Raw genomic sequence first — 288358 nt, 5'->3', positions numbered from 1 at the left:
TTTATTGCTGCTCTAGACATCAAAGTCAATGGTGAAGGAAGATGCAGACCAACCATATTAGGAGGCCCACATGTTGTGCACTTCTTTTTAAAGATATTTTCTCATTCATTTCAAAATCTAATAATCTTCACCTAGTTAAGACAAGTGGGTGTAAAGCTGTCGCAATGCTTGATCTATGCAGTTACTTGGTGGTCAGAGGCTAAGCATGTCCACTAAGTCAGTTGTGAGTCAAATTACAAGTCACTGGCACAGAATGGGTAGGAAATAGTTGGAATCTCCTTTGGAATATGAGCATTTTGGAGAAGCTGATTCATCTTTCTGCTGTCCCTTCATCAGAGTAAGAGCAAGAAGCAAAGCGCATTTAAATATGTAAAGAATATAAAGGTGTTTTGAAATGGATTTAGGAAGTGGAATAATTGGGAATGTCAAAAACCACGTCAATGATGGGCAGTCAACCCCTGGGATGTTAGCAAGGTAAGGACCACAGCTGAGATAGTGACACCTTTGCTTTCTGATGGTTCAATGTATGTAAACTTTGGCATAAAAACAGTGAAAATATTTTATAACATTTAACCCACAATGCCTGTTTTGTGTCTTTGTTTCTTAGTATATCCCACTCAACGTTATTGTTTACCCCCCCCCCCCACACACACACACACATACACAAAAACTTAGTATTGCCAAAACATAGAACCTGGACCCTTTTTAGGATGAGGGAAGGATCTCAGAGCAAAGATACTGTTTTGAAAAGTATGATCGCATGTGTGTGTACATGCATTCACGTGGGTATATTTTCCTCATTTGTTAGACTTAATGTTCTTTATGTGAATAATGTAAAATTGCCAACTATGGTTGATTGTCACAATATTGCCTAAGGCTGCCTCTTCTAACACTACCTTTGAAACAACACTGGGACTGTAACTCTCAGGTTTGGGCTAAAACCAGCAGGGCCATAGCCAGAAAAAAAATTCGGGGGGGGGGGGGGGGTTGAAACTTTTAAAAAGCGATTATGAAGAGTACTTTCATAGCACAAAATAATTTAGAAATCAGACTCCATCGATAAACTTCAATGGACACTCAAGACAGATAAACTTCAGTGGACACTCATGGGGATTTGATTAATCAGTTAAAATTCATGAGTAAACCAGGTTTTTTAAACCTGAAATTTGGAGGGGAGGGGTTAATCCCCCCCCCCCCCGCTACAGTCCTGACCACGAATTCATGGTATAAACATCATTTGTATTCTAGTATCCAGAAAGATTCACCTCTCATCCATTTCTGTTTGATCTGCTTTACTTTGCTTTCTCCATAACGCTGCTATTGATTGATAATAATTAAGCTGTCAGGTTTCTCATGAGGGACAGCCTGAAATGAAGTAGTGATAAATGTGGCTGTTTACACTGCCTATGATTTTTCTTCCAGTTAATGGTGTGGCACAAGTATACTTGTGCTCAACAGTCCCTAAATGAACTGATGGGCACGGCTGTTTGCAGTGACAGTTTTGTAGCTTGAGGAGAAATTAAGGTGGTGAGGGAAGTTTAACAGCACCTATTTATGGCAATCCTCTGCTAACTCGAGCGTGCAACATAAAGCCATGTGCTCAGGATGGATGCTTTACTATAAAGGATGGCAGTTTGAATATTTAAACAAAAATCATTGTGCCCATTTGATTTGCAAACAGAGTGAAATATAACAGGATTCTCTACGTCACCAGTCTGGAAGTAAAATACACATAAATTCATGTTGGGTTTTATTTCCACTTTGGGGAAAAAATAGATTGCATTTGATATCCTGTTATTGATTTTGTCAGTATATGTATTATGTCCTGTTTTATATCAGCCATAGATTCATAGATAATAACCGTTTATTAGGCTTATTTTATATAGGTGCTGAATTCTCATTCAGAACTAGATGTTTTCATTAGAATTATACAGATAATATTGAAATGTTTATTAATACAGTAGAGTCTCACTTATCCAACGTAAAAGGGCCGGCAGAACGTTAGATAAGCGAATATGTTGGATAATAAGGAGAGATTAAGGAGAAGCCTATTAAACATCAAATTAGGTTATGATTTTACAAATTAAGCACCAAAACATCATATTATACAACAAATTTGACAGAAAAAGTAGTTCAATACGCAGTAATGCTATGTAGTAATTACTGTATTTATGAATTTAGCACCAAAATATCACGATGTATTGAAAACATTGACTACAAAAATGCGTTGGATAATCCAGAACGTTGGATAAGCGAATGTTGGATAAGTGAGACTCTACTGTAAACGTATTATCAGGATATAAAAGCAAGCAAGCAAGAGTGCTGCGACTCCTTAAATATTAACTAAATATTAACTCATTGTCTTCAGGTAATAAAGCATGTAATTTTTTGTGAACACTACATCAGAATTTCAGATTTATGTAGGTAATGTGAAGGTGTCAGAGCTCAAGGCATGGATCTGTGAGGGGAAGGAGTTACAAACAACTGAATGAGAGACAAGAAGAATGGAAAGGAAAGGAAATTCACTCCTGAAAGAGTTACCATTGTGATCGAGGTGACCACCCTCCCCCCCCAGGACTTTGTAAAAGATAGTTCAAAAACCAAGACTTTATGTTCTATATTCCATATATTTATAGTAGAAGGTGATTGAGACTTTTTTACTGGAGTTTACTGTGGATTATCCCTGCACTCTGAGGCAAGAGATAACAACTTCATGAATTGTAAGATCATGCTGCTAAAACTCCACTTTTATGAATTTCCATATTGGGTTCCCCAGATGTTGTGAACTTCGTTCTTATCAAATGTTTTCAATTGTTTATATCATTCATGATTCCCCTTTATGCAATGTAACCCACCTTTATGGATTCTCCCTTATTTCCTCGAAATCTATCTGTCTGCCTATATGTGTTTGTACTCTTTAGGATCCCCGGAAAATATGTATTTTTCCCAGCTGGGTTTATGTTCCAACTTTATTTTATTTTTCATTTTATTTCACATAATTGGCAAATCATGAAATCAAATGGGAAATATTTTGACCCCAACATGAACCCTAGCCCCTATGACCCAGGCCTCCCTTCCCAAAAACAAAAGGATAATCTGCTACAGCTTAACCCAATCTAATTCAGATTGCATGGACAATATAAGGCTGAGTCACCAAATTCGGAGTATAGTCCTAAAGGTGATTCAGCCCCCAGGGCAAACATTGTCATATCTCAGGAAATTCCAGGACGCCCCACGTTGAGCGCCCTGTGGAGCCTGTCAATTTTGGCTCATCAACACCCATCACCACTTCCCGTCTGACACCCCAAGGCATATCTAAAATCTGTGAATGTGACAGGACCCTGGACATCCTTGATGGGTGCCATTAATTCCTTTAGAAATCGGCCGGGCAAGGATTAATCTGATATTTCCTGTCCTGTCACTTCATTGTTTCAATAGCTCCCGCCTCCTCCTCTCTGATTGGCCCGAGTGGGGACAAAAAGCGGCTCCCCATTGGGCCAGCAGAGCAAGGCGGGAAACGAAAGCCCGCCTCGTTCAACCTCCCAGCCTATCCGCGATCAGATGGGCGGGGGAGCGGGGCAGGAAATTCAAAGGGCTGTCAGACCGAAACATTGTATAAATATGGCTTTATTTGAAACATATGATACGCTAGTAGACTGAATGATCACTACTAGTGTCCTTTTCAGCTGAATTGCTCAATAAAGACTCCTTGGCGGATTTTCCTTCATCTTTGGCGGACCTTCTTCATTTCGGCTCCAGGTTGTATTGCGGCTCATATTCTCCTTTTGGCTTCGCCAAGGTCCGTTCCCTCAGGACCGGGTCGGGTCTCTCCTTAAGGGCCCGATCCCCTAAAACGCGGTCGACAACACCATCGAGAAGAGGTGTCTCCACTGAAGCTTTGCCTCCAATCCTTGTTTCTACACCAAACCATTTTTTTCAAAATCCAATTCTCACAGAGACAGAAAATGAGGTGAAATTTTCTGAACAGGGGCACAGACAGCAAAACAAACACCTATGCATTCCAAGGCTCTCTCTCTCTCTCTCTAGGCGTTTCCAGACAGGGCTTAAACTGCTTTGGAGCGGGTTAAAGAAACCCTTTCCGAAATGGGTTTAAGTCCCCACACCTCCCCTCCCCCAAAACCTGGGCTTTCCCAGGTGGGTGTCCCCATGCCATCCTGAAATTTTTCAGGATGGCATGGGGCCACCCAACCCACCTCCAAAGCCTTAAAAATAAAGGAAACCTTAGTATGCCATCATTAGGCTTTTCTGGAGGCCTCCTCGTGCGTATGAATTACATGCCAGGAGGCTTCTGGGGAAAACTAATGGCAGTGTGGTAAGTTTTTCTTTATTGGGATGTTGGGGGAGGGGGTGGCTGCCCTCCTTGGTTCTCGGGGCTCATCGAGCCCAAAGAACTGAGGTGGGCTATGGGGAGACACTCCTGGGAGTACAGAAGCAGTCCCAGGAGTCTGTCCCCATTGTGCCCACACCCTTTCAGGAAAGACTGGGTCTAATGGGGTATCTAAATAATTAGGGACAAAGCAGGGTTTACCTGCTTAGTCTCAAATTATTCTTCATTTGGCAAATTATCCATCATTTGGACACTTCAGGTAAAACTCTGACAGAGTCCACAATATACCTGTTCCAACTTACAAACATATTCAGCTTAAGAACAAACCTACAGAACCTATCTTGTTCATAACTTGGGGACTGCCGGTACTCTATGCAACCATGGTTGATGCTTAATTACATCACCAAGGACTACTACTAGTAACATCAACCTTGGAACATCATTTGCTCTTATGGATCCACAACTTTTAGAGCTCAGATTTGGATCTTGAAATGTCAGGGTTTGGGATAATCCTGACATCACAACCCTAATAGTATACATGGTTGTAGGCAGAATTTCAGACAGTAAAACTATAAGAAAAGAAAAGACAGAAACATTTGAAATCAAGAATAATATGGCCTCCTTTCCCTAGTCTTCATACAGATCCTAACTGGACCAGCTGTTGATTCTTATTTCTACACTGGTGATTGAAAGCATCTTCCAGTCCATGTACAGTATCAGGATAGTTTAAGGCAGGGGTTCCCAAACTAAGGCCTGCAGGCTGGATGTGACCCCCACCCTAAACATTAGACCCAAGGTCACCATAAATCTGAAACAACTTAAAGACACACAACAACAACAATCCTGATTAGCTCGACTATCTCATCAGCCAAAAGCAAGCCCACACTTGTCATTGAAATACTGGTAAGTTTATGTTGGTTAAAATTGTTCTTCATTTTAAATATTGCATTGTTCTTTTATGTGTGTGTTGAACTGCAAATAAGATATGTGCAGTGTACATAGGAATTTGTTCATTCCCCCCCCCCCCCCAAATATATCCCCCAACAATCAGAGTGACTGTAAACTAGCCCTCTGCTTTAGAAGTTTGAGGACCACTGGTTTAAGGGATCATTGAGAAGTTATATGTCACACACTGTTTTGTTCTCCATTGGATGAGAATGGCTGGAGAGTTGGCGAGGAACCATTGGCAGCTGTTAGTGCTTATTACTGTCACCTCCTACCTGAAAGAGTCATTTTAGTCTGCTTAGTGATAGGACTGTGTGGACACAGCAAACACATTGGAAGATGATCCAAGGACTATCTATGAAGAACCTTTCTCTTTAAAGAATAGAAAATCAGTTTAGAGAGATACAAGGTGTGGTTAAACATAGCTATCTATTTGATAGGCACACAGAGTTTGCCAATATCATTGAAAATGCTGACTTTTTCATCATTGTACATAAAGAGTGCATTGACAAAAGAGACAGCACTATAAATGATATTGAGATATTCTCTGCAGTGCACTTAGAAAACCATTTCATATAGTCAAAGACTGGAAACCAAATATGTTCCAAAAAGGATGAATCAAAGAGCTTTTACTCTTTTTCTTTTTACACTAAGCCTTTATTCTTAATAAATTCATAATATGAGCCCGAACTAGCTCAGCACTGCAGAGATAAAGAGAGAACAGCTGATTGAAATAATAATTACATTAAGTTGGCTGAACTTCTGTTTCTCTTTTTTTTTTTACAACAAGAATGTATTTATCCCATGGCTGCACAATGGAATGGCTGAATATCCAAGGACGTTTGAGCTGAATGCAACAGAATTCCTTTTATTTTAATGATAGGGAAGAAGTTTGTGGCCTTGCTGATGATCGTTTTTGTTTTAGATAAAAGAAAAAGCTGTTTGTTGAGGGTACAGTGTGGAAATCCCCATTGTGACTCAGGAATGAATTCAGATCATCAGATTATCACTAAAAATGTAACTGATTGAATCAATTCCAGTCTGAATGGGCTATTTCATATCCTGAGACATGTTTCTGATCTGGTCACTGGATCTTTCTGGGAGGTTCAAATCTTTGCTGATATTCTTTTAACCCGGGGTCAAGCTAGATTAAAAAGCTTACCCTGAGTTAAAACACATTAACCTTGGTGCATAGTTTGGATGCCTCAGTCTATTGCGATTCCGTCATTGGATTAAATGCCAGTGTAGATGCAGCCTCAGCCATACATTCCTACTGCTTTTCTTCACAATTCATTTTGTTTTTCCAGATTTTTTCAGAACTTTGACCTCTTGTTAGAACATCTGCTAGAAAGCTGCTTTGTCATTCTTTGTACAATCTGTCATGCCAGAATAAAAAGAAACAAGCAAAGAGCTGCTCTCTCATTCCTTTTCACTCATTTCAACCTCTGATTCACCCCTTGAATATGTAAACATATCAAAGTTTGTAACAACCACAGCTGATGTTTCACTCGTCATAAAAAAACAGGGTTTTCATAGTAGTTATTATCAGCTCTATTGAAATGTGGTGGAGAAGAGTTCTGTGAATACCATGAACTTCCAAAAAGACTCCTAAAGAGTAAATCAAGCCTAAACTCTACCTAGATGTCAAGATGACTAAACTGAGTCTGTTAAACTTTGGACATATCATGAGAAGTTAACACTCATGAGAAAGGACAATAGTGCTCAGAAGTAGGAAAAGAGAAAGACAACATTGCGGTGTGGATAGGCTCAACCAAGGAAGCCATGCCTGCCCCAAGTTTGCAAGACTTGATCTGCTCTGTTGATGACATGGTGACTTGGAGATCTCTCGTTCATAGGTTTTCAATACACAATTAATAACAATGAAAAGCAAACTTACAAAAGCTCACCCATCTTATTAAAACAACAAACTGTACTATGATGAAGGGGTATAGCTATGGGTTGAAGGAAAATGAGGGCATTGTTCCATCTAAATAAGAATTTTGTTTTTTCCCATGACATTTTCATTTGTTTTCCAAAGACCTAGCATTGTAGTAACTTAAAATGTTAATCGACCACTAGAAATACAGTTTAGGCATCCAAAGAAAAGGAGCAAGTAGAGTTAGGAAAGAATGTGAACACAGCAAATTAAAGATGCAAACAAGTTTCAGAGTCTCGCTCTCTGCAATGCTAGAATGTTGGGAAGTGAAAGAAAAATGTGAGGGCAGGAGAATTCTTGTGTCCTGGGCCAATGTCCTCATTTTGCTTTCTTCCCCTCCTGAGCGTCCGGTGGCTCAGTGTGTTAAAGCGCTGAGCTGCTGAACTTGCAGACCGAAAGGTCCCAGGTTCAAATCTGGGAAGTGGAGTGAGCAACCACTGTTAACTCCAGCTTCTGCCAACCTAGCAGTTCGAAAACATGCAAATGTGAGTAGACCAATAGGTACTGCTCCAGCAGGAAGGTAACGGTGTTCCATGCAGTCATGCCGGCCACATGACCTTGGAGGTGTCTACGGACAACGCCGGCTCTTTGGCTTAGAAATGGAGATGAGCACCAACCCCCAGTCGGACACGACTGGACTTAACGTCAGGGGAAACCTTTACTTTTACTTTTACTACACCCAAGATCTATACACAGGGCCACCAGGTTTTCGGTTTTCATGAGATATTCATGCTAAAATAAGACCAATTAGTTCAAGGTCTGTTTTGTCCAACATCTCCAACAGATTGCCAAAGCAGGGCCATTGTACTAATGCAGAGGTGTGATAAGAAATTTGTTTATTTTATTTATTTATTTATAGCATTTATATTTCGCTCTTCTCCCCTTGAAGGGGACTCAAGGCAGATCACAATACATACACAGCAAACATTCAATGCCATTTAGACATACAGGACAGACAAACAGATAGAGGTATATCGGCATTTTTCCAACTTTGGGACTTGGAGGTTATGCTCGATTCCAGCCACAGGGGTGTGTGGTCACTTCATCCACTATGAAGACAAGCTCTTTTTGATCGCAGAGTTTTCCCTCCTTGTTCTTTGATTACCGGCATTTATTATGGTGCTAATTTCTCTTCTCACAGCACAGCTGTTTTAGAACTAGACAGTGAGCTGGTCTGACGGTTGGGTGCTTACTCCGACTTGGGCTTCAAACTGCCAACCTTCCAGTTGCTGCTGGTGATTAGCCAGCTGTGCTAAAGCCCAGCCATTAAGGAATGGTCTTAAACCAGTATTTTTCCTTCCTCTACACTAGTGGTTCCTAAACTTATTTTGCCTGCCGCCCCCTTTCCAGAAAAAATATGACTCAGCGCCCCCTGGAAAGGGAGGCATGGGTTAGAGGGGTGGGTGTGGCTCCTGCTCAAGAGGGCGGGGCTGAGCCTCTCCCCTAGTCCAAGATGCAGGGCTGCGAGGGGAGGTGGGCAGGGCCACAAATGGGTGGCCAGGACTGGGATGGGTGGAGTTACAAGCCCTGAGGCAAGGCTGAGCTTTTATCCCTGTCCTGTGGTGCCTGCCAGGACACAGGGGGTGGGCCTAGAGGAGCGGGTGGGGCCTCTTCCCAAGTGCCTGATGGGGCTGAACCTCTATACCCCACCCCCGTGTTCTAACATGCGCTTCAGGGGAGATATACAGAGGCTCAGCCCTGTCTCGCACTCTTGGGAAGAGGCCCCCCTCCCCCCCCCCTTTAGTCCTAAAAGGCCTCTCAGGAGAGGTATAGAGGCTCAGCCCTGTCTCGGGCTCTTGGGAAGAAGCCACGCCCACTTCTCTAGCTCCTCCCCCTGTGTGTCCTAACAGGTGCTCAGCCCTGTCTCCAGCACTTATGAAGAGGCCCCGCCCCTCCTCTGGCCCCGCCCCCGTGTCCTAATAGGTGCCATCACCGCCCCCCTGGATCACTCCAGCGCCCACTGGGGGGAGGTAGCGCCCACTTTGGGAATCACTGCTCTACACTAACTTGATTGTGGCAAGACAACAGGATGTGATGAAGTCCCCAGTGTCACTTAAGATGAATTCTGTCAAATGATAGGACCTGGCCTTGACAGTTGTATCAACAAACCCAGTATCAGCCACATTAGAAGTACTTGACAACCTCAACCATACTCTTTCAGTCCCAACTGAATAGCAAAACGAGGGCTTTTAATAAATCCCTTGCGGTCACTATCCATCTTGATGGGCTAGAACTTGTGATGGCCAATCTTACACCCAGAACTTACACAATATTTGAAAGCAAGTTTTCCCATTCTTGGGACCCATCTTTAATTTTACTATGCATTTAGATTCACAGCTGAAAAGAAACGGGAGCAGCCTTAGCAGAACCACTGGGGGCCCAGATCATTAAGCAATATTGCTGCCTCACAGAATTCTAATTGAGCATTAGAAGAAGGTAATAAAGTCTAATGTCACAGTGACATCAGAATTAGAGAGATAATTAGGTATGGATAGATGATTCCATTTTATTTATTAAAACACATCAGATTGATGTTGCCAGATAGCCAGCAATGTTACAACATGTGTTCTTGATGGTTATTTCAGCATCATAGCGTATTACATTTAGCATCCTAAGAATGATGGCTTGGACAAATTGTTTCATTATAGTTTTCTTCCTCCTCTTTTTATTTTTTTTTGCCTCTTGACTACCTGGCTTGAGGAGAAAAATGATGTGGATTTTTATTTGTTTTTAATAAATCTAAATCTCGATCACTAATTAGAAAATACTAATAGCGGACTTTAGAATTCTACCCTAATTAGGTGGCTAATGTACCAAGATGACCTGGTTAAGATGTTACTTTCTGTCAGCACAAATATTGTGTACAATGCAGAATCATGAAGATCAACACTGTTCTGCTGGTGAATTTAATGAGCTGGGAATTATACACCAAGACTATAAAGTGATACACCGTTAATCTGCTTCAGTTTTATTGACTTCCAAGAGACTTCCAAAGATATTCAGGATTGCAGGCTTTTGCAGATCTCTTTCAACGGACTCTTCCAGATAGGCCTTAAAATGTGCGGCCTGTCGGGTTTTTACCAGAGGCAGCCAAATAATGCCTCTGGCAAAAGTAAATTAATTCGGGACAAAGTAGGGTTTATCTACTTTGTCCTGAATTAATTTGATACCCCATTAGATCCAGGTCTTCCTGAAAGACCTTCCTGTGGGGACTCACCCATAGGTAGTTCAAGAACTACCAAGGACTACCGGGAACTACCCAGAGGAGAGTCCCCATTTCCCACCATACTTCTTTGGGCTTCCAAAAGCCTGGAGGAGCAAGATGGCACCCCTCCTCCCAAACCTCTCTCCCCCCACCCCAAACCCTTAAAAGAAGAAATAACTTACCAGGCCACCATTAAGGTCCTATTAGAGTCCTCCTGATGAATAGAAATGATGTGCCAAGAGACTGGGGGGAGTGATTTTGCTCCCCCTCATCCTGGCCCTCCCCCCATCAAAAGATATACAGTAGAGTCTCACTTATTCAACATAAATGGGCTGACAGAACGTTGGATAAGCGAAAATGTTGGATAATAAGGAGGGATTAAAGAAAAGCCTATTACGTTATGATTTTACAAATTAGGCACCAAAACATCATGTTTTACAACAAACTGATAGAAAAAGCAGTTTAATACATGGGAACGTTATATAGTAATTATTGTGTTTACAAATTTATCACCAAAACGTCGCAATGTATTGAAAACATTGACTGCAAAAACATTGACTACTAAAAGGCAAACTGCCCGTTGATGTTGGATAAGTGAGACTCTACTGTAGTTGTTATACTCCAGAAACTTTGGCTTTGTGGCTGCCATCAATTATGTTGAATTGGTCGAGACTCTATGAGAGTAATTGTTTTTAATACTAATGATATTTAATACCGTTTTAATATTTGTATGTTTGAATATTTTGAATTGTATTGTAATGCTTTTAATGTTAGCCGCTTTGAGTCTCCTTATGGAAAGGCAAGATATAAATAGACATAAGTATAAAAGGGGCCGCAGCTAGTACAGTGGGTTAAATGACCAGCTACAGAAGATCTTGCCAACTGGAAGATTGGCAGTTCAAGTCGTGGGTCAGGGTGAGTTCGCAACTTCTGCCTACCTAGCAGTTTGAATACAGAAATGTGAGTAGATAAATAGGTCCCGCTTTGGTGGGGAGGTAATCGGCACCCCTGAAAAACATGTCAGTAATTCGACCAGGAAGGTGTCCATGGAAGACAAGCTCTTTGGTGTGGAAAAATGAAACAACAGCACCTCTCTATGGTCGAGTTGAGCACAGCCTCCAGATGCCGGAGATGAAAAAAGAGGGATGCCTTGCCTCTGTTTATATACTTTCTGTCTTTGTAAATTGTATAACAGCATTGAATGTTTACCATATATGTATCTCTAATCTGCTCTGAGTCCCCTCGGGGAGATAGAATGGAATATAAATAAAGTACAGAAGAGGAGGAGGAGGAGGAGGAGGAGGAGGAGGAGGAGGAGGAGGAGGAGGAGGAGGAGGAATATTCATTGAAAAACTATAACAAAATGTGCTGAAGGATGTCCCGCCAAAACAAAATTTTTGCAACTTAATAAACATTTTCCATGTTTTTATAATAGAATTAATTAGAAAATGACATTTAAAACCCTGGAACAAAAAACGTGTTCCATAGTGTAATTGGTCATGTAGTTATATGATTGGAACTATAGATCAATACATCTAGATTATGAAAGGCTGGTGAAATTTTCTATAGTTTAACTTCCTTCCTCATATAATACTTTGTGTGTGTCTAAGGCTGGTTCTACACTGCCATATGATCCAGACACTGTAGACCCAGCCATAAAATGAATGGCATCTTTGTGTTGTCGAAGGCTTTCATGGCCGGGATCACAGGGTTGTTGTATGTCTTTCGGGTTGTGTGATCATGTTCCAGAAGTATTCTCTCCTGACGTTTCGCCTACATCTATGGCAGGCATCCTCAGAGGTTGTGAGGTATGGATAAACTAGGAAAGGAAAAAATAAATATCTGTGGAGAGTCCAGGGCATCTTTATTTTCCAGATAGGTCTGCAACTTATTTTAAAACAAAACTTGTTAATCATAGAATCATAGAATCATAGAATAGTAGAGTTGGAAGAGACCACATGGGCCATCCAGTCCAACCCCCTGCTAAGAAGCAGGAAATCGCATTCAAAGCACCCCCGACAGATGGCCATCCAGCCTCTGCTTAAAAGCCTCCAAAGAAGGAGCCTCCACCACGGCCCCGGGGAGAGAGTTCCACTGTCGAACAGCTCTCACAGTGAGGAAGTTCTTCCTGATGTTCAGGTGGAATCTCCTTTCCTGTAGTTTGAAGAATGTTAAATAAAGTTTGCTTTTGTTCTATCATTTCTCTGCTCTACCAAAACAGATTAGCATCTTTTAATACCTGCAGTCTGGGGTCACTTAGAAGGAGATACCTATGTATGTAGCTTTCCATTAATTAAATAGGTCACTTACCATTTTAAATCCACCTTCAAATGTCACAGCAACTAGCCAGAAAAAAATTATAGCATAATAAGACTATTCCCATCTCACTTTAGCTCTGAACCTCTTGGGCAGCACTTTTTTCACCCTCTGACGCAGTAACATTTTGAAATGTTAATAATCATTTCCTTCCTTCTGAATCTTAACGACTGAAGGAGGTTAAGCAGAAAAAGCAATTAGTTTCCTAGCATATCACCCAGATTTAACTCCTAAAGCTATATGTGTGTGTGTGTGTGTGTGTGTCCATATGTGTGTGTGTGTGTGTGAGTTTTACAGAACTGAGTAAAAGCACGAGTGAAGATGGATTATATGACAGTGTCGAAGGGGGTTGTGTGTCCAAGAGCTCAGCAGGATAGTTGATGACTTGGAGGTTCTTCATTCACAGAGCTGCATATTTCAGAGACCAGTCTGTATATTTTAAATAGCAGTCTTGTCCTTGTTACGGATTTTGATGGTGATAAATGGAAGCGCTTATGTGTGCCCATGATCCAGAATCACTCGCAGAATAATAACATGCCATTCAGGTTTGCAGAGCAAAAAATACAGGAACTTTACTGATGTCAAGAGATCAAAAACATAGTTTTTACAACGGTCCCTCTGCGCACTTACAGAAATCCACAATCATAAATGGTCTTTTCTCAGTTCACAAATCTGCTTCAGAGAAGAATACAGTCCTGGTTCTTCTCCCTTTTTCCTCAGCAGCAAACAGGCCTCAAAATAGCAAGGCCTCTCTGAGTACACACTGCTCTCTAGCAGTACTCAGCCAGCACTGAAAAACATGTCCAAATTGGTTCTGCAGCAGCAGAACAGAAATGATATCACATCAATTCCCAGGTCTTTGCAGACTCAGCCAATTGGCTTCATGCACATCATTTTCCAGTTAACACACACACAGCACAGTGCCTTTGCAAACCATGACAGTCCTCACTCTATTTATTATTTTATCTATATGGAAAGAGATCTAAAGTAAGCATTTTATGCCATGGGGTGGGGGGGACGACTCATAAACAGTTCTGGAAAACACACTATAAAATCCAAATGTACATATCTCAGTTTGACTGATGCTCAGTTGGGTTAAAAATAGAATCCAGAAATACTGTCTGTAGTTTCTGGAGAAAATAATTCCTCTTATGGTATAGAAATCTCATATTAAACAGAATTAAAAATAGTACATATTTATCTTCCTCCTTTGGTCTAGGAAATCTTGGAAACATTTCAGGAGAACTGATCCATAGCCAAATCTGTAAAAGAAAACATGAACATCTGTTCTGAGAGAGTCCTTTGCTCAGCAACAATGCCACCTACCGTATTAACTGTTATATCAGGAAAATGTGTATATGTTAGCTTCAGACACCTTAAATCCTTAAGCAGTGCCATATGTTTTTAATCAGAACTGTACCAGGCATTTTGTTATCTAAAAGGCAGAGCACAAACGGTGCCTTCACCCACATCAAGTCAGCCAAGTTATTTTGGCACATTAGGCAGAAAAATCCCACAAGCACCTGCTCCTGTTCCTGGCAGCAAAAAATATAATAACAACTTAAATAACTTGTGTTTTTATTTCATATGAGCACAAAGTTCCTGGTTGAGGCTGCTGCATCATGTTGCCTAATAATCCACAATATCTGCTCTGAACAGCAGGCAATTTAATTGGATTTCATAGGAAAGCTCCATCTACTGGACAATGTGAGACCTTAATACAAAGATATTTTGTTAGTGGCCGAAAAACTAGAAGGCTAAATTGCAGCAAGGCCTCAGAGTGTTGGAGTCCAAAAATTAAACCCCATGCCTCCTATAACATTATATTATAAATGTAATTCTCCCTCCAAGGAAATGCACAGTACAGGAATAGCTTAAGTGAATGTTACTCTTCTTGTCTATATGATGAAAAGGAATTCAGTTTAATAACCACTTATTCTTGCACTTTTCAACACACAGTAACTTGGAAAAAAAACTCTCTTTTAGAGAGTGTGCATGTGGCCTGCAGGCTCAAAGGGCCCGTGATTGCCACGACTTGCAGCTGAGCGTTGAGCGGAGTGCAGGGCGCCTCTTACTAGGCACTTGGCATTCAGCACTTGGCTGCAAGCCCTGGCAGTCACAGGCTCTTTGAATGTGCGTAGCCTGCAGGCCCAAAGAGCCTGCAACTCCCAGGGCTTGCAGCTGAGCGCCAAGTGCCTAGCGAGAGGCACTCTGAGCTCTGCTCAGCGCTCTGCACTCAGCTGCAAGCCCTGGCATCACGGGCACTTTGGGCTTGCAGGCTACACACACACACTCTTAAAGAGAGTCTTTCCAAATTACTGTGTGTTTAAAAGTACGGGCGGGGGTGGGCTTGCTACCCATTTAATATGATAATGGAGCTGAAGAAGAGCCAAGGGCTGCAAAAAAGCATCTGCCACAGACTGCATTTTGCCTATCCAGATTCAGAGACAGAGGTTTATCCCAACAACCCTAGCAATTCAAATGAATGCTGGAGAAAGCCTAAGGATCAGTGAAATGGTGAGACCCTCTAGCCCTAAAACTGAAGGGAAGGAGAGCACGGGAAGCTTCCCCGTTGCTGCCAATGGGATGAAAATCAGGCAACCAAATGGTTACCATTCCCACTTTACTTTCGTTTCACTGATATTTCCGTACCAGAGGGGGTGTACCATTTTGTGCCATTCAAATGGACTGTATGAAACGGAAACACAAAATAAATGGGTAACACAAATACCGGGTCCATGACTAATGATAATAATAATAATAATAATAATAATAATAATAATAATAATAATACTTTATTTATACCCCGCCACCATCTCCCCAATGGGGACTCGGGGCGGCTTACATGGGGCCACGCCCAAAACAATACAATGTAAACAGCATATAAAAGAACAGCACAACACAATACAATAAACAATACAGTAAATAATATCCATTACAAAATAAAACAAGGAGACAATAAAAACAAGGGCAGACCACATGAACATTAAGTTAAAACTCGGGGTGAGAAAGACATAAAAATAAAAACCACAGCGAACAGGGTCATAAGGGAGTGGGGTATTCTGGAGGATAGATATTAGGGGGAGCAACGGAAAAGAAATATAAAATGGTTACTCTCCAAAAGCGCAGCGAAAGAGCCATGTTTTCAATTCTTTCTTGAAGGCTGCTAGTGTGGGGGTAATAAGGTAATAAGGAGGTCCTGAAAGTTCAATTGCAGTTACAAATGTTTATCCTAGAGATAAGCACTAGGGATTGTTACAAATTCACAATCCCTGTGTTGACTCTAGTTTAGGGGCTATATAGAGACTGTGAAAGTCTTCCAAACTCCCATTTAATAGGAAATAGTAAATGCAATCATTGAGGGCCTGATTCCCTGTCAATTGGGTCCCATTCCTTGTATGTAAGGAGGTCCTGTTTCTGCTTGTTGCAGTATAGAGTGTTCATTACTGGAGTGGAAATGGCAGTGACAGGGGAACTGATCCCTGTCAATTTCAGTCACTGCTTCTCAGGACCCTTCCAGACATGCCCTATATCCAAGGATCTGATCCCAGGTTTTCTGCTTTAAACAGGATTATATGAGTCCGCTCTGCCAGATAATCTGGGATAAACATAAAACCTGGGATCAGGTCCTGGGATCTGATCAAGGCAGATAATCCACAATATCTGCTTTGAACTGGCTTAGTCCACACTGCCATATAATCCAGTTCAATGTGGATTTTATACAGCTGTGTGGGAGGGGCCCCAGTAAGTAGAAACTGGATTGGGGATGGAGGTTGGGCCAAGATTCAATATCACATCTGTAAATGCTGTACAGGATTCTAGCTGTCCTTTTACAGTTTTTAATCTTTGTAGGCTATATATGCACAATTTTTTGTCTCATCTAAACAAATTCAGCCTTCTACAAGCTGACAAGTCCCCATTTTGCAATGTCAGCAAGGCAGTAAAACCAGACTATTCATCAATGCTCTGGTGGGCTGGCAAAGAGGTATATTGGACTACATTCAGCTAGTGTGTTATAAGTTGTGAAAGCCTTCCTTCAGTCTGTCCAAAACTGCTGGGGTGACTTTGTTCCAGGGCTAAATGTAGTAAGTAAACATTCTTAATTAATTAAGAGAAGAACACACGGAAAATCAAGAAATGGTATTCAGATAGCATATATTTATAATATATATTGATTCATGAGCTGTGAAGCCACACATAGGAAATAAATATCCAGGTAAATGTTTCTTTTATAAAGCCCTGCAGGAAACTACATGAAGTAGGATAAGATTTAAGCAATCGGTATGTTGTATATCATATCTATGCTTGGGCTATTGGACTTGAACTGGAGCGATCCGGGTGCAAATCATTCAATGTCGAACTTCATTTAGAGTCCTTGAACTTGTCTCTTTCTTTACCTTTCTCGGGGCCCTTCCATACAGCCATATACCCCAGAATCTCAAGGCAGAAAATCCAACAATATCTGCTTTGAGCTGGGGTATCTGAGTCCATATCAGGGCCGGTCCAACAATGAGGCAAATTAAGCGGTCGCTTCAGGCGCAAAACATACGGGGGCGCAGTTGAGATTGCTTTTTCTGTTGATTTCTTGTAAAACATGATGTTTTGGTGCTTAATTTGTAAAATCTTAATGTAATTTGATGTTTAACAGGCTTTTCCTTAATCCCTTCTTATTATCCAACATTTTCGCTTATCCAACGCTTTTATTTTTCAGTGATTGGTTTGGGGGGCGGGTGCCAAAATTCTGTTCGCCTACACTTGAAAAATACCTAGGGCCGGCTCTGCTCCAAATTGCCATATATTCCAGTTCAGAGCAGATAATTCAGCTGTGTGGATGGGGCCTCAGTCACAACCTCATTTCTAGAAGATATGTGTCCATATAAAAGCAAAGACCTACATTTTGCTGCCTGAAGACTTTGAAGGAGTGGATGTGCTCCCCTCTCTTGTCTACTGTTAAAATATAGTAATATAATAACTTTCAGGATTCTATTATTACAGTATTATCAAGTGGGTTGCTACCCATATAAGGATCAATGATGCATTGTTGTCAGAGCCCCAAAAGAAAGCGAGTCTGTGTACCTAATTTAATTTTCCATTGAAGTAAACTATAAATAAATATTTACTATTCAATATATTATAAAGAGTTCTTTCATGAGAAATGTGTGCTTGCTTGTGCTTGGTTAATTTATGAGAGTAAACCAAATAGCTCTTAGCAACAGACCATTCTGTACAGATACTTGTTTTGTTGCTTTGTTTTGATAGCAACCATCCACAAGAACACCACTTCATGCTAAGTAAGGCTTTGCAAACAATGGTAACTCCATCCCAGTTTCAATTCCAAGTTGAAAATTCAGGCACTTACGGTGTTGGAAACACAGAGAGAAATGAGCTTGGAAAAACCATTTTCCCCCTTCCGAGGACAAAAGTTCAGTCCAAAAACTTCCCAAAAGTACTTAACTCTCGTGACTTTAAAAAGAAGAGATTTTGGCTGGACACTGCCAGATAATCTGGATTCAGAAACTGGATTATATGGCAGTGTGGATAGGGCTATAGTAAACACTAAAAGATGATGGTGATGATGATCTAATGTTTCATAAAGAAATTCCTTATAGGTATTGCTACCATTCCATCTCTCTTTGAATTCCTAACAGGAATAGTAGGCCAACTAGGATGTGGGTGGATATTTGTCTATTCTAACAGAAGGGTGGCAGCCATTCTGACTCCATACAGAAGAGAGATGCTATGGAAGGGAGAGAAGCAATAAAGTCCAGTGGGCCATCATATACAAATCTCAGATCGTATTGAACTTCTGTGGGTCATAGGTTGTTCAACTCTAATTTACAAGAACAGGTATACCCTTAACTATAGTCTATAGTCCAAATTAAAGTGGAAAAGAGAGGAAGATAATGTTTCTTCACACACACACACACACACACACACACACACACACACATAAGCTATATTTCAGAGGAAGGAACTGCCATAACCAACCTCTGAATACTTCTTGCCTAGGAAAACCCAAGGGAACCCCCGGTGGCACAACGGGTTAAACTGTTGAGTTGCTGAACTCGCTGACTGAAAGGTTGGTGGTTCGAATCTGTGGAGCGGGGTGAGCTCCCGCTGTTAGCCACAGCTTCTGCCAACCTAAGGTAAAGGTTTTCCCCTGACATTAAGTCGAGTCGTGATCAACTCTGGGGGTTGGTGCTCATCTCCATTTCTAAGCTGAAGAGCCGGCGTTGTCCGTAGGCACCTCCAAGGTCATATGACCGGCATGACTGCATGGAGCGCCATTACCGTCCCACCGGAGTGGTACCTATTGATCTCACATTTGCATGTTTTCGAACTGCTAGGTTGGCAGGAGCTGGGGCTAACAGCGGGCGCTCATTCCGCTCCTGGGATTTGAACCTGGGACCTTTCGGGCCGCAAGTTCAGCAGCTCAGTGCTTTAACGCACTGTACCACCTAGCAGTTTGAAAACATGCAAATGTGAGTAGATCAATAGGTACCGCTCCTGCGGGAAGGTAACGGCACTCCATGCAGTCATGCCAGCCACATGACCTTGCCGATGTCTATGGACATCGCCGGTTGGAGATGGGCACCAACCCTCAGAGTCAGACATGCCTAGACTTAATGTCAAGGGAAAACCTTTATCTTTACTACTTAGGAAAACTCTACAAAATTATTGGGAGTACCACATGTTGAGAAGGAACTTGAAAGCACATGTACACTTATATGCAGTTTGTCTCCAAAAGGAACCCATAAAAATGAGTTATAGGTAGCAGCACATTGTTGGCTAGGAGTAGAATATTCTGCACAAATCAAAACTATCAAAATGTATCACATCACTTTGGTACAGAGCTTGGAAAATTACAGTTTACAGCAAAAAAAAAAAATGCATATCCTTGCCACGATTTCTTCAATTCCTGTAAAATTTGTTCATATGGGTTTGATACCTCTTGGAAAACAAACTTCACATATACAAACACTGTACATTTGCAAAAACAGTAACACATTTATTACCCTACCAACTCTGGCTATATTGTAAGAAAACCACAAGATGGCGCTTTTCTCTAATACTGGCTCAGTTGTCATCCTGAAAAGTGTAAAATTATTTTGCCATTTAAAAAAAATAAAAGGTTAAAAATTATAGGTTCACTTCACTGAGCTGTTACAAAGACAAAGGAGCAAAATGCGACAGAGTGCTATGCACATCTCATTGTAAAAATATCTAATATTTATGGTATCGAAACATTTTCCATGTTCAAAAACTAGTCCTTTTTGGTGTTAAGCCGAAGAACTGGTGTGCCATCTACACTGCCTTATAATGCAGTTTAACTGCATTGAACTGCATTACACACCAGTGTAGGCTCATTCAATGCAGTTCAATGCAACTAAACTGCATTATATGGTCAGTATAGATAGGGCCTGAGAAAGAGAATCCGGTTAAAGGAAGTAACTTCAAAAATATTTTGGGTGGTTTTAGATAACACACACAGCTTGGAGAATTCCCCAAATTTAAAACTTCTTCCACACAGCTGTATAAAATCCACATTGAACTGGATTATATGCCAGTGTGGACTCAGATAACCCAGCTCAAAGCAGATATTATAGGCCCCTTCCACACAGCTGAATAAAATCCCACATTTTCTGTGTTGAATTGGAATATATGGCAGTGTGGACTCAGATATCCCAGTTCAAAGCAGATATTGTGGGAATTTCTGCCTTGATATTCTGGGTTATATGACTGTGTGGGTCTTAAGTTCATCTCATATTAGCCAAGATATTGTGGGTTCTACCATCTCAAACATAGTTTCTCTAAAGTGTGGTGCTCTATTTCTGGACTATGCACATTTTAAAAGTGAATGCTTTTGAATATATACTGGAAGCCATCAATTTCATGCAAGTCGGTTTTTCAAAGGACACAAAAACAATGCTATGAGTAATTCAGGAAAGGAACAAGTCCTTAGGAGTTTCCATTCTTTTCCTTCCATAAAGACAATGGCTTACTTTTATTAAAGGCAATGGAATTCTGGAACATCTGTCCTAGAACTCAATTGTCATTTAAACAAATAAAAAATGGCCCTTTCCTACAGAAATAAAATATTTCCTTTAGTCTTTGTTGCTGCTTGCTTTGTCTTAACTTATTTCCTGCCAATATTTGTGCCAATAAATTCATGAAGTGCACACACTGGTGTTTAAATGCTAGACGTTTTCTCAACACTAAAACAGACTGCCACCAGGATAACATGATATAAAATACTGAAATTCAAAAAGAGTTTTTGAACCTAACCAAGAATCAGAGTTTTCTGAAATAAAGAGCTTGTTTTATGTTATGTAAGACTCAGGGCCTTTCCACACAGCCCTATATCCCAGAATATCAAGGCAGAAAATCCCACAATACCTGCTTTGAACTGGGTTATCCGAGTCCACACTGCCATATATCCCAGTTCAAAGCAGATAATTTGGGATTTTATTCAATTGTGCGGCAGGGGCTTTTGCCACTCAGGCCCCTTCTACACTGCCATATAATCTAGATTATCAAATAAAATAATCCAGATTATCTCATTTGAACTGGATTATATGAGTCTACATATAATCCAGTTCAAAGCAGATAATCTGGGGTTAATAAGACAGTGTAGAAGGGGAATCGGAAAACGCTATTTCTTTTAAAATAAAAGTTAAGGTGTTGTCGAAGGCTTTCATGGCCGGAATCACTGGGTTGCTGTGAGTTTTCTGGGCTGTATGGCCATTTTCCAGAGCATTCTGCATTTATGGCAAACATTCTCAGAGGTTGTGAGGAATGTTGGAAACTAGGCAAGTGTGGTTTATATATCTGTGGAAGGTCCAGGGTGGGAGAAAGAACTCTTGTCCGCCTGAGGCAAGTGCGAATGTTTCAATTGGCCACGTTGATTAGCATTGAATAGCCTTTCAGCTTCAAGATCTGGCTGCTTACTGCCTAGGGGAATCCTTTGTTGGAAGGTAAAAGTTAAGGTACAGTATTCCCAGTGACTCGTGAATGAGCTGACCCATGTTTGAGGGTGTTTTTTTCTTTTATTAAAATGTCTAGGCTTATAAGTGTGTGCATGTGTGTTTGCAGAGCGTGCGAGAGAAACAGATGATTTTATGTGTTGTCAAAGGCTTTCCGGGCTCACAGCCTCTGAGGATGCCTGCCATAGATGTGGGCGAAACGTCAGGAGAGAATACTTCAGGAACATGGCCATACAGCCCGGAAAACATACAACAACCCAGCTGATTTTATATCTAAGTACTTTCTTCATTTCTTGGTCTTTCCCAAACTTCCTCCCAAACAAACTAGGGGTCCTTCCATGCAGCCATATAACCCAGAATACTAAGGCGGAATATCTGCTTTGAATTGAGTTACCTGAGTCCATACTGCCATATAATCCAGTTCAATGTGGATTTTATACAGCTGTGTGGAAGGGACCCAGCTGCACAAATGGCAGCATGCAAGAGAAAATGTTGTTATTGTGGTGTTGAAGGCAACACATTAAGGAGAGAATGTTGTTATAACTTTAACTTATTTCCCTGTGTCCTTGCCTGTCAAGCTGCAGACCTTCCTTCAGCAGTGCCCCCGCCCCCCATCATGTGTCAAGGCTCCTGCATGTTATATAAATTGACAGCGGTACAGCTGTTCCTCAGCATAAGTGAGGAAGGAGTCAGGAATGCTGAGAAGATTAGAGCGGCTGATAGCATCTCTTCAGGAATCTCAATACATTTGAGCAATCGGTAGGGAAGGAGAGTTGACGATAAGCTGATACTCTTTCTCTAAGTTTATGTATCACCCAGAACTTCTGGTTTTGGTTTCCTGTCAATGACTTAATATTTGAGATGTAGTGACTCTTTAGAACAGAGTAGGGTTTAGATGGGCAGGATTTAGTTCTCATTTAAAACAGTAAAGATTTTATAAAAACACATAGCCAAAGCTCAGGGAAAGGTATAGTCAATCTGACCATTTGGCAAAAGGAGTAATTTGCTTCAGGCAGCAGACTCTGGGACTAGATCTACATTGCCATTTAATGCAGTTTCAGAATACCATTTTAACTGCACAGAACTGGATTATATGAATCTATCCTGCCATATAATCCAGCTCAATGCAGTTAAACTGCATTATATGGCAGTGTAGATCCAACCTCAGAGTGATACCATCTTTCCCCGAAAATAAGGTAGTGTCTTATATTAATTTTTTTCTCCCAAAGATGCGCTAGGTCTTATTTTCAGGGAATATCTTATTTTTCCATGAAGGAGAATTTGCATTTATTGTTGAACAAAAAAATGAACATTTATCATATATTGTAAGGTAGTTGTCATCACACAGCAGCATAACCAGACAAACTGTGAATCCTATCAAGAATTTCTTGTTAATACCATTATTTCCACGTACAACAATCTAGGGTACGTACATTTACTGATCCTGCATGCTCTGGTGTTCTGTTCAGCGGGCATGCTTCCAAACAAGAACTTTACTAGGTCTTACTTTTGGGCAAGGCCTTATATTTAGCAATTCAGCAAAACCTCTATTAGGTCTTATTTTCAGGGGATGGCTTATTTTTGGGGAAACAGGGTAGCAGTCTCCTGGTTATTCCTTCCAAACTCTCTTGCTTACAAGTCAAGGAATTTACCACCCTAAGTCTTATAGGCTAGATATAAACTGCTCTATATCCCAGGATCTGGTCCCAGCAATTATGTTCAGAGCTCCCACCTCTTATTGCGCATTACTCCCATGTTTACAACTTAAAACAGGCGGGATGGTAACCATTAAAAGTTCCCTGTCCTGTTTCATTGCCCAACTATTAGCAGTCTGTTGTATCCTATGGGCTTTGATGCAGTACCATAGGAAAACATGGAAATCAATGGTTTTAACCTGAATCACTGTCTTTTGCATTCTTTGGGCTTTGATGCAGAACCATAGAATCCCATGAAAAGCAATGGTTCTAAACTGGTGTCAGTTTCCTTTAACATAAAGGGTTTTGGACCAGGAAAGGGATTTTGGATATTGCTGTTTCTCCTGATTAAAAACAAAAAATTAATGCTGACCTTGTGATGAATGTAAGATGTATGTATTGCCAGCTCTCAAGTTTCCACATGTGAGTGTAATGGGAAGGCAGAATGCAAAAATGTGTTCCCCCCATCATGTGATGAGGTTAGTAACATAAAGGGAAGAGTGGGGTTTTTAAAAAAAGAAGATATAGAGGGTAGGGTACTGGAAGAGCTGTAGTTGCGCAGAAAGAGAAGACAAGGGGAGGAAGAGAGAAAGAAGGAAAATAGAAACGGATCTGCAGAAAGACAGGGAGATAGTGTTGGAGGTGCCATGACTTTTCGTAGAAAGGAGGAGAGAACTGAAGACCCAAATAAGAGACAACTGAGATATGGAACTGAAACTGAAAGAGAAACAAGGATGTGACAGGAGAGAGAAGAGAAGCTCTGATTGACAGAGAAAATGATACTAAGAGATGTTTAGTGAAGAAGAAGAAAAGAAGCCATGTTCTAGGGTACTCAGAGGAAGAAATTACATTGCCATTTCCCCCAACAGTTAACCCAATAATATTACCGATATTCAATAACAATGCCACTAAAGTTCCTCTGCCCCCTTTTCTGCATTAAGGGATAAATGATGCATGATGCGAGATCTGTAATCTTCCCTCCCAATGAAAAATAAGCCATGGAGGTTCAAAATGGAAGAAAGAGACCTTGCTGCGGAAGCGCTTTTCTTTTTAATTTCCTATTGCTTTTTCCACCAGTAACAAAGATGCTCTATATCTTATGTTATTCTGTGGGGACAGAAACAACAGGATTTGTGTGGGGAAAGAATTAAGATGACTTCCTCCTGATAATAGTCCACTCTGTTTTCAATCTGCTGTATCTGCATTTCTTTTTTTTTAAAATACCCTTGAGAATAAAAATCCTAGGACTTCCTGTATTTTCTTCCTGAGTTGACATTCCAAGGGATATTTGAGGATATTTATTTTCTGTGGAGTACTGCAAAAGGACCACTAGAGGTCCTCATAACCTTTATTAATTCTAATACAATTTCAAACATATGAATGTCATGAAATGTAACCAAATTGATAAAAAAGTTGAAGCAGCATTATCATTACAGTAGAGTCTCGCTTATCCAATGTTCTGGATTATCCAACGCAGTTTGCCTTTTAGTAGTCAGTGTTTTGTAGTCAATGTTTTCAATACATTGCAATATTTTGGTGCTAAATTCATAAATACAGTAATTGTTACATAACGTTACCGTGTATTGAACTGCTTTTTCTGTCGATTTGTTTTAAAACATGATGTTTTTGGTGCTTAATTTGTAAAACCATAATGTAATTTGACGTTTAATAGGCCTTTCCTTAATCTCTCCTTATTATCCAACATTTTTACTTATCCAACGTTTTGCCAGCCCGTTTATGTTGGATAAGTGAGACTCTATTGTACATCCTTCAGATGAAATTTGCACCAGTGTGCAGCATATTCAGCAGTAATCATCATGTTGACCATGCAGGAAAATACAGCAAAACCCAAAATTTACATATCAATATCTTTTTTCAAGCTCACTTGAAAGTAACAAAATATATAACTAGTAAGCCAATATATCAACCAAGCTTTCAAAGCTTCAGGTAGAGATGTTAAGAATCGTATAGAGGAAGAAAAATGATAATGTTAATGTCACAGGCCTGCATTTTGTCTCAAATGTTACTTCCGTTGACAGTGAAGGCAGTCTGGAGGAATTTCAATGCAAACAAGGGCTATTCTTCTTGGCCATGATCAGTTACATTGGTAGCAGTAAAATAATTTCCACTGAAGAAAGTAATGGACAAGGACGTAACTCTTTGAAGCCTTCTACCTCCAAGAAAAGTATAGCTCTGTATATGTTTTATCTGCACTGAACCTAAAAGCTTTTCCAGATGTAACAGTACAGAGACTCCTTGAGAAATTCAAATGTCCCGGGCCTAAGAACAAGTCAGGAGATTGCTTGTTTCTCAGTTGGCATTCTGAGTATCATTTGGATGATACCAAGATTGAGAAAGGCTGTATTATATGCTCAAATGTCTTCAGTATTTTTAAGGGGAAATCAAACTATGCCACTAAGGATGTCACTTGGGCTCAACATAGAGGCAAAGCTAGGCAAGCATATATGGGTACTGATGGTGGGCCATAGAGTATGACTTGAAAAACAACAAGAAAAATTAAACCGTTATCAAGACCTCAAGATCGAACTGCAAAGGCTCTGGTAGAAACCAATACAGTTGGTCCCGATGGTAATTGGCACACTGGGTGTTGTGCCAAAAGATTTCAGCCAGCATTTGGAAACAATAAACATTGACAAAATTATGATCTGTCAACTGCAAAAGGCCACCTTACTGGGATCTGCGCTCATCATCCGAAAATACATCACACAGTCCTAAACACTTGGGAAGTGTTCCACTTGTGATTTTATAATACGAAATCCAGCATATATTTTTTGTTTGCTGTGGTATATTGTCTTTGTGTCAATAATAATAATAATAATAATAATAATAATAATAATAATTATTATTATTATTATTATTATTATTATTATTACCCTGCTTCTTCTCTCCCAAAGGAGACTCAAAGTTGCTGACACTAAAAATCACATAATGTGTAGAATAAAACTCAAAGCATACAAACATCACAATGGATATAAACACAGGAGTTGTTGAAATACATAGTTAAAAATCCAGCATATAGTTCTTGTTTGCTGTGTCATACTATGTCTTTGTCTCAATAATAATAATAATAATAATAATAATAATAATAATAATAATAAATTATTATTATTATTATTATTATTATTATTATTATTATTATTATATCCTGCCCCATCTCCCCGAAGGGACTTGGGATAGCTCACATGGGGACCAAGCCCTGTAATACACAATAAAGTATAACAACATAGATACATCTAAAACATATAAAACATATAGGATTATGAAGCATAGAAAATACAATAAAAACATACTCACAGGATATAACCAATAACCAGGCACAATGAGCATATTCAAAATTGGAGGCAAGGTAATAAAATGTATATATGTGCAAAATCTTGCAACTGTAATAAGATGGACCAGAAAAAAGTGAGGTAGCTTGGTATAGGTGGAGGAAGAGGACATTGTCAATTTATGCCAAATTAGTCAAACGCACATTGAAATAACCAGGTTTTCAGCTCTTTCTGAAATGTGGCCAAGATAGAGGCTAGTCTGATTTCTCTCGGGAGGGAGTTCCAGAGCAGGGGGGCTACTGCTAACCATGTTTGGGAGAGCGGCGGGACCGAGAGGAGGGCCTCCCCAGCAGATCTCAAAAATTGTGCAAGTTCGTCGCAGGAAATGCGATCACAAAGATAAGCCGGATCCGAACCATTTAGGACAACATGTGAAGATGAGAGTATTTTTCTAAAATTTCTGCAGTTTCCATGATTAGCAATTCAGTGTGATAGTTTCGCATCTCAACTATTTAGGTCCGGGTTTTTCAAAGGCCCTCCTACACTGTCTTTTATGTTGTGCTAATTGTCAGAGGCTATACTTGCTGGCCTCCCATTAAGTTCCATAAGACTGGTGACCAAGAGAAATAGGCTCTTTCTCAGTGCTGATCCCATGTTTAGGCTGTCTCCATCTGTTACTTTAAAACTAATAATTGGATTTAAACTCTTGTGTCTTACTATGGTAGACTGTATGGATGAACAATTCTTAATACAGTAAAGTACCATAGCCAGCAATAGTCCCCATTTGACAGAGACTCTTCTGATTAATCATCTTTGTTTCACCTTTTGGCTGCTTGTAAATGTGGCCGTTGCTTTTTCCTTCTCCCATTTCCCATCTTCATCTTTGGTTTATGTCAACTGTTGCAAATTTCAAAGTAAATAAATAGTTTGTGCTTAGTGAAATCAGCTAGGGTAGAGACTGAAAAGACATGAAAGAGAGCCCTTCCCAGTAAGCTCAAGCAAAACTAAACTGCTGCAGTCTCTCCTAATATTCATAACTGATAACTTTGCCATATTCACCACATTCTGATCTTACTGGGCCACACATCTCAATTTTCATCTGTGAAAAATGGGAGGGTGTGATACAGTAAACAACACATCTATATAAGCCTCTCCATTGGTAGGTTGGAGCTTTATTCATATTCTGAGCTGGAAAGAATGTGAAGTAAATGTGAAGGGGAAATTACTAGTGGTGATTTCCAGCACACAAAATGCTGAAGTGTGCACTGTTCTACTTCTGTTGACCTTGGACCAGTTTATCTTCTGAGCCAAGTTCCTCCTTAGTGAATTGCTTACATCCCATAGTGTTCCTTTGGCACAGTGGGAGGAGGTTTGCTAGAGTGGGGAAACAATTTGTAACCTCCAGTCTAGGGAACAGTGGCATTTTACTATCTCAGAATCACACATTTTCCAAAATTCACACAGAACTTGAACTACGAGACAGACATTGTCATCTTAAGAGTTTTCAACAATGGCCTCAAGTTTCAGCCACTTGCCTTACAAAAGACAAAACAAAAAACCTCTGAGGATGCCTGCCATAGATGTGGGCGAAACGTCAGGAGAGAATGCTTCTGGAACATGGCCACATAGCCCGAAAGACATACAACAACCCTAAAACAAAAAACCTTGGGTAGAAATTGTCACAACAAATATATTGCATTTCACCGTTGTGGTATATTTTATTCCTCACACAGAATGTAATATATTGAGACAAAATGCTCACATTGTTTTTTAGTCAAATCATGATGCAGACAAGCTGTTTAGGATGTTGAAGTGAAAAATTACTCCTCTCCCTGCTCAAAGGTAGAAGAGCAGCAAGCAAATGCTCATTTGGCCTTGTCCAAAAAAGATCAAAAAAATTGATGTCCCTTGAGGCAAGGGATAGGTTTAGATGTTCACCAACAATTCACTTCAAAGCACCTAGGGACAGCATTTGGAAATGACCAAGACCAAAGAAGAGTGACATTAAGAAGCAACTATAAAAAATTTGGAACTGCTCCATGCAGAAAGTATTCTTTCAGTTTTAACTTGTGTTGATCCACTTAATCAATTATTCCTTCCACAACCACAAATACTCTTTGAGTCTTATTTTTGTCCCCTGAAATATATTGGAATTCTCAGGATCAGAAAATACCAGAAAATATTTATCTGGATGGTATTTAAGGGCCCTTCTACACAGCCATATAACCTAGAATATCAAGGCAGATAATCCAAAACATCTGATTTGAACTAGATTACACTGCCATATAATCCAGTTCAATGTAGATTTTATACAGTTGTGTGGAAAGGGCCTTAGTCAATAATACCACATCCTTACTTAACTAATGGTGCTCTATTGCATACATTCATAATCATATTGCCAGCAGCATGATGGACTCTTTGTAGCTGTCTATCATTATCATCATCATCATCATCATCATCATCATCATTTATATCCCACCAGCACAATAATCTATGCATCTGCTTAGAGGGCACACCCCTCTGATTTGCTCATAAAACTGAATTACTGTGTCATGAAATGATGCATGGCTAAAGCATAAAATACTTAGAAAGCCCTGTTTTAGAAAATTGGTAGACTAGAAAGTATACAAACAGCAAACACACTGCCTGTACAGCAGTTTCCTTCCTGAAAGAGTAGGAAACAATAAAAACTAAAGTGGAACACAAAATTTCAGGAGGAAGAAAAATTGGGAGTCTGCTCCTGCTCCTTTCATTGAAAATTTCTCTTCTATCGAGAGAAATATAGGGAATAACATCTTCACCTCTTCAATTTCTCTGCCCCCAAATATGACTAGAAATTTCAGCAGGCATGTTATGCAGAATTCTAGTTCAAACTAGCTATGGCTGGTGGCAGAGAGGATACAGAATGAAACCCCTCTTTTGGAGAAGTGTACTTCTGCTATGGCTCATAACAGTTGGAGCCTGACTCCCTTCCTACTGAGAGCTTACATTAGAAGCTAACTGGGAAGCAGAAATTATGTTGACATCCTGAAAGAGAAATTTACTGTTTTAAAGAAATGCTTGCTCATTCCTAGTTTGGTCATAAAACATCCATGCGCCAAGTACTGCAATCAGCTACGTTTGCCAAAGGAAAAAAACTAAGAGAAAAGAAGAAAATTCTTTTAGCATTACCATCACCAATAAAAAAATCATGTCACTGAGTTTATTCTTTTGCCATTCTCTGAAGCAAATACTTTTCAAAGTCACACACTGAAGATTCCAGCACAAGAGAAGAATCAACCATTTGCCAATATCTCAGTCAATTTGTCAATTTGCTTTGAGATAAGGGCAATTTAAGTTAAGAGCTCAGTTGCAGAACGAATTAAACTCTTAAGTCAATATATCACTGTATGATCAAATAACATGCAAAAGAAAACAGCAGTGCATATTCAGCTGGCCCAGCTCAAGGACATGGGGCAAAAACTTGCCCTTTCCCTCACCACAGTTGCCCACCCTTGGATTGTACTTGTGCTTGTTTAACAATAACAATATTGATAACCAACCATAGAATAATAAGGCCAGACCCACAGGGTATGTTAAATAAAGGATCCTTTATTTGACTTATAAAGGGTAAAGGTTTCCCCTGACATCAAGTCCAGTCATGTCTGTCTCTGGGGGTTGGTGCTCATCTCCATTTCTAAGCCGAAGAGCCGGCGTTGTCCGTAGACACCTCCAAGGTCATGTGGCCGGCATGACTGCATGGAGTGCCGTTACCTTCCCGCCAGAGTGGTACCTATTGATCTACTCACATTGGCATGTTTTCGAACTGCTAGGCTGGCAGGAGCTGGGGCTAACAGCGGGCACTCATTTCGCTCCCGGGATTTGAAACTGGGACCTTTCGGTCTGCAAGTTCAGCAGCTCAGTGCTTTAACACACTTCGCCACTGAGGCTCCTCATTTGACTTATAACATATTCAAAATAGCTGTAGCTGAAAAAAAGCAAGAGGACAGATGTCCATTCCAGACTATCACTTCAGCCTTCCCTTGGGCAAAACACCTTGAACCCCGAAGTTGTCATCAGCTGTCCATTTACTGGAGGGCAAATGCAAGGTAGACTACCCAAGTCCATGTACCATTTGACAGCAAAATCCACAAATCAGACTTAATGGCAGACTTCTTCCTTCTGCCCTCAGGTGCAAATTTCTGTAGAGGAAGTTCCAGAGCTGTACCTTTCACATGGAACAAAATCCTGCATTGTACAGAGTAGAGAAAAACACAGTTTGTGTAGTTTTGTTTGGTTGAGCCCATAAGTCCATTTGATAAGGCAGGCAGGCACATGCCCTTTTGGCCATTAGTGGCTAGAGAAGCATGCAGGACACTGAGCTAGGGAACCATCCAGCTGATCTTAGGCAGCCCAGATCAAACATCAGCTGTTTTTCCCCAAGTATACTTGAGATCATAGAGCAAGATAGCTTCTCTTTTGGGTTGCAATTGGACAGTTTATCGACACCCTATACCCTCCTCCGACTGCCAAAGTGCCAAAAAAGCATGTCCAAGCCCCTTTTTAAAAGGCTTGAAGGGATGGCTGATAAGAGGCATTGTGCAAGCAGTTCCTTGCACAATGACTTGCACAATGACAATCACAATTATCATGACATGTGCATAAAACATATGTCAGACATCAGCAGGATTCTGGATAGCATATTCAGAAATTGCTCGCATGAATGTGTATATTAGGAAAATGAGGACCAGGGAAACTAAGAGAAATGGAGCAACCACAAATGCAGTGCTCTCATACTCCTATGAATGTGTTGGGACTGAGAAAAGGTAGAAGATGCCAAAGTACAGGCAAGTTATATAGGAGAATATACCATCATGGATATAGCCATTGTATATATGAGTGGCACAGTGGTTTGAGCATTGAGCTATGACGCTGGAGAACAGTGTTTGAATTTATGCTCAGCCATGAAAACTCACTAGGTGATCTTGGGCAAGTCACACACTCTCCACCTCAAAAACCCCTGTGATAGGTGTGCTTTAAGGTCACCGTAATTAGGAAACTATATGAAGGCATCTGACAATAATAGCAGGAGCAACAACAAAAACAACAATGACAATTGCAATATCCATCACAAGTAGGAGCCTTTTTATCTCTGAATTATTTTCAGCTTCTGATATGCTCCCCTTCCAGCCAACATCTCTTATGCAATCTATAAAATCTTGGACCTTCACAAATCCTATCTCTATACCAGCCAACCACCTAGCAAAACCTTTCATTTGTTTCATTCTCTATGTTTTCCTCAATCAGCAAGTCCTGATCTCCAGGGTGGCTTATGCTGAGGGACACCACAGCAAGCTCCAACCTAAAAATTTCTTGCAATTTTTCATTAATCTTCTTTGCCTGACTATTGGAGATCTCTGTGTAAGAGAATGGCTCCTTCTGCCATTCTTCCTTGCTGCTTCTATAGCATAGTCACATTTCAATAATCCCAGAGATAGAATGGGTCACTTACATTGCCATCCTTTACCTACTGGTTCTATATAGTTACCACCTATGGCTCTCTGATGAAATTACCAGAATTTTTTGAACTTCATCAAAACATCACGGTAGGCTTAAAACTCCATAAAAATCCAAGATTTTGAGCTTTTCAGAGTCATCTTTCTAAAAACAGACATTTTGATAGAGATGTGTGAGTATAGCATTAATACACGGCAAAACCAAATGTATTACACCATTTAGGTGGATGGCTTAAGTGACACAAAAGAGCAAAGTATTTGTAGAAGACAAATCATTCTTGTACTTGGAATGCAAGGAAAATTACCCATAATAGACAATTGCCCCCACTTTTCCTAAGTCCCTGAGTTTCCTGGTAAGAATTCTGCTAATCATAAATTAAATGTAAGCAAAATATTTGCTTCTCATTTGATATATGGCTGAGTCTGAAGAATCTTATCTACTGCATGGCAGCTGTATAATTGAATCTCTACTGGATGCCAAAAGTGGTTTCCATAAGATGATAACAAATAGTTCCTTAAAAGTGAACTTTTTACTCTAGCATAGTGAATAAGTGAAATTGTTATTGCAGTCACAGGTTGCAATATGGAAAGTCAAAAACATACCCATAGAAGCAGGCATTAATACATTATCCATCCAGTGGAGGAAGTTGGGGGTGCAGTGGAGACATGATCAATAAAATACAAGTAAAAATATAAAATCCAGGATGCCTAGTTGCAGCTGCAGATCTAAAAATATGATCCAGATATGGAAGCTAAACCCTAAACGTATACATCTAACCCAACATCGTTCCCTTTGTTGCTTCATGAAGAGAGCAGTGAATGATACTGTACAATTTACTGTAATTATTAGGGTTGCTATAATTCAATACCTGGCCTTCAATCTCCAGTTTTTATGGTTGTCACCAAGTGCAAATTGGTGGGCTTTTCTTTGGCCAAGAGGAGAGGGTTATGTGTAAATCTCAGGCTCATCTAATGCAGCACCATCTTGTTATAATCTGCAAGGTTTAATTGATATACAGCAAATTGAGCATGAGCCAACAACGTGATGCAGCAGCTAAAAAGCCAGTGGAATTTTGGACTGCATCAAAAGGAGCATAAAATCTATCTGGATCAAGTGAAGTAATAATGGTACCCTCTATTCGACTTTGGTCAGACCTCACCTGAAACACTATCTCCAATTCTGGGCACCACAGTTTAAGAGAGATATTGACAAACTGGAAGATGTCCAAAGGAGGGCGACTAAAACGATCAAAGTCAGAAGACCATGCCCTATGAGGAGTGGCTTAAAGAGTCGAGTCTTTTTAGCCTGCAGAAGAGGTTGAGAGGAGACATGATCGCCATAAGGAAGAGGGAGCAGGCGTGTTTTCTGCTGCCCTGGAAACTGGGACTTGGAACAATGGGTTCAAATTACAGGAAAGGCGATTCCACCTGAACATTAAGAAGACCTTCCTGACTGTAAGAGCTGTTCAGCAGTGGAATTTTCTGTCTCAGAGTATGGTGGAAGCTCCTTCCTTGGAGGCTGTTAAACAGAGGCTGAATGGTCATCTGTTGGGGGTGCTTTGATAGTACTTTTCCTGCATGGCAGGGGGTTGGATTGGATGGCTCATGTGATAAGTTCCAAGTCTATGATTCTATGATTAGTTGTCACAATTTGCAAGGACTGTCCTGGGGAAGTGAGAAGATTATGTATTTACTCATTTTCCTCTTTGTGCTAGGGTTCCTCTTCTACTCTGCACCACACCTTTTGGCTAGAAACTAGTAAGGCAGATAAAATGTTCTTTATCCTGTCTCCTTAAATATAAAAGAAGTGAATGATCTACTCATTTAATCATGAACTGGGAACACCTTCTGTAGTTAAAATCTACTCTGTAGAATGAATGGGGGAGAAATGGAACATTCATGACTGACAATAACATGAAGTTTTGGAAATGTGGATTGCCCCCTAACAATGAATGAGTTTGCCAGGGGAAAATGTGTAGCCTGTTATGGCGATCTCACTACCATGTGTGTAATCTTTATGGCACTGCTGGCTTAATGCAGACTGAGAAAATGGGGTGATGTTAAGATGTCCTTGCCATGCTGATTTATGACCTGTCAAAACTATCTTTCTTGGTGCCTGCTGATGACCTTCAGTTCTCAACTCTGTCCTTGGCAAACAACCTTTTGCTGTGTTATCTTGAAACAACAACAACTTCACTGGCAAAAACGTGTGAAATGGGACACTATGAATGTCTACTTGCAAGTACAGGATATAGGATTTTAGGGAAGAAGCAATAAGTAAATGAAGCAAAGCTTGCATAGAGGAAAAAAGGAAGAAGGAAAAATTATTGAAGTGAAAACTCCAAAAAGCTGCTTTATGTACAGTCAACGCTCGATACACACAGGTTTAACTACCCTTCATCTTTCTAAGCTATTTTCCCATTGTGGGGTTAGTATTGTGACTGTCATTTCCACAGGGCTTTGTTTCGGGCATCCTCAGGTCTCAGGTTGGCAGCACGCATGTCTTTGTTGATGGTGTCCATCCATCTTTTCTTTGGCCATCCACGTAGTTGTCATCCTGCAATCTCCAAATGTAGAGCTATTTGTACTACTGATGCAGGTTCTCTTCTCATGATATGGCTGCACCACCATAGTCTTGCTTCCTGCTGATCACTTTTATTTCTTGCTTCTTGCATTTTCTTGCTGATCACTTTTATTCCTAGTATTTGATGGATGTCATCAAGGAAGTGTCAAGGCCAGGTGTTCATCTGAGCATTTCCATTTCCATTATGTTAAGGCAGTGATTCTCAACCTGTGGGTCGCCAGATGTTTTGGCCTTCAACTCCCAGAAATCCTAACAGCTGGTAAACTGGATGGGATTTCTGGGAGTTGTAGGCCAAAACACCTGGGGACCCACAGGTTGAGAACCACTTTGTTAAGGGCTTGTTTATGTTTCTTTGTTGCTGGCCAGCACTTTGCACCGTAGAAGGCGAACAACTGTAGTGTAGACCTTAGCCTTGAGTTGTTCAGGCATTTTTGAGTCACAACGAATGCCAGTAGTTTGCTGTCATTTCAACCATGGTGCATTTCTTCGTGACTGTGCATCTGGCATTGTGTTGTCATCTATGGTTTAACTTCTGCAGATGTGATAATTCTCAAATTTTGTTAATATGTCCTTTCTACTAATCTTTAGGTTCTCTAGTGTGACTCTATGGTCAGCTTATACTGACTGTTGACCACAAAGACGAACAACTTTAGCCCTTAAGATGCCAAACTTGAGCTCTTGTGAAAGTCTGATACTACACTGACTCACTAGCTGCAACATTTTGACATGAAAGCATTGACCATTTCCATGATTTATTTTCCCCAACCCTCCAACTCGATATCACTGATGTTGGGAAATGTTCTCTTGGTGATGGGAGAACATAGGTCAATACTGTGGAAGACAGGACTGCCATTTACAGCCAGAGCCCAGAAATATTTCTAACTTGTAGTTTCATCCTCCGTTCCCATCAGAATTTTCCACCAATCAGTGGAGAGGGAAAGGCAGAGAGTTGCGTGTTTTGCAGGGTGTAAATGCAAGTGTCAGAAAAAAAATTCAAATGACAATCTTTCTATGGCACAACCACTCTCCACAATGAAGCTACACTGTAGGAAAGAAGACTGGCTCTTATTCATGTGACCTTAATTGCTCCTGGGAGAAAGGCATGCTGTGGCTGCGAGGACAGGAGCTCTTGCTATTTCTGTGCAGGAATATTTTGTACAAGGTTCGACTCATATAACATGATCTCAGAAAGCACATTTTTAGTACAGTGTAGCCATTTACTCTCAGCTCATAGTGACCATTCATTTCATGGCATTTTACTCTATGCAACCATAATTCAGACATCTCACATGATTAAAAATTGGGGGATGGTGGAGAGAATAATTGGCTTCACAGCAAAATTAAAAACGGTCACTCAAGTCCCTTGTGGTTTGAGTTCTTTTGGGTGCAACCTAGCCAAAGCTGAACAAATATGTCATATTGATTTCAGTGGAAGAAAGAAGTGTGTATTCAAGGCTGAAATGTTAAGGTTGGTTTGTTTATTTACTCAGTCATGCATTTACACATTTAAAATATGATGGAAGAGAAGAAGCATTAACACTTGTATGCAGAGCAGTTAGGTACTCTGTAGTTCATACCTGCTGTCTTGTTTTCACCTCTGTTTCTTAGATTTGTGTAACTCAAAGTGTTTTGCTTCTTGCCTGTAAAACCCCCTTTTCCCCAAAAGTCTTTGGTGTTTTATTACCTTATATTATTTGAGAAGGGAGCACCATGGGGCCTTTCTCTACCTTACAATGCTTTAATACAGACATGAGAATCAGCATTAGGGACTCTTATTCCAAAATTAGTAAACTTTCTTTTGTCTATCTACTCTTTTATCTGAAATGTATTGCCTGCAACCATAAAAATATGTTTTAAACCTTTTTTAACCTTACCAGAGTATTCTGCATATTTTCTCTCCTGTTTCCTACTATAAGCTCATATATAGCACTGACTCTTATGCATCCTACTCTGCTGTAGATACCAAATATTCCTTCAAAATCTTTACAGATTGCTTAGATCTGGATATTTTAAAGTATCTACAATAATTTAAAACAGCCATACTAGGTTGATCCCCTTCAATACTGCACCTCTCTTCAATTGCACAAGTGTGCTGATGCTACAGTTCATAGCCCCACGATTGTACTTCCACATACCTTTGCAGCCCTGTGTTCTTATACGAGGGTTATCCAGAAAGTAGATTACGTTTTGGAATTAAAAATGAACAAAGTATAGGAGAAAACATTTACCATATGCAGTTGTAAGCCACACCCAAATATCACTTCTCAACATAGTCACCATTCAAATCTAGGCACTTATCATAGCGATGAATGAGCTTGGCAACTCCTTCCCCACAAAACTCTGCCGCTTGCATCCTCAACGCAGTGTTTTGGCGACGATGCGCAGCTGCGGGGGGGTGACCAGCTGGGTCGAGCACAGCCAGATGCTGGAGATTAAAAGAGGGAAACCTTGCCTCTTCTTATGTACTGTCTCTCTTTGTCAATTGTATAACGGCAATGAATGCTTGCCATATATGTACCTGTAATCCGCTTTGAGTCCCCTCAAGGAGATAGAGCGGAATATAAATAAAAATTATTGTTGTTGTTGTTGTCGTTGTTGTTTGTCAAAAGGCCAGATGTGTGTCTTGCCTTCTGCCTTAGTATAGTTAAATTTGAAATGTTCACCTCCTGCTGGTTGTAGATATCTTCATATTGCTGAATGTGTAACTAAAAAAGTTTACAGACACTTAAAGCAAATGTGCAGATTTGTTTTGCAATTCTGGTATTAGAGATAACACAAAAACATTTGCTGTGTCTTCAATGCTCCAATAGACATGACTGGTGTCAAGGCCTTCTCAACACCCCTTTTCCACAATTTGGAGCCCATATTCAAATCCTTGACAGAATGAGAAAATAGCCTTAAGCATCAGCTTCTAAGAACCCATCTACACTGCCATATAATGCAGTTAGACTGCATTATATGGCAGTATAGATTGAGTCCAAGTACTGTAAAGGAATCACAAGTTGTAACTCATTCTGATTTTCATTATTATATTTATTCTGCAAAAGTTTGGGAGACGTGGGATTCCACATCTGACATATCAAATATCAAAGCATGCTCTTATCAGTTTCTCTAAATGCTAGAACACATTATACACATTGCTAAGTGTAATCTGATATCTGCACACCTGCACACCTGATCCCTATTTAGTCTCCCATCTATATTTTGAGATGGACTTTAATGACCAGCTTCATTGTTGTCGAGCCATGATACCCCCCCCCCAAAAAAAAGATTTATAGTTCATATAGGACTCAGAAACACATACATGATTTTTCCTTTTAAAAATCTGCACAAGTTTGAGGCATCGGAAGAACAGGAGCGGACCAGCAGCAGCGTCATTCTCTCCAAAAACTCTATTGTTCTAACCCTTTAATAAAATGTATCTATTTTTCATGACTTTCTGTGTAATTTATATCTTTCAATTGTGCAATGTATCTATTTCTTATATATATATATAATGTATAAAATGTAGCAAGTAGCCCAGAGACCATCAACTCTCCATAACCCCGCTGAGATAATCCCTTGAGAATAGGAAGGTTGTAAAAACCCCTCTGGCCATTTCCCAAGTCAGGTAATCACTGGATCTATTGTTCATGTGTATGCAGAAATAGGTAACTTCCCCTGCCAGCCCAGATAAGCCCAAGGCTGAGAGATTGCTACCTGCAGAAACAGAAGGCTCAGAGTATGTGCATTCGTTAACTCTTTTATTGACAGCCAAGGCCTTGATTGTCCAAAATAATCACCTTTGTTCCTAGAGCCTCACACCTTTGTTTCCTGAAATTCCCATCTTTGTTCAACATGAAACTGGACAGTTGAACGAATCAAAAGCTTATTAACATTTCATTGACATTGTCTCTCTGGATTATGCCACTCCCAGAGGGGCATCACACCAACTGATTGGTCCCTTGCCCAGCCAATCGCTAGCCCTGCCAAAGGGAATCCCCGACTGGAGATAGCAATGTCAGTGGAGCTCCCAACCAATAAGGTGCGGATCCTGACCAGCCCCTCTTTCAACCATGAAAGTATGAATAGCTATCAGACTAGTATAAGATATTTTGTATTTATCTGTATGTTTATGCTTGTATACTTCCATCCTTTTTGGTCAAATTGTAAAAAAAAATCTGTGGCTTGTCTTCAACCTGGTGGGCTGTTTCTCTGTCCTGGCTCATTCGGTTTAGCATACGCTCACCAGGCACAGACTCTCTAACTGATTGCTAAATCATTACATCATGGCTACAATATCTAGCCAAGCTTTTGAACTAATCTTCTCTCCTTCAACCCCCCTCCACTTTTTAGCCCATTTTTGTGTGTGTCAGGAATGACTTGAGAAACTGCAAGTTGCTTCTGGTGTGAGAGAATGGACATTGCATCCCACAGTCACAATAAGCAACTGCTAGTTTTCTGATTCTTCCAGGTAGCTCTTTGCTGAATACAAATGTTACAAAGCTACTCAATTTTATTTCCCGTAGACTTATATTTACTTACAAAGTAAATCTTCAAGTGCATTCTGTCTCTTATTTTGTTTGTATTTGTTGCTGTACAAAGCCTTTCAAAACCATCATGCTGCGGGTCTCCTCCCACAGCAGTGCTGGGCACCCATTCCCAATTTTCAATACACTATGCTTCCTCTGCAGTGTCTCTAAATACCACCTCTCAGCAGGCAAATGAAGACATGCAAAAGCCACTGCTGTTTTTGCGTTGCAGAAGCTTGGTGGTTTTCACTCTGAAGCATTTATCCTGGCAAGGGGGATATGCTTGGCTTGCTGTGACTGCTAAGAAGTACTTGCTTCTGTAGTTATCAAAACAAACATTTTTCTGACTTTGCTTCATTGCCATTAAAAATATTAAAATAAGGAAAAGCTAGTATGTAGCAAGTAGCAGCACCTTCTTTATCTTTTTGTCTCCTGTGTTCAGAGTCTGTGTTTATTTAATGCTTTTGTTTTCATTGAAAAAACAAAATGAGTCAGAAATGGAAGTCTTAGCAAACAATTGCACAATTGTTTGACGACTTTTGAATTGTTCAAGTATTTTATTTTAAAGAAAAGAATTGTAATATACACATACAAAACACTACTATACCGTCCCAGAATAAGGGTTCCTCTACAATGCCAACTAGTTCCAGTAAATGTTGGAGGTTCCATAAATACTCCAAACGCACCAGATCTTCACTATCTTGGAAGCTGAGCATGGCCAGCTCTGGTTAATACTGGGTTGGGACATCAGCAATGAATACCAAGTGCTGTAGGTTACATTTCAGAGGATATCACCTCTGAATATACCTTGCTTAAGGGCGATTCTACAGACGAACCTTTTCCCAGGTCTTGAGTCCAGTCTCGAGTGTCAAATTCTGAATCATCCCCAGGATGGTCTTGATCACAAGCCCCTGGGCCACATTAACCTGAGTCAGCTCTGTGCAGCTGCCATGGAGCTGATTCATTCTCCCAACAAGATAAGGGGTCAATAATGTGTCCTAAGAAAACCCTTTGAAATTCATGAAGTAAGCGTAAGTGGATAAGTGATGTGATGGCACACAAACACACACATAACCCCTTGTATCAGCTGTTTCTGTTTCTATATCTAATCCTCTTAAGTAGTTTGGACCCTTTTCTGTTGCCGGTTATAACAAATTTTAGAACTATCTCCAATGCCCACATTTCTTCTTTCTTCTACCTGAAGAGTGACCACACTACATCTCTACCATCTTATCCATGAATTCAATGTGTACCTTTGTGCTTATGTGCTTTCAAATCACGTTGAAGAATGTCAACGTTTGCCATTCTTGTGAATTTGACTGGGCTTTTTTAGGCAAGGAATACTCAGGAATTAATTTTGTCAGTTTCTTCTTCTGAAATAAAGCCTATAGCAGCTGATATTCATTTAATCATAGAATCACAGAATAAAAGAGTTGGAAGATACTACATGGGTGATCTAGTCCAACCCCTCCTCGAAGAGCCGCCTCGAAGATTAAGTAAATTCAGTCGGGCGTCCCCTGGGCAACGTTTCTTGTAAGCGGCCAATCTTTCCACACCCAAAAGCATTGGATGAATGGATGAATACCAAAGGTCTTTATCAAGACCATTGCTAATGATTGTGTCTATTAATATAGAAGGTTTGTCACTTGCTAAGGAAGAACTATTAGCCAAAATATCTGAGAACATTTCGTGTGACATCCTATGTATACAGGAAACACACAGAGACATCACAATGAGAAGACCAAAATTCTTGGATTGCAACTGGCAGTGGAACGACCTCACAGACAATATGGCAGTGCCATTTTTGTACGATCTGGTGTAGCAATCTCTGCAACTTCCCTCACAGAAGTGAACAACATTGAAATCTTATCTGTGGAACTTGATAGTTGCATGGTATCATCACTCTATAAACCACCTGGGGCTGATTTCTATTTTACGCCCCCAACCAATTGCCACAGTCATGAAGCCCATTTTATTGTAGATTTCAACAGCCATAGCTGTGTCTGGGGCTATGACGAAGATGATAGAAATGGCGAAGCAGTTCTAACGTGGGCCGACAATAGTAGAATGAGCCTCCTCCATGACAGTAAATTACCACCATCTTTCAATAGCGGCCGATGGAAGCGTGGTTATGACCCTGATCTGATTTTTGTAAAGGAAAGCATAAGCCACCAATGCGTCAAAAGGGTATTAAACCCGATACCTAACACACAACACAGACCAATATGCTGCGTAGCATATGCAGCTGTAAGACCAAAAAGTGTCCCATTCCGCAGAAGATATAACTTCAATAAAGCTAACTGGACAAAGTTTACAGAGACCGTGGAAGCTGCTATTTCTGATATAGAACCTTCTATAGAAAATTATGACCTGTTTGTAGAAGCTGTGAAAAGATCCTCAAGGCTCTCAATCCCTAGAGGCTGTCGCACAAGCTACCTACCAGGCCTAAACGAAGAATCGCTAAATCAGCTACAGGAATATCTCAGACTATTTCAAGAGAATCCATACAGTGATGGGACTATAGCAGCAGGTCAAAAACTATCTACAGCCTTAGCTAATGCTAAGAAAGACCGTTGGATAGAGCTGCTTGAGAACCTGGACATGTCCAAGAGTAGCCGAAAAGCCTGGCAACTGCTGAGACGCCTGGATAGTGATCCTGTGGTCAACCATGGGCACGCAAACGTGACACCAGACCAGATAGCTCACCAGCTAATTCAGAATGGGAAAACCAACCACAGCAGAATAAAGATGAAAATCAACAGGGTGCCAGAACTTGAAACCCACCAGTTGTCTTCTCCTCTAAACCTGAAAGAACTCTGAGAAGCCATCAAGTGATGTAAGACTGGTAAAGCACCTGGCCTAGATGACCTGATGATGGAGCAAACCAAACACTTGGGGCCCAAAGCTGAAAACTGGCTTTTGAAATTCTACAATCAATGCTTGGCACACAAACAGATTCCCAGAGCATGGAGAAAAACTAAGATCACTGCCATTTTAAAACCTGGTAAAGATGCCTCCAATGCCAGGAACTATCGACCAATCTCCCTCTTATGTCATCTATATAAAGTCTATGAGAGGATGCTATTAAATCGACTAGGACCTGTTATCGAACCCAAGCTTATTCCACAACAAGCAGGTTTCAGACCAGGGAAAAACTGTACAGGTCAAATTCTTCATCTGACTGAGCATATCGAGGAAGGCTATGAGAAAGGCTGCATTACGGGAACAGTTTTTGTGGACCTTACAGCAGCCTATGACACGGTGCAACATAGAAAAATGCTGCATAAAGTCTACCATATCACCCGGGACTTTGATTTTACAAAAACTGTCCAGACCCTCCTAGAAAACCGCAGCTTCTATGTGGAGTTTCAGGGCCAGAAAAGCAGATGGAGGAAGCAAAAGAATGGTTTACCCCAAGGCAGCGTTCTTGTCCCGACCTTATTTAACATCTTCACGAACGATCAGCCACAACCACCACTCACAAAGAGTTTTATATATGCTGATGACCTTGGCCTCGCAACACAAGCGAAAGATTTTGAAACAGTTGAAAAGCAACTCACGAATGCCTTGAAAGACCTCTCCAGCTACTACAAAGAGAACCACCTGAAGCCTAACCCTGCCAAGACACAAGTGTGTGCTTTCCACCTACGTAACCGTGAAGCCAACAGGAAACTGAAAGTTACTTGGGAAGGCCAAGAGCTCGAACACCGTTTCCATCCTAAATATCTTGGTGTCACCTTAGATTGAACATTAACATATAGGAAACACTGCATGAACACCAAGCACAAAGTAGCTGCACGCAACAACATCCTGCGGAAACTGACTGGCAGCTCATGGGGTGCAGACCCACAAGTAATAAGAACATCAGCCTTGGCCTTGTCTTTCTGAACTGCTGAGTACGCCTGTCGTGTCTGGCAAAAGTCTGCCCATGCGAAGCAGGTGGACATAGCACTAAACGAAACAGGCAGAATCATCACAGGATGCCTTAAACCTACACCTGTTGATAAACTCTACAAGTTAGCTGGCATTGTCCCTCCTGACATGCGACGGGAAGTTGCTGCTAACGGTGAGAGAAATAAGGTCGAACATTGTGAAAGCCACCCACTGCATGACTATCAGCCTCCTCCCACCAGACTCAAATCAAGGAAGGGCTTCATGAGAACCACCACTCCTCTTGATGTTCCTCCAGCAACAGCAAGGGTGTCCCTCTGGGCAGCTAAACCTGGCAATTCTAACTGGATGGCCCCCCATGAGGATCTTCCTCCCGGGGCAAGCCAAGAATGGGCAACTTGGAAGTCCCTGAACAGACTCAGAAGTGGAGTGGGCAAATCTAAAGACAACTTGGCAAGGTGGCACTACCTGGAGGAATCCTCCACCTTGTGTGACTGTGGAGCAGAACAAACAACTCTGCATATGTATGTCCTGCCTCATGTACGGAGGAGGAGTTGTTTAAAGCTACGGACAATGCGGTTGCTGTTGCCCGTTTTTGGTCTAAAACTATTTGGTTGCTTGTGATTTCCTTTTTTTCATCATTTTAAAATGTATTTGTTATGCAATGCTTTCGACACAGAATACATAAATGACACCATTTCACATATTTATACATGGCTATCATGTCTCCTTTCAACCTTCTCTTCTGCAGGCTAAACATACCCAGTTCTTTAAGATGCCCCTCATAGGGTATAGTCTCCAGGCCTTTGATCATTTTGGTCACCCTCCTCTGGACACTTTCCTGCTTGTCAATATCTCTTTTGAATTGTGGTGCCCAGAAATGCACACAGTATTCCAGCCGAGGTCTAAGCAAAACAGAATACAAAGGCACCATGACTTCCCTCAATCTAGACACTATACTCCTCTTGATGTAGCCCAAAATCCAAATGGATTTTTTTAGTTGTTGCATCACACTATTGGCTCATGTTCAACTCGTTGTTCATGAAGACTCCAAAATCTTCTCACATGGATTGTTGTCGAGCGAGGCATCACCCATTTTATATCTTTGCATTTCATTTTTCTGCCTACATTTTTCTTGTTGAAATTGTTGACATTGGTGGATTCTCATCCATGTGTTAGCCAAGGCTGATCCTGATTAGCTTGGGGCATTTAGGCTCCATGAATTCTTTATCTCCTATTTTACATCACGTCCGAAGTATCCACATTCTCAATCTTGATGATTATTTCTATTTTGTCTTCTGAATTCTCTCGATTGTTGTTCATATAGTCATGGTGCTAAAGTGATATAAGGCTACATAGGTGGAGACCTGAAATATGAGGGAATATAGGTCAGTGGGAAACCTCCATGGCAAAGGTCATATCCTTGTTTGAAATGTTATCAATGGGCACTGCCCAGAAATATAACAGGAGGAACCAAGGCAATTGTTACAGAGTTCTATATAATATTTATCGAGGCTATGTATACCTTGAAGGAGGTGGAGGAATTCTCCCATCGCTAAAATGGACTATCCTCTCTCTAGGCCCCCTTTTAGAGTCCACCCAGATAATAGAACACTATTGAAAGCTATACGTCTTACTAAATCTCTAAGGTTTGGGCAAACCCAGAGAGCCCAACTAAACCTCTCAAAATAAATCTAACTACTATTGTTGTTTTATTGCACTTTTTTCCAGTGGGAATATAACTTTATGGTTCTGATTGCCTTTGACCTCAACAAATCAATGACAAAAATGAAGACTGTTTATTGCTTTATGATTTATCTCAAACCTCCCAATGACTGACATGGTTGACATGAACTATAATGAATCATACTGTTTAAATAATGTTCAGCATTCTGTTGGAAAATTACAATGCTGTAAGCTGGACCTATGACAGCGTAGGTCAAATCTATGGCATCACAACTCATTTTGGTCATTGCCAAGGTTGGAATTTGGTCCCAACCCTGCAATGACTAAATCCTTCTCCAAACCCATTTTGTAAACAGCAATTGGCCATTTCTGTGTTGTAGGAGAGTGGGGGAACCAGCAGGGATATATCCAGCTATTTTCTCGTAGCTGGACATGTTACAAGAACTTTTGGGACAAACAACTCCCTTGTTGCACCACGTTCACTGGCTGAGAGCTAGCTCATTTCTGGGCACAATTCAAAGTGCTGGTTTTGACCTATAAATCCCTATTTATCATGGGTCCAGGTTGTTTAAAGGCCACTTTCTCCCTTTATGAGCCTGCTAGATCTCTTCCTTCTCTCTCACCACTACCTCAAGCTGTTAGGGCTCAGTGGCTACTCCCAGATCTGAGTACTCCTTCCCTAAAGAGGCCAGGATGGCTCCATCCCGGTTTGCTTTTCATAGACAAGTACAAACATTCCTCTGCCATCAGATGTTTACAAGGGGCTGGGCTTTTCAGTGCTGTGTGATTAGGATCTTAAGGGTCTGACTAAAGTTTTAAATACATTTTAATATTTTAATGTATAACACTATGTAACACAATTTGTATTCTTGGGTTATAAATGTAATTTCCTAATTGGTTCTATCATAAAAACATGGAAAAGGTTATTAATCTTCAAAAACTTTGTTTTTGCAGGACATCCTGCCACACATTTTTCCATAATTTTTCCATGAGTATCTCACAGAGACTAAACAAATTCAGCATAGTTTGTGGCAGCCACAAAAGTGAAGTTTCTGGATAGAACAACTACTTTCAAAGTATATACCATACATTTAATAGGAAATAATACTTTCAAACCAGGAACAGAAAATTTTTCAAATTTTGTTATGGAGTATAATGGTTTTAAGAGTATACATTGTTTAATTGTTTTTACATTTTACATTTCTATTTAATATATTTGTATTGTTTTCAAATTGAATTGTTTTATATTCATCCTTAGCTGCCTTGAGTCCCTATATCAAGAGAAAGTTGAGATAAAGATGAAGTAGATAGTAGGGGTGTGCAAATGTTTGTTTTTAATTCATTTTTCGGATCAAATTAGTTAGATTTGTGCATACGGATTGATATTGGAAACATGCAGGAAAGGTGGGGGGAATTTAAGAATAAAAAAACTCACCAATCATTTTCGTTAAGATTCTGTAACATCTGGATGCCTCCCAAGGTCAGTTTTAATTTTCAGTATAAGCGTTAAGCAACTCTGGTAAAGCTAAGAGAACATAAAATGTTTTAAAAATCAATCCTTTTTCTTTGGCCCGATCTCCATAAGCAAAGACAATGGGGGCAGTACTAGGAAACTTGGGTAGGAGACTGAGAACACAGCATTCTTAGAAATGTAGTTTGAGAAGGCGAGGCCCCCGGTGATAGGGAATGCAAAACGCCCTGTTCTAAACTACATTTCCCAGAATGTAGTGATGCGCACCAGAAAGCCCCAATAAGGGCTGCAGCAGCCAGCTGTTTAGAGTCAGTCGAATAATAATAAATAAAATAATTGAATCTGCAAAGAGGACTAAAGTAAGTAAGTAATAGGATAAATCTGTGCTAAGTTGAAGTTAAGTGACTGTGTGTTATAAAGACAGACGGACATTCAAGGGGATTGCTGTTGTCCCTTTTTGGGGGATAAATTGTTTACTTTAAACTTTAAAAAATCCCCAAAAATCTGTAGATGTGTGAATCTTTCTGAAATTTCTGGGCATTGGTGTCCCGGTTATCTTGTGCATTGCTGCTGCCAATGCTCCGTGCGCGTTTGCCCTGCCGCGGCTGCCAACGCTCTGTGTGCGCATACCCCGCCTCCAAGTCCATGCACAAAGCCCTCCGCAGCTTGATGGCCACAGCTTCAGGAATACAGTACTGTACATTAAAAGAGGGAGGGAGGCTATATTTATTAAAATAAATATAGAGTCACTACTTCACGGATTTTCACTTATTGTGGGTGGTCCTGGAACGGAACACCCGCGATAAGTGAGGGAACACTGTATAACGAAATACTAACAAAATTTTGTTGCTCTCATTATAGTAATGAATTTTTCACTAACTATACTTTAGAACTTGCAGACCAAAAGGTCCCAGGTTCAAATCCCGGGAACGGAATGAGTGCTCGCTATTAGCCCCAGCTCCTGCCAACCTAGCAGTTCGAAAACATGCAAATATGAGTAGATCAATAGGTACCGCTCCAGCGGGAAGGTAACGGCGCTCCATGCAGTCCTGCCAGCCACATGACCTTGGAGGTGTCTATGGACAATGCCGGCTCTTTGGCTTAGAAATGGAGATGAGCACCAACCCCCAGAGTCGGTCACGACTGGACTTAACGTCAAGGGAAACCTTTACCTTACTTACTTTAGAAAGACTTTAGAAACAAAATGCCAGTGTCCCTCATTTTTGTAACGACTTTTAAAACATTTTAATGGATTCCACATCCATAGGAGATAGATAAATAAATAGAGAAATAGAGAAATAAATAAATAACAGGGACATTGCTTGATAAACATCTTGTAGATGCCTATCCCAATGTTTCGTTCCCTGTTAACATTGCAAAAAGGGCAACTTTTCTGTGCTCTGATGTTGGAACATAAGATCAAAGGGGGTTGTTCTTTTTTCTGCTTTTGCCACTCAGCGGTTGTTTCTGTTGATGCAATGAAGATACGTAGAGGATTGTTCTTGTGACATTTATAACTCCTTGATAATATAATTCTGTGCAGATTTACTCAGAAGTAAATCCAGTTGGATTTAATGGCATTCTGACCTGGATGAAGAGATATAGGACTGCTGCCTTGATACTTTTTGATCAAAAAATGCCATTACGTATTGCTTCAAACATGACCGATTCCTAGAAGATTCTGGTCAATGGCAAACGTATGGAAATGTAGAGCTGGTTGACAGCTGGTTCTTGTTGCATGTGTTCATGGTTTTCTTTTTGATCTCTTCGAGTGATACAATCTCCAGTTATTAACTTCTTACATTTTATAGGTTTCAAAGGAAGGAAAGCAGATTTCAGAAGCCCATCAAAAGATGAAATCATCAACAGACACCCAGTAATTAGCTGCACAATGTTTATTATGGTGATATTTCAATAAGAAAGCCTTTGTCTATTTGTATTAAGGAAAGGAACTTGTTCAGGAATTGAATGGGCAAATAATACTCAAATCTGCACATTTCTCTTTTAAAAAGGAGTAGGTGAAGTGGGACACTCTAGCTGTAATTGCACTGTACCTCCCATCAGCCTTAATCATAGCCAATGGTGAGGAATGCTGGGAACTGCAGGTTATCAATATAAAGAAAGCTATTTTAAGTTTACCCTGAGATAGCAGTGGTGATATAAACCAAGTATAGCTGATGATGCTTGCAACCGAATTGCCAGCACATTATCTATTCACTCCTCCGTAAATAAGGATAAATCAATGAAGCGCTTTTCTAACTGCATTATGCTTGCTTCAGAGGAAGCTTCGAAACCGACTGGCTGAAAATATATCTACAAATATTTTATATCAATATGCCAACTATTTAATAAAGAGAGCATCCAAGATCTTTGAAAATTCAGTTTCTATGAGAAGGGCAATTTTTTTTTAATTTGGCTGGGGAAAAAAACTCTTTAAAGCCCCAAGGACAAGGAGAAGGAAGGGTGCATCTACACTGTAGAATGAATGCAATTTGACACCACTTTAAATGTTAGGTCTCAATATTATTGAATGTCTTTAACCTTTTCTGCTGATGCCTCACCAAACTACAGCATTGGGTGTTTGCATGTTATATGCCAATAAAGGCTTATTGGAATTGGAATTGGAATTGGGTGTTTGCATGTGTGTGCATATTGGGGTAGTCAAAAGCCAGCAGTTCTACTGACTCCCCCCATTGCCACCGCCACCATAATAATCATTTGATACACAACAAGAATAGTACACAGCAAACAAAATCACTATGCTGGCTGTTGTATTGGATTACACGTCAGACACTTCCCAAGTGTCTAGGACTATGTGATGTATCGGCAACTAATGTGTGCAGATCTGAGTAGGGTGGCGTTTTGCAGCTGACAGGTGGTAATTTTGTCAGCACCAATTGTTTTTAAGTGCTGGCCAAAGTCTTTAGGCACTGCACAAACACCACTGGGACCACCTTTACTGGCTTGTGCCACAGCTTTTGCAGTTCACTTTTTAAATCCTTGTATCATGTCAGATTTATTATTAATTATTATTATTATTATTATTATTATTATTATTAGGTAAAGGTAAAGGTTTTCCCTGACATTAAGTCTAGTCGTGTCCGACTCTGGGGGTTGGTGCTCATCTCCATTTGCATGTTTTCGAACTGCTAAGTTGGCAGAAACTGGAGCTAACAGCAAGAGCAAACTCTGCTCCCCGGATGTTCTTTTTAATAACTTTGCAGGGGTAAAACAGGGAAGAGGAGAACCACAAATGCTGCCATGGAGGAAAGGCAGCAGGATGGAAATGCAACAAATAAATAATAAATAAAATACATATACAATTCTATTTTGCCCACTCTCCCAACAACAGCCCTGCGAGGTAGGTCACAAGCATTTTCTTTAGATATATAGGCTCAGGGCCATTTGGACAGAAAGCAGGGCCGGCCCAAGGTAATTTTCAAGTGTAGGTGAACAGAATTTTGCCCCCCCCCCCCAAACCAATCACTGAAAAATAAAAGCGTTGGATAAGTGAAAATGTTGAATAATAAGGAGGGATTAAGGAAAAGCCTAAATAAAGAACAACACTCTGAAAATAGGGGAAATCCAGACAGGAAACAATCAGGGCCAGCTAACACCTCCCAACTAAGGATGCCCCCAGGGAGGAAGCAGCCAAGCTTTGAATCTGCAAGGCCATTAAATGCTAATCAAGCTGGCCAATTGCAACATTCACACTACCCTCAAACAGACAAGAGCTCTTTCTCTCACCCTGGACTTTCCACAGATATATAAACCCCACTTACCTAGCTTCCAACAGATCTCACAACCTCTGAGGATGCCTGCCATAGGGTTAAGGCAGGCCTGGCCCTGGGCCAGGCCCCAAAGCCAGCCACAGGCCGAAGGTGGCCACAGACCCCTAAGGTGGCCAAAGGCCCCAAAGGCAGGCCCACGACCCGAAGGCTGCCATGGGCTGAAGGCAAGCGGGCCCAGGCCAAAGCCAAGAGGATGTGGGGGGTGCGCGCACGGGTGTGAGTGCATGCGTGCATGCGTGCGCACCCTCGTCGTCTCCCAATGGGCCCAGGACAAAGCCGAGAGGACGTGGGGTGTGCACGCACTCATGCACCTCAACTGTGCCCCCTAGAAGATGGTGCCACAGGCAAGTGCCTAATTGGCCTCGCGGTTGAACCGCCCCTGTCAGAAAGTCTCCTGAGAGCAATCTAGGCCTCTTGATCCTAAAGCAATGTCCCAGGGTCCACTTGATTCACAGTATGGAGCAAATACCCTTCACTCTGTTCTCAGTCTGATGTCAAACTGCACTAAGTCTACAGCAGAAGAGAGGGCGATGTGAGAAGTGTACAGCTATCATTTCACTTGAAGAAGAGAAAACTGCAAAGCGAGAAGAGGGACAAATAACAATATTTGTGGCTGGGCAGAAGAGACAGGGAACTGAAACAAGAGTGTCTGGTGAAAGAAGAGGCTTCTAAGACATCTCCTAGTGCTTACAGCCTGGCATTGTATGATGTAGGGAAAAAGGAATGCTCAGGAAATCGATGAAGAGACAGGCTGTCTGCAAAAAAACAAACCAAAAAACAAAAAACAGAAAATCTGTCAGTTTTGTGGCCTCTGCTGTCCCTGCAGCATTATGACCTGGCAAACCTAAGGAGGCGGTCACGATCACGGCCAAGCAATATGTGGTTGTTGGGGTTGGATTTCTCCTGGTGATTTAGGATATTAGTGGATATTAGGCTTCAAGCTTCTGGTACCTCAATATATTACTGGGCTAATGAATTCTACTTATTAAAATATTATCTATTTTCGGTGCTGTCTACATTCTCTCTTGCTTTCTCTCTCTCTGCCTCCTTCCTCCTCTCTCTCCAATCATATGCATTATGCACAGAAAATTGATAAATGAGTCTACATTGTCCTCAGTTCTGTTACTTGAAGGCTAAGTTCATACCCTTCAACTTTCCCAACATGGCAGGGACACTCCTGGTTAATCCTCTGTCATCCCACTTTCTCAGCTTCTTTTAAAATGTCCCAGTTTTTTTCTTCCTCCCACCTTTCCAGTTCCCTTTCAGCTTACTTCAATAGCTATAAACTGCTTTCTCAGACTCAGGTAAAATCAAACTGTAATCAGTTCTCCTAGCATGTTCTCCCTCATCAATAATCTTTGCCACCATGACCAGACCCTGGCATTTGGCCATATATGTCATCTGAAAAATGTTGGAAGTCATTATGTTGTGCCTATGAGGAAGGCATTATGCAGCTGAAGAGAAGTGGAACCATACAGTAAGTAAGGACCTCATATTGACTGCCAGAATCCCCACAGATCATGGCAAATCCAACGGTGTCCATCGGAAAGCATGAGGAACCCATTGTCCCATGTCTCACATCTCCTGAGTTAGGGGAAACTCCATCCCACGGGGGGTTGTGTCCGCCATCCAGCTTCTTCCCATTGTTGTCAATGTACGGAGCCCCACCAGGAGTAGCTGTACGTCATGGGATGAGACCTGGTGGGCTCCATGGCTAAGCTACAGCTGAACGTGCGTATGCCACTGAAAATAGCCCCATCTGATAAGGTCATAAAACAATAGCTTACACTCAAACAGGCAGGTAGGAGAGAAGAGAAGGGATGAATCTTGCCCTTCCCAGTAGACTTGGGCAAAAGCAAGCTGCTACAGCAACTCCTAGCTTAGTTGTTATTTGTAATAATGTTTTGCCACCTGGACCCTATTCTAATGTTCCTTCGCCATGCATGTTTCAGTTTTCATAGATGAAATTTTGGAGATTAGGCAAGCGAATAGCTGTTCTGTGAACATCCTGGCTGTATATTTATGTGTATCACCTTGTGCCTTTAGTAGATCTGACTCTGCCATAGAAGAAGTATGTTTGCTGAACAACTGGTATCACAATGGCCATTGTTTCCAAAGGAATGATTACCTATTATTCTTAGAAACAAGACCTCTATAAATCACAAGGCATGGCTAATAAAAACCTGGCAGTGATAAGGTTCCTTTACACAACTGCCTGAATCCTTTTTGCTGACTGGCCCATTCCTCCCTCCCCTGCCCAACCACCTCGTAAACATACAGCTGTAAACCATTTTCTCTGAGGAACAATAAAATGTCATCCTGCACAGCTCATTCCAAGAGACTGGCTACAAAGGGTTCTTTTTCCCCAAGCTGCTTTGTTACTGCTGACTAATTAACGCCTTTTTCTTGCCAGCAGTTTGGAAAGCTATTCTTGAAACCAACAAAGGCACGCTTCAGGCTAACTGGGTAAAGCCTGTCTTAACATGATGCTGATCCCACATGAAGGAGTGGAGTCAGTAATGCATCTGCCCATTTTGATATTGAGCTCCAGTCTCCATGAGTGACACACATCCATGTCTCTACAGACAAAGATTGTTGTTACATCCTTTAAATTGATGGTTTTCACATCAAGATTTATCACAGCATGACCCCTGTATCGAGTACCTGCAGTTTCAAGCATGGGCAAACATTTTTGCTTTGAGGCTACATTGCGGGCCTGGTCAGGCGGGCCGGGAGGGGAGGTCAAATGCACATTGGGTAGGGAGGGACCGCAAGGGGTAGGGCCTGGGAGAGGGCAGGGCCAGGAGGGGTAGGATAGGACCTGGGTCATCCTCACATTGTCCTCCCAGCATAAGGACAGGGCTGCTTTCCTCATCCTTATACCAGAAGGAAGGCAGGACACGTGGTGACTGTCCTGACCTTCCTCCTCTGAACTTTCGGCTGTCCTCTTGGCATTATGTCAGAAGGAGGGCAAGACAGGCGGTGGCTGAGAGTGCTCCTGATGGCTCTCTACTGCCACGTGCCTTCTTTCAGCTGTCCTTCCAGAATAAGGATAGGGCCGCTCAAACAGTCCTTATGCCGGGAGGAAGGTGAGACACGTAGTGGCTGAGAGGGCTCTCAGCTGCTGCGTGCCTTCCTCCTCTCTCTTTTTGGCATGAGGACAGGGTGGGCCACTGTGTTCTTGTGCCAAGAGGACAGGGAAAATGAGGAGGGCCTGAAGTAAGTACCCAGGGGGCCGCATCTGGCCCCTGTGCCTTAATTTTCATGAATCCAATGAAAATTGTCTTTTCTTAGAATTGTTTAGATCCTCCAAGCAATTCTATAATATGCTTCCATCAGAGATTACCAAAGTCTCACCAGAGGACCCTGTAAATTCCTAGAAAGGATATCATAGTCTCACTGGATGACCTAAGAATTTGCTAGGTCCTCCAGTGAGAGTCTGGTGGAAGCTGATAATTTCTATAGGATTTGCTATTATTATTTTTGATTTCCTGGTGAAGTTCAAGAATGTATCACCCATGAGTATCTGTGTCACATTGTATTTGCCTTTCTCTATGGCTGAAATAGCTTAACTTGCCCAAGGTCAGCCCATGGATCTCCACGGCTGAGTGAGAACTTGAACCGTGGTCTTCCAGAGTCCACTCTAACCACTGCAGCACCAGTGGATGAGGAGAAAGGGGGGTGGCGGACCGGTCTTTGTGGTTATGTATAGAAATATACTATAATTTCACTTTATCATGGGAACATCAAAGGGACCTCCACATCACAGACAAAGCCAGGGCCAACCCAAAACATTTTGCTGTCTGATGCAAGTAGTATATGCTAACCTTTTATCCACAACTCACGCTTCACAGCACATTAGCAATTCTTTTTAGTTAATGAGGAAGGTATTTCTACAAAGGCCTCTCCTAACCCTCACCAGCAATACAAGACTAACAATTTGCTATCCTTTTCATTACACTATGTAACATACTTTTTGTTTCTGGGTTATAAATGTCATTCCCTAATTGGGTCTATTACAAAAACATGGAAAAGGTTTATTAAACTGCAAAAACTTTGTTTTTGCAGGACATCCTGCAGCACATTTTGCTATAGTTTTTCAATGCATACCTCATGAAATCTCCACCAATTCAACATAGTTTGTGGCAGTCACAAAAATGACTGGAGTTTCTGAAGTATAACTACTTTCAGAGTAAGTACCAAACAATTCAACTGGAATAATACTTTCAAACCAGGAACAGAATTTTTTAAAAAAACATTGTTACATAGTGTTATTCTTGTAATCTGCTTCCTGTGGCAGCCATCTCTCACTGCCTAGCAATAGGGCCAGTTCCGGAGAAAGCGGTCATTATGGCATTCGTTTAGTAAAAGATCAATTCATTACCACGAAAAGATAAACATTTACTTCATTTTTATCTTTCCTTTCCTCCAAAAGCAACAGTAGAAGATACAGTACACTATCATTGTTCTCCCCTTCTATTCTCATAACAACTTTGTGTGGTAGTTTACCACAACTTGAGAAACAATCAGCACCTGCTTATACAAGAAGTTTTGTGAATGATCAGAGTTCTGGACCCATAAGTATTTCTACAGTACACAATTATAGAATTTTAATAACATTTAAATGTTCTGGCACCACCCTAAATAATTCCTGATATCTCCAGTTTCAAGAGGCTTTAGTAAAGCAATAGAGAATTCTGCATATTTCACAATACTACATTCCACGGTAAGACAGGGTTTTGAAAGTGGGCTCAAACTGTTGTAATTGTGGCATATGATACACCCCTTCACTTCTCACAATACAAGTTTTTTAATCAAGAAAGGAACTGCATGAATAAAACCCCCTTTTTTTCCTCAATTCGGGTGCAATAATATCTAGTGCCACCTAGTGACTCAATTGTTTTGTTTCCATTTGTGACAGAAGTGTGCACAATGGAAAGCCGTGAGATTTGTGGAAGTCGTCACATTTGGTGGCAGCATAGATTTAGGCAGAGTTGCATACCTGTTGGAAACATGGGGGGGTTAGAGTTAAACCCACACAGCCCTCCTTTCCATTCCACATACAGAAGCTGCTAAAACTGGCATCTGAAACCTTCTTCAATACTACTGTCAGGACAGTGTTTCCCATTCCACCCAAGGCAGGATGTAACACGGAGAGGCTTGGAGCAAGACCACGTGACACACAAATCTGTCCTCCAACATCTTGCCATTATCGGTGTCTAATGGTAGAGATGGTTTCTTCACAATATCATGTCATATTATTTCCAACTTTCTTCAGAGACATTGCCACATAATTCTGCATATCACAGGAAGAGTAAAATGCATTGAAATGAGCAGCAATGTTTTGCAAAGCCAAGCTTCCTTAACAGTTAATATCAACCCGTCTAGCTATTGGTATGTAGAAAGGCAAGGCATGACCTTTCACATTCATTACAAGGTTTATTTGCACTACAAATGGATACCCAGAACTACAGTTTATACTGTTGTCTTAGCTGAATCGTAAATACTTCATCACTGACACCACTTGAGCTGGTGTTTTATTTCTAAAATATGTCACTCTCCTTTTTACACGAAATTTGAGCTCATTTACAAATCCATGCCAGTGGCTTCATCACTCAGTGAAAAGAAGGTGTTAAAAGGATTTGGGTCTTAACCGAGGCTGGCTATTAATAGGTGCTGCAGCACTGCTTGTGCTCTTCCTGCAGCTGGTGTTGACATGCGGAGCAAATACGGGCAATGGAAGAAATGCAGTCTTGTGTATTTGATGCAGAAGAGGCAACGAGGTGGTGAAATAAATAAATATACTAGCCAGGGCTTAGCTCTGGTTCTGTAGGGTGATGAATAGAGGCTTAGTTCTTTTTCTTACCTTTGTTTGTTATGTAAATAGCAGCCCTGGGAAAACTCAAGCAACCTTGGAAGCCTGGAGAGTTTACAGAGGCCACAGTTTGAGCAAATATTTCTTCTCTAAAGCTATTTGCATTTAAGGAGAAGCATCCATTTTACTCCTAGGAGTCATGGTGGAGCCATGACCAGCAGCAAGTGATGGCTCTCATGTCAGCAAGACAATGAGTCCACTCTGGGTTTTAGAGACCACTTAAATCGTCCAAGGTCCTGAGTTTATTAAGAGTTTGGCTAGCTGGATGGCTCCTTTAAAGCTCAGATCCAAACCTGAAACAGATTCAGCACCACTACTGATGTATGAGAAAACCATGGCCTATCATTGCTGGAGACATTTTGCTACTTGAAGCAGAGCATCAAAGCACAAGCATCTCGCACTTATCCAAGGTATTACTAGCCAAAACCATATAAATTATTTTGGCACCTGATGCAGAAAACCCCCTCAACTTGGTAGTCAAAAACCCACAATAATTAGGCATTAAGGACTTTACCACAATCACTTTATTTAAGCAAATAGACATATACAATATTAGAATAATATATTTCATACTTGGGTGCAACCACTCAATACTGGCATTGTTTTGATGGGAATTCCTGCAACCAGTCCTTTTACACAGCCTTACTTTCTATCAATGTTTGCTCTACCCAGGACATACAGGTAGAACAGAACAGGCCCCTCCATCCTATCTTTTAGGAAAAAACTCAAGACATGGTTATGGGACCAAGCGTTCAAGCAGTAACTATAGCAGTACAGAAATTAAGAACTTTTAAAGTGATTGACTAATGGACTGATTTTGGATTACGATTTTGAACTTGTGTGATTTTAATTGCTGTTTTAATGTTTGGTTTTAATTGCAATTGTTTTTTGGAATTTGTATGTCACGCATCAAATTGCTGCTGGTTGTGAGGCTGCCCTGAGTCCCCTTCAGGGTGAGAAGGGCAGGATACAAGTATGGGGAATATATATATGTGTGTGTGTGTGTGTGTGTGCATTTTATTATGGAGTAAACAACAAAACCACTGAACCAAATCACGCCAAATTTGGCCACAAAAGACATAGTCATCCAAAATATGTCTTTCAATCAAAAAACCTAGAGAAATAAAGTCAATTTCCCTAGAACGCAAGTACCCAGCCTTCCAAGCAGCAAGCCTATTCCATTGTATTCCAGCTCATCAAACAAGGATTCGCATAAGAAGAAAACGGCCAGACTTTGGGGCTGCAAGGCTATTCACTGCCATTCCACCTGGTCAACAAATGATTCCCATAAGCCACAGCAACGCATGGCCGGGCACAGCTAGTAAATAAATAAAATGTCTTCAGGTGTTGCTCTGTGTTGGCATTCTGCATGGGATGACATAACTCTGTATGTGGTTCTTCATGTTATATAAATGGTTCACTGAATTGAGGCGTATGTGTTTTTGATCTGATGGCTTCAAACCTTCTTTCTTAGGTATCTCATGTCATTACAGATTGCTTTTCACTCTGCCCTATCAAGCTCTCAAAGATTAAACACAAGGATTGGAGACAACAGTTAGATTATAATTTATCTGTATATGAGATTAAATTAAATTTGGGGCTTATGTGTTATGTATCGTTGGGAAAGAGTGGGAGAATTCTGTACGGCCTTACCTAGAAAAGTTGTAACAATGTAGTTTTTCTTATTATTAGGATTTAATTATATTGTTGGCATCACATGTCTTTCTTCCTGGTGTCCCCTTTTTTGTTCATTCGTAGGCATTTATGTGAGGAAGATGATTCTTGTGACCACCACTGAAATGGCAAAAATACTGCCACTAGGTAATCGGGTGCCACTAGCACACTTGGGATCGAGTGTCAAAATCTTCCAAATTTCTAACTTTTTATGCTTTTTCTGTATCATTCCCCACACAAAAGTTACAGACAAAATTAATTAATTTGTATGTTATTTCAGAATAACAATCCACCTATGTTTAGGAGTTCTAAAAAAGGTCTGTCTGGATTTTTTTTTCTTAGTGTAAATTCTTTTCTCTAGTCATTTCAAACTATGGGTACGTGAAAGAGAGCATAACTCACTGGAACGCCAAATGTCTTGGATTATATATTTCCACATTTCTTTATCATTGTCCATGCTGCATGGGGCTGATGGGAGCTGTAGGTCATTACAAAATGTTTGTAATTGACAAGAACAATGTATGCTGCAAAATTTGCTTCACCTGGCTTTTTTTTTTCTGGAGTTTTCAGTCATGCAGAGAATCCAGTCTCTGGAGACATAAGTAGCACTATGTAACATAGTTTTTGTTCCTTGGTTTAAATGCCATTCCCTAATTGGTTTTGTCATAAAAACATGGACAACTTTTATTAAACTGCAAACATTTTGTTTTTGAAGGACACATTTGCTATATTTTTTCAATAAACATCTCATTGAGTCTCAACCAATTCAACATAAGTTTGTGGCAGCCACAAAAATGTCTCTGGAGAATAACAACTACTTTCAAAGTAAGTACCACACAATTAGACAGGAATAATACTTTCAAACCAGGAACAGGAAATATTACAATTTTTTGTTATATAGTGTAATCCAGGGAATTGCATGTTCATGTTTAGAGTACTTATTCTATTCTATTCTTTTTCTTTTTTTTCTTTTCTGTTTCTTTTAGTGGCCATTCCAAGTCGACTAAGAAATACAATTAAAGCTCTTCTTAACAATTGGCACTATTTTCAGTATATCCTTATTAATCTGTTTCACTGTGGGGACGGGGGCATTCTTCCAGGTTGCATCCAATGTGAAATCACCTACAGCAGGTTTCATGAGTTCCAGAAAATCTCTTCATCATAACCCATCCTTGCTAGGTCTTTTCAGAGGTTCTGGCATCCGGTGAGGCAGATGGAGCCATTGGCCAGTTCCAGCAACTGTTTTATGTCTGCAGACACTGAATCAAATCTAGCAAAAACATGTAATCCCTTTTAGCATGATAAATCATCCAGAAGTTGGAGAAGAGGCAAAGCAGATACAGGTTGCATCCTTCCTAATGGCTTTGAATAGGCAGGATCAAGGCATTTTGTAGCCTTGTATAAAAATATGACCTATTATGTAAAACTGCTGTGTCAGTTTTGCATATAGTCAGCCACAAGTCCAAATCAACCATTTACTGCACATTTTTTTAAAAAAATTATATTTATGCAGTTTTCCCTAATATACAAATTATTGGATGCTGCTTCTCTCAATTGTAGTCAATTCTGGACAGACAGGGAAAACTGGGTGGTTTGGGAGGCCTGTGAATGTCAGAATAACCTGGCTAGCATGTCTGTGTATGTATACAGGTATATGCAGTTTGTATACAGCTTTCCCTAACACATTCTTGAGCTAAGAACAGCATTGCAGCATTTAGAAAAGTGAGCAATTCAAAAGATACTGCTTTCTGATCTGCAATTTCATTTGGGAAGGTGGGATTAGGTTGGTTTGCTTTTTAAGAAAAATTATTAAGATGACCTGAGTATATCCACACCACACAATTTAGTACTTTTGTAAGAGACTTGCCCCTGAGTCTGTTCAGCGCATTCGAAGGGAGGGGAAAAAAAGAGAATTTAAAAAAGCGTGAAAAAAGAAAACAAGCCTTTTATTGTTATCATAGCTATAATAAGGCACAGACAAAGGTCTGTACCATGCAAATGGCCACTGCAAAGCATGTCACAGTTAACAAAGAATATATATCTTGGCTTATCTAAAATTTGACCAATTGCTGATGGTTTTCCTCACCTTCCACACCTATTTTGGCACAAGTGGTATCTGTGACCTAACTTGTTTACTCTGAGCTAGCTTCTCTCCTCAGAATTTTCTGGAGAAAAGCACCAGCCCCCAAGAAGGGAGGGGCACAGAAAGGGCACAGGTCCTTTGTTACATATACTACTTTGGTTCATGCAAAATGTTTACATGGTCTATATAAAAAGGCTGATATGATATATGCAGAGGCAAAACTATATATGCAAAAGCTTACTATTTTCTGGCTTATGGTCCCTTCACTTTAATGTCACTTTAGAAGCCATTTATTTATTTTTATTTATTTACAGCATTTCTACCCGGCCATGGCTCCATTCAGTAAAATACTGAGCACAAGATTTATAGTCTCATGAAGGTCTTTACATTCTCTGCCAGTGCTCAGACTGTAAATCCCAGGATTCCATATGATGAGGTTATGGAAGTTAAAATGTTTTCAAATTGCTAGAAATGTACAGTATGGACAGGCCCTTATTCTTCCATCTTTACCTGTTACAGTTTTTATGCAGGAGTGCAACTAGAAATACATTGTGCAGTCTCCCCATGGACCAATGTGAGGCTATTCAATGCTAATCAAGGTGGCCAATTGCAACATTCACACTTGCCTCAAACAGATAAGAGTTCTTTCTCCCACCCTGGTAGCAGATAAACTCCACTTGTCTACTTTCCAACAGACCTCACAACCTCTGAGGATGCCTTCCATAGATGTGGGCAAAACGCCAGGAGAGAATGCTTCTGGAACATGGCCATACAGCCCAGAAAATTCACAGCAACCCAGTGATTCTGCCCATGAAAGTTTTCAACAACACAATGTGAGTGTGTTCTGTGTTTTCCCCTCCTTCCTACCCTGCAAAATGTATCCACAGTAACACATGGAGAACAAAGAAGGAATATTTGGAAAGCTAGATTTCTGGTCAGGTGGAGAACTTTCAAAGGTCAAAATGACCCCAGTGTTCAAGGCGCCTATAATTCACTAGATCTGAAATACATTTAACTCTCTGGGACATTCATATCTCAGAAATGCAAATTCTAGAAATCGTTTATAAAAATGTCATGTCTGAGAACACTGCTGACAAGAATAATCATTTCAGAGGAGAAGAATGGCATTGATTTTTTTTTCATATCACTGTCAGCCATAGCTATAAAATCTAGGCGAGTATTTCTCCCTTTTTCTGATATATAATCTTTAATAGCACAAATTTGCCCCAAGCCAACAGCAGCCTTATCTTTTACACCAGCATTGACATCACTGAATTGTAGAATGATATTTGGGGGGAAATTGAGGGGTACCATTTTAGAAAATCCCCAAAGTTAATAGCAAGAAATTGGACTCCATGTCAGTATGGTTAGGAACACATGCAGGCACATTATACTGGCTAATAACCGACTAGAGCAAAATGGAAAAGGTAATTGGCATAAAAGATGTGTTGTCATGCCAGTGAGTTAGAGAAGGACATTCAGGAGAGTACAGTCTGTACATAGAGAAATACAAAAAAGTTAAAACAAAAATAACAAAGGCAAACCTGCCAATTTTTTATGTTTTCTTTTGGCAGGATGCTATTAATTGATCCACTTTCTTACTGCTTTTGAATATTATACACACAAGAACACTTAGGCCTCTTCTACACTGACATATAATCCAGATTTTTTAAAAATCATGTCAGAAGTGACTTGAGAACATACTGCAAATCGCTTCTGGTGTGAGAGAATTGGCTGTCTCCAGAGATATTGCCCAGGGGATGCCCGGATGTGTTACCATCCTGCTGGGAGGCTTTTCTCTCATGTCCCCGCAAGATAGAGCTGACAGACAGGAGCTCACCCATTTCGTGGATTTGAACCGGCAACCTTCAGGTCAGCAACCCAACCTTCAGGCCAGCAGATTAGCTGGCACAAGGGTTTAACCCATTGTGCCATAGCAGCTTCCTAATCCAGATTCTCAAATCAAATAATCCGCATTATCTGCTTTGAACTGGATTATATGAGTCTACATTGCCATATAATCCAGAAGTGGATAATCTGGATTTTATATAGCAGTGTAGAAGGGGCCTTATTTGTATGGATCGACTAAAAAAAGTGATGACTCCATTCTATAGACTTGTGGAATTTGTAGGCTTTTGAGGCACTCCAGTGGTGCCGTTTAGGGGAGTACACTGAGGCCCCATCTACACTGCCATATAATGCAGTTTGAACTGCATTAAAATGGTCAGAGTAGATTTATATAATGTAGATATAACTGCATGGAACTGGATTATATGAGTCAACACTACTACGATGGTCCATGCCAGGGGTCCTCAAACTTTTAAAGCAGAGGGCCGGTCCACAATCCTTCAGACTGTTGAGGGGCCGAATTATCATTTGGGGAAAACAACCGAACAAATTCCTATGCACACTGCACATATCTTATTTGTAGTGCAAAACAACAACAATAACAATGAAAGAACAATACAATATTTAAAAATGAAAATAATTTTAACCAACATAAACCTATCAGGATTTCAATAGGAAGTGTGGGCCTGCTTCTGGCCAATGAGATAGTCAGGTTAATTAGGATTGTTGTTGTTGTTGTTGTTGTTGTTGTTGTTGTTGTTGTTGTTGTGTCTTCAAGTTATTTCAGACTTTGGGCGAGCCTAAGTCCAAAATTATTTATTTATTCATTTACTACATTTATTTCCCACCCTTCTCACCCCGAAGGGAACTCAGAGCAGCTGTATGTACATACAATATATTATATTATTAGCATAGCACAATATTAGCATTATACTATATTGAACTATACCACTATACTGTAATATTATATGTAATATATAGCATATAATTAATATTATTATATGATATTATTGTTAGTATTGTATTGTATAAAATGATAATATTATTATCAATATTATATGTATATACAATATATTATATTATTAAAACTGATATAAAAATATTATATTATAAATGAAGGCGGGGGCCAGGTAAATTACCTTGGAGGGCCGCATCCGGCCCCCGGGCCTTAGTTTGGGGACCCCTGGTCCATGCTCTCGTTACATCTCGAATATACTACTACAATGCACTCTACGTGGGGTTGCCTTTGAAGACTGTTTGGAAACTTCAAGTGGTCCAATGGGTGCAGCCAAATTCCTCACCGGAGCGGCATCAGCTCCACTGGGTGTCAGTCAGCTACCGAGCATAATTCAAAGGGCTGGCTTTAGCCTATAAAGCCCTAAAGGGTTTCGGCCCAGTTTAGCTGTTTGAACACATCTCCCTCTATGATCCACCTCAAAGGTTAAGATCTTTTGGGGAGACCCGACTCTCGGTCCCACCTCCTTCGCAGGTGCGGTTGGTGGGAATGACAGACAGGGCTTTCTCAGTGGTGATCCCTCAGCCGTAGAACTTCCTCCCTAGCAAAATTAGATCAGCTCCCTCCCTCCTGACCTTCAGAAAAAAAGTAAAAATGTGGCTTTGGGCCCAAGCTTTTGGACAGTAATTTGCAGTGCAATTAAAAAATATGGAATAATGCAATGACAATTGGAACTGCTAAGAACTAAGATTTTGGATTATGTGGTTTTAATTAGTTGGTTTTTTTTTAAAGTTGAGATGCTTTTAATGTACTGGTGATCTTATTGTATGTATGTTTGTGGCATCACATTGTGCCTTTTTGTGATGCCACTCTAAGTCCCCTGCGGGGCAAGAAGGGGGGGATACAAATGTAGTAAATAAAAATAAATACATAAATAAATTCAGTTAATCTATAACTGGATTGTGTGACAGTATAGATGTGGCCTACATAGCTCAGACTACAAATCTCAGGATTCCATATGTTGGAACTATGGAAGTTAAAATGCTTTCAAAGTGCTATCTATGCAGTGTGGATACACTCCTGTTCTCCATTTTATGCCTGTTCCACTGCTTATAAAAGCAGAGGGTGGGACGAAAGAAGGAGAGAACTTGAAACAAGAACTGAGCTACTCCTTTTAAAGTATAGTCCTATAGTCTTCTAAGTCAAATACCTGTATTCGTCCCAATGGTTCCTGTACTCTCATCTTGGTGTTTTAATCCAGTCAGTGTAGATTCCCAACCTGATAAAAAATAAAGAATTAGTGGTGGGTAGTTTTTTGTAGAAAAAAAAGAATACTACCAAGCTTGTAGGAAAAAATATAATACTACAAAGTTTAATTTTATTCTCCATTGGAAAAGAGGACATTGTTATGAGTCAGTTGTCTTTGTTATGAGCACTTTGACCCTTTTGTTACAAAAATAGTTTTATTTATTGGCTGTGGACCAATCTGTGCTGTTGGACTCCAAAATAAATGCATGGTGGATTGTTTGTAAAATATAGAAAGCCACACTACCATTGTGACTGTCGCTTTGGGAAAACTGAGGACAGTTACTTTTGTAAACTACGAACTTGGGTACCTGGTGTTGCCTGCGTTATTTGAAAAGGTCAAATTTTTAATTAGACAAAATGCATAAGGTTGTGGGTGAACTACAACTCACATCATGCCAGGTTAACCCCGAAAAGCTGCATCAGTTATGTTATGTTGGGTAAGTTTACTCTGGATGCATCATTGGTGAGGTTCAGTGTGCTCTCTGGCTGTAGGATAAACTACAGCTCCCACTATGGTGAATCAGTCCCCTCAAACCCCTCCAGTAGGTTGAGTTAGTCATGGGGGTTCTGTATGCCAAGTTTGGTCCAGGTCCATCATTGGTGGAGGTCACAGTTTCCCTGGTTGTGGGTGAACTACAACTTCCAGAAAAGAAGGTCAGTACTCCCCAAACCACTCCAGTAATCAAATTTCAGCATATCAGTTATAGTTGTCCCAATTCATTGGTGTTTGGGTTCACAGTGCTCTCTGAATGTAGGTGACCTACAACTCCCCCAAATCAAGGTAAATATTCCCCAGAGACATCCAATATTTTTTTTTCCTGGTCATGGGGACTCTGTGTGCCGAGTTTGGTCTAATACCATCTTTGGTGGAGTTCAGAGTGCTCACTGATTGCAGGTGAACTATAAATCCCAGTACCTACAACTCCAAAATGTTGACCAATTCCCTTCAAAACCCACCAGTATTCAAATTTGGGCATATCAGGTATGCGTGCCAAGTTTGGTCTAGATCCATCATTGTTTGGGTTCATAGTACGCTTTGGATGTAAGTGAACTACAAGTCTTATAAATCCCTCCAAAGACATCCAGTAGTTTTTGTTGGTTGTGGGGGTTCTGTGTGCCAAGTTAGTTCCAGGTCCATCTTTGGTGGAGTTCAGAGTGCTCTTAGATTGCAGGTGAACTATACATCCCAGTATCTACAACTCCTATAATTCACGGTGAATTCTCCACAAACCTCTCTAGTATGTTCAGTTGCTGATCAATCCCACTGTTTGCTGTGTTCCATAGAAAAGAATAGGAAAAGGTGAAGGGAGAGGCAGTGGGCAGGGTCATGCCAATTCCACACCAACTGAGAGAGTAAGAAACACTGACATGTCTGTGAAATCTAGGATAAAATTGTCCCCTATAAAAGCCTTCACTTGGGTTATGGGCAGTATTGTGTTCGTGGAGGACATTGGCAGGGCTTTTGTACATGTTCATGGTGCTCATTATAACCTGCTATGTCATTGGAAGGAGGGCCATTGGTGTTTCCTGAGCAGTGGGAGCTATAGCTGTTTGTGGAAGCAGGAGCTTCTCTGTGTAAGTGGACAGCCCAGCCATATACACACATACATATTTTCACTTTATGATGTGCAAAGTTAATGCCCAAAATGACCATACTGCCTGGACAGTTCTTGCAACTGAAGGCATGAATATTAAATTTCTCAAGCTCTGTTCTCTATAATTCCCAGCAAAAGTCTTTCCCATCAGCCCCTTCCTGGATGAAGATATTTAGGAGTGCAGTCTGGGATGCTAGCCTCAATCCACAGTAGTTTTAACTCTTGGAAGAGAAACTGAGAAGGGAGAAAGAGCTATGAATTGGCTAATGATGCGAACCTTTTCTTCCTTTGTGTAGACGTGATACACAGCACGGTGAACCTTCTGCCTTGTAGGAATTCACACTGTTTATGTCAGTGTATTTGACATAATCTACCCATAGACTAAGACAAAACCACAATGTCTTAAATCGACAGTTCTCTCCCATCTAAAGAAAAGAAGGCTAGGAGCATTGTCCCTGGAACTTCTCGTTATTGACAGAACTAGGAAGGACAGAATCATATTTTGTATGAAATGCAGAGTCATTGTGAAGCAGTAGTGAAGCAGAAGTGGCACATTGCCATGCCCTTTGCCCTGCTGCCACAGTGATGAGGTGTGTCTTGGTGCTGCCATAGCAGTGTTGATAGTCTAGGCTTGTTCTGTTCTCAGTAGGTGTGTCTGGGAGTATTCGTTTACTGTCCTTTCAGCCTGACCCAGAGTTATGAATCATGTACTCTTCATTTGCAAGGTAAAATAGGTTGCTTATAACCTAAATCAAATGTGTAGATCCTTGGAGATAGTAACATGCTTTACAGAATGGTTGGCTTATCAATTTATGACAGATGCAATGGATCTATTCTTGTATGATTTAGGCCTGTTTCTGAATTAAAATTATAGAACACTGGAATAAGGAGTTTATTGCACAGAGGCAAACTAGCATAGAATACAGTATCTATCACATGATGCCATGTTATATTATCCATTGCCAGTCTCTTCCCTGAGACGAAGCCATCCCCAGCTATTGATAGGGAAACGTTGCCAGTAGCCCCTGGTTGCACCACAGATCTACAGCCTACCTCTAAAACTCTACATTTCTGTAATCCAAAAGCTTTAAAATTACTTTTGATTTCCCTTCCTAAGAAATGTGTTTCTAATTTTCAAGATCACCAAATGACTAAATTCAAAAGGTCAGAAAATAATTCCCTGAAGCCAGTGGTGCCATTCCTTCCACATTATGTTCTCTAAAACCGTTCAGATCACACACACACACACACACACACAGTGTTCCCTCCCTATTTTATGGTTCGTTTTTCGCTCCCTCGCTGCTTCGCGGTTTTTTCTGAGAGGTGCACATGCACAAATGGTTCCAGTTTCCGCTCTGGATGCCGATGAGAGGGAGGTGCATGCACAAAAGGGAAACTGGCAGGCGCCACAGAGGAAGATGCACAGGAAGAAGGCCTGCAAAAGGGAGAAAGGCCACCTAACTACTAATATAATGTGTAAATATTGAAATAAATATAGTGTCCCTACTTCGTGGAATTTCACTTATTGCGGGTGGTCCTGGAACGTAACCCTCGTGATAAGTGTGGGAATACAGTATATATTGGGGCCCCTGGTGGTGGCGCAAGTGTGTTAAAGCACTGAGCTTCTGAACTTGCAGACCGAAAGGTCCCAGGTTCAAATCCTGGGAGCGGAATGAGCACCTGCTGTTTGCCTGAGCTCCTGCCAACCTAGCAGTTCGAAAACATGCAAATAGATAAATAGATAAATAGGTACCGCTCCGGCGGGAAGGTAACAGCGCTCCATGCAGTCATGCCGGTCACATGACCTTGGAGGTGTCTACAGACAACGCCGGCTCTTCGGCTTAGAAATGGAGATGAGCATCAACCCCCAGAGTCGGTCACGACTAGACTTAACGTCAGGGGAAAACCTTTACCTTTTTTACCGTATATATGTATATATGTGTGTGTGTGTTTTTCCATTTTTAAACTTTAAAAAAAGAACAACATCAACTTTATCTTTTTATCCATTATGTACAAATAGATTATGAAAAGTGAATGTGAAGATATATACATTATCTTCTTTGGTCTGCAAGCTCGTCATATTTTTCCAGTGTGACCTTTGGAAATGAAGGAGTTTTTCATCTGATGATACTGTTGTGATAATTAACAGATGTGGAGAAACATTTTTCATCATTAAGACTGAAGTTCTCGAATCCTAAAATCATCAAGTTGGAAGGATCCTCTTGGGCCATTGAGTCCAACCCCCAGCTTCATGCGGAATCTTCAACTAGAGTAGGCCTGCACAACATGTGGCTCAGGGGGCAGATGCAGCTCTCATGAGGCTTTAGTATGGCCCTCAGAGGCTCTGAGCCTATGAATCATCTCACATTAACTTATGGATTTGCCACTCGTTGTGATGAATATGTGAGGGCCTGAAAGGGGGTGTGAGGAAAAGCACAATTATAGATACACCTAATAGTAGCATTGCTTAGCCCACATTTGACTAGTTTGCTTGAAAGAAGGTCATGGGAGACTTTGTCAAAGGCCTTACTGAAATCAAGATATGCTACATCTACAGCATTCCCTGCATCTACCAAGCTTGTAACACTATTGAAAAAAGAGATAAGATTAGTCTGGCATGACTTGTTTTTGAGAAATCCATGTCACAGAATATCTTTCAAAGTGATTGCAGACTGCCTCCTTAATGATCTGCTCCAGATCCTTTCCTGGTATTGATGTCAGGCTGTCTCCTCCTCCTCTGGTGAAAAAAAGCACCAACTCCCCACCATTCATTACCCTATTTATTTATTTACAGTATTTGTAATTCCGCCCTTCTCACCCCGAAGGGGACTCAGGGCGGATTACAATGAACACATATATGGCAAACATTCAATGCCAACAGACAAACAACATATATAGACAGACACAGAGGCATTTAACATTTTTTCCCCAGCTTCACGATTCCGGCCACAGGGGGAGCTGTTGCTTCACTGTCCATTAGTGGCTGTACTTCCTCATTCCTTTCCTCGTGTTTTGCTGGCAGTTTTTATGATGTTGTAAATTAGTTAAATTAGCCTCCTGCATAAAGCGTACCTAAATTTCCCTACTTGACAGATGCAACTGTCTTTCAGGGCTGCATAGGTCAACAGCAAGCCGGGCTATATAATGGTCGGGGGCTTAACCCGACCCGGGCTTCGAACTCATGACCTCTCGGTCAGTAGTGATTTATTGCAGCTGGTTACTAGCCAGCTGCGCCACAGCCCGGCCCTAGCTTGTGAGGGAGAAAAGTAGCTTCACCATGAAGTTGCTGTGGGGTCTTTACAGTAAAGCTACATTTCTCCCTCACAAATTATGGAAATGAGTGGTGTATTTCCCTTCGTAGGAGAAGGAAATGACAGAAGTAACCCAGACTCAACGGGAAGGGAAGAGCAGTGGAAGCAGGAGCTGAGGCACTTCTTCTTTCCCTTAGAAAAGAACTGCAACATGCCATCACAATGAAGGAAGGTGGGGAAATTGAAGCTAATCCGCTTTTCTGCTTGCTCTGAGGGAAAGATGCCCTCTTGCAAATCCTGAGCCAGAAACCTGGGGCACTTCTCTTGACTCTTCTTTCTATATTGAAATTCAGCCATTGATGATAACACTTTGAACAGATTTTTCCAACCAATTATGGATTCATCATACAATGTTCCCACCTATTTCACATTTAATAGGTTTGCTAATCAAAATGGTATGACGGACTTTCTCAAATGCTTTGCTGAAATCAAGATAATGGCATTCATAGCATTCCCACTATATACAAAATTAGCGATCGGAATGAAAAAAGATATTAGTTTGGCAGGATTTGTTTGCAAACTCATGCTGGATCCTACTGATCTCTGCATTGTCATTAAGATAATGGCAAACTCCTGTATAATCCATTGTAATATTTTTCTGGTATTAAATCAGTCTGGCCGGACATTGGTTTTTTGAATCGTTGTTTTTGAAGAGAAGTAGAATGTTTACTTTTGTTCAGTCCTTTGCCACCTCATTGGTTCTCCAAGATTTTTCAAAAATGGATGGCAAGTGATTCAAAGAGTATTTCAGCAAGTTTTTTTTTCAATAAACACAACTGATTTCATCAGAGTTGCCTCTGAGCAAACATAAATCAGTCTGCACCCCTTCACAATTTCCAAGTAGACTTTTGATTGTTGTCCTTTAATGGCCCTTGGGTTTTAATTAACCATCTAAGTTAATCAGTGTCTCCAAATGAAAGCAGGTTTGGTGTCTTCTTTTCATGGCTAGTGAAACCAAATTAATGAATTAGGCTCAGGAACACAGGACTGCATTACAGAAATAATTCCCAGGGAGATAGCTTTACTTCCACGAAACCACAAGAACAATGTACAAGGCAAATTGTTTTCCAGGAAGACCAGTAATTTCCCAAACGCTGTCGAAAATGAAAATATATAAAGAAGTCACAAGGGAATAGCTATTGCATTAAACAATCACGCTCAGGACGTAAAAGGCAAATCAGGAGTTGTCTGTCAATAATAAAAATGGCTAGGAATAATTCAAGAGGTAGCACTTGTTTTGTTTGCTTGTATGGGATAATGCAAGCAACTGATATTTGGCTAAGTTCCTGAAACAGGAGACATGCATGTCCCATGTAGCTATATTTCTACAGCTACAACTTTTTGATATTATCTTGTGCAAACCCAGTTTGTAAGATGCACAGTCCCACCCAATCCCCAAAGTTGCAATTTCTGGGGTTTTGGAGAGCTAGAGTAGTTGGCCTCTGGGCCCTTCCACGTAGCCATATAACCCAGAATATCAAGGCAAATAATCCACAATATCTGCTTTGAACTGGGTTATCTGAGTCCACACTGCCATATAATCCAGTTCAAAGTGGATTTTATACAGCTGTGTAAAAGGGACCTCCTTTAGCTGGACACAGTTCTTTTGCATTCTTGCAAATGATATTCTTGCCATGCATGCAGTTAGAGGAAAATAGTTGGATGGAAAACATTATAACTAACAGGATACCAGCCATTTGTTTTGTTCTAATGTGTTCCCAAATTGTGTTAGGTTTGGTGTTAGAATACATAAGCTAAAGCTTATTTGTCATAACAAGAAAACACCAATTGAATTAATGGAACTTATGTAATTTTTGGTTTGCCAAGTTTCCATTGGCCCAATGAGTTTACTATAGCTGGACTAACAACTGGACTGTGGGAATCATGTAGACTCCTTAGATGTTGTTGGGCAGCACTTCCCAGCATACCTTATGAATCATTAAACTGGCTAGAACGAATGGGAGGTAAAGTCCAACAACAGCTGGAGGACTGCACAATCCTCACTCTTGATTTAGACCATATTGTCTACCAGTGGGTGGTTTCTTTTAGATTTTAAAAAATCTCTATTCGAAAAACTGCTTTTTTTTTTGTATGAATAGTTATTTAGATTCCTCTTAGATTAGAGACACCTGTTTTGCATTAATTTCTTCATTGCCAAATTTCCATGATCCATTTGGTAATCGAACGAAAATGTCTTCAGGTGGCATATCTTTTGAAACCTGTGGCTGCTAATGTTAGTTAGCCATTTTACTCAGGAAAGTATGTCGTGCATATATATACACAATCTGACGTGACTTTAGAAAAACTTGCATGTGAGAATGTTTTCTTTAAGTATATGTCGTGGTAATATATTATCCCTCATCATTTGGAATGTGCTGGTTTTGTCAATATTTTACAAAACATCTATAACACACAGGATGTGGTCATTATAAAGAAGTTATCAAAAGATTATTTTGAGATACAGTGATCCCTCACTTATCGCTGGGGTTAGGTTCCAGGACACCCACAATAAGTGAAAATCTACGAAGTAGGGACGCTATATTTATTTTAATATTTATACATTATTTTAGTAGTTATACACTATTTTAAGTCTTTATCAACCAATCATGTGTTGATAAATCACCTCCCTCTTCTCCCGTTGCCACTTGGGATCCTTTTCTCTCCCTTTGGCTTCTCCTTCCTCCCTTCCTTAGGCTGTAAATTGTAATTTTTTATGATTTATAATAGTCTTTTAGAGTTTATTGAAAAACCGCGCAACAGCGAATCCGCAAAAAATGAACCGCGAAGTAGTGAGGGAACACTGTACATTGACTTCCTTCATCTTACAATTGTCTTCTTTGCATGCTGCACATTAAGCATCCAGTAAGCTTGAACTCGTGATATTTGGGCTGTGGGGTTGTGCGAAGGAAGGTTGCATATAAAGAAAAAGACATTCACTGCCATCAAGAAGCTGGCAAACATGATTAATATGTGTACTAAAATGCGGAAGCTTCCATATATCTAGATACTTTGGGTGATATACTAACTTGGCCAATGCACATGTCATTTCAACAGAGATAAATGTAAGGTACTTCATCTGGGTAGGAAAATAAAAATATCTAGAAGTTTTAGTAGATGACAAGCTAAACATGAATCAACAGATTGAAGTGGGTTGCATCAAGTGTATAGTACTGTATACAGATTAATGGAGGTAGTAATCCCACTCTAGTCAGCTTTGCTTAGACCTTCTCTGGGACACTATATCCAGTTTAGGGCTCCACATTTCAAAAAGGATATTGACAAGCTGCCATGTGTTAAGAGAAGAGCAACCAAGATGAAGGCAAGCCTTATGAGGAACTACTCAGAGTGCTGGATATGTTTAGCGTGAAGAAGTCTCAGAGGATACATGATATGTATCTTTAAAAATGTGAAGGGATTGACGATAGAAGATGTAACCAGCTTGTTTTGTGCTGCTCCAGAGACTAAACATTAAACAATGGATTAAAAATATAAGAAGAGATTCCGTCTAAATATTAGGAACAACAATTTACCGTAAGAGTGGTTTAACAGTAGAACAGACTGCCTTGGAACCTGGTAGGCTCTCTGCCTCTATGGCCGCAAATACACTGCCATATACAATCCAGATTATCTGCTTTGAACTGGATTATATTAGCCCACACAGCCATAATTCAGTTCAAAGCAAATAATCTGGATTTTCCCCCAAAGAAACTGTGGAATATGGCAGTGCAGACTCAGATAATCCTGTTCAAAGCAGATAGTGAGGATTATCTGCCTTGATATTCTGGATTATATGGCAGGCAGTGTAGAAGGTACTTTAAAGGTAAAAAAACCCAGCACTTTAAACTAGGCTTAATATTATACCAAGATTGGATCTACACTGCCATATAATCCAGATTATCAAAGCACATAATCCACATTATCTGCTTTGAACAGGATTATATGAGTCTACACTGCTATAGAATCCAGTTCAGAGCAGATAATCTTGATTTTATATGGAAGTGTAGAAGGGGACTGAGAAGGTGTAGATAATAACACACTTGCAAAATACAAATACCTAGTTAAAATACTTTGTTCATGAAAATCCTAAATAAATGCATATTTCTTGTAAGGTGTGTAAAATTCCAGTATTTAGAATGGGAGTAGGGGAATAGGTGTGGATAATTCCCTTATCAGCTAGCACTTTTTCCAAATAAAGAATGCTTTTCTATAACTCTGTAATCCTCTTATATATGGGCATGCATAACCGACATGGCTCAGGAATCTACCTGTAAAAGACAGCATATGATTATGTCTCGTCAAACTGGTTTGCAGGCCAGCATAGCAGCTTCAACATTTTCCATGAACTATGCACATTGAACTAGCTCTGGCAATATACAAAATGCATGTCTCCTCTTAAAGATGGTTTTCTGTTCTACATAGGTATTTTTTTTTCTTCTTAACACAATTACTTTCTTTGGAAAAAAGCACCCCTTTCTCCTTTGGATTGGTGAATGTCCACCTTCATTATAAAATAGGACAGGCTGGATTGGATCATCTTCCTAATTTTGTGTCTGAAACCAAAAAGCAAGATTGCGCGTTCCACTTTAATCCATGAGTCACTTCTTCCAGGTTTGGAAATACCAATAGGAATGTGACATTTCAGATGGCTTACACAGGCATTGTTTAACAAGGGAAGAGATTCAAGAGTTTGGAAATAAAACATTAAAGAATTAACAGGACTGCCTTGCCTATAAAAAAGAAAAGAAAAAATGTTCTTGAACACAACCACCCCCACCCCTAATAAAGTGAGAGACGTAGTTCTATCTTCAAGGAAATCATAGTTCCCCAAGGATGGAGGGCCAAAATGAACTACAATGGCCCCCATTACTCCAGCCTCCCGGGATCAGCAGCAGAACCCCCAACTCCATAGCCTCCAACTCACCACACATGCATGCACCCCGTGCTGTTCAGCCTGAGCCGGTCCACATCTGCAATCATCCAGAACGCTGCTGGACAAGCATGTAGCCGGGGGGGGGGGGGGGGCTTGAGGGGCTTCAGTCCCTGTCATAGACAGAACGCCAGCAAGTAAAACAAAACTCAGTTTATTGAGGTTACAGAACTAAAAAGCCCGTAGGAAACAAAGAACAGGGCAAACACTTGACTTCAGTGGGATAAATAACAAAAAACAGCTCAGTTTGAGCTTAAATGGTTCAAAGGGATAAACCGGGTTAAACAGCAGTGTAATCCGGATTAAATCAAAGTGCTTACTTCAGCTTGGCAAACAATGCAAACAAAAGAGGATCAACAGGAGTCAGAATGTAAACAAAAGACTGGTAGCAGATTCCTCTCTGCTACTCAGAAACAGCAGGGGAGTAAAACAGGCTTGTTTATTCCTCCCTGCAGCGAATGAAAGCGTGGTCGTAGTCAGGATTCAGGTTTAGGGTAACGCCAGTCAGCAGGGTCCCAATCCGGTCCAGAAGATCAATAGCCAAGCGTAGTCATCAAGGAATCCAAAGGTCTCACCGATAGCCAGCAGCAGGGTTAATCCGGAATCGTAGTCAGTCAGTCCAGCGTCAATCCAGTGTAAGTAGATATTGCCCGTCAAAAAGACGACGGAGGTTCAAGCTATCAAGATTAAACACAAGTTGCACAGAGAAAAACCCCACACAGTTCCTCCCGCCGTCGATGCCCAGTGTCCTTGGTAAACTTACGTATCCAGTAGCGAATCACACCCGTCTTCAGGAAGTTCCCAAACAAAAGCCCAAGCGTCCGTCCAGATTACCTTGCCCAACGCAATTAGACATTGGTCCCAAACCCCATTTTATCCCAGTTCAAGCTCATCATCGCTGTCAGCTGCCATCCCAATTCCAGATGCCCCAACATCATCATCCTCATCAGAGCTTAAGCACCTTCGACTACGCCCCACAGCATCCCCAGCTGTGGATCCCGCTCCATCCCTCCAACCAGTCCATGGGTCTGATCCTGCAACCCGCCAATCACCTCCCACGCTTTCATTGCCTGTTTCCCCAACACCCAAATCCTCCCTCACACGAGTCCATTCCATGTCATCCTCCTCCGAGCTGACCATCTCTTCCTCCAAACCCTGAGAAAAACCCTCAAATGAGTCCTCATCTGTCGGCTCTGCAAACAAATCCCGGAGACGTTTTCTTTCACGCTCCTCGAGAGTGTCTGACTCTTGAGGAGTCTTACGACCCCTTCTTCCATTACCAGAGCCCGAAGGCTCAACCATAACAGTCCCCCCCCCCGAAATTCTCAGAGTGGTCCGCAAGAAGGTCTTACATTTATTATTTAAACTGTTATGTTTATTTATATCATGATCTGATCACCATGCTCAATATATCCCATATGCATGGAGGTATTGGGATAACTATACAAAAGGTTTGCTACGGCAGATCCTCTCCCACCCAGACTCAGCCCCCCCCCCCCCCCCGAATCAAAATCCTGGCTACGGGCCTGCCACTGGAGATCGCCTCATGGCTCCACTCACTCGAATCCCAACCAAATTGCAGCCCAGACTGCTACAATGTATCATACACCTCCATTTGTAGACTCTCTACTACACAAAGTATGTTTCTATGTATTTTTTCTTTTTCCTTTTTCTCTTATGCAAATGAATCAAAATTTTAAAAGCCAATCACCTTTCCCACCTTGCATGCAACCATGACGAGACCCCTTTCCCTTCGCCCTTCCTTTCACCTGAGAACCGATATTGAAATAACACATGGACTCTATTATTTAATATTTTTATTACTTCATCTTGTTGAACTATATGAAATAGAAGGCAGACCTGCATTAACTCTAATAACCTCCTGAGCAATCCCAACCACTCCAGATACCCTTTCCACGCCCTGCGTGGGAACCTGGGACAAGACATAATCTGTTGGTTAAAGAATCTTCATGTCTGCCAGCAGGAGGCCACCCATCTGCCAGCTTGAACTTCCCCTTTTGGATCTTAGCCATCTGCTGGACAAAGTCTTAGGAAGAAACTTTGATTGCACTCCCATCTCCTGTAGACATTTCTGGGACCTTTACTTCGTTTTCTCAGCATGAGAAGATGTCTGAGAATACAGTGCTCATTGTCTCCACAGACAAGACCCAGTATCTGCAAAATCCTATCATTCAACTTTTCAGACTCTCATTGTCTTCAGCATTTCATTTGCTACACACCCAGGGTGGACACAACCCCTTGGATACCTCTCCGCATCAAAGACCACCTCCTTTGGCTCATTGGAAGCCCCAAGGCCTCCCTACCCAGCTGGAAGGAGATCCCTGGCCGCATCATCACCTCCTACACCAATCAGCATACGCACCAGTTAAAGACTGCTTTTCAACTAATTAGAGGCCTGGGAAATGCCGGCTAGCTTTTTGGCACTGGCCAATCAGGGAGGTGGGAGGAAATTTCCAATCATAACAATGTTAATGCATGGAAATTATGTATAAAGATACCTGCTTTTTCCATATACTTTGTGCTTGTACCCTTTGAGCACCCGCTGCTATACAAGTGTATCTTCTGCACATACTTAATAAACATTTCTGTCTTATGTCAGAGAAGAGAGAGTAAGATCAGCTACCCGATCTCATCAACCTGATGAGATTCCTGATTCCTGGTTCGAAACATTTGCAGTTAGCAAAGCTTGCCAGGCATCCCTCGGTACTGCGAGTCCTTGAAAAACCTCAAATTTCCAGCATTCAGAATTTCTATTAATTTTATTTTGGAATAGGTGAAAGAAGAATGGCAATTCTTCCCCAGCTTCATTCTGTTGGTTTGTTTGTTTGTCTATTTAGAAATTCATATTTTTCACTTCCTTCAGTGAGCTCAACATGACTTTGCTCCTTCTCCTTGTTCTGTCCTCACAACTACTCTGAGAAAGCGATTAGGCCGTAAGTGAGAGCAAATGGCTTAAAGCCACCCTGTTAGTTCCATAGTTTAGCAGGTACCTCAAATTGGGAGTGCATCTAGACCAGGCATGAGCAAACTTTTTTACCTCGGGGCCGCATTGTGGGCTGAGCCAGGAGGGCGGTTGGATACATGCTGGGTGGGATGGGCCTGGAAGGAGGAGGCCTGGGAAAGGGTGGGGTGGGGGTAGGGCTTGGGTCAACCTCAGGTTGTCCTCTTGGCATAAGGATGGGGCTGCTCACCCCATCCTTATGCCAGGAGCATAACAAGACATGCAGTGACTGCCCTAATCCTCCTTCCCAATCTTCCTCCCTCAATCTTTGGGATGTCTCCTCAGCATTATGCTGGGAGGAGGGTGAGACAGGCGATAGCTGAGAGCACTCCGAAGGGCTCTCAGCAACTACATGCCTTCCTTGGTCTGTCCTCTCTGCATAAGGATGGGGCCTGTCAGGACACAGGGCCCCTTGGCCCAACTACAACAGGGCCACTTGCACTGTCCTTATGTCAGGAAGAGGGACAGACATGTGGTGGCTGAGAGTGCTCCAGAGGTCTCTCATCTGCTGCGTAAGAAGGCATGCCACCGCATCCTTATGCTGAGAAGATAGGAAAATGAGGAGGGTCTGAGGTAAGCATCCCGGGGGCCACATCTGGTTCCTGGGCCTTAGTTTGCTCATGCCTGATCTAGACTGTAGAATTAATAAAGCTTGACACCACTCTAACTGCCATGGCTCAATACCATGGACTCATGGGGCTTGTAGTTTTACTAGATTTTTGCCTTGTCTGCCAAATAGTGCTGGTGCTTCACAAAACTGCATTTCCCAGAATTCTCTAGCATCAAGCTATGGCTGTTAAAGTGTCATTAAATCATTAATTCTACCGTTCAGGTGTGCCCTGCCAAATACTAGCTTAAGACTCTAACAACCACCATGCCTCACCAGCATCTCAGGTAGAGAAATGACAATTTATTGCAGCAAAATTGTTAACAAGAAGAAAGATCAGCAAAGCTGTCAGAATTGTAGTACTGTGATACATACAAAGACATTTATAGTGGTATGATAGCTATAGAATGATCTTTTGCTGCCCCAAGGTCTGACTGGTGCAGGCTGGTGCTGATGAGTCAAGGTGCCCTGTATGCCACTATAGTTAATTGGACCCCTGGACTGGTGGGAGTTTTAATAAACCTTCATTGCTCAGTTTGAGGTCTGTGGCTGTTTTCTGGGTCTCCCTTCAGTGGATACATTGGGGGGGGGGGAGGGAAGGAATGTGGGTAGAGTTTGGGTTGATAGATGTTAATGGTTATAATCCTGCCAGCCCAAGTGAGAGAATGGGTCAGGGCTGGTAAAACAATGGGTGTTGGCACGCCTGGATGGGTTCTCAGGAAGAAACAAAGGCAAGGTGCTGAGTGACTCTGACTCATATTGCTGGCTGGAGATGAATCCTTTGTTAGGTGTAAGAATTAACTATGGTGAGGGATAATTAATTGTGGGATAATTAATTGTGGTGAGGGATAGTAGTCAATGATTCTGGTTTCTGTCTGAAGAAATAATGGAATTAGTGCAACTGAAAAACTGGATCAAAGGTCACCTCTGAGGCCCCTTCCACACAGCTGTATAAAATCCACATTGACCTGGCAGTGTGGACTCAGATAACTCGGTTCAAAGCAGATATTGTGGATTATCAACCTTGATATTCTGGGTTATATGGCTGTATGGAAGGGCCCTTTTTAAATCATGTCAGAAGCGACTTGAGAACATACTACAAGTCGTTTCTGGTGTGAGAGAATTGGCCATCTACAGAGATGTTGCCCAGGGGACACCCGGATGTATTACCATCCTTCTGGAAGGCTTCTCTCATGTCCCCGCAAGCTAGAGGTAACAGACAGGAGCTCACCCATCTCCCGGATTCAAACCGGAAAGGCCAAATGTGGAATGTTGAAGGGCCCTGAGTGTTAGCTAGATTGTGTTTCTAGGGGAAAATTCGCTTTTTGGCTTGGCCAACAAGACCCTTCCTGGAATTTTCCATAGCCATGGGTTTTGGGGGCTTTGAAGGTCCCAGGCTTTCAACAACAAAAATCTGTACATTTTGGCCAAAAAGAAATGGCCTTCGACTTTGTCATGAGGTCCACTTGTACGTGAGTATATATAGTATTTGGAATCTAAAATGACAACAGAAAAATATAGGTTTGTGGCAGATGCGAAGTCTGGGACATAATGAGCTTTACTGAAGCCACTTTTGCCCTGTTTTCCTAGAAGCATTACTGTGTAGAGCTGAAATATTAACTGGTAATACAGGTCATTTGCTGAGCATGCTGATTAAAGTGGCCTTTCTTCTCCTTTTAGTGCTTCTGAGACATTAAGGAGGCATCAATTCCCAAGTGTATTAGTTTCTTCTGAGAAGTAGCAAAGTAAATATTCCCTCTTATGTTTTGCAATAGAGTTTGGCTAACAATAAAAACTTTCTTTTGGCTCAACTAAACAAGCTGCTAAAATATACTTCTCACTTCCTCTCAGACATTGGCCCAACCAGTCCTTGTTCTCAAAGAATCTAACACTCCTGTACTGGGATAGTAAAATCTAGAACGATGTTTGAGGCAGGATTTTTCAGATTCTTTCCTGTGTGTGCATGCTAAAAGTCAGAAGAAGCTAATCCTGATAAACATAATAAAAATTCCATAGGCTAGGAGTGACCTAGAAACAAAAATTATAAGAACGCAGGGCACGTGCTTTCTGAAATGCTAGCTCCTTTAAACCTGCAGGGGAAAATTAAGCTCAGCTTGGCAAAATACCAGTATGTTCCATCACACGCAGTGTTTACATTGAACTTTTAGCAGGAAATACACAGAGGCTTGCTATCTTCAAGGCAACTTGTAAAAAAATTAAACGAAACTGAATTTGATAACAATCTCTTTCACTAGAGCAAAACGTCTTTTCTACAAGATTTCTCTGATGTCTGAAGCAAATTAAACAATTTGAAGGGATTCTGACAAGGGGAGAGGTGTGTGAAAAAAGTGGTGATTGAATGAAGATTTTAATCTCCCTTAGGGCCCTTCCAGACAGGCCCTATATTCCAGGATCTGATCCCAGATTTTCTGTTTATCTCAGATTGTCTGGCAGTGCAGACTCATAAGGTAAAGGTAAAGGTTTCCCCTGACGTTCAGTCGTGACCGATTCTGGGGGTTGGTGCTCATATCCATTTCTAAGCCGAAGAGCTGGCATTGTCCATAGACACCTCCAGGTCATGTGGCCGGCATGACTGCATGGAGCACCGTGACCTTCCTGCTGGAGCAGTACCTATTGATCTACTCACATTTGCATGTTTTCGAACTGCTAGGTTGGCAGGAGCTGGGGCTAACAGCGGGCGCTCATTCCACACCCAGGATTTGAACCTGGGACCTTTTGGTCCGCAAGCTCAGCGCTTTAACACACTGTGCCACCAGGGGCCCCCTGAGATCTGTTTATCTCAGATTATCTGGCAGTACAGACTCATACAATACAGTTTAAAGCAGAAAACCTGGTATCAGATCCTGGGATATAGGGCCTGTCTGGAATGGCCATGGAAGCAATGTCTGGAATGTTGCTTTTCAGAAGAAAGGTATCACTATTTAAAAAATAAGTGTCCTAGCAGTAATTGTCCTAAAAGTAGCCTCTTGTCCTGAATACAGGACACAAATGATTAATTGCTTTTCATGACCTAGTAAAATGTGGGCTAGACAAAACTACGGTTAGATGGATCTGTAATTGGCTAAGCGAACGAACCCAAAAGGTGCTCACCAATGCGTTGTCTTCATCATGGAAAGAAGTGACAAGTGGAGTGTCGCAGGGCTCTGTCCTGGGCCCGGTTCTGTTCAACATCTTTATTAATGACTTAGACGAAGGGTTAGAAGGCACGATCATCAAGTTTGCAGATGACACCAAACTGGGAGGGATAGCTAACACTCCAGAAGACAGGAGCAGAATTCAAAACAATCTTGACAGACTAGAGAGATGGGCCGAAACTAACAAAATGAAGTTCAACAGGGACAAATGCAAGATACTTCGGCAGAAAAAATGGAAATCAAAGATACAGAATGGAGGACGCCTGGCTTGACAGCAGTACGTGTGAAAAAGACCTTGAAGTCGTCGTGGACAACAAGTTAAACATGAGCCAACAATGTGATGTGGCAGCTAAAAAAGCCAACGGGAATCTGGCCTGCATAAATAGGGGAATAGCGTCTAGATCCAGGGAAGTTATGCTCCCCCTCTATTCTGCCTTGGTCAGACCACACCTGGAATACTGTGTCCAATTTTGGGCACCACAGTTGAAGGGAGATGTTGACAAGCTAGAAAGCATCCAGAGGAGGGCGACTAAAATGATTAAGAGTCTGGAGAACAAGCCCTATGAGGAGCGGCTTAAAGAGCTGGGCATGTTTAGCCTGCAAAAGAGAAGGCTGAGAGAAGACATGATAGCCATGTATAAATATGTGAGGGGAAGTCATAGGGAGGAGGGAGCAAGCTTGTTTTCTGCTGCCCTGCAAAGTAGGATGCAGAACAATGGCTTCAAACTACAGGAAAGGAGATTCCACCTGAACATCAGGAAGAACTTCCTCACTGTGAGAGCTGTTCGACAGTGGAACTCTCTCTCCCGGGCTGTGGTGGAGGCTCCTTCTTTGGAGGCTTTTAAGCAGAGGCTGGATGGCCATATGTCAGGGGTGCTTTGAATGCGATTTCCTGCTTCTTAGTAGGGGGTTGGACTAGATGGCCATGAGGTCTCTTCCAACTCTACTATTCTATGATTCTATGATTCTATGATTCTGTGATTCTATGATTCTATGATTCAATCAAAAGCTGGTTGATTTTCTTTGGTACATTCCATTATCCAGCATGTTTGTAATTTGATCCCTAGTGCCCCTTCCTTTCCTGAAGCTAACTTGGACATCTGGCCTTTCTTGTTCCATATATTGGGGGTGGGGGGGGGAGAGCTTACTGTGCTTTTTAGTACCATTTCAATTTACCTTTGAAGTACATGTTAAATATACAAAAATGGCTGCCAATCCACCCCCACACATAATAGAAATTATTACTCAGAACAATTTTAAAATGAGTAGCAAACCAGAGCAGCCAGCATGTTAAGAAGGGAATTGTTTTATTTTGGTCTGCATTGGATAGAGTAATAGACCACCTTTAATGAATTTATACCAGGAATGTTTAAGGTATGTTCCTCCAAATGTTCTTGTAGCTTCCAGTGTTATACACTATTGACTATGCTAGCCAAGACTAATAGGAGTTGCACTCCAAAAATAGGTGGAGGGGATAATTTTGTCCACACCTGATGTATGCCCTGATTTTATCTTTGTTGGGCACAAACATGATTATGAAATTAAGCATAATTGGGGGGGGGGGGGGGGGATAAGGCTCTAACATAACTTTTTAATTTCTGTCTCACGTCCCATTTCCATTGGCTAAACTTTGCTCCTGGAAGTACCAGTGAAAAGCTCTTTGTTACTTGTCCACATTTCCCTTATGAGGAAGAGGGAAGGAGGCCAATGTGAAGGGCTCTCCGCTGGTTTTTCCATGATGTCATGGTCCGTATGATATCAAAGGATATAGCTACACCCTTTACATCATCTGGCCTGAAAATTGCTTGGAAATGAAAGGGATCTAGCTTCTTAACTCTATCCTAGATTCTAAGAATGCCCATCCCTGTCTTTTTTTTCAAGCAATGTAAGTCCTGTTCGTTTCATATGCAGCATTTTGGCTGAACATTTCCCCCCTGAACTTTGCACTGTATGCTTGCAGTCTAGCTTTAAAAACAATATCCAACATTGTCTTTTCTTTGTCCTCACACAGTCAAATACTTAAATAATTATTTTCACAAGATACAGCTATTAAACAATATACTCACAGTGGTAGAAATTATATCACAGTATCTATGGCCCAGAAAAAGAGTGCTAACACTAGGAAGTGACTAACTAAAAATGCAAGTGCTGAAATGTATCAGAGAGTAGAGTTGTGTGTGGATCCGTTTTCCTTTGTTATATCAATTTTTTCGTTACTTTCGTTGCCTTCAGGAGCACATAACAGGAAGCCCCCTCCTAGTACAAAAATCAGCTCAACATGAAAGCAAGCGGGAGCTGATTCTGGCTCCTCACTTCTTTTTGTGATCTACACTGATCATTTAATGCAGCTTCAAGACGACTTGAAACTGAGGTGGCTACAAAATGCAGTGAAGACTAAAGAGCTTACATCACATTAAAGAAAGTCTGAGATAAACCCTTTCATGTGCTGTGGCAGATCTCAGAGCAAAATGCTCTGCACAATGCAGTCCCATGGTCATAATGGAAACCATGAAGTCCTGAGCTGCTCCCGATAAGGTGGATTCCACATGGATATTGAAGTCCCCCAGCACCACTAGCCACTGGGACTCCAAGATCCGGGCAGAAACCACGTCAGCAAGCTCTGGAAGGGAGACTGCTGTGTTGCGGGGTGGTCTGTACACAAGCAGAATCCCCAAGCTATCCTGATCACTCACTTTCAAGTAGACACATTCAAACCCAGTAGATTGTGGAACGGTACACCTGATCAGGGAGATAGACCACCGCAAGCCCACCTCTCCGCTCCCCAGACCTGGCCTGCTGATGCACCCCGAAACACGGTGGACACAGCTGGGTGAGATTTACCCCTCCCAGCTCATCCAACCAAATTTTGGTGATGCAAGCCAGATCCGCATGTTCATCCAGGATCAAGTCCTGGATGGCTGCTGTTTTACCATTTACAAATCTGGCATTTATCAGCAGGACAGGGGGTCTGTCATGATGGCTATCCTGTCTATCTTTCCAAAAACTCTGTTGCACTTCTCCCTGGATTGTTGGAACTGACCACATCTCCCCCTCCTCCCCCACAAGACTTCAATGGCAATCCCCCGCCCTGCAATCCCTACCCCAGGGATATCTAAGGGGGAAACTGGGTTTGGAGCGATTCGTCAACTGATATTGCGAAGGTAAAGATTGTGTTGGAAATGGATCTTAACATAGGAGATTCCTGTGGGGCAAGTAGAGAGAGCCGTTTAACCATTTCAGTGAGGGACTATATAAGGACGGAGTTTTGGACTGATCTTCATTTTTGATAGGGGTTGAGATCAATAAACAGGTAATTGGAGCTCTCCCACAAATATCTAGGGAAGATTCTAAGGGCCTCCAGGGGGTATCTAAGCTTTCCTTGCTTTGAGGGCCTATTTTAAATCCAGTGATAAGAGGTTGAATTTTGGAATCCTGGAATACCCTCCTTATATAAATTCCCCAGTAGTTCAACCAAGATTTGTGTGCTATCACCTCATTTGGTATTTCAGCATCCTTAAATGTTATTAGGAGGCGTGAGGCAGAATCATAGTAGTCTCTATGGAGCCAATTAATGAACATGATCTTAATCGCTGTAGGATGTTTCCTTAATATCTGGGCCAAGGACAACTTGACCATTTTCGTCGAGATCCACTTACTGCTATTTACAGGCGAATCTGAGATGTCAAAAGCCGTTTTGTTAGATTGCAAGACTCGATGTTGTATTTGCAACTGGCTGTACTGTCGATTCTCTATATTAGAGTTTAATCTTCTAGATTCCTCTTGTACAACTTCCCCATGGTCCCATATGTCTTTCCTATTATATGACTTTCTATCTGCTTGCGGGCTCTTCCTCTTTCCCTCCCTGTATAGATTTCCAAAATTATCATAGCCAACCTCCCTTTTTTCCTCCAGCCCCACGCCCTGCTCTCCCCTTCCCCATAAACCTTTATCCTCTCTGTCTCACAAAGTGTTATTACCTTCCTCTCTGTTTCATGTGCAAAGTCTATCTACTGGGCTTTTAGCAATCAAAGAGACACCTGCAAATAGATGGTCCAACTTCTTGTTCATTGTCTCTAAATGTTGAAATATCAGACGTATTGACTGTCCCAGCAGTTCACACATATTTGACAAATTCATATTCATAATCATATAGGTTCCCTGGTTCTCCATAGTCAATTGCCTTCTCCCACTCAACTTCACAGTTCCCTACAATCTCAATATTCTTCATATAAATCCTAGGCTATTTAATCTCTATATCTTTCTAACCTATGACTCCTTTGCACTTCTTTCTCAGTTCTATTGCACAAGCCCAATTATTCCTTCCTCGCAGAATGATCCAGATCCTAAGGATCTCAGCTTTCCTTAGTGACGACGATCCATCTCCAGATGTTAAATGTTAAACGGAGTCATTTGCCAAAACCGGGGGGGGGGGGGGGCGGATCACCCTCTGCCGACCCACGGAGCGAGGAGCAAGAGACTGCAGCAGCACAAAATAACCCCTCTCTGGTTCGGTGGGCTGCAATAGTGACGTAGGTCCAATGAGGCAACAACAGCAGCACAGCGGCCTTCTGGCTTCCTAACATATATGTGTTTCTGTATTAATAATACTATGCAACAAAATTTGAAAAAAAATCTGTTCCTGGTTTGAAAGTGTTATTTTCTGTATAAATGTGTGGTATTTACTTTGAAAGTAGTTGTTCTACTCCAGAAACTTCATTTTTGTGGCTGCCACAAATTATGTTGAATTGATTGAAAGTTGAGACTCTATGAGATATTCACTGAAAACTATAAGAAAATATGCTGCAGGATATCCCACAATACCAAAGGTTTTGCAGTTTAATAAACCTTTTCCATGTTTTTATGATAGAACTCATCAGGAAATGACATTGATAACCCAGGAACAAAAATTTTATCACATAGCCTACCTTCTAATGTTGCAAGGCTATACATATCCGAGTTTTTATTTGTGAAATGTTGGAAGATATGGGCTTCTATTTAATGTAAAGTTCATCAGGTGGACTCAGCTCATAAGTTATATATATATGGGAGAAGGGAAAGGAAGTATTTATACGCTGACCACTGTGTTGTGGACTCATCACTGGACTAAATTAATGAAATTCTTTGTGTCCTGTTCATGTTTACAGGTTCAGGGATAGATGCAGGGGGAATGTGCTGGCAACTCTTTCTAGAACATGTAAAATGAAAAACAGAGTCCTTCTCCCTGAACTAATTGAACCATGAGATTATATAACGTGTCTGTCATGGGCAGAAGATAGATGGTACAAATAGGGCTGGACTGTAATGTCAGTATTCCCCACCATTCCCATTCCACATACAATAAGCACACAGACTGGCAGCCTTTTCTACATATTGGACACACCAGACATGTTTCAAGATCCAGCATAAACAACAGCCCTCTGGTAGGAGGAGGGGGCTACTCTCTATACCAGTGGTTCTCAACCTGTGGGTCCCCAGATGTTTTGGTCTTCAACTTCCAGAAATCCTAACAGCTGGTAAACTGGCTGGGATTTCCGGGAGTTGTAGACCAAGCACCTGGGACGCACAGGTTGAGAATTAATGCTCTATACAAAACTTGGAAGAGTCCCATTCAGGTACACCTCCCAGATCCTTAAAGCTACCACCAGTCATGCTGGCTGGGAGATACTAGGAGTTGTAGTCTTCAAAATTGCCATGTGATGGTGCCAGAACTGGTTACAAATTAGTGTCTCTATGTCAGAAATATCTACTTGAGATCTACATGTCAGCAAACAGAACTTCTAGGTAGTCTTGTCTTCTATTGATGATTTTAGAAATTTAAGCTATAATATTTTGGGTGATTCATGTCTTCTTCCCACTATGTGACAAAATTTGAAAAAAAAAGTCTGTTCCTGGTTTAAAAGTGTTATTTTCTGTTTAATTGTGGTACATACATTGAAAGTACTGTACTTGTTATACTCCAGAAATTTCATTTTTGTTTTTTTATCCTTCTACTACCTGAAACCCAAACATTTGTAATTTTCCTTAATGAAAATATTCACAAAACAACATTTTTCAGTTTAATAAACTTTTCCCATGTTTTTATGATAGAACCCATTAGGAAATGATATTTATAACCCAGAAACAAAAATAATGTTACATACAAGCAGCTCTTTGTAAGTCATTCAAATGCTTCTATGTGTTTGCTGAAAGGTGGCAAAAATCTTCTTTTAAAAAAAATCATCTTTTTTCTAGTTACGTCCGTAGAGGAAAATATTCAAAAGATAAATATGTATAATTTAAAATGCTCCCGTTTCCAAGAGATAGCAAGCTGAAATGATTATGCAGTTCATACATTAATTAGGTAGTGGGCGTGTGTCTAGAATTATTAATACATTGTTCTTGAATGTTTTATGTTGTCAGTTTTATTGACAGTCTTCAAGGCAAGCAAGATGCTTTGGTGCTTTTGTTCTCTGTTAGAAACAAGTTGGTGCAGTGGCCTGAACAGTGTATGCGTTTGTGTGTGGGCATACAGCACTGCCACTCCATTTGGTTTGTTTAAATGTTGAAGGTACATGTTCCTAAACACTAGCTGTGTACATTTCCGTGTCCCAAATCAAGAAAAACAAACCTTGAGTGTTGTTTCAGAAGCTTACTTATAAACAGGAATGATGTAATGTTAGGTCTTTCCATGGAAATACTGTGGCATCACACAAGGAGATGTCAATAGATGAATAAGACTTTCCTAGGATAGATAGCATCAAGAGAATGATAGAATCTGGAGCATTATATCATTTCTTTCTGCTTTCCTTCCTTCTTTCAATTATTTATACCCTGTCCTTCCCACCTGAGGGGACTCAGGGCAGCTTACAAGTGGAAATTGATGCTGTTACAGCATCATTTGAAAAATCACACATGATATCCATAAAGGAAAGATTGTTGTCTTCTTGACCAATCAGAAAAAAACCCAAAGTATATTCATTGGTTGTAGTTTTAAAAACAGAAATGCATACACTCTAAAATTTCACAGATGAAATTGGGGACATGTATGACCAATCAACACCAACATATTGATAAGGATCAATCATCTCTGCTTATTAGTCAACACATCCAGGGCTGATGGGAGTTTAAATCCACTTAAATCTGGTAAGCCACTATTTCTTCATCTTATTATTAGAAAGGTCTTAACTGCCATATGAACAAATGTTATCTGATGTGACCATGAAATGGGAGAAATGTCCCTGTGGTTTGAGATTGCTCACATACTTTTTTTGAGCTTCACCAATTATTCCATTTTGATCTCTCAGTACTAAGCCCAAAGAGCTGACATATCAAAACTTGCATAGGGGACCAGGCAACATCCCCTTTGGTCCAACATAGGCCCCATGATGTCTGAAGCCATAGCTTCCCAAGTGGGAAGGCCAACATGAAGAGGAACCTGAGATAGAGGAGGAAGTACACTTTCTTCTGGCTGTGTTGGGAAACCTCCTGGGACTCGAATCAGGACCAAGGAGCAGATTTTCCTCCAAATTATATAGAAATTTGCAAGAAAAAAATATCTCTCTACCCAAATGTGAAGACTCTCACAAATTCCGTGTGCACTCAAAAGTGCCATGCATATGTTCTATATAGCTTGTGTCCATATAATAGATTTATTATATCTCCTAATCTATTTGAAGTATACTAAATGATCAAACCACCAGGAACTCTTAAGACCATTGTTGCCATTGGACCATGACAATGGTCCTAAGAGTTTTTAGTGCTTTGATCATTTAGTATTGTTCAGATAGCTTAGAAGCCAGCAGTCCTTTGTTGTTGTTAGGGCAGTGGTTCCCAACCTTCCAAATGCCATGAACCCTTAATGCAGTTCCTTTTTGTGTTGGGATAATCACCAACCATATTTTTTGTTGCTACTTCATAACTGTAATTTTACTACTATTATGAATCATAATGTAAATATCTGATATGCAGGATGTATTTTCAGTCACTGGACCAAATTTGTCTCAAATACCCAATACACCCAAATTTGATTTAGGTGATTTTGAATACTGGTGATTTTGTAATTTTGTAATTTTGTAATGGAATTAAACCAATCTTGGCACACAGAACTCCCATGACCAACAGAAAATACTGGAAGGGTTCAGTGGGCAATGACCTTAGGTTTTGGGGTTGTAGTTCACCTACATCCAGAGAGCACTGTGGTCTTAAACAACAATGGATCTGGACCAAACTTGGCACAGATACTCAATATGCCCAAATGTGAACACTGGTGAAGTTTGGGGGAAATAAATCTTGACATTTGGGAGTTGTCGTTCCTGGGATTTATAGTTCACCTACAATCAAAGAGCCCCTTGAGCCCCACCAGTGATAGAATTGGGCCAAACTTCCCACACAGAACCCCCATGAATCAACAGAAAATACTGGAGGGATTTGGGAGGAATTGACAGTGATTTAGGGGAGATGTAATTCACCTACATCCAGAGAACATTGTGAACCCAAACAGTGATGGATCTGGACCAAATTTGGCACAAATACCTATGTGTTTTCTAATGGCTTTAGCGACCCCTCTAATACCCCCCCCCCCTTTCGACCCCCCCCCCCAGTTTGAGAAACTCTGGGTTCGGGGATGTGAAGAACTGCAAAAGACTTATGGGTGGGGGGGGGATGTCTGGCTGGTGGGATCTGGAATAGATACACAGAAGACATTTCTCCTTTTTCCAGGATGGGAAACAAGTCACCATCAGATGTTGTGGACTGCATCTCCCAGCAGTCCTTTTCTACATGGTGAGGAGTTCTGGTAACTGCAGTGCAGTAACATCTGGAGGACTCTTTGATTCCTATGCACCCACTACCTTAAAAAAATCAACCTGCTGGAACTGCTGTAAAGCTCCCTAAGCTTGCCTGTGCCAAACTGTAAGAGGTTTTAGGCACTGTTTCAAAAATGCCAGCTCAGTCCAAAGCAACTGTTCCACTTTCTTGATCAGAAGAACTAAGAGCATTTGAGGGTCTGAGCCTTTAAACTCCAAAGGCGCGTCTGACATGCTGCATAAATATACTGCTACTGTAATACTGCTGGGCACTGCATTCTTCCAAGTGACATTGAATCATGAGAAACCCAGCATACAGGTGGCTGTGTCATTTTAGTTGTGTTTATTTTAGTCTAACCATTTGGGGCAGGGTTGAGTTGGATTTTGGCCATACAAAAATGTTTGTTGAGTTTCCCAAGCCAATTTCTATTTACAAAAGCATCTTCAGAATGAAACGAGAGTCAAGTTTTCTCTGGCTATAAGGAATCCACACAGAAAGCACATGAATAAAAGCTTTTGTATGAGCTTGGCATCTTTATGCAAGAGGGATAATTGCAGTTCTGATAGAAGAAAATAGCTGGAGAAATTACAGGTTAGTTTTAACAGCCAGCTCTCCGATAGTGCCTGGGCATGCCACAAAATAGCTGACAAATGAATACCGTATGTAAATCAAGGTGGGGATTATGCAGCCCTCGAGACCTTGTTGAACTACAACACCCATTATTCCTCACAGTGTCTGCTGCTTAAGGTTGTTAGGAGTAGCACTCATTAACATCTGGAAGGTTACATGGATCCCAGCCCTGCTTTTGATAGTATGCTGTTCCTGAAGCCACTCAACCCAAACAGGCATCAGTATTATTTCCATCAATGAGGCTTCAATCCATTGACTGGCATTCTGTATTGCAGTTACAGATTTTGAACTGCTCCATATTCACTCACCTCATCAGATGGGCAAAATTTCCTGTGCTACAACACTTAAAGCACGGAACCCACCTTACCTCATCATATGATGTCCATTTATTTCTGGGCAGGCTCTGTGCCTTAAGTGAAGTCAAAGTGTCATAAGAGTCAGCACTGGCAACACGGAAGGTTCCCCATGTTGCATAGGAAACAATGGGGGGAAGTTGGATAGTGGTGCTTCCCCATCCCTATGGGATGAGGTAGGGGCGATGTGGGGTGATGGGTTCGCCACTCCCCACACCGGATTCGCCAAGAGTCATGGCGAATCCCCTCGCTGTCACCCAGATCAGGGATCTCAGTGTGATGAGGTCCATAGTCACAATTGTAGTACTATGGATCTGCAACTGCTCCATATTCAATTAGGGTGCTTTCCCTTCTCCATGGAATGACATTTCTCATCCATGGATCATATTGAAATCCATAATTTTGGCCCCCAAACTTGTCCTCAACTTAACACATGAATCATCTTATACTTCACGGTATACAGTAAGTAAGCAATATAGAATATGGATCCTCCTTTCACCATGGTGTCATTAGGTGTGCCTATCTTTCCATAGGTTTTTCTAGTGTCTGGAAGAATTCTGGGAAGGATGCTTTATAGATTTGTTACTGCTACTAATGACATTCCAAGCTGAATGTCACAGATCTGTGAATCATAAATGAGCCATACAAGAATTGGGCAACCTTGCAGACTGAGGAACTTCCTCCTGTAATACAAAGCTGGCTTGGCAAAGTAGCAGCAGCAGCTGCTTGTAAAATGGTGACATGAAACTGCCATTCTAATATTAGAAAGGACAGAGTCAAAAGCTCCCTGAGCCATTCTAATTACTTGATATCAAAACAAAAGGGGATTAGCATTGGCACCACCACACTTATTGAAACTGACAGGCTGTGCTACCCTGTGCTGGTGCCACCCTGTCTCGCTCATCCCCATCGAAGGCTATGGTTTTGCCTTTTCTTCAGAATCAGAATTAAAATGCATCTTGTCAGCATGAAACTAATGCCAATTTGAGTTTCTTGGTTATTTTTTAGTCTGCATGCAATCTACCTTCTTGGCTCCAAAACATTTTGGGGAGAAGGAAGGAGCAGCACTAGTAGTTAGCACCTTTATTCCTGCACTGTCTTCTGGGAATTGGCACCTTTGCTGAGCCTCTGGAAAACAATTGTGTTACTTGCCAAGTCTTTAAACTTGGGGAATGGGAAAGAAAGTGCTTTGGGTGAAGGATTTAGTGGAACTATGGCAGATAGAGAACACATTGAGCACCCTTTATTTCTATTAGTATACCATAAGCCATGAAAGAGTTTTTAATATTTCTCTGAAACTGGTAAAATTTGCTTATTGTTAGAAAAACTAGAATGGAAGAAGTTTTAGTGTGTTGAGCCCATCTTGTCCAGTATCGTCAACTGACCAGAAGTGCTTCTATCCTATGATGTAGAATGAATGTAGTTTGTCACCACTTTAACTTCCAAGGCTCAATGCTATGGAATCATGGGAGTACAGTAGAGTCTCACTTATCCAAGCTTCACTTATCCAATGTATTATCTGTATTATCCAACGCAGTCTGCCTTTTAATAGTTAATGTTTTTGTAGTAAATGTTGCAATGTTTTGGTGCTAAATTTGTAAATACAGTAATTACTACATAACATTACTGTGTATTGAACTGCTTTTTCTGTCAAATTGTTGTAAAGCATGATGTTTTGGTGCTTAATTTGTAAAATCATAATGTTTAATAGGACTTTTTCTTAATCCCTTCTTATTATTCAATATTTTCGCTTATCCAGTGTTCTGCCGGCCCGTTTATATTAGATAAGTGAGACTCTACTGTAATAGTTTTATAAGATGTTTAGCTTTCCTTATGTAATCCAGATTGTCAAGAGGCCTCACATGAATTTATATAATTTTCCTTTTTATTTAAAACCTCTTCTGCTTTTCTGGAGTTTTGCTATTCTGAGGACCTCGTAGCAACTGTGCCCCAAACAATATCAAATCAAACCCTTTAATAGATGTATTACATGATATTTTTGTGTATGCTGTATTAAAATTGTATAAAACTAAGTCAAATGTACTGTGAAGGAACCCATTCACCTAGTCCCCTCTATTTGCATAAACCCCTGAGGATAGAGATCACTGTGCCATTAGAAAATATTTCTCCAGTGATCTCCCAAGCCTGGAAATATAATCCCTTTTGTGTGTGAGTGAAAGGCAGATAATTCCCTTTTTCAGTAGGGCTGTGTTTACCTGGCTAGATGTGTCCAGAGGCTTATGATTTCCACAGAAGGCAAGGTTAAGCAGAAATGAATAAACCAGCCTTTTGAACGGGTAGCTGAGCTTCTATATATCTTGTTTTCCATGCTTCTCACTATTAGCTTTTTTGGGACTGAACATTAAGTCAATCAAGAGACCATCTGAATACCCATGTCACCATCTTCTTCAGTTTTCACACCCCTCTACAATGGACTGAATCATTAAACTCTCCAATTATCAGTTGTTCTTCTTCCCACTATGGGAAACCCCTTCTATTGTCTGTGATGCAGAGCAAACCTCCGGCCTATCACAGAGCGGGTCCTGGCTTCCCCTTCTTTCAGCCAATAAGGGGGAGGCACTGGAAGTTTGAATAGCTGTCAAAATGTATGAAATGTCATGTATTTCTCTGTGAAGGTGTGCTTGTACATGGTTGAGCAGGAATTCAAACTTGGTCTCCTGGAGTCTTAACCCAACAAACCATTACAGCATACTGACTTGGTGTGAATCTGTCCAATAATTAAAGGATGTCCCAGAAGAGCTCTTACAAGTAAAATTCCCGTATACCATATCACATAAGTTTAAAGTTAAATCATGCTAAATATACCTTCCAAATTTGGTGGAAATCTATTCATCAATTTTCATGTGATGACACAACTCTCTCTGGTTCGCTCTCGCTCTCTACACACACATGCTTACACACACATGCATATATATACACACACATATGTATGTATGTATATTATTTTTACTTAATTGTTCTTATGTCACCAGGTAATCACAAAAAACTCCCAGTCAGAATTGTTTTTCAGCAAATTGCCCCATTCATCCACTGCAGGAGTGAACTGTATGGAGAAAAAACATATTTTCATCTTATTTGATCTATATCAGTGGTTCTCAACCTGTACATACCCAGGTGTTTTGGCCTACAACTCGCAGAAATCCCGGCCAGTTTACTAGCTGTTAGGATTTCTGAGAGTTGAAGGCCAAACATCTGGGGACCCACAGGTTGAGAACCACTGATCTATACAATGTATTTCTGGCAGTTTCAACTCCACCAAACCTATCCTTTTGCTTCAATATGTACTGCCAACCCCAGCCAAGTTTTCAGCTGTTGCTGTAAATCTCACATGCTGGTGGTACTTATTTTCTCTTATGCTAGAACCTATTTTAAGATCATCTATATCCATAACAAGTCAATGGTTCAGTTTGTTAGGTCCCAACTCAGGCATTACACAAAAGATGGAATTTACTTGATTAAAACAATGGAAAAGTAGTCAGTTTGTTGTAAAATAGTAAGGTACATGTTGCCCACCAGATGATGCTGGACAGAAACTCCTATCATTCCTTGCAACTTGTGTTGGTGGGTAGGTGAGCCTTTCCATTCAACAACATCTAAATTGCCAGCTATCATGGAGCAGGCCAGACATTTCTATTCAAAAGTCAAGACACAAAACATCCAGCCAAAGCTGTTGCTGCAAAATCTTCAGCCACTTGGGGACATGGTTGAGAAAACAACCCATGCATTCCTTGAAATACTACATCACACATGTTCTATATCATTACCTAATTTTATTTATTACAAAGTACCAATATATCCCACCTTTCATCCATTGTGCAAATCAAAGGAGCATATGTGGGCTTCTCACCTATTCACTGACAACCCTGCTTAGTATGTTCGCAGCATCGTATGGCCCCTGACAATGAGTTCTCATTCTTTTCCTTCTCTTCTCTTGACCTAGGTTGACTTTTACAGCTCTATCATTCCATGATTCTTTGATTCTCTCTGCCATGCCCCACCCCCATCTTTGTACTCAAGCTAGCAAAGGCTGGCATCTTATCACTTACTTACTTCTTTCTTTAGTTTACATTCTTCACTATATGCACTTTCTTTGGCCCAGGTCATTTTTTTATCAACTTCCTCAGGTTTTTTATTAAACCAGGTTTTGTCTTAATGTGATTTTATTATGTTTATTGATCTGTTTTATATTGATGTGTTTTTATTACTATGTCTGTAACCACTTGGGCTTGGTCCTATGTAAGCCGCCCCGAGTCCCTTCGGGGAGATGGAGAAGGAGTATAAAAATAAAGTTATATTATTATTGTTATTGCTGTTGTTGTTGTTATTATTATTATTATTATCATCAGTGAAATACAGATGTATAAATTCACCTCAGACGTATGGCTGTCCTTTGCTTGAAGTCATGACACATGTTAGTAAGTCCCCCATTTCACATTCGCAGATTTAAGTTTTATGAATTTGAGAATTCATGGATTTGATTAATATGTTCTCTTTAGGACTCTCTAGGTCCTCCAGCTTGACACTGTGGTCAAACTCCCATGTTTCTTCATTATTTTAAATAATTCTGTCTTGCTTTAAACCAAACTATCACAAACACAGAGAGAAGTAAAGTTTAAATTACTTCAGTGCATTTTAAATGGATCCACTGACACCACTTTTTAACTTGCATAAAAAAAGAAAAAAATCCCTTTTGCTGGCCAACTCCACATGATTTCTTGTTTTGGGGGATGGATGGCTGTGTGTGTACTGCTTAGTCCTCTTGGTTCAGAGGCAGCTTTTCAAAGCCCTGGTGTTGGAAATAGCAACCTTCTTCAAGCCTCCACTAGTAACTTGTTTGTATATTATTCTTTTCTTTTTTTTAATAATTGAGACTAACAATTAGATTTAAACATCACCCCACCCCTATTCTTTTGCTGCTCTCAGTTATTCCATTGCCAGATTCATTTTTATAGGTTAGATAATAAAAGGTTTAAAGAGAAGATTGATAAGTAGAAGACCATTGGCTGGTTGAGATGACTCTTGGACCTTTGAATAAATTGAATGGTAGAGGTCATCTACAATGGAGAGGGGGGAAAAACCCTGCCTCATATGCTAGTTTCCACCCCACCCACACACATAAAATAAATTAATAAACTGTGTAGGCAAAACTCTGATTCACTGAGTCTGCTCTGCTTGAAAATACGACTTGGATTTTGCCCAAGAAATTAAGTGAGGTCTGGCTTTAGAATCTGATGAAGATGGGATAGTCATAGCAGTTATATCAGCAGTACATTTGAATGAGAATTAATAGATACTGATGTTTTATTATCAAGGAGGGAACATGACGACTGAGAGACAGGAAATCCATGAGACCCATTAGATGTGCAAGATCACTGAGTTCATTCTTAGGAGAACAATGAACTCCATTTGAGGTGTCTGTGAAGTTTTGAGTATCAGGCTGCAACTATGCAAACTCCAGCTTTGCTGATTAATATGAGTAACATATCTTCCATTTGAAAAACAAATAAAGAACAATGAGACAGACTCTTCTAACAAGGGTTGTGCTTCCTAGTTCTCTGATTCATTTAGAGGTATAGAGCTCAATTAACAAAGTAGGTTTGGTGCTGAACATTACTTCATGAACAAAAAAGTTGGTCCCAGAGTCAGGAATAACATAGAAAGCACAGAGCTTGGTTTTGGGAATAGAAGAGGAGTTCAACATGTTTTCAATAAATTTTCCTGGCTCCCAAAACTAACAATACACACATGTGAAATGAATCAACCCAGGGACATAAGCACAGATAAGAAAATAAAAACATTTTGAAAGTTCTAGAGATCACTTGAAAGTTCCTTCTACAATGCATCCAGGGCTGGTATTTGTTTTCTTTCAACAGATTCCCTTTAATGATTATTTTGGTGGCAACACTTAATAGATCTATGCTGGGCCAGCTGGTGAGGAAGGCTTATCACTGTAGTTCTCAACCTGGAGTTCCCAGATGTTTTTGGCCTACAACTCCCAGAAATCCGAGCCAGTTTACCAGCTGTTAGGATTGCTGGGATTTGAAGGCCAAAAATATCTGGGGACCCCAGGTTGAAAACCACATCAGATTGCCCATTTTCTCTGTGCCGTTGAGGTCCCGGGAAGATGGTGCCAACCCCTGCCTCCTTCTCCTCCTTTCCAGGCCTTCCCATGGGGGGTGGGACCACGCGGCATGGGGGGGGGGGCAGGGCCGCATGGGGACGGGACCAGGCCGCATGGCGGGAAGGCCCAGCCAGGTCATGGTGGGAAGGCCTGGCCCCGCCTCCCATACTGCGTGGCTCCTCCTCCCATGCTGTGTAGCCCCTCCCCCCCGCGCCGCGGGGGTGTGTGTGTGCCAAAAAGTACTTTTGCCTACTAAGGAAAATTACCTCAGGACGGCTCTGCTCAGGGCGGATCACAATGTACACATACAAGGCAAACATTCAATGCCATATGAACATAGAGACAGAGACAGACACAGAGGCAATTTATCTTCATGCTGATGACAAAAAGATCTGCTCTGAAATCATTCTGCATCTTGCAGTAAATGAGACATCAATGTGTCCCACTTTCTGTCAGATTATCATCCTTATCAATCATTTTAATTTGCCACTTTTTATTTGTAAACTACTTGCTGTGCCTTACAACAATCAGGAGAGTTGGAAATTACTCCCCCCCCCCACACACACACACACATTCCCCTTCACCAATAAGGGGACTGATTTGAAACTTGCATATTCACAGCTTTATTTTCCAAGAAGGTTTGCTAAAGCAGTCTTTCTGAATCCTTAGAGTATGTGATAATTATGTTCAGGGTATAAGCTCTAAATATTTGATTCAGGGACCTCTCCCTTTACCTTTTTGGTACAATGCTCTCACCATCTGCTGAGTAGAAGAACCATCCATCATACTCTTATCAATGCAGTATTGATGCACACACTGTGTGGCTGTTCATCCCCTTCAGGAACAGCAGGGAGGGGATGTTTAGGACTTTATCACACAAAGGTGGTAAATCATAGTTACGGCAGAATAATAGTGTCTTTGGTTGGGATGTATCACACAACATAGTTTGCCTTCCATGGTTACATTGCGCTTTTACAGTTCAAGGATCACCATACCTAAGAAACCATGACTGGGATGAGAGTACAGGTAGTGGGAGGAAGAAAGAGCATCCAAATAGAAACAAGGCAACTCATCTGCTTCCTATGAGATTGATACTGTTACTTGTCAGGAAGGGGAATTTCGACCAAGACAAAGCCCAGTCAGGCACCTGCTCCCATAACCAAGAAGTTATGCTAGTAGACAACATAGCTTATCTCTTGATAATGTTGGGGAATAACAGAAATCAGTGTAATGATCTCTGGACATGTCAGCACTATCACTGTACTGCTATTTGAGATGAGAGTGGGAGAAAGGCTGAGTCAGGTTTCTAGCTTTTTCAATGCCTGGCTTGGAAATCAGCCCAGGCATAGAAAAACACAAACACTAGACTGGTGGTTGTGTGTGGGGGTGGAGGTGGGGGTGGGGGGTCACCCAATGACTGATCATTCCTATTCCTAAAACCTATGAAGTTTCAACTGAAGCATACTCTCTGCCACTCAGAATGTTTTACACAAGTAATTCAGTATATATATGCCTCAGGCAAGCTTAGCTTTCCTGACAGAGGATGCATCTACATCAGGCATGGGCAGACTTTGGCCCTCCAAGTGTTCTGGACTTCAACTCCCCAAAATCCCATCCAGCTTACCGGCCGTTAGGAATTGTGGAAGTTGAAGTCCAAAACACGTGAGGGGCCAAAGTTTGCCTATGCCTGATCTACATAAATGCAGTTTGATACCACTTTAACTGCTACATCTCAATGCAATTTTACAAAGTATTTAGCATTCTGTGCCCAAGAGTACTGGTGTCTCACCAACGTACAGCTCCCAAGATTCTATAGCATTGAGCTATAGAAGTCAAAGTGGTGTCAAACTGCATTCATTCTACAGTGTGGATGCATGATCTCAGGTACTGTAGATATGCTTAGAGTTGTAGCTCTGTAGATTTATATATCTCCTGTACAAAAAAAGAAAGCAAGAAAACACTGTCCTTTCCCACTACCCTAATTTCTGCAAAGGTTGAGTTGCCTCTTTATGCTGTTCAGAATTCACAAAATGTTGATTTTACACAATTTTGCTGGCCATGTTAATCTCTGGAAGTTAAAAGAGAAAAAATTAACTGTCCTTGCAGATCTGAAAGGCTTTTTATACCTGGCTGTGGAGAAATGTTAAGTTACCTATTAAACAGTAGGTATCAGGTTTATTTTCAAGCAGCAAATATTTGCAATTGCACTTTGGGCCAGGTTGCTGAATTCCACAGTAGAATCACATCCAGCTTCCAAGTGATTATTTTAATTGATGGAAAGCTTTGGCCTCCGCCCTGTCTTCTAAAATAGAGCACTCTGAGAAGCTAACAATAAAAGTGAAATAGACACAATCTCGTTCAGCTAGATATTTCTTTATCAGACCATCCATGTCGGCTTCTCCACCAGTACACATGTCCGTATTTTGAAGAGCAGATCCCAAAAGGCTTAAAGACAGTAAAACCTACAGGAGTCTTGACAGGAGAGCTTTCATTCTCATCCCTCCTATCCCCTTCCAACTGAAACATTATTGGCATCTTTCCCAACAGGAAAATCACATGAAAATGTTATTGTGCAACCTCCTCTGCTTCCTGGTTTTTGTGACTTCAAGTTGTTGTCAATCTATGGTGACATGTGAATCTCATCGGATTTCTTAGGGAAGGAATATTTAGAGATCAATCTTTCCAGCTCCTTCCTGTTTTAAGCTGAAATCAAAATTTAAAATAGACAAGAAAGGGTGAGAGAGAGAGAGAGAAATTTCTCATAAATAGCAACATACTGAAGCATTACTAATCCTATGGGTATTACAAAAATCTCTCCTCTCTTTGTGTATTTATTTTTAATGTTTCCTTTTAACACTTCTACAATGCACGATTATATCAGCTTGATAGAACTTTAATTATTATTGCTCTGACCTATGGAATCCTGGGATGTGTGGTTTCATTTTTTTTATCATGTCAGAAACAAATTGAGAAAATGCTGCAAGTCGCTTCTGGTGTGAGAGAATTGGCTGTCTACAAAGATGTTGCCCAGGGGACGCCCGGATGTGTTACCATCCTGTGGGAAGCTTCTCTCATGTCCCCGCATGGGAAGCTGGGGCTGATAGATGGAAGCTCACCCCATCTTGCGGATTTGAACTGCTGACCAGCGGTTCAGCTGGTAAAAGAGTTTAACCTATTGCGCCACTGCAGCTCTGTCTGTAATTTCATGACGTACTTGGAATTCACTGACAAAAAGCTCTTGTGAAACAACTTGGGAGTATATTAGGGCACTTCCAGACATAAACTAAATTTGGATTAAATAAGTGGGTTTAAAAAACATGGGACCTGACAGCAAGTCCAGACACAAACCTGTCAGTCCCGGTAAATGGTCCCCTGCCATCCTGACACTTTCCTTTGTAGCAGATTTTACAAGTCCGCAAGATGAATAGGGGATATCTGGCAGAAGTTTTGTTTTTTTAATTCTCTCCAAGATACGCTGGATCGTATATGCACTCACGCAAATATATCAATGTACACACAAGCAGATTTCTTATTCTCTCTCCTCACCCAACTATAAATTCCAGCTCTGTTTAACATCATAAAGATCAGAAAAAAGAAATGGTTTCAGAGAGTTCTAATTGTAATTGTTTTCCATTTGTGCTCTCATTTAGCCACCTGTGTGTCTGTGGCTCTATTTTTGACGGCCTTGATCACCTGTTTTGGGTTTTTAAAATACATAGAATCATAGAATCATAGAATAGTAGAGTTGGAAGAGACCTCAAGGGCCATCTAGTCCAACCCCCCGCTAAGAAGCAGGAAATCGCATTCAAAGCACCCCCGACAGATGGCCATCCAGCCTCTGCTTAAAAGCCTCCAAAGAAGGAGCCTCCACCACGGCCCGGGGGAGAGAGTTCCACTGCCGAACAGCCCTCACAGTGAGGAAGTTCTTCCTGATGTTCAGGTGGAATCTCCTTTCCTGTAGTTTGAAGCCATTGTTCCGTGTCCTAGTCTGCAGGGCAGCAGAAAATAAGCTTGCTCCCTCCTCCCTATGACTTCCCCTCACATATTTGTACATGGCTATCATGTCTCCTCTCAGCCTTCTCTTCTGCAGGCTAAACATGCCCAGCTCTTTAAGCCTCTCCTCATAGGGCTTGTTCTCCAGACCCTTAATCATTTTAGTTGCCCTCCTCTGGACGCTTTCCAGCTTGTCAGCATCTCCCTTCATCTGCGGTGCCCAAAACTGGACACAGTATTCCAGGTGTGGTCTGACCAAGGCAGAATAGAGGGGGAGCATGACTTCCCTGGATCTAGACGTTATTCCCCTATTGATGCAGGCCAAAATCCCATTGGCTTTTTTAGCTGCCGCATCACATTGTAGGCTCATGTTTAACTTGTTGTCCACGAGGACTCCAAGATCATGTATTCCCCAGATCTCCCTCGGCCAGTGTGATGCCTCATGGGCCTTGTAATCCTGTGCCTAGTGTCACTGTGGTAGATGAGGATGAAAACATGGGGTTTTCTCCGGATCAACAGCCAGAGTCTTTCCAGATGCCTGATGTTCTTGTCCAAGAACCAATTAAAACTGACCTTGACCAACGCTCACCTCCCTTCGCTAGAAAGCAATCCTTCTCGGCAGATAGGGGAGTGAAAGAGAGAATTCGCAGGAGTGCCCGAATTGCTGCCAAGCAAGACACTGATTAGCCATGTTTCCCCTGGGAAAATCCAGAGAGTCTCACACCTGCAAGTTGGGTTTCGTTCCCTGTTCTCTAGGGAAAGAGAACGCTGGACGCCGTTTGGCGGGAAACGAGACCCAGATAAAAGTATCGGGCTCTGTTGATCCTTTGCGGAGACAACAGCTCAGCTTCGGGAGTGAATTCCATGTTTCCAGCCTAGTGTGGACTTTGCTAAGTCCGCAATCCAGTTTCCTTGCCTCGCCTGTTCGAGTATCCAAGAATTGCCTTGCTTTGCTCTCAGCCACGGATTTTGTTCTTAGAATCAAGTTTTTGGACTACCTTGCCTTGTTTTGAACCACGGACCTTGTTTCCTAGATCCAAGCCTTATTCCCAGCCTTCTTGTGGATTTACCTTGTGCCTTGAAAGACTTTGGACAATTCCCCACACTATTGCCTGGCAATAGTGTGTGTTTCGGTTATTGGATTTTACCTTTGAACTCTAATATCATTTATTGGACAAACTATTCCTGGACTATTTTAGGCCTCATTTGAAAAGTCTGTTTCTGGACTATATTCTCTACTTGCTTTTATTCTTCTTATATATTTCCTTAATAAAGATATTAGATAGTTTTATTGGCCTCCGTGTTTGGTTCTTGGTGCTCCGTTGCCCTGGTGTGTGACAGCCAGGCCCTTGATGGAGGAAACAGTTTCCTCCAGTAATGGCCTGCCTGAGGAAAACCCGCAGCACGCTCCTGTCCCTCTGAGAAACAATGAGCATGCCGCGGGTTTTCCTCGGCCAGGCCATTGCTGAAGGAAGCTTCTTCGTCCAGGAAGGGCCTGGCCAAGGGAGATCCGGGGAGACGTTCCTCGGCAAGCCCTCGCACCTGAGGAAGCAGCCCAGGGTGCTTCCCAAGGGGCAAGGGCTCAGCCCAGGGAAGCAGCCCACGAGCGCTGATGCAGCAGTGTTTGCTGGATGCTTCCTCCTCCCCCTCCTTCTCGCAAGCTCCCTTTGCTCAAGAGAAGGAGAGGAAGAGGCAGGGCACTTCCGGGGTGCTTGCTCCTCCTTCTCCCTCTCCTTCTCGCATGCTCCCTTCGCTCGAGAGAAGGAGAGGGAGAGGGAGGGACGCCCCCAGCGGTGCCTCGGATGATACGGAGGCTCAGTTAACCGGAGCTCAGTTAACCGGGGCTCTACTGTAACAGTAACTGCTTCCTTTTTGTGGGGCTTGCTGCTATAATAGTAATCCTTTACAAAATATATTCAAGGTGACTCCTACCCATAACACATGTCTGTGACATGACTTCTAAGCATCAAAGATTTCCATAAATAAATACTTCCCACACTGTGATATCTGAACCCAATTGACTTGAAAATAGTTTTAAGACATGGGTGTGCACAAATGAGAAGCTGCTCCCATGTAGTGCTATCACACATGATGTATTAGGTATGACACTTTTTTAATGCAGTAAATTGTTAGTTTAACATCTAGGTGAAGAGGCTGTGGAAGGCTACTTGGACCTTTCCAGGATATGATTCATTCTTTAAGGATATGTTTGAAAAAAGTAGGATGGAAGATAGACTGCCTGAGAGAAGGAAGTAGTTCTGGGCGGCTCTGGCTGGTATTACTGGAATGGCCAGATATCTTTGGAATAGTCAGGATATAGTCTGAGTGCGAAGAACAGACCTTTGTGATTATTTCTCCAGAGTTTCCAAGGAACACGTCTGCAGAATCTGAGAAATGTGGAGACTCCTTCGTCAGCAGTAAAAGGCAATGGATTTCCAGGGAGTTTGATCCTGGAAGGTCGGGTCTCCATAGGTTGCTTGGTAGTAGAACACATTCTTTGTATGGGCAAAGTTCCAAATTCACTGCTTATCATCTTCAGATGGGGCTATTCTTTCTGTCTCCAGTATTTCTGGAAAAGAAATATGTTTTATTGATAGTCACCTGCCACATTCTCAGTCATAACATCAATCTTCTTAACTTTCTCCCTCCACTTTTGTCTTTCTAAGTTTTCCCCAGGACAAACTTCCCAATATGTCCAACGCATACTAGACAGGATACAATAGATGGATAAGAGACACCTGTCTGAATACTGGTAAGTGGTGTAACCGAGGAGTTGTCTATACCAGCTCTATAACACAAAATGGATCAGAAGTCATCCAGTGTCACCCAGTCCTTAACACAGGGTAAGGTTTAACCCTGCATTAAGCAAAGTTAGGGAATACTCCAGAATTTCATCAAAACTTTGGAACTGCCCCAAACTTTGGGCAAAGTGTGGACAGCAGACTGACTCAAATTCAAGAGTTATTTTGGACCTCTCTAGGTCTTCCCATTGCAATACTATGGTATTCTACTCCAAGTATAATCAAAATATGGGTTTTACTATTGTCCATAGTTTCAAGTTTCCACAAATGGTCTTAGTTCACCTCCTCACAGAAATGGCTGTCAAACTGTATGTAGTGAGTTCATGTTCATGTAGAGACAATAAAAACACTATGTAAAACAATTTTTGTTCTTGGGTTATAAATGTCATTTCCTAATTGGTTCTATCATAAAAACCTGGGAAATGTTTGTTAAACTGTAAAAACTTTGTTTTGGGGGGAAATCCTGCAGCACATTTTGCTATAGTTTTTCAATGAGTATCTCACACACTAGAGCATGGATCCACTTTAAATCCAGTTTCTGCTTTTTGCAGGATTCAGGGGCTTGTGGTTTAAGAAGGGGCCTTTAAACTGCTTAGCCAAAGAAGCCCTGGGCCTCATTAAACTACATACCCCAGAATTCAGCAGGAGGCGGAAACCAGATTTCTATTGTGATTTCTATTCTATTCCATGTTCTATTGTGATGAGGCTGTTAGAGTCTCAACCAATTCAATATAGTTGTGACAGCCACAAAAATGAAGTTTCTGAAGTATAACAGCTACTTTCAAAGTGAGTACCACACAATTAAACACTAATAACACTTTTAAACCAGGAACAGATTTTTTTCAAATTTTGTTACATAGTGTAATTTACTTGTTTTTCACATAGCCCTCTTTCAGTCCCAAACAGTTAAACTATCCCATATGTACTGCTGACAGAAGAGAGTTGCCTGTCTGGTTTATGACAGCAAAAGAAGAGATTTCAACAAAACAATCATATAATATGAACTTCATTGCACACAATTAATGATCCATTATCTCAGGTTAATGTTTTAAAATCAAATCCTTAATCTGACAGATTCATTTTGAATTGATACATTATCTGTCACTCAGGGAACACCTGAGCAGGCATGTCAATAACATCTCAGTGTTTCATTTATCAGTTCTTCCTCCAAAGACTTAAGCTGATCAAGAATATAAACCTATTGTTTCCTTTGTCTTCCAGCTAATTAGGCTGCTAATACCTGGCACATCTTTTGTATTTAATTTTTGAAGATTAATATATACATAAACATCAACCTATCTTGAACATCTGGCACAAAAAGATGGAACAAACACATGGCTGTCAGTCCTGGCACTCCCTAGGACCATTCCCACAAGTTCTGCTGGGCTTTGCATTTTCTGCATCAGTAAATAAAGTGGAGGGATGAGATATTCTCTAGAACATGCCTTTAATGCAGCAATTATTCTGTTTTCTTTATCTACAAATAAAGTTTCTCATTTTGGATTGTGTGTCTTCAAGTTGATTCCAACTTAGAGCAAACTTATCCTAAAGTATTCTTGTTAAGAAATATTCAGAAGTTTGCCATTGTGTTCCTCCGAGAATATGACTTGCCCAAGTGCACCCAGTGGGTATTCATAACCCAACAAGGCTGCAAACATTTGGCCCATTCTACATTGCTGTAATGGATTTGACTTACCTGAGGAAAGAAGACCTTCATGACTGCCCACATAGCGACTGCAACTAATAGACCATCAGAGTTGTTCTGGGTCGTCGGGGAGCTCCTCCACCCTCCCAAGGGGGGAGGGGTGCCCGAAGACTCGGCAACTCGGTGCAGCGAGTTCGCGCACCACTTTGCGGGCAAAGTCGCTCAGATTCGCTTTGAATTGGGCACTAGTTTTGTCGCAATGCCAAAGAGGTAACTGAGGCACTTGTCTGTCCAAACTTGTGGGATTCATTTTAGCTTGTTCGCCTGGATGACGTGGACAGGATCCTTGGAGCAGTAAGAGCAACCACTTGCTCTGCGGATCCTTGCCCCTTGTGACTAATTAAATTGGCCAGAGGAGGGTTGGTAGAGTGGTTTGTGATGATAATTAACGCCTCTTTGGATCAAGGTAAATTTTCATCTGTCCTCAAACAGGCCATAGTGAGGCCAATATTGAAGAAGGCCTCCCTTGATTAGACTATTTTAAACAACTACAGACCAATCTCGAACCTTCCATTCTTGGGCAAGGTCTTGGAGCGGGTGGTTGCTTCCCAGCTCCAGGGATTCTTGGAAGATACGGATTTTCTGGACCAATCGCAGTCTGGTTTCAGACCTGGCTACAGTACCAAGACGGCTTTGGTCACCTTGGTGGATGACCTCCGCAGAGAGCTGGACAGGGGGTGTGTGACCCTGCTGGTTCTCTTGGACATCTCAGCGGCTTTCGATACCATCGACCATGGTATCCTTCTGGGTCGGCTCTCCGGGATGGCCCTTGGGGATACTGCTCTGCAGTGGCTCTAGTCCTTCCTAGAGGGCCATTCCCAGTTACTGAAGCTGGGGGACATCTGGCCATTGACCTGTGGGGTCCCACAAGGTTCTATTCTGTCCCCCATGCTATTCAACATCTACATGAAACCGCTGGGAGAGGTCATCTGGAGTTTTGGAGTTCGGTGCCATCTCTATGCGGATGACACGCAACTCTACTACTCCTTTCCACCAAAGTCCAAGGAAGCCCCTTAGATAATGGACCAGTGCTTGGTGGCTGCGATGGGCTAGATGAGGCCAAATAAGCTGGAACTGAATCCCAACAAGACAGAGGTCCTCCAGGTCAGTCATACATCCGATCGGAGTATTGGGTGGCAACCTGTGCTCGACATGGTCGCACTCCCCCTGAAGACACAGGTCCGCAGTTTGCGGGTCCTCCTGGACTCAGTGCTGACACTTGATGCTCAGGTGTCAGCGGTGGCCGGGAGGGCCTTTAGACAATTAAAACTTGTGCACCAACTGCGACCTAACCTCGTGAAGTCTGATCTGGCCATGGTAGTCCATGCCTTAGTTACCTCTAGACTGGATGATTGCAATGCACTTTACTTGAAGAAGGCCTGGAAACTCCAACTAGTCCAACGTTCAGCAGCCTTGATTCTAACTGGAGCTAATTATAGGGAGCGGTCAACCCTCCTGCTTAAGGAGTTCAATTGGCTACCGTTTACCTTCTGAACCCAATTCAAGGTGCAAGTGATCACCTACAAAGCTCTGAACGGTTCGGGACCCTCCTACCTTTGTGACCGCATCTCCCCCTATGAACCTGCATGATCTCTTCGTTCATCGGGGAGGCCCTCCTCTTGTTCCCGCCTCTGTCACAAGCACAAACTCCAGAGCTTTATTGAAACAGGATGAGGCTGTGCTAAATTTTTTCTTCTGCACTATGTCAAATGAATACTGTGTATTGTGTGGCCACCACAGAGTCCATTTGCCCCTGAATCAAATCATTTGGCATGTGTAAATGTAAAAAATTGAGAACTTGCTACCTTCTGATGTGGGGAAGAATAATCTGATGGTACATTATCATTAACAGACCATTCCTACTAAGACTAATTCGAAAATAATGCATCCATGTACAGCATTCCAGCGCTGTGAACATGAATAGAACTGGTTACTTTGAAGCTTTGAACTTTAAAATATATTTAAAAATAGCATGACTTTGGGTCTCTTATAAACATTGCAATATAATAAAAGTATTTGGTTAATATTTACATCATTGATAAAAAGCAATAATCCAGTGGAGGAATAATTGTCCCAGTGTTGAGGGCTTAAAGGTCAAACCAGTTCCTTGAGTTGAGCCCAGAGGCAAATTGGAAGCCTGAAGCAAATAAATAATCAGTGCAGGAAGAAAAAAAAACCCTATAATATCAGCTGCCCTTCTGGCTCCATTAAAGATCTTGGTTGCTGTATTCTGAACCAACCAGTTTTATCTTCTAAACTGCCACCAGGAGCATTCACATAAATAGTTACTTGTTGTTAAATAAATTGTGACCTTCTGAATGACAACTCCAAAACCTCAGGTCACCAACTGCCCTGTTCAGGTCTTGAAAGCTCAGGGCCATGCCTGTTTTGATTAAATCAATCCACCTCTGGGATGATCTTCCTCTTTTGCTACTGCTTTCCACTTTAGCTATGAATGCATTTGCTTTTAAGCTGTCTGTCCATTTGGAGACCTCGTGAATTACATAGTCTTCTTAGACAAGGAATATGCAGAATTCGTTTAGCTGTTTCCTTCCTCTGAAATATAGCTTGCAGCACTTGGTATTCATTAGTAATCTCCCATCCAAGCGCTAAACAGAGCTGTCCCTGCTTTGCTTCCAAGATCAGACAGGATCTGATGCTTTTAAAGTGTTTACTGAGTGACAGCCGACAGGGAGCTCTGGCGTGGGCTGGTCCATGAGGTCATGAAGAGTCGGAAGCGACTGAACAAATAAACAACAACTGAGCATTATTATTTTTTTCCATTGAGTCATTTAGTCTCATGATGGATTCACAGTGTGATATCCTCAGTTTAGTTTTTTTTTATTTCCATTGAGTTCAGGCTTACTTTGCTCTGTGATGCATTTATTTGTCTCTTTGGTATCTGTGGTGTCCAGAGCCCTTTTCCACACATCAAATGAGTTAATTTTCTTCCTGTCAGCTTTCATCACTGTCCAGTTTTCACGACCATATCAAGAAATTGGAAAGACTGTGGTGTGGATAATTCATTCTTCGATATTTAATTATCTATCTTTACACAAGCAGTACATTATAGTAACCTAACATTGATGTCACTGGAGAACATAGAGCTGAGGCAATACATGGCTTTTTCCAGGTTGAAAGATTAGATTGGAAAAGGTTACTTTGGACCACTGTCACCATTTTACCCAAACTGTGAAACCTGTGCTTGAGATGAAAGGCAACACTGTTCACGTTGTTCAACCTAGCACAAGATCAGCAAATTCTAATCAGTTTTTTCTCTGGTTTGTTTGGATTCTGCTTTGCTCTTGTCCAATTAAAAACAGACCTCAAATTAGGTTCCAGCTTTCCATGTCTCCTCCTGAACTGTCTGACACCCAAGCCTACATCTCTAGGTGACCTATATGGTCACCAGTATGGGGCAGCATTATCCCACTGCTATTGTCTGGGATGTTACCACCAGAAAGATCAGAGTCATGTTATAATAGCACTAGCTGTGCCCGGCCATGCGTTGCTGTGGCTTAGTCTGGTGGTGTTGGTCAGTCTACATTAGGTTGTATTTATGCTGTGACCTCCACCTTCTTTATACTCACATTAGTAGTAGTATTTGAAGTCTGTTACCTTCTTCAATTTTTGTGTTGATTGATAATTGCTTGAGATCCCTGTTGTCTTTGGTTTGTTGTTAATTGTAATGTCTGATTCTGCTGAGTGCGGTTTATATTTTTATTGTAGTACAATAGTCTTTTTTTTGTTTCGCCTGTGTAGGTGTTTATTATTGTTGTTGTTGTAGTGGTCATGAAGGTTGGATAAGTTAGAGGCTACTGTATTGTTTTTTGGAGGCCCACTGTAGCACTGACTGGCCTCTCAGCCTCAGTGCCTGGCTGTTTCTTGCCTGTGATGGTGTTGATTCTTATTGTTGTTGTTGTTGTCATTGTTATTACTGTAATTGTTTTTTTTGGAGGCCAAGTGTGAATGTAGGGATTGGGGAGGAGGATGAGTTGTGTTGTCAAATTTTGTATTTGTTATAGTCACAATGCGTTGTTGTGAGTTTTGTGGGTCCGGATTGTGTTTTTGTGGTGTGGTTGTGTTGTTACAACTGAGAGGCAAGCTTTTGTGTTGTGTTGCCAAGTTTTGTATTTCTGGGGCGTTTAGTTGTGTTGTTATAGTAACGATGCATTGTTGTGAGTTTTGTGGGTCCGGATTGTGGTTTTGTGGTGTGGTTGTGTTGTTACAATTGGGAGGCAAGGCTTTTGTGTTGTGTTGTCAAATTTTGTATTTCTGGGGCGTTTAATTGTGTTATAGTCACGATGCATTGTTGTGAGTTTTGTGGGTCTGGATTGTGGTTTTGTGGTGTAGTTGTGTTGTTACAACCGGGAGAAAAGGCTTTTGTGTTGTGTTGTCAAGTTTTATATTTCTGGGGCGTTTAGTTGTGTGCCAAGTTTCGTATTTCTGGGGCGTTTAGTTGTGTTGTTATAGTCACGATGCGTTGTTGTGAGTTTTGTGGGTCCTGTGTGGTTTTGTGGTGTGGTTGTGTTGTTACAACCTGGAGGGAAGGCTTTTGTGTTGTGTCGCCAAGTTTCGTATTTCTGGGGTGTTTAGTTGTGTTGTTATAGTCACGATGCGTTGTTGTGAGTTTTGTGGGTCCATTGTGGTTTTGTGGTGTGATTGTGTTGTTACAACCGGGAGGCACGGCTTTTACGTTGTGTTGCCAAGTTTTGTATTTCTAGGGCGTTTAGTTGTGTTGTTATCGCATGATGCGTTGTTGTGAGTTTTGTGGGTCTGGATTGTGGTTTTGTGGTGTGGTTGTGTTGTTGTAACCTGGAGGCAAGCCTTTTGCATTGTGTTGCCAAATTTCGTATTTCTGGGATGTTTAGTTTTGTTGTTATAGTCACTGCGCAAACAACTTTATCATTTTATATATATAGATTGAAACCAGACCCAATATTTAGAGTCTGAAGTAAAGCAAGATGTGCACTTTTTTACGCAAGGGCATCACTAGAAGGATGGGGGGGGGGGGGAGTGGTTCAGGCCATACTAAATGATACACTCAGATGGAGTAGCATCAAATGATTCACCTATACATTTTTTGTTTAGTGTTTCAGTAGAAGTTGATTTTTTAAAATTGAAAAATACCCCATCATTAAATATAACCAGAAAAATATTATCCATAAACCCAGCTTATATGTACTTTATCCACATGCCTACAAGCCTAAAACTCCAAGGCTAATTTACTTTTCTGAACCTTCCAATAATGTGTATAGGAGCCCACTGTGGTGCAGCGGTTTAATCTGAACTTGCTGTCTGAAAGTTTGGCAGTTCGAATCTGAGAAGTGGGATGAGCTCTCACTGTTAGTTCCAGCTTCTGTCAACTTAGCAGTTTGAAAACATGCAAATATGAGTAGATCAATAGATACCGCTCCAGTGGGAAGGTAACGGGGCGCCATGCCTGCTCTTTGGCTTAGAAATGGAGATGAACACTACTCCACAGAGTCGGACACGACTGGACTTATTGTCAGAGGGAAACCTTTACTTTTACCTAATAATACATATAGTGCACATTATTGTTATTACTCCAATACAATTATGATTTGAAATAATTTCATCTGCTTGCATTACAAACACATGCTGTTGTTTTCATTGCTGCTGTTTGTGTTTTTTAGAGTCACTGATTTTGTCAAATTTTCATATATTTTAGCTACGGATGATAATATGGTGTGGTCTGCCATGAGAAGAAGCTCATGGGATATCGCAATGGGGACATTAACCCCAGTAATGTTACTGCCTTATGGCCACTTCTTGCCAAATTTTGGCAACAAACTGCAAAAGTACATTAAAGCAAATATTCTGCTTGCTGTAAATAGGTTTTTCCCTGCATTGGCACTGCATTTTGATAGCAATATTGTGTGGGATATGTACTACCTTTAAAAAACAGAACAAAGTTGCCCCCCTCTCTGAAGCCCCCCCCCCCACACACACACACACACACTAGTGGGATGAAGCATCCAGATATTTATAAAGAATACAGAAAATTAAACTACAATTCTGGGTCCCCAAGGATATGAAATATACCTCTTTCACATCAACTGAAAACCTGGAAAAGCTATACCATCTGAAGTATAGCTTCTGCTGCTTTGTATTAAGGAGGACTAATCAATATTGACCAAGGAAGGGTGTCTGCTCATTGTTTTTGGAATTACCCAGGGGGAGCCGATGTTTGCGCCTGAATGGGTAGCTTTGATGCTGATGCACAGGAATGAAAGGTATAAGGCAAGTCAAGTTATTGATTTATCTGGTCACCTCCTATGGTTACTCTGTCAGCTGTGTTGCAAGCAAGAGAACAGAGTGAGAAGGGTGTTTTCAACAAAGGCATAAATCTTTCACTTTGTTTCACCATCCTTTTCCTTAAACTTAAAAAACAAACCCATAAGGGACTATCTCAGAGGAAGACTAAACAAAAAGCAAGCTGAAAATGTAAAAAACTTTATGAATAATTACATTCCTTTTCAATGTTTTTGCATGGTAACTCTCTGTTGAAGTGGGAGCAAAATTCAATACATCTAACAGGCCTCGGGGAACAAACAACACAGATTTTAGGCAAAGGATATGTCTTGGGCAGCAATAAGAGAAGGATTTCAGTTCTGAGATGGAAAAGCGACTCCACACAGTAATGCAGCTTTCCACTGCCATGCCAAGAGGGTGCTTTTTGTCCCCCCATCTCTTCTACCACTTGCTGTATAGGATTTATTTTGCCTTGGCTAATGTGAATTTTCCTTACTATAGTAGAAAATGTGTATCCTACAATGAGGATGCTTCCACACATACCTAATATTGCGCCAAATTGCTATATGTGTGTGTGTGTAAAGAAATCCTTGCAAAGTTGCTTGCAAAAGATCTCTGCAAAAAGGGAGCTGAGCTTTTGCAGAGGCAAGCCACGCCTCAAACAGTGTATCGGTTTGCTGCCAGAAGGCTGGGTTTTGTCAGTTGGGAATCTGGGCTTGCAGGGAGAGCACAGAAAAGACAGGCTCTCTAGCTACGGTCAAGTAGCAGTTTAAATATGCTATGCTGGGTATATTGAATGCTGATTGATTAGTTATTGATCCTATGCAACTACAAGGACATTGTACGATTGCTGAACTGTTTATTTGACTTCAACTCAACAAGTAAAGTTTTCTTTGTTCTTTTAATTCCTCTACCTGGTCTGAGTCTTTTGCACATGGTGTTAACTGGACGCTGCTGGTTCCTCTATACACACTCGCTAATACCTAAAACCCATGCTGAAATGGGTTAAAGTAACCTGCTTCAGTACAGGCTCTAGTCCCCACTCCCTCCCACAACCCCGGGATTTCTCTCCCAGGGTGGTTACATGCTATCCCGATTGAATTCAGGATAGCATGAAGCCACCTGGAGTCCCAATTTACCCCTAACCCCCCATCACCTCACATGTCATTTTCTTATGCCATAAGGACACAAGATGAGGCTTCATGGCTGCCAGGGACCTTTTTCAGTAAGTTTTAGAGGGTAAATCGGAAGCTAGGTGGGAGAGGGAGAGGCCCAAAGGAGCCCAAAGGTGCGGGTTGACTCCCGGGAAACATGCGACGCATCACAGTAGTCATTCCCCACAGGCCCGGCACCTCATTAGACCTGGATTTTTCATAAAGATCCAGATCTAATGGGGTGTTTAATTAATATGGAATAAACTAGGGAATAACCTCGGTTTACTCCGCATTAATTCACTTTTACTGGCGACATCGTTTGGATGCCTCTGATAAAATAATAATAATAATAATAATAATAATAATAATAACAATAATAATTACTTTATTTTTGTATCCCACCTCCATCTCTCCAAAGGGACTCGGGGCAGCTTACATGGGGGCAAGCCCAATCAGACATAGATTAAAAACATAACTCAGTAAATATTAAACAACATTATAACAACATAAATACAAAATCATCAAACAACCATTAGCCTGAACAGTAATAAATCCTGAATTTCAGAGGGTAAGTCCCGCATTTTCAGCCTGTCTTGATGGCCCTGAGAAAGTGGGATCAATAGAATGAATGGATTACCTGCAATCAATTTCTTTTCCCAGTGACAGCATTTCCACACATTTTTCAGTTTTCTCTGCTTGCTATATACAGGCAGTCCTGGAACTGCAAATATTCAACTTACAAACTATTGAAAATGGGAGTGAGACAACAGGAAGTGAGAGAAATCTGCCCCTCAGAAGGTAAATTCACTCCTGGAAGAATTATTATCATTGGAAAAAGGTGTCTCTGCTGAAGCTTTCTCACCGACAACAAGCCCAATTTAAAAAAAATCCAATTCTCACAGGGACAGAAAGTGCACAGAGAGCAAAACAAACCTTCCCAATGTTATCCAAAGCATATATCTATATTTGGCTGAAGTTACACTTAAAATGTACCTGTTCAAACTTACATACAAATTCAAGTTAACAACAAACCTACAGAACCTATTTTGTGATGTGGAAGACTTTCATAGGCGAAATTACTGCGGCCAGTCATTCCCTTGATGTATGGTAAGAACACTTTTCCTCTGGGTGGATCTTTGTCTTTACGTTGTCTTTACTCAGCTATAGCAGAGCACGTGATGAACCAACCTGGACACAACATATTATTTGAGAACACAGAAATGCTGGACCACTCTAACAACTACCACGTCAGACTACACAGAGAAGCCATTGAAATCCACATACATGTGGACAATTTCAACAGAAAGGAGGAAACCTTGTAAATTAACAAAATATGGCTACCAGCATTTTTAAAAAATCTAAAATCAGGACAGTAAATAAAGAACAACACTCTGAACACAGGGGAATTCCAGACAGGAAACAATCAAGTCCAGTTAACACCCCCAACAAAGGATTCCCCCAGGCAGGAATCAGCCAGGCCTTAAAGCTACAAGGTTTTTCAATGCTAATCAAGGTGATTGCAACATTCACACTGAAGCCGAATCTTTCTCATGTTTATTCAGAAGCTCTTGGGAAAGCAGGACTGGTGTGACACTACAACTCTTTGTCCAAGAAGTTTAAATACACCTCCCTATTTTGCATATCCAAGGATACTATAGGATGTTGCAGTTGTCATTAAAATGGAATCATAGCGCTGTGAGGGTGTTTTGTGAAAGTGCCTTTAACAAGGAATAGCATCACTTCTTATTTCTTAAATGTTTGAAGTGCTTCTGCAGTTCCTGGGGTGTGAGCTCTGTAAGGAGTGGAAGAGGAAAATTTCATGGCTGAAGTGCCTGGTGCAACAGCTTTGTATTCTGTTGTGAGTGTCCCTTTAAAAAAAGTAAATTACCAGTGGCGCAAAGGGTTAAGCTGAGCTGCTGAACTTGCTGACCGAAAGGTCAGCGGTTCAAATCCAGGGAGCGGGGTGAGCTCCCACTGTTAGCCCCAGCTTCTGCCAACCTAGCATTTCCAAAACATGCAAATGTGAGTGCTGCTCCGGTGGGAAGGTAACGGTGCTCCATGCAGTCATGCCGGCCATATTACCTTGAAGGTGTCTACGGACAATGCCGGCTCTTCAGCTCAGAAATGGAGATGAGCACCAACCCCCAGAGTCGGACACAACTAGACTTAATGTCAGGGGAAAACCTTTGTAATCATTTATCTGAAATTTATATTCATTCCTTGTACACAATACAATGTTTAGTGATATTTAATACATTGTTATTATTCCATTAGTGGACACTTGTTAGTTCAAGCCCTTGGGACCCCATTTTTTCTTATAGGGGAAAACCTTTACCTTAAACTACCGGTAAATGTACATTAATATCCAGGCCTTGGAATTATAATGAAAGTTATTTTTTAAAGTAATTTTCCAATCTTTACTTTTCTTATTGCTATTTTGGGATATGAGAAAAGCCTCCCACAAGAATGGTAAAACATCAAACATACAGGCATCCCCTGGGCAACATCCTTGCAGACGGCCAATTCTCTCACACCAGAAGCGATTTGCGGTTTCTCAAATCACTCCTGACACACACAAAAATGGCTATTTTAACAATTTCACTAATCCTTCACAGCAGAATGGGGTGACTCTAGGCTAGTGAGGGCTGTTGTAGCAAATTCTAGAAATGTTGCATTTCATTCTGCAGATACGAAACACATAAGTTACAACCTTGTTCAGCTTACCTGGAATATCCTTCCCAATGTAATCTGCTTTTGAATAAATATGTAGAAGGTGCCACTGTGAATAAATTACTCACATGAACTGAAACATTTAAGATTGCTAAAAGATTTCTTTAGCTTTTTAAGAACTGTTCTTTTTTCCTTGGGGCAAAAACCATCCACTTTCCTGTTTGTTAGCATTTATCAGCAAAATAATGCCTTTAGACTAATGAGTTTCAGAGGGGATTTCAAGAAAAGCTCAGGGTCAAAGACAAAGAGAAAGCTAATTCATTGGATTAATTTTACTTCCTTTTTATACACTTTTCCCCACCCAGTGTAATCCACAAATCCTGTCAAAAGCATGTCAAAAGATAAAATTGATAGTAGAACCCATGATAAATCATGATTGTTACAGATATCTAAATGATTTATAAGAGATTATTTAAATTGTTATTTTTTTAATAAAAAGACCGCAAGTTGCTATGTTGCCACAGCTAGTTAGATAGGTATACCTTCAGTTTTCTCACCATAAAAATGACTTTTGTTTCTGGAACAGGAAGGGGTGATTTTTCATCCCTATCTGGCCCCACCTACACAGCCATATAAATGCAATGTGAAACTGTGCAAACTCTTATAATGCTGTTCAATTATATCTATCTATCTATCTATCTATCTATCTATCTATCTATCTATCTATCTATCCATCCATCTATCTATGTCAGCTTGGACCCCTTCCATACAGCTGTATAAAATCCACATTGAATTGAATTATATGCAGTGTGGACTCAGATGATCCAGTTCAAAGCAGATATTGTGGATTATCTGCCTTGATATTCTAGGTTATATGGCTGTGTGGAAGGATAACTAAACAAAAACATTTTGAACCTTATAGAGATTTCTTTAGACTTCTGTCAAAATACATCCAGAAATGACTTTTTTCTTTTATCAGTCTCCATTTATTTTTATAATTTTATGGTTCAGTATAGGAATTTGGATATATCTACTGTTTACTTGCCAATTGAAGTGATCATGTTCTTTCACAAGAACAATAAATCTTTCAGAATAATCCTTGTTTATTTTGTGCTGACACACTGCTCCAGTTTACTAGCAAAAGTCTGTGTTTTTCTAGCTACTGTTCGTTATCCTCCCAATTCTGATGCTGCTAAAAGAAATTCCAGCTAGACAGAGAATGAAGAGGAAAAAACAGAGTTTGGCAGTAATAAAATGAGCTTCACTGTCAGAACTGAGGTTTGACTGCGGCCCCTTCTACACTGCCAAATAAACCAGATTGTCAAAGTGAATAATCCACATTATCTTCTTTGAAATGAATTATAGGAGTCTACACTGCCATGTAATCCAGTTCAAAGCAGATAATCTGGATTTTATATGGCAGTGCAGAAGGGGCCTGAATGTCTTTATTGTGTAGGGAATCAAAAGCAAGATCCCATTTTTCTGTCTACAGAAGCTATGGCTATTTTGTAGTGCAAATTTCTGGCATAAATTGATTTATTGTTATGTTTATCTATTATATATGATTTTCAAATGAATCCAAAGCATCAACAGTAGGGGGGGGGGGTTGCCACTACCCTGAGCTATTTCTTCAAATCATTTGGGGCAGGAGGAAGAGATCTAGGAAATTACAGATATTTCTGGTTCGCAAATGAAAGTGTTATTGACAGCTACCTAGCCATTCCTGTGACTTTTGGCTGCTGACTGTACTGGACACATCATCACAGGATGGGAGTAGTGTTGTGTAAAAATGGGAAGCTCTGTTTAAAATTCCTATGTTGTTGCAAAGCATGATGAATCATTAGCTAGAAATATAAGACGGGGAGAGGTTGAAGAGGAATTAGCAGGCTCCATTATTAGAAAGCATCAGCTCGTAAGAATCAAATAAGTCAATTATGAGCTGGTGAAAGATGGGAGATGAAAAGAAGGGAAAGTAGAAGAACCCGATCAATCCATTTTCCTCATTATAATGCCTTCCTCTTTTAGAGATCAATCCAAAACAGTTTTTTTTTTCTTTTTGGAAAACTAATAAACAAAAAACTAGATGAATGTGTATAATATTCTAGTCATGCATGTTTTCTGTGGTTAGTTGAGTCCCGTCAATTCTTATTTGAGTTTAACAACATACTTGATTTTTTTTTGCATAAAGATTTAAAACTTAAGCAAAGAAAGGCAAACACAAACACTGACCCTTCATCAGTTTTTGACAATTCTGATCCCACAGAGAATTTCAGTTTTCCCAGCACCTTTGTTGACTTCAGAAATCTACCTGCAGGGTAACAAGATTTATAGCAGGCACAAAAGCAGCATTCTTTGTTTATCAAGGGCGTGTAGACACATACACACATTTTAGCTCTGGCTAGAATCTGCTAGACTAAACCACATTCTTCCCTACCCACTTATTTTAATACAAATTAGATTCTGCGTATCAGACCCTATGTTTGCACATTCTTCAAAATCTAATTCACTCCAAATCCATCTCCTTCAGTACTACAAAGGTAAAAGATTTATATCCATGCAATGTACACTATTCCTGGTTCCATAAGGCAGAACAGCTCTGGAAGGATCTGTACTAGAGCATGGACCTCCCCCCCCCCCCCCCCAATTATTTTAAATCATATTGCAAGGGCCGCAGCAGAGAGAAGCTGCAGCCAGTGAGGACCTTTTATTTATTTATTTTTGGATATCCATTTTGTGAAGGTTCAAATGCCTCCACCTTCGCTACTAGGGTTTGGATAGGAATATTTTAATAAATCAAACACAGAAATAATCCTTAGAATGTGCGCTTTAACTATTACTATTCACTTTTCCACATAATCACCAGACAATTGGATACATTTCTGCCAACGATGAACAAGTGTTCTGAAGCTCTCACGAAAAAAGTCGACACTCTGTTTCCGCAACCAGCGTCTCACAGTACCCATCGTGCACAGATCTTCTGATAGCCAAGCAAAGCAATAATGTGACCCACATGTTCTTGTGAAATACCGATTATGCTTGAAATTTCACTCTGAGTGATACAACGATTGTCCTGAATCAATCTTTCAACCTTTTGCTTGTGAAACTAGGTGGTCACAGGATGTCCAACTCTTTGTTTGTCATACAAGTCAAATGTTCCCACCTCAACATCTTTAAACTTACTCGCCCAGCAATGCACAGTACTCACATCAACACAATCACCATAAACAGCTTGCATTCTCTAATGAATCTCCTTTCGGTGACACCTTCTGCTGTCAAGAATTCAATGACTGCACGTTGCTTAAGTCGCATTGACCGCAAGGTTCCATACTTCGCACTTTAACAACACAACCATTCAATGCTAAGGCTTCCCGCCAAATGGAACTGTAGAGGAGAGTCTACTGAACAAGTCAGTACTGCCGCATACCTGTACTGCCATCTGTTGAGGAGTTACGAAGGTGGAGGCATTACTTTTCATTCAACCATCGTACTATTGGAACTCAGTGGACAGCAGCACCAGAGGCACTGGACCCAGAGGAACTCATATCGCAATCATCTTAACAGTAGAACCCATGGGACCTGATGGCCCCTTTTGTTTGTCCCTTGGCTGGGACCACTCAGAACTCCTTCCAAAACCTTTGGATCAGCCTGTCCCCGTCAGCCATTGGAGAGCGAAAATTTACATTGGAAGCAGGGAACACTCTCCCATTGGCCGGCAGTTGCCATAGTCCCACCTCTGCAGGGAATCCTCGCTGACATCAATGGAGTTCAGCCAATCACGGCGGAGCCAGTTTCAACTGGGGCTTTCAAAGGATTGAACTGTATAAAAATGTTTTTTCAATGTTATGGCATCTCAGCTAACTTTGGCGGACTACCACGAGGTGGCATCACTTCAGCTAATTTGAATAAAATACCTTGGTGGCTTCATCTTCAACTTGGTGAGATTTATTCATTTGGAAACATTGGGCTAGCTTCTTTGTCTCACCAGGTTTTCGCTATCCGTGGGTTTCGCTATCCACAGCCTGGATTTCACTATCCGGGGCCGCTTTAAATTGCTCTATTTCACTAGTTTATATATTTCCTTCCCAATATTCCAGGGCCAACACATATACTTTAAACATGATTTTTGTTCCTGGGTTATAAATGTCATTTTCTAATTAGTTCTATCATAAAAACATGGGGAAAGTTTATTAAACTGTAAAAACTTAGTTTTTGCAAGACATCCTGCAGTGCATTTTGCTCTAGTTTTTCAATGAATATTTCATAGAGTCTCAACCAATTCAACATCGTTTGTGGCAGCCACAAAAACAAAGTTTCTGGATTATAACAACTGCTTTCAAAATAAGTACCACACAATTGAACAGGAATAACATTTCCAAATTTTTCAAATTTTGTTACATAGTGTTACCTATTATAACCCCTAAAGCAGTGGTTCTCAACCTGTGGGTCCCCAGGTGTTTTGGCCTTCAACTCCCAGAAATCCCGGTCAGTTTACCAGCTGTTAGGATTTTGGGGAGTTGAAGGCCAAAACATCTGGGGACCCACAGGTTGAGAACCACTGCCCTAAAGGCTCTTATCTGCTTGGTATACACTATATTCTTTCATCCTAGAAGACAGTGTGTGAGTAAAGTAACCATAACATGCTTTCAAACTTGAGAATGTTTAACAGAATGAATAATCACATAACATACTTGAGAATGTTTAATAGAATGAATAGCCACAGCCTAACCTTTTCCATGTTTATTCAGAAGTGTACCTAAGATTGCAAGCTTAGAAAAACAGTAGGCGTTGCCTCATCTCTTTCTCTCCATCTGAAGAAATGGATTGATATCCATGCAAATGCATGCTGAAATAAACCAGTTAATCTTGAAGGGGTTTTGGGATTCCTTCATCCCCCTATTTCCATTTTTGCAGCTATCTCTTTAAGAACTCTTGATTAAGTAATCACAACTACATTCAGAAGCATTTCACTTTTAGACTAAGTCCTACTGAAGCTGAACCTATACTGACATATAATCCAATTTCTGAATCCAGATTATCTGATTTCAACTGTATTATATGGAGTGTAGACTCATATAATCCAGTTCAAAGCTTATAATATGAATTCAGAAACTGCATTATACGGCAGTGTAGATGGGTCTTGAGCTGTCTTCATTCATCCCCAAGGCAAACAAAAATTGCTTCCACTTTTACATTTTTCTGTTCTGTTGTGACTGCATCAATGCCATACACACACTTATTACATCAAAGCAAGAGCAGTATTATCAGCCACATTTTCCCTATGCAGGCTCACTTTGGTGTTAAAGGGAAGTATAGCAATGATCATATTTGCTATATGTTGCATTATTTCTGGCCACATGACTGCAGCAACGTGATTCCCCAACCCCCATAAACAGAAGTAGGCTTATATTGATATGCAGTTATCTGCACAAGTACACCTCCAAAAAATAAAGGTGATGCTATCCATACCATACAAACCACCTTCAAAAAATTAAAGTGATTAAATACTGAAAAAATTAAAATTACTGGTAGTAGCATTTTATAGGAAGAAGGATTAGGGGACCTCCCATCTACCTTGGTCAAACTTTCAGAGGGAAATATTTCCCCAGTAAGCCTTTGCCCAAAACAAGTCAGATATCAAAAGGACTTGTTATAGTTAAGCTGGGTTAGAATCAAAGATGGAACATGGGAATAGCTTATTTTGTCATTTTTTTTCATTAGCACCACATATATGGGACACGAGCACATAAAGAAAGTGAGCCTGTGCCGTGAATTGTACTTGTGGTGAACAAATATCCCAGTTTAATTTTTTAAAGTATACTTTGTGTTCTGTTTTGATTTGTAAAAGCAGACTATTGTAGATAATCATACACAAATTGATCTCAATAAGGATCAATTGAAGATTTCGGGGCCAAAGTTATGGACTTTGATACGACTCATGGATGTGTTGATAATTGCACATGGACTATTATACCCATTACTGTATTTTTTTGGTCTAGGCTTGTGCATGGATTCGATTTGGCCGGTTCCCCTCGGCTAATCCAGCTGGTCCTGCTTGTTCAGATGGCTGTAATGGCAAGGGCTCAGCCTCAACAATGGCTGTTGAAAATTGTTTGCCTTGGATTGCAAGTGGAGTACAGGAGGGAGGCAGCCGCTAGAAGGAAAAGCACGAGGGGGGAAAAGGTGTCACTCCAAGGCCTGCAAATCAAGAGAAAAGAGAGGGCTTTTTAAAGGAAGCCTGGGTTAGGATAGATTCAGGTTGATTGCTCTTCATTCCCTGGAAAATGGGGAAGCCTCCTTAAAATGCCTTGGAAAGCTGCATGCTGCAGGGAATGAGGTCCATGTGTGTGCCTGCAGTGCCTGTCTCCTCTAGAGTAGAAACAGCTTTAACTAAGCATTAAACCTGGTCTCCTCTACAGACAGAAGGAAAAGGATTGCACAAAGAGTCTGATGCTTTTCATCCAGGTCTTAATGAAGGATATAAGAACAAATGGTGCCTCAAATGACAGGAAGGGGAGCCCGAAAAGTCCCCTCCATAATGGGCTAGAAAATGAATCTTTTGGCTTCCTGGACTGAAAACAGATTTCTGTCCTCCCAAATTTGGGAGGCTCTTGAAAAAAGATCAGGACCCCCACCAAAATCCAGGACACTGAAACAGATCACAGTTCACCTGGATTGCACAAGCCTAGTCTAGAAATGTCAGCACTGGTGTTGATATTCTGAGTAGAAATGTCTACTTTGAATTAAATCTCATTGGGTGAAATAGGCTTGCTCCCACATAAGAATGTACAGAACTGAAATTCAATTTATCTGTTGCAAATATAAGGAAAAATTCAATAACCCGTAGAAGCATAATCACAAAATACATCAGTTTCCTGAGGATCCGTAGGCGGACACTGTCTGTCATCATTTGTATATACTTTGTTCATTTATTATTCTTTCCTTTGTAGACTGCAAATTCTTTAGCAAGTAGATTAAGGATATTGTTTTTAGTCATTCTTTCTCAACACATTGTTTGGAATGTTAAGAATGCCTGCCTGAGGACCACAAAACTCACTGGGGAAACTGCATCTACCATAAAAGTTCATCAAAAGTGATAGGGTTTTAGGAGCACATTGCTAAAACAGGAAATGAGCTATTTGCCAAGAATGTGTTTCACATATGCCATCTGATCTGACACGGCTCCTTTAGTCTATGTTTTATGATAACATCTAATAGGAGGGTTAAGTGAATGTAAGACCAATTTCTTGGCTATAATAAGTGAAATGCTAATGTCATTTCCCAGGAGGTATAGACAAGCACAAATAAATTGAAATCCAATTTCAATTGTGTGACCAGCATATGACAACTCCCAGCTCATGACTAATCCACCTATCTGCCATCAGAAGTAAGAAATAATTGCTATTTATAATTGCCATTTATAATTATTTTCTGTTATGGATGAAATTGTATATTTGAAAGAAAGTGGCAACAGATTTATATCCATAGCTTTAGCAGCAGTTGATCATGCAGTTATCAAGCAAAATCCTTACATCAGTCTAGAATCTTGGATACTTTGTTGTTCACAGATTTGATAAAAAAAATTCTAGTTAGGAATCTTTAGGCTCTAGAGATTTCCCAGGAGGTATATACATAGGCCCTAGAGATTTCTAGGGAAAATATCTCTCGAGGAATCTCGAGATCGGGTCCTCAAACTATTTAAGCAGAAGGCCGATTCATGGTCCTCAGACATTTCAGGGATCTGAATAAATTCCTATCCACACTGCACATATCTTATTTGTAGTGCAAAAAAAAATGAAAAAATAATACAGTATTTAAAATGAAAAACAATTTCAACCAACATAAACTTACCAGTATTTCAGTGGGAAGTCTGGGTCTGCTTTTGGCTGCTGAGATAGTCAAGTTAATTAGGTTTGTTGTTGTGAGCCTTCAAGGTGTTTCAGACCCTTGGCTGGATTTAATAAGAAAATTGATCAATTTGTTGTCAAACACAACAATGATTTATAGTTTTCCAAGAGCATCAGAATAAAAACATAATTTTTATTTATTTATTATTATTCCCTGGACTTCTGAAATTGCAGAGAAGAATGATACTGGCAATGGACCAAGAGCAGCTTCCCCCTAAAGACTATATTGTTTCCAAACCCTTAATTAAATGTATCTTTCTTTCAACTTTCTGCCTACCTTGTATTCTTTAATGTTATTTCTATCCCTATATGTATATATGATATATATGAAGATGAGCCTCAGAGGTCTTCTGCCAAACCACAGAGACATTTCCTGGAACAGGAGAGCTGATCCCCCCAGCTATCCCTGGCAAGGTGATAATCAAGATTCATTGTGTGTACATGTAGAATAATAGACAGTTTCCACGCTTGGTCTGGTAAAGCCAGCCTATGTTTATTCAGCCAAGTATCTCACTTGGGCTGAGAGACTGCTGACCGCAGAAACAGAAGTGTAGGATATGTACATTTGCAGACTCCTTTTATTCCAAGTCCGAGGCTTGATTCAAAGAGATCATCACCTTTTGTTCCTGGGACCCCTCACATTTGTTTTCCAAAGACCTGTCTCATCATCTGGAGCTGGACAGTTAAGCCACTCAGAAACTCATTTCCATTTTCCAAATATGAACATGGATCTTCTGGAGCCTGTTCTCTCTCAGGGGGGATGCCTCCCACAGCTGATTGGCCCCTTTGGACCGATCCCCTGTCGTCTCCTCCCCGGTAGAGATAATCCTCACCTTTAGGTGGTAATGTCATAAGGGTGTCAGCCAATCAGGGCATGGATCCAAACCAGCCTCTCTTTCGGCCAATCAGGGGAAAGAGTGGAAAGTTTGAATGGCTATAACATGTATAAAACTTTGTGTCTCTCTATTCATGTTATTCATGTTGTACCTTTGAAAGCTTTGGCTTGTACACACATCCTTTCTGGGTGGGCGTGGCTCCTGCTCAAGAGGGCGGGGCTGAGCCTCTCCCCTAGTCCAAGATGCAGGGCTGGGAGGGGGAGGGGGCGGGGCCACAAATGGGCAGCCAGGACTGGGATGGGCGGAGTTACGAGCTTTGAGGCAGGGCTGAGCTTCTATCCCTGTCCTGTGGCGCCTGCCAGGACACAGGGGGTGGGGCTAGAGGAGGGGCAGGGCCTCTTCCCAAGTGCCTGATGGGGCTGAACCTCTATACCCCGCCCCTGTGTTCTAACAAGCATCTCAGGTGGGTATACAGAGGCTCAGCCCTGTCTCGTGCTTTTGAGAAGAGGCCCTGCCCCAGCCCCGCCCTTTAGTCCTAAAAGGCCTCTCAGGAGAGGTATAGAGGCTCAGCCCTGTCTCGTGCTCTTGGAAGGAGGCTCCGCCCCCTTCCCTAGCTCCGCCCTCTGTGTCCCAACAAGCGCCTCAGGAGAGGTATAGATTCTCAGCCCTTTCTTGGGCTCTTGGGAAGAAGCCCCTCCCCTCCCCTGGCCCCGCCCCCATGTCCTAATAAGTGCCATCACCGCCCCCCCTGGATCGCTGCAGTGCCCGCCAGGGGGTGGTAGCACCCACTTTGGGAATCACTGGATTAAACCCTCCAAAAATAATCCAAAAAGGAATCTTTCAATTTGCCATATTATATAAGAGACATCATTTCACTATGTCATTATATATAATGGGACTTGAGCATTCTCAGATTTTGGTGAGCATTGATACTGGAGCCAAACCCCAGCAGATACCAAGGGGCCCGTGTAGTCAAGATGCTCATATAGGTCCCATCTACACTGCCATATAATATCCAGATTATCTGCTTTGAAATGGATTATATCAGTCTATACTGCCATATAATCCAGTTTAAAGCAGATAATCCGGATTTTATGTGTCTTGTAGATGGGCTCTGGCACCACAAGATGCACAGCTAACCTTACGAAATGGGGCTACAAAGTGGAATCCACAACATGCGAGTGTGAAGAAAAGCATTTACTACAATGCAGCCTGGGCCCAGCCACATGCACAATAGAGGACCTTCTCACACTGACACCAGAGGCGCTCCAAGTGGCCAGCTTCTAGTCAAAGGAAATTTAGTATAATGCCAAGCTTTTAATTTTGTTGTTTGTGTTTTTTTCTATAAATGATAAATAACTCTATTCTCAATTCGCTTCCGACACAATGAAAAATCTGGATTTTATATGGTAGTGTAGATGGAGCCATAGACATACCCAGTTAACAAAAGTTCTAACAATGAAATGCCTTTTTACAAATATATTTATGTTTACCCATTTCCTCTTTAGTTTCTTATCCTCTTTCTGGAATTTGTTAGCAGCTTTGGCATTCTGAAGATGAGGAAGGAAAGCTGTAGAAACACAGGCTTTGAATGTTGGGTGCAGCAGTGTGTTTGCACAAGCAATACTATGAACCTAACTTAAGTAAGGATGTGAACAGAATATTGGACAAAATAGGTCTTTGGTATTTCCTGGCTTGTGTTTTTACATTCTTAATTAAAGAACGTGCTTCTCTTTCTTTCCCTACCTGCACCTGGTATCTTAAAACAGGCAGGAGGACTTCCAAGAAAGGAAAGAGAAATATAACTCTATAATACACATTTCAAAGTAAACACTTTTTTGAGACAGGGTAAATTAAGCAGAAGATGGGTAACCAGAGCCAGACAATTTACATATGCATGAAGTGTGTAACGAAGCAGGAAGCAAAACCAATTGCTTTCATTGTACACAGGACACAGGGTTAATTAGCAACTGATACATGGTCCCAATAGAGTTACGCACTGCGAATTTCAGTGGATATTTCAAAATCTAATTGCTGTGTTTGAAGCATGATGTTCGTGTATTCATGAGGTAGCATAGCTCAGGCACACCTGACTTGCAGTTTTGAAATAATCAGGTGTGACCAAGTATGAAATGTAAAAATCAAATGCCTAATCCATAAAAATAAAGAGGAATGCGGTGAAAGTATTATGACAAGGGCATGAAATTTGGTGGGCCCCAGGTGGCACAGTGTGTTAAAGCACTGAGCTGTTGAACTTGCGGACCAAAAGGTCCCAGGTTCAAATCCCGGGAGCGGAATGAGTGCCCACTGTTAGCCCCAGCTCCTGCCAACCTAGCAGTTTGAAAACATGCCAATGTGAGTAGATCAATAGGTACCGCTCTGGTGGGAAGGTAACGGCGCTCCATGCAGTCATGCTGGCCACATGACCTTGGAGGTGTCTATGGACAACGCCGGCTCTTCAGCTTAGAAATGGAGATGAGCACCAACCCCCAGAGTCGGTCATGACTGGACTTAGCGTCAGGGGAAACCTTTACCTTTTATGAAATTTGGTAGCCACTGAAGTTCACAAATGAATGAGGTTGTTTGCACAAGGGGTCATAACTACCCCCAAATATATACCAATGCGTTTTTTTTTTCTCATTTCTCAATTCTCACTCACAGGACCAAGGCTGTGACATCTCCGGCCCATCCCCTGTTCAGATATCAGCCAGCATGCCAACACCTTAAATCAAGAAATAGCTTTCTAAGATCTACAAAAATACGCACAGGAACACCTCAGCAAGCGAGAGTCCAAAAGTGGCAGGCTAAAACCTGGACCCTGACACCATGGCTGATACCGATTGAGAGACTCTCTCCTGGTCACACAGACTGGGTGACTTGGAAGGTGCTGAACAGACTGTGTTCTGGCACCACGAGATGCAGAGCCAACCTTAAGAAATGGGGCCACAAAGTGGAGTTCATGACATGTTAGTGTGGAGAAAAGCAAACCACAGATGACCTATTACAATGCAGTCTAAGCCCTGCTAAATGCACAATGGAGGACTTTCTTATAGCAACACCAGGTGGCCAGCTACTGGTCAAAGGACATTTAATCTACTGTAATACCAATTTTTTAAAACTTTGTTTATGTTTCTAAATATATTACAACTGTACCCTTGGTTCGCTTCTGACACAATAAATAAATAAACTTCTTTTTTTAATTCAAGGAACTGCACCGCTTGGTAGCTGTATCACACACTGATATGGATTTCCCCTCTTAATTAAATATTTACTTTCATTGCAAAACCATTTTGCAGAACCTCCCATTCATACATGGCTCTGCATCATTAGACAAGGTTTCCAAGTCAAAACTACACTTCTCCCTTGCAGAATACACAAAACAGGAAAATACTTTTAATTGCCAGTTTAATTCGCATGATGCACTTTTTTGCTACTAGAGACAGAAAGAGATGTTTCTACCTCCTCTGCCAAAATAACATGGCTGGCTTCGGGATTTGAGTACCTTGATATGGGATGATGGCTGGGCGAGGTCAAAATCACGTTGCTGTTTCTACACAACTTAAGACCTTCACAGACGACCGCATTACACATGAATTCAATGTAGTTATTACATGGTGTAAGGATCTGTGGACAAAGGAAAATGGATGCATGTGTACATAAAGGTAAAGGTTTTCCCCTGACGTTAAGTCCAGTTGTGACCGACTCTGGGGGTTGGTGCTCATCTCCATTTCTAAGCCGCAGAGCTGGCGTTGTCCATAGACACCTCCAAGGTCATGTGGCCGGCATGACTGCATGGAGCGCCGTTACCTTCCCGCCGGAGCGGTACCTATTGATCTACTCACATTGACATGTTTTCGAACTGCTAGGTTGGCAGCAGCTGAAGCTAACAGCGGGCACTCACTCACTCACTCCGCTCCCGGGATTTGAACCTGGGACCTTTCCGTCTGCAAGTTCAGAAACTCAGGGCTTTAACACACTTTAACAACTTGCCAACCAGGGAAGAAGGGGCAATTTAAGGCTGGATTTAACAATGAAGAAAGGAAGCAAAAATACACATGTAGAGTTACTTTGCTTACCGCACTATCATCTGACTACTTACCAAAAGCTTCATCAGCTCAAAGAGCAATTGGAGTATGAAAGCTGTCTTTGTTTTCAGGAAAAAATATATAGCAGATACATTTCCTGTGATGTAAAAAGAAAGAAAGGGATAGTATAATCCTGATTATGAGACAAGAAAATCTACTCTCTTAAAACTTTCTGGCAGTCATGGGGTTCTTCACTATTTCCGCTTGGCAAAAGGTATAGTCCACCATTGAAATGCAGCCTATATTGAACAGTTTTCGAAAAATCAAGGGCCACACTGCCTGTTGTAATGGGACCTTGGTATCAGCTGAGATTTGGTTTCAGAATTCACTGTGAATACCAAAAACAGTGGATGCCAAGTCCCATTATATGCATTGGTGTAGTAAAACTGATTCCATCAAATAAAATGGCAAAATCAAGGTTTTTCAAAATATTTTCAAGCCATGGATGGTTAAATCCATGGATGCAGAATCTGAGGATATCGAAAGTTAACTGTACTTCTCCTGTATCATCCTGGCCTAGAATGTTTTTTCCCCGTTTCCGGGATGAACCCATCAGTATTAAATGGGAATCTAGAATACCGGTAGCCTCCTCCATGCAGTCATGCCGGCCACATGACCTTGGAGGTGTCTATGGACAATACCGGCTCTTCGGCTTAGAAATGGAGATGAGCACCAACCCCCAGAGTCAGACATGACTTAACGTCAAGGGAAGCCTTTACTTTACCTGTTAGTTCTCTTGTGTTTTGGGAGCCCCCTCCCCCAAATCTGCAACTTGCATTGTCTCCATCAAAAGATTTATTGAACAAAATTGATCTATTTTTCACATACCAAACTTCATACACGCACGCATACTTAGACACACATCAATACCATGGAGTTGCAACCAGGAGTACATAGGAAAGGCAGTATGTCATTTGGGGCTCGGAAGTCAATGGAAGGTTTTACATAATACAGTGTGGCTATAAGATTTCAGTCGAAGACTAGATGTTAACAGGGATAACATGGCATTGCTCCATGTTTAGGCAGGTGTGAATTACAGCAAGGTTTAAAAAATTGTTTTGGCTACCTGATCTGCTCACAATTAAACTAATTGTTTAATTTAACTGAACTGGAACCCCTGGTGACGCAATGGATTAAACCCTTGTGCTGGCAGGACTGCTGACTGAAAGGTCAGTGGTTTGAATCTGGGGAGCAGAGTGAGCTCCTTTCTGTCAGCTCCAGCTTCCCATGCGGGGACATGAGAGAACCCTCCCACAGGATGGTAAAACATTCGGGCGTCCCCTGGGCAAAGTCCTTGCAGACGGCCAATTCTCTCACACCAGAAGCGACTTGCAGTTTCTCAAGTGCCTCCTGACACGAAAAAATTAACTGCATTAAGACGGACAAGGGAGTGAAAGGAATAATGCATTTTAAGATTATTTGTTGTTTGAGTAATCTCATCCATTGACGGAGTAATCTAGACACTGTAGGAAGGGAGGCAGGGCAATGACAAGGAGTTATGTAGACAGGGTTATGTGTTGCCCTCGAGTTTAGGAGGGAGGTTGTCCTGTCATGATTACTGAAGTACAGTGCTCCCTCACTTATGGCTGGAGTTAGGTTTCAGGACCACCCGCAATAAGTGAAAATCAGCAAAGTAGGGACACTAAATTTATTTTAATATTTATACATTATTTTAGTAGATATACACTATTTTAAATCTTTATCAATCAATCGTGTGTTGATAAATCGCCTCCTTCTCCTCCCGTTGCCGCTTGGGCTCCTTTTCTCTCCCTTCGGCTTCTCCTTCTTCCCTTCCCTAGGCTGTAAATTGTACTTATTTATGATTTATAATAGTTTTTTAGAGTTTATTGAAAAACCGCAAAACATCGAATCCGCGAAAAGTGAACCGCGAAGTAGTGAGGGAATACTCAAATAATACTCAAAGCCCTAGAGTTGTCAGATTGGGAACACCTCAGGCCCCTTCTACACTACCATATAATCCAGATGATCAAAGCAGATAATCTACATTATTTACTTTGAACTGGATTATATGAATCTACACTGCCATGTAATCCAGTTCAAAGCAGATAATCTGGATTTTATATGGCAGTGTAGAAGGGGCCTCAGAGATTTCATACTCAAATTCTGAAATCTAAAGATGATGCTTTTCCAAGTCACCAGGGAAAAGGCATGATGGAGTCATTATGAATGGTACATTTCACATCAATCATAGTTGCAAATAAAAAGCACAAGTTTAACAAAGCAAACAAAGGAGGGAGGAGAAGAAAGTAGAATTTTGGAGACTCCACAGTATCAGTTCCGAAACAACATGCACCAATGGGAGACAGCAACACAAAGATTTTTTTTAAAACTTATTTTAGGGAAGTGCTTTTGTCTTCAGATTTCTTCCCACATTCCACAACCTGGAGAAAGAGGATGAGTCTTTGAGATTAGGGAGCCCTATTCAACCATGACTCTACTTGGCTTCTGTGTGAGGAATGAGTGTGGTGACATCTCATGCTTTGCCTCAAGCAGCAAATGTCTTTGGCCAGGGCTGATTTTTATAATTATTAAAGCGCCATTCCAAGAGAGACAATACCTTGTTACCTGAAACAAAAGAAGCTGTCAATCTAAATGCTGCTCATGCTTTTAGGCTGTTTCCTTGACAGTTTGTGGCACATGTACACATGTGGCAGGTGCCATCGGAAAGCAAATATTTAGGGAAGTATATTTGCATTCTAGTGTTGGACACTTACACTGCAAGAAATCATGCTTTGCGGCATTTACTGGAGCACATGCACTGCATTTCACTTTTTTAAATGAACTAAAAGTATTGTATAGTCATTGCACAAACTATAGCTGCTTAAAGTAAGAAGCTGCTGGCAGTTTCTACAAAAGAGATTGAGTTGTTATTCAAATTGATGTTCTGCTCTGGTAGCCAGATTTTGTTCATTTTCGTGGTTTCCTCCTTTCTGTTGAAATTGTCCAACAACCCTGTGATCCCGGCCATGAAAGCCTTCGATAACTCACTGATATTAGGTTTAATTTGATGTTAGCTTTTCATAGAATCATAGAATCATAGAATCATAGAATAGTAGAGTTGGAAGAGACCTCATGGGCCATCCAGTCCAACCCCCTGCTAAGAAGCAGGAAATCACATTCAAAGCACCCCCGACAGATGGCCATCCAGCCTCTGCTTGAAAGTCTCCAAAGAAGGAGCCTCCACCACGGCCCGGGGGAGAGAGTTCCACTGTCGAACAGCTCTCACAGTGAGGAAGTTCTTCCTGATGTTCAGGTGGAATCTCCTTTCCTGTAGTTTGAAGCCATTGTTCCATGTCCTAGTCTGCAGGGCAGCAGAAAACAAGCTTGCTCCCTCCTCCCTATGACTTCCTTTCACGTACTTGTACATGGCTATCATGTCTCCTCTCAGCCTTCTCTTCTGCAGGCTAAACATGCCCAGCTCTTTAAGCCGCTCCTCATAGGGCTTGTTCTCCAGACCCTTAATCATTTTTGTCGCCCTCCTCTGGATGCTTTCCAGCTTGTCAACATCTCATTTTTAATGCTGTATTCATATGTGGGGTCTTGTTTGGGATTTTATGCCAATATTTATCTGTTTTTTGAAGGCATTGAATGTATGCCGTTGTTTGTTGGAATCCGCCCTGAGTTCCATCAGGGAGATAGGGTGGAATATAGAAATAAAGTTTATTATTATTATTTTCTATTGCAGTATAGAAGGGGCCTCAGATAGACTGCTGTATTTTGGCTATATCATGAGAATACATGATTCACTAGAAAAGACAATAATGCTTGACAAGATGGAAGGCAGTAGGAAAAGAGATAGACCACATTATAGATGGATCGACTCAATCAGGGAAGCCACAGTCTTGAGGCTGCAAGATCACTTAATAGGATCAAGAAAAAAGTAGATGATAGTATGGAAGAAAAGTGGCCGTTCTTCTCCATTGGAGGACATGGGCAGATATTTCACACAGATTGCCTTGTGTAATTTGATTATTGTAGGTGAGACAAGATAGTTTCCCATCTATCAGCTGAGGCAGCAAAATATTGTGGCAGGGCCAAGACAGTACCTGTGGAGAAACCACCGCAGACCAGAAACGTCACAGGCAGATCTTTCAAAACACGGAGACCCCTTCTACACTGCCATATAATCTATCAAAGCAGACCAGACACATTGTCTGCTTTGAACTGGATGATACGAGTCTACACTGCCATATAATCCAGTTCAAAGCAGATAATCTGGCTTTGATATGGCTGTGTAGAAGGGGCCTGGGTGATATGATCTCGTTGGGCTTCTTTGATCCCCTGAGAATGCAGCAAAACTAACATTTATCATGGGATCTGTAGTTTTGTGAATCAGAAGCACTCTTTGACAGAAAAGGCTAAGAAATAGGTAAAACGACAACTCCCATAGCATTGAGCCATGGCAGTTAAAGTGATGTCAAATTGCATTAATTTGACAGTGTAGCATTAATGCATTCTAACTGTGAACAATTTTCAATGCCCCACGCTCTAGAATGCAAGAAATTTAAGGATGAAGGGAAATTTCAGGGGAAGGGCAGAATTCTAATTTCCAATGAATGCCTTCATTTTTTTGCTGATAATGCTTTGCAACCGAGTTATGTGTTTTGATATGTTAATGCTTATCATGAGCCACTTAAGGCAGTTTACTGTGGATATGGGATAAAAAGGGTTGGTTAGTCACACTGAATTTTTTTTCAAATCAAACTTTATCAAGACCAACTGTAACCAGAGGTGGCAGCCCATATAATTGACTCAAGACAGCCAAAAAGACTTCAACTTTTTATTTTAAAAAAACGTAACAGCCTCTCACACTTGCTGCTAGCTAATCTGGATGGCTTACAAAGAAAGAGACCTGGTAGTCTTTTCATACTTGCTGATTCCCATTTTATTGCCACAGCAACATGTTGTGGAATCCTGGGATCTGCAGTGAAATGAAGAATATTTAAAATGTGCAACCAGAGAGCTCTAGTGCTTCAGTAAACGACAAGCATTGGTATTCTGTGGGACGTTGCTATGGCAATTAAAGCGGAATCATAGCCTTACAACTATGTAGAGCAGTAATTCCCAAACACTAGTCCTCCGGATGTTTTGGACTTCAAGAAACCTCCTCTGCTTTAGTCAGTGATCTAAGGCCTCTTCTACACTGCCATATCATCCAGATTATCAAAGTGGATAATCCACATTATCTGCTTTGAACTGGATTACATGAGTCTATACTGCCATATAATCCAGTTCAAAGATGATAATCCAAAACACTTGGAAGACCAGAATTTGGGAAAGGGGTCCCTGCGCTACCAACTCCACTCATCTATATAAATAAAAATGTAATCTCTGTCCGTTAGGGACATCATATCTCCCAAACTATTCCACCGACGCCTATGAAATTTGGACACAACATAGAGTTCAACCTGGTGAGTGTTTTAAGCCTACTTTCATAAATCTAACCCAGCAGAGAAAGGTAAAAACAAACCCCAAAGCAACATCCAACCATTCACCTCCACTCTTAGCTACCATCCTAACAGATGGCTCCTCCCCTTAGTAACGGCCAAGCACTCCTCTCCTCCCTTAGCAACCATCGTAACAGATGGCCCCTTCCTCTTAGCAACAGCCCAGAAGTGTCCACCCTTTAGCTACCGGTATGGGTGGGGCCACACAGCACGAGAGGAACAGATTCCTCAATTCTTCTTTTCCCTCACAAAGGCCTCTCCCGATGGAGAGAGAAGGCCTTCAGCCACTTAAGCAGAAAAAGAAAGGGAAAAGGAATAGGAAGAGGCCTGAGGCTGTTAGGAATGGTGGGAGTTGAAGTCCAAAACATCTGGAGGGAGGGCCCAAGTTGGCCCAGGCCTGTTGCACTTCTTTATGTGATAGAGCAGGCCTGGTCCAACTTGGACCTTCCCTCTAGGTGTTTTGGACTTTAACTCCCACCATTCCTTACAGCCACAGGTCCCTTCCTTTCCCTTTCAGCCACTTAAGTGGAAAAAGAAAGGGAAAAGAAATAGGAATCCTACCTATTAGGAATACTGGACCCTTCATTAAATTGGGATCTAAATGAAGATAAACTATTTATATATATATATAACTACAGCTGTCAGAATAGGCTTGGCCAAAAAATGGAAACTTGAACAGATTCCTGATTTAGAACTTTGGTTGGAGAAGGTGGAAGAAATAAGAAATAAGAAATAAGAGACATGGACCAACTAACTTTTTATATGAAAGAAACAAGAGGTAAACCCGTTAAGAAGACTAATTGGGAAAAAGTGGATATATACTTTAAAACTAAAGAGAAAAATAAAATAAAAGAAGGACCGGGACATTAATAGTAATTCAGCATTTACAAATTGATGTAATTAGAGGAAGAAATGTTTGTATAAACTACCCCTACTCCTTCCCCCCCCTTCTTTCCTTCCCCCCTTCCTTTTATCCCCCTTTTGTAAATCCCAAATCCCTATTCCCTTCCCTTTACCATCCCTAAACTATCCTCACGGTTTCCCCTATGTAATCCTTCCCTGTTTTTAAGTGTGTACGTTTTGCATCACTAAATAAAAATTTAAATATTAAAAAAAAGAAATAGGAAAAGGTGCCTGAGACTGTTAGGAATGGTGGGAGTCAAACTCCAAAACACTTGGAGGAAGTGCCCAAGTTGGACCAGGCCTATAAGAGAGAGCACTCTACTCATGCCCATAGGCACCCTGGTACCCACCCCTTTCCCTCCCTCCAATGATGTTGCCCAGAGGATGCCCGGATGTTTTACCTAACCAGACTGGGCCACAGCAACGCATGGCCGGGTACAGCTAGTAGAATAATAGAATAATAGAGTTGGAAGAGACCACATGGGCCATCTAGTCCAACCCCTTGCCATGCAGGAAAAGCACAAAGTAACTTTGACAAATTTCCATCCAGCTTCTGTTTAAAAGCCCCCAAAGAAGGAGCTTCCACTCCATTCCACCTCATCTCATCTAACCAGCCAGGAAAGATATACTTTTATTGACACAGAAGTTATTGCATAGCACAGGATAAGACTTACAAAACTATTTCTCTGATTTTTTTAGTTTCTCATGAAGATCGAATAAAGGTGATGATCCCTACCATATTATCTCAGTGTTTGTTTTTGGAAGTAGAGAGGGAGAGAGAACTCTCTAAACATAAAGTTAACTCTGAAGGATTGAAATCTTAAGGCCTTTAAATGAGCTGAAGCAAATCCAAATGCAATTTGCGGGGCTTGAGGAATCCAAGGCTGGGGTTAAAATTGCTGGAAGAAATATTACCAACCTTAGATATGCAGATGATACTACTTTGATGGCTGAAAGCGAGGAGGAGCTGAGGAGCCTTATAACCAAGGTGAAAGAAGAAAGTGAAAAAGCTGGGTTGCAATTAAATATCAAGAAAAACAAGACTATGGCAACCAGGCTGATTGATAACTGACAGATAGAGGGAGAAAACATGAAGACAGTGACAGACTTTGTATTTCTAGGTGCAAAGATTACTGCAGACACAGACTCCAGCTAGGAAAGCAGAAGACGTTTACTTCTTGGGAGGAGAGCAATGACCAACCTTGATAAAATAGTGAAGAGTAGAGATATCACACTGGCAACAAAGGTCCGCATAGTGAAAGCAATGGTATTCCCCATAGTAATCTATGGATGCGAGAGCTGGGCCATGAGGAAGGCTGAGCGAAAGAAGATAGATGCTTTTGAACTGTCGTGTTGGAGGAAAATTCTGAGAGTGCCTTGGACCGCAAGAAGATCAAACCAGTCCATAATCCAGGAAATAATTCCAGACAGCTCACTAAAGAGAAGGATAGTAGAGGCAAAGATGAAGTACTTTGGCCACATAATGAGAAGACAAGAAAGCTTGGAGAAGACAATTATGCTTGGGAAAATGGAAGGAAAAAGGAAGAGGGGCCAACCAAGACCAAGATGGATGGATGGTATCCTTGAAGTGTCTGGCTTGACCTTGAAGGAGATGGGGGTGGCCACGGCAGACAGGGAGCTCAGAAGTGACTGAACAAATAAACAACAACAAAATCCAAAGAACTACAACTGTCACAAAACTGATTGAATATACAGTAGAGTCTCACTTATCCAAGCCTCGCTTATCCAAGTTTCTGGATTATCCAAGCCATTTTTGTAGTCAATGTTTTCAATATATCGTGATATTTTGGTGCTAAATTCATAAATACAGTAATTACAACATAACATTGCTGCCTATTGAACTACTTTTTCTGTCAAATTTGTTGTATAACATGATGGTTTGGTGCTTAATTTGTAAAATCATAACCTAATTTGATGTTTAATAGGCTTTTCCTTAATCCCTCCTTATTATCCAAGATAATAAGTGAAACTCTACTGTATTGTTACCTTTCCCCTGTATCAAGACAAACACCCCGAGGACCAACATTAGCTTCCAAACCTAATCCAAGCACTGGACAGGCTTGTGTTACTCGATGAAATAATCATTGACTCATGATATTCACATTGACTTATGATATGACCTGTTTTCCAAGTTTGCTCAAAACAAGTTACTGATTCGACTCAAGAGCTGTTGAAATACAGTAAAAAAGCAACACTTTAAACAGGCAAGCTTTAAAACTCACAGGAAAAATACTGTTTTGCCACCACGTATCAAATTTCCCGAATGAAATAGCTAATGACCTTTATTTTAGCACAACTGTATACATTGTTGGGCAACTATTAATCATCAAGAAAGATGTTACCCTTTTGCCTCAGAGCATGTACTTTCAGCTACAATAGGATTTATTACTGTAAAGAAAATCCCAAGTAATTTCTTGCCTTTCTCCAGCTCTGAAAAACCTACCTACCACTGAAATTGATGTTGGCAGTGACTTCAGGCATCAAACATTGGACGACATGATGAATGACTTGTAAATTGTAATTTAATTTGTACTTATTATATTCTGATAGTAAGTGATGAGAACTGGTTCCTGTAGGTTTTGTTCTGCCTCATAAGCTAAAATAACCTGTAATATTATGCACACACATATAAGAGCCAGAAAGTTGTAATGGTCTGAAGGGTTTGAATCCCTGAATGGCCATGGAGTGACTCTGGACAATTCACACTTTTTCAGCCTTAGACGAAGACAACCCCCTTCTGAACATGGAAAAACCCATCATAAGTTCATTTTAGGGTTGCCATAAGCTAAAAATGATTTGAAGATGCATTCACTTTTAAACAGAGCCTGGACGGCCATCTGTCCGGGGTGCTTTAATTGTGCTTTTTCTGCATGGCAGGGGGTTGGACTAGATAGCCCATGAAGTCTCTTCCAACTCTATTCTATTATGCTATGAGCACACATTGTGTATCTTCCCCTTAAGGTATCATTTGCTGCTGTGTCTCAAGCAGCAAAGTGCACTGGGTTTACACTGCCTGGACAATTTATTGGGTAAACAGGGAAGTGGTAAGAGACTGTCTCAATTAGAAATGTGGAGAGTTTGACCATGAAGCTAGCTGCTTAGAGGCACTCATTGGCTGGCATCATGTTGGTTAGTGTACAAAGTAGAGTGCAACCATTGAATCAGTTGTAAAATGGTAAACACTTAAACAATCCGTTGGATGAAATGGTTCTATCCCAGTGGAGATTAACAACAGAATTATACTACTGCCTTTTAGCTAGGCTACCTCAAGACCTATTGTGAGGATAAAAGGAGGAGTAGCTGTATACATTATGTTGAGTTCCTTGGAGAAATGGCAGGAAATAACTAATGCATAAACAAACTGCAATAAAGGCTGAGAAAATGGGGAGGTTTAGAGAGGTTAGGATGGGGGTGAACTGGAAATAATACTCTAATCTGAGAGCTCTGGGTCTTGCTAGCAAAGACATTGAATCCCAGCTTCTTACCCGTGACGGGTCCCATGACTGAAGCCAGGCAGGAAACTTTAAAGAAGGCATTGTGAACTGGCAAAAAAGACAACACTCCCTTTCTTGTCACTGTGATAGTTTTCTCGTTGCCACTCAACCACTAACAGATTGACTTCTGCTTGAAGCTGGAGAGGCGGTCCTACCGTAGAGCAGGGTGGACAATTGGTGGCCTTCCAGATGTTGCTGGAGATTATCTCCCACCCATCCTAAGGAGCAATCAATTGTGAGGCATGATAGGAGTTGCAACCCAACATTATCTGGAAAGTTACACATTGTGCAATCATGCCATAGAATATCAGCATTCCTTGCCACCTCAAATGGCTGGTAAATTTACAGTGTATTAAGTGTCCTTTCAACCATTCCTTACCTGGATTTGTTTAGCTTTGGGTCTTGGCAAAGGCCATTCTATACTTGCTCTGTGTGTATATAAGATGGTTGCTGAGATACCTTTGCTAACGTGAGAGATGTGGAAAAAACCTGCTTCCAGAAATAATATTTTATTTTAGAAAAAGAAGCAAAGAAACTTGATGGATGGTATAGAAACAATTCTGTGGGTTTTTTTTGTAGTGGTTAGGCCCAACAACAATAGGCTTTTTCACCCTACAATGTAAACCAGTACTTTTCAACCTGTGGTTCCCCGTGTGTTTTGGCCTACAACTCCCAGAAATCCCAGCCAGTTCATCAGCTGTTAGGATTTCTGGGAGTTGAAGGCCAAAACATCTGGGAACCCACAGGTTAAGAACCACTGGTGTAAATTATTATCATCTGGTTACTGTAATGTTTTGTGAGAACTCTTGCAAATAACTGGAGCCAAGCATTATTTTTCCTCCTCTGATTATCAAAATCCAATCAAAGTTTTCCAAATGGACAAATGTAATTTGGAGGTGCTTTCCTTTCTCTGAAACAGGTTACCAAAGGGACCTCACATATGTATTTCTGTTCCTACAATTACAATGTGCAGGTCAAAATGGCTCAAACAGTTGCTTTAGCAGCAGGGTGGGGATAACTCGAGTTCCTGCTGACTGTTTTTAACAATCTGGCTTTCGTAGGCTGTATTGTAATAATCCAGTATTTCTGGTTGGATTTACAGCTTCTTCTCTGGCACTCAAGAGGCAGGAATTAAAATCCACTGGGAATGTTTTCAAGTTGTATTTGCATTTTACCTGTTCAGCAATTTGTTAAAAAGACAGAGGTTGAAATCCAATGTCATGTAAGCAGACTTCCCTCCCCTTCTAAAACTTCTCTGGGGGCACACTAGTTTTCCAAAGCAGATTTTGAAGCCGCATGCGAGACTCCAGGGCAGGAGAGGGCAAATCTGTAATCACCCTTTTATTCCTTAGGTATGGTATCTTAAGCATGCCAATGCATTCATTCTTGTTCCAAGAAATATTTCAAGCTCTGGGGGTGGAGAAAGAGATGAATGTAAAGAAGAAGTAAAGGTTAAATAGGAAGGTTATCTTCCTACCATGTTCATTTTATCTTTTTATCTCATCCCACCATTTCACTTAATTTATTTTGGTCTTGGGCCCATGACACTCAAGGCAAATGACATGAACCTCTGCACTGATAATGATTTCTGTGTTGAATGGCATACTGAGTTGGGGGTGGGAAGTGAAACCCCTGTATAGTACAGCCTGAGAGGTCTTTTAAAAATATGCCACAAGAATCAATAAGCAAAACGTGTAACGTGGCAGGGCTGCAGCTATGGAAGAGCAAAATGAGAGTGACTTCCCCACAATAAGAATTCTGTGTGTGTTTGCCTTCAAGTCCTTGTTGACTTTTGGTGACCCCATGAATTTCAGAAGGTTTTCTTGGGTAAGCTGGAGATTTTTAGCTTCCAAGATCAGACAGGACCTGGTGCCTAGCACCAGCGATATTTCCTACAAACACACCATTTCTTTTATTGACAAAGACCTCAGGAATTGCTGGCTGTTGACATATTACATTTTTCATGCTTCATTCGAGGACTGCTCTCTCACAGAGTAACTGGCGGTATGAATTTAAAATGTTATATGAGGTGGCTGTGTTTGGGTGCAGTCTTTAGTAAGTTAAGAATGCTTCGGATGAACGCTGTGTCAAGGCATTTGCACTTTTCTTGGACTGAAACACCCAAGGACGTCAGGTCTATTGAACAGCTACTATTGCAGAAGCCCGTCTTAAATCTGAAGAGTTGAGATACCAGCTTGTGCCAGACTTACAAAAACAAAACAGTAACTTCAGTCGGTCACAGCTTTTACAGTTGGGAATGTTTGCTCAGCTGAGCAAATATTTCTGTAGGTTGTTTCCATAGCTCTCAACTTCCATAAGTGACATTTAACCTTTGCTTGGTATCTCAACTGGACCTTATTTGACACAGCAAAATCTAGGAAGTCGATTCCAATTGGCAGCAACTTTCCAGGGTCTCCGGAAGACCATTTTCCTAGCCTTAAGCACAAATCCCTGGTGTCCTCCCATTTCAGCACTATCAAAATTTGATCCTGATTAACTTTCCAAATTATATAAGATGGGTGGCATTTGGGGTACTGTTGTGGTTACCAATCTATTACCAAATGTGGGTGTGAGAGGAATACATATGTGTTCATATACCTTTAAGTTAAATGTTAACTAATCCCATGGATTTCATGAGGTTTTCTTAGGCAAAGAATAATAGAGGTGCTTTTGCCTGTTTCTTCAGCTGAATTATAGCATTACAGCACCTAGAATTCATTGGCAGTCTCCCATCCAAGGACTAACCAGGATTGACTCTGCTTTGCTTTCAATACCTGGCAGGATTAGGTGCCTTTAGAGTATTTAAGCCCCTTTCTGAAGACCATTGCACTGTTGAATTTCAATAATTCATAAGGCAGCTACCATGAACAAGCAAGAGACCTACTTCTTTTCCCATGGAGCATAATGCATGATCTACCAGCAGTTTCCATTGTATATGGATTTTTTCTTCTCAGATTTTGTATGTTAAACAAGTGCCAGTCCACACATTGAATAATAGTTGCATGTTGAACTTGACTGAGGATATTTCAGGTATTTAGACAACATTTTTCATTGGTTTATTAGGCCATGTTGGGTGTTTTATCACTCCCAAGTCCCATTCAGTGAGAAACACATGCAAAAGCTCTCCCCATACATCTTTCCCCGAAAGCCTTATTTACGACAGGCTTTTACTTGCTGCAATTGTTTTGTAAAACAGTTCTACCCCATGTTCACATGGGGAAACTCAATGACAGTTAAAGTGGGCATATTAGTATTTATTTTATTTATTTACAGTATTTATATTCCGCCTTTCTCACCCCGAAGGGGACTCAGGGCGGATCATATTTTACATATACATGGCAAACACTCAATGCCATTAGACAAACGGCATATATAGATAACCACATATACACAGAAGCAATATAACATTTTCCAGCTTCTGGTTTCATGAGGGTATGCTTGATTCCAGCCACAGGGGGAGCTGCTGCTTCATCATCCACTGTGACACTGAGTCCTTGATGGAGTACTTCCTCATCTTCCACACACTGCTGGAGATTTTATGGTGTTGTAAATTAGTTAAATTAGCCTCCCTGCATAAGCGGTACCTAAATTCCTACTTGACAGATGAACCTGTCCTTCGGCTGCTTAGGTCAACAGCAAGCTAGACTATTAATGGTCGAGAGCTTACTTCGACTCGGGCTGCCTTCGAACTCATGACCTCTCGTTCAGTAGTGATTTATTGCAGCTGGCTACTAACCAGCTGCGCCACAGCCCGGTCCCAATAAAAGGCATCATATAGTATTCAATAAAATACATATAGTATTCAATAAAAGCATCATAAAACAACAACAACATAACACAATATAAAATAACAACAACAACCAGTAACCTAAAATAGTAAACAGCTTCTGGGCTCGGCAGGTGGGTCATAAGAATCAGTTATGGGGCAGGGCTGATGGATAAAGTGCAATGTCAGAAGGGAAACTTAGGGATAGATGGAATATAAATAGAGCACTATAGCTCCGGGTAGGAATCTAGAATTTGGATCATAGCTGAGTACCTCCCCATCCCCCAAGTAAAAAGTGAGCGAAAGGCGAATGTGCCTTGAGGAATTGGTACATTTGTGCAACCTCTGAGAAAGCTTAACTGTTTGTATGCTTTCCCGGCATCCCAATGGGATTTTAACTTTTGTGGCATTTTTCCAACTTTGTCTTGACTAAGGCATGTTGACACCTGTAAGAAATATACACAGCGACACTTGCTCCTACAAACAATGTTGGAATACCACATGACATCAATTTCCTCTATTTCTCCATTCAAAGCTTCATCTGAAAGAAAATAATGGTTTGTTTCAAGTTTTAAAATCTATTTTTAAATATTTTTAAAATCTATGTCCAATCTAAGGGTGATTCAGTAGCGCATATTTAAGAGCAAGGCAGGCATGAAGGATATATTCCTTTTGCATGTTCCTAAAAAGTATCACTCACAGACAAAACCTAGATGTTGACCCTCGGCTTTTCTGTGAAGGCCTTGTGAGTCAGATTCATTCTTTCAATTATCTCACTCTCTGTGTCAAAGAAACAAGTTTCAAGTTTGTGTGTAGTAAATGATTTTTATCTATTTCACTCCGAAGCTGGAGTCAGTATAGCCAAATAATGGAAAAATCCGTTTTGAGAAATATGTTTCAAAGAATGTGGACAAGCTTTGAAGAAAATATTTTGTGTTTTTTTCCTTTTTTTGTGTAACTTTTTGGATCTTTGGACTGTAATAGTTTTTTAATTGATTGAATTAAGCATTTTCGCATATATGCTGTTGCACCCTAAAAGAGCAAATTACAACATTTTAGCCATTCTTGTGAATAGCCCCAATACATTTTACCCATTGTCAGAGTCATTATTTTTTCCCCCTGAACCCCTCTGTAACAAGTGAATGCAGATACTCTTTTGTTGAGGTTTCTACTATCCCGTAGGCTTTGATAGATTTCAAAGAAAGACAGCCTGTATGACTATTGAAAGAATTCTTTCCTTTCATAGTATTTTGATCACATATTGTAGTTCTTGACAAGTATTCAGTGTGAAAATACCTCAGTCTAGAATAATACATAGGTTTATTTAGCATATGAGATACTATTTTCCCTCCACAATTCTGATTACAACCTAATGTTGGAGAGTGGTCCCTGGTCAAAGTGGAACCTGGTTAAAAAAAGGTTAGGAACCACCGAGTTATAGGTTTCATAGCACTCTGCACTACTTTAGCCTACTCTGAAACCTCACAGATCACCATGTGTATAAGCTAAGTTACGCAAACACAGAGCTAAAAGCAGACTAAAAATTAGATATTTACATGATGTTTTCCAAAACCAAAGATTCCTCTGAATAGTGGCACAGAGCTAACCTGACCACAGCTAGTTGTACTCCAATGACATCCTGGATTCCTGCAAACAGGGCTGGGTTGGAAAGTTGTTTGGGAAAGGGAATTACCTTTTTTCAAATAGCAGCAAGCTGACTGGATAGGATCAAGTGTTCAAACAGTTATGCAGCTCCCAATCTATTTCTGGGCACAATCCAAGCTGTATTGATTTTCTCTCAGGCCTTAAACATGGCTTGTGAATGAAGCAAGGGAGGCCCTCCTCCCCATTTCATCTGCCTGGTTCTTAGGCTCACAGTCTTCTCTAAGCACATAGTCAGATATAGTCCAGGATTATACACAGAAGTTAGTCCAAACCAGTGGTTCTCAACCTGTTTAATGCCGCTACCCCTTAATACAATTCCTCATGTTGTGGTGACCCCCAACCATAAAATTATTTTTGTTGCTACTTCATAACTAACTTTGCTGTTGATATGAATCGTAATGTAAATATCTGATATGCAGGATGCATTTTCATTGTTACACGTTGAACATAATTAAAGCATAGTGATTAATCACGAAACAATATGTTTGGGGGAGTATGGACAATGAACGTTGGGATTTGCAGTACCTTCAACCGATTCAGCTCCTATTTCCACAGACTATTGAGACTTCCACGAATGACAGATCTGGACCAAACTTGGCACACAGAACCCCAATGACCAAGAGAAAATACTGGAGGTGTTTGGGAGGAATTCACAGTGATTTAATCGTAATAGGATCCTAGAGTTGCAAGAGACCTCACCAGTCAACCCATCTTGATCCATGCTCGGATGGATAAACCTTTTGTTGTCCATTGCGGTGCTTCGGAAGCGGCTTATGGAGCCGTGCTATTACAACCTGATGATGATGGACAGTTAAGGCCTTGTAAGTACCTGTCTAAGAAATTCTCAGAATCTGAAAAGCGCTGGCATGTATGGGAGAAGGAATCTTTTGCAATCAGGACACAGCTTTTGCATTGGCGACACTTCCTGGAGGGGACGGCAATCCCCTTTGAGGTGTGAACAGACCATAAGAATTTACAAGTCCTGCAGACCCCCCAAAGACTGAATGCTAAACAATTGCAGTGGGCTCAATTTTTTAGCTGTTTCAATTTCACATTAAAGTTCTTCCTTGGGAAACAAAATTGTCTGGCAGATGCCACTGGGACCACCTTGACTGGCTTGTGCCAGAATCTTTTTATTATTATTATTATTATTATTATTATTATTATTATTATTATTATTATTACTAATAATCATCATCATCATCAAACAAGTCAAGGTGGCCCCAGTGGTAATTGGCACACTGACTGCAGTGCAGACCTAGGCCTGCACTTGAACACAATCGGCGCTGACAAAGTTACCATCTGCCAGCTGCAGAAGGCCACCTTACTGGGATCTGCACGCATTATTCGCTGATACATCACAGTCTTAGACACTTGGGAAGTGTCTGATGTGTGATCCAATACAACAGCCAGCAGAGTGTTTGCTGTGGACTCATCTTGTTGTGTTTCCAATAATAATAATAGAATCCTGAAGTAGGAAGAGAACGCCAAGGAATACCTACTCCAACCTCCTTCTGTCGTAAGGGAAAAGCACAATCAAAACACTCCTGGCAGATGGCCATTCAGCCTCTGCTTAATAATTAAATAAATAAATAAATAAATAAATAATAATAGAATCCTAGAGTAGGAAGATGTTGAGTGGGAATGATTGTATATAGAGAGTTGTTTAAATGTAATTGAGTCATGTATGCAATGTGTGCTGGGGATTGCATCATATACTGTGATTGCATCATGCACTGTCTGCTGTCCACTATGCAAGTGTGTAAAGAGTTAACTGAGTGTTGCATCATACAGTAGAGGTGTTGATATATAGCCTTCTGCTTCCTGTATTCTCTCTCTGTTTATCTGCTCTCTGCACTGTCTGTATGTGTATTGTCTTGTGAGAGTTTTCCGTTCACCAGTAAACGTGTTTATAGATAGTTGAAGTCTCCAGCCTCGTTACTGGTACCAGTGCTTCTACGTGAGTCTTCTGCTGCATGTGTGTTTATCCGAACCGCGCTCTGACAGAAGAGACCTCCAAGGGCCATCCAGACCACCTCCTTCTGCCATAAGGGAAAAGCACAATCAAAGTACTCCTGGTAGATGGCCATTCGGCCTTTCCTTAATCGTCTCTCTATACACATAATAAAGGTGAAAATCTGTATGTGTGTATGTGGCACAGGTGTGCATTTACAGACAGGCTCCTGCCTCCACAAACAGGCTAGTTTCCAGTGCTATGGAGTCACCACTGGCCCTTGCTCCAAAAAACATGGCAGGTTATAGTGAGCACCATGAACATGTCCACAAGTCCTGCCAATGTCCTCCACAAACACCATCCTGCCCACAATCTGAGAGAAGGCTTTCATTCAGGGACCATTTCATCCTAGATTTTCTTTTTCTCCTCCACTAAAGACACTTCTCAGGGTCCCTTTCTCTCTCCATTGATGTGGAATTTGTATGAACCTGCCCTCTGCCTCTCCCTTAACCCTTTCCTACCATTTCCTATGGCACACGGCAAACAGAGCAGAATTGATCAGCAATTGAACAATTAAACATACTGGAGGAGTTTGGGGCACTGACTCAACAGGATGGAAGTTGCAGTTCACCCTGCATCAGGACACAGCACTATGACCCCCACCGACAATGGACCTGGACCACATTTGGCACACAAAACCCCCGTGACCAACAGAACATACTGGAGGGATTTTGGGAAAATTGGCCTTCACATTTGGGATTTGTAGGTACTGGGATTTATAGTTCACCTGCAATCAAAGAGCACTCTGTTCCCCACCAACGATGGCCCTGGAACTAACTTGGCACATAGAAACCCATGATCAACTGAACCTACTGGGGGGGGGGGGGGGGTAGAACCGTTGACCCTCAGATCAGCAGTTCAGCCGGCACAAGGGTTTAACCCATTGCACCACCATGGCTCTTGAAGACACTGTGACACCCCCCCACACACACACACTGATAATAGACCAGGACCAAACTTGGCACATGGAAGCCTCATGACCAAATGAACTTACTGGAGCGAATTAAGGGGGACTAATCCACCATGGTGGGAGCTGTAATTCACCCTACAGCTAGAGAGCACACTGAACCCCGCCCACGATGCATCTAGAGAGCAAACTTGTCCAACATGCCCAACTTTAAGTACTGATGGAGTTTCTCAGGGTTAATCTGGCATGATGTGAGTTGTAGTTCATCCACAACTTTATGCATTTTGGACAATTAAAATTTGACTTTTTCAAATAACCCAGGCAATGCCAGGTACCCAAGCTAGTAGTAGTAGTAGTGGTAGTAATAATAAATAAATAAATAAATAAATAAATAAAATCCTAGAGTAGGAAGAGACCTCCAAGGGCCATCCAGTCCAACCTCCTTCTGCCGTAAAGGAAAAGCACAATCAAAGCACTCCTGACTGATGACCATTCAGCCTCTGCTTAATCATCATCATCATCATCATCAGGCATCCCCATGCTATCTGGAAGTCCGAGCTGAATCATTTGTAGGTACTGCAAGTACATCCTGTATATCAGATATTTACATTGCTATTTATAACAGTAGCAAAATTACAGTTATAAAGTAACAACAAAAATAATGTTATGTTTGGGGGTCACCATAACATGAGGAAGTATATTTAGGAGTCACAGCATTAGAAAGGTTGAGAACCACTGCTCTACATGTTTACAACAAAGTCTTACGAAACTCTGGGCCTCCCTGGGGGAGAAGAGCGGTATATAAAATAAATAAATGGGGCCGATTCTAGATAAAATGGTATAGCACACAGCCGGCAGGCTGTTAGGAATTGTGGGAGTTGAAGTCCAAAACACCTGGAGGGGCGAAGTTTACCCATGCCTGGTATAACATCACGGACTAGATTTTTTACCTGCCACAAATGGATGATCTGAAAGCAAGCAATTTTGAGAGTGATCTACTTTATATGGAACTCAAATCATTTGTGACGGGGCCATAAGAGAATTACTGACATTCAGAGAAAGCTTAATGGTGTGCATCTGTATGAATCTGTGTAGAAGACCTGCTTCCTTCTCAACATTAGAACGTGTGCCTAGCACAGAAATGCTTGGATAAAATGGGGAAATCTTGCTGCTTCATTTGAAGAATCATCTTTCCAAGTATAAAATAGAAGTGAGAAGAAGGGGGAGAAGGGCCATCACAAATTTGTGATATACAGCTCCTGATGCTGTTCATCTCTTATAGCTTAACCCCCACAATCATGTAGGCTAGAAGTGGTCATTTTGGGGTCTTTTATTTCTTTTGGCAAGATGAAAGGATGACATGCCCAGAGCACTTGCTTTAATAGGAAAGACACCAGATTCTCTGTCTTTGGCAGTAGACCAGAAGATGCTTTAGTGAACTGTCACTCAACCTTTCGCGAAAGGAAGTGCTTTTAGGTTATAACGAAAAGACTCCACAGAACAAGCAGCACATACCAAAGGAAGAATTTGGATTTCAGGCCTATAACAATCCAACAACCCAGACACATTAGCTTTTCATTAGGAAAGCCAGAACTTTCCGTGATTACTGATTGGTTTATAAGAACAATACAGCAAAACAAAAACACTGGTTCTCTACATTTCTGTTTTTGTAGCTTGTACATTGATAGTTCTCTTTCCTTTGGAAGTCAGAGGACATGGTGAAGGAAAAGGGACCTGTCAAGATCCCATAAGCTAAGGCAGATAAACAGACCCATGTTTTCATTATTTAGAACAAAAAACATCCAGAGATAATGCGTTGTACATTTTCCAAATTTTAATAGACACAAAAGTGAGTCCATTTCAACTTAAGACTACACTGATTTCCATTCTATTGCATGTCCCTTCTCAAAGAGTGTACAGAAACTGGAGTAAACAGTTTTGCAGCGTTAAAAATAAAGTGTGAGAGATCTTGTTAAGTCAAAGCAGCAGCAATGTATGTGTAAGTAGGAGAGGTGGGGGGGGATTATCAAGAATAGCTACCATTTCATAGGTAAATAAATACATTCCAAGTTGTAGTATTTCATTAGGACCCTACTTTGTGGAAACATTATTCGCCAAGTTTGCTTCTTTTGCGTTAAGTAGCCCTATGACTTTTGGTCAAACTAGCTTCTGGAAGGCTTCCTGAACAGTCCAGATGCTTTTTTTCTCTTTTTCACAGGTGAGTGAGCTGGACCACTCTGAAAACGTATCCTGCCGCCATGTGCACTGAAACCTGAAGATTCTCCCAGTGAAGCAAGTCAGGATGTTTACAGACTTTGTGAAACTCTAGGACAGCTGTGCTCTTAGCTTCGGTTACCTTGAAGAAAGTGAAAGAAGCGAGAGGTTACTGAGAGTGACAACACTGTCATCGAACGCAAAAACACCCTCTAAATATAGCACAGAACCTCTCTGGCTAAACCTGACACAGCAAACTAGAGCACCACAGACACCATTTGTATTAAAGCAAAAGTCAGTGGAGCTCATCGTTCTGAAGAAGAGTCATAGTCAAAAACACATGGAACTGGAGACAAAAATTCTTAGCAATCTGCCCTGAAAGAGGAAAAAGTGCTAATAATTATATTATCTTCACATTCCTGGCAGCAGATGAAAAGTTACGTTATTACAGTAATTTTTGTTTCAGTCTTTTCTTTTGAGGGTCATATATAAACAGACGAGGAAAGATATTTTGTTAAATCTTTTACTCTACTCTTATTTTATAAAATAAGTAACTTGTGGAAGTTGCTTTTTAGATTTTACTCAACTTGGGTTCCCAGATGCTATTGAACAACAATTCCCAACATCATTTGTGGCTCTGAGTTTGGGAAAAGGTTAAAGGGAATTTTAAAACAAGACAACATGTTCACAAGTCTTCTATCTAAATTCAAACTTCACTACCCTGACTTAATACGAGGGTTATTCAGAAAGTAGATTACGTTTTGGAATTAAAAATGAACAAAGTATAGGAGAAAACATTTACCATATGCAGTTGAAAGCCACATTCAAATACCATTTCTCAACATAGTCGCCATTCAAATCTAGGCACTTATCATAGCGATGAATGAGCTTGGCAACTTCTTCCTCACAAAACTCTGCCGCTTGCATCCTCAACCAGCTGGTCACCCCTGCCCGCAGCTGCGCATTGAGGACGCAAGCGGCAGAGTTTTGTGGGGAAGGAGTTGTCAAGCTCATTCATTGCTATGATAATTTAATTCCAGAGCGTAATCTACTTTCTGGATAACCATTGTAGACAAAACTGAGGCCTTCCAGATATTACTGTATCACAATTCCCATCAGCTCTAGTTATGAAGTCTAATGATGAGGAATACAAGAACTGTAGTCTAGCATCTGGAAGGCCACATAAAATAATATGGTGGGCCAGATCCAGCCTGCGGGCTTTGAGTTTCACACATGTATTCTATGGCATTCTTGGATAGGAGATTCTCTATTTCAATAGGATTCACGATTATGTGAAATTTTGCGTGTCAACAAGAAGTCTGGGCATGTATCCCTCATGAATATAGGTGTTGCACTGTACACATATTCTCTACTTCATACAAATTATTTCAGATTTCATTGTGAGTTGTATCCAATAGTGATTATAGTAAGAAATGTTTTTCTACACACACTCTTTAGCTTGCCATGGATCTCAATAACTTATCTGGTTTCCTTAATAAGGGTCTAAAGCAAGAAAAATTTTGGGGGGAAAGGATATCAATATATGTGTGGGATAGTGAAAATAGTCTGTCCCAACATGCATGAGCTGTAGCATTTTCTACAGCAGTGGTCCCCAATCGTTGGTCCTCCAGTTGTTTTAGATTTCAGCTGCCAGAAATCCTAATCAGCTTACCAGCTTTTAGGAATTGTGGGAGCTGAAGTTCAAAACACCTGGGGGACCAAACGTTGGGAACCACTGTTCTACAATGTAACAGTGCTTGTATGAGTTACAAAAAGGTATGAAGTCCCATCTTACAGAATTCAAGCCAATGACAGAAACTACCTTAGCCCTTCACATTTTCTATTCCATGGTTAATAACTTCCAGTTCCCAACACCAGTAGTTCTACTGATGGATACCAAGACACTCTTTGGAAGTCACTCTTATCTAATCTTCAGAGGAGCACAAACAATTTATATGAAATCAAACATTCTCCAAACTTATCCACCTGGGGGGAGCAAAAATACATCATTCTTGTCCCCCCCCCCCAAATGTTAGGAAAGGCAAAAAGCCTAAGAGTGCAGAATAAAGAAATATTACTGTTCGGTGACACCCTTGAGACAAGGGCGGAACTCTATAATACAATTTATAAGAGCAAGGTTTTCTCAAAACACCCTTGTTAGGAATAAATTCAGCATTGTGAAATGTTATTTATTTTATAGCTTCCTATGCTTCTTGTGAAATAATTCTATTTGTATTTCCTCATACTTTAGAACCAAAGGTGCTGATTTGTTGACTGCAATATTTCACAACTTGTTTTTCTTAAAAACTCTGCCTGCTCTAAACAATTATTTACAATATTTCTAAAACAAATTCCTTAGAAAAAGTCTTTTGATGAAAAAGAAGCCACTGATGGAAGCAATCACTCTATATTTAAAATGTTAAAAGAGTTTGTGAAACTGGAAGAACAACCTAAGATACCCATTCCGGTAAGAATTTGATGATATGTCAATATGGATTTCCTAGTTTTCAAGCTGTAGGGAAAAAAATATTCACACAATACAATGGGCTAAATTCAACTCCTAGTTCCAACTAGAGTAAACCCATCAAATCAGTAAAAACTTGGTAAATCAGTGCTTATATTCCATTGATTCAATGAGTGGTACTAGCAATGCATTTATTCAAAATTAGAGGAAAAGATATATAGTGAAACATCCTTTTATAGTATAGCTAGATTCCCAGGGCAGAAAGATCAACCAGTTGTCAGTCAGCTCGGTATTCACTAGGCTTGTGTGTGGATCCATTTTAGCATTTTTCCTTAGGCCAATCCGGCTTCTTTGGCTTGGTCAGATGGCCATAATGGCAGGAGCCCAGCCATCAGTTTCCCGTCTGTAACGGGACCACGTGGAGCACAAAGAGGCCACCGCCAGCGTGCTCCCTGTGAGCCCTGCCTGTCAGGCCAATTGGAGAAGAATGTAGTGCCGTGTCTTACGCAAGCTTTGTCAATGGGGTGGCCACCTCCATTGCTCTCAGTTGCGTCCTCATGCTTCAGTCCAATTGCCACCACTCAGCTTGATTTTTTGACTTGGCTTGGCCTCTTTCTGGAATCTTTTTGATTTTCCTTTATTTTCTTGATTCTTCCTATTTAGTGGGACTGGGAGTTGGGAATGTGCGGGACGGATGGGTGGGGTGTGCAGCTTGCACCCGTGTTTGGGGACTTGGGAGAAAGAAGCAGCATCTATTTCTCTTTTCTCTTGCGGTATGCTTTTCTTTAGTAATATCTGGGTGGCTCTGAGAGCCTTGAGTCACCCTTTAGCTTTTTTTTTTCTTCCCCTTCCTCTCCTTCAGAAAATACTTCTAAAATATTATTAAACAAAAAGAAAACCCTCATTCTCAGAAAATTACCTAGTTACCTACCACCTTCCTTTGTGAACTAGTTCTCTTTTTATATATCTCTCTGTGCTGCTCGTTTCTGCCTTCTGAATTCTCTAGTAAAAATAGAATAAGTATTGGCTGTCTGTTGCCACTTGGCAGTAGTACAAAGAACAACTAGAACGCTTAGTTGGGCTGCAATCTGTGGAGAAACTTGGCCAAAATTCTCAGAAAACTACTACCTAGTTACCTAACCTACCCTAATACTAACCATAAAAATGATGAGAAGGGGAGCCTGGGGAGCCCCCACCCCCAATGGGCCTGATCTAGCTGTATTTTTCAGCTGCAGTCCGAAAATGGCCATACAGCTGTGCACCCATTTTCAGGAGGCACGTGAAAATGGATATGGGGGTCTATTGGTATCCGACTAGAAGAAACGCACCGAGTTTCAGTCGAAATACACAAGCCTAGTACTCACTCCTGTAAGTCTCTTGGAACTAAAGACCATGAATATATTTTAAGTCTGATCTTTGTTTTGTATCTTAGGTTATGTCGGATTATACTATTTTTTTCTGCTTTACAATATGAAGAAATAAGATTCAAAACAAACTGAATGGAACAAAATGCAGTATATTGATTCCTTAAATAACCAAGACACTCCCCTTGAAACAAATGTTTCTTTCATAAAGCCACTTGAATGGAGACAACCCAAAATATTACACTCTAGCAACAATCAAATGCTAATGTTCATTGTTTTTGAAAACAAAGGAACAATTTTGGATACTCCTACCATACAAGCCAGGTTCTGAAGCTGCCAAGATATATCAGATAACATAACTAAGATAGATGTGTATGAGTTACAAACACACTTAATTAAAAAAAAACCCCTTTTTTATAAACTTTCACAAAACTTCAAACTGGACAACAAAGACATCAGAACAGATCAAGTTTTTCTATACTTTGGCTCAGCAATTAATCGGAATGCAGGCTGTAGACAAGAAGGCTAAACTTGGAAAAGCAGCTATGAAATAACTAGATGTATAAAATGTAAAAACGTAAAAACACAATTAAATACGAAAGTCAACTATTCACAGCATATTGTTTCCAATTTTTATGTATGACTGCAAATTAGACAATGAAAAATACTGAAAGTTCAACCCATTTGAAATGTAGTGCTGGAAGAACTTCACAGCTACCGTAGGGTGGACACAACCACCCCTAACACACACAAATAAATGTGTCCTAAAGCAAATCAGAAACTTGATAAGATGTATCATTAAAATACCAAGGATCAAATCACCCATGTTATGATATTTCTGATTTTTATGTAAGGGTATGGAACCTAGTGAAAAGGGAGGAAGACAATTTCGAAATGTGGAAATGGAGAAGTTCTACATGTCATAAACTGCCAAAATGTCAAGAGCAAATCAAACCTGAAATCTCTCTAGAAATCAAGATGATCAAACTGAGACTATCATACTTTGGCCACAGCATGAGATGCTATAACTTATTAGAAAATATGATAATGCTCAGTAAAGTGAGAGGCACTAGGAAAAGAAAGCACTACGGGTTTTCAATAAAGGAAGCACAACCATGACTTTGCAGGACCTGAGCAGAGCTCTTGATCACAGTGAATCTTGAATGTCAGTAATCATAGGTAAGGCAAACTTAATGGCAGGTAACAACAACAAAAGAGCAAATCATGCCTGAATTCTGCCCAGGAGCCAACGTGACCAACCTGAGGCTATTGTATTTTGGCCATCTCATGAGAAAACGTGACTGCAATGTTCAGTAAAGTGGAAGGCAATAAGAAAAAATGCTAAAGCACATTATAGAAGGATTGATTCATTAAGGAAAATGCATTCCTGAATTTGCAAGACCTGAATAAGTATGATGTTACGGTCTGTAACCCATAGGTTCATCACTGGTTGAAGCTGACTTGATGGCAAACAACAATGACAAATCTACATGAGAGGGTTGTGTTTTTTAAAATCCCTTTTCTAGGTAAACTTGGGTGCTCAAAGGTGAAAATCAAGACCTGCTGACAGCTTCTTATCTTACAACTGATCTTGTCACATGAGGCAGCACATTAGAAGAAACCCAGACAGTTTTAATCGTGAATTTTAAACTCCACTGTATGTCTTGTTATTGTTTTGTGCATTTTGATACGTATTTTATGGAGGTATGTTTTAATATTTTACAGAGTGTTTTAAAATGATTATGTGTTCGTTTATGTTTTAGTAATGCTGTAACTCGCCTCAAGCTGTGAAGAGAGGTGGGCAAGAAATAAAACTATTATTATAATTATCATTATTATTATTCTGCCAAAAGTGATTATCACTGAAGGAACAAATGTCACATGCCCCTCATTTGTTGGCTTTTGCCAGCCATCTGAATTTGATAAGGTTTTCTTAGGTAAGACTCAGAAGTAGTTCTACCAGTTATTTCCTCTGAAATACTTCCTATACTTTTTTCAGTATGGTTTTTACATCAAGCACCAAATGCCGCATGATATATACTCCTGATATGTAACTGCTGGCCGATATGATCTAGGGCTAAAAAAAGTCATGGACTTGTGATCAGAGGGTTAGCGAACAATAATTTGCAATGCTTGTGTAAGAAAGGAAATTCTTGTGGCCCTTTCAAGTAGAGGTGGGGGGAAAGGGTTTTTTTCCCTATCAAATCCAGAGATGGTAAACTAAAGAAGGGTGGCCAGCCTGAATTTTCTCTTTGGCAACATCTTCTCTCCCCACTCTCTTTATTCCAAACCAACAGGCTAAATGAAATTAGACTAAAAGCACAGAAAAATATATCTAGGACCCCTTCTTTAAATCAATTTGAAATTCCTGCCAACTGGGCACTATTCTTTGGGACTCACCACTGTGTATTTAAGGTAGGAATTATGTGGCCTAATCATTAGGTTTTGGAGGATAAACCCATAAAGATCAACCCTTGCTCCACATTGTGTGGTCATTTAGATGCATTCCGATAACCTTTATTCTCTCAGCCCCATCCACTAAGAACATGAATGGGTATAGTGTAACCTATGGACCTCATGTGAGGCCAAGCCTGCTTATATCCGCGCCATCAACCCTTCTGGCCAAAACTGGTAATAGTAAGCTTAATGAAGGTTGCAATATGACTGACTGAAAGCAGGGTATGAAGGCCAATTATGGCCAAGTCTACTCACCAAATTTTGACTTAAAATGGTTAAGAGTATGGGGGAAGAAAAATACAGGCTGTGGCTCTCTGGGGTCCCATTGAGATGGACAACACAGTTTCCCAACCATAAGAAGCTGTTGAATCTTGAATATACTGCAGAATTATCTCCTAGCATAAACTGCAATATGTGACATGATTTTTGTTCCTGGGTTATAAATGTCATTTCCTAATTGGTTCTATCATAAAAGCATGGGAAAGGTTTATTCAACTTTTGTGTATATTTTGTTTTTCACTTACACTGTGTTACCATTTAAGCCGCCCTGAGTTGTTTCAGGGAGATGGGGCAGGATATAAACAAAGTTGTTGTTGTTATTATTATTATTATTAAACTACAAAACCTTTGTTTTTGCGGGACATTCTGCAGTACATTGTGCTATAGCTTTTCAATGAATATCTTAGTGAGTCTCAACCAATTCAACACAAAAACAAAGTTTCTGGAGTATAACAACTACTTTCAAAGTAAGTACCGTACAATTAAACAGGAATAACACTTTCAAACAAGGCACAGATATTTTTTTCTCAAATTTTGTCATGTAGTGTTATAGGGCTGTTTTCAGGATAATAATATCTACAGTAATTATTACTGCTATGATTATGACTGTTTAAGGTTAAATCATCTTTACTGTTATTCTTTTAGTAAAAGTTCAGAAACATAATTTTAGAATGCATTAAAAATCCTAACTAATTTAAATCTTTGATATAATAATATCTCAAGGCCTACAGGCAAAAGAAGAAACAGTCTTCAAACCCCCTTTTATTGTGTACTAACCAAATTGAACTGAACTTCTGCAGTTCTTAGATTGAATGTAAAACTCCTGCAGAAGGCCAATCAATATCTAAATATGTTGGCATTTTTATAAAACAGCATTACAAAAAAAACCTGTCTAAAGAATAAAATACAATCTTCAATAAGCATACAAGGATCTGTTTCTTCTTTTGCCAGTGGATTCCAGTACCTGCTTTTCAGTACCAGTCTGTAAAAATATCCCAAGGTCATCAAAAGAAATCTAAATGTCTTTCTTTCAGAATTTAGCAGCCATGCTACTTAATTCCAAATTGATTATCTCATAAATCATTTTATCCACAGACAAGTTTATGAGGTTAATGGATTTCTAAAATCTTCTGGTATTTAAAAATGAACAGCAGGAACATTGGTATCTTTCACAAAATAAATCTAAATCACTAATTGATAAAACCAGTCACTGAGTACACTTAACCCCTTTGAAGATGGCTGCAGATCTTACAAAGTTGAACATTTTTACCCAACTCTCTTGTCCTTCGTCCATATTCCTCTCATGATCAAGGAGATATTTGGTAAACAATGCTTTAAGAAAGAGAAACCCCGATATTTAGGGGAGTAAGCCTCAGTAGCAACTATGAATGTTCTTAATGAAATATAATGCGTATCTGCTTAGAAAGAACTCTACCAAGCTCAGGCGGATTTAATTTCAAGTCAGGAAGCACAGGATTGCAGCAGGAGTCCCTTGATGCATACCAATTAAACACACTCAGCAGAGATGCCTTCATAGCTTGCAGCTACATTATTTTGTTGCAAAAGGGGAACATCCTCAAAAACACGCATTCTGGACTTTAAGAGAACTGACTTCCAAAAAATGAAGGAAATACTGAGCAGCATTCCGTGGACGCCAATATTAAAAGACAAGGGGGTTAAGGATGGATGGGAGTTTTTTAAATGTGAAATACTCAAGGCGCAAATGCCAACAAAGAAAAAAAAAGAAGGCAAGTGCGAAGAAGCCAGAATGGATGTCCAAAGAACTTCTAACCAGGCTAAGACTCAAAAGAGACGTGCACAAGAAATGGAAAAGGGGAGAAATCACCAAAGAAGAATTCAAATGTATAGCCAACTCCTGTAGGGAAAAGGTTCGCAAGGCTAAAGCGCAAAATGAGCTCAGGGACATTAAAAACATCAAAAAAGCCTTTTTTGCTTACATCAGTAGAAAAAGGAAGAACAAGGAGGCGATAGGGCCTCTGCGAGGAGGAGGTGGGGTGATGGTGACAGGGGATAGGGAAAAGGCAGAACTACTTAATGCCTTCTTTGCCTCAGTCTTCTCACAAAAAGAAAGCCGTCCTCAACCTTAGCAACATGGAGTGGACGAAGGATATGGGGAAATCCAACCCCAAATTGGGAAACAAGTCATCCAGGAATACCTGGCTGCTCCAAACGAATTTAAGTCCCAAGGGCCAGATCAACTACACCCAAGAGTATTGAAGGAATTAGTGGAAGTTATTTTGGAACCACTGGCAATCAACTCTGAGAGTTCCTGGAGAACGGGAGAAGTCCCAGCAGATTGGAGGAGGGCGAATGTGGTCCCTATCTTCAAGAAGGGGAAAAAGGACCACCCAAACAATTACCATCCGGTTAGCCTCACGTCGATACCAGGCAAGATTTTGGAAAAGATTGTTAAGGAAGTGGTCTGCAAACACTTAGAAACAAATGCAGTCATCGCTAATAGTCAACACGGATTCACCAAAAGCAAGTCATGCCAGACTAATCTGATCTCTTTTTTCAATAGAGTTGATCAAGCTGGGTTGATACAGGGACCGCCGTGGATGTAGCGTACCTGGATTTCAGTAAGGCCTTCGTCAAGGTCTCCCATGACCTTCTGGCAAAGAAAATAGTAAAATGTGGGCTAGACAAAACTACAGTTAGGTGGATCTATAATTGGCTAAGCGAAAGAACCCAAAGGGTGCTCACCAATGCGTCATCTTTATCCTGGAAAGAAGTGACTAGTGGAGTGCCACAGGGTTCCATCATGGGCCCGGTTCTGTTCAACATCTTTATTAACGATTTAGATGAAGGGTTAGATCATCAAGTTTGCAGATGACACCAAACTGGGAGGGATTTCTAATACTCCAGAAGACAGGAATTCAAAATGATCTTCTTTTTTTTTCATGTCAGGAGCAACCTGAGTCGCTTCTGGTGTGAGAATTGGCCATCTGGAAGAACGTTGCCCAGGGGACACCTGGATGTTTTGATGTTTTTACCATCCTTGTGGGAGACTTCTCTCATGTCCCTGCATGGAGCTGGAGCTATAGAGGGAGCTCATCCGCGCTCTCCCCGGGTGGGATTCGAAACTGGCAGCTTTCAGGTCAGCAACCCAACCTTCAAGTCATAAGGCTTTACCCCTCTACGCCACTGGGGGTTCCTAAAATGATCTTAACCGACTAGAGAAATGGGCTGGAACTAACAAAATGAAGTTCAACAGGGACAAATGCAAGATATTCCACTTAGGCAGAAAAAATGAAATGCAAAGATACAGAATAGGGGACGCCTAGCTCAACAGCAGTACATGTGAAAAAGACCTTGGAGTCCTTGTGGACAACAAGTTAAACATAAGCCAACAATGCAGCTTTTTTTAGCCAATAGTATTTTGGCCTGCATCAATAGGAGTATAGTGTCTAGATCCAGGGAAGTCATGCTACCCCTCTATTCTGCCTTGGTCAGACCACACCTGGAATCACACTGTGTCCAATTCTGGGCACCGCAATTTAAGGGAGATATTAACAAGCTGTAATGTGTCCAGAGGAAGGCAACTAAAATGATCAAGGGTCTGGAGAATAAGCCCTACGAGGAGCGGCTTAAAGAGCTGGGCATGTTTAGCCTGCAGAAGAGAAGGCTGAGAGGAGACATGATAGCCATGTATAAATATGTGAGGGGAAGTCATAGGGAGAAGGGAGCAAGATTGTTTTCTGCTGCCCTGGAGACTAGAACATGGAACAATGGCTTTAAACTACAGGAAAGGAGATTTTACCTGAACATCAGGAAGAACTTCCTCACTGTGAGAGCTGTTCGGCAGTGGAACTCTCTGCCCCAGTGTGTGGTTGAGGCTCCTTCTTTGGAGGTTTTAAGCAGAGGCTGGATGGCCATCTGTCGGGGGTGCTTTGAATGCGATTTCCTGCTTCTTGGCAGGGGGTTGGACTGGATGGCCCAACACTATTATTCTATGATCCAATAATAAATTCTAATAAAGTAGAAAATGCGCCTTCTGTACGTACGCCTTATTACTACTGAAGACATACTCCTAAAATACACAAAAAAATCTATGAATTCTGTTCATTTTGCTACTTGATAAAATATTTTTTGTTCCTTCACAACCCAAGCCCTACGTTGTACGTCGTGAGGTTGATCATATATGAGAGGCTGTATCTGATGATCATAAATGATCTCTTACTAGGTCAGATAACTGTAGTTATCACCTTTGCATTTCCCCCATTTCATCTCATATACCATTTTTATCTGACCCTTTATGCCCAAGACTTTTCAAGAAAATAAAAATACATATGCTCTTAGCACTTTTATTTCAGCATCATTCCATCACCTGTAACCTGGGAAATCCCTAATTATATGTTGAATGTCAGTCTGTGTTAACAGATGTCCTTCCATTTGCACAGAGTGACCTTTGAGAGTTTCCTCATTTAATTGGGCTGCTCAATCATCAAGGCAACGTTTACATTCTTACTTAATAAGAAGTCGCCTTTTATTACAGTGGTTCCCAACCTTTGGTCCTTCAGATATTTTGGATTGCAGCTCTCAGAGTTCCTGACTGTTTGCCAAGCTGGCTGTGGCTTCTGGAGTAAAAGTTCAAGAAATCTGGAGAAACAAAGTTTGGGAACCACTGTAGACAGCTTTGGAAGTAATCTTCCAAGGCTATGTAGGTCTATGCAAATACTAACAGATTCATTTGGATTAACAAGAGTTCACCAGAAAACATTCTCTCTCCCCCCATATGTATAAATGTGGATTTTAAGAGGATTCATAATAGGGAACCAGTGAGAATGGGGGAAATACAGTGGGTGAATGCCGGTGCCTTTACATTTAATTGCTACTAAGGCTACCGATAGAAGATTTCTTCGGACCTAAGATGGAAAGAGGAATTGCCAGCCCCTAACCTAGCTATCGCCCAACAATGTTCCTCATTCAATCCACAAGATGCGTCCATTATCTCTGATCAATGTTTGGAAATAAAAGCCTGTGAACCTGTGACATGGAACTGAAGTAGGCTCTGAATGATTGAGAACCTTTCTAGATATGCCTAGAACTGTCCTATGTTCCTTCTTCTGATGGAAAAAAACCATCTAAACTAGCAAGAATTACAACCAATGCTGCCAACTTCTTTTTACTAGGGCCTGGATTCTGAAAATGAACCTATGGTTAAAAACAATGGTTTTAAAACTGGGAACAGATTTACTACATCACTTCCCTTATGAAGCCTCCAAACCCCTTTGGGCGAGGAGGATTGAGCGAAAAGCGGCTTCAATTCGACTATCTGCATCTCTTCTGCTCCACTTGGGATACAAAATGGCACAAGAATCCCTGAAGCAAAGATTACAGGATACTGCCCTGGGAGATATTAGAGCCCTTTCAAATTCACCATGCTCCCCTAGAGTCTTAAACTTACCATACAGAGAACCATTTAAGACATCTGAATACCTAGAAAGCCTTACAGTAATTAAATACCACAGATTCTTTACAAAGGTGAGACTAAACGTCTTTCCCTCAGAGCTGCTAAGAGGCGGACTGTCTGGAATCCCCCTCTCCCAAAGAGTATGCCCCTGAGGAGGAAATGAATAGAAACAACAGAATACATTTTATTGCAGTGCTGCTTTATACAGTGCAATGTAGCCAACTTTTATATCAAATCCTCTCCCGCATGATCAACCATCCCCCTGCAGAGGATTGTTAGATATCTTTTAGAGGACAAGTACCACAGGGTGACTCTCATGATGGCAAAATTCCTCGCAGTGGCAGCAAGGCTGAGGAAGCAACTAACCTCTGATAGGGATATCACTTGAAACCTAGTACAATGAACTTCTCCTAAGATGGGAGAATTCAAAATGACTGTTCGTTTTCTGATGGGTCCATGGACCATAATAAATGTTGTTGTTTGTTGTTGTTGTTGTGGGAACAATGCTGTACATGCTAACTACTTCATGGACAGGAAAGAGCTGAGAGAACAGCTGAGTAAATCTTAATGCAAGGCTAGAAGATCATGAAAGAATAACACTATGTCACATGATTTTTGTTCCTGAGTTATAAATGTAATTTCCTAATTGGTTCTATCATTAAAACATGGGAAAAGTTTATTAAACTGCAAAAAACTTTGTTTTGAAGGACATGCAGCACATTTCGCTATAGTTTTCCAATTAATATCTCAGAGAGTCTCAACCAATTCAGCATAATTTGTAGCAGCCAAAAAATGAAATTTCTGGAGTATTAACAACTACTTTCAATGTAAAAACCGCACAGGAAGAATATTTTCAAACCAGGGACAGAAAATATTAAAATTTTGTTAACATTGTGCAATTAAGCAACTCCTCTTCCAATTCCTCTCTCCCAAATTTGTAGTTCATCTGCTATTTCCTCAACCAGACATCTTGCAAATATTAATGTAATCTGGCTACTTAGACCCAAACAGGGAAGATGTAAAATACATACATACTTAAATAAAAGCTAAATGTATGGAACCAGATAAATTTTACTGAGTCTTCTCTTTCGTTTTGTTGTTGGCTGATAATAAGGTTTAGGCTTCTACCTAATATGCAACAGGATCTCAGGCATGTAAAATACAACTCAGTTCCTTGCTCAAATTTCCCACACTGTAAACAACTTCTCATTTCCTTTAGAGTGGACTTGCTGTGTTTCCCCGAAAATAAGACAGTCTTATATTATTTTTTGCTCCTAAAACACACTAGGTCTTATTTTCAGGGGATATCTTATTTCAGTCTCTTCTCTTCCGCTAAGGAAGGCGCCTGCAGCATGAAGGAGAAGGAGGGAAACCTTTCTTCTCCATCATCTTCCTCGGCGAAAGAGGAAAGAGCCGTGGCCGCCAGGGAAGTGGAAGGAGGTTTCCTCCTTTGTCTTCCGGGGCATGAAAGTGGGCTGTTGCTGCCGGGGAAGGCGAAGGAATGCTCGTCTTTTGCCTTCCCGGGTGGGGAAGTGGGCCGTTGCCGCCGGGGAAGGTGAAGGAGGGAAAAGCGCTCCTTCCCTTCTTTCTTTGGCTGCCTCTTCCTAGGCCTTACTTTCGGTGGGGGGTTTTATATTTGCCAATTCCCCCAAACCTCTATTAGGTCTTATTTTTTGGGGATGTCTTATTTTCAGGGAAACACAGTAGTACAAACTAGGAGGCCCCCAGTGGCGCAGTGGGTTAAACCTCTGAGCTTCTGAACTTGCTGACCAAAAGGTCGGTGGTTCAAATCCGGGGATCGGAATGAGCACCCGCTGTTAGCCTCAGCTTTTGCCAACCTAGCAGTTCGAAAACATGCAAATGTGAGATCACATTTGCATGTGTACGGCGCTCTATCGAGTATTACTGGTCATATGACCTTGGAGGTGCCTACAGACAATGCTGGGTCTTCAGCTTAGAAATGGCGTTGAGCACCAACCCCCAGTGTCGGACACGACTAGACTTAATGTCAGGGGAAAACCTTTATCTTTAGCTAGTACCATCCACACTTCCACTTAGTACCATCCACACACAAGTTGTTATTCAAGGAAGGGAAGCTCATGAACATGCATTTTAGGGTTGAGACCACGGGAAAGGCAAGTAGAACAATCAAATAGAACAAAACTCAAGGGTTGGTGTGAGTTTTCTGGGTTATATGGCCATGTTCCAGAAGCATTCTCTCCTGATGTTTCACCCACATCTATGGCAGGCATCCTCAGAGGTTCTGAGGTATATTGGAAACTAAGCAAGGGAGGTTTAAGTATCTGTGGCAACCCAGTGATTCCGGCTTGAAAGCCTTCGACAACACAATCATATTCAAACTATAGTCAGTTGTTGGACTACTGCTCCCATCACCCTGGTGTACAGTGTCAGATTCGCTGGGGTGATGGGAGCTCTAGGACAAAACATCCAAAACAGGTTGGGGAGTCTGTTGTTAAAGGACATTTGGTCTCCAGACTTTTTGGACTACAACTTTTACAACCTCATTTTATGGTGAATGGGATTGAAAGAGTTGCAGATGGAGAGCCAAATGTCTCCCGGGTCCTACTGTATGGAAAATGTATTTCTACTTCCCCAAAATCTTCATTACTGTCTAAAAATAATTGGTGAGAGGCCAAAAAATGGAAATAATTTTTGTGATTTCCCCCCTCCAAATTAATTCATGTTTCTCAAGCCTGGCATTTTGCAGCAGACTCCAGAAGTTGGTTAAAGTAACACCACTATAACTTACTGTTTTGGATGAACTACAAAGAACAGAATAAGAATGCATTCTCTCACCAAAAAAGCAGTGGAAACAAATCACTCTTCAAACATCATAGTTCTTATAACATGTTTCAGCGTATAAAGGCTCCAGGGCAAGAATTTGTAGACATATAAAGATTCCACAATATTAGGAGGGGCAGCAGAGCATGGTTTGGGGCCCAGAATTCAGCTTTCAAAGGCCTTTTTTAAAAAAGCAAACTTCTAATTCCTTTATCTGCAAATAAGAATATAGAAAGTCACCTTATGCTGACTCAGAATACCGGTTTTTCCAGCTCAGTGTTGTCTAGATTGGACTTACAGCAACTGTCTGGGGTTTCAGGCAGTGATCTTTTCCACACACTACCTGGGGTCCTTTCACGTTTCATGATTACGGCACTTTGATTCTACTTTAACTGCCATGGCAGCATCCCATGCAATCTCAGCATTTGCAGTTTGTTGATGCACTAGAAGAGCTCCTGGGCAGAGAAGTCTAAATGTCTTCCCTAAAATGCCAATTCCAGAATTCCACAGGATGGACCCAAGGTAATTTAAGTGGAATCATAATGCTGTAATTGTGTAATATGAGAGGGCCCCTGGGGATTTCAGGAACTGAACACAAAACTTTATGCACAAAAGCAGGTGCTCTATCAGTTGTAATGTCCCTTCCTTAAACGTTTTGGGTGTTGCTTCTTACGATGAACTGCTACAATACCTCTGTCTCTGGTCAGTCTGATTAAAATGACGTATGAACACACAAACTCACTTTTGGTTTTCACCATAATTTCATTATTTCAATAGGTAGACAAAACAAGAAAAGCTTGTCTTGTCTTGCAATTGTTAAATCAGTAATCCAAAATCTTTTTATGTATCAACTGGAAACTGCTCACAGATGTAGTAGATGCTGGTTCACCTTTACATTATGCATCATGGCTCAAGAAGCTACAGTCACCTAGTGGCTACCATACTGTGTATTTAACATGTATTTTATAGAAACAAGCTTTAATATGTATCTTTTATAGAACTACATTCTAATATGTGTTTTTAGAATTTTGCAATGTTTGTGTTTGACAAGAAATACAAAGACACGGGATGGGTGATGTCTGGCTCGATAACAGTATATGTGAAAAAACATCTTGGGAGTCTCTGAGGATAACAAGTTGCATATGAGCCAACAGTGTGATGCAGCAGCTTAAAAGTCAATGGGATTTGGAGCTGCATCAAAAGGAGTATAGTGTCTAGATCAGTTCTAAGCCTTTTGGACTTCAACTCGCAGAAATCCCAGCCATCTTACCAGCTGTTAGGAACTGTGGGAGCTGAAGTACAAAACACCTGAAGGCCCAAAGACTGGGGATTGCTGGCTAGATCGAGGGAAGTCATGGTGCCTCTCTATTCTGCGTTGGCTAGATCTCACCTGGAATACTTTGTCTGGGCACCACAGTTCAAAAGAGATATTGGCAAGTTGGAAATTGTCCAGAGGAGGGCAACTAAAATGATTAAATGTCTGGAGACCATGCCCTATGAAGAACATCTTAAAGAACTGGGTATGTTTAGCCTGCAGAACAGAAGGCTGAGAGGAGACATGATAGCCATGTATAAATATGTGATGTGAAAAGGTGTCATAAGGAAGTGGGAGCAGGTTTGTTTTCTGCTTCCCTTGAAACTTGGACTTGGAGCAATGAGTTAAAATTACAGAAGATAAGATTCCTGAATATTAGGAAGAACTTCCTGACTGTACGAGCTGTTCAACAGTGGAACTTTCTGCTTCAAAGTTTCCTTGGAAACTTTTAAACAGAGGTTGGATGGCTATCTGTCAGGGATACTTTGATTGTGCTTTTCCTGCATGTCAGAAGGCTGACCCATGTGGTCTCTTCCAACTCTATTATTCCATTATTCTATGACTGGCTAGCTAGTTCTAACCCTTAACTGGCCCCATCCAGATTATCTCTCTTTGCTCAAAATGGCAAGCTGCTTTTAAAAACTGCTGATAGAGAGTGGGGAGTTCCCTACTCTTATAAGAGAGAAGGAATCAGGACTTAAAACAAACAAAATAAAAAATCCCAAATGAGGACCATTATTTAGACCAGCTTTTAGAATTGTTAGCCCTTCATTTAATGGCCCAATCAAGAAAATGACTATTTGTCAGGAAAATACAGTAGGTGTTATTTCAAGTTTGGTAGCTCATTGCCACTTCTATAACTGACTGAACTCTCCCCAGTTTGTTGCTGAACGAACCACAAAACTAGGATAATTGAGCAGGAGAGAAAGATGCAGAAATCCAGACAAAAAGTAAGGGTGTAGCTACACTGTAGGATGAATGCAGTCTGACACCACATTAATTGCCATGACTCAATGCTATGGAATACTGTGATTTGTCGTTTGGTGATGCACCAGCACTCTTTGGCAGAAAAGGTGAAGGAACCCTGTAAAGATGCAAATCCCATGATTTCATAACACTGAGCTATAGTAGATAAAGTGGTGCCAAACTGCACTCATTCTATAGTGTAGATGCACCCTAAGATGCAGGAAACATAGGAATGGGAATGCAACTGCCTGCAGCTAAATTCAAATACCAGGGCTTAAAACATAGACATGCAAAATCCTTGGTTAAGGTAGCAGTAAAATCTTGTTTTTTTCATGCTGTTAACAGCAAATCTTTGGATAAGTTTATTTAACATTAACAGTGACTAAAATGCTTAATCTTTAGAAAAAGGGCTGAAAAATTCAGCTTGCGTATATACAGTATATACCAGAGGTCATGTTAAAATGTCTTGGGCTAGAAAGAGATCATTAGTGGGAAAAAGTTTGAGAAGTCTTGTTCTAGAAAACCACTACATTGTTTGATTTCTATATGTTTCTCAGTTGGTTTTAGTGCAAATTGAATACCTAGATTCTGGCAAATGTGGAAAGTTAGTGAAGGTAAAAGTACAACATGAGCAGGACAAGTATGAAGACGGAGAATAGTAGGAGGAGAGCAGGAAAAGGGAGCATAACTAGCAGTAATGGAAGCGATAATAGTCTGCATAGCACAGAAGCGTCAAACAACAACATGACAATCCTAGCAACTATTTTCATTATCAGGGTCAGGTCCTGAAACAAAGGATAGTGGAGAAAAATGTTTTGAAAATGTGCAGAATGCTTTTCATTCTGAAGCCACAATTCTCTGCAGCTGAACTTTCACAATTTACACAAGAATTGCTTCCACAGTAGATACCCTTGTTTCCAGTGAGGCCTGGCCTCCAGCATTTCTTATTGGAAATCAAGCATTCTGTAGGCACTGTCTACAAATTTCAAATGTTATATTCAGAAAGCTTAGACACAAGCTTTTTTATTATAATTGGGATTTACAACTACATCACTATCTCTGAGTAAGGAATATGAGAAGTATATATTGCTTATGTCTTATCGGTCTGGTCTATTAAAAACAACTTTCCCCAAAAAACCAGGCAGTGACCCGAGCTGAAATGCAAAACAGGAACTGGTTAAAAGATTTAACAAACTGTACAGCAAGCAAAGATTTAATATTCACATTTTTCCAAGTGTGATGCCTTTCCCAGTTAAAAAAAAACTCTATGCACTCCACAAAAATGCTTTACATTATGGAAATTTATTTGCAAAAGTCCATGTTTCAGGAAAAAATTACATAAAGTGCCTCCATTGATAATGTAAAAGTTAAGGTTTTCTCCTGACATGAAGTCTAGTCATGTCTGACACTGGGGGTTAGTACTCATCTCTATTTCTAAGCCAAAGAGCCAGCCTTGTCCGTAGACACATCCAAGGTCATGTGGCCAGCATGACTGCATAGAGCACAGTTACATTCCCACCAGAGCAGTACCTATTGATCTATTCACATCTGCATGTTTTCGAACTGCTAGGTTGGCAGCAGCTAGAGCTAACAAGGGGAGCTCACTCGCTGCCCAGATTCGAACCACAGACCTTTCGGTCAGCAAGTTCAGCAGCTCAGTGCTGCGCCACCAGAGGGTAGAAATACATTAAAAAGTGAGCAAAATTTCATGTAGATTTTAAAAATTAAGTTGCAAACAGCAACTGGGAGGGAAGAAGCCAAAGAATGCATCAAAAAATAAATAAACATGAAATTGACATTTATGGCCATCTGTAACAAGCAAGGAAGATGAACACTAAATACTGGATACTAAATGGGAATACATAATGAGATATTTCCAGGATGGGTATGAGGAGAAATCAATAGGGATGTGTGCACAATTTCATTAAGCTTCAGGTGCAATTGTGGGAGTTGGGGGGGGGGGGGGGACAATATAAATTATTTACCTGTATCTCACAGGTCTACAGTAGAAGGAGATATTCTCTCTAGGTGTCTCAGTATCAATCCCTCACAGTACTGCCATTCCCAATTTTTTTAAAAAAAATCCAAGGCAAGCATGTCAGGCAATAAAAAGCATAAGAACAATACACAGCTACTGCCATCAGGAAAGTGTAAAATGTGCCTGAATTACTTTATTTCAGCTAACTTTTCTAAATGCAATTTGTAACATAAAACTTGCTAGTTGAATTTGATATGACAAAAAATGTTAGTCATCAGAATAAATTCTTATTATACATATTTTTATGTTGCACAGATTGTATGTGTGACACAAAAGTACACATATTGATAGTGCACAGTGCAGAGTCTGGGAATGTCAATTTTTTTTTTGAGACAACATCTCTTTCTCTTTTAAATATTTCAAAAACCATGCTGCAGGCAAAATAAGGAAGTACCATTCTGCTTAGCCTAGTTTTCAATAACTTCTCCCAAATATCTGCTTACCTGCTATAGAAGCCAAAATTACGTTTCAAATTGTGTTAGGAGGTCTCTTATTTCCGGGGTCAGATGTTCCACTGCCTTGGCAGCTTCCGTAATAGCTTTCCGATACATCCCCTTCTTCTTCCGATTAAACCGCACTTTGAAATATTCAGAGAAAGGGAAGAGTTTTGACAGAGACAAGAAAGACGTTGTGGGAGAACCAAACCATGACACTTTTGCTTCCTGCCAGGAAGGGTCTCCATTTTCCTTCTGGCTAAGATTGATATCAAGGACCCGGGCTGGCCACCATGGGAAGCCATGGATTTTACCCCAAACAACGTCTCCCACTGAAACAGTTCTTCCATCTTCAGTGACACATTTGGAAACACTTTGGGTGTGCAGTCTAACTGTTAAGGGGGGCACTATCTTACGCTCATCTTTTGATGACGATGAGACTGAGGCATCATCGCCAGGTAAAAAGTCACACATTTCTGGCGACGTGACTTCTGAACTTGAAGATTTGGATTCATCTAGGCTGTCATTGCTACACACCGATAAGCTCGAGGAATCGGCTTTCCTTTTATGGTAATTCATAAGGAAAGCCAAGTTATCGTGTCCATCTTTATTCTGAGGAAACCTTTTAAAGTCTTCATCTTCACAGGAGCTTCCCGAAGACATGTCGGCTAAACTTCTATCTGCAGATTCGTCAGTATAAAAAGTAGCAGCCGTAGCAGCATGGGATTCTCCACTAGTGGAAAGGACATTCATCTCATCGATAAGTTCTGCTTTATAAATTGAAACATTATCCCCCTCATTCAGCCGATGGGGCTTCAGCCTGATTTTTGGAGGTGGCACATCTGCGCTGGAATTCACAGGCCTGGTTAATTTCAGCTTTGGAATGGAAGCAAGGTGACTACTTGATGACTTGTCTATAAAACATTTGGTTTCCTGGTAGTGTTGCAACTCTTTGGCCTCCTCTTGGTCCTCCCCTCCATTCTGCAGTAACCGCTGAGAACAAAAGGGCTTCCCTGAGCCATGGATCCGGGAGGGTATTTTCACCACTTCTCCTTTGCCTTGCGGGGTGCTATAAGATATTTTGATAACTGGAGTCCGATGCAAAAGCTCGCCAGAAAATTTATCTTCCTCGCGCTTTTCCTTTTTGCTCCTTTTCTCTCCAAAGTCTGATTCACTGTGTCTCTTTTGTTCCTTATCCTGAATGCTGAGCTTTCGCCTGGTTTTCACATTTTGCCTGGCTGAGCTATTCTCCTCTGGGTTCAAAGTGTTCTTACATTTTTCACAAAGCACCTGTCGTGGCCTCAGCCTAATAGTGCTCATGATGAGCCTGCCGGGGTCTCTATTACGAGACAATCGCCTCTTAGTCCTTTTTATAGTCCTTGGAGGTGGCTGAGGGACCCACTGGTTATAGCTGTGCCTTAGCCACAATGGAGGTGGGAAGGGGGCTCCCTCAAAATAGGGAGGATATGGAAGAACAGTGCCTGATGGAGGTGGAGGCAAGAGAGGAGGAACTTTCTCCTCCCCATTGACCTTGGGAGGCTTTTCTTCCCAAGACCACCGTTCAGTCTCCAGCTTCATAGGCTCTCCCTCTTCAGGCTTGCCATTAGTGCAAGGATTGATAGCTGGGTCATCTATTTTTGGTAATGAAGATGGGGGAACACAAGACAACGCAGATCTAGGGAAACAAAAAGGGGGCACAGGATCAGAACAGATTTTAACTGCATGGCATAACAATTATAAAGATCACGGCAAAAGTACACTTGAAAATCCCTCTTGGGGAACACTGGAGATGATAAGCTTCTCATTCTACAACCTCGAAGCAGCACACTTTCTCCATTCTCATGGAGAGCCCAACTCAAGGTGTATGCTAGACATTCTTCTAATTTCTTTCTGACAGATAAATTTAGATAAGGACAAGCCTACGCCTCAAAGAAAGTACAACAGGAGTAAAATGAGCTTTTAATCCTGTAGCCCTTTCCCAGACTTTGTCAAGCAAAGTCCCATAAGCCAGTGGTTCTCAACTTGTGTGTCCCCAGGAGTTTTAGACTACAACTCCCAGAAATCCCAGCCAGTTTATCAGCTGTTAGGATTTCTGGAAGTTGAAGGCCAAAACATATGGGGACCTACAGGTTGAGAACCACTAACATAAGCAATCCCAACCAGTGATGAAGAAACAACAGCAATATGGGACTATCCATGTCTGGATATATTATCAAAGATTTCCATGAATGTCCTAGCAAGAAAGAGGGCTACTATAACTGAACAGAACAAAACATTTTCTAGTAAAGTCTTTTGGTTCAAAAGCTGCCAGGATGGGTGAGAGGGAAGAAAGAAGAAAGAAAAACCACCACCCAAGTTTATGCAGCCTCCTATGAACTTGCTGGTGCTAATAAGGCTACAGTCAGTGTAGGCTCATATAATTCAGTCTAACTTTATTTAACTGCATTATGTGAGTCCATACTGACCATACAATGCAGTTTCAAACAGCATAATATGGTAGTGTAGATGACTCACTGATTTGCATTCACAAAGGTAACTTTTCCAAGCTCTGTATCCATGTTTGACCAACAAGAATCCCTTTACAAATCACTGCATTGCCACATCTCACAAAACCTAGTGAAGATACTGGTTTTGGCACAGGAGATGGAAGATGGTGGTTTTGGCATGGAAGGATCAAGCAGCAGTGGAGAATATAGTTCTGGCAATCAAAAGAACGAAGACTTTTGAGGGGCTTTCATATTATACAAGTACTGTATATCACAGTGATTCAAGTTCCAACTACCATGGAGCCCCGGTGGCGCAACAGATTAAACCCTTGTTCCAGCAGGACTGCTGACCGACAGGTCGGCGGTTTGAATCTGGTGAGAGCGGTTGAGCTCCCTCTGTCAGCTCCAGCTCCCCATGCAGGAACATGAGAGAAGCCTCCAACAAGGATGGGAAAACAGCAAACATCCGGGTGTCCCCTGGGCAACGTCCTTGCAGACAGCCAATTCTCTCACACTAGAAGCAACTTGCAGTTTCTCAAGTCGCTCCTGACATGAAAAAAGAAGCTCAATAACCATGACAACATCCTATGGAATCCTGAGATTTTAAGTTTAGGGAGTTTTTAGTGTTTAGAATTATCAGCCAGAGAGTTCCTAGTATCTCACTAAACTATAAACCTGATAATTCAAAGTTTGCTGCCAGAACATAGAGTTGAACTCAAAAAAGTAACCCTACAAACCAAAGGATGTTGCTAAGGCAGTTTAAAGTGGAATCATTACATTATAATCGTATACTGTCAAAAGATCCTTGGATTTTAGGAATAGTGTGGAAAAGCTGAAGAAATAATTGTCCCAGCTGCATCCTATTCCACATTAACGTTGGACTTACTTACGTAATCACCACCACAAAGGACAGACAGCAAATATGGTCAGTTTTCATAACCAGTTCAATCTGAATTAGAAACATACTATTTGGTCTATTTGATGTTGCTCCCTTCCCCCGCTCATTTTAGATGAGATTAGCCTACAGGAAGTAGGCCTAGACTGTTAAAAATACGGCTTATAAAATAAATCTTTCTGGTATAATCTCCTTTCAAGGAAAGCCCTTAATAGCAAGTGGCGCTTGAAGCTACCAGTACAGCTGGTATCTGGTCATGAAGCTGCTATAATTTATCTGTCTACACGTTGACTTTTAACGAAGCCAGCATAATATTGCTCACAACCCGTTTTAAGTTCAAAGCAGAGGGATTTGTAAGTCATTGGGAGAAAAATCTGTCTGGGTGCATTGCATCCAAAATGGACAGGGAGAAAAACATCCAGTCTTCAGAATTGAAAGTTGTCATTATTTTTATTTGGGGGGAGGCGCCTTTGGTACCAATAGTTAATTATGGGTCAGTTTTCCCCATTTGCCTTATTATTTTTTCTCATCTGCCTTCAATCCACACAAAAAATCCAGATGGTCCTGAAAACTCTATACTGCCGCAAATGACTGGGAGCTCCAGTGGATAAAAAACTTCTGGGGGTGGCAGGCAGGGAAGAATTTAGTGTCCTCCTCCTTGCCCCATTAAGAAGGAATTACACCCCTTAATCATAGAACTATAAATATATATATATAGCTCTAATTAGTTAAATAAGGTTCAAGCAGCCAGTCTCTTATGTACATATAACCTCGTATCTACAGGACCAATATCCAAGGTTTGATTTATCCACATCTGACAAAATAGGCCTTCTCTGGGCATTTTCTACATCCACCAGCACAATGCTATGGTATTCCTGGTACTTCATTTCGATGGGGTTCGTAATTATCCATATTGACCAAATCCACTCAAAGTCTGGGAACATATCCCCTTACATACAAGGGCTGCACCATTTTCACTTATGTTCTACCTTACCTCCATATCTGCGGACTCACAAGAAGATCAAAAAGATCTTTGTACTTCTACCAGTACAAAAGGTATAAAAGTAAAGGTAACCATTTCCTCTTGACATTAAGTCTAGTCGTGTCAGACTCTGGGAGGTGGTGCTCATCCTCCATTTCTAAGCCGAAGAGCTGATGTTGACCGTAGATGCCTCCAAGGTCATTTGGGTGGCATGACTGCATGGAGAGCTGTTACCTTCCCACCGGAGCAGTACCTATCGATCTACTCACATTTGCATGTTTTCGAACTGCTAGGTTGGCAGAAGCTGGGGCTAACAGCGGAAGCTCACCCCACTTCCCGGATTTGAGGGTCATATTGGAGAATATGGCTTTTTAGAAGCTTGCAAGGAGTACAGGCAGTTCCCAAGTTACGAACAAGATAGGTTCTGTAGGTTTGTTTTTAAGTTGAATTCGTATGTAAGTCGGAAAAGGTACATTTTTTAAGTGTAACTCCATATATAAATGTGTGTGTGTGTGTGTATATATATATATATATTCACACACACACACACACACATATATATACACACACACACACACACACACACATATATACAGTAGAGTCTCACTTATCCAACATTCGCTTATCCAACGTTCTGGATTATCCAACACATTTTTGTAGTCAATGTTTTCAATACATCGTGATATTTTGGTGCTAAATTCGTAAATACAGTAATTACTATGTAGCATTATTGCATATTGAACTACTTTTTCTGTCAAATTTGTTGTATAGCATGATGTTTTGGTGCTTAATTTGTAAAATCATAACCTAATTTGATGTTTATTAGGCTTCTTCTTAATCTCGCCTTATTATCCAACATATTTGCTTATCCAACGTTCTGCCAGCCCGTTTATGTTGGATAAGTGAGACTCTACTGTATACACACACACGAACACACATGCATATATGCAAGCTTTGCCTGTACTCTAATACCCACAACAGAGGAAGAAGCAAGGGCATGAGCCAACACTCAAATCATGTGATATTACTTCATCACCATTCAGCGAGGCCATATCCTCATAACTACAAGAGTAACCAGTCAGTTACATCAGAAAGCTCTCTCTTATATTAGAGCTATACAGTAATTCAGTTACACCTTTGTTAATATGGACAGGGCTTAATTACAACCACCTCCCTCCTTTTGTATAAATAGCACTTCCAGAACTTGTCTGTGAGCATGCGCATGTGTTCTTGGGCATCACTTCTTTATGTATAGCTCTTTCCCAGTGACCTAAAACATACACCTTGCATTCTCTCACATATAGAAGAAATGTTTATTGTAAAATGGTATTGCTTTAACATGTGCATCATGTAAGCAAGTGCAGATATACAGATGCAACAATTTTGGTTAATGTTGGATCAGAGAAGTCTTCTATAGTGGATGCTTTAAATGTGTTGGAACTACAGCATACGATCTAGGAAATATAGCAATTCTATTCCAAAATTCTAGTCCATTTTGACATCACCAGATTTGGGAAATCAAGAGAAGAGAGCAAGACCCAAACCACTTACAATATGCTTCAATTATATATTAGGAGGAAATTTCCTGGCAAGAGAAGCTGTTCAAATAGTGGAACAGGCTGCTTTGGGTGGTAGTCATATTGCCTTCATTAGACATTGGGTAAAAATGTTGGGAGAAAAGGATTTCCTACATAGGCATGATGGCCTTTAAGGCTGTATCAGAAATGCATATTTAATATCTTCCTGCCCCTTACTAGGCCATCTTGACAGATTGATAAAATGCAGACCAATCAATCAGCCTTTCTGTACATTCTTCAACTTGCAGCCCTATATAATTTACCTTCAAATATGCTTTAGTATGCCATGGGCTTTTGAACAAGGCATCTTAACCACAGGGGGGAAAGCATAGGAAGGAACCCACATGTTTCTAGAAAAATGAAAGTTACAAAGAAGAACTCACAAGTTGATGCAATATTAGTAGGACACCAGGAAAGCAGCTGACAACTCATTAAACTGAACAGAGGTCTAGCAGGGAGGGGACTAAAAGAATATAGCATTTTGCTAATAATATTGTTGAAATATTGGTGACCAATGTTTGAAACCTCAGCAATCCTCATGAAGAAACTGCACTGGCAGCTTCAAGCTCAATTCTGCAATTTAGGGGGTCAAATTGCAAATGAAACAGCACTCAAGAGTGCAGTTTCTGTTCCTGGGGAGAGGATTTATATGCAACATGGGTCACAGGTCTCCATAAAAGTGTCACCTTGAAATTAGTCTACTAAGATACATTATATGGCATCTAATGGAAGAACTTACACTGGCACCTCAGATCCTTTCTGAACGAATCATACTTGGCTCTTCCCAATCTAGGACAAATACAACACACTTTTGTAAAATTTTCACCAAAAAGTAGACGGAGAGTTGAAAGTACATTAGCAGACACATGGAAAAGCTAGAAAAGATCAACTGGAAAGTATTCAGGCTATATTTTATTTACCATATTTATCATATTTATATCCCGCTTTCCTTTACCCCGAGGGGGACTCAAGGCGGCTTACAGATGGCATTTGTGCAGTGCCTTGGGCATAAAACATAAACATAAAATAAATTATTATAATTGAGACAGACATAAAAAAACATAATTAAAATACATTCCAATATAAAACACGTCATCCAAAGACATCCATATTGATAATATCTTTTCTATTTGCCAGCATTCTATTTATCTACACACATAATAAAAGTGAAAATAAATATGTGTGTATGTGGCTGGGGTGCACACTTCCAGAGACAGGCTCCCGCTTCCACAAAAACCTATAGCCCACAGTTCTGAAGAGCCACCAAAACCACTCCCTTCAATGACACTGCAGGTTATAGCGAGTGCCATGAACATGTCCAAGAGTCCTGCCAATGTCCTCCACAAATACAATAATGCCCCCCACTCAAGTGAAGGCTTTCATACAGAGACAATTTCTTCCACTGAAAACATACCAGTGTTCCTTTCTCTCTACACTGGTGTGGAATTTGCATGATCCTGCCCACTGCCTCTTCCTTAACTCTCCCCTACTCTTTTCAACTCTGCATAACAAACAGAGCAGAACTGAGGAGCAACTAAACATACTGGAGAAGTTTGGGGGATTGACTCCACATGATGGAAGTTGTGGTTCACCCTGCATCAAGTCAGAGCACTGTGACCCCCACTGACAATGGACCTGGACCACATTTGGCACACAGAAACCCCAAGACCAAAGAAAAATACTGGAGACGTCTGGGAGGAATTCACCTTTTAGAGCCATTATAGATATTGGGATTTATAGTGCACTTGCAATCAAAGCGCACTCTGGACCCCACCAACGATGGCCCTGGACCTAACGTGGCACACAGAACCTCCATGACCAACAAAAAATGCAGGAATTACAAGATTTATAGGAATTACATCCAGAGAGCACTGTGAATGCAAACAATGGATCTGCACCAAATTTGGCACACATACCCAATATGCCCAAATTTGAATACTGGTGGATTTGGGGTGGAATTGGCCTTGGTATTTGTTAGTTGTAGGTAATGGGATTTACAGTTCACCTGCAATCAAAGAGCACTCCGAACCCCACCGATGATAGACTGGATCTAACTTGGCAGACAGAACCCCCATGACCAACTGAACGTACTGGAGGGATTTGACGGGATTGATCCACCATGGTGGGAGTTGTAATTCATCCTGTAGCTGGAGAGCATATAGAACCCCACTGATGACACATCTAGAGCAAATCTGCCCAACATGACAAACGTTAAGCACTGATAGAGTTTCAGGAGGTTAATCTGCCATGATGTGAGTTGTAGTACACCCACAACCTTATGCATTTAGTAAAATACAAAAAGGACTTCTAATAACACGGGCAACGGCAGGTATCCAAGCTAGCAGAAAATAAAATGCATATCCATGAAAAATTGTGTTTTAGTGCCTCTTCTGGTTTAGAGAAATGTCTAGTTCTGACAGCACTAACTCCTCATGCTAAGTATCGGGTGATGTCCTTCTATCCAAAACTGCAGGATGGGAGCTAGACTTTGGATCCTGGAGGAGGGCTGTGCATGAATATGCAGAAGAGTCCTTTTGTTCCTCACTCGAAACCAGTTAGCAAGTGGAAGCACCAGTAAAGCAATACAGAGCCCACATTACCTCCAACTAGAAATAGCAGTCGGGCTACACTTCCACACATATAAGGGGAGCATCCTATTGGTCAGGCCTGGACCTTTTGCATGTCAGTGGATTAAATAGAACATCATTTAACTTCCCCAATCTGTATACATTCAAATGTTTGCTGGCAGAAAGGTTAGGAAGCCACCTCATTAATTTCAATGCCGTATGTGTACCCCTACTTATTGGCAATGTACATTAACTTCATCCATTAACTGGAAAGATTTTTTTCCAAGTGAGTCAATTCATGCCCATTTTTGCACCATGTACCAAGGCAAACAAGTACACTGCCTGTCTATAATTCTAAATGCAGAACATGTTTTCCTGGTTCAGACATTATTATTATCTCCTTGGTTCAGCATTGTCCTCCATGGCTATGCATATACCACAGCAAATGAAGGTACAGAATCATAGCAACATTACCTTCCACTATTTATGTCTACCTGCTCATCTTGGTTTGTATATAAAATCTGTTTCCCACCTTTGTCCCTTTAAATGCTCTTTTACGACCTTCAATCATTAATGAGGCTGAACCTATCACCTCATCACAATATCCACATGCTTTGCATTTCTATTACAATTTCACACACACCCAATCTGTTAGTATATGTGTCTGTGGAGTCAGTAGGAATGTACTGACTCTAGAGTCAAATTAAATACAGTGATATGGAGCTACAGGATTCTTTTGTACCATTTTATGTTGAAAAAATCTAATGCATCAATATAATTCACTCAGTCTGATCTACATCATAGAGTTGTTGTTTGGACAAAATAGAAGAAAAAAGCGAAGTAGACTCGATCCTCCACATTTTCGGTTACGTGAATCTGATTATTTACAGACTTGCTCTGTTTAGGAATCTTTGGTGACTCTGTGATCAACTCCCACCAGAAGTTGAATACTTCTCTATGAATCTTTAGAGCACTCCAGTGTGATTTGATAGTTTATTTCCACCAGAAGTTGACCTAAAAAGTCACGGGGGGGGGGGGGGGGCTTAGACATTCATAGAGAAGTGTCATCTCAGGTACAAAACAAAGTGCTCTTTTTTAATGTGGTTTTTCTACTTTCACAAGGATCCTGCAGCCCTAACTTTATTGGAGGAAAATTGGAATATAAATGAAAATGATACAGGTATAATTATGGAGTTCATAAGAGGAAGAGTGAGATTGGGAGTATGCAGGTTAAAAACAGAGAGAAAATCTATATTATATATTTACAGCAGTTTGATACCCCTTTAACTGTCATAACTCCTTCCTAAAGGCATCTGCAGTTTGAGAGTTCTAAGCCAAAGAAGTCTGGCTCTCCTTAACTATGGCACTAAGATTCCTGAAGAAACATGGCAGTTGAAGGAATCTCACACCTGTACCTGTGTAGTGTAAAGAAATATCCTGCAAGATAAGCAAAATGTGACATTTGGCTCTTTGCAGCATAATTTGTAGAATACATCAACAGACATTTGCAGCAGTGATCTTGTGACAAAGATACTAGACTACATCAAGCCTGAATATGCTCTAGATGCCAAGATGAGTAAACGGAGAGTGTCATACTTTAAATATATCACAAGAAGTAGTGACTCACTAGAAAAGACAATGTTTGGCAAGGAAGAAATCAGTCGGAAAAGAAGATGGACTCCATCAAGAAAGCCACAGTCCTGAGCCCACAAGACCTGAGCAGCACTGTTGATAATAAGAGTGACGTGGAGGTCTTTCGTTCATAGGGTCATAGAATCATAGAGTTGGAAGAGACCACAGGCCATCCAGTCCAATCCCCTGCCAAGAAGCAGGAAAATCACATTCAAAGCACCCCCGACAGATGGCCCATCCAGCCTCTGCTTAAAAGCATCCAAAGGAGCCTCCACCACATTCCTGGGCAGCGAGTTCCACTGCTGAACAGCTCTCTTAGTTAGGAAGTTCTTCCTAATGTTCAGATGGAATCTCCTTGCCTGTAGTTTGAAGCCATTGTTCCACGTCCTGGACTCCAGGCCAGCAGAAAACAAGCTTGCTCCCTCCTATGACTTCCCCACACATATTTGTACATGGCTATCATGTCTCCTCTCAACCTTCTCTTCTGCAGGATAAACATACCCAGTTCTTTAAGCCGCTCCTCATAGGGTTGTTCTCCAGACCCTTGATCATTTTAGTCGCCCTCCTCTGGACGCTTTCCAGCTTGTCAACATCTCCCTTCAACTGCGGTGCCCAGAATTGAACACAGTATTCCTGGTTGGTCTGACCAAGGCAGAATAGAGGGGTAGCATGACTTCTCTGGATCTAGACGCTATACTCCTATTTATGCAGGCCAAAATCCCATTGGCTTTTTTGGCTCATGTTTAACTTCTTGTCCACGAGGGCACCAAGATCCTTTTCACACGTACTGCTGTTGAGCCAGGCATCGTCCCCCATTCTGTATCTTTGCATTTCATTTTTTCTGCCTAAGTGGAGTATCTTGCATTTGTCCCTATTGAACTTTATTTTGTTAGTTTCGGCCCATCTCTCTAATCTGTTAACATCGTTTTGAATTCTGCTCCAGTTTTCTGGAGTGTTAGCTATCCCTCCCAATTTGGTGTCATCTGTAAACTTGATGATCATGTCTTCTAACCCTTCCTCTAAGTCATTAATAAAGATGTTAAAAGAGAACCGGGCTCAGGATGGAACCCTGTGCAACTCAATTTTTCACTTATTTCCAGGTGAAAGAGGAAGCACTGGTGACCACCCCTTGGTGCTTTGACTTACGGTCACCATAAGTCAAAGTCAACTTGATGGCAAATAAAAAATAACAGCATAAGTTGCAACAATACGGCTTCATTTTATTATGATCTCCATAAAAAGCAGGTTTTTTATCTGTTCAATCTATCAGTTACTTACTAGATAGATATTCGAGAAAAAACCCCATCAAATTGGATGGCATGTATGTACATGTGCCCATTGCCTTTTACCCCAATCCACACCTGCTCAAGCTAGGCTATGGTGTAATTGTGTAATTATACCCTACCCACTCAGAGGTCCTTTGCACATGCATGCAAGTGCTTTCTAAACTGCCTGTTGACTTATGATGACCCTATGAATTTCACAGCGTTTTCTTACAACAAGGAATATTTAGAGGTGGTTTTGCAAGTTCCTTCCTCTGAGACACAGTCTACAGCACCTGGTATTCATCGGCAGCCTCTCATTCAAGTATTAACCAGGGCTAACCCTGCTTAACTTCCCAAATCAGACAGGATCTGATGCCTTTGGGGAATTTAGGCAGGCCTTTTCCAGATGCCTCTCTATATGGATTGCCTTTGAAACAGGCATTTGGAAAGATAGCAAGGAGTCATGCTCTTTGAAACTTTTATCTTGTGATTGTATAAATGTTACTTCTTCAGAACACTGCATTCTCTGCCACAGGGCAGATGTAAATCCCAGCTAAGTAACAAGACAGACCTGAAAAAGAATGTATCTGAACTCCCACCTGTCTAGTTACTAATCCAGTTAATAACTAGGCCAAGCCTTTTCCAAAGACACACATGTCTGATCTAAAGATCACAAAAATATACATGTGTGTCTGTGGTCTCTGTGTTCAAGTCATTTCTTATTTACAGAATCCTTGAACCACATGTGTGAAACACAGAGCCCGTGGGACGAATTTGGCCCACTATGCTATTTTATGTGGCCCTCCAGATGCTGGACTGCAACTCCGGTATTCCTTATCGTTAGACGTTATGGCTAGAGCTGATGAGAGTTGTGATACAGTAACATCTGGAAGGCCATAATTTGTTCTGTTAAGAAAAGATAGTGGGATTTGAACTAAGATACAAGGTTTGGGGATGTGATATCTGACATTAAAATATTCTTTAACCTTTTCCCAACCTCAGAGCCACAGCTGCTATTGGTTTCAATTCCCATTATCCCCAGTCTGCATGGTGGATAATCAAAAGTGATGACAATTCTCCTATAGGGAATTCAGGGGACGCCAATGGCAAAACCACCTATGAATATTCCTTGACTAAAGAAACCCTATGAAATTTACAGGGTCAGCATAGGTTGAGAGGCAATTTAAAAACACATACACATGCCTACAAAGACTAATAATAACTACTCAGCAGTAAGAGAAAATGAACCATGTCATATACTCAGATCCACCCTCCTGATTATTTACACCAAATGCTTCAGACTGAACCCTGAAATTTAAAACAACCAGCCTATGGCTCTCTGATTTTTCCACCATCTGACAGGGATAACAGCGAAACAAAACCCTTATGGGTCCTTAATATTTATGTGTCACAAGAGCAATGGAAGGTGCAATTTTCCATCATAGTCCTGCTATAGAAGAGCCACTAGAAACAGTACTGGAAATACCTGGTTGCCTTTGTGTAGCAATACATTCATATCCTTAATCCATTAAAGCAAGGGTTAAAGGTATTGGGGTTTTCAATTCTGTTCAGTGACATGATCACTAGTCCAGTGCTTGAAAAAAAATATTTTAAAGAAATAATATAATATGCTGAAGCCATATGTACATATACAGCAGTGGTCTTGTGACAAAACTGAAGTTCACAGTCTTTATAGCACAAGGACAGGCTTTACAGCAGAACCCCACATGGCAAATCTAAAATGGTAAGCAGCTGTGTTGGCTTAAAACAATTTCTAGTTTTTTCATTGCTACCAGGAGCAAGTATTTTGTGTAATGGGATTTGTGAACTGCAGAGCAAACCACACTAGAATGCTTTTGATGACAGCAGTGACTGCTAATAACAACACACTGTTGTTCCGTTTATTGTGGAGATTGCAACTGAAGTCAGTGCTAATAAGATAATATGATAATCCCTTGCCACAAAAATGTTTGAGGGACTTCAACCTGTGAGCCCCAACTCTACGACATAAACAAGGTGCAGTGCTAGGATGATACACTTGGAACTCTCAGCTATGATGTTTCGCTTGGATTTTAGTATGCCTGCTTGTAATGCCTGTGTTACATAAGTGTTATGCTTACTAAGCAGCTGACACAGATTGCACCCAAAGGGTTATTCACATAAAGTATTGCACCAAGAAGACTGTGGGTAAGTCCTGCAATTGGGGTCAAATAGTAAAGGAATTTGTATTGTCTCCAATTACTGATCACAAATAAAAAAATACCCTTTCTGATTATGGTTGGAAGGGGAGATGAAGGCCACTTTGCTTGCTGCCATTTGAAAAGTACCCGCTGAGCACTGTGTTTTTTATGCCCAGGCTTCTTGCACCCACTGAATACAATTATCAAATCTTTACACAGCTTGGAAGAGCCATTTTGGGGGAATAAAATCTAGCGTGACACAATCAGCTTGGCCTTTCCCCTCCTTGCCTAGAAAGACCTGGGAAATACTGCCTCAATTTTCTACCTCCAAAAAAGTTTCTAAGGTCTGCCAAACCAACAAACCAACAGGGGGATGGATAGAAATTCTGTTTTGAAAAATTGTATTATTTGTTTTGTAACAAACAGTGCAGTGAGAGAAGGCACTGTGATGTGATTAATAAGTGACTTGCCACTCTGGAAGGCTTCCAAGAGAGGCAATTCAACCAGACAAAGGGTGGGGTAGGAGTCAAAGGCCAAAAAAACATCCTGGGGGGATGTTCTGTGCCTAGCCCTGGTTTAAGAAGTTTACAGTACAAAAAAGGGAAGAATTCACCTATTTTATCTTCACAATCAACCCATCTGTGTATTAAGGAGGGGATAAAGGGTGCAAGACAAGGGTATTCAACACAAAAACAGTCTGCAGAGATGTGCATAAAGATTGTCAATCTGTACACACGTAGTTGTTCAGAAGTAACATTTCACATATGTGAACATGACCCAGATTATTGATCAATATCCTGGATCTCTTTCACAGTAGTCATTTGCAGTGCATACCACTTTAACTATCATAAATGCATCCTACGGGACTTCTGGGAATTAAAATTCCTTGGCCAAGAGTATCAATGCTTCCGCAATCTATGAATTCAAGATTCCATAGGCTGCAGCCATACAAGTTACAATAAGATCAATGTGCTATAAAATGCCTTATGTGACAGGGACTCTGTTTTAATTATCCACACGTGTTATATATGCTAAGAGATGTCAGAAACATTGAAAGGAGAGAAAAAGGGAGCCCAAGAAATTGAAACAATTCAGATATTAGTATTATTTAAGTTGCAAAAGAAAACTAAGGTCAAGATAAAATTCAATATATCAGATTTGCCACCCAGGCTTGTGCTGGAATGCAACTGTAGGCTTCATCCGGACACTTTCTGCCTCCAAACTGTACCCGTATGAAGGCTGTGTTGGGAGTATTAAGCTGCAGTTCCACTCTTGACTGCCTTTCTAGTCGGTGCTTTTAATCCTCTCTTTGACATTTGTTTATTCTCCCTGTGCTCTCCTCAGTCTCATTCCTGTTTCAGATCTTCCACTCTCTCTGAGAACACATACGCACACAAAATATCATTCTCAAATCTCCTGAGGCAGCTCCTCTTAGAAATAGAAAAAGAGTTGTATCTCACACCAAGTGTAGGGAGATATACTAACAGCTTGAACAAAATAAGCACGGACACATACAAGCATTCAAGATATTTTCCAATTTATGAGAACCTTAAGGCACACACATGTGTTAACTCTGCCCAGGTACAACTGCACACATGATTTGTACTCTGGATTTAACAGGATTTTTTGTACCTGGATAGAACACAAGAATGAACAATGGTACAGAAATGCTCACAAACACAAATGAATGTGAAGACAGTGACTTGTGCCATGGCATTCAGCATGTCTCACAATAATGCAGGGATCAGAACTATGGTACCTCTAATCTAATGGCCACAAACAATACATCACATGGTTTACCATTAGAGTTGTCTAGGTTCTATTGCTGGCATCACCAGTTTAAAATTTTATTCAGAAAAACCTATGTCTGAGTCCCCAGCTAGAAGAAACAAAAATGAGCTAGAAGAAGATCTAGTGCTATGACTCTGCAGAATACAGACTCTGAAGATTACTGTTTCTTATACCGTATTTACTCGATTCTAATGCTTACCTGTTTTGACTAAATCACCTTCCCAAAATTAGGGTGCACATTAGATTTGCATAATATGGTAAATACTTCTTTGGGTTTCAGGGTTTTGAAAATTGAGGTGCGCATTAGATTTGATGGTGCATTAGACTTGAGTAAATACGGTATCATGGGTTCAAGCATGGGCAGGAAAACAGAAATTCTGCCAGTTGCATTTATAATCTTGAGTGAGAATGGGTATGCAATACAAGAGGGGAACATCCAGATCACTAGATCAACAGATCATAGTTGTCACCTGAAAGGATCTCTTACAAATTCTTTTCAAGCACTCATAAAGAGATGTAATCAATGTAGAAGAGTTTCGGGTTCTACCATCACATGCATTAAATGAAATGTTCATAAACACTGGGCTCCATCAGATGTGCCAACAAACATGCCTGTGGTTCAGATGCTGTGGCCTTGACACCAATCTCTCCTCCCTCACTTCCCCAAAGGTACTTTTCAAGCCACATGGCGATAGTCACTACTTGAAAAGGTATCCATTCATAGCCACTCACTATACAAATAAACTCCATATGAACTTATATATAGCAGCTTGGGAGCCTGTTTTCAACTGTGTCACTACACACAAATACTTTCCATGTGGCAACCATGGGACTCTTAATAGCTTAAATATATGAGAATCCCTTACAAATAATTGCCTTTTACACTGCACCTATTTCTGCCAACCTGACTTCTTAACATTAGCTTCCACCACTGCTTTCCTTACAGGAAATGTGGTAAGTCTGAAGAGATTTTCCTGTTATCACGAATGACTGTACAAGCAAGAACTCTGATTTTCCAGCATCCTTGTTGATGGGATAATTTCTGTATGAACTCTTCCTTTTCGGACTTGAACCTTCCTCCATGAAGAACACAAGCCCCTTCTACACAGACCTATATCCCAACACCTGATCCCAGATTACCTGTTTTTCCCAGATTATCTGGTAATATAGACTCATATCATCCAGTTCAAAGCAGATAATCTGGGATCAGGTGTTGGGATATAGGGCAGTATAGAAGGGGCTACAGTCTCTTCTGCACATCTTGACTCAAATCAGGCATATAATGCCAGAATAAGATTATAGGAATATAAAGTCTTTTAGGTATGATCAGACCTCAACATCAATCACTCCTTATTACTGACCCTGCATTGCAATGCAGCAACAAATAAGAGGGCCACACAACCACCAGTCCCATAATATAGACCCACCTTGCCTTCTGTTTTGCTGATGTTCTCACCATCCCATTCCTCATCATTCTGCAACCCACAGACAAGAGAAGCCCAGCAAAGTTGACCTTATGAATACTTAGTTGGAAATTAGTCCTGTTGATGGTTGTGATTATTTTGCTTCCAAGTAAATATGGAACAGATTATCTTATGAGCACATTTACAAGCACTTTGTGTGAGCTGTAAAAGAAACCTCACGGGTAAGGGGGAGCAAAAATGTTTGTTGTATGTGATTTTATAGCAGACTTACTCCCCACAGGGAGAAAGGCGGGGTATAAATAAAAATACCGGGTAAATATTTATTTCTTTGTGTCAGGAGCGACTTGAAAAACTGTAAGTCGCTTCTGGTGTGAGAGAATTAGCCGTCTGCAAGGACATTGCCCAGGGACACCCAGATGCTTTACCATCCTGTGGGAGGTTTCTCTCATGTCCCCGCAGGAGGAGATGGAGCTGAACACTGCAGAACTTTTTTTTTTCAAATCAAGAACCAGAAGCAAAGAGTAACATAATTTTTAAAAACTTTCCCATCACTGCCATGCCTTTCCAGAGTGAACAAACATTTCCTGAAAGAAACCTGGCTATGGTACAGGATGAGTGGGACATAAAACCTCAGCTTCTCTCCTATTTTTACCTAAAATTTAATCCATTAGACAACATATTTGGAGCAGCACGGAAGGCTGGTGGGAATTGCAAATGAGGAAGTTGTCAATATATCTTGATCATTGGGAAAAGGAACTAATTATAATCAATTTCCAAGGTCTCGCCACAAAAAGTAGCTGAACAAAAAGTCATCTCACATTTGTGGCCTACTGCCTACAAATACAATCAAATCATTAAAAAAAACCTAAGCATATAGGCAGGCAGAAACTGGATTTATATTATGGGAAAGTACCAAATGATGCATGCAAATATATCTGCAACAAAAGATCAAGAAGTCACGTGGGCCAGTTTTTTTTCTGAGGCTTGGTTTTTTTTTTTAATCCTTTGAGTGTCTCTTTTAATAAATGCAGTCTAGTAACTCCCATTAAGCTTGATTAGTACTTGAATGGGGAGCAGCCAAGAAATGCCCAGTGAAGTAGACTATAGTCACTGGAAGGCAACGGCAAGCCACCTCTGAATATTTCTGGAGAAAAACCCATCAAAGGTCACGGCAATGTTTTAAGTCAACAGAGATGAAGTTATTTTCTAACTCACATCCGATATAGGCAGTAAAATCGTAACTATATCTGCAGATATTAAGGTTTCCTTTCCCCTTCATCTGTTCTTAATAGTATCTTGATTCCTAATTTTGCTATTTTTGTTGTTTCTGGCTATATTTATTTTTGTGTCCGAGCCACTCTTCCTCCCTTCCGTTCTCCATTTGACAATAGCAGCCTGTTTTTATTTCTGGCTACTAGGGAGGTATTGCTGCTTCTGTTTATGCTGGATCTTTTTTTCCTTTCACCCAATTTCCATCCCTTTCAAAGGGGAGCTTCCAGTTCAGGTGTCCTTTAAGGCTCACAGGCATCCTGGAGAAACGGCGAGTGGCAAAAGTTTAAGAGGCCAATTCTGGAAGCATTTTAGATGGTTGGGGACAACCACATTAAACGAAGGGAGGAGAAGCATGGGTTAAAGCAAAAGGAGGACTGGAAATAAAGGCATGCTCGAAGTGGGCAGGCCCCAGGCTTTTGAACTGTCTGGGTGGCTTGGAAAAGAAAACAAGAGATAAAGCTGGTTTAGCCTTGCACTAAAAAACAACCCAGATACCACTTTTATACAGGATGATTTGCTGGGGGAAGGGACTGTCATCCAGCCAAAACAAGCATAGTCAGGAGGGATGTTTTCTAAACCCCTTAATTCTGCCTTGCTCTTTGTGGGAGGGAAACCTATTATTTATTCTTTGACTATTTCAAATGAGCTCGAAAACCAGCAGCTACCATTATGATACTTCAGGAAAAAATTCCAATCCAAATGCAACTTTCTCTCTTGAACAAAAAAAAAAAGGGGGGGCATTTGTAGGCAGAAGGGCCCAGGTCCCCTCTATACTGCCATATAAAATCCAGATTATCTGCTTTGAAATGGATTATATGGCGGTGTAGACTAAGGCCCCTTCCACACAGCTGTATAAAATCCACATTGAACTGAATTATATGGCAGTATGGACTCAGGCCTCTTCCACACATCTGAATAAAATTCCCCATTATCTGCTTTGAACTGGGATATATGGCAGTGTACTCAGATAACCCAGTTCAAAGCAGATATTGTTGATTATTCTGCATTGGTATTCTTTCTGGGTTATATGGCTGTGTGGAAGGGCCCTCAAATAACTCAGTTCAAAGCAGATATTGTGGATTATCCGCCTTGATATTCTGAGTTATATGGTTGTATGGAAAGGCTTTAAGGCCCCTTCCACACAATCCCTATATCCCAGAATCTGATCCCAGGTTATCTGTTTTAACATGTATTTTATGAGTCTGCACTGCCAGAAAACCTAGGATAAGCAGATATTCTGGGATTTGATCCTGGGATATAGGGACTGTATGGAAGGGCCCTAATATAATCCAGTTCAAAGAGGATAATCTGGATTTTATATGGAAGTGTAGATGGGGACCCTAAAGCATCCCTGTTTAAAATGTTTGCCAATGATAGGAAAGAACTCTGCCCATGTTCAGGAAAATACTTCCCTGTTTCAGATCTTCTACTCTCTCTGAGAACTCTTACAAAATATCATTCTCAAAATTTCCCAAGGCACCTCTTCTTAGGAATAGAAAGAGTTGTAACCCATGCAAGCATGATGTATGACGTTATACTAGCAGCTTACATAAAACAAGCATGATTTCAACAATACACAAGGCATTCTGGTCATTTTCCAACTTAAAGCGACCTCAAGGCCCATACATAAGTTAACTCTGTCCAGGAAATCCCCAAGTTACAAATATTCAACTTACAAATGACTCATAGTTACAAACGGGGGCGGGACAACTGGAATTGGGGAAGAAAGTGAGGGGAAATCTTCTGAACAGGGGCACAGACAGCAAAACAAACACTACGGGGGCGTTAACCTTTTTCCATACATACATACACACACACATACATATATATCCATATAATATATGTGGTAACTCCAACTACATATATATATATATATATATATATATATATATATATATATATATATATACACACACACACACACACACACACATATACACACACACACACACACACACGCACACGGTTGGAGTTACACTTATAATGTACCTATTCTGACTTCTAATTCAACTTCAGAACAAACCTACAGAACCTATCTTGTTCGCATCTTGGGGACTGCCTGTACACATGATCTGTTGGTCAGAGTGGAAAATAAATGGAAGGAATATGAAATTGAAACCATTTCAAGTATGCAAATTTCTTATTTAGGAAAGAAAGCAGAGCAGGGTAATATCAATGTGATGCTCAGTCATGATCAAAGATGACACTACCTATACTCCTATCCTACAGAAATGAATGGGACTTTGTGAAGAGACTCTGCTCTTCCCTGCATCCTGTTCGTTCCAGCCAGTCCTGTGCACAATGATTGCTGTGCATTGTAGCCATGTTAATTACCATCAGAGTCTTAAGTGCCAGAAAGAAATCAATACAGCTGCAGCAATGACTGGACACACAATGCTAAGAGCCTTTTGTGGCTACTTGAAAATATCAGCGCCATTATCACTGTAGCTTGGAAAATAGGAATTCAGGGTGGGAGGAAATAAAAGCCAATCAACCTACAATTAGCTGCATATAGGTTGTGTAGCATGGTCCAGGTTTCACACATAGAAAATAATTGTGTATTCAAAATTTGCACAAAAACATATGTTACAATCTCCCGACTTTACTATTACTGGTGGCTGGTATTGCTAATTATAATGCCTGCAGGATAACTGTCAAAGGCTAATGGGAGCAGCACACTGCTAAAGGGAGGAGGGGAGAAATAAGACCTCATTAAGCAAAACAATTGTATTTGGTGCTTCCATAACTGGGAATCATTTATTTCCATTTCTACACCGAAAATAAAATGGGGACTGAAAGCCCACATTTACTAAGAGCCTTGTGATCTTTGCCACAGGTACTTTGGAATCCTGTTTTTATGCAGCGGGTGCATCCCAGACGTTTCTGCTATTTTAGGGCAAAAGAAACTAGCGTGTCCAGGCTATTTTATAAAACAACCTTTTAGCCACTTAAAGCAGTTACCTTAATTTAAATCTCTTTCATTTCATGATTTCTAAAGTTGGGTTTTTAAAGATGAGACTGCTTTATTAAGGGAAACCTAAGACATGCAACATAATGGTCCAGGGGACCTTTTATTATATACAGTAGACTCTCCGTTAATGGGAACTCTCAAGCAATCAGCAAAAAAAATATTGTACATAAAATCTGTTTCTATAATACAGGAAAACTCTGTTACATTAAGTAAAGTTTGTTATTTGCTTTTAATTATTGTATTTAAATATTAATGCCGGTATTTATGATATAGTATAATATGAAGTATAGCATTAGGCCCCTTTGACACTGCCATATAACCCAGATTATCAAAGAAGATCATCCACATTATCTGCTTTGAACTGAATTATATGAGTCTACGCTGCCATATAATCAAGTTCAAAACAGATAACCTAGATTTTATACAGCGGTGTAGATGGATCCCTAGTTGGATCAATTTTAATAGCATCAAGCAAACCCAACCTACATTTCTCTGGCATCTATAAATGAACATGGGTGTCAGTTAATTGAGAGTCTACTGTATACAGAAATGTTTGTTTTAATATTGCAAAGCAGGCCAATGTAGATACATGACTTGGGGATAAATCACAAAGGAGTATGTTTTGCTGCTTCCCTCTTTGTGTGGAAGGCTGTTTTGTTTCTTTTCAGGACTCTTTTGTACTTTGAAGGCATCCTCTACTGAATAATAGCTTTCTTTTTTTAAAGTGGCAAGTTCAAGCAGCTTCAATCCCAGGTACAGGCGTCCTGAAGCATGCCACACTTTTGAACAAAGAAGCCTGTAATTCCGGCAAGGCATGACATCACGAGGTTAAGCATGGTGCCGCCACAAGTGGAAGTTCACCAGGAAGAGGGAGGAAGAAAAGAGGGAGGAGGGTAAACTTTGAACAAGAACATCCTGCAAAGTTGCTACAGAACTTTCCTAACGTGACCACTGGCAGAAGAAGGCTCTCCCTTCCAAAAATGGTTATGAAGACCATTCCTCTTTCCTCTGCTCCCCTTCCCATATATTTTTTTTAAATACAGTAGAGTCTCACTTATACAAGCCTCGCTTATCCAAGTTTCTGGATTATCCAAGCCATTTTTGTAGTCAATGTTTTCAACATATCTTGATATTTTGGTGCTAAATTCATAAATATTGTAATTAAAACATAACATTACTGCATATTGAACTACTTTTTATGTCAAATTTGTTGTATAACATGATGTTTTGGTGCTTAATTTGTAAAATCATAACCTAATTTGATGTTTAATAGGCTTTTCCTTAATCTCTCCTTATTATCCAAGATATTCGCTTATCCAAGGTTCTTCTGGCCCGTTTAGCTTGGATAAGTGAGACTCTACTGTACTCCATTGTCATAGAAAGTATGGCTCATTTGGGTTGTTGCGAGTTTTCCAGGCTTTATGGCCATGTTCCAGAAGCATTCTCTCCTGATGTTTCACCCATTTCTATGGCAGGCATCCTCAGAGGTTGTGAGGGAAATTGGAAACTAGGCAAGGGTGGTTTATAGATCAACATAAAGGAGGAAACCATGAAAATGAACAAAATCTGGCTACCAGTATAACAAAACTCTAAAACCAGGACAGTAAATAAAGAAATACACTCTGAAAACAGGGGAATTCCAGACAAGAAACAATCAGGGCCAGCTAACACCTCCCAACAAAGGGTTCCCCCAGGCAGGAAGCAGCCAGGCCTTGAACCTGCAAGGTTCTTCAGTGCTAAACAAGGTGATTAATTGCAACATTCACATCTGCTTCCAACAGATAAGAGTTCTTTCTCCCATCCTGGCCCTTCCACAAATATATAAACCTCCCTTGCCTAGGTTCCAAGAGACCCCTCAACCTCTAAGGATGCCTGCCATAGATGTGGGCGAAACATCAGGAGAGAATGTTTCTGGAACATGGCCATACAGCCCGGAAAACTCACAGCAGCCCAGTGATTCCGGCCATGAAAGCCTTTGACAACATATGGCCCATTTGATGCCATGATTCCTCATTTCTGGGGTCACAAAGGGTGCATCATTGACATAACAGAGGTCACACAGCGTTATTGGCACATATAGTGATAGAAATCATATATGGGAAAATTGCTGTCTTTACAAATTGTACAACACCAATGTTGATGGGGAAAAGTAATAAATATAAAGAGTATTAAAAAATCAACACTATGTGACAAAATTTGAAAAAATCTGTTCATAGTTTGAAAGTATTCTTTCCTGTTCAATTGGGCGGTCCTAACTTTGAAAGTACACTAGTCTCACTTATCTAAGCTAAACGGGCGGGCAGAACTTTGGATAAGCGAGTTTCTTGGATAATAAGGAGGGATTAAGGAAAAGCCTATTAAACATCAAATTAGGTTATGATTTTACAAATTAAGCACCAAAACATCATGTTATACAACAAATTTGACAGAAAACGTAGTTCAATACGCAATAATATTATGTTGTAATTACTGTATTTACAAATTTAGCACCAAAATATCACAATGTATTGAAAACATTGACTACAAAAATGGCTTGGATAATCCAGAAGCTTGGATAAGCGAGACTCTGCTGTAGTTGTTCTACTCCAGAAACTAGGCCACAAACTATGGGACCTTCCACACAGCTATGTAACCCAGAATATCAAGCCAGTATAACTCAGAATATTTGCTTGAACTAGGGCCCCTTCCGCACAGCTGAATGAAATCACACATTATCTGCTTGAGATATATAGCAGTGTGGACTCAAAACACCCAGTTCAAAGCAGATATTCTGAGGCCCTTTCCACACAGCTGAATGAAATCACACATTATCTGCTATGAACAGGAATATATGGCAGTGTGGACTCAGATAACCCAGTTCACAGCAAATATTTTGGGATTTTCTGCCTTGATATTCTGGGTTATATGGATATGTGGAAGGGCTCTGACTGATCCGAGTTCACAACTGTCATATATCCCTGTTCAAAGCAAATGTGGAATTTTATTCAGCTGTGTGGAAGGGGCCTATGTTGAATCTTAGGGCCCTTCTACACAGCCATAACCCAGAATATCAAGGCAGAATAACCTACAATATCGACTTTGAACTGGGTTATCTATATCTCAGTTCAAAGCAGATAATGTGGGATTTTCTATCTGGATATTCTGGGATATATGGCTGTGGGGAAGGGCCCTTTGCAGAGATTGAAAAACTACAGTAGAGTCTCACGTATCTAAGCTTCTGGATTATCCAAGCCATTTTTGTAGTCAATGTTTTCAATATATGGTGATATTTTGGTGCTAAATTCATAAATACAGTAATTACAACATAACATTACTGCGTATTGAACTACATTTTCTGTCAAATTTGTTGTATAACATGATGTTTAGGTGCTTAATTGTAAACTCATAACCTAATTTGATGTTTAATAGGCTTTTCCTTAATCCCTCCTTATTATCCAAGATACTTGCTTATCCATGGTTCTGCCGGCCTGTTTAGCTTGGATAAGTGAGACTCTACTGTATTGCAAAATGTGCTGCGGGATGTTCTGCAAAAACAAAGTTTTTTTGCAGTTTCATTAACTTTTTTTCCTTGATAGAACCAAATAGGAAATGACATTTATGACCCAGGAATAAAAATCCGTGTTACATAGTGTAATCCATGCATCTTGGCACTATTTCAAACGGCTATGGGCTCATGGGAGTTGTAGTCTCACAAGCTTTCTCTGCCAAGGAGTGCAAACCATAGGAGGTCAAAGTGGGAGCAAACTACATTCATTCCACAGTGTAGACTTACTCTCTGCACTCCCCCAAGAGGAAGAGAGAAAGCCAGGTCTTTACAGCCTGAAAATGAAACCAGACTCTTTTATGTTGGGAAGGAAAGAAGAGGGGGAGGGTGTTAAAGAAGCTTCCCTTCCCCCCTTTTGCAACTTCAACTCTCAAACCGGATTAGGCCCTAATCCCGCCTCCTGCTCTGCTCCAACAGGCCCCGACACAGGCGAGCAACTTCTCCCCAGCCCCCTCTGCTTGCAAACATGCATGCCTTTGGGAGTGTTTTGTGCAATGGGAGGAGAGGGCATTGCCATTTGCAAAGAGTGGGGTGATGCGACTCTTCCATCTGCGCGCCTACTTTTTCGTGCAATCCAGCAGGACCCCCGTGAAGCGCCTCTCCCCGCTGCTCCAGGTCACCACCAAGGTGTCGCCCGCCATCTGCTCCACCAGGACCGGCAGGAAAGAGCCGACCTGCGGCTTCTGGGCCGCTGCCGTGGCCGCTGCTGCTGTTGTTGCCTTCTCCTCCTCCATGGCTGGCCTTTGCTGCTGCTGCTGCTGCTGCTTCTGGTGCCGCCTCCGGAGAGAGAACTAGGCTGGCCCCCGCGATGACCTCATGGCTCCCCCTCCCCAGCAGGGAGGATTAGTAGGTGCGCTGACGTCACAAGGCTCGCCCTCCCGGGAACGCTCCACGATGGAGTCCTGAAACAAGCAGAGCGAACCATTCAAGACCTTGGAAAAGGGGGGGGGGGGGCACACACAAAGCGGGGTTCAGCTCCTCCCCCTTTTCTTCTCCTGGGAGCTGCCCTCTTCGCCCCAAGGCTTCAGCCGCTTTGAGCCTTTCAATGGGGTAGACTGACATTCACTGAGTTGGGACCACAAAGGCCAACTAGTCCAGCCTCCCCTTCTGCCATGCAGGAAGACTTTGTTTTTCCTGCTTCTTAGCAGGGGGTTGGACTAGATGGCCCATGTGGTCTCTTCCAACTCTACTATTCTATGATTCTATGACACCATCAAAACCCACTCCACAGATGGCCATCCAGCTCCCCTTCTGAAAAGAGCCAACATATCCCAAGTTGAAATACGCACATATACATAATATATATATACACACATATATAGCCATACATTTAGAGTTGGAAGAGGACCCCTAAAGGCCATCTAGTCCCAAGTTGAATAATAGATAAATAGAAAAATAGATACACACACACAAGGCAGTAGAGTCTCGCTTATCCAACATAAACGGGCCGGCACAATGTTGGATAAATGAATGTGTTGGATAATAAGAAGGGCTTAAGGAAAAGCCTATTAAACATCAAATTGAGTTATGATTTTACAAATTAAGCACCAAAACATCATGTTTTACAACAAATCGGCAGAAACAGCAATTCAATACACAGTAACATTATGTAGTAGTGACTGTATTTACGATTTTAGCACCAAAACATTGCAATGTATTGAAAACATTGACTATGAAAACACTGACTACTAAAAGGCAGACTGCGTTGGATAATACAGAATGTTGGATAAGTGAAGGTTGGATAATTGAGACTCTACTGTATGTATATATACACACACACACACACATATATATAGTCATACATTCAGAGTTGGAAGAGGACCCCCAAAGGTCATCCAGTCCAACCCCCCTTCTGTCATGCAGGGAGACACCATCAAAACCCTCCACACAGATGGCCATCCAGCCCCCCTCTGGAGGACAGTCAGCATACCCCAAGCTGAATATAAGGAGTCCCCAAAGGTCATCCAGTACAGCCCCCCCCCCCTTCTGCCATGCAGGAAGACACAATCAAAATTCTCCCTACAGATGACCATCCAGGTCCTCTCCGGGGAAGGACAGCCAACATATCCCAATATGAATGAATGAATGAATACATACATATATATATATATATATATATATATATATATATGTATGTATATATGTATATATATATGCATACATTCACAGAGTTGGAAGAGGACCCCTAAAGGCCATTCAGACCAGCCGCCTATTCTGCCATGCAGGGAGGCAGCATCAAAGCCCTCCCCACAGATGGCCACCCAGCTCCCCTCCAGAGAAGGAGTGCCAACACATCCCAAATTGTGGACGTGCGCTTGTGTGTGTGTATGTATGTATGTATATATGCATGCAGGGAGACACCATCAAAACCCTTGACAGAAGGCCAGCCAGCCAGCATATGCCACTTTGACCAGTTCTTACCATCAGGAAATTCTTCCTAAGGTTTTTGATGGAATCTCTTTTTCCTGCAGTTTGAATCCATGGCTCCATTGTGTCCCTAGTCTCTAAATATGCTTGGAGTAGATGGCCCTTGGGATCCCTTCTCCATGTGTTTAAATATTTAAACATGGCTTTATAATAATTAAAATAATAATAGATTATAATAATGGTTCAGTTTAGGGATACCAAAAGCAACGCCTCCAATGCCAAGGGGTGAACAAAACTAACACTATGTAACAAAACTTGGGGGGGGGGGGGGATCTGTTCCTGGTTTGAAAGTGTAGCTTTTGTTTAACTGTGTGGTACCCACTTTGAAAGTACAGTAGAGTCTCACTTATCCAACATAAACGGGCCAGCAGAAAGTTGGATAAGTGAATATGTTGGATAATAAGGAGGGATTAAGGAAAAGCCTATTAAACATCAAATTAGGTTATGATTTTACAAATTAAGCACTAAAACATTGTGTTATACAACAAATTTGACAGAAAAAGTTGTTCAATATGCAGTAATGCTAAGTAGTAATTACTGTATTTACGAATTTAGCACCAAAATATCACGATGTATTGAAAACATTGACTACAAAAATGCGTTGGATAATCTAGAACGTTGGATAAGTGAGACTCTACTGTAGTTGTTCTACTCCAGAAAATTTGTTTTTGTGGCTGTCACAAACTTCCGGTATGTTGAATTAGTTGAGACTGTGAGATAGTCATTGAAAAACTATAGCAACATCTGGTATAGCAATATCCTGCAAACACAAAGTTTTTGCACTTTAATAAACGTGTTCCATGTTTTTATGATAGAACCAATTAGAAAATAACATTTATCACCCAGGGGAAAAAATCTGGTTACAGAGTATAATCAGACAAAGCAGATCTCTATTTTTCTCCCCTCAAACCCAGTTCCTGCAAAAAAAAAAAAAAAAAGTAATTCTTTCGGCCCCCAATGTGCACTGCCTTTTCCCTTCTTAGCTGGATATTTACTTACCTGGAATGAGTGGGTGTCTAAAAGGCGCCTTGCTCTGCACCAAGAGCTTGCTAGGCAGGCTTACCAGGAAGCAAATGCTTTCCTTGTGCCCTCACATGCCTCGTGCTGGGAGACAAAGCTAAGCTCTCCAGGCTTGCCAGCCAAAGCACAGGTGATCTTTGTGCTCCTCCATGCGGCTTTCGGATCCAGCTCATTTCAGTTGGGTTTAAATTTGAGCCATGCATATGTACTGACACACACACAAAGTCACCTGTTTTTTAACAGCTGGACTTCATGCATGTGTTTACATGTGCACAGATAAGGAACTCACTGGTGTTTGCTCTGAAGTCACTGGCAAAACCACCTTTGCATATTCCTTGCTAAGAAGGCCCTATAAATTCATGGGCTTGCCATAAACGGACAGGCGACTTGAAGGCACACATGCAAACCTGCCTCAAATTGCAGCCTTTGGCAGTTAGAAGCTCTCCTAGGCCTCATCTACATTGAATTTTTAATGCAGCTTGAAGCTGGCTTCACATTGCAGAAGCCAGACACAAAACTTCCATAAAAGTGTGTGAAAGAAAGCTCTTAGGCCCCTTCTATATCGCCATATAATCCAGATTTTCAGAGCAAATAATCCACATTATCTGCTTTGAACTGGATTATGAGTTTACATTGCCATATACAATTCAAAGCGGAAAATCTGGATTTTATATGGCAGTGTAGAAAGGGCCTCAGTATTCTAACCCTATTGTACCTCGACTGGAGCCAAAGGGATGCGGGGAATAAATACGTTGTTGTTGTTGTTGTTGTTGTTGTTATTATTATTATTATTAGGTAAAGGTAGAGGTTTCCCTTGATGTTAAGTCCAGTCGTGTCCGACTCTGGGGTTGGTGCTCACCTCCATTTCTAAGTCGAAGAGCCGGCATTGTCCGTAGACACCTCCAAGGTCATGTGGCCGGTATGACTGCATGGAGCGCCATTACCTTCCCGCCGAAGCGGTACCTATTGATCTACTCACATTTGCATTTTTTCAAACTGCTAGGTTGGCAGAAGCTGGAGCTAACAGCAGGCGCTCACTCCGCTCCCCGGATTCGAACCTGCAAGCTTTCGATCTGCAAGTTCAGCAGCTCAGTGCTTTAACACACTCCACCACCGGGGGCTCAGATTATTATTATCACCATTATTCTTATTATTCTTATTAGATACACAACAAGATTAGTACACAGCAAACAAGATCACTATGCTTTTTTTGTATTGGATGACATGTTGGACACTTCTGACATCATCATCATCATCATGCTTTGTGGTTTGTGTAATCCACAGCTGGGCCCAGGATTTCCTATATAATTGTTTCCACTCTCAATACCAGTTTGAAACTGCCTTAAATGGACAAGGAGCTGCATCGAGACTCCTCGTGGAGAGAAAAAGCAGGGTATATAAATGAACACAATAATAATAATAATAATAATAATAATAATAATAATAATAATAATAATAATGGGACCATGGTTAGTCCTGTGTCCTCTAGTTCATTTGGGGTGAAATTACTTAGGGTTAAAGGGATGCTGAAGGGCTTGAATACCCTCAAAGCACTAGATCCAGTCTGAATGTCAAAGCTAAGCTGGGTCATCCCTGGTTAGAACTGGATGAGAGGCCACCAACATACAGTGCTGGAGAAGGGAACTGGCAAAACTACATCCGACTGAAGATTCAAAAGCACATGCACAAATACAAGGCAATTACAGTCCATATACCTCCTTTCCCCTAATCCAACATACACTGACAACCATTTCTCCATTAATTACAGTCGGACTTGTTTTGAAATATGTGAATACAGGATTAGGGCCTCAGAATCATACAACTTATTTACTTAAGGAATTTAAACATACCTCCCTTTATAATGAATACAGAACATGTGAGAAAGGCATTCTGAACGAACAGCATAGCAAAAAAAAAAAAAAAAATCTACCCCTTGGAAGGGAAATTCACTCCTGAAAGAGTTATTATTCTGAGGGAATGGGGTCTCAAATGAAGCTTTATCACCAATCTTTGCCCAACCTAAGAACAAACTTGCAGAACCTCTCCTGTTTGTAACTTGGAGACTGCCTGTATTAGAAATGGGCTAGATACCAGTCAATATGATGCATGCTTACTCAGAAGTGTATTTTAGGCCCCTTCCACACAGCTGTATAAAATCTACATTGAACTGGATTATATGGCAATGTAGTCACAGATAATCCAGCTCATAGCAGATATTGTGGATTATCTGACTTGATATTCTGGGTTATATGGCTGTGTGGAAGGGCCCTTAGTGGGTATACTTTTCTCCCTAGTAATGCGGCCTACAGCCACAGGCTGATAAATGCTTCCTTTTAAAGGAGGAGGGGAATTCTATAATTAAATACAGCAGAGATCCTGCAAGGAAAAAAAAGGTGTGAGAATAAGCACCATGGATTTCAGGGATATTCCTGGATTGTGTGATGCTTCCAGATAACATGCTTAAGGCCACCCAAGCAGTGCTTGTCCCTTCTCAAATCGTCAAACCAATGTGTTGTCGAAAACTTTCATGGCCGGAATCTCTGGGTTGCTGTGAGTTTTCCAAGATGTATGGCCATGTTCCAGAAGCATTCTCTCCTGAAGTTTCGCCCACATCTATGGCAGGCATCCTCAGAGGCTGTGAGGTCTGTTGTAAACTAGGCAAAGGAGGTTTATATATCTGTGAAAGGTCCAGGCTGGAGAAAGAACTCTTGCCCATTGGAGGCAAGCGTGAATGTTGCAATTAATCACCTTCATTAACATTGAAAAGGCTTGCAGGTTCAAGGCCTGGCTGCTTCCTGCCTGTGGGAATCCTTCGTTGGGAAGTGTTAGCTGGCCCTAATTGTTTCTTGTCTGGAATTCCCCTGTTTTCAGAATGTTCTTCTTTATTTACTGTCCCAATTTTAGAGTTTTATAATACTGGTAGCCAGATTTTGTTGAAATCTGGCTCCCATGAAAATGAACAAAATTTGGCTACCAGTATCAGGAATTGCTAACACCTCCCAATCAGCCAGCCTTGAAGCTGCAAGGCCTTTCAATGCTAATCAAGGTGACCGATTGCAACATTCACACTTGCCTCCAACAGAAAAGAAAAGATCCTGGACCTTCCACAGATATATAAACCCCACTTGCCTAGTTTCCAATATACAATAGAGTCTCACTTATCCAACATTCGCTTATCCAACATAGTCTGCCTTTTAGTAGTAAATGTTTTTGTAGTCAATCTTTTCAATACATTGTGATGTTTTGGTGCTAAATTTGTAAATACAGAAATTACTACATAACACTGCTGTGTACTGAACTGCTTTTTTGTCAATTGTGTTGTAAAACATGATGTTTTGGTGCTTAATTTGTAAAATCATAATGTAATTTGATGTTTAATAGGCTTTTCCTTAATCCCTCCTCATTATCCAACGTATTTGCTTATCCAACGTTCTGCCAGCCCATTTATGTTGGACATGTGAGACTCTACTGTACCTCACAACCTCTGAGGATGCCTGCCATAGACGTTGACGCAACATCAGGAGAGAATGCTTCTGGAACGTACAGCCCGGAAAACTCACAGCAGTCTGTCAAACCAATGTTTTCAAGGAGACAGGTTGCAAGAGACTGTGCTCCTAGCTCGGCTACAGCTCTTGCTTTCTATCAGAATATGTCTGTGTACGAGGAATTTTATTGCATTATGAAAATGATTTGCAGCCCGGCTCCTGCTGTAGTGAACTTACAAGGAAGTAAAAACAAACAAACACAAGAACAGCCAAAAACAGTCTGAGCAGCAAGCGTTCAGATGTGAGCAAAAAGGGATTCATGTTTCCCTCTGGTTTGCACGGGTGGCATCGATCCAAATCTTTCTTAAGACTGAATGGCACGACACCACATGGCTTTGCGCAGGATTATTTTCCCCGGCCTGTGCACAGAGCAACAAAGAGACTGAAACCACCAACCGGCCCCCTCCCCTCCGCCTTTACATTCAGAAGGGAGGGATAGTTTCCAATCCATTGCCATCTCCTCTTCTTGCTTCTCCTGTTCATTCCTTAGATCTCAATCTACCATGCTGTCAAAATGATCTGTTCACTGGGACATTATATATATAACAATCAGTAAGCAAGCAGGTGGGAAAAAGGTTGCATTCAAACTCTACTTTTGGAAAAGGAAATAAAAGAAGAATGAAAAGCGAGTGTGTGGTCACAATTTGGGGGAAGCCACCCCCTTGCCTCCTTTCATCTCTTGAAAGCTAGCCTCACTTCCTTCTTGCACAATGCAAACTACTCAGCATGAAAGGGAAGCCAGGAAAGAGAAAAAGAAGGAATGCATGAAAAGCATTAGGATTTTCTGGCTTTGGGGGGAAAGGGGGAAATGCCATAATTATATTATCACCATAAAATGCTGAAATCTATTACAAAAATTCAAATAATGTTGTGATAATTGTGTTGTCGAAAGCTTTCAAGGCCGGAATCACTGGGTTGCTGTGAGTTTTTCAGGCTGTATGATGGCCATGTTCCAGAAGCATTCTTTTCTGACGTTTCGCCTGCATCTATGGCAGGCATCCTCTGAGGTTGTGAGGTCTGTTGGAAACTAGTCAAGCAGGGTTTATATATCTGTGGAATAATGTCCAGGGTGCTTGAGGCTGGTGTGAATGTTGCAATTGGCCACCTTGATTAGCACTGAAAAGCCTTTCAGCTTCAAGGTTTGGCTGCTTACTGCCCGGGAATCCTTTGTTGGGAGGTGTTAGCTGGCCCTGATTGATTCATGTTTGGAATTCCCCTGTTTTCAGAGTGTTGTTATTTATTTATTGTCCTGATTTTAGAGAACACAGAAACGCTGGACCACTCTTAACAACTACCACGTCTGACTACACAGAGAAGCCTTTGAAATCCACAAGCATGTCGACAATTTCAACAGAAAGGAGGAAACCTTGATAATGAACAAAATCTGGTTACCAGTATTGAAAAAAATTCTAAAATAAGGACCGTAAATAAAGAGCAACACTTTGAAAACAGGGGAATTCCAGACATGAATCAATATGTGCCAGCTAACACCTCCCAACAAAGGATTCCCCCAGGCAGTAAGCAGCAAGACCTTGAAGCTGAAAGGCTATTCAATGCTAATGAAGGAGGCCAATTGCGACATTCACACTTTCCTCCAACGGACAAGAGTTCTTTCTCCCACTCTGGACCTTCCACAGATAGATAAACCCCACTCTGAGGACGCCTGCCATAGATGTGGGAGAAACGTCAGGAGAGAATGCTTCTTAGCCATACAGCCCGGAAAACTCACAGCAACCCAGTGATTCCGGCTATGAAAGCCTTCGACCACACATTTCCGGAAGCATTTCTGCATCTGGCCACATTGTCTTGTCCAGCTCTGTTTTCTGGGGCAGAATCCACAGGAAAATCAGCATAATTTGTCCTGCATTGAAGCCAGTGCTTCTCGAAAGTTCACATTCACTTTGCAAACAGAGAGATATTCACGATCCAATGTTTTTTTAAGCCTTACTTTTTACACAGTATGTTCATCCACAATCTCCTACTGTCTCAATATATATATTTCAAAAAAAGAACATTAAAAATTAGGAAAGATCTGGGAGGGGTTAATCAGGCAAGCAGGTAGGCAATGAGAATAAACGCGGAGGCAGAGAAACAATGAGAAGAAGAAAGTCTATGGCTCACGTTACCTGCTCGATCCCAGTGTCTCCTTCTCTCCGGCCCTTTTTGCCATGGCAAGGTTTGACCATTCACTGAGCTTGCCGAGAGCGGCGCCTCGTTTCCATCAGGCTCCCCCTAGTGGCCGATTGCGGGCATTGCCTCGCTGCCACCTAACCTGGAGCTGGCTAAGCTGGAACAGGGTGCACCTCTACACTGTAGAATTAATGCAATTTGATACGGCTTTAACTTGGAAGGCGCTGAACAGACTGCACTCTGGCAAAATACTGCTCTTATATCAAAGCAAAACTGGGCTGAACAACAGCTCTTAACTCAAAATGCTCTTAAGTAGAGGTTCCACTATATGCATGTATGTGTGTGTGTGTGTACGCACTAGCTTTGCCCGACCACACACTGTTATGGGAATCCTTTGTTGGCCAGGTGGAATAGCAGTGAATAGCCTTGCAGCCTCAAAGCCTGGCTGTTTTCTTCTTATGGGAATCCTTATTTGGTGAGCTGGAATGCAATGAAATAGGTTTGCTGCTTGGAAGGCTGGGTACTTTCGTTCTAGAGGAATGGTTTTTTGGCCTGCTAGAATTGCAATGAATAGCCTCACTACAGTAGAGTCTCACTTATCCAACATAAACGGGCTGGCAGAATGTTGGATAAGCGAATATGTTGGATAACAAGGAGAGATTAAGGAGAAGCCTATTAAACATCAAATTAGGTTATGATTTTACAAATTAAGCACCAAAACATCATGTTATACAACAAATTTGATAGAAAAAGTCGATAATGTTATGTAGTAATTACTGTATTTACAAATTTAGCACCAAAATATCACGATGTATTGAAAACATTGACTACAAAAATGTGTTGGATAATCCAGAACGTTGGATAAGCGAGTGTTGGATAAGTGAGAGACTACTGTATTTCAAAACCTGGCTGCTTGCTACCTAGGGGAATCTTTGGTTGGTCAGCTTCAATAGTACAGAGTAGTATAACTGCTTCAAAGCCTGGCCACCTTCTACCAAGGTTAATCCTTTGTTGGTCTGGTTAAATTCCACTGAATAGCCTTGCAGCTTCAATGCCTGGCTGTGTTATACCTAGGGGAACCCTTGTTTAGCAAGCTGGAGTAGCACTCTCAAAAAAGAGCAGCTTTGAAGACTGGCTGCTTCCTTCGTAGGGGAATCACTGTTTGGCCAGATTAAATTGCACTGAATAGTCTTGCAGCCTAAAAGCCTGGCCACTTTCTACATAGGGCATCCTTGCTAGGCCAGGTTGAATGGGACGGAGTAGCCTCGTGGCTTCAAAGCCTGGGGGTTTGTACCTTGGGGAAATCTTGTTTGGCCAGGTTGAATAGCACTGAATAGCCTTGCTGCTTGCAAGTCTGGCTGCTTTCTATCTTGTGGAATCCTTGGTTGGCCAGATTGAATAGCAATTAATTAATTAATTAATTAATACTTGTATGGCAAGTATAAATGCTGCAGTTAGTCACCTTGATTAGTTTTTAATGGCCTTTCAGCTTCAAAGCCTAGCTGCTTCCTCCCTGGAGGAATCCTTTGTTGGGAGGTGTTACCTGGCCTGATTGTTTCCTTTCTGGAATTTCCAATTTCCCTGTTTTCGGAGTGTTTATCCTGATTCTGTATTATTATACCACAGTCATTATTATATATTATATTTATAATGTTATATTATCTACTTAGAAATGGATTATATGAAGCCCCTTCTACACAGCTGTATGAAATCCACACTGAACTGGATTATATGGCAGTGTGGGGTCAAGATAATCCAGTTCAAAGGAGATACTGTGGATTATCTGCCTTGACATTCTGGGTTGTATAGCCTTAAGTCTACACTGCCATATAATCCAGTTCAAATCAGATAATATGTATTTAAAAGGCAGTGTGGATGAGGCCTAAGTGAACTTTGCCTGTCCCCTGGGCCATTGCGGCCGAGAGGGGTTGCTAGGAAATGAAGGGGCGGGGCCTAAAGGCAGCGGGGGCCTACCCTTCTGACTGGCAGCTAGGGGGGAAACGGCTCTTCCTCATCATCTGTAATTTGGACTCTTTTTAAAGGTTTTTTAATTGAAAAACATAGATTGAATGAATATGTCTTTTGTGACCAAATTTGGGGTGATTTGGTCCAGTGGTGTTGTTGTTTATTCCATGGGAATTGTGCATATTACATTTTTATATATATAGATACGGCTGGAGCTACAGTTTGACTTACACACAAATTCTGAACAAACCTACACAACCTATCTTGTTCGAAATTTGGGGACTGCCTGTACCTGTATTTGTATTTTAAAGAGAATGTAGGGAGTATTAAAAAGGCAGTAAGTACATACGTAATGAGATATCTTTCATATGGGAATCAATCTAAATATGAAATTCATATACACCTTACATTGCTTGAGGATAATTTCATACAATACTTTTAATAATAATGTTATGCAGTTTGTGTGCATTTACACCACTAGAAAGCAAATGTGTCATTATCTTAGCTGCTCCTGTAGGCCATTTTTGTGATGACCCATGGGCCTTGTAGTCCTGCTCAGGACATTGTAATTCCTGATGAAGATGAAAACTTGGGTTTTTTACCTTCCCAGTCTGAACTGGATTCTTCTCAGCCAGATCTTTCCCAGGCAGATCTGGGAACCTTGCACCTGCAAGAAAGTTGTCTCCCAGAAGTATGTCAAACAAGCCCAGAGCCTACTTCTCCCGTGTTCTTGCGCCGGGAGTTTTGTAAACAACAGAGAAGTTTGGAATCAGCTTCGCGCAGGAGTGCGAGGATTGCAGCTAAGAATGTGGCCAATTAAGACTGCTTCTCGTGAGAATCTTTGGGGAGTCTCACATCTGGTCTCAGAGTTTAGCTTTCGGTTCTGATTCCCAGAGAACTGCTTCGGCGGGAAAGTTAGACTCTATTTAGGTGTTTTACCCGCGTAGTAACTTCGCGGAGTCAATTCGTCAGCCTACGGAGCAAGTTGTGTCTGGACAGCGCGCTCCGATTCAAGCCTCGCTCCTGCTCAAGCCTTGCCTTGCTATCCAGCCTTCGCCTTGCTTCCCAGCCTTTGTTTATCTACGGACTTTGCCTTGTTTCCCAGGATCAATCTTTGCCTTGTTCCACGGATTCTATCAAGTTATTCCACGGACCTTGTTCTTGTTCTTAAGTTACCCTGTTCCACGTTCAAGCCTTGTTTCAAGTATCAAGTTATTTCCTAGCCTCGCTCAAGTTTCATGGACTAAAGGACCTTGTCATCTCCCCTCACTTTGCTTGGCAAAGTGAGTGTTTCGGTTATTGGATTACAACTTTGGACCTTAATATTTCTTATTGGACATTGCTTTTTGGACTAATTCTGACCTTTCCTGAAAGGTCTAATTCTGGACTATTTTCTACACTTGTTTTTATTAACTTTATATATTCCTTCAATAAAGATATTAGATAGATTCTGGCCTCTGTGTATGGTTATTGGTGCTCTGCAGCCTGGGTCTTGACAGTTTGACTCCGCCACCCTAAGCACCAATTAACCTCGGCCAGAATGTCTACCGGAGTCGTACCTGGGCCGAGCGGCCAGCCGATTACCTACACCATCGACAAGGAGGAGGTGGACCGAATCCGTGATAAGCTCAATGCACAGGATGGAGAAATAAGGGGTTTGAAGGAACGCGGAATTCGTCTTCCGGCCATGGCGTTGCCAACCAAGTTTACTGGAGAAGCTTCTAAGGTTCATGTCTTCCGTCGCCAATGTCAAGCTTATCTAGAGGCCCGTGCTGCCGAGTTTCCCCAAGAAGACATCAAGGTGGCATGGGTTTACAGTCTTCTAGACGGGCCAGCGGCCAGCTGGGCGACGGCACTGTACGACCAAGCCTCTCCACACCTAAGATCAGCGCAACGCTTCTTGGACCACCTCAAGGAGACTTGGGGAATCGAGGACAATTTGGAGGCAGCCGGTCACAAACTCCGTCGCCTTTCCCAAGGAGACAGACCTATGTCTCAGTATATAGCCGAGTTCCGAGTGCTGGCCCACAACACCGGCTGGAACGATGTAGCCCTCAGGGGACAATTCCGGGAGGGTCTCAACATTGAAATGCTGGAAGAAATCTCCAAGGTGGATCCTCCCCAGACCCTCGAGGCACTCATTGATCAATGTTTACGGGCTGAAGTCATGATTGCCAACAGGAAACAGTGGGTTCGAGGCCAGGGCGGTAGAGCCGGGGCAAAACCCCCCGCTCCCGCCAGCGTTCAGCCACGCCCGGTCTGGAGACCCCCACCGCCAACCCCATACCCTAGAGGAGGCGAGGAGGTGCCGATGCAGTTGGGCAATGTGCGTCCCAGACTAGATGCCGCCGAGAAGGCCCGTCGTCAACGTTTAAACCTCTGCTGGTACTGCGGGAACGGGGGCCACTTCGCCAGAGAGTGCCCAGCCAAAGGGAAGCCTGCCGCCCGTCTTGCGGCGGCGTCCTCCACGGAGACGAAGACGTCTGAGCCGACTGGCACACAGCCGGCGGGGGAAGCCAACGACCGGGTGTAGAGAGGCTCGCCAACCCGGTCAAAAAATCCATCCAAGAGCCGCCAACCGGGGTCCTGTTCCTTCTCGTGGTCACATTATGGTCAGCAAAAAGGGGACCCGTCATGATCCACGCCATGATAGACTCTGGAGCTACCAACAATTTCATCGATAGAGAGTATGCCGACTCTCTGGGATTACAATATCATGATTTCAAGAATGCCCGTGTGGTGCAAGCCATAGACGGCCGCCCCCTCAAGACGGGCCCCGTAAGTCAGTGGTCGGAACCCACCAGGATGTGGATAAGGGAACATATGGAAGAGATTTCCTTCTTTGTTACCGAGGTCCCCCATTTCCCTGTGATTTTGGGAATTCCATGGCTGACTCTCCACGACCCTAACATCTCCTGGTCCAACAGAGAACTGCAGTTTGCTTCACCGTACTGCCAAAACCATTGCCTCGTAGCCAAGGTATGCCACGCCACAGACACCGAGCCCATCATCACCTTGCCAAAGAAGTACTCCGAGTATTGGGATGTATTCAATGAGAAAGAAGCCGAAAAATTACCCCCACATAGACCTTATGACTGTGCCATTGACTTGGTGGAGGGGGCCCCGATCCCGCGAGGGCATCTCTACTCCCTGACTGAACCAGAGCAAGAAGCTCTCAGGGAATTCCTAGAGACAAACCTTCGCAAGGGATTCATCAGACCCTCTCAATCCCCAGCCGCCTCCCCAGTGATGTTTGTGAAGAAGAAGTCAGGGGAACTACGCTTGGTGGTGGACTACAGAGCATTGAACAATATCACCAAGCGGAACAGCTATCCCCTGCCCTTAATCTCGGATCTACTGGATCGGCTTCGAGGAGCCAAGGTTTACACCAAGCTGGATCTTCGGGGGGCTTACAACTTAGTTCGCATCAGGGAAGGGGACGAGTGGAAGACCGCCTTCCAGACCAAATTCGGATTATTCGAGTCCCGAGTTATGAATTTCGGTTTATGCGGAGCCCCCGCAACGTTCCAGCATTTTGTCAATGACATTTTTCAGGACTATCTAGACAGGTTCTTGATAATCTACCTGGACGATTTTTTGGTGTTTTCTAGATCACAATCAGAACATGAGAACCACGTCAAAATGGTGTTACAACGATTGCGGGATCATGGACTTTATGCCAAGCTGGAAAAATGCGCCTTTGATCTACAAGAGGTAGATTTCCTTGGTTACCGCATCTCGCCTCTAGGGCTTTCCATGGATCCAGCCAAGGTTTCAGCAGTATTGGAATGGCGGGTGCCAACTAACAAGAAAGAGGTGCAGCGTTTCTTGGGGTTCGCGAACTATTACCGCAAGTTCATTCCAGATTTTGCCCGCTGGTCCGACCCCATCACTAGCTGCATCCGCGGAAAGCAGCCTTTCCGCTGGACTGATCAAGCAGAGAAAGGGTTCCAGCAACTAAAGAAACTATTCACCTCCCAGCCAATTCTACAGCACCCAAATCCTGGAACCCCTTTTGTGGTGCAAGCGGACGCCTCTGATGTGGCAATTGGGGCTGTACTCTTACAACCGGTGGGAGATCACCTCCATCCCTGTGCCTTTTATTCTCGTCAACTAACCACACCAGAGAGGAATTACACCATTTGGGAAAAAGAACTACTGGCCATAAAGGCAGCCTTTGAAACTTGGAGACATTGGCTAGAAGGGGCCAAATTTCCCATTGAAGTCCACACTGATCATCGTAATCTAGAACATCTAAGAACTGCCCGCAAACTAAATCAGAGGCAGCAACGTTGGGCTTTATTCTTTGAACGTTTCAACTTCCAGATCCATTATGTGACCCCAGCCCAAACCAAGCAAGCAGACGCCCTGTCACGTAAACCGGAATACGCTGCAGGACGCAAGGAGACCTTTGAATCCCAACTGCTACAACCCGAGAACTTTGCCACGCTCACGGTGGGGAACACCAAATCCATTCCCATTGGTTCAACTTCCCCTACTCCAGGACCCATCTGTGCTCAAGAAATCAGGGCTAGTCAGCAAGCAGATGCCTGGGCGCAGGACCAACTTCGCCAAGGTCTGCACTTTCCCTTTTCGCTTAAAGATGGGCTGCTCTGCTATAGAAATCATGTTTATATCCCACCCGGACCGGGCAGGGAAAAAGCGCTTCGTCTGTGTCATGACTGCAAACCAGCAGGACACTTCGGACTATTTAAAACTATGCATCTGATCCTAAGGGATTTTTGGTGGCCCAAGATCCGCAAGGATGTGGAAAAATATGTCAACACCTGCCCTGTATGCCAGCGCTCCAAGATACGAAGGGAGAAGCCCTCAGGGCTTTTACACCCCCTTCCTACCCCATCTCGCCCATGGGAAATAATTTCCGCGGATTTCATCACTGACCTACCACCTTCCTGTGGATTCACCACGATCTTGGTGGTGGTGGACCTTTTCACCAAGTTAGCCCATTTCATTCCCTGTGAAGGCCTCCCCACGGCCAAAGAAACTGCGGATCTATTTCTTCAACATGTTTTCAGACTACATGGATTGCCCAAGAGTTTAGTCACAGACCGTGGATCTCAATTCACCTCTCGTTTTTGGAAGGCACTACAAAAACTATTGGGCATAGACTCTCGCTTATCTTCAGCTCATCATCCCCAAACCGATGGGCAAACGGAGCGCACCAATGCCACTTTGGAGCAGTATCTTCGCTGTTATGTAAACTACCAACAGGACAATTGGGCTTCTCTGTTACCACTGTCTGAGTTTGCCTACAACAATGGAGTTCAAGCTTCTACAAAAGAAACGCCGTTCTTTGCAAACTACGGCTTCCATCCACGTTTCTTCCCCCCTGTCATTGAAACTTCAGAAGTTCCCGCAGCAGAGGATTGGCTGCAGGAACTCACAGCGGTGCAACAACTTTTGCTCCAGCAACTGGACCAAGCCAAGGAGGACTATAAACGCCACGCTGACAAACATCGCCAGCCGGGCCCCGAAATCAAGGTAGGAGATCGGGTTTTTCTGTCCACTCGCTTCCTGCCCTCCCACCGCCCTTGCCGGAAGTTAGATGCCCGTTTCATTGGCCCCTATCCAGTGGTGGCGCAATTAAACCCCGTGACTTTCAAACTCCAACTTCCACGTTCAATGCGCATTCACCCAGTGTTTCACCGTTCCCTGCTCCTTCCGGCGGATGGTGTGCGACCTGATACAGACCAACCGGCCCCCCCTCCTGTTTTGATGAATGGGGAGGAGGAGTTCGAGGTTGAGGACATTTTGGATTCTCGCTTTCACCGCCGCCGCCTACAATATCTCATTGACTGGGTGGGTTTTGGCCCTGAAGAACGCTCTTGGGAAGACGCCTCCACAGTCCATGCTCCTGATCTAACCCGTCGCTTTCATCAGACCTATCCCACCAAACCGCGACCTCGCGCCTCGGGGAGAGGGCCCCAGTTTGGGAGGGGCCTTGAGGAGGGGGATAGTGTGATGACCCATGGGCCTTGTAGTCCTGCTCAGGACATTGTAATTCCTGATGAAGATGAAAACTTGGGTTTTTTACCTTCCCAGTCTGAACTGGATTCTTCTCAGCCAGATCTTTCCCAGGCAGATCTGGGAACCTTGCACCTGCAAGAAAGTTGTCTCCCAGAAGTATGTCAAACAAGCCCAGAGCCTACTTCTCCCGTGTTCTTGCGCCGGGAGTTTTGTAAACAACAGAGAAGTTTGGAATCAGCTTCGCGCAGGAGTGCGAGGATTGCAGCTAAGAATGTGGCCAATTAAGACTGCTTCTCGTGAGAATCTTTGGGGAGTCTCACATCTGGTCTCAGAGTTTAGCTTTCGGTTCTGATTCCCAGAGAACTGCTTCGGCGGGAAAGTTAGACTCTATTTAGGTGTTTTACCCGCGTAGTAACTTCGCGGAGTCAATTCGTCAGCCTACGGAGCAAGTTGTGTCTGGACAGCGCGCTCCGATTCAAGCCTCGCTCCTGCTCAAGCCTTGCCTTGCTATCCAGCCTTCGCCTTGCTTCCCAGCCTTTGTTTATCTACGGACTTTGCCTTGTTTCCCAGGATCAATCTTTGCCTTGTTCCACGGATTCTATCAAGTTATTCCACGGACCTTGTTCTTGTTCTTAAGTTACCCTGTTCCACGTTCAAGCCTTGTTTCAAGTATCAAGTTATTTCCTAGCCTCGCTCAAGTTTCATGGACTAAAGGACCTTGTCATCTCCCCTCACTTTGCTTGGCAAAGTGAGTGTTTCGGTTATTGGATCTTAATATTTGGACCTTAATATTTCTTATTGGACATTGCTTTTTGGACTAATTCTGACCTTTCCTGAAAGGTCTAATTCTGGACTATTTTCTACACTTGTTTTTATTAACTTTATATATTCCTTCAATAAAGATATTAGATAGATTCTGGCCTCTGTGTATGGTTATTGGTGCTCTGCAGCCTGGGTCTTGACAATTTTGGAATATTCCAGATTTAGGAATTTTCAGAAAAGGGATAGTCAAACCTGTATTTTCAAGCTGTAGGTGGTGGAATCTGTGGATGCAGAATCTGTGGATATGGAGGGCAAACTGTATGTGCCCTCTAGTGACACAGGGTTTTCTAAGGCAAGCAATACTCTGGTGCATTTGCCGATTTTTCCCTCTGAAATACAGTCCCATAGTATCAGGTTATCTATGAAGGATGAACACCCTCCATCTCTCCTGGGTGGTTCCTGAGCATAATTTTAGGCTGGATCTACACTGCAAATATAATCCAGTTTCTTAATTCAGGTCATCTGTTTTAAACTATATTATATGAGTCTACACTGCGGCGACTGCTTCAAGCAGCTGATTCCGGGGAGTGGCTACTGTCCCTTCTGAACTTCCTGAGTTTTTTCTTCTGTTACGTAACTAAATTGATGTAAGTGGTTCCAGAGCCGCATATCGCCAAGCTTCCTTGAATGAGCATGGTCTCAAGTATGGCTAGCGGGACTGTATCTTATTGCCAAAGAGAATGTTAAATTACCAGTCGGGTGAGGTTTTGTATGTGGATTGGGGACAGGATACCATATTGTTGCTTGCTGCACTAAAATGCTGTGGGTTTGCCCATATTCTTACTCAATAGTTACTTGTGTCTTTAATAAAGTGATCTAGAACCCTTCCATACAGCTGAATAAAATCCCACATTACCTGCTTTGAACTGTAATATATGGCAGTGTGGACTCAGATATCCCAGTTCAAAGCAGATTTTTGTGGGATTTTCTGCCTTGATATTTTGAGTTATATGGCTTTGTGGAAGGGCCCATAGATTGTGAAGCCCACTGGGCGTTGTTGGATTGCAATATCCATCAGTAGTAGCAAGGAATGCAGTTAATTCAGCTCAACAATATCTGGAGGCACCCACAATTTCAATCCCATATGTAAAGGCTCCTTTGTTACCCACCACTACCAATGATGACTAAGGCCCCCTCCACACTGCCCTATATCCCAGGATCTGATCCTAGATTATCCACTTATCTGGTGGTGTAGACTCATATAATCCAGTTCAAATCAGATTATCTGGGATCAGATCCTAGGATATAGGGCAGTGTAGATCCAACCTCAAGGTGCATCTCTACACTGTAGAATTACTGTATTCTTTTAAATTCTATGACGTACTTTTTCCTTATATAAACAACTCTAAAAATGGGGTGTGTCTTGGAATTGCCGGTGTATTTTATATATGGTACAGTAGAGTCTCACTTATCCAACGTTCTGGATTATCCAACACATTTTTGTAGTCAATGTTTTCAATGCATTGTGATATTTTGGTGCTAAATTCGTAAATACAGTAATTACTATATAGCATTAATGTGCAATGAACTACTTTTTCTGTCAAATTTGTTGTATAACATGATGTTTTGGTGCTTAATTTGTAAAATCAACCTAATTTGATGTTTAATGGGCTTTTTCTTAATCTCTCCTTATTATCCAACATATTCGCTTATCCAACGTTCTGCCGGCCCGTTTATGTTGGATAAGTGAGACTCTACTGTAGTTTAATTCAGGTGTTCTATGGCCTTTTCTACACTGCTGTATAAAATCCAGATTATCTGCTTTGAACTTGATTATATGGCAGTGTAGAAGGGGCCTTACAATCAATGGTGTCTTATAATTGAAGAAATAGAGTAAATGTATTTTGACGCCACTTTAACTGTCATGGCTCAATGTGATGGAAAATTGGGAGTTTTAGCATTACAAGCCATGCAGCCTTCTCTGCCAAAGAATGCTCGTACTTTGCCAAACTACAACTCACAGGATTCCATAGCATGGAGCCTTTGCAGTTAAAGTTGGGAGTCAATGGCATTCATTCAACAGTGTAGACTCACTTTCAGAAATGTCTTGGAGGATAGAAATGGAATGTCGAACAGCAATGTCCCACTAGTTTTACGGAGGCCCTTTCTACACTGCCATATACCCCAGGATCTGATCCCAGATTATTTTCTTTGAACTGGATTATATGAATCCACACTGCCAGATAATCTGAGATAATCAGATAATCTTGGATCAGATCCTAGGATATTGAGCAGTGTGGATCCAGCCTATATGGCAGTGTAGACTCATATAATCCAGTTCAAAACAGATAATGTGGATTATTTGCTTTGATAATCTGAACCATATGGCAGTGTAGATCCAGCCTTAGGCCCCTTGGGCACCATCTACACTGCAATATAAAATCCAGATTATCTGATTTGAACCGGATTATATGACAGTGTAGACACATATAATCCAGTTCAAAGTAGATAATATGGATTATCTGCTTTGATAATATGGATTATATGGCAATGTAGATCCAGCCTTCCACATTGCTGTATATCCCAGGATCTGATTCCAGATTATCTTCTTATCCCAGATTATCTGGCAGTGGAGACTCATGTAATCCAATTTAAAGCAGATAATCTGGGATCAGATTCTGGAATTTAGGCCAGTGTAGATCCAGCCTTGGTTCCCCCCATCTTTGTCCCTTTTTCCTTCTGGACTCTTCTTCAATTTGTAAATGTGTGCTAAGGCCCCTTCCACACAGCTGAATTTAATCCCACATTATCTGCTTTGAACTGGAATATATGGCAGTGTGGACTCAGATAACTCAGTTCAAAGCAGATATTGTGGGATTTTCTGCTTTGATATTCTGGATTATATGGCTGTGTGGAAGAACCCTAAGAAATGTCCCCCCCCCCCCAACTGTTTGCCTACAAGTAGAACTCAAAGCTGTGTCAGTCTGGATCAGTATGTGACAAGATCCCTTTGCATGCTCATTGCAGGTATGCAAAAGAATGGTATAAATCTGCAATAAATGGAAATAAAGAAATCTATGAAGCTATCAATATAATGAATTCCAAATGGAGAATGCTTACCGTGGTCAAACCTTTCTGTTCAGAAAAAAGCAGAGTGGCTTGCTCTCTGGCTAAATTGCTCCGTCACACCTTCCTTGCTTTTGCTGCAATGGGATAACATTCCTTGCAAGTCTGTCCATGTTGCTGCACAGCTATTTGGCAGGAACTGTGCCATTAACAGTAATAACCCTTCTGCGGTTGCTGTGCAGCGGCAGACATTAATGCCGCTCCATGGCAGCCGAAAACAAGACACCTTGCTTGCTGAAAAGCACACGTTTCCCATCTACGAACATAAACGCTGGCATGATGTCTAAACACTGTTCCTAAGATATGGTCAGAGAGACCTTAAGAATGTAGATGGAGCTTGGATTCTTTTTAACTTTGTTTAAAGAGTCTAAAACCCATTTGTCATGTTTGCTTCCTTCTTTGGATTCAGCAGAGAAAACACTTCAAGACAAGAAACCTTGCAAATAGTGGTAATTTGGCTGGTGGGCTGAACAAATTGTGGCCTTCCAATTGTACTACAACTCCCATGATTCCTGTCTTTCCATTTGTTACGCAGTCCAACAGAATCTGGAAGGCCACATATTTTGCCCATGTGCAACCGAAGAAATAAATCAACTTATAATAAGTATATTTAGTCAAGAGTGAGTCCCACTGATTTATATGGCACATGATCCCTAGTATGGGGTGAGGAACTGGTATTTTGGCCCTTAGCACCTATCTGATCTAACCAGCATAGCCAATGACGAGAGGTTATGGGAGTTGCAGTCCCAAAACATACTGTATTTCTTCCATTCTAAGCACATTATAAATAAATAAATAAATTTATTCTTATATCCCGCCCCATATCCCCGAGGGGACTCGGGGCGGCTCACAACAATAATAAAAACAGTGACAAATTACACATTGTAAAATCAAACATGAAAAGCAGTCATACAATCAATACATACATCACATGTTAAAAACAAGGAGATAAAACAGTTCTAGGCCGAAATAGAGGGCTTCTGTAGCTTCGTGGCAGAAGTACTCAGCAAGGTATCAATAATCATGGCAGAACACTCTCTAATTAAATTAAATGGGCAGACAAATCAACCCCCCAAAATTCCTCTCTCTATAAATATATCTAAAAATGAAGTACGTCTTAGAATCACAGGCATATCATGGATTTTTGTTGGTGGTGGTACTGAAATGAGGGTGCGTGTTACAATCAATGACATCTTACAATTGAAGAAATACGGTATGTGCTGTGTTTCCCCGAAAATAGGACAGTGTCTTATATTAATTTTTTCTCCCAAAGATGCGCTAGGTCTTATTTTCAGGGGATGTCTTATTTTTCCATCCAGAAGAATTCACATTTATTGTTGAACAAAAAATGAACATTTATTATATACTGTACAGTAGTTGTCATCACAAACCAGCATAACCAGACAAACTGAGAATCCTATCAAGAATTTATTGTTGCTACCATTATTTCCATGTACAACAATCTATGGTACATACAATTACCTATCCTGCATGCTCTGGTGTTCTGTTCGGCAGGCATGCTTTCAAACAAAACTTTGCTAGATCTTACTTTCAGGGGATGACTTATTTCTCGGGAAAACAGGGTAGGTGTTCATAAATGTGCTTAAATCATTGGGACCACTGCCACTCACTGAACAAGGGTATATCTTCACTGTGGAATGAATGCAGTTTGACACCACTTTAACTGCCATGTCTGTTATGGAATCTCGGGATATTGTAATTTGGCGAAGCACCAGCTCCCTTTTACAGACCTTGTAAAACTACAACTCCCATTATTCCATGGCATTTTTTCCATGTAAAGAGCAACTTGAGAAACTGCAAGTTGCTTCTGGTGTGAGAGAATTGGCCGTCTGCAAGGATATTGCCCAGGGGACGCCTAGATGTTTGATTATCCTGTGGGAGGCTTCTCTCATGTCCCTGCATGGGGAGCTTGAGCTGACAGACGGGAGCTCACCCCGCTCCCTGGATTCAAACCGCCAACCTTTTGGTCAGCAATCCTGCCAGCACAAGGGTTTAACCCATTGCGCCACCGGGGGCTCATTCTATGGCATTGAGTCATGACAATTAAAGTGCTGTCAAACTGCATTCACTCTAGTGTAGATGCACCCCTAAGTGTGCAATCCATTTCGACATGCTATATATAATAGGTCTTTATGCTGGTACTGGGAATGACATTTCCCACCAGACAAGCCTGGGTTATGAAAATAAGGTGAACAAGCTCATTGCACCAACTTTACAAGCCACAAGAGAATACTCAAAAACAGGCACGCTTTCTTTCCAATGCTTACTGAGAAAGGTCATAAATGCTAAACTGATTATGAATTGAGCCACAGGGAGTTCTCTGCCTCGCCCTGCGAGCCATAGATATGCCAATATTTCTGTGTGACTGTTTCAAGTACCTGCTGGATAGTGTGCAGTTCCTTCCCTTAAGCGGTTTAGAAACTCTGTGGTGTCTGGGGATTGAGTTTAAAAGCAAATGAAGATTTCATACATGAAGCCGACTTGGGCTCCCTCCCAGTGATGCTCCTAGTTAAGTACAATAATGTTTTCTGTGTTTTTCTCTCTAGAATTTTGTCTTAAGAGAAAATGTCACATTGATTAGACCAGAAACCGCTCGCAGTTTAATCTAGGTAATTTCACAGCTCCATTGATTTCTATGGCACAAGGGGAACCAACAGTAATAAGGGATTAGGAGAAGAAAACTAACAAGCTTTTGACTCTGTACAGCAACCCTCCCCTTCTCCCACAGAGATATTTATCCACACAGAGCCTTTTGAGAAGCTATTTTATAAACAAATTAATGCGACATTTCAAAAGTTGTGATGATAATTCCGCACTCCCTACAATTACTTCCAGTGAGTGTAAGTCCTCTGTTTGGAAAAACAATTGCTACTTATGCTAACAGCGGGCAATGAGCTGATGCAATGTCTGTTTTTTTTGGGTTTTTTTTTTGGGGGGGGGGGGTGTTTTTTCCCCTTTTATTTTTTTAAAAATAATATTTTTAAAAACATTTGTTATACATCATTTGTTATAAGCAGACCCATAGTATTCACTATTCAATTTTCAATATTCAATACAGTAATATTCTATATTCAATATTCAATACAATTCTACAATACATTTTTGCACCCACTGTTATTTCCCCCCATCTATATATATAAAAATGTAATGTGCATTTTACTATGGAGTAAACAACAAAGCCACTGAACCAAATCACACAAAATTTGGCCACAAAAGACATAGTCATCCAAAATATGTCTTTCAAACAAAAAAAAACCCTAGAAAAATAAAATCCAAATTAGAGGACCAGGAAAAGCCGTTTTTTCCCCTAGCTGCCAGTTAGAAGGGTAGGCCCCGCCCACTTTGTCTCCTAGCAACCCACTCAGACACAGTGGAGCTTAGGGATTCTTCTCTCAGGCCTCTTCCACAATGCTTTTAATATACAGATTATCTGATTTGAAAAATCAAATCAATACAGTAAATAAAGAGCAACATTCTGAAAACAGGAATTCCAGACAAGAAACAATCAGGGCCAGTTAACACTTCCCAACAAAGGATCCCCAAGGCAGGAAGTAGCCAGGCATTGAAGCTGCAAAGTCATTCAATGCTAATCAAGGTGGCTAATTGCAACATTAACACTTGCCTCCAGCAGACAAGAGTTCTTTCTCCCACCCTGGACCTTCCACAGATATATAAACCTTACTTGCCTAGTTTCCAACAGACCCCCAACTTCTGAGGATGCCTGCCATCGATGTGGGCAAAACGTCAGGTGAGAATGCTTCTGGAACATGGCCATACAGCCCAGAAAGCTCACAGCAACCCAAATTTTGGGATTTCTGGGTGCTCCAATGAAACTCTATAGGATGCTGGGATCAGAGGTGGAATAATTCAGTGGTGCTTGGTCATATCTGTGGTTTCACATAACCGTGGTCTAACCAGGAACATATCCTGTGGATACAGGGGGAGGGGAATGTCTTACCATACATATATTGATGCTTCCTACTATTGACAATATTGAACTCAAAAGAGTTTTGCTTCTGAATAGACCTGGGTATAGCATTGCCAACTTAGTATCTGGGTAAAACACTTGTCCCTTTAGCTAATGTTCCAAAGAGGGAACTTCAGCAAATGATGCTAGGAGCCACCGGTGGCACAATGGGTTAAAGCCTTGTGATGGCAGGACTGTTGACCGAGAGATCGGCGATTCCAATCTGGGGAGCAGGGTGAGCTCCCGACTGTCAGCTCTAGCTCCCCATGCAGGGACATGAGAGAAGCCTCCCACAGGATGGTAAAAACATCAAACATCCAGGCGTCCCTGGGCAATGTCCTGCAGATGGCCAATTCTCACACCAGAAGGGACTTGCAGTTTCTCAAGTTGCTCCTGACACTAAAAAAGAAAAACAAATGATGCTTATCACACAATCAGATAACAAGCAACACCTCTTCTATGCAACCATTGAAGACACAAAAGGTGTTCCTGTTTTTCACTCTGATAACCCTGCGTGGATAGGATTAGCCATACAAAGACAAATATAGGATGACTGCTTGCCACTGGTAAAATGGGATCAGTGCTATTTTAGATCCTGTGTATCTTGCAGACATAGGAAACTTACTATCAAGGGCTGCTCCATTCGAATTAGTACATACATGAAAAATAAGATGCATGTGTAAATCTATCGGCTCTGCACTGTGTGAGGGTGAAGGAGCAAGTAGAATAGCCAGAAATCTACAGAAATTCCCTCTCCTGCATAGCAGTTAATGACAGTAAACTTCTTCAGTTTTCCGAAGATTACTCTAACTTTGTTATATATGAGATGAAGAATTTTCACAGATGTTGCTTGCAACTCGTTTGCATGACAAACAACATTTCAAATTATCTCTAATCTCTCGTACAAAACAATGAAAGAAATAGGGTTAGAGTTAGGTCATGAACCAACAGCATTTGAATATTAAATGAAAGGGAGCTTAATTTTGAATAAGTAGTAGGTCTACTATATTAATAACAGATATACTACTATTGTACCTTGATATTTGTAATGACACCTTAAAGTGTATTCTATATAGTTTATTATTTATATTCCACTCTATCTCCCCGAGGGGACTCAGAGCAGATTACAGAATACATACAATGGCGTCACAACATTCAATGGCATCACAATTAATAATACATAGATAGACAGAGGCAAGGCTTCCCGCTTTTCATCTCCGGCATCAGAAGGCTATGCTTGACTCGGCCATGGGGAGGTGATGTTGTTCTATTTTCCACGCTGAGGAGGCTGATGTTCATGGATGCCATTCCTGATCAAATTAACCGGCATGTTTTTCAGGGTACCACCGAAGTGGTACCTATTTATCTACTTACATTGCTATTTTCGAACTGCTAGGTACGCAGAAGCTAGGGCTGATGGCGGGAGCTCACCTCGACCAGCGGCTCGAACCACTGACCTTCCGGTCGACAAGATTTTCAATAGCTTGGCAATTTAACCCACTGTGCTAACTGCGTCCCCAGGAAATAGTTATATTATGAAATCTGAACTGAATGCTTTCCTGCTAATATATAGTCTCTAAATGTCGTGAAGATTTTTTTTGTTATAAACATATAACATGTGGGATCCAAGGGCTGTGTGAGTAGGTGCACACTCAAACAATTCGGTTTCTATTTTTATCTGGCTCCCCAAAACATTTCCGTAGGATCAGGGAATATCTCTGAAAAAAATTAGGCTAGGAGTGCAGGGAGTTAAACTGCTGAGCTGCTGAACGTGCTGACCGAAAGGTCGGTGGTTCAAATCCAGGGAGTGGAGTGAGCTCCTGCTGTTAGCCCCAACTTCTGCCAATCTAGCAGTTCAAAACATGAAAATGTGAGATCAATAGGTACTACTCTAGCCGGAAGGGAATGGTGCTCCATGCAGTCATGCCGGTCACATGACCTTGGAGGCGTCTATGGACAACGCCGGCTCTTTGGCTTAGAAATGGAGATGAGCACCAATCCCCAGAGTAGGACACGACTAGACTTAATGTCAGGGAGAAACCTTTACCTTTTAGGTGAGGATTATGATTTACTTAGAGAAGGGTGGGTAAATGTGCAAAGTTAGGGGGACTCAATCTCACATTGGAAGACTTTAGGGGGTACACAAACCTCACAATATGCTTTCATTGCAAAAAACAAATCAAAACCCAAAGGTTCTCCAAAACCCGCTAGAGTCTGTGAGGACATGTTTGCCCCATCCTAAGTGTTCAGGCCTTTTTAGAAAGTAATTGGTTTTTAAAAAGTCCTTTTCTGTGCCTAAAATGACCCCAAGAGATTCTCAAACATGGTGAAAATGCCCATATGCATCGTAGAGAGTATTTTAAGGCCCATGAACAGTATCCATCCCATTTCTTCCATCATGCTTGAAATCTGTCCCTTGTTTCTTGAAAGGTTATTTTAAAATACCTTAATTTCTGAAATGATTGCCAATGTTTTACATATATGACAAGACCGGCAATGGCTTATTGTTAAAAGTTATACAATGGCTTTCATCTCCTTATTAGTCTAAATGTAATAAAATACATTGGCGCTAAAAGTTGCTTAAACAAGATTTATTGTATACTCCATGATTTTGTCAAGTTCAGCACACAGGGTTTTGTAAAAAAAATAAAATAGAAAAAACAACCTTGACTTTTCCGTAATCACAAAAACCTTGAATACTAGAATTGAAGGAAAAGATGTTGATTACTTTCAAGGGCATTGAAGTTAACACTGCACACTCATCTACAGTGGCTGGGAAGGACTGAAATAAATCCTGGGCCTATGGCTTTATGGTGGTTTGAAAAATGGAAATCTCCTTTCCTTAACAGACAGAACAGCTGCTGGGAGGATCACATGCTGTTTTTCAAGCCCTTCAAATCCATTTTGTGCATTTCTTCATTGGTCTCCCACTTCTGATAGACGTTTTCAACAAGGAAGGTTAGCCCAGCGCCCTAATTCATCCATGATACTAGTACTATTTTTAAGCTGTTTTGAAATGTCTTTCTTTCATTAGAGAGCCCCATTCTATCAGAATGATTGGAAGAGGCCAGTTTCTAGAGGATTGTGCCACTTTAATCTCTAAAATGATTCAGCATTAGAAACATTATACAACAACTAAAGGCACTTTAAAACGTTTAGACATGCTTTAACCTTTATGGAGGTATTAAAATTCTAATTTTAATGTCATGAAGATATAAACAAAGAAGAAATAAAGTTGAAAAGAACAGTTTCATGAAATCTGTTTAAAAGTGGGTCCTATGAAAAATATGCAGCAGCAGGTGGCTGCTGCATGGGAAATATTTTTATGTAATTAAAATGTCATGTTAGAAAATATATTTTGAGGTTTGGAAGCTGATTGGGTACTTTCTGATGGAGGTGGCAGCTCCCCTGTAAAGGCAGTGAAACGATACTCCTTGTTAAGGTCCCTCTTAATGCCGGCTATCTCCGCTTCTATCTTTTCAACCTGTGGATGAAAAACATATCTGGGTAAAAATACAGTTTGTATCACATTATGAATACCATGTGAAAAGGACATAGTCACATTTCTACATTCATTTATTTTTGCCTGGACTGGTAATACCACTTTTTGGACTATAGTTCCCACAATTCCCCAAAAGTAACTTTTAAAAACTCTGATCTGGTTAGATATACACATCAATCCCAGAATAAAGCTCTATATTAGTCAAGGAAGCATCAAGTAAGAGTTGTGTAGAACTGAAAACACTGCTACAAATTCTAGAGCAAGGATTAATCTCTACGCTGTAGAATTCCTACAGTTTGATACTAGGTTGCTGTGAGTTTTGTGGGCTGTATGGCCATAATTCTAGAAGCATTTTCTCCTGATGTTTTGCCTGCATCTATGGCAGGCATCCTGAGAAGTTGTGAGGTATGTTGGAAACTATGCAAGTGGGGTTTATATATCTGTGGAATGTTCTGGGTGGGAGAAAGAACTCTTGTCTGTTTGAGGCAGGTGTGAATGTTTCAATTGGCCACCTTGATTAGCATTGAATAGCCTTTCAGTTTGAAGGTCTGGCTGTTTACTGCCTGGGGAAATCCTTTGTTGGGAGGTGTTAGCTGGCCCTGATTGATTCATGTCTGGAATTCCTCTGTTTTCTGAGTGGTGTTCTTTATTTACTGTCCTGATTTTAGAGTTTTTAAAATACTGATAGCCAGATTTTGTTCAAAGGCTTTTCACTTTACGTATCTGCAAAAGAGTGCTGGTGCTTCATCAAACACCAACTACCATGATTCTATAGCAGTCATGGATGAACTTGGGCCCTCCAGGTGTTTTGGACTTCAACTCCCATAATTCCTAACAGCCGGTAGGTTGTTAGGAATTGTGGGAGTTGAAGACCAAAACATCTGGAAGGCCCATGTTTGCCCACGCCTGTTCTATAGCATTGAGTCATGCCAGTTAAAAGTGGTGTGAAGCTGCATTAATTCTACAGCATAGATAGACTGGTGTTACATTAGGCTAGTATTGTTCGCCTTCTGAAGAATTGATCAGGCAACTGACCATGATCCAGTGTAACTGCACTGCTGTACATTTACCAGTATATGATGCTAAAACCTGATGGGACCCTGACCTAACCGATATACTGGGCCATGGACTTTCCTGAGCTAGAGCTCCCATTTCCAGAAGCAATGAAATGTTAACCTCAATGGTTTAACACAGTACTCTTTGACATCTTCTCTTATTCCTTGCAATGCTATCCTTGTTTACTTGGAATGAAGTCCCACTCATTACAACAAAAATGAGTCCCGAGTAAAAGTGAATACAATTGCAGCCCAAGGTCTTTCAAAAAGAATCAAAGCCAAACCTGACGGTGCCAAATAAATAAGCTTGAGTGTGGTTTCCAGATTTGGTTTATGGACAAACTACGGATTATGCAAAGCATGGTTTATTGTAGTAGGCAGAATGAGCTAATTATCTCAAAGAACAAATGCTGGGAAGCAGAAATAATTGCCCACCAGCTTTTCTTCCCAAGCTCCATGGCCTTTCCAACTCTTGGACAGCATTGTGTGCATCACAGGGGCACTCTTTGGACTGGCCTGCTACTCTCTGGTGTGATGGTGAAGAGCTTCTTCCCATTGGTAGTACTGCGTCTAACAGCACACTCAACTCCTTTATATATAATGGAATGGGGCCAGGAGAGACACTTCTGCCTCTTGGTTTCACCTATGTTTATCCAGATACAATATAATAGCAAAATATGATTTCCTGCTATCTTAGAAGTGAAATAGAGAAATGGGTGTCCAAGGGCACAAAAGCCTGGGAAAGGAGCATGTAAGCACACAAATCTCTCAAGATCCTTCGAAGAAGGAAATGGGCTCTCCAACATTTCAAAGTGAACAAATAGGACATACAGTTTCAAAGTTTTGCTTTGCTCTCTCCATCTCTTCCTGGGGTACCCCTGTTAACTTCTTCCTTCTTTCTTTCATCATAACCATATGTTGCTTAATACGGTTTTCCACTTCCTTATATTTCTCAGCTCTAAAAGAGAGGATAAGATTTCAGTTTATCCCACACTTCCATGTAAAGAAATGTACTGCATTTCTAAGAAATACCACTGCCAACATTTAAAACAAATATGGAAAAAAACACTATATTTCAAAGAGGTTCTCATAACGTATACATGTTGGAGGGCAGTGTTGTTTATTTAAAACTGAGGAAACAAATCAAGCTACTTGCACTGAATTAAAACTGAATATTGAATAAACTGACCTAAATTTGCAAGAAGATAGAATATAATCCCACACCAATTTTTGTAGAATGTTGCAACACTAAACTCAATAGAACTTACTCCTTAGCAAATATTATTAAACTATTAATCATGCTTTAATCTGCAACCCTACACATACCTACCAGTATTAGATACACATGAGACGTACTTTTGAATAAAGTTGTAAAGGACTGATCTCTAAATCCTGTTGATTTCTCTCGGGAATTTAAGTGTCAGATATTGCTGCATATGCTTATGCATAAACATGTTGGCAGCTGGGAAAATGTAGAAATACTGGGTTGTTTTCCAGAGGCATATGGGCACAACAAATTATACCATGTTCTCCAAATACATATGTGTGCATGTGCTTCAACTTTCCTGTTGACTTATGGTGACCCCATGAATTTCATAGACAAGGAATACTCAAAGGTAGTTTTTCCAGATCCTTCCTCTGAAATATAGCCTACAGCACCTGGTATTTATTGGTTGCCTTCCATACAACTACTAACTAGAGCAGGCCCTGCTTAACTTCCAAGATAAGGCAGAATTTTATGCACTTAGGGTTGTTAACTCCTTCACCTATCCCAGTTAAGGGACAGCTCTAGTCAGTCTGCTGCCCCACTTTCTCAGCTACTGTTACAACTCACAATTTTCACTTTCCTCCTCCCACCTGAGCTGACTTCATTTACTACAAATGGAATACAGTAGGGGAGAGATAAGGGGTCAAATACTTGTCCTTCCTAGATTCAAAACACATATCCCACAATTTCTCTATATAAATTGCAGTTCTGTGTTTTCTTCCTCATTAATAACTTCTCAGTGCCTGATCACCCTCTTTTAACCACACTCTGATGTGGCTCTGTCACATGTGTTCCGGTTTTCATTTATGAAAAGTTAGGAATATCCACACAAGGAGAATTGATCAAGGTTAATCACTGCAATTTTACTTTACTATAGAATAGTATGTTTAGAGAAGAAAGGGACAATCAATGAACACATCAACCACCTAGCATACTCTTCCTGAAACTAATACACAGGATGCTAGAGAATTTCTAGAGCAGTGGTTCTCAACCTGTGGGTCCCCAGATGTTTTGGCCTTCAACTCCCAGAAATCCTAACAGCTGGTAAACTGGCTGGGATTTCTGGGAGTTGTAGGCCAAAACACCTCGCACAGGTTGAGAACCACTATTCTAAAGCAAAGTTTAGGAGATTCTGGAGATCTATGCCAAAAAGGAGCCCTCAGTGGTGCAGTGGCGCTGAGCTGCTGAACTTGCTGATCAAAAGGTCAGTGGTTCAAATCTGTGGAGTGGGGTGAGCCCCAGCTTCTGCCAACCTAGCAGTTCAAAAACATGCAAATGTGAGTAGATCAATAGGTACCACACCAGCTGGAATGTAACGGTGCTCCATGCAGTCATGTCGGCCTCATGACCTTGGAGACAACATCTACGGACAAAGTCAGCTCTGGCTGAGAAATTGAGATGAGCATCAACCCCCAGAGTCAGATACGACTAGACTTAATGTCAGGGGAAAACCTTTACCTTTACTAACACACAAAAAAGGAAATTTTCCAAACTCTAGGAACATTACAGAAAGTTTCACAAACTATACTTTGATCTGCAAGATTTTGGACACAAATTCAAAATGGGCAAGCTACCTCATCTTCTTAGACAGCCTTGCATACCAATTTTTCTAAAAACATCCACTATGTATTTATATTTTTTGAGAGTATATTTATTCCATGTTTAAATAAGTCAATGCAGTATCCTGTTTTAAATGCATGGCTGTTACACAGTAGGCAACATTTTTGTGTTCTTTCCATGCATGTGTCTTCAAAATATGAACATAATTATGTCTGTCTGCAAATATGTTTCACAAAGGCTTCAGAAATTACACAATTAGTACTAGTACTTTTCTGCGCAGCCATGGTTTTTTGCAAAGCATGAAAAGTGCAGAAACTTCTGAAAGTCTATATATCAGTCTGCACAAAAGAGAAATAGGAGGTCCATGATTGTACCATTGTTTTCAGGAGCAATATTGTTCCTTCTGTCTAATCAGTAGGTATCAATTGCTTTGTTATCAGCAGCTGTTGAAGGAGAAGATAGTTTAAGGTGATTAAGTACAAAGAGCCGGCTGCTCTTTTCAAGCTCTTAGAAGCCTCAGGCCAATTAAAGTTTCTACTCCTCATGGTAGCAAAGGATGTACATGAATTTTCAGAACTATAGTTAAATCCCAGAGAACTATGTTGCAGCAAAGACAAGTCCTATTATGCTTGGAAAATTAACAGCTCTCCCTGTGCATTGCAAGTGATGTATAAGAATATCCACAATTTTTCTTCTCAATGAGAAAACTCTTGTTATGGTCCAAGAGACTCAATAAAAAAAGCTACCAACTGCAGTGAATTTCACATCCGTAGATTATTTTCTTGAACATTCACATGTTATATGCATTTTTGTTTGTAAAATGTAAACTTATCCAATTGCTTTCTGGTTCGTATATTCCATTGGGAAATACAAATGAGGTCAGTTCATATTCAAATACAGACAGAATTGATTGCCTAGAGAAGGACAGGCTGCATTAGCAGGGAAGGCTAATAATCCCAGAGGCAGAATCACTCCTAGACTGTCTCCCATCTCAAACAATCTGGATAGTCATGGCAGCAACCCCCACCTCCTCCGGGTTTAAAATGCTGCTGCTTAATGTCAGGTTGGTGAATGGTAAAACAGCTGCTATTCAGGACATAAGCCTGGATGAACATGCAGACCTGGCTTGTATTAAAGAGAACTGCTTGAATGAGGCTGGTGGGGTTAATTTCTCTGCGACTGCCCACCAGGATTATCTGGGCAACAGCAGGCAAGGCCTGGGGGTGGTGGGTTGGGGAGTGGAGTTGCAGTGGTCTATCAGGATAATATCTCCCTATTGCTCAGTTTGCAGGATTTCAATGTGTTTATTTAAAGGTGAGTAGCTTGGGCAGACTAGTAATTCTGTTGAAGCATCACAAACCTCACAACAGTCTCCCTTCCTAAACTAGCCAGGATGGTCTTGAAGGTGGTGTCGGGATCTCCGTGGCTTATGATGCTGGGGGACTTCAGCATCCATGATGAGGCTCCCTTATTGGGAGTTCATCTCCAACATGACAACTATGGGTCCTAAGTGGACTCCATATGTTGCCCACCCTAAATTTAGCACACACATATTCTTATCCTCACCTTAAATCACCTATCGTTTTCAAGGCATTCATGTTTGCCTTTTCTGTATTTTCATCCTGTCTGGGTTCTTTCCAGCCTTCTAGCTTGTCATGTTTGACATTATCAGTAGCATAAGGTGCGTTTTCTGAAACCTGGGGAAAAGGTAACACAAGATGGCATTAAAACACTTCGAGAAAAGAAATATGAGAATGCACTAATTTAGGCCCCTTCCACACTGCTATATAAAATTCAGATTAACTGCTTTGAACTGGATAATGTGTATTATCTGCTTTGATAATATGGATTATATGGCAGTGTAGAAGGGGCCTTATACTGACAAAAATTCAGCATGGCAAAGGTCATATTCTTGTGCAATAAAACATAGTTAAATCTGAGAATTTAACTGGAATAATCTAGTTTGCTATTACTGAAATTGTAATACCCTAAAGGCATCAGCTCCAATCTGAACGTGGTCACTAAACAAGGTTAGCTCTGGTTAGTACTTGGATGAGAGACCACCAATGGACACCAGGTGTGGTGGGCTATATTTCAGAGGAAAATAACTGGCAAAGCCACCTCTAAATATTCCTTGCCAAAGAAAGCTTTCGGAAATTCATAAAGTCATCATACATTTATTGGTGACTTGAAGGTACACAAATACAAATGCTAAAAAAGAGTTTCATCTACTGGAAGTCTCTCTTTATACAATAAAGCAGAGGATTATCTCTACACCAAATTGACAACTCAAACTTCCTTTTTTCCCCTTAGCATCTATTGTTAGGGTATTTTATGTGTGGCCCAAGACAATTCTTCTGCTTTCAATGTGATTCAGGGAAGCCAAAGGTTTGGGCAACCTTGAGATACAAAGTTAACGTAACAGCACTGCTTGTGTCACATGCATGCATTTAGGATTTGACTAGCAAAGGCTAGGAAAGCTGAGATATAAAAGGAGCAATATAACCAACAAAAGAAAATTAGAGCTCTTGTTTAGTATGTGTTCATTTATACAGTTCAATCCTACTATCCTTCAGCCCAAGTACAGTTAGAAGCCAGATGCTCCCTCCACAACTTTGCTTGCCTTGTGATCATTAAGACAATGTCAAGTGATCTGAGTGATAGCAAACAGGTTTGGCATCGGCCAGCAAGAAGCATCGGCATGTCAATGCCCATCAGGGTTGATGCTGGTCCAGGAAGCATCCTTTTTAATTTTTTAAAATAACATAAAAGCTGCCTAAGGGTGTCTAACCAGGCAGGTACTGTATATACAATTTCTAATCTGTAATTTTAGTATAATAAGTATGCTATTATTATTATTATTATTATTATTATTATTATTATTATTATTATTCATTTTTGATCTTAAGTGATGTAGTTGTGGCATTGAATGTTTGCTGTTTTATGTGTACATAAATTACCCCAAGTCCCTCTGGGGAGAGAGGGTGGTCTAGAAATAAAGATGATGATGATGATTGTGCTTTAAAACACTTTAGATATTTTCTATAGCAAAATCATTCTAATTGCTAAGTAAATGTGTTTTGTATTTGGGAAGCAGTACCTACTCTATTTTATTCCTAAAGGCATGAAGATGATTGAATTAATTTAATTGAGTTCAAAATGCAACACTGGATATATTCTGAGTACAGTGGGATCCCAGTATCTGCTGAGATTTAATTCAGGGAAGAGACACATCATAGATACCATAACCTGTGGATGGGAAATTTCCATTATATAGAATTGTGTAGAAAAAATTGATCTTTTATATAAAGTGGCGAACAACTCAAACAGGCGTTGAGAAGAGCCTGAAAATTAATGAATGTTGGAAAACTACAGCTAGGTAGGTTTACACATTAGCACAGTGCTCGGCATGAAGCAAAATCAAGGTTTGCTTTTTAGACCCCCCCCCCTGCACAAATACAATACTTCAAGCCTTGGTTGGTCGAATATGTGGGTGCAAAACCCATAGATACAGATGCCTATTGTACTGGTTTTTTTTTAAGAACCAGGAGTAATAAATAATTCTTCACCTCTTTTCCTTTTTATCAGGAGTACAGAGACAATGGTAAAGCATTGAAATGGTGATGAAAGGGAAAGGAAAGAAAAATGGAAATTTGTTTCCTTCAAACTAAAGAAATGCATATGGGCAGGTAATTGAGATCCTTAGAAGATAATTAAGATTGAGGTCTAAAATGACTCAATTGCACCATTGCCTTAATAATAAAAATCCAGAACCTTCAGATATGATAATGATATGCAAACTCCTTTCTAAGGGAGTCCTTGCTCAGTTCACTTTGATATCAAATAAATTACGTTGGCTTTTGAGAAGTTGCCTTAAAGGATATGTCAATGTAAAAGCTCTTGATGAAGGTCAGCCCACATCAGATCTTATCAGCTCTTGAAGAGTTCTCAAAGAAGCAAAGTTATTTTCCGGGAAACATGTTGTGTGAGAAAGTTAATGTGAACAAATTTTGATAGGTGAAGGCTAAAAAAAAACACAAAATGAAACAAAAATCCCCTGGGGAAGAGTTTGGATTTTTGTTCAAAGAAAGATTTGTAGATGCTTTACAGTGCTGGCATTCTGGCAAAGTCAAAAACACGTTAATAAAGTGAGAAACATTAAACAGCCTTTTCCCTTATAAATGTGAAGGTCTGTTAGTAAACACTGGAAGCGTGGAGGATAAACACATCTGTTTTGGTGTTCTAGATTTAGGTTTTTGCTTTTCATGGGATTAGAAAGTGAAAAGCATTTCTGTGGACTCCAACAAAAGCAAGGGCCCAATTTATTTCAACTTTCACAAGCTTCTTCCTAGAAAACATCATGCCATATATTGTGTCCCAATGTAATGGGTGGATCAGGTAGCCTTCAGAAGTGTGTGTCTGCTTTGAGGGGGAAGAGCACTGGGTTATATGTCAGATTGTGTTTCATGGTTTAGAAAACAAACATGGCAACGTGCACTTTAGCATCGGAGAGCAAGAGCACAAGTTTCGCAAAGAGCTAAAAGCTATAAAACAAACTTCAAGAAATGGTAGATGCGGCAGAGTGAAGAGAAGATAGCTTTTGCTGAGGCACTGCATTACTCAAGTCACAATTATTAGAGTATTTTAATTCCAATTCATTTATCGTGTCAGAAGCAAATTGCGGACACAATTATAATATATTTTAAAAACACAAAGTTAAAAACTTGTAATTATACTAGATTTCCTTTGACCAGAAGCTGGCCACTTGGAGTCGCTGTAAGGTGCTCCATTGTGCATGTGGCAGGGCTCAGACTGCATTGTAAGAAGTGGTCTGTGGTTTGCTCTTCTCCACATTTGCATGTCGTGGACTCCACTTTATAGCCACATTTCTTAAGATTGGCTCTGCATCTCATGGTACCAGAGCACAGTCTGTTCAGCGCCTTCCAAGTCACCTAGTCTTCTTATGTGCCCAGAAGAGAGTTTCTCATCTAGTATTAGCCATGGATTGAGGTTCCGGGTTTTAGCTGCCACTTTTGGACTCTCGCTTGCTGAGGTGTTCTTGCGAGTATCTCTGTGGATCTTAGGAAGCTGTTTCTTGATTGAAGGTGTTGACTTGCTGGCTGATATTCGAACAGAGGATGGGCCAGAGATGTCCATGCCTTGGTCCTGTCACTGTTGGGTGCTACTTCCCAGCGGATGTCAGGTGGTGGAATATCGGCTAAACAGTATAATTTCTCCAGTGGTGTAGGGCGTAGAAATCCTGTGACAATGTGGCATGTCTCTACTCTAATAATTTAACTCTAATGACTTAAAAGTAGGTTTGCTGCCTCCAAAATATGTTTAAATAGTAAAATTAAACTTCATTATTACTATTACTATGCAAACCATTAGCCATAAAAATTAGGTTACTAATTTTCTTTTCCTTATATTAGAGAGATTATTCCATCCTTTTTCAATTCCAAAAATGTACAGCTCAAGGTGGCACACTATAATATAAATAACCTACAAACATTTTTTTCACCATGTGGAAAGTAGCAGCCAAAAACCAATTTGGGAAAGTTAAAAAGAAAAACAGCATTAATCAGGAGTTTTATCTAGATTTTTTTAAAAAAAAAATCAGTGGTGGGAATAGTAGGTCAGAAGAAAAGAACAAAGGAGAAGAATGTGTTGTCGAAGGCTTTCATGGCCGGGATCACAGGGTTGTTGTATGTCTTTCGGGCTGTGTGGCCATGTTCCATGTTTCTGGAACATGGCCACACAGCCCGAAAGACATACAACAACCCCAAAGGAGAAGAACTTCTACATTTTGGATGACACAACAGAAAAAGCCTTCTTGCAGTTCCTACCAACTTCCATATTTCTGCAGACAGGGGTGCGTGTGTATGTGAGTGTGCATGTGCAGCAGGATATTTAAGTTATCATGAGCTTAACCAGGATAATCTATATCCGCTAAGTTGCTCTATAGGCTCCCAGCAGTAATTGTGAGAAACACAATGTTATTTCCCCCTCCCTCCCAGAATGCATTTTCTTCTTGGCTTCTTCAGCACTCCATTCCCAGAGTATAGGGTAAGGGGATCATTACAGTAAGATGTCTTATTGTAATCTATAGCTGTAATTATGCCTTAATAGCCAAGGTATAGCTCCTATGGTTCTCCTGATATTTTTGGCCACAATTTGAATTAGTTTACAAAAGTTACAGGAGTTCCCAGAATCCTCCAAACAACATGGCTCTTGGCTATGTAAAGATATAACCTTTCTGTGAGCCTCATCATATATTTTTATCATTGCCTTCAAGTCATTTTCAAGATTACCTTATCATGGGTTTTTGTTCAGATAAGGCTTGCCTTTGCCCTTTTATGAGGCTGAGAGAGTATGACTTGACCAAAGTCACCCACTGGGTTTCCATAGCTGTGCTGGCATCTGAACCGCAGTCTACAGAGTTCAGTGCTCCAGCCACTACACCATACAGACTCTTCAAAAATATTTGTATTTTCAGTTATTTCACTCTTCAAATTCTGTCTCTCAAAAAAATTATCTTTGCCTTTCATTTTTTTTAAACTAAAATAAAATCTTTCTATCTTTCTAGAAAGTGCTGAAAATGGCACCTTCCAAACACACAGAGACTGGGAACAGGGCCAGCAGCTCCTTCCCAATGCATTTAATGAATGTGAACATTGAAGGTGAGTACAAACTGTCTTCTAGTTTACATATAGCTTCTCCTCTGTTTGGTTTCCTAGAGGTGAATCTTGTCCCCACAGGCAACCAGAGGAGTGGCTATTTATGAGTTTGCTCTAATTCTGGGATTAGTGACTTGACAGCAGGAGAATTAATCTTTCATCTGTTTTCTCTCTCCATGGCTGATGTGACTAAAATCTTTGTACGGCCGAAAAAAAGGGTATTACTAGAATGTAGACGTGTCTTTCTGGAAAACAGAACTTAAAGCTTTTTTTAAAAAATAGTATTGAATAAACTGTTGCATTTCTTTAAAAATTGTTATAGGACATATGCATCACCTTTCTAATACTTTTTAAAGGTAAATATAATTTGTGTTGTGTGCCTTCAAATTGTTTCTGATTTATGGTGACCCTAAGACAACTCTACCATGACAAGACTTGTTGGAGTAAAGGCCTGCCTTTGACTTCCTCTGAAGTTGAAAAGGGAGTTTCCATAGTCAAGTGGCTATTTGAAATTTAACATGCAAATGAATACACCACACTGGTTCTCATGCAATAGACAACTGAAAATTGCAGCCTGATACGCAAAAGAACACTATACAATGAACACTGCAGATCTGCAATTTCCAACGATTGCGGGTTGTCATACCCCATATCAGTAAATGATAGTGAAACACAGAAGCATGCACATTCACATCATAACAATTTAATGATATGGAACATTACCATCCACACTTTTTGTATTCACAGCAGACCCTGGAACCAAACCCCTGTAGATACAGTTGTCCACTCTATTTCAGCAAATCTCATACCATAACATTATTTTTAATATTATGAAGTGAACAAAACAGAATGAACATAAGTAAAAGAAATAAGGCAGCAAAGCTGAAATTAAGGAGGTGTGATCATATTTGTTCTCACAATTGGCAAGCTAGTTTGTAATTCATTACAGTTTTGATACAGCAAGCCATCAGCCCCAAGGCTGCTGAATCTGTGGTGCTCCACTGCCCTCTTGTGTTTCATGAAAAGCTGATTCCAATATTTTTAATCTACATTGTTCTTCTGGAGGTCAGGGTGGGGAAACAGAAGGAGGCAAATGAGGCATCTTTTTTTCTAATAGGAAAACAAAGACTCAAAATGCTCAAACTATTTGTTTGATACCCAAAGTTTCACTCCTCAAAGCTCTCATTAGGATATAAGGGACCAGAGTTAAAAAGAAGAAGAAAAAATGCATGACAGTATGAAAGATGAGACATTAACTTAGTGCATTGGATTTATTTCCAGAAAAAATAACAGCATGACTAACGCAAGCCATTATCCATTTAAATGCAGTATATATATTGACACTAGTGGCATTCTAATATGCTATACTTACTTACTTAAGAGTTTTGATTTGAGGTACAAACCTTTTGTTTGGTATCCATTAAAAAAACCCAGAATAACCTATTTGTTTCTATTTGATTAATTGAAGAGAGTGGCCATTATTTTCAAGAAATGCAGGCCTTCATTAACAAGCAGGTGTAAATTTTGTGAGATCAATGAAAGAAGTGCCTAGAATGCGATCTATCTTCCCAACTGCCAAAGGCCTTAAGATTCCAATCTTAAGAAGGGGTCAGTTTCTGTGGGATGCCCTGATGGTCACTAGACAACTTCTAAATTCATCTCTAGAGCCTTCTTTCCCTTCCATTTACTGGTAAGAACCAGAACTGAACTGAATTACTAATATAATCCTTAATAATTATCTTATGCACTGATATGAATTTAGACAGTTAGTTGCTGTGTAAGCCAGTCTAGGTGGGGAACTAGCTATAAAATGTAGAGACTGTACAAATAAGTAAGTAGCAGTCTACCTAAGAAAATAGCAAGGTATATGGCTGTATTTTTTTATCACACAAATAAATTCTTCTTACTGAAATATCATGAAAGAGGAAAGGGTTGCTCATTAGAAGACGCGTGGGTATGAGATGTGCACGAAAAAAGCCTATGATAAACCCTAAGTATATGGAAGATTAAAAGACTGCAAGACTGAACAGTTTCAGAATTCATTGTGACAGAAAGAGGATATAAAACCCTATTGTAATTGATGAATATTAACCTAAATAGCCTAAAGGCACTTGATTCTGTCTAATCTTGAAACCTAAGCAGGGATGCAAGTCCACCAAGGAATCCCAGGCGTTGTAGGTTATATTTCAGAGGAAATACTGTATGTATGTATGTATGTATGTATGCGTTGCAGCTCAGCTGCCTACTTGATCCCTTTTTCACCCAAACGCCACACAGATGAACAAGAATAGTAAGTTTATTAAGAAAGGAGTAACTACTATAAAAACAATTTCAAAATACATCTATGAGCTAGATTTCTAGAGGCTTAACAGAAAGTAATGGCCAATTCTGAATAGGAATTCCAAAAATCACTTAAGACAAAAGCAAGAAACTGTAATCCAAGTGATGTTGCACTTAAACTAGAATTATATCCAAAAGCTCAAAAACATGAACATGATCATAATCCAAAATCTATGGATACCAAAATCTATGGATGCTCAGGTCCCATTATAATAAATTATGTAGTAAAATGGTGTCTCTTATATAAACAGCACCATCAAGGTTTGCTTTTGAGGATTTTTAAAAATTGTTTTGAAGCCATGGATGGCAGAATCTGGATGCAGAATCCAGCAAAACGGAGGGCCAACTGTACTTGGAGTTTTAAAGAAATACAATCTAAAGCAATATTGTGGAACTAACTGTATTTATAGAGCCTACTTACCAAAAGAGGCATCTTTCTCTCTCTCTCCTAGGACCAAGATAACATATTTTCTCCCTCTCCTGAATTCATTGTAATAACCAACCTACATGGGCACCAATCTGGCAGAAGCAAAACCTAAGTCCTATTTTAAATGAAAGCCCTTCTGTTTCAACACCTCCAAACAGCCTGAGCAGCCACAGCTTTTAAATAGCTATGTGCCGGATGTTTCGACACCTACAGCACACATGGCTACTGACTGCACCATGAATCGCTAGTGTAAGTATTTACTTATATTTGTGCCTGCTTCCTCCAAAAGGCTGGTGGTGGGTGACAATCACTAAGATGTTCTAATGTATGTGTGTGTATCTATGTGGGTTTTAAGGCTGTTGATCTGTGTAGGATCCTGGTTTGATGCTAAGCTATCAAAACCCATCAGGTGACCCCCGAAAAGTCACACTCTCTCAGGCCCCTTCTGCACTGCCATATAATCTATATTATCAAAATCAGTAATCCATATTATCTGCTTTGAACTGGATTATATAAGTCTACACTGCCATATAATCTAGTTCAAAGCAGATAATCTGGATTTTATATGGCAGTGAAGAAGGGGTCTTAGTCTCAGAGGAAAGCAAAGGCAAATTGCCTTTGAGCAAATCTTTCTAAGGAAATCCCATGATACTTTAAGGCACACAACAACAACTTCCAGCCATAGACTCCTTTCATTATATCATAAAATATGATTATATTGTTCTCTGGATGCTGAAAAATTGATGACCCCATGGAGGAAAAAAATGAAGAGACAAGGTTCTGAAAGTTTTTTTTCCATGTCCTAAAGTTCTGAACCCAGACCCTAGGAACAATAGAATGCACATATGTGAACTACACTGTTTTGGAGTTCACAGAAATTATTCATGATACGGAAGTGATACTAGGACTTAAAGACAGCCAATGGAAACAAGAGGGTCAGGCTTATAGGTTACCCAAGTTTCCCGATCTGTGGAAACTTTGCTGAGCTCTTAACTTCTATGTTTCTTGAAAAGGCTAACATGTTTTAAACATTTTTCAACTGATGAATGTTAAAATTAGAAATGCTTTCTCCTTCTCTTTCTGAGGTCTCTTGTTGTTAATTGCCTCCAAGTTTACTCTGACTTCCAGTGACACTATCATAGGGATTTTTTTTGTTGCACTTTTCCCATTTACTCTGAGACAGTGTGACTTTCCCAGACGATTTCCATGGCTGAGTGAGGATTTGAACCCTGGCCTTCCAGCACTCAGAAACATGATACTGGCTCTGTGTTTAGCCACAAATACTGGTCTGGAACTTCAGCTGAAGGACAAATAAATGAGGGAAGGAGAGAACTGAAAAGCAAAGTGCCAGCTGAGTGGAATTATAAGCATATTTTGCACAGCTTGGACATTGTACTTTTTTGGACTGTAATTTCCAGAATTTTGGCATTGCCGGCTGAGAGATTCTAGGAATTATAACCAGAAAGATCACTTTTCTGAGGTCTGCTCCTTTTATGCACAGTTTCTCTGCTGCAAATCGTCCCACCGCCCCAGTGCCACTTTGCAGAGAAGAGTCAGCCCAAGCAGTTGGGTTACACATAGCTGTAGTCTGGTTTTTTCAATGACATAATATTTGAACAACATTTTATTTATTTAATTTATAAATCTTTCATTTAGAGAGTGAAAGGAGGAACACATAGTGTTCTTTAGGCTCAACACCTCTGTGGTAGGATATGCCAAAAGATACTACCTGGCCCACCATTCTTTGTCTCCTTCTATGCTTTCCTGTCACATTCTTTGACTAACTCTGCCTATCTGGTAATCACCACTTGGAGATATATCCTGGGGATGTTTTTTTGGGGGGTGGGGGGGGGGGGGGAGAGGTAGCTCAATAAAGGAAAGAAAAAAAGGAGAATGTGAAGGCTGAATGATACCTGAAGTGTGCTGCCACTCTGGGATTCTGAAGATTGGCTGCTGATTTTGCTGGATGTTTAATCTTAGTTTTACTTATTCATTACCGTTGTTGTTGTTCTGTGCTTTCAAATTGTGTTGAACTTTGGCAAACTTATCACAGGGCTTTTTGAGGCTCAGAATATGTGACCTACCCAGGGTTACTCTGTCGGTTTCCATGGATCAGTTGAAATTTGAAACCTGGTCTCCAGAGACACAGAATGTATTTACACCATACAATTAATGCAGTTTAACACCACTTTAACTGTCATGGCTCAATGCTATAGAATCTTGGGATTTGTAGTTTGGTGAGTTACCAGAACTCTTTGGCAGAGAGGGTTAAAAATCTTACAAATCTACATCTCCTGTGATCCCATAGTTACATTAAACCTGTACAGTTCAACACTCAGACCACTAAGTCACTTTGCTCAGTCTCCCTCTTACATGTCTACAAATAAACACCAGTATCACACTAGTTCTGGTAATATTTGAACTGCCTGAACTACTGTGTTATTGCTGTTTATTTGCAGAAGCAATCAATTTCTCGATTGGAAGTGCCAATGTCAACAAAGATTATGAAATGTTTGTGGGAAAAGTTAAAAAAGCGATTGATCTTTGAAGCAAATCCATTCCTCCAACAAAGATTAGAAGAATCAGACATGGCAGAAAATACTTAATGGCAGTCAGAGTTCAGCGAATAGCAGATGGCAAAGCAAAAGAGGAGGAGTACAAACAACTTTGCAATGAAATTCAAAAGAGCCTACAGGCAGACTATGATGAATATCAGATTACACAATTAAGAGAGGCTGCAGAGAGTCTTTAAAAAGAGGAAAAGCAGCTGCAAATGAAGAAAAAGCTACCAATTGCACTAAAAAATTAAAACGGAATGCAAATAACAAATAGATTGGAAATGAAACAGCTACGTGAAGACTTCAATAACAACTTATATGATTCCAAAGTGCAGGTAGCCAAAGTCAAATCACATGTTTCAAATCACAAGAAATCCCAGAAGAGTGAGCTAGATGTGGCCGTAAGTAAAATAAAGCCAGATAAATGCCCAGGAAAGGACGGAATAAGAACAGAACACCTAAAGGCGGGATGTTACAATCTTCAAAAGGTGATCGCAGAATGTTTTAAAGAGTACTTGAGAAGTGCCATCTTACCTAAAGATTTGACAGCGTCTGAAACTATACTTCTAATGAAGAAAGGAGACAAAGAAAACCTTAGCAACTATCACCCTATTATACTCTTCTCTCAACTGTTCACAAGGATTGTGCTACAAAGAATATCTCAAGATGTGAAAATCAACAGAGAACAAGTGGGCTTCAGATACGGCTACTCCACCCTCAATCATATCCTTGCAATCAAACAGCTACTGGAAAAAAGCAGAGAATATTGAGTTCTTGCTTTTGTTGATTACCGAAAGGCCTTCGATTCAGTTGAAATAAATGCTATCCTTAACCCTCTGCACCAAACCGGTGTAAATCCAACATATGTGAACATCATAAAAAGCATCAATACAGGGTGCACAACAGATATAAAATTGTTGTCAGAAGTATGTCATATCAGAATAAAACTGTTTGTGACAACTTTGGAAAGCCTCTTCTGAAAAATGTAATTTAAAGGCAGGATTTCAATTGATGGTGAATAACTTTCTTATCTCTTCACAGACAGTTTTGTTCTTTTGAACAAAAATCCGGAAGATTTACAACATGATCTCCAACAACTAGCTCAGCTCACAAAATCAGTAGGACTGGAAATGAACTTGAAGAAAACAAAATGGATGAAAAATCAGCAGTGTGTCCAGGGTTACAGCATTATAAATGGAGAGGAAATTGAGGAAGTGACTGAGTATGTACAGTCGAATAATTTGGTGAATGGGCAAGAGGACGCAAGGTGGCTTGGACAGCTTTTAATTGAAACCGGACAGTGCTAACAGATGATAAGCTAACAATGAAGGTCAGAGTAGATATCTTCAACACTAAAGTTTTACCAGCAATGTTATACACCTCTGAAACATAGGCAACAACTAAGTTAATCGAGTGGGGGAACTGGTGATGACTCAGAGAGCAATGGAAAGAAGGATGCGTGGCATGACAACAAGAGATGAAGTCAGCAACAAAGAGCTCTCTTTATTGTGACATGGTCAATGAAATCTATGAGGCAAAAAGAAGATGGGCAGGGCATATAGCACGAACAAAAGACAACCGATTGACATGTCGACTAACGAGCTGGATACCAAGAGACGACAAGCGGCCCTTGGACAGACCTCGTATTTGATGGGACGAACCAACAGTTAAGCTATTCAGGTAGAAATGGAAAAGAAAAGCACAGGACTGTATATTTTGACAAATTGTAGATTTGTGTGTAGCCCAAAGGAGTTGATAGGATAGGATCACAGTAGTATTGTGAGATATATACACACATCAAATTATTTAATACTACACAGTGAAACAATAAATGACTAAGTAGTGGTAGCATTTCTGTGGGGTTTCAGCTCTGATAGAAGAGTCCCAGTTGGGATTTGAGTACCCCAGTCAATCAATGAACTTCTCTCTCAGGGCCTTTCTACACAGGCCCTAAAGTGTGGAAGTTACCAGGTTAATGGGGAGGTGCAAGGTAGCTAAATCCGTGCTGATTCACAGATACAGATGAAAAACATGTGTTAAAAAGGTCTGCTTATATCCCAATTCCAGCCAAAAAAGCACATATTTGCATCATTGTATATCCCTGCAGTCATGCAAAACATGTGTTTTCCTTCCCTTCCCCCATGTAGACTGCTCCTGTGCATGTGCGCTTTTAAAAATCCCAAAACAGCTGATCAGCTGATCGGGTTGTCAAACGGACACACAAGTGGCTAAAGGGAAGCACAAGTGGAAAGCAATTAGAACTCTCTGAAACACTTTCTTTTAAACTGTATAATCTTATACAGAGGTTGAATTAAATATTGGGGGAAGAGATACGGGGGAAGTTTTTTAAATTCCCTCCATTATGTTTTGGACCTCATGCAAATCTGCTTATATTTATATTAAAATATTTGCATATGTGCACATACAGTTCAGCACATAACGGAATGAATAAAAATATATATTCAGCTGGATGTCTCCCTCATCCAATACAGAGGAAGCCTGTGAGGACAGTGGGGGACCCAATCCCGGGACTAACAGGTCTGTGTGAGGACCTGAAGTCAGGTCCTGGGATTTAAAACACAGATTTTTGGCACTGTCTGGAAGCACCCTCAGACACAGCTACACAACTCTATACTCTGATTGCTAGAACAAGAGACTTTGGAATAAGATTTTGGTAAAGAGTGTTTGCCAAAGGTAAGATGTTATAGGGCACAAATTTCTGTGGGACCTAGTAGTTGAAGATGGGACCTCAAGAGGACTAATGAAGTTAAAAGAAGGAAGAGAGCATCACAAGGAAACAACTGAAGAGATATATGGGATAGTTAGATTGCTGTTGCAATGAATGTTAGATCAGAGATAAAAAGCAATCTTAGGTCTCTACAGGACACCGCTGTCTGCTGTTACTTACCCCCATGTTTCCTTTTTCTGGTTTGTACAACATTCTCTTTCTCTCTCTCATCTTCTTGGTCTGTTTTCTCCATTTTTGAAGCACTTCTTTATCTCTAAAATATGTTTTAAAGTTTTCAGATATTATTTTATGAAGGAGATGCTGCTAAGTGCTACTGAGATTTTAGCGTTGCATACTGAAACCAACATGATTGTGGTAGAGGCCCTGAAACATTTCAGTTAACAAGACAATTTGTTTGGATCACATACAATTTATCTGTATTAGCATATAGATAATATACATCATATCTAAATACGATTCTAAGTCACAGCAAAATGAGAATATGCCTTAGTAGCTGATATAACCACCACACAAATAATGGTCATCATTAGGACATTTCCAAATGATTTGCTTAAATATTTTAAAATATGTCTTGGCACAGTTAAGATACACATAGATTTCCTTTCTTCTATTTTTTGTTTTGTTCTACATGTTTTAGAACTCTCAAGTTTTCATCTGTCATGAGACCTGGGTGAAACTTTACTCCTCCCAACTATTGTTAATTTGTAGGGAATGGAGAGAAGAATAATATCTTTTTGTACCAACTCCCCATAGATTTCATAGCTGGCAGAAAGGGTTAAATATCTTCTGTCTCTGAGAATATCATTTCCTTGGGATTCATGGAAGCCTCAGGGATCTGCTAATTAGTAAAGCAATAACAGTGAGAGGTCCTAATTACATGCCTCGTTTAACCCTAGATAGGTAGTTTGGAAACAAATAAAACAAACCATTTTCTATAATTCTAATAAGATGATCTAGAGTTTATTTGGCTAGGATAAGATTGGAAGAAGAATCCTGTACAATGTCCGAGAACTGCTAGAGAGACTATGGAGAAGAAGGCTGGATTAGAGTGGAAAATCTGACGCTTACTGGCTCTTCCTAAGGCTGAATCTACATTGCCATATAATCTAGTATTTGATCCAAATTGTCTCCTTTGAACTGGATTATATGGGTCTACACTGCCATATAATCCAGTTCAAAGCAGATAATCTTGGATCAGAAACTGGAATATATGACAGTGAAGATGGGACCTAAGTGCCCTAAGTACTGGTGCATATTTGTGCAGCAAACAAAGCATGAAACAAGGCTTTAAAACAAATCAGAGAGCCATTTTTGTTCTCATGGTACAAAATGAGCAGCTGTTGGATCTAGGAGCTGCATTGCAGGGTGGCACTTCTGAAAATTAAACCAGTTTTGTCCCTCAAGTGCCTTCTAGAGGCATGGATGCATTTTGTCAGTGGGGAGGTCCAGAGTTTTTTCTTTTAAAAAAATCTTCCATCACTTTCTGTGTTAAAACAATCAATTAAAATGTAAATTTAAAAAATTAAATAAACTATTAAAATAGTTCTGCCTAAAACAATATAGCACCCTCAGACCATTCTCTTAAAACTTTGTTTTAAAAGCTTATCTGCACAAAAAGGTATAGTCTGCTATCAGAACAGAGAGAGAGCCATTCTGTCTCAATGGAAAGGGAGTTCCAGAAGTCTATGGACAGCCACTGAAAAGGCCCTCTCTCGTGTCTGTGCAATGGCCGACAGGATTTAGCTAGTACTACTCATCATAAAATGACAGACTGGGATCTCTTGCTATTAAAATTATTTTTACACATTGGTCTCATCTGCACAAGATTATGTGCAGATCAAGGACATGGCAAGATATTAACAGTGTCATACTATATACATCTATTCAGAAGTAAGTTCTATAGTATTAAAGTCCCAAATAAACAATTACTGAACTTATTGATAATTGAGTGAACATATATAGAATTAGGGCATGTCCCCAAAACATTTTATTTCATAAATGCTCTTTACCACATGATATACAAAAACCAGCTTTGAGTCAAACTTTTCTTTCACATTGTTAATGGAAAACATTCTCCACCACCTAGAGGCAATGAGCAACTTTCAGGGCTTCAGGGCAGGTTGCTTATCAGACAGATACCACCTCCAACACTTAACTTTTCTTATCATTTGCTGCTTTTGATGGAAATAGCAACCTCCTAAGTCCTTCACTATTTATTTGTTAATATATATATTTTCTAACCTGTCGATTTGCCAGTTTGTACCTCTTTGGTGTAGGAGGGGTTATAGACATGTTATTGTACTGAGCATGTTCAGATTCAGGACTCCATTTTGTATTCAGTATGTGTTTGATCTTCAATGGAAGCAGATGTATGTTTTGCATCAGACTTCAGTGGAGGTGGATGCATGTTGCTGTTTAGAACTTCAATTGATACAGTATGCTTATGGAATTCAGTGAGTACAAATATACCGTATATACTCAAGTATAAGCCGGGTTTTTCAGCCCGTTTTTTAGGCTGAAAAACTCCCTTCAGTTTATACTCGGGTAAGAGTCCTGGCAGGAAGGCATGGGGCTGAAAAAAGAGCCCTTTCCCCACACCTTCCTGCCAGTACCCTCTCCTCCCTCGCACCCCACGCAGCTTTCCCTCCTCTGAGCCCGGAAGGGAGCAAGGGCGCTGACAAACCCTGCCCCCACTGCCACCGCTGAGGAAGGTGCACACCTTTCCCCTCCCTCTCCTCGCTGCTGCTGGGGAATGCGTGCGTGAGGCGAGGGAGGAGGGAAAGGTGCACGCCTGTCCATGCTCTTCCCTTGCCCCATGTGTGCCGCGGCAGCGGGGACAAATCTTGCTGCCGTGGCTCCCTCCACCACAGCTGCTGCCGAGATAGGTGTGCGCAGGGCAAGGGAGGAGGGAAAGGCGTGCACCTCTCCCTCCTCCTCCCTCGCCCAGGGGAGGTTTGGACTAGATGGCTCAAGGGATCCCTTCCAATTATTATTATTATTATTATTATTATTATTATTATTATTATTATTCATGTTAGTATTAGTATTAGTGTTAGTATTATTATTATTGAGGCTGGGTGGCCATCAGTCAGGGGCACTTTAATTGTGTTTATGCTGTACAAAGGCAGAATGGGGTTGGACTAGATTGCCCAAGGGATACCTTCAAATTATTATTATTATTATTATTATTATTATTATTATTATTATTATTGTTATTATTAGTGTTGTTATTATTATTATTATTATTATTATTATTATTATTGAAGCTGGGTGCTATCTGTCGGGTGCTATGATTATGTTTTTGCTGTACAAAGGCAGAAGGCGGTTAGACTAGATGGCCCAAAGGGTCTCTACCAACTTTTTTTCTTAGTGTTATTGTTGTGGCTGGGTGGCCATTTGTCAGGGATGCTCGATTGTGTTTATGCTGTACAAAGGCAGAAGGGGTTAGACTAAATGGCCCAAAGGGACTCTTCCAACTTTTATTCTTTGTGTTATTATTGAAGCTGGGTGGCCATCTGTCAGGGGTGGTTTGATTGTGCTTTTGTTGCATGAAGTCAGAAGGTCCTTGGACTAGACGGTCTTTAGAGGTCCCTTCCAACTCTATTATTAATATATGGACAGCCATCTGTTGGGGATGCTTTATGCTTTTTCTGCATGCAGGAATAAGGGGGTTGGACTAGATGGCCCATGGGATCTCTTCCAATTCTATTATTATTATTATTATTATTATTTTATTGTATGACACAGCCAACAAGATAGATATGCCGGATTTCATATCACAAAATTACAAGTCGAACACTTCCCAAGTGTCTAGGACCGTGTGATGTATTTTCGGATGATGCGAGCAGATCCTAGTAGGGTTGCCTTTTGCAGTTGGCAGATAATAATTTTGTCAATGCCTATTGTTTCCAAATGCCAGCTGAGATTTTTTGGCCAATGTGCCAATCACCACTGGGACCACCTGTACTGGTTTCTGCCAGAGTCTTTGAATTATTATTATTATTATTATTATTAAATCTGGATGGCCATTATCTGATCTGTCATGGGTGCTTTGATTGTGCTTTCTCTGCATGAAGGCAGAATGAAGGGGGTTGGACTAGATAGTCTTTAGAGGTCCCTTCCAACTCTAGGATTCTATTAAAGAAGTCTTAGTTGAACATGAGTCAACACAAACAACATTTACAAAAGCAATCGCAATAAAAATAAAAAAACAGTACTTGCTTTTGCCTCTGTTCCATGGAAGCCTCTTTCTCCTTCATTTCCTTTAGTGCTGCTAACCTGTACTCTTCAGCCCTCTTTTTATGAACTATCATATCATAAGATGAAACTGCAGGAAACATATTCTTCTTGACCCTTTTGAAATGAATGTTTTGGTACAGTCAATTCAATGTTGCAGTAAAGTCCCAGGTAAACAAATGTTTTAACAGCAGCAGCTGGAGAGTACAGAGTAATGTACAAATACCTTAAAGGCACCAAATCCTCTCTAATCTTGCAGGGCCAGCCCTAGTTTGTACTTGGATTGGAGACAGCTAATGAATATCAGGTGCTTTATGTTATATTTCAGAGGAAGGAAGTAGCAAAACCACCTCTGAGAATTCCTTGCCCAAGAAACACTATGTAATTCTTGACGTCACCATAAATTGACTAATGACTTGGGAGACACATACACACAAACACACAGCTGGAGAAGAAGAGGCCTATTTAATGTCTACTCCTTTTTATAAAAAGGAAACTAGTCTCCTCTCTTCATAATGCCTGGCACTTCAGATAAAATGATTAATGCATTCTTAACTATTTTCATAGGGCAGTTTATGTTTGGTTTAGATCTAAGTCAGTTTATTGTTTTCCAAGGGGAAAAAAAGCAACAATTGACTTCTTGGTATGATTTCATTAAGATCTAAAAGTGGAATTCTAACTCTCAGATGTTAATGGCTGGAGGAGTCTAGGATGGAGCCTGGGTGCTCCTCTGCCAGTCTATTTCCGCAAGAATAATTGTCACCGAGAAAGCAAAGGTTTCCACCATACATCTAGGTGGGCCAATAGCTTCTGCCACAGGTTCTCCTTATGGTGGTAGTAGACATATTGCCAAAAAACAAGGAATGCTTTGGGCGGGAAAGAATCAGCTTTTATTTTGATATTAATCCGTTAGAGCAAGCGTGGAGCTGATACATGTGCACTATCTCTTCACCATCTGCCAGCTATTGCTATCATTTTGGGGACTGAAAATATTAAGCTTGTGCATGGATTCAGAGCTATTGGTTCCCTTCAGCCAATCCAGCTTGTCTGGCTTTTCGGATGAATGTAACGGCAAGGGCCCAGCTGTCAAGATTTTAAATACGGAACAGGACCATGTGGCAGCTGATAATGGCTCCTCCTCCCCATTCAGCATCATGCGGATTTCCCTGTGAGCCCTGCCTGTTGGGCCAATTGCCTTGCCGCTCACTCTCAGTTTTATTTTTTGGCTTGGCTTCTGACTTGGTCTCTCTCTTGAATCTTTTTGATTTTCCTTTATTTTCCTTAATTTCCTTGATTCTTTTTATTTAGCAGGACTAACTGGGAGTTGGGAATGACTGGGAGATGAGTGGGTGGGGTGCGCATATTTGGGGACTTAGAGAGTCACTTTTTAAGCTTATTTTTCTCCTCCCCTCCTCTCCTTCAGAAAATATACTTCTAAAAGAAAATAATAAATAATAATAATTCCAGCAAACAAAAAGAAAAGCTTAATTCTCACCTAGTTCCCTCTCCTCTAGAGTAGAAAGAAGAAACAGCTTTAAGGAAGCATTAAACCCAAAGCAGAAAGAAGACTGAAGTGTGAGGGGGGGGGAAGGCACCACTCCAGGCACGGCCTGCAGTGCAGATCAAGAGAAAAGAGAAGGCTTTTTAAAGGAAGCCCTGGGTAGGCTGGCTCTAGGTCAACTGCTCTTCCTTCCCTGGGAAGTGGGAAGCCTCCTTAAAATACCTTGGAAAGCTGTGTGCGTGTGCTGCAGGGAGAGAATGCATGCCTGCAGCGCCTGTCTCCTCTAGAGTAGAAAGAAACAGCTTTAACAAAACCTTAAACCCAGGTCTCCTCTACAGACAGAAGGGAAAGAATCACACAAAGAGTGGTATCTTAACTCCGATACTTTTAATCCAGGTCTTAATTAAGGATATAAGGACAAACAATGCCTATAATGACGGGAAGGGAAGCCTGGGAAGTCCCCTCCATAATGGGCTGGATAGAAAACTAATCTTTCAGCTTTCTGGATCGAAAACAGATTTCAGTCCTCCCAAATTCTGGAGGCTCCCAAAAAACAGATTGGAACCCCCACCGAAATCCAGGACACCTAAATGGATTGCTGTTTATCTGGACTGCACAAGTCTAGAAAATATATAAATCTGCAAAATGTATGAGTCAGGTGACACTGTCCCGCAATGTGGGGAGTGGTAGATCTGCTCCTCTGCTCCAGAGTTCCATTTAGGATTTTTTTCCTGCTACATATGCAGCAATAACACAAATGTCATCAAGGCAATAATGAGCATGACTTTTTATAGGATTCTGGACAGAGCTATTTTAATGCGATGGCATTTGAAAATTAAGACATAAACTTCATAAGAAAAATGAGTCAGAAAAGGCTCACTCCCAATCCAGAGGGAGGCAACATGACCCAGGCATTTTGGACTACAGCTTCAAGGATCACTGGCTACTAATAGCCAGCATTTTGGGGCTTATTGACATTGTGGTCCTAAGCATCTGCAGCCACCACATTGTCTACTACTTGGCTAGAGTACATTAGGATGGAGTTTAAAACGAAACGAAAAGAGAAGCAAGCTTTTCATCATGATTAATTTTCATTGATTTCAATTAGTCTTATCCTCCATTTGCTTGGAGAAGAACTTTATTCCATTCTCCCACCACTTAAAACTGTGGTTACACGTTCTTCTCTAAAATCAAAGAAAATGTATTTGAAAAAGAAAAGAAGATGGGATCTATAAGGCATTATTAAGAACATAGTAAGGATTTCTTTTTGACGGTTTCAACATGGAAAAGAAATTATTTCAATCATATCTTGAGCAAGCTTGAAATGTATGGAATTTTCAAGATTCAGAAAGGCCCATTTCTGTGTTTCTTGGTATATTTTTGTGATATTCTTATAGAGGATCTGCAAACTTTTGAAGAAACGTTTAAGAAGTTTTACAGTAAAAATGGGAAGGAATGTTTCTCAGATATCAATTGCTTTCCAGAATTCTGTAGTTGTGTTGAAAACATTCTTGAAGAAATTAATTTCCAAAAGGAAGACCATTGGCGTCATCAGCTAGTGTGAGTGGCTGTTCGGACAGACTTTGGAATGGTAATTCTAGATTATTGAAAATTATTGTGTTACTTTTGTGATTTCTTCAAATAAAAGTTTTTTGTTATTGCCAGGTAAAGTGGCTTCAGTGTTCTTACTGAATTTTTTAACAATACATTTTGGCTGAGCCTCAGAATCGATTGCTGGCTGAATTTGAAACGTATCAGCTGCATCTTATTCAAAGCAAAATTAAGCTTCTTGCAGTCATTTTAAAAAGTGCTGCCATTACAGCAGGCAATAGCAGTCAATTGGCCTCACATGTACAGACTCAGAAGACAGGCAACGACTGCAGTGTGTGTTATGTTATGACATATTGTCCAACACAATTATAAAAATGGCAAATACAGCTCTAAATATAGAGAACATGCACCAAAGATCACTCATGTTTTTTCAAAAGAGTTTCAGGAAAGTAAGAAATATCAATAAACAACTATTAGAAAGAATTCATGTGTCTCTACATTTTGCTTTGAGGACACACCACTTATCTTACATTTGAAAGATTTGCAGCATAGTTTCCATCAATATTGCCCTGTTCTTGATACAAATAAAAATTGGATTAGAGATCCATTTTCAGTTAATGTGTATGAATTAGAAGAGCTCACACTTGTTTATCTTAAAAATAAGTATAGAAACTCTTTGCAAAAAATATAGTCAGAATTCAGAATGCAAATTTCAGCTATTAAACCCAATATAACAAATCATGTAAGTGAAAAGTGTCACCAGTCTTTTCATTGTTGAGGCATTATTATTATTATTATTATTATATTTTGTATGGAATCATCCCAATAAAATATTATAAGGGGAGTATGTACATGTACTTCTCTCTAAATCTGAAGACCTTGAGCACTTTTAAATAAATATTGGATGCACTTTAGGATTTTAACTCTTAAGTTAAGTCTTGGTGCTTTCTTGCCACAACAGACATGTTCAGAGGTAAATAAAAAGTTAAGAATGACTGGTCTATTCTATTCTGATTTTTTTCCACACAAAACATTTCAGTGTCATTCTCTCCTGTTTTTCAAGAAAGGTTGGGCTATATTCCGAGCTGCTTTTACACTTTCTTTCTCATTCCCATAAACAGGCTTGTCCAGGAATTGCATATCTAGGGCAGGATCCAAAGACCTATTGTAGGCACGTCCAGTGGGATCCATTTCTCCTTCGGATAGAAGACCTGACACTCCTCGCTTAATTCGTTTTACTTCCCTCTTTAGCAAGGATGAAGTGAGAATTCAATGGAGAGAGAAGATTCTAAGGAATATTACAAAAGCCCGATTTTTGATACAATTCAGATTCAACTGCAAAACAGCAATCTTGCTTTTCAAGAACATTTGGTGGTGTTATATTATACTGCTTCAGATAATCCTGATGAATAATCACTTGCACACTTAAATTCTTACTGGAAGCTCTTATTGGTAACCATTGGCATCATCACCTCCAGAGTTTCAAGTACAGTTGTTGGCTATAGAAGACAAATCAAAATGTGATATCAGCATACTTTCCATCACTGGTCCTTATGATATGCTGCTTTGTTTTCTTGGCTTCCTCTTATCCTTTCCCCCCCTTTCTTTGGAATCTTGATGATTAATTTAATTTCTAATTGTGACCTATATTTCAAAATATGTTTTTGATGGAGAGTTATAAAGAAACAAGTTAATTCTTAGCCATCTTGAGGCACTGTATGAGTGGATAGATGAAACAACATGCATTACATCTGTATGGATTGAACTGAAGGTTATGCTATTAATACCTTTAACCTGCTCCTAGCAATGTGTTACCCTCATCATGGAATATGATGAGGAAAAGCCTTCTGAAATGATATTGAGTTTCAAAAGTAGTTAGTTAACTACCAGAGGAGGGATGCTGAACGAGAAACACAAGTACACATTCACATGTTATTGATGCTCTATATCCTGGCCTGGGTTTGAAAGTCAAAAGACATAACGGACATAAAAATAAAAACTAAACTGATAACAAAACCTAAATAATTATTTTAGGGCTGCCATATTCTGGATTCTGAAAAAAAGGATATGCATGAATTATTGCTGTGCTAAACAAGTGATCTTCAGTGTGTTTGGGGTGTCTCCTGCCTTTTCTAAAATATCCTGTTGTCCAAAACCATGAACTCTACAGCCCATGTGCTCATTATGTCTCCTTTAAATGTTCCACAAACCCTTATTCATCTGTAAGAAAAGTAGGCGACAATTCTTGCCTCCTGAGCAAGTTGAAAAGGTAGTTTGCTTGCATACTGTTAATAGTTCAACAACACCAAACTATAGAGGATTATTCTTTTCCTCTTTGAAGTATAATGTTGGCTTTTGAAGAATTCAGAGTGATCTGAAAAAAGTTAGTGTTTTCAATAGCAGTTTCTAAGCCTATTAATCTCCCCCATCCGTTACTTTCATCTGAAATGTGGTATGTGCCCCGTGTATGATTGTGGTGTGCACCCTATGCTTCAAAATAAGAAAACAACTTATTTCACATTCTCTCATCATGACAGGGAGGGCACATTCTAGCAATTAGTATTCAAGATCTTCTGCAATAGTTTCAAGTTCAGTTTGTTTTTCTGGGAGGACAGACAGAAATATGGGACTGTCTTCTACAGAAGTCCTTTGGACCTTTGCGATCTTTGGGTCAAGGCCCTTCTTTTAGTTCTGAGGGGTACATCTATCTGGTAGAGACACAAGAGAGGGATTTTTAGAGGCTCAGGAGTTTCTCATCAAGAAAACCTCTATGCCTTTCTGTTGACAGGCAGATAGTTTTATTAGATAAGCTTTAAAAAAGGAGCTGGGGCGGAGACTACTGACGGAGCTCTGGTGTGGACTGGTCCATGAGCTCACAAAGAGTCGGAAACAACTGAGTGATTGAAGAAGAAGAAGGTCACTGTAATTTTCATAGTGATATATTTTAAATTCTGCTTTTAATTGTTTTAAACCTTTTTAAGGACTTCATTGCATTAAGGTAATTAAATGGATGAAAACGTTTGGCTGAGTAGAGCTCAATTTTCCTATGAAACGGAAGAATTGCTTACCCTCATCACACTTCTATGCAACTCAATATGTATCAGCAGCATTCTTTGAGTTAATTTCTCATCATATTACAGTTCTGAGGCCCCGCCCCCTCCCCCCTCCCACATTATTTGTTGAATGAAACCCTCCTCTCTTTGAAATTTCAGCCTCCCTCCATACTAACGCAAGATCTGAGAAGTTTCTGAGCATGCTCAGTTTGTCCCTTTGGGATGCTGCCAAGAAGAGAGGAGGGAGGAAGAAAGAGGGATTGGGTATTTTAGTGTTATTTCTGGCATGGGGGAAGGGGGATGAACTCTGCAACTTAGCTCTATGTGCTCTGAGAACAAAGATCATATGCACTGTATAATACTTTCATAATCATAAACAAACAAATGACTAGGGGATACTTGCATCATTGCATAATTGCAGCCAGGCTTTGACATTGCAAGGCTATTCAATGCTAATCAAGGTGGCCAATTGCATTATTCTCATTTGCCTCTGATACATGGGGCCCCCATCTACACTGCCATATAATCCAGCTTCTGAATTCCAAAGATACTTGCATCATTGCAGAATTGCAGTCAGGCTTTGACGTTGCAAGGCTATTCAATGGTAATCAAGGTGGCCAATTGCATTATTCCCACTTGCCTCTGATACGTGGGGGCCACATCTACACTGCCATATAATCCAGCTTCTGAATCTCAAAGATCTGGATACTCCCACAACTTCCCCTCCTACATTTTAAACTGGGGGCAACAAATGCCATTACATTACAGGAAACGCCAAAATTCCAGATGATTTCAAAAAACCCATTTCCCCACCACCTCCTGAAACGTTGTAAAAGACTGCTGGCATCCACACTTAAAACTAAGCAAAGAATGCTCTCTCCTACACTTGAGGCCAAACTAATGTGATGGGAACAGGGACTTTCCAAATTTTAAGTGTACCACTCAGTGGAATTTAGTCAATGTGATGAGGTGGTAAATCATGTGTTTAGTTCATTCTCTTTTAATATTTGATACTATTTTATGGTTCAATAGTCCTTTGTATTCAGTATTAATGTGAACATCCTTGTTCTCATTTTTAAAACCCCTTCCTTTTATCCCACTTTATGAATGAGGTTTCAGAAGGGATAGCTATGTTTGTCTATTGCAACAAAAGCAACAGAAGGTCTTAGGACATCTTGAAGTTGAGTCAATCACTAGTGGCATAGATGTACCTAGGCAATAGCTCAGTTTTCTTGAAGCATCAAAGTAAGCTCTAATGTAGAAATTGTATGCTGCTAGGAGTATTTCGGTTTTTATGGTGGCACACAATAATATTTGTAACAAAAACAACAAATAATCCTGTGACACCTTCAAAACAAACAAATACTGTAATAATAATAATAATAATAATAATAATAATACAAAACACTGACAACTACATTTCAGATTCCAGAGGGAAGAATATGATTCACTACCAAGGCAGCATTTGAGCATTTGGGAAAGTTTGTAACAATCAGATTCTATTCCTTTTTAAAAATAATTTTATTCATTGGTAGTTAACTCTCTTGGCAAGTGTGCCATAAATGCAAAGCCACTCTTGTGCATACCACATAGCCATTCTTGTAAGAATTATAGCACATATAGAGTTCTAATCCATTTCTCATGCCTGTGCTTCTAATCCTCACAGGTCATAGAATCATAGAATAGTAGAGTTGGAAGAGACCGCATGGGCCATCTAGTCCAACCCCCCGCTAAGAAGCAGGAAATTGCATTCAAAGCACCCCCGACATATGGCCATCCAGCCTCTGCTTAAAAGCCTCCAAAGAAGGAGCCTCCACCACAGTCCGGGGCAGAGAGTTCCACTGCTGAACAGCCCCCACAGGTCAAGAGCAGCAAAGTATATGACTTATGCAACATTCAGACATAAAAGCCTTATTTCTGTCCAGGAATGCTACAAATACTTGCTATTCATTTATTTATCTATTCTTAGTGCCATTAAAAGAGGAGAGGAAAGGAAAAAAGTGACAGCCCTATAATCATGGACAGATTAAAGTTATGTCAAACAGATAAGTATGTTATCTTAAAAAATTCAAGCAGGCAATCCAAACAGTAATCTATATTGTGAATCAATAATAAGGAGTCAATGTTTAGTAGAATTCATCAGTGTAGTATTGTGTTTTCAAGCAGCTTCCTGGGGAATGCTGAGATTCCTCAGAGTTACACTGGGAGCTCTTTTCTTTTTTTATGCATATAATAAAAAGTGTAATCAAATCATAACAGATATGACTCATATCATCCACCTACTCCTTACACTTAGCATGGACTACATATGGATTTTAAGCTTCAAAAAGGCTCCAAAGGGCTTTCACTCCCACACATTGGATACTAATGGCTCATATAAAGTGGACCCTTAGTATCTGTTGGGGGGCTTAGTCCCAAAAACTACCGAGGATGCCAAAATCTGTTGATGCTCAAATTCCATTATATATAATAGTGGAGTGCAATGCTTATATAAAATGGCAAAATAAAGGTTATATATATATTTCCAAGCTATGCTTGGTTGAATCCGTGGAAGAGAGAAGACTAGGCTCCATGGGTACAAAACATGGAAGACTGACTATATTCATTTTTTTCACAGAATCTGTGAGAAATATTAAACATTAACTAGGTATTTTTAATTACAAAAATGTGAGTCAAGCACTGAAATGGTTAAATAAGCTAGTGTTGCCCTGAGGAGAGTGAGTAGGCCGGAGTCTGTTAGAGTTAGTGGGACAAAGCTAGTGTCGTCCTGAGAAGTGTGAGAAGGTCTCAGTGTGAGATGGCCTCATGTGTGAAGTTACAGTGTGAAGGCTAAAGTGACTGTGTGAAGCTCCTCTGTAAGTTCGGTCTGAGAGGAGGCTCTGTGAGAGCAAAGCTGTTTATCTGCATGAGAAAGAAGCCCAGCGTGGAAGCAAAGAAGGAAGTATAAAGAACTTTATTTGTGTTATAGAAACCTTGTTTATGTAAATAGTGCAACCATATTATTTTGCTATAAAGAAAAGCCTCCTAAGATATAAAATTGGTCTGTGTTTTTCTTCTTTTTGTTACTTTTGGCTACCTGTGCGGCTAACAAGTTACTCTGCTATACATTTTTGGGGAGGGTCTTTTGTTAATAAGTCCACTCACCCAATAAGCCTTATGGGTCCAGTATAGCCCAGTATAACTCAGTACAGCCCAGTAATTGCAAAATAAAGGTATCTATCTATCTATCTATCTATCTATCTATCTATCTATCTATCTAATCTATCCAAGCCATGCATGGTTGACTCCGTAGAAGAAAGAAGACTAGGCTCCATGGATACAAAACATGGAGGACTGACTATATTTGTTGTTGTTTTTTTCCACATAATCTGCAACTGCAAGTTGTATGTGGCCCTTAGGATACTTTATCTTGATTTGTTGTATGTTTTTATTACACTACTAAAATTTTAGTTTGCAAGTCACTTTGTGTTAACAACAAAAATAACAATTTAAAAAACCCATACCAGGTCTATATCCATTTTTAGCTGAGTAGCAACTCCATCTCTTTCCCTGCAATTTTTGCAAGACTCATGAATTCTCTCTCAGAGACTCTGGGCTTCCTCAACTGAAAGGATTTCCTGGAGATATCTAGTTCTGAAGATATTGAGGCAGGAGACAGAGGAAGATGGCATGGAGGGATGCATGTAAAGAAACATATCAGGACAAAAAGAGGAGAAGGAAAAATGTAGTGAAAAATGTAGTGAAGCAAAGCATTTCTTAGGAAAGGCTTAAGTGGTACTAAAATTGAGATCTGTAATTGCTGCAACCAAAAATTAACTATTATCCTTACTTGACAGTTTGCAAAGTCAATCACATAACTACCGTACCATGAATATATAGTCAAGATATAACAAAGTTACCAGTGGATGCAACAAGACAGAAAGCATGTTCAAGAAGCTCACCATACCGTAGGGTTACATCCTGTAATGGCAGAGGCACAACTCTTTTTTCATAAGGAAAGTACTATGGCAGAGACTGATACACTAAGAGCACTGAATGATTAAAGAGGTTGACAAAAGATGCAAAAACCAATGAAGACAGAAGAGACTGCTATTTATTATTTACTGTACCGTGGGTTTTTGGATTTTGAGGTACTATCGTTTTAATATATTATCCTTGATAAAGAACATGAAAACACAACAAGCTGCATCGTAAGTTTTATTACCTGGATGAAACCATGGATGATTTTTGAGAGAGGCTTTCTTTAGTCCTAGTTCTCCTTAGTGCAGGCATGGATTCGTTAGCTACCATTTTGTTGGCCTGATATTCTTCTTTTTCATCTTGGATCAGTTTGTCCCTCAGCTTCTGAAATCGTATCATTTCCTCCTCATTAGGCCATCCATCGGACAAATCCATACTGGATTTCATGATGTCTGTCAAGTTTAACTTTTCAACAGGAGGCATTTCTATTGAAATCAAAAAGAGGTCACTAAATTCATCCGCAGAAAAAATTATGAAAGGGAAATGGCAAAATAAAATCTGGTCCATCCCCAACCCCATTCTTTCTCTTTCTCCTTCTTCCGCTCAAATTTGAGCATGAAGATGAATGCAACTGTACATCTGAAAAGCTGTCCTGCTTTTTTCAGCCTCCATCCCCTTCTCTATTATACTACAATCATAATCCAAAGAAGAAATGGGAAAAATGACAACAAAAAGCAATATTGTAGTAAATAGAATTATTTTCTCTAATGCACAGAAGAAAGGAGGAAAAAAAAACATTTTTCATCTCTCTTTACCCTGGCACTAGAATTGCATTTTTCTACACCCTATAGTTGAATGCTATCTATGTCTTATCTTTCTGGAAAGGTAGTGTATATATAAACATTGCCTTGAGCGTGATATGGGTTGGGTGACGATTTTCCTCCCATGTCTCCCCAAAAAAGTGTCTACCACCAACGATGTCCTTTACATGCCTTTGAGTCTTGAGTTCTTATTGTCTTTATACCCTAAAAAGACCAAACTTTACTGATTCTCACTTGATGACAATGATAGCTTATTTCCACCAGTTCTTATTGGGGGGGGGGGGGGGTCCCAAAGATCTACATCTACCTTGCCATCTTTTCTCCCATGGAGTGTCTAAAAATACTTTGTAACCTGCAAGTTAGAATGATTGTTGGAGTTATTTGGGTAGCATATCTTCTGACACACTATAGGGTCACAGTAGGAAATATTCATGGGGGATCCTGCTAGTAATTCTTGCATTTCTCCCATATTCTTCAAGTTTGTCATAATGCCTGCCTTTTGCTTGCGTATATGTACATACTTCATCATTCCATTTATTATTGGCAAATATCGTATCTTCTGAAATATTTGGATAAAGGAATATGGACCTGAATATCACAATAAATTGATGTTGTTGTGTGCCTTCAAGGCATTTTCAAATTATGGTGACCCTAAGGCCCTATTGTGGGTTTCCTTGGCAAGATTTGTTAAGTTTAGTCTGCAACTGAGAGTGTGAGACTTGCCCAATGTTTCCATGACTGAGTGGAAATTCAAACCCTAGTTAGTCTCTAGAGTCATAGTCCAGCATTTAAACCATTGCAACACAATGGTTTTTAATGGCTCAACATAAATGTACAATGAGACACATTATAGCATGTTCTCTGAATATCTGGCATTGTTATGCTAAATAATTTGGTTTGATACAAAGGTCAAACAGTAGCTTTAGGTTGTCATGCAAAGTATTTTGGTTTGATAGAGGTCAAACAGTACCTTTAGAATTTGTTCATGTAACATCAAGTTTCACACTTTTTTCCTTTCAGATGTTTTAACTTCATTGCTTTCAACTGGAAGTGGACAAATTTATTGGTTTCTTCTCAGGCTTTTGACAACCTATAACCAGTATAGGTTTTGTATTTGATAGGATAGAGATGTATGTATGTGAGAGAGACACACTTTCCCCAAAGATTTGGAAGGAACAGTATTTAATCCATGGCTAGTTAACTGGAACTAGGTTGCTGTGTAATCTTCTGAAGGTTGATTCAGAGTCCCATTGCCTTTTGTTGACTGGTTCTCTACTAATGAATTGCAGCCAAAACCGGGAGCTCCCAGTGGCGCAATGAGTTAAACCCTTGTGCCAGAGGGACTGCTGACTTGAAGGTTGCGTTGCTGACCTGAAGGTTGCCAGTTTGAATCAGGGGAGAGCGTGGATGAGCTCCCTTTGTCAACTCCAGCTCCCCATGTGGGGACATGAGAGTAGCCTCCCACAAGGATGGTAAAACACCAAAACATCCAGGGGTCCCCTGGGCAACGTCCTTGCAGATGGCCAATTCTCTCACACCAGAAGCGACTTGCAGTTTCTCAAGTCGCTCCTGACATGGAAAAGATAAGCCTGAATCAAATTCTAATTATCTTGGAATGGAATTTAAAAAACCAGATATTATAGTTTGATTCATATGTGACTATAAATCCTTAGCAATAGATTCCATTTTTAGGTGCCATTCAACATGTACCTTTCATTTCAGTCAGCCAATTGTGTTTCAACTGATTCCACATATTTAATAGAATTGGTGAAATGTTTGCAATTTATCTAATGGCAGCTGCTCTGAGGATCATTTAAATCAGGGGTGTAAGCCTGCCTTAATGACATTAACTAAACTGGAAGTAAATTGTAAAAATCATTTTAAAATAGCCTGAGGTGCATAAGGAAAAATGATGGGAAAACACCACTACGTGATCTAGAGGAGCGGTTATTTATTTATTTACAGTATTTATATTCTGCCCTTCTCACCCCAAAGGGGACTCAGGGCGGATCACATTACACATATAAGGCAAACATTCAATGCCTTAACATAGAATGAAGACAGAGACAAACGCAGGCTCCTCTTCCTCTTCTTTCTCCAGTGGCACAGGGCAGAGAGGAGTCAGAGGGAGGCGCTTGGAGATAGAAGCACACTCAGCGGGAGCATGTGAGTAGGTGAGCCCCCTTTCTCCCCCATTCCTCCTTTCTTTCTCTGCCTTTCTCCCCTCTCCTTCTCTCTTGTTCTATCGCTTTTTCTTTTTCTTTCTCTCTTCCTCCCCTCCTTCTTTCTCCCCTTTCCATCTCTCACATTCCCTTTTTCTTGCCTCCCTTTCCCTTCCTTTCTCCTTCCCTTTTCTCTTTCCTTTCTTTGCGATCTCCTCCCACCTCCTTTCTCTTCCCTTCTTTCTACCTGTTCTCTTTTCTCTATCCCTCCCTTTTCTATTGATAATTCTCTTACTCTTCTCTTTTTCTTTCCTCCTTTATCTCCTTCTTTCTATCCATCCCTTTTTATCTTTCTTTGTCATCTCCTTCCCCCCTTTCCTTCTCTTTGCTTTTTTCTATCCGTCCTTCGTTTTCTCTCCCTCCCCTCCTTTTTCTCTTGCACCCCTTTCTCTCTCCCTTTTCCTTTTCTATCTCTCCTTTCTTCCTCTCCTCTCCTTCCCTTTCTTTTTCTTTCTCTCTCCCTCCTCTCCTGTGCACCTTTTCCCTTCACTTTCTTCTTAATTCTTTTTTCTTCTCCCCCTTGCTTCTTCCGCTCTCCTTTCCCTTTTTTATCTTTTCTTCTTTCTTCCTTTTTCTTTCTCTCGTGATCCTCTCCCCCTCCTTCTTTCTCTTTCCCTCATTTACACAGCCTCTCCTTTCTCCCTTTCTTTTCTCTTTTCTCCTCTCCCTCTCCCCCAATCTTTCTTTCCCAGCCTCAGAGAAAGGCACAATCTGGCTAAGAAAACCCTGAGATTTCCAAAAGCCAGGTTTGGTTTGAAATCACATCAGAGCAGCCTCCTTCTAAAGAAGGGATCTTCTCATCTACATTCCTGTTCAAGTCTTTGCAAATTCATCCCTCCTTTTAAGCATATACAGGCAGGCCCCAAGTTAAAAACAAGATAGGTTCTGTAGGTTTGTTCTTAAGTTGAATTTGTATGTAAGCCAAAATAGGTACATTTCTTAAGTGTAACTCCAGTCACACACATACACATACTAGCTTTGACTAGCATAGAGAAGGATTAACATCTCTGTGGTGTTTGTTTTGCTGTCTGTGCCCGTTCTGAAGATGTCACCTCACTTTCCATCCCTGTGAGACTTGGATTTTGAAACAATTGGAAGCAAGGATTGGAGATAAAGCTTCACTGGAGACACTTTCCCCCTTGATAACCCTTTCAGGAGTGAACTTCCCTTCCAAAGGATAGATTCTTCTCCTCCCCTGTTGTCTCAGACCCGTTCTGAACTAGGAGTCATTTGTAACTAATGGACGGCCTGAGTTACAAACATCGTCACCAAAACGTGGACAGTCCTAAGCGATGTCCATCCTGAAGGCTGTGAAAGCCATGCCTTGTATCCCTTTCTTTTAGTCCAAGATTGGCAGGTGTTTAAGGGTGGATTTAGTGGCCTCCTTTTCAAAAGCAAACAAACAAATGGGACCAAAAGGCTCTGGGTTATAAAGTCTAAATATAGAAGTAGACTTGTTGTGGAAGATGATCTATGTTGTGCTCTTGCAAAGACTGCCCTGAGAATTTCTGATCTGGTGAAAGAAAGAAGCAATCTCAATCTTCACACTGAAGTTGGCTTTGTATGCATACTGTCGCAAAATGTAGTAATGTATTTTAATGTTGTTATATTAAGACTGTTACCCATGCTACACCATGCTTACACAGTTTTTGTGATTAATCGCTATGCTTTAATTATGTTCTATTTGTAAAATGAAAATACATCCTACTTATCAGATATTTACATTATGATTCACAACAGTAGCAAAATTACAATTATGAAGTAGCAACGAAAATAATTTTATAGTTGGGGTCACAACATGAAGAATTGTATTAAAGGGTTGTGGCATTAGGAAGGTTGAGAACCACTGCCCTAGAGAGTAAAAAGGTACATTTAGAGTAAAAATATTTTTGCAGATGTACATAAAAATGAAATAATTTGTATGGTGATGAGTTATCCTCCAATCCCGGGGAAGTATTGTACCATCTCCAGAACTCTTGTTGTTGTCTTCCCCTAATTTGAAGCAAAAAAGGCAATTCCTTTCTAAGGAGGAATTTATATGGAAATGGGTTATCACTGCAGTACTTAGGACAAGACTGGCAATTATAAACTCCCTTCTTCCATTCAAGACACAGCAAACTATTTAGTAATTCATTTCTGGGTTTTAGACAAAACAATGCAATAAAAAAACTGCCCCTGATTTCAGACCACAGGTCACAGTCACAGCACCTGATGCAGAGATACAGCAAATACAAACAACTACTGCACTAGGTAAGAAAGCATATGTAGATAACCACATGGAGAAAACCTAGAGAATCCAAGCTCTACAAGGTGTTCACAGAGTATGGTACAGCAATGAACGGTTGGCAGATAGGAGGATAGAAGGTATAAGTCAAACCTAATCAAGCACCATGATCCATGCAAATTACGATGTTATATCTAAGGTTTGCTCAGATAAAAATCATGGTGTTTAGCTCTGGTTATAAATCAGGGTCTACTAGGGATTGGGGCCTGCTAAAAGAAACCAAAGCTCTTCTGTAGGCATTCCAGAAAAAGATACCCCTCAATAGAAATTCTTGACTTACTAGGACATTATTCAAGGATTGTGACAGAAAAGGAAGAAAGTGGGAAGGTATAAATTTGTGTGTCTTCAGGGACTTGCTTGAACATGTAGAGTTCCTTGCAGTATCTTATATTTTTGGCCTTTCTAGCCACTAGGTATGATCTATTTAGTCAAGGATTCTTGGTAAGGACTGTTGAATCACCACTGTTTTAGGCTGCTATTAATGCCCTGAAACATGGCTTCCATTGATGTTTTGTGGTATGCACCCACATTTAATGGCCTGCATTTGGCTTTGCTTGACTATGCACTTAATGTTCTATGCATCCATAAATTGCATGTTTTGTCATATCTTTGATTGTATTTGCTTCATTATGCACTGCTGTGACTATCTCTGGTTGGGTATGCTTGTGGCTTTGGATGAGCATGCATTAACGTGAGAGACAATTGTGTACAATTAGCATAATGCAAATTAAATGCCAGAGAAAATATGCATCAGGTAAAAGGGCAACACATTTATCTCCCAAAGTGACTGGCATATTAAATGCCCACAGTCCCAAGGAAGTATCTTGACATATTCAAAAACAGAACTTAAAATTTTCCAGCTTCTGAAATGTCACCAAAACTAGAAACATTTGTGCATAGAATGTGGAATCCCTAAAGGATTGGTTTTCCATCTAATTGGCTTCCTGGATAAAAATTGGCTAATTTTTATTCATATATGTGTTTGTTCATACACACAGAGAAAATAGGAGAATATGGTCAATCGTAAAGTACATTCTTCATGTGTCTTGTTGGCCTCAGTCCTTAAATGCTTTGCTGTAGAATCAACGTTATTCTTCACCACTGAAATAACTGAAGTACCACAAGAATGTTTCTAAGGACAGTCATGATCCCACATTTTAAAAAAGTAAATAGCAATCTTGTGTTGAAGACTGCTTTGAAGAGAACAGAAGTAGATCTGAAGGAAGAGTTCAACCATTTCCTCAATGCTTTCTTTATAACACAATTTCTCCTAGCTTATTGATGCGATTAGGACCGTATTTGTTTCACAGTACAAAAACAGCACAAAATCTCACATGCATCAATGAAGGCAATAACACAAGCAAATTATCTACCATGTCTTTTAATGTAATTTTTTAAACAAAAGACTATTTTTATGATTTCCAGACACATAGCCAGACACCATAATCACTTAAAATGTACAAGATGTTTACAATTTTAATAATAATTTCTGAAACAAATGTGATATGTACACAAAAACATCTATTTGAGAGTAAATATAAATAACATCTGAGATAAATGTTCCTGCCTTTACATTATTTCATCATGCCAGTAAGACAAAGATAAGGGCTATGAGATTACTTGTCATATAACATATTATCTCCATTTTAAGTTTTCAGGGTGACAGCATTTTTCAGACAGGATTAATATTCTATTTTTCCTACTGGGTATAATACACAGAAATAAGGAACTCAACAGGTCTTAAACTGCAGTAGTTTAAATAGCTTTGCCTGTAGCAGTGCTCATGTTCTCAGTCCTAAGAGCAATGGCTTCCTTACTGAGCAGGAGGAGACTTTCCCTAGGCAGGGTGCTATTACTTAAAATTGTGAGCATGTGCTCTGTTGTCTATGTGTGACTAGACTCACTATTTTGTTCAGTGGAAGGACTGCTCGGAAAAGTCCTTTGCATCTCTGAGGATCTCTACTTCTGTGAAATTACATATACAAAGTGAATACATGCTAGCAATGTATTTCAAGTGGAACTCTTTTAACAATATTCTTTATGCTAGGGCAAACATGCATAGATAAATATTTTTGGTCCTCCTGTTCCTCTGTGGCCTGTACGTCCAAACCAGAAGCTGTGCCTTGATCATTTCTTATTATAATTATTATTTTTACACTTGTTTTAGGGTATGTCTTTGAAAAAGCAATTCATTATGAAAGGCTAATGAAGAGGTAGTTAGGGGTTGTAAATTCAGCATCTCCAAGTAAACAGTATTTGAACTAGGGGTGATGGATGAGGAAAGGGCTTCTTAGAAGGCCTGTGGATATGATTCTCATCCCTGATATATGCTACTCACTCATTTGTTTTATTGGCAGATTTTTGTAATATGTCTAGCTAATACACACTGTATTTAAAATGAAACAATAATTCTTACAAAATAAGATTTTCAAATAAAGAAGAGGATGTTACTTTAAATAAGTCTTTTCAATGTGTATCAGTCTTGAAAAATAATTTTCATTTATATATGTGAATATGTGTGTAATCTAAGACATATTCCTTAGGTTCTACCCAATTTTTACACTACTGATAGCAATACTGAGCTTCAAACATTCAGTTTGTCTATGGCTGACTTCTCCGAGTACTTCTGGATGTAGATGGAGCAACATCTATAAATTACAAAATTAAATTAAACATTATTTTATATATGAAGTTCAAAACTTGCCAGGATTTTTTTTATTTTTATTTATTTACAACATTTTTATCCCACCTTTCTCACTCGAGGGGACTCAAGGCGGCTTACAACAACTGGCAAAACTCAATGCCCAAATACAATAAATAAAAATCAACAATACATCTAAAATGATTAACAGTAATTAATAAAAAACACATTATACAAGCTTAAAATATATAGCTACTCAATTCCATTCTTCCAAGAGTCTTGTACGTAGACCTTAGATCAGACCATGTCAAATGTAATGCAGGATAATAAAAAAACTAGTAATCTAATAATGTAATTTAAATATGTATTCCACATTTCTCCCAATATGAGATTGAACCTTACAGTAAAGGTTAAAACAAAACAAAGTTAAACCCATATAAAGTAAAGAATTTTAAAAAGAAGCAATCAAACACTGAGGTTACAGGCAGCATTCAATTGATGGCAGTAACAAAAACAAAATCACAATACACAGAACACTTCTTATTATAATCAGACAGTGTTTCCTTAGACTACAGGGATAGCGCAGTTCCCCAGGAATGGAATTGATACATTTGGGATGGAACACAATAAAATATATTATGGACTTTGCTCAGCAGATGCGTAACATCATAAAACAACCTCCTCTAGGTAGACTCATATTTGATTTGCTAGTCCAAACACGAATGCACAGATGTTTTTTCACACTAAGGTGGTTCAGTCATCACAGCCAAATCATCATCATCATCATCATCATCATCATCATGATGCCATGAAGCCAATGTTTTACAATTATGAATATCCTCTGCCTTTACTGCCTTGCATGTTCCAGTTTTCCCAACTTCCTAGCTTATGACAACTGCAATTTGTCATGCTATTTAGATTGGATTCAAGGCACCATATGGTATGAGTTTAACTTGACTTGTTCTATGTCAGTGTCACTGCAAACTATGGTTACTGTGAACCAAGAAGTGCAGGAGGAAACTTGGGCATGTGCAGAGAAAAAGGAGGAACATGAGTTTGAGTCATAGCTACAATCACATTCCAATCACAATTTGGCTGTAATATCTGAACCAAGTCACAGTGTCATATAAACAAGATATTGTAAGGAACACACACACACAAAATGAATATAGGAATGTTGCTGTCCTTAAGCTAATGCTCTAATGAACTCACTAAGGAAGCTCATGTGTCTCCACAATTCGTTGAAAGCTTTCCTACGCTCTGGTGGTCTGTCACATTTTTTCTTGTATTCTTTAACAATGGCCTTTGCTTCTTGTTCTAGTTGAGAAGACAAGTCTGCGAAATACAGAATTTCAAGGTATGTACTTGATTGATCAAAGACTGAATCCACTGAATCCTACGGTAGAGTTGGAGGAGAGGCTTATGAACCATTTAGTCCAACCCATTGTGATGCAAGGATGTGTAATTAAAGCATTCCTGAAAGATCTCCATTCAACTTCTGTTACAAGACCTTCAAAAGAGAACACATCATTCTCTAAGACACCTTATTTTGTGGCCCAACAGTTCTTAAAGTGAAGAAGTTCTTCCTAATATTTATGTGGAATCCCTTTTCTTGTAATTTGTACAGATATAAGATAAATGTTAACAAAATACACTGTAAAGAATATCTTGGTCTGTCAATAGTTTGTTCTCTTGGTGATCAATAAATATCAAAATCCAAGACTAATAGTGATTAGTTAGAGAAAGGACATTTTTTCCTAAAATCTAGTATGTTTCCGGGTAGAAATATGTAACAAGTGTAATCTGCATATTCAACATGAAGCAATATAATTTTGTTGAAAAATGACACAGATCATCTAAGACGGTGGTTCTCAGCCTGTGGGTCCCCTGATGTTTTGGCCTTCAACTCCCAGAAATCCTAACAGCTGGTAAACTGGCTGGGATTTCTGGAAGTTGGAGGCCAAAACACCTGGGGACCCAAAGGTTGGGAATCACTGGTCTAAGATAAGGGTTATAAGCGAATTGTGTAAGTAGGCACCAAGCTGATCCATCTTCAAAACTTTTTAGTGAATCTCTTTGTTGATCAATAATAACATTTCAGTTTTACTGGAAAGCAAATGATTATGCAGGCACAAATCATTACATGCAAATTTGGAGAGCTTTGTGCCACTGTCGTTAGTGAAAGCACATTTTTGTTTCAAATATAACTGTAAATACCATTTAGGTAAAATGTGATATAATCCAGGAAGTATTTGTTTAAGTGCTAGCACAGAAATACATTTAATTTAATGACCAAGGTATTCATTTCTCAGGATATGTAAAATGTAGAGGTGCAGTAGAAAATTGGTTCTATGCTAATGTTACTGAATTTATATGGAATATTGATTCCATATTTATGGTTATATATGAGATGCCCCATCTCCAGTCTGATAAATAAGCCACCAGAGCTTACGTGTCAAAAAAAGTAAAGACGATTGATTTGAAATGCCTGTGGAAAATGATCACTGTCACAAATGCACCCAGGAAACTGATGGAGTTGCTGAAGCCTACTTTACAGCCCCAATACTCATACAAGCAACATATACAGAAATTCTGTCAGGAGATAAGTCTGCCTCCATAGCTACCACATCCCATCAAAACAGCACTAGGTATCTCAGTACCTCTCTCTCCCTGCATCTCCCAAAAACTGAGCTGGCAAAAAGAAGGTTTATGAGTAAACATTAGCAACAACTGAGGAATACTGTCTAGAGCAGTGGTTCCCAACCTTTTTTTTGGCTATACCCCACCTATGCATCTCGAAAATCGTAATGCCGCCCCTCCTCGCCAGTGGAATATAATTCTTATTATTCAAAAAATGAACTCCTATTCACGTGGAGGAAGCCTAAAAGGCCATTAACTTGGTCTAAACAAACTTCCAAAGAACATGGCATCCATGAAAGAAAGAAAAGGTAAAATAATTGATTTCACTAATTTACACCAAATTCAGCGTAATTTAAGTGTCCAACATCATTGCGTGTATTTGGTGAGAATATGCGATAATATCCTGTCACTTGATATTAATTTTCTTGCGACTGATCTTTTTTCATACAAATGTATTTTTTATAGAAAAGTATTGACTTACCTTTGAAAGTAATAATTGTGCTTTGAATATTTTGCTACATTTATATGCAGAACAGAAAGACATTTATGTATATTTTGTATAGATTGTAATGTTAAAAGTACACTGATATGAGCAGGATGTTTAGAATGAAAGTTGCCTCACTTTTCTGGGCTCACACACTCTCTAGTTAATTCTATGGTCTCTCCACTCCTCTCTGTCTTTCTCAACTGCTGAATACGCCTGTCCTGTCTGGCACAAGTCTGTCCATGCGAAGCAGGTGGATATAGCACTGAACGAAACATGTAGAATAATCACAGGATGCCTTAAACCTACACCTGTTGATAAATTCTATAAGCTAGCTGGCATTGCCCCCCCTGATGTGCAATGGGAAGTTGCTGCCAATGATGAGAGAAATAAGGTCAAACTTTGTGAAAGCCATCCACTGCATGACTATCAACCTCCACCCAGTAGACTCAGGTCAAGGAGGAGCTTCATGAGAACCACCACTCCTCTTGATGTTCCCCCAGCAACAGCAAGAGTATCCCTCTGGGCAGCTAAACTAGGCAATCCCAACTGGATGGCCCCCCATGAGGGTCTGCCTCCAGGGGCAAACCAAGACTGGGCAACTTGGAAGACCCTAAATAGATTGAGAAGTGGAGTGGGCAGATCAAAAGACAACTTGGCAAGATGGCACTACCTGGAGGAATCCTACACCTTGTGTGATTGTGGAGCAGAACAAACAACTCCTCATATGTATGCTTGCCCACAATGCCCTGTCTCATGCACGGAGGAGGAGTTGTTTAAAGCTATGGACAATGCAATAGCTGTTGGCCACTTTTGGTTTAAAACTATTTAGCTGTTTGTGATTCCTTTATTTTATCGCTTTTAAACTTATTTATTATGCAATGCTTTTGACACGAAATAAATATTTGTGGGATTTCCCCCTTTCCATATACTGTATAAGAAATGAAACACTTCACTGTTAATAACTAATTCTTGAATTGTCCCTCCCCCTCCCCGGTAAAAATTAAATTGCCCTCCTGTGGAGTATGGCCCCCACATTAGGAACTAAGGCTCTAGAGAAAGATAACAAAAGGGTAAACAATCAATTCTCACTTCCTTACCCATGCATACATTCTAAGATATACTGAAATGGCTAAAGTGTTTTTAGTACAGTGATACCTTGACATACGGGTTTAATTTATTCTGTGACCAAGCTCATAATGCCTGTATGTCAAAGCAAATTTCCCACTGAAATGAATTGAAATTCAATTAATCGATTCCAGCCCTCCCCCTCTCCCAATCCAATGTAAGCCGTCCCGAGTCCCTTTGGGGAGATGGGGCGGGATATAAGAATAAAGTATTATTATTATTATTATTATTATTATTATTATTATTATTATTATTATTAATTTCCTCTTTAAGAGCTCAGTCACAAAACAAATTACTGTAAAATGAACAATTTTAGTCTCCCCCCCCCCCCCCGGAGGCCTTGCCTAAGATGCTACTTGTTGGAGGCCGAGCTAGAGGCTTCCCTATGGCGCCTGGTGAGGAGGAGGCCCCACCAGGCTTGAGGTGGCTCTTCTCCAAAGACCATGAGCAGGTCCTGCGCTAAGCCAAGGGCAAGCTGTGCACCTAGCAGAAGGAGGCCCCACTGAGGCCTTGCTTAAGATGGTGGGTACTCTTGCACGAGCACTACCTCTCATGACAAAGTTGCCCCATGCCTCGTGAGAGGTAACGCTAGCTCAAGAGGCAGCACCAGTGCGAGAGGTAACACTAGCGCATGGCGTAATCATGGCCTTCTGTGAGGCACGGAGCCTCCTCCTCCGCCAGACGCATGGCCTGTAGCTCAGATCACTGCTCACATTTCCAAGCAATAAATGGGCCAAGCGATGGTTCATAGTTAAAACGGTTTGTATGTTAGTTCGGGATATCACTGTATAATCACACTCCCTATCCAAAACAAGTTAGTAAACTGGACCACTATATTGACCCCTCTGTTCTTACATACTAAGTCCTAAATACAAATGTTAGTTTTAACTACAGTAGACCTAATGACTCAATAGGGACCTTATTAATCAGTATAATTCCATTTATTCTATGGATCTAGTTTATCAGACATAAATGTATGGTTTAGGCATAAAACAAACCTGCAACTTCAATAATAATAGCTGAAGCAGAACACAATGAATGCTTTCAACATTGAAGAATAAAATTCAAATAATAATTAAGAATATTTTCTGCACATAGTTTAGGCATTAAACCTGAACTACATTTCTTACATTTCACCTAGGTAAATCATTTTCTTTTTTTTAAAAGTGTATTAAATGACAGTACCTTGTATAAATTTTTCTGAACAGTCATTGTCATCGCTGAATTTTTGAAGGAAGGATAAAATAACAGGCAGGCCCTTCTGTATCACTTCAGGTGGTGGAAACTCCAGAGGACAGTGCCTGAGGTTCAAGGCTGTAAGTGATGCCAAGTTACCTGTCCAAAAGTGGATGGAAAATATTTAATTTTTTTGGAAAGTAATACAACTGGGGCTCAAATACCAACAGTAGTAGAGTCTCGCTTATCCAACCTTCGCTTATCCAAAGTTCTGTATTATCCAATGCAGTCTGCCTCCTGAACGGATCCACAGTTGTTTCTCTAGGCAGCGGGCCAGCACACCCAATAACACAAGTGCAGCCATGCTCCCAAACAAGTGGCAGACTTGTTGCAAAACATGATGTTTTGGTGCTTAATTTGTAAAATCGTAACATAATTTGATGTTTAATAGGCTTATCCTTAATTCCTCCTTATCATCCAACATTTTCGCTTAGCCAATGTTCTGCCGGCCTGTTTATGTTTGATAAGTGAGACTCTACTATACTTGGAAACACTGAATGATAGCCATGGTGTCGGTAGGGGGCTTCTTCTTCTCAGAAGCCCCCCGTGTGGCGGGAATTTTTCCTGCTGCTTGGCCAACTGGCCAATCAGCGGCAGGCCGGCCCTGGGAAGAAGAAGCCTCCTGCAGACGCCATGGCTGCCATAGGGCACCCAACCGTGGCGGGATTTCTGAGTCCTCCACATTTCCTGGTGTGGCCGGCTGGAGCACCAGCAGAAAAAGAAGCCTGGCTGCCTCTTCCAGCCTCCTCTGCTGCCGCCCACCCTCACTCTTCTTCCCTGGCTACAGGAGCAGAAGCAGCCAGACAACATGGCAAGCAGGAAGCAAGGGGTCCGCCAGCGCTGGTAGGAAAGGCTTCACTCTCCCTGGGGCTTGCAAGGGGGAGAAAGGCCACTTAACTATTAAAATAATATTTATATATTAAAATAAAAATAGTGCCCCTACTTTCCATTTATCACGGGTGGTCCTGGAATGTAACCCCCGCGATAAGTGAGGAAACACTGTACTGCCTTTGCCTACCCAACCCAACCTATAAATCTTAGCATGTGTCTGAATGAAATGAGAGTGTTCAGGGGGGAAACTAATAGAGCTGATTTTGATTTATACTGGCCAGTTTTTATTAAATATGTTTTAGAGTGTGAAAAATGAAAACAATACCACTTTGTTTGTCAGGAATTTTGGATATGATATTTGTTTTCTGGTTGACTCATAAATTTATGGCAAAGGAAATGATACTTGTTCAGGCATTGGTGGTGGGCTTATGTGTAAAATGTTCATTTTTTGTGTTTTGTTTACACTGTAAATTGTTAATGTATGTAAATAAAAATTTATATATATATAGCATGTGTCTGGGAGAAAGTACTGAAAGGAGGGAGGCCAAGACAAACCTTGGAGGGCCTCCTTCTTGATTGTCTAGGACACAGTGTCAAATTAATTTTCACTGAGGGCAACTGTATAAATGTAATTATGTTGCACTATGTGGGCCACATAAAATGTAGCAGTCAGAAGGCTTGTTGTCGCGCCTTTCATGGGTAGTCATCCTCTCCCCTACCAACATCACCGTTGCCTCGGCACTATAAGAGAGTTTTGAGACTAGTCACTCTCGTTGCAATGGTGTAGTAACAGTGAACAGTAACAGAGCTAACATAAATTTGAGAACTATAGGAAGATTGTCAAGCTCCTGGAAGCGGTCAATAATAATAGATTTTTAACACTTCCTTTAAAATGCGATTTTAAAAAGTCAATTCAAGTTTGACTAAACAACTCTTTCTCGGTCACTTATTTTCTCTTTCTCTACTTTTTAGAAGTACAGAGTTTAATATTCTGCATGAGCCTGTGCTTTATGCAGGATTGTATTATTATGCAGTATATTTGCATATAAGTTCTTTCTGCAAAAATAGTCCTGGAAAACATGTTAATTTTTTCAGATTTGTGGGATTCAAAATTACCCGCAATTAAAAGCAATAATGACTGCTGTAAAACAAATCTGCTCTACAGGATAGTCCTCCACTAGTAATAAGAGCTTGTTTTGCTGTTCCCAGTGTTTATTCTCTCTAGTGCCTCCTTTGCCCTTTTTCCCTAGACTCCATTCACCCATTTTCATGAGCTCTCTACTCTCTGTATAATGTGAAAATCTCCCCGTATATACCCATAGACACTAAGCGACACTTTCTTTGGAAAATGCAAAGCTGCTATATACTATGAATCTCTTAGTGAAAGAACCTCTAATGTAAAAGCATGAAATATTCATAAATTTCTTTACACAAAATATCCATGACTCTTGCATAGCAAAAATATAAAGTGTTTCATAATGAATAATGGATTAAGTTTATACATTATAAGCATTATAAATATGTATTGGGATAATGAATGACATACTTAGGCTGAGGAGGGTCTATATTGAATGAACTATATTATCAAATTATTACAAAAAGTAGAAGGTTAAACAAAAGAAGGAAAAGCGCAACTTCTTTGCCAACATTCCATCTCTACACAATAGATCAGCGAGGCCTTCTCTGACAGTCTCACCATGAATAATTTGATCTGTTTACTGCAGATAAAATCACTGAGATCTGCCTAGACTTGGGGCAGGTCAGGCTGATGTAACCTTGGCAACCACTCATTCAGTTGCTCTGGATTCTTTTCAGGCTGTCAGATCTCAAGGATATGATCAGGATGTGTCTGGAGAAGTGAGAGCTATCAACCTCTTTATTAGGCTCCAGATGTCCTGGATGATTAAATTAGCCACAACAGACTGATGCCCTGCTTAAAGGGAGGTGACCAATGTCCCTTTACAGGAAAGGCATGTTTCCTTTTACTTTAAAAGGGAAACAAAAGGTGCTAAATTCTGTCTAAGTTTGGAAGGTAACTAGTCAGTTCTGGTTAGTACTTGAATGGGAGATAACCAATGAATACCACATGCTGCAGTCTATATTTCAGAGAAAGGAGTTGGCAAAACTACCTTTGGGTACTCCTTACCTAAGAAAACTGTATGAAATTTATCGGGTTGCCATGTCATCAAGTGACATGGAGGCAAACACACAAGAAGACATTTAATGACACCATTGCTTAGTAGACTGAACTAATTACACACCCATCTTTAAACTGTACCATTCTTGGCCAAAGAGACAGGGAAGATTATAGTGTTGCATCTCCATACATAATAAGACGATACTGATCCAAACCCTAGGGCTAGATTACTCTGACCTTCTACCACTTTCCACAAAGGGTCAGGTAACTTTGCCTTGGAGCCAAGCATTCTGCTGTCTTCAATAGGAGATCACGTTGAACATGCTAATGGCACAATAGCTCCATGCTCTTGGAAAACATTTGCTGTCCCAATGTTGGAGCTAGATTTCAGGTTGTCTGTAACAAGACGTCCTAAACATAGGGGGCCCTGATCTTTGGGGTTTGGAGGTGTCGAGTATATTGGCCTCAAGGATCTTTGGCTCTTTGAGGGTGTTTGGTCCTAGTGTTCAACTTACAAACAAATCATAGTTAAGAACGGGGTGAGAAAACAGAAAGTGAAAGAAATCTATCCCTCAGAAGGGAAATTCACTCCTGAAAGAGCTATCATGGGAAAAGGTGTCTCCACTGAAGCTTTATCGCCAATCCTTTCCACAACAAGCCAAATTTTTCAAAACGTGACAAGAGTGAGGTGAAATCTTCTCAACAGGGGCACAGACAGCAAAACAAACACAGAAGTGTTAACCTTCGCTATGCTATCCAAAGCTTTTTTTCTATCTATCTATCTTTGGCTGGAGTTACACATAAAAATGTATCTGTTCTGACTTACAAACAAATTCAGCTTAACAAATCTACAAACTGATCTTGTACGTAACTTGGGGACTGCAAAATGCTTCAGTGACATGGATTCTCTGATACATTTTGTTCCATCTATTGAAAGTATGACAGGACTTGGCAATGTCTTCATTTTGTGTAAATTACATTAGGAAAGGAGGGCTTTGTCCAAAAATACGATAAATTGTTTTTATTAACTAGACTTTATTCAACTCTTCTTTCAAGAGAATAGATGTTACCCCTTTGTACTAGCTTTATCCTCATAACACAAGCAAGTTGGAATAAAACGTAAAACCAGATAGCTGTGGGCCTGATATAAGACAGATAGCAAAAGTAACGAATAAAAATGTGTGTAGATCAAGGAAAAATAGAACAGCTACACAATGCTTTTCCAGCAGAGGAATGGGCTAACCCAATCAGAAGTTGTGATTTGGTTAATTAAATCATGCAAGAATTACCCAATTTTCACACACCTGGTAATAAAACACCTAAGTAAAAAAAAAGTGGTGAATGAAATGAGACTATTATATAAATTCTGATACTTTGGCCAAATATCAAACTCTGCTGCAGATCGATACCAGATAGATACTGCAGATTGGTTGTGGAGCATTCCTTGCTGTTGTTCCAATGGGCTGAGTGCACAATAAACTTGCTAGGTTCATAATTCTTTCTTTGATCTCTTTCTTTGTCTGCTTCCTAATTAAAAAAAACTTGTAATCATAACCACTAGTGTACTATTTGTCAAAAAAGAAACGAAATCCAAGAATCTAGTGAATCAGACTTCTTCAAGGATACCTAATTTTTACAGGTAATTTCTGCAGGTCCCCTGATGTTGTGGCCTTATATTTTCAGGTCATTGCCATTTCTTCTATGAGTAAGAAAGGGGAAGAGATCCAAACTCCTCTATTATTAATCTGAATTAGAGAGAAGGAGAGAGAGAGAGAATATGTATCCTGGTAACCTCTAAAAACTCTTAATGAATGCAACATCAAAGGAAATTCTTCTCCTGAAAGTCACAATCTTTTGACTTATCACCATTATAAGTGAATTAAACTGTGACCATGCTACATTGGGCCTGTTCAAAATTCCTTATTATTCAAAAGAACAATCACAATGAAGTTAGTTATTAAAAACTGCCACATTTCCTTAAGCATGTACTGTGAGATGAAAAATACTTACCAAGCTCAACAGGTAGTCTTTTAATAGGATTTCCTTCTAACAGAAGAGTTTTCAACTGCCTTTGAAATAAAAAGTAGGATAAGAAACATTTAAATATAAAAAACAAGGAGCATATATTCTGTAATGAATATTCTTGCTGTAAGAATAGTATTTCAAAGAAACAGAAATATGCAACTAGATCCCAAAAGTGATATAATTTATGAGATACGCTTACAACAAATAAATTAGAAACTTCATGTTTATCAAACATTAGGTCACAGAATTCTGACTATCAGAAATGGGTGGAGATAATGACATAATAAAATGTTTAAATTGCAGTAGGTGAAAATTGGAAAACCTGTTTAACCATCTGTCAATCAATTCCTAAATAATATTAAGTGCTTAGGCCACAGTATCCAAAATTCTTCTGTCACTATTATTATTTAACAATAACTACAGTGTATATAGAGAACATATAAGCCAAATTATCATACCACTATCTGCATAACTGTACAACCTACTTGTAGGGGTAGGTTGTACAATAGCCTAAATACCAAATTAAACATGAATTGCTCACATTTACTTGTTCCCATTTGCATGTGAACTTGTGAGGAAAGGATAACTTGGGAAGGTCTAACAGTAACACGAGAAGGGACGTGACCCATGACAACTAAACTTTCTGTATTTTTCTTCCTAAAGCCTCTTCTTTCTCAATGTGACTCCATTCTAACATTTCAGCCTGAAAAATATAAGCTTGACAAGTATTAAAGGAAGCTTTTGAATTTGTAAGGACCCAGACTTCAGCTATGGTTCACAGTAACAGAGGATACAAATATTGTGATGGCCTCTAATGTACATAAGAACTCAAAGACTGTCAAATCTCAGATCTGGTTATGCCATGTCCAGTTAGCAAACAGGGCCTCTTATCAATAAGGCTTACTCAGGAGAAGTAGGCAAGCCCTATGCATGCTCCAGATGATAGAACTGATGAGTTCTAGACTGGGCACTCATGGTTGTTCTTTCTTTAAAAGATCTGCTTAAGCATATTTCTTTTTAAATGAAGCATGAATAATGTAATGTGTAGGTTGTCTCTCAGCCAAGTATGGTAAGCCCATTCCTTATATTGCACTTTCTGAGATCAATTGCAACAAATTTTAATAATACATAATTTCATAATGATTATGCATTGCTCAACAAATATAATGATTAGAATTGTTAAGTAAGCAATATAGAAGAATACTTACTTGTGGCATCCAATTCCAGGAGGAAGCTCCTTAATTTTGTTATACCGCAGGTCCAGCCAAACAAGATTTGGCAATTGCTGAAATAAGTCTTCAGGAATTACAGACAGTGTATTTCCTTCCAGATGCAAATGCTAAGACAAAACATACACATACACATTTACGAATACATTATGATGATGGTTTTTTGCTTGACATACATGAATCATGATTTCCTGAGAAATACTTACAATATGTAAACATGTACCTGAGAATTATCCAAGTCATTTTTATTATAAAGGATATAGAACTAATTAAATAAAAATATACATTTAACTTAACAACAACAGCATGCTTCTGTCAATCAGGAGATATTTTATAACTCCCAATGAAAATTCCAATGCACTGCATGGTACAGAAATGCTCCATGTCCAAAGTAATAATAGAGTAGGAAAAAATTGCAAGATAGTTGTTTGTTCTCAATAAAGTTTTTTCTACAGTATGCAAACCCAAGGTTAGAAAATGCATGTTCACAAGAGATGGACTCGTTTTGAGTAACTGCTTTGATCAGACTTCCTTTGCTGCCAATAGTGTAAGAAATAATATTTTAGAATCCCCAAAAAAGGTATAACTGTTGTTTCCATTTTGAAACATCTTTTGAACCCAAGAGATTAAGGATTCATCAACACTGACCATATAATGCATTCTGAAGCTAGCTAGCTTCGAACAGTGGTGGCTACACAACGCTGACCATATAATGCACTTTGAAGCTAGCTAACTTTGAACAGCGGTGGCTACACAACACACGCTGCCAAAATGTATACTAAGGAGTATAAAGCGCATCAAGCCAAGTCAAGGGAAAGCCCAAAATAGCCTTCTGAATGTGCTGCAGTGTGGTCACAAGGTAAACCACATTGCACAGTAGAACTGACTTCATAGAATATGTAGCACATTGTAGACACCTTGTTGCTAATGAACATTGTAAAATTCAGACAAAAAGGGGATGGCTGGGCAGAAGGCAACCAACTGACACCCTGGGATAGGTAATCAATCCCCTGGGATAGGTAATTGAATACCTCCACAGATGTGACTTTCTGGCTTTTTTCACCTATGTCTCCAAAGCACAAGTGCACATTCCACATGGAAATAAGAGGGAAAACCCTGCATTCTCCATGGCTGTCAAGCTGTGGATAATACAGATTCTGGAAGTGGTTCAAGGTCACCTTCCATAGTTAATGTAATCCCCATCTTGGCTTCAAACCTGTTCCAGAAATGACAATCTAATCATCTGCACAGCAACAGCAGTTTCTGCAAAACTTGTTCCAAACCAACCTCAGTAGTCAGTGTAAACGAGCCCAAATAAACAAGCATGAACCCTAATTTAATTTGAGAGAAACTTTACATCGTTATTATCATGGAGCAATTTGTGGCCACAATAAGAAAATAATATATGCCGAGGATAATGTTTTGAATTGTAGAGCTATTCTTTTGCGTCATCCTACAAATTAGGAGAGCATGTCATTTGAATGCTGCAGTGGTCTTTGCAAGTACATTTCTCACTTTCTGAACCATTTTCTGTTTTTCATCTTTGCTGTCCAACTGCAGAAGTAACAGGGTTCAGTGTTGTCACCAGACTGTTAACTGGCTTTCCTATAGTGAACCAGATTAGGTTGCCTGCTCAGATAAATACCTACAATACTTTCATAATGCTGTAAATTCTTCAATTCTAAGACAAACTTTTTTCCAGTATATAAACATCTCTACAATGGGGCACATCTTAGAATCGCAGATGTATATGTATTTTTGTTGGTGGTGATGGTACTGAAATTAGGGTGCACCTTAGAATCAATGGCATCTTACAACTGAAGAAATATAGTATATGTTTTCTATAAAGAGCAGGTTGCAGGGTTTTAGCAGTGGTTCTTTATTTGCATCTTTCTCTGCCCCATGGCATTCTTGTATGATTTCTTTGGTACCTCTGCAATTAACTGTCTCTAGCTGTCTGGACCAGGTCCTTCCAACTATGTCTCTTGTGACATCAGAAACTCCTCTTGATTATTGTTGAAAAAGATCTGGTGACCAGGCACCTGCTACCCGCTACCCTCTACCTCTATGCCAGGTATTGGCAACTGTGGAAGATAATAATAATAATAATAATAATAATAATAATAATAATAATAATAATAATAAAACTATTTATACCCCGCCACCATCTCCCCAACGGGGACTCGGGGCGGCTTACATGGGGCCATGCCCAGAACAATACAATATAACAAAATATAAAAGAAAACACATCATAACACATTAAACAATACAATAGATAATAATATACATTACAACGCAAAATCAGGTAAGCATAAAAACAAGGGCGGGCCACATGAACACTAAGTTAAAACTCGGGGTGAGAAAGAAATAAGAATAAAACCCATAAAAAACAGGGTCATAAGATAGTGGTACAGTCTAGAGGATAGATATTGGAGGGGAGCAACAGAAAAGAAGTATATGGTAGTTACTCTCCAAAAGCACAACGGAAGAGCCATGTTTTCAAGTCTTTCTTGAAGGCTAGTAATGTGGGGGCTTGCCTAATGAGGACACAATACCCTTTGAGTAGACCTTGGAGGGCCACTCATGCTCCTTCGTAAAACATTTTTTCTGCCCTCTCCCCCAAACTCTCTAGGGAACATATTTTTGGTTCTTCCTGAATTCCAAGAGAACACTGTGAGGCAATGGTATTTGGAAAAATTTCACACGTTTTTCTTTTGACCTCAGAAGGTTCACAGGAGCTTCAAACAGGGTAGAAAAGTCATCTGCACCCCCCCAGATATCATTCTGGTGCAATGTGGGGGGGGGGAATACTCTTTATTTTTTATTTCTGGGGGGCACTGGGGTCCTATGCAGCCAATGGGCTGCACTCCTACCTCACCTGTGCTAGGTCTTCTATGTCTTGGGATGTTATCTTAGCAAACAACAGGTTGTTAATTCAAATGACAGGGTTATATATTATAGTTGTCTTCCAATTTCTGTTCAGGAAAGGGGGATTGTGTTTCATTTGACTAAAATGGCATGGGTCATTTTTCTGTATCAATACATTACAACTGGCAGAGGCAAAAAGAAGTGCCGCAAAGGTAAAAAATATATAGATTTGTTGGGACACTTTTTAAACGTTTTATCATATGGAAAATAAGTTTACATGGAAAATGGCTGAAATTTGAGGTCAATATTTGAGACTTTTCACATTCTATAATTGTCCAGTTGTATGTGGACTTTTTAAAAAGACATCTAAATCTGCAATCTTGAAATGCCTCATCCTAGTACAAAGGGTTAATCTGTATTTTCTATTTTTATCTTTCCATAATACAGCTACTTTTTATTTCAACCAAGATTGAATAAAACAATTACTTTAAGGTTAAATAGCTTGTATATCTCCTCAGTTAGATGTTGCAGATTTTTTCTACTCAAATCCAAAGAGGCTGATGAATTTGACACAAGATTCTCAAGGGATTGGCGGATACATCTTGATGAACTGGAAGCAGAATGGCTTTTTCTTTTGTTGGGTAAAATCTGCAAGTTATCACCACCACCATCTTCACTTTCTGTGGGTGACCTCTTTTCCTCCATTTGATAAGAAACCACTTGGACTAAATCTGAAATCTATACTCTTCATCTGAAAGTAAATAACAAGCTGAAAAATAACAAATGTTTATTAATAAAATAAGAAAATACACCTCACATATAAAACGACAAGTAGACAATGTAGACAAACCAATGCATTTGGGGTTCACATAACCCCTTTTGCAAACAGAAGTTACTTCCCCCATGGGATTATTGGCATTATCATGCCAATAATCTCAATTCCACCAAATCTGTGAATCAAGAAGTAAAAACATAGTAGCTGCAACTCATCACAAACTTTTCTAGCAACAACAAAACCAATCTTCCCTCCCATCTTTTTCTCTCATCTATAAGATCCATTTACCCTAAGTTCTTCATTCATAGCTATTTCTACTGCTAGTTTTTCTCACAAAAGTTTCTGAAGAAATAAGCAATAAGAAGTTATCACAAGAAAAAAATTATCCTGAAGCTAATTTCAACATATCCACGAACTCTCATCTCCTTAAAATCAGCATATTTAAAGCACAGTCAGAGTCCAAAAATACACACAAAACTGTTGGAGTTAAGAGGTTCAATGCCATGATAAAGCTGAAGCCATCTAAATCAGGAGCAGAAAAAGCACAGCCTAGAGGTTAAAACTGGGGTGAACTGTCCCCCAAAGAGTGCAGTTGGCCATTTGAGTGCAACTTTTTTCAGAATGTGGGGTCATGGAAGGGGGAAGACATAGGGGCCCTATACCTTTAGAAGATCCCGCTCCATGTAAATCCAAGGAAGATGTTCTTGATGTAAAACACTTCTAGTGTCAATTATGTTCCACAAGAGTGAGCAAGTGAAAGCATTTGGGTGACAGAGGTGTTCATTCAAAAAAGATTTAAGAACAGCTATTCAATCTGCTTTGGATGGGGTTACGCTCCCACTGAAAAGCCAAGTTCATAGTGTAGTTGTGCTTGTGCATTCAGCCCTGGGCCAAGTTGCCTAGGTGATATTCAGATCTGCATTTACAGCTAAGGCTAGTTTTCCAAAAATACTTATTCCTGGAGATGTCAGATCTGTCCATGGTGAGACACTACATTCCAGCTGATCTACTCTAAGGCTCTTGACAAGTGTTAGACATTTCAACTGGTTCAAAATGCTGTAGCCAGATTTTTGACCTGGGCTAGGCTATTTGAAAGGTTGTATTCTATTGTACTAGTGTGCCCAGGTATTAATAATTTCTGTTTTATTCACCATTAGATATGCATGTTTGATGGGGGATTAAGAAAAGTAGCTGAGACCCCTTCCACACAGCTGAATAAAATCCCACATTTTTGGCTTTGAACTGCAATATATGGCAGTGTGGACTCAGATAATCCAATTCAAAGTGATGTTTCCCATTCTAACTCAGAAGCATTATTAGGTTTCACAAGTTACTACATAAGGTTAATGTTTTCTAAAAATCTGCTCCTTGTTCTAATTTTGTCTGTAGAGTAGTCCAATGGCGGACTATTGGGGATAGTTCATCTAGTCTCTGTTAGTGCCTTCGGTTCTTGCAACAATATGGGAGTAAGTGAACTTTAATTAGATTCAGTAAGTCACTTGTGATATTCTTTTGCAAGCACTGGATCTCCAGTTTTGCTTTATTATAACACATGCCACTAGTTCATAGGTATTCTGTGTATGACCTATATGTTTTAATTCAAAATAAGACAATGGCTTTATTAGAAACTATCAAAATAATAAGATCTGTTCTTTGGAACTTTTCTCCCCATTAAAAATGAAGGAAGCATGCAGATGTGCTATGAAGGCCTTTGAATGAGTTGGTTACAATTTTAAAATGTAGCCTAACAAAGATAACAGACTTGGTTGTGTTAGGTTCTTTTTGGTGCTATGTGGCTTCAGGTTACATGAAGAGATGCAAGACAAAAAGCATCCTTAAACATAACCTTGGTTTATTCCTCATGTCTTAGAACAATTAACGTTGTTGTTGTTGTTTTGTGCCTTCTAGTTATTTCTGGTTTATGGTGACACAGGGTTTTCGTGGCAAGATTTGTTCAGAGGTTTGCCATTGCCTTCCTCTGAGGCTGAGTGAGTGTGACTTGCCCAAGGCCACACAGTAGATATCCATCCCACATTTTCGGCTTTGAAGTTGAACATATGGAAGTGCGGACTCAGATAACTCAGTTCAAAGCAGATATTGTGGGATTTTCTGCCTTGGTATTTTGGGTTATATGGCTGTGTGGAAGGGCCCTGGAGTCCCTTCCAAACAGCTGAATAAAATCCCACATTTTCTGCTTGGAAATAAATGGCAGTGCAGACTCAGAAAACCCAGGGCCCTTCCACACAGCCATATAACCCCAGAATATCAAGGTAGAAAATCCCACAGTATCTGCTTTGAACTGGGTTATCTGAGTCCACACAGCCATATATTCCAGTTCAAAGCAGATAATGTGGGATTTTATTCAATTGTGTGGAAGGGGCCTCAGACAATACAGTTCAAAGCAAATACAGTAGAGTCTCAGTTATCCAACATAAACGGGCCAGCAGAAAGTTGGATAAGCGAATATGTTGGATAATGAGGGATTAAGGAAAAGCCTGTTAAACATCAAATTAGGTTACAATTTTACAAATTAAGCACCAAAACATCATGTTATACAACAAATTTGACAGGAAAAGTAGTTCAATACGTAGTAATGCCATGTAGTAATTACCGTATTTATGAATTTAGCACCAAAATATCATGATGTATTGAAAACATTGACTACAAAAATGTGTTGGATAATCCAGAACATTGGATAAGTGAGACTCTACTTTATTGTAGATTATCTGCCTTGATATTCTGGGTTATATGGCTGTGTGGAAGGGCCCCAAAAAGAGTTACCTTAGGAAATTTCAAGAATGATACGTTGTAAGGCAGGCATGGGCAAACTTGGGCCCTGCAGGTGTTTTGGACTGCAACTCCCACAACTCCTAACAGCCTCAGGCCCTTTCCTTAAATGGCTGAGGGGGGAAAGGAAGGGGCTTGAGGCTGGTAGGAATTGTGGGAGTTGCAGTCCAAAACACCTGCAGGGCCCAAGTTTGCCCATGCCTGTTGTAAAGGTATGTGTTCTCCTGAACATGGGCAGAGTCCTTTCCTATCATCTGCTAACAACCTGGAAACAAGGATTGGTGAGAAAGCTTCAGTGGGGACACCTTTTCCCCGTGATAACTCTTTCAGGTGTGTCTTTCCCTTCCTAGGGGTAGGTTTCTCTCATTTCCTATTCCCTTCTGAGGCCTAGGTTTCTCTCATAACCCACTCTTCACTTCTCACAACGGCACTCCCCTCTTTTTTATCCTCCCCCCCCCCCAATACCCCCTCCTTGCCCCCTTTCCCCTCAGGGGCTCCTCAGGGCCCTTTCCTCACCAGCTAAGGTCCGGAGCTGCTGGGAGGAGCATCTGATGCAATGGCGGGGCGAGTCCCCTGAGCTGTGAAGCCTCTCCTCGCACTGCCTGCCTTCCTTTCCCGCTCCCTTTATGTCGTGACCAAAAGGCAACAATACAGGCCGCAGGCCACGGCTGCTGGAGTCGCCATGGCAACGCACTCAAGCTGCCGGGAAGCGCCTGTAGGAGGGACAAATGGGGAGGGGAAGGAAAAAGAAGATTCCGCCTTTTGCCCTCCTGCCTTCCCGGCCGTCCACTTTATTTCAGGAGGAATAGTTACCCAGGGCCCTTCCATAATATCTTCTTTGAACTGGATTATCTGAGTCCACACTGCCATATAATCCGGTTCAATGTGGATTGTATACAGCTGAATGGAAGGGGCCTACACTGCCATATATAAAATCCAGTTCAATGAGATAATCTGGATTTTGTATGGCAGTGTAAAAAGAGCAATGCAGTTAATCCATATTCCAAGACTAGGGACCCTTCCACACAGCCATTTAACGTAGAATATCAAGGCAGATAATCCACAATAGCTGCTTTGAACTGGATTATCAGAGTTCACACTGCCATATAATCCAATACAGTGTGGATTTTATACAGCTCTGGAGAAGGGACACACAATGCCCCTATTAAAGCAGCTCCACTGGCTGCCGATAAACTGCTGGGCCCAATTCAAGGTGCAGGTTTTGACCTATAAAGCCCTATACGGCTCGGGCCCTACCTATCTCCGTGATCGCATCTCCTCCTATGAGCCAGTGCAGACCTTGAGATCATCCGGGAAGGCTCTTCTCGCGCTCCCACCACCGTCTCAAGTGCGGCTGATGGGGACGAGGGAACGAGCCTTCTCGGCAGTGGCCCCCCGGCTCTGGAATGCACTGCCAAAAGAGATCAGGCAATCCCCTACATTATCCAATTTCCGTAAGGAACTGAAGACCTGGTGGTATCGGCAGGTTTTTGAGTAATTACATTGGACTACTGCCGATTTCTGGGCCTGAATATATTGCACAAAATTTCCCTAGCCTAAAAAGATACATTTTAATATATTGGGTTTATGATTCCTGCCCCCTTGATCTGGTCATGTATTATTTTACCTTGTTTAATAATGTGTGTTATGTCGTTATGTAATGTTGTGTTGCTTTTATGACTGTAAACTGCCCTGAGTCCCATCCGGGAGATAGGGCGGTATATAAATAAAGTTTTATTATTATTATTATTGACACAACGACGTTGTATGACACAGCAAACAAGATAGGTATGCTGGATTTCGTTTCACAAAACCACAAGTCGAACACTTCCCAAGTGTCTAGGACTGTGTGATGTATTTTCTGATGATGTGTGCAGATCCCAGCAGGGTGGCCTTTTGCAGTTGGCAGATCGTAATTTTGTCAATGTCTATTGTTTCCAAATGCCGGCTGAGATCTTTTGGCACGGCACCCAGTGTGCCCATCACCACAGGGACCACCTGCACTGGTTTCTGCCAGAGTCTTTGAAGTTCAATCTTGAGGTCCTGATAGCGGCTGATTTTTTCCTGTTGTTTTTCATCAATGCGACTGTCACCTGGGATGGCAACATCAATGATCCAAACCTTGTTCTTTTCCACAACTGTGATGTCTGGTGTGTTGTGTTCCAGAACTTTGTCAGTCTGGATTCGGAAGTCCCACAGTATCTTTGCGTGTTCATTTTCCACAACCTTTGCAGGTTTGTGATCCCACCAGTTCTTTACTGCAGGGAGGTGGTACTTGAGGCATAAGTTCCAATGAATCATTTGGGCCACATAGTTGTGCCTCTGTTTGTAGTCTGTCTGTGCAATTTTCTTACAGCAGCTGAGGATATGATCAATGGTTTCATCAGTTTCCTTGCACAGTCTGCATTTTGGGTCATCAGCTGATTTTTCGATCTTGGCCTGGATTGCATTTGTCCTGATGGCTTGCTCCTGGGCTGCAAGGATCAGGCCTTCTGTCTCCTTCTTCAGGGTCCCATTCGTGAGCCAGAGCCAGGTCTTCTCCTTATCAGCTTTTCCTTCAATTTTGGCAAGGAACTTTCCATGCAATGTTTTGTTGTGCCAGCTGTCAGCTCTAGTTTGTAGTGCGGTTTTCTTGTACTGGTTTTTTGTCTGCTGCACTTTGAGGAGTTTCTGATTTTTGACTTCAATCAAAGCAGGTTCTTCACTTTGCTTTACATATTCTGCCAGGGCATGTTCTTCTTCTTTGACTGCTTGTTTTACTTGTAGGAGTCCTCTGCCCCCTGATCTTCTAGGCAGATATAGCCGGTCAACATCACTGCGAGGGTGCAGTGAATGATGAATGGTCATGAGTTTTCTTGTTTTTCTGTCCAAATTGTTGACAGAGGGATCATGGCAATAATGAAAAGCAGAGGGGACAATGAATCTCCCTGGAAAATTCATCTTCTGATGTTGACAAGTCCATAGCTTTCATTTCCAACAAACAGTTCAGTTTTCCAGTGCTCCATCATGTTTTCAATGAAGGTGCCAACGTTTTTACTAATCCCGATGGCGTCCAGGCACTTGATAATCCAGCTGTGTGGGAGTGAGTCAAAGGCCTTTTTGTAGTCAATCCACGTCATGTGAAGGTTAGCTTTTCGGCTCTTACAGTTCTCCAGAATCATTTTGTCAATCAATAACTGGTATTATTATTATTATTATTATTATTATTATTATTATTATTATTATTATTATTAAGGACCTGGATTACACTATGTAGCACGATTTTTGTCCCTGGGCTATCAATGTCATTTTCTAATTGGTTGTATCATAAAAACTTGGAGGAAAGTTTATTAAATTGCTAAAACCTTGTTTTCGCAGGACATCTTGCAGCACCTTTTGCTATAGTTTTTCAACGAATATCGCTTAGAGAGTCTCAACCAATTCAACATATTTTGTGCAGCCACAAATGTTTCTGGAGTATTACAACTACTTTTTAAGTAAGGACCGCACAATTGAACAGGAAATAATACTTTCAAACCAGTAACAGATTGGGTTGCTGTGAGTTTTCCGGGCTGTACGGCCATGTTACAGAAGCATTATCTCCAGACGAAACGCCCACATATATGGCAAGCATCCTCAGAGGTACAAGGTCTGTTGGAAACTTGGCAAGTGGGGTTAGAGTTGCCCAGCAATGCTGTGTTCTTAAATAATATGCTGTGTCCAGGTTGGTTCATCAAGTGCTCTGCTAGGCTGACTTCTCTGGTTGAATTAGTCTGCAGTGCCTTTCATGTTGCTTTCATGTTTCTGCTTTAGCAGAGCACTTAATGAACCAACCTGGACACAGCATATTATTTGAGAACACAAAAATGCTGGACGACGCTAAGAACTACCATGTCAGACTACACAGAGAAGCCACTGAAGTCCACAAGCATGTGGACAATTTTAGCAGAAAGGAGGAAACCATTAAAAGGAACAAAATCTGGCTACCAATTATTTTAAAAACTCTAAAATCAGGACAGTAAATAAAGAACAACACTCTGAAAACAGGAATTCCAGACATGAAGCAATCTGGGCCAGCTAACACCTCAGGCAGGAAGCAGCCATGCTTTGAATCTGCAAGGCCATTAAATGCTAATCAAGGTGATCAATTGAAACATTTACACTTGCCTCAAACAGACAAGAGGTTTTTCTCCCAGCCTGGACTTTCCACAAATATATAAACCCTACTTTCCTAGTTTCCAACAGACCTCACACCTCTGAGGATGCCTGCCATAGATGTGGGCAGAATGTCAGATGAGAATGCTTCTGGAAAATGGCCATATAGCTTGGAAAATGCACAGCAACCCAGTGATTCTGGCTATGAAAGCCTTCGACAACACAGGAACAGATTTTTCTTCAAATTTTATAACATTGTGTTACAAGGCAGTGTGAATCCAGCCTTATGTATTGCTGTTCAAAGGCCACATCTACACTGACCATATAATACAGTTCTGTACTGCATTATATGGCAGGTTAGCTGTGGCTTTTGCACATAGTTCATATAGTCACGTTCATTTCTCAAATAAAGGCAATTTTTTTCCAGGCTTTATCTTAGTTTTAGGTGTCCTAACGGCACCAGATGTTCTACACTATAGAATTGATGTGGTTTGATCCTGCTTTAACCTCCACATCTCATTGGTATGGGATCATGGGAGATGTAGTTTTACAAGGTATTCTCTGTCAAAGAGTGCATGTGTCCCAGCAAATTTCCATTCCTCGCTTTCCAAAGCATTGAGCCAGGGCAACTAAAGTGGTGCCAAACTGCATTGATTATATTAATTAATTGTAGATGCAGCCCTTGTTTGCTCTTGTGGATTCAGCAGGGCATAGGTTAGATTGCGTGGTTTCCCAAACTTTGGCTTTTCAGGTGTTTAGGACTTCAGGTCCCAGAATCCCTAATCCATTGGCCAAGGCAGTTGAGGCTTTTGGGATTTCTATTCCAAAATACCGGGAGGACCAGAGCTTGGCAACCAATGTATAGAAGGAATTGGAAAAACTCCCCCTATTCCTTACCTAAGAAAACTCTAAGGAAATTAATAGTCCTGCCATATGTTTGTAGGTGACTTTAAACCACATTCGTACAGAATCCTAGTAGGGCCATTGCAGAGATCTACAAAATAGAGGATTGTTAATATTTAAAAAAATGCTGCATAGCAAGGGGTTGGATTGGATAGTCCCTGGGATATCTTCCAACTCTATAATTCTATTATTCTAACTAGCTGTGCCTGGCCACGCGTTGCTGTGGCGAAGTATGGTGGTATGGGAGATAAAGTATTGAGGAATTGGTGGTAGTTAAGGTAAAGGGTAAAGGTTTTCTCCTGACATTAAGTCTAGTTGTGTCCGACTGCACACTGAAGTGGATTATATGTCAGTGTGGAGTCAAGATAATCCAGTTCAAAGCAGATAATATAAGATTATAAATGGGTTATATAGCTGTGTGGAAGGGCCTTGAGTCTACACTGCCATATAATCCAGTTCAAATCTGATAATATGTATTTTATAGGCAGTGGGGAAGAGGCCTAAGTGAGGCCTAACTCTGCCTGTCCCCTGGGCTTAGTAGGTTGCTAGGAGACCAAGTGGGCGGAGCTTAGCCTTTTAACTGGCAGCAATTGGATAAAAAACAATTATTCCTCTCTCTCTAATTAGGACTTTATTTTTCTTTTCTTTTTGTTGTATGAACGTAGAGGCATGGATGAGGGGTTGTGCTGCCAAGTTTAATGTTTCTGGGATGTGTAGTTTTGTTGTTTTGTCCTAGGCCGAAATTTTATTACCCTTTTATATATATAGATAGGAACTTGGTGTTATAAATCTAAAAATGACCTTAGATTTGATCCATCATGTACTGTGTTGGCATTTCTCTGTTATAAGATGTGATTGAATGAAATTAGCAACAAAATTAGCAATGAAATTTGTGAAAGAATTTGTGTATGGCACAACATTTTTATTATGTTTTATGAACTCAGCCCCTGAAATTAGGAATAGCTACAATATTTTTTGTCCAACACTGTGTTTAAGGAGAGGTTGTCTCTCATCTTAGCCATACTTCTCATATTGTTGTGAACGGAAAATCGGAAGGTGAACTAAGCAGGAGTTTGGAGGAAGAGTAGGATGTAAAGGCAGCAAGTGAACAGGGCCGGCCCCACCATAGAGGCCAGTGATGCCGCCGCCTCGGGCGCAGGTCCCGGGGGGCGCCGTCAGGCTGGGCGGGAGGCGGGGCACCTCTCTGATGGTGCCCCGCCGCCCGACCAGTGCGCCCTGGCCTTGTGGCTCCCTCTTTCGCCGCCCGGGAAGGGGAGGAGGGATCCCCTCCTCTCCTCCCCGGGCGGCGAAGCCTCCTTCTTTCGCCGCCCGGGAAGGGGAGGAGGGATCCCCTCCTCTCCTCCCCGGGCGGCGAAGCCTCCTTCTTTCGCCGCCCGGGAAGGGGAGGAGGGATCCCCTCCTCTCCTCCCCGGGCGGCGAAGCCTCCTTCTTTCGCCGCCCGGGAAGGGGAGGAGGGATCCCCTCCTCTCCTCCCCGGGCGGCGAAGCCTCCTTCTTTCGCCGCCCGGGAAGGGGAGGAGGGATCCCCTCCTCTCCTCCCCGGGCGGCGAAGCCTCCTTCTTTCGCCGCCTGGGAAGGGGAGGAGGGATCCCCTCCTCTCCTCCCCGGGTGGCGAAGCCTCCCTCTTTCCAACCCTGGCCGCGCCTCCCACGCTGCATGGGAGGCGGGGCCAGGGCAAATAGCATGGGAGGCGGGGCCAACCCTGGCCCCACCTCCCACCCAGCGTGCCCTGGCCCCGCCTCCCACGCAGCGTGGGAGGCGGGGCCAGGGCACGCTGGGTGGGAGGCGGGGCCAGGGCGCAGGAGGCGGGGCCGGCGGGGGGCGCTTTTCAGCACCCCCGCTTAATATTTAAATTTATCTCCGACCGGCCCTGCAAGTGAATAGAGTGATACTTTGACTTAAGAGTTTCATTTGTTCCGTGACCAAGCTCTTAGTTTAAAATACTCTTATCTCAAAGCAAATATGCCTATTTAAATGCATTGAAATGCATTAATCAGTTCCAACCCTCCGAACCCCCTCCCTCCAGTCTGCCTTTTAGTAGTCAGTGTTTTTATAGTCAATCTTTTCTATACATTGAGTTATTTGGGTGCTGAATTCGTAAATACAATCATTACTACATAAAGTTATGGTATATTGAACTGCATTTTCTGTTGATTTGTTGCAAAACATGATGTTTGGGTGCTTAATTTGTTAAATCATAACATAATTTGACATTTAATAGGCTTTTCCTTAATTCCTCCTTATTATCCAATATTTTCACTTATCCTATGTTCTGCCGGCCTGTTTATGTTGGGTGAGTCTCTACTATATTTCCTTGTATACGCAAATACATTTGTGTCTAGCAGTTTCTCATAAAGATCTTCTTCCATATCTTCATTATACTGACCCTCTATCTCATTTTTTCCTCCTCTTGTACTTCTTCATTTGATTCCCTTCTGCAATTTAATTGAACTGCATCTATTATCATTGTTGCTATTGACTATGCTAATTAAGATCAAAATCAGCAAAAAACCCCTCTGAATTTTGCCTTTATCCAGTCCAGTACTGCAGATTAGGTTTATCACCTTTCCCTCGGTCTGTCCATTTAATAATTATGTGACACTCAGAAACACAATAAAAGCTTTCAAATATTATGTTTCTGCTTGTCAAAAGCACAGAATACCTGTCCTTTTGAAAAGGTGTAAATTCCAGCATGGAGTTTAGCAACTACTTCTATATATGTCTTACTCGATTTTTATAATTGAAAGAGTCATATAAGCAAGGTTCTTTTATACAAGTAGCTTCAATGCAGAACAGCAACAAAAGAAGATCATATTAGTCATTTCAGATTCAGTCAGATCAACAAAAGAATATTTCATTAACTGGAGAATTTATACAAAGGATTTACAGATATATTTCTTGAGTTAAATGCAAAACAAATAGAAAATTGGGGTGGATATTCTGCTTCAATTACAGTATATTCAATATATGAGAACTCACTTTTGGGAAGAACATTTGAGGAGTTTTCCTGAAATGTCTTGTCAAAAACAAAATAACAATCCTGTGCAGCATCAAAAGAGCTGGAATGTTCTGTTAAAGAAGGAATAAAACAACACACTATGATGATGCTGTAGTTATGGATGACTTCAGCATGTCCTTTTATTGGTTCTTCTGAAAAGGAACCTTTCAAGTTCTGTATAAGAGAAATGAATTTTGAAGTCAAGAGCAAATAATATTAAACACTTTAAAAACTGCAATATGGAGAGCATAGTTAATTGAATACATGTTGAAAATAGTAGATTGTAAAAAAGAGAACATACTATGTTTCTTATATGTCCAGTTGCAAGAACTGAGTGATAAAATAAAAAGCTAAAACCCTCACCAGGAAAAGTATAT

At 40.7% G+C, this 288358-nt stretch overlaps 2 protein-coding genes and 2 long non-coding RNA genes across 9 annotated transcripts; 1 reads left to right on the top strand and 3 right to left on the bottom strand.

Moving 5' to 3' along the window:
* Positions 1-96771: 96771 nt before the first annotated feature.
* LOC134297726 (uncharacterized) lies at positions 96772-128515 on the bottom strand. 2 transcript variants are annotated; one of them, XR_010004587.1, is made up of 3 exons: positions 127855-128515; positions 122864-122963; positions 96772-102978 (listed from the first exon to the last, which is right to left on the bottom strand). It is a non-coding gene; the product is annotated as an uncharacterized LOC134297726 (long non-coding RNA). The 2 variants fall into 2 exon arrangements; XR_010004586.1 differs by lacking the exon at positions 127855-128515 and having other exon boundaries at positions 122864-123012.
* A 19379-nt stretch (positions 128516-147894) lies between these two features.
* Positions 147895-213598, bottom strand: pwwp2b (PWWP domain containing 2B). 3 transcript variants are annotated; one of them, XM_008106704.3, is made up of 5 exons: positions 213389-213598; positions 201550-201733; positions 192993-193333; positions 167855-169520; positions 147895-148434 (listed from the first exon to the last, which is right to left on the bottom strand). In XM_008106704.3, exons 3-4 carry the CDS (start codon positions 193163-193165, stop codon positions 167873-167875), a joined length of 1821 nt encoding a protein of 606 aa, XP_008104911.2. In that variant the 5' UTR covers positions 193166-193333; positions 201550-201733; positions 213389-213598; the 3' UTR covers positions 147895-148434; positions 167855-167872. The 3 variants fall into 3 exon arrangements, with proteins under 3 accessions (XP_008104911.2, XP_062832172.1, XP_008104912.2); XM_062976102.1 differs by lacking the exon at positions 201550-201733; XM_008106705.3 differs by lacking the exons at positions 201550-201733; positions 213389-213598 and adding an exon at positions 195858-196065.
* A 6360-nt stretch (positions 213599-219958) lies between these two features.
* On the bottom strand, positions 219959-280622 carry lrrc27 (leucine rich repeat containing 27). 3 transcript variants are annotated; one of them, XM_062976104.1, is made up of 12 exons: positions 280443-280619; positions 276851-277133; positions 273476-273606; positions 272253-272311; positions 267224-267373; positions 262999-263121; positions 254063-254303; positions 243739-243870; positions 239677-239770; positions 226333-226463; positions 222771-222897; positions 219959-220866 (listed from the first exon to the last, which is right to left on the bottom strand). In XM_062976104.1, exons 2-12 carry the CDS (start codon positions 277067-277069, stop codon positions 220714-220716), a joined length of 1560 nt encoding a protein of 519 aa, XP_062832174.1. In that variant the 5' UTR covers positions 277070-277133; positions 280443-280619; the 3' UTR covers positions 219959-220713. The 3 variants fall into 3 exon arrangements, with proteins under 3 accessions (XP_062832174.1, XP_062832176.1, XP_062832175.1); XM_062976106.1 differs by lacking the exon at positions 243739-243870 and having other exon boundaries at positions 280443-280622; XM_062976105.1 differs by lacking the exon at positions 262999-263121 and having other exon boundaries at positions 280443-280615.
* On the top strand, positions 232935-239681 carry LOC134297727 (uncharacterized). Its single transcript, XR_010004588.1, has 3 exons — positions 232935-233133; positions 234236-234459; positions 237810-239681. It is a non-coding gene; the product is annotated as an uncharacterized LOC134297727 (long non-coding RNA).
* Positions 280623-288358: the final 7736 nt, after the last annotated feature.

This window comes from Anolis carolinensis, chromosome 3 (assembly GCF_035594765.1).
Source record: "Anolis carolinensis isolate JA03-04 chromosome 3, rAnoCar3.1.pri, whole genome shotgun sequence".
In the NCBI taxonomy this organism is placed as follows: domain Eukaryota; kingdom Metazoa; phylum Chordata; class Lepidosauria; order Squamata; family Dactyloidae; genus Anolis; species Anolis carolinensis.
The sequence above is the reverse complement of the archived record's forward strand: the minus strand, read 5'-3'. Positions and strand labels throughout refer to the sequence as shown.

Bases quoted from the DNA above. Each gene is read 5' to 3' on its own strand.
- pwwp2b (XM_008106704.3), bottom strand. From the start codon at position 193,165: ATGGAGGAGGAGAAGGCAACAACAGCAGCAGCGGCCACGGCAGCGGCC. The intron at 169,521-192,992 runs GTAGGCGCGCAG...TTGTTTCCCTAG, and splicing joins CTGCTGGATTGCACGAAAAA to ATCTGCGTTGTCTTGTGTTC.
- lrrc27 (XM_062976104.1), bottom strand. From the start codon at position 277,069: ATGGAGGAAAAGAGGTCACCCACAGAAAGTGAAGATGGTGGTGGTGAT. The intron at 226,464-239,676 runs GTAAGTAACAGC...CCTTTTCCCCAG, and splicing joins CAGAAAAAGGAAACATGGGG to GTTTCAGAAAACGCACCTTA. The intron at 222,898-226,332 runs GTGAGGATAAGA...CCTCTCTTTTAG, and splicing joins AAAACGATAGGTGATTTAAG to AGCTGAGAAATATAAGGAAG.